Source organism: Ovis canadensis, chromosome 9 (genome assembly GCF_042477335.2).
Source record: "Ovis canadensis isolate MfBH-ARS-UI-01 breed Bighorn chromosome 9, ARS-UI_OviCan_v2, whole genome shotgun sequence".
NCBI classification, from domain to species: domain Eukaryota; kingdom Metazoa; phylum Chordata; class Mammalia; order Artiodactyla; family Bovidae; genus Ovis; species Ovis canadensis.
Genome location: NC_091253.1, coordinates 25,888,089 through 26,111,335, shown reverse-complemented (window position 1 = coordinate 26,111,335; position 223,247 = coordinate 25,888,089). Strand labels below are relative to the sequence as shown.

The 223,247-nt window shown below is 47.5% G+C and overlaps 1 protein-coding gene and 1 long non-coding RNA gene across 43 annotated transcripts; one reads left to right on the top strand and one right to left on the bottom strand.

Moving 5' to 3' along the window:
- Positions 1-11,566: 11,566 nt before the first annotated feature.
- On the bottom strand, positions 11,567-201,169 carry PTK2 (protein tyrosine kinase 2). Of its 42 annotated transcripts, XR_011259146.1 has the most exons (37): positions 200,913-201,021; positions 177,099-177,195; positions 155,671-155,810; positions 150,445-150,760; positions 137,243-137,469; positions 126,343-126,509; positions 112,835-112,922; positions 101,942-102,021; positions 100,900-100,962; positions 93,714-93,768; positions 88,037-88,177; positions 87,215-87,292; positions 86,381-86,488; positions 84,263-84,380; positions 81,076-81,106; positions 77,784-77,836; positions 60,549-60,605; positions 59,167-59,187; positions 58,088-58,185; positions 56,462-56,546; positions 53,068-53,168; positions 50,693-50,808; positions 49,805-49,905; positions 48,846-48,935; positions 46,272-46,476; positions 33,912-34,023; positions 31,082-31,168; positions 29,514-29,651; positions 28,651-28,782; positions 27,773-27,814; positions 27,569-27,642; positions 23,693-23,755; positions 21,212-21,251; positions 20,779-20,885; positions 16,834-16,989; positions 15,471-15,551; positions 11,567-12,760 (listed from the first exon to the last, which is right to left on the bottom strand). XR_011259146.1 is itself a non-coding variant. In XM_069600878.1 (36 exons), the coding sequence occupies exons 4-36, from the start codon at positions 150,539-150,541 to the stop codon at positions 12,548-12,550; spliced, it is 3,351 nt and encodes a 1,116-aa protein (XP_069456979.1). In that variant the 5' UTR covers positions 150,542-150,760; positions 155,671-155,810; positions 177,099-177,195; positions 200,913-201,021; the 3' UTR covers positions 11,567-12,547. The 42 variants fall into 42 exon arrangements, 41 of the variants coding, with proteins under 41 accessions (XP_069456979.1, XP_069456980.1, XP_069456985.1 ...); XM_069600878.1 differs by lacking the exon at positions 27,569-27,642; XM_069600879.1 differs by lacking the exons at positions 27,569-27,642; positions 200,913-201,021 and adding an exon at positions 178,928-179,049.
- Positions 33,243-36,848, top strand: LOC138446146 (uncharacterized). The gene is made up of 3 exons (XR_011259147.1): positions 33,243-33,506; positions 33,836-34,199; positions 36,366-36,848. It is a non-coding gene; the product is annotated as an uncharacterized lncRNA (long non-coding RNA).
- Positions 201,170-223,247: the final 22,078 nt, after the last annotated feature.

The following is a 223,247-nucleotide window of genomic DNA, read 5'->3' as shown; positions in this document are numbered from 1 at the left end:
GCACAAACAGCCACGTCACTCTCGAGAAGAAGAACCAGGTGGCAGGGTTTGCTTTCCCAGGTCAGGACTTACTACGAAGCCGTAGTGATTAAGACAGAGTGGCACTGCCCTGTCAACAGACAGAGACGGATGGGAGAAGACAGAGGGCAGAGAGCAGCCACGCGTGTGCGGGCTTGATTGATGAGGAAGCGGGCACCACGGAGCACCGGGCGACCTTGGCTTCCTCATAAACGGCGCTGGGGCAGTTAGGGATCCACAGGGAAAAATGCATCGCAGCTCAATTCCAGGGAGATTCCAGGCTCACATGAAAGGTGAAACAATAACAACTTTGTAAGACAGCACAGTGATGTTGGATGGCCTCACCGACTTGATGGACATGAGTGAGCAAACTCCGGGAGGTGGTGAAGGACAGGGAAGCCTGGCGTGCTGCAGTCCACGGGGTCAGAAAGAGTCGGACACAACAACACAGGAGGCTGCTTTCATGGGGTAAAGATTTTCTTTTTTTTTTTTTTTTTCTTTTTGACCACTCTGCATGGCTTGTGGTCTGTTCCCAGACTAGGGAGCAAATCCAGGCCCCCAGCGGTGACTGAGTTCTAACCACTGGACTGCTAGGGAATTTCCCTAATGTTTCATATGAGACATTCCTCTCCATCACCGGCCAACCCATCTCCATGACTGAGGAAGTCAGCTTTTCAACACCAGAGAACTCCTGGCCTACCTGTAGACATCGGCCCCCGAGGCTCCTGGGCCTGCCCTCGTCCAGTTGCCACACTTTCCAAAGCGTCAAAAGCTTCACACGCCATCCTGTTGCTGGTGGGGGTAAAGACACAGCCGGGTGTGGCCTGCCTCCTTGGGAACAGCCCTCAGCCCTCCACCCTGCTCTGCCTGGGGCCATCCTGACCGCCTTCACCACTTGTCCTCATGCTGCTCTGAGCCTGGTGTAAGGGAGTTAGGAAAAGCGAGCCCAGAGGTAAATCTGGGTGTTCACACTGGAGGAAGTCACAGGCCCACATGCTTGTCTTCTGCCCACACCTAGAACCTCACCTCCGCTTCTGACTAGAACCAGGCTCTTTGTCAGTGTAAAAGAACTGGTAAAGAATCTGCCTGCCAATGCGGGAGACCCAGGTTCGATCCCTGTGTTGGGAAATTCCCCTGGAGAAGGGAATGGCAACCCACTCCAGGACTGTTGCCTGGAAAATTCCATGGACAGAGGAGCCTGGTGGGCGACAGTTGATGGGGTTGCAAAGAGTCAGACGCGACTGAGTGACTAACACCTTCACTTTCAAGCCGTGCTGGGGTTTCTGTCTCGGGAAGGTCATCCTGGTGAAGCTGGATGGCCTGTCTTCTCTGAAGAGGCCGTGCGTGGAGCCCCATGGACCCTGAACCTGCTGGGATTAGCATGGCATCCCCACTGGGCCTCCTGGGCTGGTGTGGTCAGTGGCGAGAGGACACCGTTCTTGTTCCTACTGTGGGGCCTGGAATGCCACTGGGTGCTCTGTCGTGGTCCCCCGGCACCCACAGAGGGCCCCTGTGTCCTCCTCTCTTCACGGCTGTGCACATCGGGCGACCAGAACTGGGCCACGTCTGGACACAGTACAGTCAGCAGAGGACGGGAGGGGGAACTCAATCCACCTTCTTGCTGGGCTTTCGAGTTGAGAAGAGTCTCCTTCCGCCTTTCCTGAGAAAGCAGAGCTGAGCGCAGCTCTGTTGTTCACCTCCCGGCATTGCGAGCTTCCTCCAGCCCCAGAGTCTGGTCTTGGCACCACATGTATCTCCTCCTTCAGTCCTCAGGCCAGGCTTGAATTAAGCGCTTCATCCGGGCTGGTGTGGTCGGACAGCTGCCGCCTCCCAATCAGGCGTGGAGGGGCTGTCCCGCCGAGGGGTCCATAACCCGTCTCCTGGTTTCCTCTGACCGTGAGGTTCACTGATGCACTGGTCCCCAGTTTTGTTCACATACTCCCTAAAGTCATTTAAAATATGTTTTATCCCCTTCACACATTAAGTTGACACCTAAAAGATTGCATAAGTTTAAATAGCTACAAAGAATACAATTTCTGGCATACTGTAAATATTGACACTTAAAAATAAAACTGTCGTATCACTTTTAAATGTAACCAGATGGGATATGAATACCGTATTGATTTGACATTCACCATGATACGTTACAAACAGCACACGAGGAACCCCTTCATCACTGAGACCCGCCACATCTTTGTTACCCACAGAAATCACCTCCACCATTTGAGAGTCATATGGCTCACTCTACGACTTACTTCTCTACAACACAAACGTGTATATTAATTGAAATGTTGAATTTTTTTTAGCTCCTGTGAGGCTCTAAGTCTTAAAAAGAAACACACAATTCTTCTGGATTTATTGATCATCACAATTATCAGTTCACAACTGATCAAACACAAGTATATCATACATTTGGAGGAGTAATTCTTGGCCATGAAAAGGAAACACGCCTTTTAAAGCAATGAATGGGGCTTTCCTTTGGGAATGGCTCAGGGACTCAGGAAGGACTGCTGGCCCAATTTCTGGAGACAAGGCTCGTTCCTGGAGAGGTCAGTGCCGACACTGCCCATGTCAGCGGTGAGACTGGAAAGCTCGCTCTCAGCAGCGTGGCGGCTGTGACCCCTCACAGGTGACATGCTGAAGTCGAGCAGTGACCTGCCCGCAACAGTTCTGTGAGATGGTCCACGGCTGACCCTTCAATGAGCTCTGCCCTCAGGGTGAGGAAAGCCCCGGGCTGGAAAGCACCTGGCTTTCACAGGGGCCTTTACGACCCTGTCAGCAGAGGCTTAACGAAAGGCCTGGCGAGTCCGGACCTCGACTGGAAGTCAGCACTCCCGGGCCTTCTCCCACGGGAACGGGGTGTTTCTCGCTCCGTTGAGGCCAGGCTCAACCACGTGACCCGCTTAGGCCACCAGGATGTCAGCAGAGCTGCGCTAAGAGGCCTGAGGTGCGGCTGTGGTGTTCGGCCCAGAGCTTGACCCCCGCCCCACCATGCACCCAGGTCACTGAGAGGATTGCTCCTCGTCCTGGCCCCTGGGTGGCCGAGGAGCCTCCAGGCCAAGCGGAGCTGGCTCAGCTGGCCGCCAGCTGGTGTGGAGCTGTGCACTGAGTGAGTGAGGTTCCACCATGAATGCTGACTCAAAACCCCAAGGGGCTTTTTAAAAATGGGAAACTGACAAACTGATTTCTTTTTTTGGGGGGGGGGCGTGGCCACACCATGCAGCTTGCTGGATCTTAGTTCCCTGACCAGGGACTGAACCTGGGCTCTCGGCAGTGAAAGCCCAGAGTCCTAACCACTGGGCTACCAGAGAATGCCCTCAGATTTTATATATAACTGAGAATGAGTTAGAAGAACCAGAGGGAGATACCCAGAAAAAAGAAGAACAAGGTTAGATGACTCACGCCAGTAACTTCAACACTGATTATAAAGTGACAGTCATTCAGGTGATATGGCCCAGGCAGATTTTCTTATGAATGTAAAGAAAGAGAAAGGCATGCACTGTTTAAAAACAACCAGTCTACCAGCTCACGTGCTGTGTTTTCTTTTTGCTGTTGGAAATGGGAAATAGGAAGGTTGGAGATAATGAAATGAGATGAGGATTGATCAGAATTAGAGCAGTTCGTGAAATGATTTAATAAATTGGTTTTAGCTACCTCATTGACTAATGCTCATTCACGATGAAAGAGACTGTGCAGACATCCTATGCAATGGATCTTGAAAACTGGGATAGTTCCAGAAAATACTCCAGCTTAATCACAGACTGTCCCAGCTCTGTGAAGGGCCTTCTCTTTCCACCTAAGGATATGACAACTGAGACGAGTCCTGAGGTTAGCAAAAGAGAGAACTGCTAACACACACCTGCAAAGGCATTTCTGGCATTTACGCTCCTTATCAATGTCTTTGCTTTGCTTTCATGAGATGCCCCTCAGGGCATGTTGGGGACACCAGGGCAACAGTCCATGCCACCCCTTCCCCAGCCCCACTCCACCACCGCCCTGGATTCAGAGCACCCGGACACAGCAGAGTCTGGATCCCAGGGCCCCCAGTCCTGGGCTGGTGGTGAACGGTCTCCTGAGCTCAGGTCCAGGCCCGGGGTGGACCTGGGGCTGGTGAGGGGCCTTCCTTCTTCACAGGGAGAAGCGTCTGGGGAAGTGGAGCCTCGGGAAGGGGACTTCAGAGCGCTGCCCCCCAGCTCGGAGACTGTGGTTCATCCAGGTTTCGGAACACAGACTAACGACGCCCTGGGGACACTGGACGGGGCTCCCTGGGTCAGGAAGCGCAGGAGCCACGTGATGAGACGCAGGCTTCCGAGCCATTCCCACATCGCTGCTGGAAGGGACTGTGGTCCGTATCTCCCACACAAGATGTGAAGAGGGCACTTGTGTGTTACGATGACCCATATCCAGGAAATTTAACTGCTAGCTTTCTGCCTCCAACTTTATCCACAGGACCAGACAGGGCTGGGACAGCTGTGCCAAGCGCTTCCAAGATGGTGGCGGACAGAGAAGGGGCCTGGTCTGGGCCACGCAGATGGGTCGGTTCCCCGGTGAATCCCTACGGGACACCCGAGATCGTGAGCCTCAGTCCCCCGCACTTGCTCTCTTTTTCTTATTGTGGTAAAGTGCACAGAATATAAAAGCTCCTGCTTCGAAGTCCACGTCCAGTGGCTCCGGCACATTCATCATGTTGTGCTGCCATCACTCCGTCTAGGCCCAGAACTCTGTCAGCGCCCCAGACGGGAACCCTGTGCTCCGCAGCACCCGCTCCAGCCCCGCGACTGCTACTCTGCTCTCTGGGTCCGGCCTCGCAGAGCAGGCGTGCGGACGGAGTCATGGAGCATGGCCTCGTGTGCCTGCCTCCTTGCACTGACCATAACTTGACCCTTGACGTCCTGAGGGTCCTTTTTATCTCTAGGGTGACGCGCCCATCGTTGGTTTCCAGGTGCGGCTGTGACGGAGGTGAAGGTGGGTCCAGCACCCAGAGCCCCTCACCCGTCACACGCCCAGGACCTCCAGCAAGGGCACTATCCAGGGGCTGGGAGCAGCTTGGCCCCAGCTCTGGAGTCTCTCTGGCCTTCGTGAGGGAAAACGATGCTGAATGAGCCAGCCTGAGCGCTCAGGTTTTCAGCCCCAGGAGCCAGGGATTCCCATCATTTCTTATTCAGGGCCTGTTACTAATAAGACCCGGTGTGGCAAGTGTCAGGGACATTCCTGCTTGGATGTGGATCAAGCAGCTGCAAAGCAGAGCTTCCATCCCTGAGAGTGGAATCTGGGCCCAGTGAGTTCGGGGGTGGGGCTGTCCTGGGTCCAGAGTCTTGGTAAGGCTGGGCCTGGCTTGCTCCTGCCCAGAGGAACAGGGACCTAAGTCTGGCTGCATCTGACCTGTCCTGGGGTCACAGGAGGTGAAGCACCTCACCTTTGAGCATATGACGCTGCCCTCTCCAGACCTACCCCCAATCCCAAGGGACCCCAACAACAGGGGCAGTGGTGGAGCCCCACAGGCTCCAAGATCACCCTTGTCCCCTGAGACACCTGCCCCTGAGGGTTGTCTTAGAGAAAGACCCCTCAGAGCCGAGCAGCCGGATCCATCAGGCAGGGCCAGGCAGAAGGGAGAGGGAGGCAGCGGCAGTCTCCGTGGCCTTGAACGACATCTCAGGACCACCAGAAGGGAAGGTCCTGGGAAGTCTTTCAGAGCAAGACTGGGAAAGACTTGACATGGAGTTCAAAAAACTAAGATTCCAAGTAGGAATTTTGAAGCTGAGTAATATCTGAAAGTAATGGAAGAATAAGTAAACAGAAAAATCAATGATTTTTTACCTTAAAGAGCTAAAAAAAAAAAAAAAGATTTGGGACTTTGAATTCCAATAAAATGTTCCATCAGGAGCAGAGAAAACAGCGCAAAAGAAAGACGACGCAGCAGAAGGAAGAGGCACCGCTCATGTGCTCACAATGACCCACTCATGCCCTCACAGCTGGCATTGGGTTTGCAGTGACTGCGTGTGTGCGTTTGGGGGTCACCCCCCCGACTCCCCCCACCTCGTTTCCGGTGACTCACTTTGGCAGCACACTTCTCATAATTTCCTGGGAAGTGACTCATTAGCCGTCTTCTCCAGATTACTTCCCAAGGTTGGGAAACCGACAAGCCAGGGTCCGAGCAGGAAGCGGGGCAGTGGAGGTGGTCTGGCTGAGACCAAGGGAGGTTGACTTATTCTTCCATTACTGAGGCTTCTTGCAAGAAAGGCGATTTGCCAGGAGCCCCCTCCCTTGTCGGAGCAAGTTGTTGGAGGTCTGTGACTCTAGCTGAGGGTGAGATGGAAAGACAAAGGATGGAAGTGAGGTCTCTTTTGAGAGTATCTGAGTGTCCCTGGGGGATCCCTGGGGAGGTGAGGGCTTGGGGATGGGGAGGTTTGGTCCTTTGGGGACTGGGCCTGGAGAAGGCATAGCAGGGAGGGGCTGGGCTGCACTCCCCCCACCAAGGGTGAGGCTGGTCCAAGGGCAACTCTATTCATCACTTCCGCTGTACAGTCATAAGGGATTTGATTTAGGTCATACCTGTATGGTATAGTGTTTTTCCTTACTTTTTTCAATTTAAGCCTGAATTTTGTAAGAAGGAGCTCATGATCTGAGCCACAGTCAGCTCCAGATATTGTTTTTGCTGACTGTATAGAGCTTCTCCATCTCTGGCTGCAAATATAATCAATCTGATTTTGATACTGACCACCTAGTGATGTCCACGTGTAGAGTCTTGAGAATCCCTTGGACTGCAAGGAGATCAAACCAGTCAATCCTAAAGGAAATCAACCCTGAATACTCATTGGAAGGACTGATGCTGAAGCTATAATACTTTAACTACCTGTTGGGAAGAGCCAACTCATTGGAAAAGACGCTGATGCTGGGAAAGATGATTGAGGGCTGAAGAAGGGGTCGACACAGGATGAGATGGTTAGATGGCATCACCAACTCAACGGACATGAGTTTGAGCCAATTCCGGGAGATAGTGAAGGAAAGGGAAGCCTGGTGTGCTGCAGTCCATGGGGTTGCAGAGTCAGACACAACTTAGTGACTGAACAAGCCCATGTGCCTTAGACTCCACGTGCTGCTGGCTTAGACCACCACAGGCTTTCTCCGACAGCGCAAGCCAGCAGTCTGCACTCGGTCCTGCGGGAATGCAGGCCAGGCCAGCAGGGCCCCTTCGGGAGGCTCAGGGGAGAATTCGCCCTCACCTCTTCCAGCTCCCAGTCGCCCAGGATGCCTGTGGGGGCACCACTCCAGTTCCTGCTCTAACCGTCGCACTGGCTTCCCTCCCTCTCTAGACAAGCCCTCCCTCTCGTAAGGGCCCCTGAATTACACCAGGTCCAACCCCGCAGTCCAGGGTAATAGACCCGTATCAATACCTCTAACTTAATCGTCGGAAGAGTCCCAAGTCGCTCTTCCTTACAAATCACAAAATCATATGCAATCTCTGTGGCCTCCTGTCTGGCTTCTTTCACAGCCTGATGTGGTCTAGGTCCGCCCATGTTGTGCCTCTTTCTATGGCTGAGTTAACACCCCACTGTGTGGAGACAGCATGTGTGGATTATCCATTTGCTGAATTGACTGTCTTCAGCAGTCCTTGCGGGCCTTTCAGGATGTTCTGTGCCTAAATCACCTGTGAGCTGGAGTGGCTTCCCCTCTCTCCAGCCTGGATGCCCTGAATTTCCTTTCTTGCCCAACCGCTCTGGCTGGAACTTCTAGCCCCAGGTTGACCGAAGTCATGAAAGTGCCATCTTTGTTTTGTTCCTGACCTTGAGGCAATTAAACATTTTTTGATTTGGCCGAATTTTCTCATTTTCTTCAGTGCACATGCACCACTCGTACACTTGTGTAATAACAAAAAAAGAGAGATGAATTTCTAAAAAGAAGTCGATGCCAAAAGTTTGGGTAAATCGAAAGACTGTTCTTCCCCCAGAGGGGAAAAAACCTAAAAAACAACTGTCTGTTTTTATTGTCAAATTCAGCAAAATAACAAACTAATGTCAAGTATGATTTAAAAGCTTTCACAGATGTACAGCCCTCATCGGTGATACACAAACCTGGTCAGACCTGGGCTCGGAACTTGGCAGGCAGCCCCACCGAGGGGACCCCGCATAGAGAGGCTGAGCTGAGCCCGCCTCCTCTGAGGGTGCCCGCTCTCTGGTCCGTGAGGACCAGCACCATTCCAGGCAGGGGCAGGCACTGGCCCACTGAGGATACAGGGTGAATGACTGCGCACGTGTGAACCCAGCCACCGACAACTGCAGAGTCCATGTGCCGCCACGTGGACGGGCCTAGAGATGATCGCTCTAAGTGAGCTAAGTCAGACAGGGAAGACCAACACCGTGCGACAGCAGGTACATGTGCAGGGAAGACCAACACCGTGCGACAGCAGGTACATGTGGGATCCCCCAAAATGATACAAATGGACTTATTTACAGAACAGAAACAGACTCACAGACTTGAGAACAAAGTTACGGTCACCAAAGGGGAGATCGATTAGGAATTTGGGATTAATAGAGACTGCGGCTGCTCCTGCTAAGTCACTTCAGTCGTGTCCAACTCTGTGCGACCCCACAGATGGCAGCCCACCAGGCTCCCCCGTCCCTGGGATTCTCCAGGCAAGAACACTGGAGTGGGTTGCCATTTCCTCCTCCAATGCATGAAAGTGAAGAGTGAACGTGAAGTTGCTCAGTCATGTCCGACTCTTAGCGACCCCATGGACTGCAGCCTACCAGGCTCCTCTGTCCATGGGATTTTCCAGGCAAAAGTGCTGGAGTAGACAACAAGGACCCACTGTTATCTGTTAGTTATACTCAGTATCTTATAGTAAACTGTGATGAAAAAGAATCTGAAAAAGAACACATATATAGTGATAAAAGAATCTGCCCGGCCAATGCAGGAGATGTGGGTTTGATCCCTGGGTCAGAAAGATCCCCTGGAGGAGGAAGTGGCAACCTTCTGCAGTATTCTTGCCTGGAAAATCCCATGGACAGAGAAGTCTGACAGGCTACAGTTCATGGGGTCAAAAAAGAGACACAACTTAGTGACTAAAAAATAACAATGTGTGTGTATCTACTGAATCACTTCGTTGTACACCTGAAACAATGTAAATCAACCATACTTCAATTAAAAAAGGTAGAACAGAAAACACTATGTGCATACCCATGTTAAGGAAGAATAAGAAAATTTTAAAACAAGAGCATCAGAAACATAGAACAGGAATACACTAACAAAAGATATTTAAGACCTCTATTCACACTGAAAACAGCAACGCATTACTGAAATCAAAAATTTAAAGAAACAGAGATATATTAAGTTCACATTTTTGAAGACAAAATTCTCCTCAAACTGACCTATAAAGTCCATGAAGTTCCAATGACAATAATTCTTTCACTGAATTTTTGGGTAAGATGACACTGGGGTACAGTTAAGAAAGTACACAGCCATGTCCCAGACTGGGAGAAAATGTGTGGAAAACAAGAATCTAACAGAGATGTGTATCCAGGACACCCGTGAATTCCTACTGCCCAGGGGCAGAATGACAAACGGCCTGATTTTAAATAGGGCGAAATATCTGAGCAGAGACTTCCCAAAAAAGATATATAAATGCCCACTAAGTACAGGAAGCGACTGTTCGACATTTAATTTGAACACAAATTAAAATGAGTGAACACATTCACTAGAAAGTCTGAAAGCGTAAGAGACTGATAATACCAAATCCTGGTGAGAAGGCGGAGCAGCAGGAAGCCGCGCATGTATCTGGCTGGGGTGGAAAACGGTTTCTACACGGTAAACAGACTGGCAGTTCTTAATAAAGTTCACACTTAGCATAAGTTCCAGAAATTTCACTCATAGCTGTCTGCCCATGAGAAGTGAAAACACACGTATGTATGTATGATAACACACGTATGTTTGTATGTAAACATCCACGGCGGCTTCATTCATAGTAACCAGAGACTGGGAGTTCCCTGGTGGTTCAGAGGTTAGGACTCCATGCTCCCGATGCAGAGGGCACGGGTTCCATCCCGGTCAGGGAACTCGGACCTCACATGCCACGTGGTGCAGCCAAAAAAAGAACTGGGAACTGAAAACAACTCAGATGTCTCCTCCACCAATAGGTGAACTAGCTGTGAGGCTGTCAGACCACGAAGCATCATCAGAAATAGAACGAACCCTGATGAACAGCGACAGGAGTATCCTAAATCACAGTTCTGAGGAAAGAAGCCAGGGACCTAAGGGCAAGACATGCAGGGCAAGACCAGCTCTCCGGTTCGGGAGACCCGGCCAGCCGCTGCCTCAGGGGTGTGGGGACCGGCTGCATGGGGGGGCTGGACGTGCTCGTCTGAAGACAGTGCTCCAGTCATTCCCTCAGCGGGCTGACAGTGCGCGGTTATGTCTCAGTAGAGTCGAGAAGGAAAACGGGGCTGTAACCGCTCTCTAGAGGCAGTGGCTGGGGGGCGGGGGGCTGGGACTTTGGGGTGCTGTCCTGCTCCCGAGTCTGGGTGTCAGTGACACCAGCGTGCTCCTTTGTGAAGAATTCAATAACCTCAATGTATTTGTGCCCTTTTCTCCGTCTAAATTACTCAATTAAAATAGCGTTAAAACACACGCATTTGGAGACAGACGGAGGGTGACGTTGTGAGCAGGTGTGTGTTCACTTCTTTCACTGCTTCTCCTGCCCAGTGTGGACCAGCGTCAAACTGCCTGGTCAGGCAGCGACTGCCTGCAGCACAGTGAGGCTGAGTCCCAGGACAGGCCTTCCGACCTCAGGGCCCCGAGCCGGTGCCCAACACATCCACTGTCTGTCTCCACCCACTCTCACAAACAAGATGGATCTCCTGACCGACAGGACCTCTCCAGACTCACCTGCAGCGTGTGGTGCTGGAGGGACGGAGAGTCAGGCAAGGAGGTGGAGGACAAGCACTGCAGCCGGGCTCACAGCCCCGCAGCTGAACCCGAGATGCAGGCAGGGCAGCTCACTGACCACCCCAGCGTGTTGTATTCAACCTTACAATCACCAGCTTAAAGATGAGGACGCGGGGACTCAAGATCCCAACAAAGACTTGGGAGGGCCACATCCCCGACCTTCCTTCCAGGTGCGGAGGCCCAGAGGGAGGGGCCGCGCCCCGGCCTTCGGGTCCCTGCACTGGGAGCTGGGCTCTGCCTCCCCCCTCAGGGTCCCCGGCGGTACAAACCCCAGTCTGGCAGCCCAAAGGCTCCAGGAGATGAGGCTGGGCCTGGGGCCTCATGCTGATGGTCTCAAGAGAGCAAGATTCCCGACTCTGCTAACCAGGTAGCAAGCACGGCACGCCTGCAGAGCTTGATTTCCCATTTCACCGTGAAGATGGAGGGAAAGCTTGACTTAGGCTGGGCAGTTCTTCTGAGTGGTGTTCTTGACTTGTCAAGAGGACAGAGAGTAAAATGAATAATTTTGGGGAGCTTGTCTGTATATTACTTGATCTGACAAGTCATCTGAGAAATTTCAAATGATCTAAAGGAACAGAACCAAAAGAAAGGATATTACGCCAAGAACTTTATTGGCAACACCTTTTTAATAGGTCAAAGTAACTGTACAGTTCATTATATTCTTCCTGAGAATAATTTATATCCCCCAACAAACTAAAGGGAGGGTGTATTTTTCAAAATTATTTAACAGAATGGATGGTAAAACTGGACATCAAAGGAAAACCAAATCTCTGTTTCGCCCAATTCTCTCCTGGGAAGACAGACACAATGAAGGGTTAGTTAACTCCAGTGGCTGTAAAATAGTCAACATGGCTTTAATCTTTCTTTATAAATTATATAAAAATGGAAAACAGGGATGGTTCCAGAACTTCTTCTCAATGCAGTTTGGAGGTGCTCTGGTACAAAGCATTTCTGCTTCCGAGAGAAATAACATCGCTACAAAAAACTGGCACGTTATTCTGGTGAAAAAAGACAAAAGTTTTTAGTGTGTTCTACAGCTAGTTTCCAACCAAATGTTTCACACACCCACATGAAAGTAAAAGGCAGGAAGGAGGACAGGGTTGTAGTTTTTTTTTTTTTTCTGAAATGACTCAAGTCTTCAAAATATAGCTTTTATATTCTTCCTCTGTAAAGTGGTATTAGCATATTGCAACTGAAGAGTGTTCTGACGACAAAAATTCCAGTCTGGATCGCAAGTCTGCGGTTGGCAAAGGGCTTCTCAGCCCCGTGGTTCCTGGAACCCTCCGCTTCCTCCTCTTCTTCCAAAGCAAGGTCTGGCCAGTTCAGGAATCAGCACGTCACCGCCTTGGCCATTTCCACGAAAGCATATCCTGACACAAGCGCAGCCTGTCCTTCATCATTCTTTAAGAGCTTCTCACAAAAACGCCACACTGTGGATCCCGGACTTTTCTGAACACCATGATTAAAGAGCCGAAACAAAAACAACCCAAATCAAAACGCAGTTAAACTTATGTGAGATTTCCAAGCAGCCGTCAGTCAAAACGTTGGCACTGGGCCTCGCGGCGGGTGGGGCAGGGGTGGGCCGCGCTCAGTGCGGCCTCGGCTGCCCCAGGGCCTTCAGTCTGGCCTGATCGATGACGTCGAGCAGGTTCTTGGCGTCCACGGCCAGCGCGTGAGCAGCCGTCAGCATCTGTTTCTTGTACTCCTGCTGCAGGCTGGTCATGACGTACTGCTGGGCCAGTTTCATCTTGTTGATGAGCTCCCCCAGGTCAGAGTTCAGCAGCTTCTGGGCCATCTCGATCTGCAAGGACAAGAGGGTCAGGAAAGCTGCCTGTGGTCACTGCTCAGGGGTCTTAGGCGTTCTTCTTAGCTGCCTCCTAAGAAAGAGGCTCTCTTCCCTGGAAAGAAGACAGAACTGGGTCTCTACCTCCAGGCCTGCATGCCTCTACTGTACCTGCCGTAGGACCTTCCTTTGCTACACGGAAGGTGGTTCACGGGTGTCAGGAGGCCCCGCCCCACTTGGATGTCAACTCCAGACCCTTCCAAACAGATCAGTGGGCGAAGTGGGGGTCGCCGTGATCTATCTACCTGCTCTTTACACAGTCAGCGAGCACTTTTGTGTACAAGGCCCCCGGAGCTGTGGACACAGAGATGATCAGAGAAACTACCCCACAGAGACGGACCCGGAGAAGAGCAGGTCACAGCTCTGAAGAGCAACAGAGATGCCACGGGGGGCGTGTCCCAGCAGCTGGCTGGGACCTCACCCGCTCGCTGGCTTCCACCGTGAAGGGCCTCATGGGCCCCCCGCTCACCGTGCTCCTGTGAAACGCAGTAGGGGGAGGCCCGAGGGGTTTCAGGAAGGGGAATGCCATAACCCAGAAGGGGCGCTGGTGTGTGAAGGGACTGAACCGAGGTGGGGAGAGCTTGGAGGCTGCGCAAGCAGCTGAGAGAGGCTGTGGTCCCTCAGGGAAGAGGGGCGAGGCCACGATGATGGAGAAGCAAGGCCTAACCTGAAACGTGACAGCAGACTCTGCGTGCGTGTGTGCGTGCGTGTATGCGTACATGCGTGGTTCATGCTGGGCAGGGTGGTGGGTGCACACTGGTCCCACTGACAACCGCAGGAAGAGCGTGCGGTAGGGGCAGACTCCCGCCGAGAGCCGGCGCCCGGGGCTCAGGGCGAGGGCCACAACCCCCGCCGAGAGCCGGCGCCCGGGGCTCAGGGCGAGGGCCACTGACAGCAGGGGGGCGGCCCTGAAACATCGCGAGCTGTAGGTGTTGAGAGAACTGCGGTGGAGAAAAGGTGTCTGTGAACACTCGGGGGCACCTTGGGGTGGTCACACTCAGGGCAGCAGAGAAGAGCTGCAGGGGGTGGCAAGCAAGGTCGGAGGGAGGGAGGTTCTGAAATCTGGGGGTCTCACCAGGGAGTCAGGACTTGGGGTGGCCTCCGGGCCCCCTGGCAGGAGAAGTAGAGAAACGCTAACACTGGGTCCAGAGGGACCCGGCCAGGTAGACGGGTGGGAAGGCGGGAGGAAGCAGGAGAGCAGGAGGCAGGGAGCGTGCGCAGGAGAGCCAGCGACAAGGCGGGGCCGTGGCAGGCCTGGCAGCTACGGCTGCGGTCAGACCTGGTCACGCTCAGTCGGTAGAGAATCTGCTTGCAATGCAGGAGACTCGGGTTCAACCCCTGGATGGGGAAGATCCCCGGGAGAAGGGAATGGCCACCCAGTCCAATGTTCTTGCCTGGAGAATTTCCATGGACACAGGAGCCTGGCGGGCTACTGTTTCCTCACTTCTGGTACCTGGAGTTTCCTCATTCTGGTGCAAAATTGTTAATTGCAGAAAACCAATTAAAGTTCTAATAAAGCAGACAAAGGCGCTAATCTCCTAACTGGAGAGAAACATAAAGCTACACGGTGACAACTGGGCAGAACCATTTTTCAAAATGACGTTAAGTGGTGTCGTGCAAGGGGATCGATGTCACATACAGAAGACCCGCGCAGGAGCTGTGCCCAGCTGCTCCGTGTGTCCTGACACTGGCTGGGCGGGCTGCCCAGGACACGGCCTCCCGAGGGGATGCAGCGGGGAGGGAGGACCCGGAGCCTCGTGGCCTGGTCCCATCGTGGGAGACAGCGAGCACCTGAGCAGCTGGCCCAGGAGAAACACAGAGACACGCTGGTGTCAGGGGCCCCGTGAGCCCTGGGCTGTAGCCCACCAGAGGGAGAAGCTGGAACATGACCCTGTCAGTCGGTGTGAAACCCCAGTAGTGGTGACTGTGCCGAGTAAGAGAACAGCCCCGCCATCAGGGAAGGTGAGCGGAAACACCACAGGCAGGGGCATGACAAGCACAGCCCCTCCCAGGGGGCACCAGAGATGCAGATGCTGGTGAGCAGACACAGAGAGACTGCAAACATGGCCCAATGGGGCAGGCGGCAGACTGGGGCGGGGGGACCTGAAAACTCATGGTGCTGTTCTGGAAACTTTCTATAAGTCTGAAATCACTTCAAAATAAAAAGTAAAGAAAAAAAAAACTAAGAAAACAAAAGCAAGGCCTGCTGGGCTGCAGGACAGACCATGGGCCATCAGAGAGAAAGCAGCAAAGTGGACGCAGGAGACGGGGGTGGCGAGGCGAGGGAAGTGAGCAGGGCCAGGTGTGGGCTGCAGACGCTAAACTTACTTACTGGTCACAGGTTTTCATAGCACTGCTTTCAGTGGGAATTTGGGGTTGCTCACAGAGAACTCGAGGAAGCGAGCAGGAGGCCTCTCTCAGCCCAGCCCGCTGCTCCGTCCATGCTCCCGAGGACTCCACGGGGCCCTCAGTCCCACACCCATGCTCCCACCTGCCCTCAGGACGCCCTGTTCTTCAGGGCACGGGCACCATTCACCCCACGCGGGCCCCAGGATGGACGGCTGGTCCTCAGAGTCCCTGACTGGGGCGCTGGCCAGAAGGTCACGCCCAGCAGAGCAGTCACCGCAGCCCCCAGGGCCCACACGCTGCCCCCTGGATGAGGCCCTACCTCTCGGTGGGTGCTGGCGGGCAGGACAGGAATGGTCTCATCCACCGTGGCCAACAGTGTCCTCAGGGCCAGGCCGACTTCCTAACAGACAGGAGACCACACCAACGTTAGGACGCACACCAGGCAGCTCCATGCCAGCCATGACGGTGTCTCCTTCCAGCAACAGGACTTTCATTTCCTTTTCACTACTTTGGGGGAAATTTCTGTATTTCTTTTCCATAGTCCTGAGCATGATCTCGTTATGAGGCAGATTCAGATCTCTGGACACCCACTGCTCTCCTGTCTGGGGAACAGGGGATCAGGCACGGAAAGCGGGCTGCGTGTGCATAGAGACTCTCTTCTCTCCCTGGTGTTTTCCGCAGCCTCAAGGGGCAGCTGGGAAGGCTGTGGCTGTTACTACATGTGGGAGCAAACGCCAGGTGGCACCAGCTCTGGGGCCCACGCTGACCATGGGGCTTCGTCCACTATGCACACGGGGCACAACAGCCCTCCCCTGGCCACTCAGGGTTTAAAGGGACCAAGTGTAATTAAAAATGGTATGACGCCATGGGGGTCAACTATGTAAGGACTCAGGTGCTAAGTTATGCCTGCAGCATGGATAAGACCAGTAAGGACAAGGTGCTCATTACCACTTGATCAGCTGACAAAAAGTATCATACAGTTAAAAAAGCAGCTTCTGTAAAGTCACCCTAAAAAATTTTATTATGTACAAAATCCTGACTGCTTTTGTATACAGTTGAGTTTATTAGTATTTAGAAAAAAAAATGCCTGTGGTTCCTGCAAGTTGACCCTTAAGAACTTTGGTTACAGTTGCTATGGGAGTAGGCTGCAAACTCAACCAGAATGGATTAACTGGGCTGTCCACAAAATAGCATGGCTTCCAAGCAGCTATTCTACTCTGGGGTTTAAAAACAGCTGCTCCAGAGATGGCTCACTGGTACACTAAAAATGTTGTTCAATCCTGCAACTCTATAGAAAAAGGAATAATCCTGTTGAAAAGACAAATCGGAAACAGGATGACCACATAGTCAAGCAGTTCCGCTTCTGGGTGAACGCCCTGCAGAGCTGCAGGCAGGGTCTCCCCGGTTGCTACAACCCGGGGAGACCCTGCCTGCCCTTTCAAACATAACTGCCTCCCCTGCCCTGGCGGCACCAGACTGTCGGTGGTCTCCTGCAGCTGTTCTCACCCGAGACCACCTGAACTAGCCGCCACCGTTGATGGCTCTCCTGCACAGGACACTCTGGGACCGAGGTCGGGAACAGCAGTGGTCACTGGGAGGCGCAGGCCTTCTGAAGCGGTGGGATGGACGGGCCTGAGGGGCGCGGGGTCCCGAGGCCATGTGCATGACGGGGCTCAGCTCACCTTCACCATGGGGACGTACTCCTCCGGCGGGGCGGGCTGGATCTTGCTGGACATCTCGATGACCGCTCTCACCAGGCCCGTCACGTTCTCATACACCCTGTCGTTGGACCGGTCCAGGTTGGCAGTGGGAGGGGGGCTGATCTCCTGGGGCTGAAGCTGCCAATACAGAAGCCGGTTATCTTTCCCTCGTCCAGCAGATGGCGACATATCACCGCAACGCGGCTAGGAAGGGTCTTTAAGGGAGATCAGAGTGGATCACTTAAGGGGTCTTGTCTTAGGGGACACACTTCAGTCTGAGGATGATGGAAAGCAGTTCATCCAAGTGACAAATGACTAAGGCACAACTTTTTCTAACTCTGAGCTCAGTTAAAGGAAATGAGAGGGAATCGCACGTGCTGTACTCGAAGGCCCGCTTCATTCAGAGAGGCGATTCACTACTCGAAATCCCCAAAATCATTCAACAGAAGAGGAAGAGCCCGGGAACCCCACGCCTCTCTGAGGACTCACGGTGTAACAAGTGGACAAGTGCAAGTCCTCTTTAAACGGACACCCTCTGTGTGCTGGGCACTGCTGCAGCGGGGGCCGTGCGGGTGCTGCTCTGTGCGGGAGGCCCTGCTCCCTCACCCCCAGTCGAGATGGGGTGAAGTGAAGGAGCACATGTGAAGGTGCCTACCGCAGGGCCTGGGCACACAGGCTTCAGCAAGTGCTACCCGAGACAACCTGAGCCCTGAAGGCTGCACCGAGGCCCCAGAGCAACCACCAGTGCGATAAAAAGTCCAACTGGCCGCCCAGGCATGAAAGGACAACACGCGTCTATCCTGACAAGACCCAGGCACAGCAGCAGCACTTGTCCTTGTGGACCTGCTGCCAGCGCTCAGCCTCAAACTCTGGGGCCATCTCTGAGCCCCGGGACAGAAAGCGACAGGAGGGCTTCACCACGGCACAGACGCTCATGGCCCCCTCTGCGGCAAATACACGTGCTGCCCTGGGGAGAAACCAAGCAAACGCGTCCTCCCTGGGCTCCCTGCCTCCTGGTCCAGCTGTGCGTGCAGAGCAGGGTGTGACGGAGAGCTGGACAGACACACAGACACCATGTGCTTACCCTCCATGGCTATTGTCGAACGGAAGGTGAGGACAAGTTAGAGGAATTTGTCAGAGAAAGGGAAAAAAGAAAAACAGTATTAATAAAGGCAGCAGACAAAACCCCCGTAAAAACACACGAGCAGAACAAGAGGAGCAGGTTTCCACCTGTCGGCTCGGCTCGCTGGCCAGCGAAGCGCAGCCGCCGGGCGGTCTCTTCAGGGCACCCGCGTATTCAGTAGGGGTCTGCCATGCACCATGCTTGTTTCCATGAATGAATGAGGAAAACAACATGCAAAGCCCGAGCGTGACAATCCAGCAGCCGTGCAAGGATCCATAGAACCAGGCTCTTTTATAAAGGAAGGAGGCCTATCTATGCTGTGTTCACACAACACTGCCCACTGGACTCCTGAGGTTCAGGAGGAACGGCACACCCTCAGTCCCTGAGCGGCCCCCGACACCCGACATCCCTGGAAACGGGCTTCAACCCAGCCATCTCGCTGTGACAGAGATGCCTGGCTGGGGGCTGTATTTAAAGATACCAGGAGCTTCATTTAAAAACAAACGAACAAAAAATTACCCCTCATTTGAACCAGTTCTTATGGCTGGGTTCTTCCTTCATTTTAAGCCTAGAAATTTTATTTAATGTTTTCTTTTCTCTATAGCTTTAAAGCTATTCTACTGTAACATGACCGACAAAGTTGGCTGAGAGAAATATGGATTTCTTGACTTTTCTTTAGAATTGTCTGAATTCTATATCCTTTGGTATAGAAATTTAGCGGAATCCTAAATTCTGAGGTCCAATCCTCCACGCTGTGTGCGCTGGAAAGGGGGAAGTTGTTACTAACAGCATCACTTCTGAGAGCAGAGGCGCTGGCACTGAGAGGCTGAATGTGGCGGGAGAGCCGGCTCAAAGGGCATCCATCAGTGTGGAGGGGGGGCTTCCTCAGGTGTGGCGGCCGGGGCTCCGACAAGGAACCACAACTGGACTCCCGGAGGAGAGGGTGGTCTGTCCTACTCTGTCTGAAGCTCGTTCTTTTGTGTTCATCCTTTGCCAGCTCTTGTGAGGGTAGCACCACGCTGCCAGGGGCCACTCCTGGGGACCCTCCCAAAGCACCAGCTTGCTTTGCAGACAGCTGACACTGGCCTCCTATTTTCTGGAGCTTGACCACTTGGAAGCCCCTGGCAGAAGGTTAGGACACACCACCAACCCACAGAGACACAATCCAACCACTCGTGGTGGGAGGGGTCGTCCTGGAAGACTTGGGTAGTTCAGAGCCGAAATGTAAAGCCACCAAGCAGAAACTGAGACTGGTTCCTGGCTATTATTTGGATGAATACCAATTATACCAGGTAAAGGTAAGCGTTTCTGTATTAAAGAGAGCGCTTCTTTCAGACTGGATTTGATAATAGAGATAAATACTTCACACTTATCAATCAGAGTGTATTTTAAGTAAGCACACTCTTTCCACAAAGACTTCTACTTCTTCAATATCCTATATATACCCTGTAACAAGGGTATTTCCCCATTATATTTATTCATATGTTAGTCGACATGTTAAAAATGAACACAGGTCAGAGGTCTAAGCTGGTATCTGCTCTACTTTTAAAGTTGGCTTTTCACCGCAATACAGGCCATTTTGAGAATTTCTTGTTTTGCTTATGAAAATGAAAAAATCCCAATTTCTCTCTTCATTTTTAAAATTTATGTGAAGAAACCACATCAGGAAAGGGTTTGTCCTCTTCTGCTCCTCTGTGCTGCTTAGCGGAGTCACAGGCCCGGAGGCCTGGCAGCTGGGGAAGCCAAGCCCCACGCCATCCCCAAGACGAGCACTCTGGTTTCTGGGAGCTGGTGACCTGCTCTTGGACAGGGGTGCCTCTGGGGCCGTGCTAACCTCTGTGCTGCCCCTGCAGGGGCCAGGCTGGTCTCAGAGAGCGGCCTCTAGGCTGCAGGCTGATGCGTGCCTGGACATGACGTTTTCTCTGCCTGGACAACCTCTCTGACTCTCCTGCCTCTATGAGGAATCAGCCCCTTGGCTTCTGGTGTGAACCTGAAGGGGCAGCACACAGCATGTGGACGGAAAGCCAGGTCTGCGGCTAAATGCTGCGTCAGCTACAGGGAAGCTGTACCTTTGAAATGCCCTTTAACCTCTGGGAACTGGGGTGTCTCATGTGAAAGCTGAGAAAAACGGTAAGACCACCACTCCCGTGAGGCTGATGTGAGCTTTAAACTACACAGGGGCAGGTTCTGCCACAGCAGCTGGCACTCAATAAATGGTGGTTGTCAATGAAACACAGCTTCTCAGGACTGATCACAGCTACTGGGTTCAATCATGTACCTTTTTCTAGGCACCATGAAAAAGGAAAAAATACCAATCAAATCCACACACCATCTTGATTTTAGAGACATATTCTGAGAGAACTGGCCTAATGGGGAGTGGAGGTGCCCTCCCGTTGAGTGGGCACACAGCAGGGGCAGCTGGAGCCCAGCACATGCTGCTGGGCACACCCAGTTGCGGCCGCAAGGGGAGGGTCGAAACCTGCACCCCTGCCCCCAGCCACGTGGCCAGACTGGGAGACACTGCGCCTGCTCAAGGTCTTGGTCCCCCAGGCGTTGGGCTCAACCCACCTGTACCATCAGAAGGTGTCCTAGCACTTCACCTCAAAGAAACATCCCGTCTGATAAGAAAACTCTCTTCAGATAGGATCTGACTGAGGCCCTGGACTATCACGTGGGAGGACACAGGCAAAGAGCTCCCAGTAAGGCTGGTCCTGACTCCAAGCGGGGTCTGGAGCCGACAGAGGAGCCCGCCCGCCCCACCGCACATCACTGCAGGGCCGTCACCTGGGATGGAAGGCGCTCACCTTGACGCCCTCGTTGTAACTGTCCCCGGGGCTGCCGAGGCTGGCCAGGCTGCCCAGGTGCCCAGGGGCTCCGGGACGTGGCGGCTTCTTTGGTGGCGCTGCAGGATCTGGTAAAGGAATAAGCCCCGTTGAGTAACGTCTGTTAATGGAAAGGATGGAAACGACTCCCAAATAAACGGAGTTATTACAATAGGCGCTAGTCTCAGAGAGGGCACCCTTCGGGGGTGGGGGCGGGGCGTTTCTGGTGCATTAGAGCCGTAACTGCTGTTTTCCAGTACTCTAGGCATGGGCTGAATTTGGTAAACATCACACATGCTGTGGTCTGCAGCGGGAGAAGGGTGAACACATCACGAGGCATTCCAAAGCTAAGAAACTATACTCCCTCCAAATTACACAAACTGTGTGATGCGCCGGAATCCATTTCTTAACTTACCTGGTTTGCCCACAGGCTGATATATGTGCTGGTTTCCAGTCTGTGGGGAAAAAAGACACGGGGTCAGTGCAGTAGGGCACATCACAAGACAACAGCCGCCCCACCCAGGACACCTGCGCTAAACACTGGGCTCAAAGGCCAACGAGATAGGGGAGGGGGCTGCCTGCACAGACGACTAGCCCTCGTCTAGGCTGTCGTGCCTACAGCTGCGATCAGAGCCACCTATCCTAGGCTGACTGAATGAAAACAAGTATGTTCAGAAGCCTAGCCTACTTTTGAAGAGACTTGCCTTGCTTACTCTAAAACAGTAAACTGGTTAAAACACAAGTATTTTAAGGTGCTTTACTTTTTACTGAGCAGAGACCCACTTCTTTAAAACACAAGGACCATGAGACAGCACACACAGACACAACTGCTCCTTACCCAGGACCACAGCGGCTCCCACCAGGTCGCTGAACACTCCCTGTTTCAAAGACTATTGATCACAGTGTGGGGGTTTATCTCAGGGTACTCTATTCTGTTCCACTGACCTATGTGTCTGTTTTTGTGCCAAGACCTTACTGTTTTGATTACTGCAGCTTTGCAGTACAGTCTAAAGCCAAGAAGGGGCATTCCTTCAGCTCTGTTCTTTCCCAAGACTGTTTTGGCTATTCAGGGTCATTTTTATTTCCACACATATTTTAAATGTATTTGTCCTGGTTCTGTTAAAAATGCCATTAGTATTTTGACAGGGGTTGCGCTGGTCATTTTAGCAACGTTACTTCTTCCAGTCCAAATCCACAATGGATCTTTTTGGGCATCTGTGTTGTCTTCAGTTTCTTCCATCAGCATCCTACAGTTTTCAAAGTACAGGTCTTTTGTCTCCTTACATTAAGTTTATCCCTAGGTATCTTATTCTTTTTGATGTGGTTGTAAATGAGATTATTTCCCTAATTTCTCTTTCTGATAGTTCATTCTTAGTGTATAGAAATGCAACAGATTTCTGTATGTTAATTTTGTATGCTGTAACTTTACTGAATTCATTGATAAGTTCTAACAGTTTTCTGGTGGCATTTTTAGGATTTTCTATGTAAAGTATCATGTCATCTGCAAACAGTGACAGTTTTACTAATCTGAATTCCTTTTATTCCTTTTTCTTGTCTGATTGCTGTGGCTAGGACTTCCAATACCATGTTGAATAAATGTGAGCAAAGTCAGCATCCTCGTCATGTTCCTGATCTTAGAGGAAAACATTTTCAGGTGTATGGCATCTTTTCAGCATAAGGAAGGAGCACTGTGTGTGGAGACGTTAAATGGGGGACCGTGTGATTTTGCACATGTGGACTAAAGAAGCCCAACATTCTGTCCGTAAAGCCCACCGTGTGTGTGTGTGCGTGTGTGTGTGTGTGTGTGTTTGAACGCCGAACACTCGGTAGAGCCCAGTGTGCGTGTGTGTGTGTGTGTGTGTATCTGCGTGCACGCACGCAGGTGTATGATGGGAAAGGTGATGGGAAAGGCCAGACCCTCACATGTGTGTATGTGTGCACGTGTGTGTGTGTGTGTGTGATGGGAAAGGTGATGGGAAAGGCCAGACCCTCCCATGTGTGTATGTGTGCACGTGTGTGTGTGTGATGGGAAAGGTGATGGGAAAGGCCAGACCCTCACGTGTGTGCGTGTGCACGTGTATGTGTGTGATGGGAAAGGTGATGGGAAAGGCCAGACCCTCACGTGCTGGTGACTGGCCACGTCTTCCAGGGGCCAGGTCTTAGGGGAGCTGGATTTTATAGCACAGACTACGGAAAGCTATGCATCCTGGAGCTGGCTGACAACCTGGTCTCATGTATGTATGTTTTAATGTATGTATGTACATATGTATGTAGGCAGGCATGTGTGTCTAGAAATGAAGTGGTTTATATCTACCCAGAAGCCTTATTAGGGTGGAAATTTATCTCCTTAAGTCCATTACCCAGCAAGTGGCAGTTTCCCTTTTTTACTGGGAATTTAAGTTTTTCTTTTTTTATTATTTTTTTCTTAATTTATTTTAACCAGATATCCATTGATGGAAATCCTAATAAAATAATTTTAACTACTCTCACCTAAAGAACAGGGAATATTTCTAGCAGGCTTTAAATGTATTTAGAATAAGAAGAAGCTAGGTCTTCAAAGAGAATTTCAGGCATTTTCTCCTACAACATCCAGGAGAAAAATCTGCTTGAACAAATTTTCTGTGAGTGCGGAAACGTTTATAAAACATGAAACGAGAGCATACAAATGCAGCTGGACGACAGCTTGTACGTATTTCAATATTTCAGCTCACTACTGAAAAGACCATGTTAGTAACGGGGGAGAAATTTTGTGTACTATATGTTTTAATAACCTTGGCTGGAATGCCAGTTTCAGTTATGGAACGAGTTACTGTTTTCTGTACGACAAATACTAAAAAGTATGGACATCCCATGACACAAAGAGGTCCAGGTCCTGACGAGGATGTGAGCTGCTTACCGGGGCCTGAGGACCTCCGTCCTCCCTGTCGATGCTGCCTCGAGAGAGCCGCACATCAGGTTTCTGGAGAAACAAGAGCAAACCATACAGTTTCATTCTTGGCTTGAAAACCACTGATGTATTTCTGTACTAAGCATCTTGAAGAGGCGAAAGTTCCACAGTTTCAGAAACACTCTCGAAGCCCAGAGGTGACAAGTGCAGGTCAGCGGGCCCAGCAGAGCCCCCTTCTCCGCACTCATGCCCAGCCAGCAGAACTGGCCTGTGCCGTGCCCCACGTGACACACGGAGATGGGCCTCACCTCTCTTCCTAGCAGCACGCTCTCTTTCCTGAGAAACCCCTGCCCTGGGAGCAGGCACCGATGCTGTCTTCCCAGCAGGTGGAGGCTTACTCCTACTTGGGTGTGTTGCCAAACCAGCAAATGGTCCGATGACGGGTACCCCCCTCCCATGGTGCATCCAGAATTCAAAACCAGACAGAGGAATCTCGACATAATAGGAGTGGGCGAATTTCACTAACAGAAGACTAAACAAAGTAGGCTGCATGCTGTCAGGGTGTGGAGCTTGGTGGGCTTCCTCCTCATGAAAACAATACCATGCAGTGGCCCCAGCCTGCCGCACAATGGTGCGGGTTTCACGGAGCCCACAGGCAGCCACACCAACACCTGCCTCTCTGTGCCAGACACACTGGCCAAAGCCCATCCCAGGGTACATTCCCCTTGCCCTTTCCAGGCTGACCACTCATTTCTTGGTCTCCGCCAGTGAACCGTCTCTTTCAGAAACCCTGTATTTGGCAGAGATCACACAGGAAAATGGCAACCCACTCCAGTGTTCTTGCCTGGAGAATCCCAGGGACGGGGAAGCCTGGTGGGCTGCCGTCTATCGGGTCACACAGAGTTGGACATGACTGAAGTGACTTGGCAGCAGCAACACAAGAAAAACTACTCTTGTGAGGGAAAGAACGTCCTGATGTGGGCCGGGCACTGAGGACACTAGCCACAAGCGCCTGTTAGAGGTGGCGACGGAGAAATGAGCTTGTCCCTCACTTTACTTAAATGTGTTTTCAAAAGTGAAACCATCTCATATAATTCCGTAGCCTACACATGACATCACACAATGGCAACAGGCAAACATGGGATAATGTTGCACAGTATTGCAGAGTGTGAATGCTGTCACACACAGAACACGGTGGAAGCAGCCTGGGCACTGGCACTAGCCATCTGATGTACAAGTTCATTCTCAAAGGGAAAAAAGTACTCAACCTCCACTGTCCTCAGGGTAGAAAATGCCACCAAAGCAGAGCAACGCAGGTACGTAGGGTGTGGGACCTGGGTCAGGCCCCTGCCCTCACGAGCTGTGAGACCTGGGCCTCAACCTCTTCATCTGTAGCACGGGTGGTAGGTGACACCACGCGCTGTGTGCCACCCCAAGCCTCGTCAAGATTAAGCCCGGTAATGCTGGCAAAGCACTGAGACCGCCACGCATGCGTGAAGCACAACAAATGGCTCACCTGCCGTTTGCTGAACATTTGGGCCATTTTCAAAATTTCACCGGCATGAACAGGCTCTGGGTGAACAGCTCTGTGTACAAAACTTCGACTAAATTCCTGAGCACTTCCTGGGCACATGTTTCTAAGAGCCACAGGGTTTGAACATGCGAAAAGCTGTACGTGTCAGCCACCAGGCTGCCTCTCTGTCCCGCGCCTGCCTCTGTCCATGAGGCCCTGTGCCCCAGCACCGCTGGACTTCACTGAAAACCCGCAGCCAGTCAACAAGCGAAGTGCTACCTGTTGGGACTTCCCCGCCCCTTCCCTACGTGGCATAATGCCTGTTTCTTCTTGCCACAGAGGTGCTAAGCTGCCGTGGACAAGGGGCTTCACCTCTCCTGATCCAATTCCTCACCCATATGATTATTACAAGGATTAAGTAAGTGCCTGGCACAGAAATGGTTTTTCCAGTAGTCATATATGGATGTGAGAGTTGAACTACAATGAAAGCTGAGCACTGAAGAATTGATGCTTTTGAACTGCGGTGTTGAAAAAGACTCTTGAGAGTCCCTTGGACTGCAAAGAGATTCAACCAGTCAATCTTAAAGGAAATCAGTCCTGAAGATTCATTGGAAGGACTGATGTTGAAGCTGAAACTCTAATACTTTAGCCACCTGATGTGGAGAACTGACTCCTTGGAAAAGATCCGGATGCTGGGAAAGATTGAGGGCAGGAGGAGAAGGGGACGACAGAGGATGACATGGTTGGATGGCATCACCGACTTGATGGACATCAGTCTGAGCAAGTTCTGGGTGTTGGTGATGGACAGGGAAGGCTGGCGTGCTGCAGTCCATGGGGATGCAAAGAGTTGGACACAGCTGAACTGAACTGGCACAGAAATGGGCACATATGAGATGTTTAGCAAATATGTGCTGAAGGAAGGCTTCCAACTTGAAGTCCTCTCCCCGTGCACCACCCTGTCTTCAGACCTGGACCATGGAGGAAACTCGGAGGGCTGTGGCCTGGCTGGGAGCAGAGTCCCGTCTGGGACCCTCTGACCCCATCCTGACGCTTATCTTTCACTCCCGCTAGCTGACTCTGCCACGAGGGGGAAAACAGCTCCAACATTCATTTCCTTTCTCAGAACACAAAGTGGCCTTTATATACTCAAAACGTTCTCATTTTAAAGTTAAAACCCTGCCTTCAACACAGCCCTGCATTAGAGAATGACTGCGCACAGCAAGCAAAATAAACAGGGAGCAAAGCTTCTCTCCTTGAAAGCAGCACCCAAGAGGAAAGCAGGACTGCCCAGCGCACTGAGGTACCGGTCAAGGCTGATGGCTCTCTCTTGCCAGTTTGCAGAACAGCTTTGCCCGCCGTGGAGCCATCTCAGAAACTGCATGGGCTCATGACATCAGAGAAGGAGGTGGGGACACGCCACCAAGATCCCACTGTAGGTCGCGGCCCTGTGCTCCAGGCAAGAGCCTGCCACCCTGACAAATGTGTGCCGACAGAGGGGGAGGGACCTGAGGGATGCACCACTCTCCAAAGTGCTCGAAAAAAAGTCACATCACACAACGAGGTAGGGCCTAAAATTGGATGCTTCGATAAACAGCTGCTGATTCTGATCTATTAGAAAAAAATCTGGGAATCACTACTGAAAAATCAGCGTTAAGTTTTCAAAGAAGAAGGTGACTCCACCAGGATGCAAGCTGACCTCCCGAATGGCGTGGCAGCTCTGCACCCAGCACAGCCCAAGGACCAGGGTGGGTCAGAAAAGACTTGTTGGTACCAAGGCGTTATGAGACAGAAGCAGAGGCTGAGCATCTTTGGAAATTTCTAGAGCAATCTAAATAGTAATTTTTAGGTCTTTTGGAGCTCATAATAAAAGTTTCTATATCTTAAAAAAATTTTCCTTTTTTCTAGTATCTGCTTTTTATTTTACTAGAGTATCAGGTCTATAATGGTTTAGAAAAAAAAAAAAAGGTTGGGAGCGGCCCGCAGGTATTCTGGCTGAGGTGCACAGTCCAGACTCTCAGCAGCACTGCCTCCCGGCTGATAGAGAGAGAGAAGGCCTTGGAGAGACTAATGGTGTACTCCCCCGCCCCTACTGTTTACAGGTTACATACTTAATCCTCAATTCCACCCAACAGAGAAGTGCTCTCGCCCTTTACAGAGGACATTATAACTACTTCACAGATGAATACATTAAAGCATAAAGCGGTGAACAGTCATGTGGGTCACGACAACTAGGACTCTAAGCCCTCACCCGGTTGACCCCGGAGTCTGGGCTCGTGCACTCAGTGTGCCCTTGCCCTGGAACGCTCTTCAGCTGCTAGGCCGGCCCTGCGCGCCTCCCTGGGCGCACCTCTCTGCCACTATCGGGGGCTGACCTGGGGGGTAGGCCCGGACGGCAGGAAGGATGGAGGGCCCCGGGTGGTCAGCCGGTGGTGGCCACTGGCAGAGTCTGAGTCAGAGAAGGACAGGATCAGAGCCGAGTTTTAGAAACGTCACCACAGCTGGGGCAGAAGACACAGCTGGGAGCGGACAGGACTGCAGAGAGGCCAGGCGTGGCATTCACTCCCCCACCTCCTCACCTTGCTCCCCAGTCGGTGGGGCTGCGCTTCGTCCAGCCTAATCTGGAGAGTGTATGACAGTTACTTTTAAAATACAAGTCAATGAGGGAAAAACAGGCTATCTGTCTTATAAACCACTGGCTGTTGATTGAACTGTTTCTGTGCCTGAAGGACTCCCAGAGTCCTGAACATGGCTGTACCCCTCATCAATGGTGTCTGGTCCCTCAGCACAGAGGGTGACAAGAGGCCCCGGGGGATGTTTATGGCCCAAGGGACCAGCCCTGGCCCCCTGGGTGTGGGGCTGTGTGAAGGCTCCCTGAGTCCTGCTCCATCCAGCCATCCTTCCCTTCCACTATTTCAGGAAGGAGGGCTGACGGGGGAGGGCTCGGGAGACTGAGGACCCTGTGACACGCAGAGACCGCTGTCACCGCTCCTCTGTCCCCAGGGACTTCTGAGGGGCTATCAGCAACAGCTGTCCCAAGAAGACGCCTCCTGCCAGGAACCCCAGAGGCATGTGGGCAGAGGGCTGTGCCCCTCAGACCGTGAACTCAAGGACCAAGGAAGACAAGCCTGGGGCCTGCCCGTCTAGCCACCAGCCTGTAGTGGCGAGAGGCAGTGTCTTGTGTGCAAGCGGCCACTTCAGTGGGAGTCGTTTCTGTATGAGCACGGCAGCCATGCGAAGCCACAGAAATGGTTCTGTGTCTGAGCCCACAATGCCGCCGCTGACGTCCTAGAAATTTATCCGGGAAAAGTCAGTTGGGAAAAGCAAACAACCCACTACTACAAGTCTGAGGGAGCCAACGCTCCTGCTCTGGACAAGATGAACCCTGCCGCCATCTGGCAGGACAGCGGGTGCCCCGGGGCTCGAGGAGCGGAAGCACCCAGCGTGCGTCAGTTACCAGAAACCTCTCCTCCTTCTCCAGCCAGCGCTGGTCCTCCTCCATCTCCTGCTGCTGCCGGATCAGCCGCTCCTCCATCAGGTGCGTGGGCAGCGCCTGCCCGAGGCCGCGCAGGTCCAGCGCCGCCGAGTCCTGGGTGGAGGGGGGGTGGGGTTGAGGAGGGTCACTCTCAGGAGTCCACGTGTGGTGCTCTTACTTTTTTTCTGTGTGTCTTTCCAAGAAAAATTGAGCAGAGCAGCAAGGGTGGTGGAAATAGGCTCTCTTAAGCTCTGCTTGTGGGAGCCGCTTTTCCTTGGGCTTCCAGTTAACATGGGTGACACAACTTTAACAGGTATGCAACTGTTCTCTTGCAGGGATATGTTTAAAGAAGTAATTCAAGATGTGTGCAAAGAATGCATCACTAAACAGAGCAAAAAAAAAGTGGAAACGATCTGGAAGTAAAACAACGGGAGGAGGGTTAACTGTGACACATGCATGTTATGGAGTGTAAGGCATGTTTACTCCAAGGAAAAGAACACGAATAGCAGACAACGACAGACGTTCTTGGATTCAAAGAAGTGTTTTTCAATATCACAGGAATGGTTCTTGGTTTCACCAGGAAAACTTGGTAAAAATTAACACAGGCGGCTGAGCTGGAGGCTCTGTCTGTCCACTGGCCTCATGTAGGGCTCTGGTTTTCAAATGAATGGACTAATGATGGTAGCATCTCTTTATCTTTTAGTTAAAAAGATTCACAGACCCAGAGAGCATCTGATCTTAGAATCAGGTCATCTAAACCAAGAAATCTTAGGATTCAGAATGAAAGGTGCCTTGGGTACAGCCTCATCAATTAACAAGGCAAAGCCCAAGGACATCCAATTTACCTCCACGCTGGGCTGCCACATGGATATCTCCTGTGGTCTGTGATTCCACGAATCTGTTTGGTCCAAGAGAGATGCCTGACCTGGGTAGATGCTGCCAGCCATGGCTGTGACTCCATGTGGGCCAGGGTAGCCAGAGACCTGCGGATGAGCGAAGTGGCTAGGTCACGCTCTGACACAGTGTGGCTTCTGCACAGTCCGGCTTCCAGGTGACAGGAAGTAACTAAGACTGCAGAGGACAGTGTGGCAGCAGGGAAACGGCTCCCCAAAGATGTCCAAGGCCTGATCCCTGGGACCTGTGAACACTACTCGGCAAAGGGACTGCACAGACGTGATTATAAGTCAGGACTCCTGGGACGGGGAGGTTGCTCTGGACTATCCCAGTGGACCCAAGGAGATCATAAGGTCCCTAAAATGCAAGTGGGAAGCAGCAGGGAAAAGAAAAGGGGGTGTGACTACTGAAGAAGGGTCAGAGAGATCCTGGAGTTTGGAAGACGGAAGAATGGGGGTCATGAGTCAGGAGGGCAGGCACCTCTAGAAGCCAGTAAAGCAAGGAAACGGACTCTCAACTATGGCCTTGAGAAAGGTCATCTGTTAGCTTAGCCAGCCACTGCAAATGTACACTAGGAAAGCACACATTCTCTACTTCGCACACTAATTACAATGCTGAGCGCAGACCATCCTCAGATGCAGAAGCAACAGGAGGCCAGAAAACACGGCTAAGCTGTCGCTCTATAGGCCCCTTCCTGCCCAGCTCACCGTGACGCCCCCAGCGAAGAAGAAACAAGACCCCCGCAGGCCTGTCCTCTCATGCACCAGGGCAGGTGGTGGGAAAGACACGGCTGCACAGTCTGACAGTGATGGTGCGGGCAGGGAAAGAGCGTTTAGCTGGATGTGGGGAAAGATGGCAAGGCAGAAAGGAAGCAGGAGGCGTTTCTCTGTGCGGTTCTTGCTCAGTCAGAAGAGGGAGGGAGAGAGGAACCGGAGTTTGCTCCCTAGCTCATCAGGCCGCTTCTGGACGGCAGGGCTGTCAGCTACTTTAGACAAAGTGCAGTCAAGCCTGTATTTCCAAACATCAGCACACCTTCCAGTGAAGGTCTCTATGCGCTGATTTATACCGAAATTCCATACTGATGACACACAGTAAACTTTTAAATAACTTATATAGACAGCTCTCACAGTTTATTTGAATATTTTAATCAAAAAATATTTTACTAACCATGAAATGCTATTATCAGTTACTATGTTTCAATCAGAAGCGATATATTACTGCCAGAGAACTTTTAGGAATTTTCACAGCAAACAGATTTCCAACCATCTAAGGCAGTTTTTCTATGTAACTCCCAACCACGTGAAAGGATCAAATGAGCCTTTCAAGGCAAAAATGCCTGTGGGAAATGCCTTATCACTGTCCGTATCAAGGTGAGGAAACCTGGCGCTTGGCAGAGAATTGTTCCTGTTTGATGAAGACACACATGTTGATTTATCAGTATCAGTATGCATAGTGTTACTGCCCCACTCTGAACATGAAGGACAAAGGAACACACCTTGCACCTGCAGCGGATACATACCTGGTAGTGGTTGGTCTGTACCATGTGCTGTGGGCTGGGGTAAAATCCTTCACTGGACCTCGGACTGGGATAACCAGGTCTGCTGGGCTGTGGACAGATCAACAGCATCATATGAATAGTGTTTTGATTGTTTTGGTGAATCTGCCTTTTGTTAAAAAGAATAGAAAAAACAATTTTCTCTAAGAGCTTAGCTGGAAAGAATGATATAGCGTGTGAAGACATTTCATTGGGGTAACAGTCTCAACAAATAATGCTGGACATCAGGATACCACAAGCGAAAATGAAGCTGGATCCTGTCCACACAACATACACAGAAATTCATTCTAATGGATCATATCTCTAAAGCTAAGAGCTAAAACGATAGAACTCTTTGAAGAAGAAGGCTCAGGGGTAAATCTTTGTGACCCTAAAGTGAAAGTGAAAGTCACTTAATCACATGCGACTCTTTGTGACCCCATGGACTAAACAGTCCATGGAGTTCTCCAGGCCAGAACACTGGAGTGAGTAGCCTTTCCCTGCTCCAGGGGATCTTCCTGACCCAGGGACTGAACCCAGGTCTCCTGTGTTGCAAGTGGATTCTTTTGTTTGTTTTTTGCAAGTGGATTCTTTACCAACTGAGCCACAAGGGAAGCCCTTTGTGACCCTGGGTTAGGCAATGGACACCAAAAACTAGTCAACAAATGGAAAAAAAGATAAATTGAACTTGGTAAGAATTAAAAACTTTTGCATTATAAATAACTAGGTTAAGAAAGTGAAAAGACAACTCATGAATGGAAGAAAGCTTGTGGGATCTTAGTTCTCTGACCAGGGATTGAACATGCCAGGTCCTAACCACTGGACTGCCAGGGAATTCCCACAGAGTAATTTTTTAATCTTTTTGAGCCACAAAGTAACTGGACCACTTAGGTTCGACTGTGTAGGGGGATCTAGTCATGAATAAACACAAGGGAAGGGGTAAGTTCACACAATAAAATAAATTTTCATCAACAGAAAACAGGCAGTGGGGTAGTCTGCTGACCCATGTTAAAGGTTAGAACAATTTCTGATTACAGAAAAGAGCCTCAAAATATACACTTTGAAAATGTCCTAAAGAAAGAAATGTGAGGCTACTTAAAATTTTAAGCTAGCTTCACCTTTGTTCTGTAATACAAGGAAGCCCAACTACCTCCACCTCCACCCATGAACTTATTTAATAGCAGAGCTTTCAAAACTCAGTCACATGAAAATTATTAAAAATCATAGAGATTGAGATACAAAGTCACGTTTAGATGAAAAAGGTTCTTCAGTTCTGTGAGTTTTAGGGGACTGCTGTATCATTGGTGCTCATCACCAACCACACAGAGTTCCTCACACTTCTGGAACCAAAACACGTGCTGTGAACACACAATCTCATCTGGTCGTCCCAACACCCCTAAGAGGCAGGGAACACTGGTACCCCCATTTCACAGATGAAGAGAGTGAGGCTGGGAACCAGCAGGGAACCTGCTTGGTCATCTAAGCGACTTGTGAGTAGATCCACTTGACTTCTGGGCCTGAGAAATGAACTCCGAGGCTCTCCAGTGCCGAACCATTCCAGTTGTGGCTGAGAAAACAGGCAAACCTGTATACACGCAGGAGCCTGTGGAGGCCGCAGGACCTGGGGTTCATAGCTTTCTAGGGGGGACCTAGGGATTCTATTGTTGCTAAATGAGGAGAGACAGAGAAATGTTCTGCTCTCGTCACTAACTGGCTCAGAGACCCCTCAGAATAAATAAAGCAGGTGGCCCTCCTTCCCTGGGCCTCAGTTCTCCCACTGGTGGAGGAAGCCAGACTACAGAAACCTTCACCTCTAAAGTTCTGAAGAACTTGGTCAATAACCTGCATTTACTCTAAATGCGTAATAATACTTCCTGTTACACAGTTTAAAACAATGACCAAGAAAAAAAATGGGTACAATATTTAATAGCACTTTGTGTTAAAACAGATTTCTGAACACTTTTCAAAAAGGGAATGAATTGTCAGAGTTCTTTTAATATATTTTTAGTTCATCAAATGTCAAATAGCAGTTAGCCATTAACTGCAAAAAAGCCTTTTATGTATACTGTCCAGAAAATGATCTGAACTGGATTATTCTCTGCAAACAAGCTGGTGTGTGAAAACACCATCCTGTCCACGGCAAAAGGAGGACAAACAATCTTGACCTGAGGGGAACGATCAAGGGCCTCCCGGCCTCAGCATGGCCGTGCAGCGCGGAGGCCTGGCCACCGGCTGCAGGCCGGGAGGACGGAGGACAGGGCCGGGATTCTGCTGACCGACGTCAACAAGCGGATGTAACGCACTGCCTGCTCCACAGACAGCTCAGCCGCTGGCCACAGGCGAGAAAAGGGCAGAAAATGTGTTCCAGGTTCTCAGCAGAAGAAAACCAAACCCCAAAGGACAGAGTCAGGTAGAAGCAGACTCCTCTCAAAACAAAGCAAACAGTAAAGCATTTATGGTTTAGGTCCCCAACTTCTGCAAAGAGAAACCCCCGAGCCAGGCGTGCTCCTTTCAGCCTGATGATGGGGGCGGGGGGTGGGTGGGTGGGGTTGTGGCACGGTGGGGGTCAGGGAGTTGGGAGGTCACATCTAATCCAATCATCCATGGCTTCAAACAGCTGGAGGCTGCAGCACAGATTAAGAAAATGAGTGCACAGGAGGGTGGTACTCAGAGAAGCAAATAAAAAACCAAAGTTGCAGTGGTCTTAGAATAACCTGCTGTTTGGTTTTCTCCACACAGATAGCACGCAGCTGCCTACACCAAACCCTCAAGAGTCAGCAGGAGGAATGCCAAGGTCGGGTGGGGGCCTCGCTACCTTGGGCGGCGCTTCATCGGACCCTCCGGAGTCCCAGGATGCGGTGACCTGCCTTCTGGACTCCATCCTCATGCGCTCTTCTTGCTGGACCTTCTCTTCCTCCAGGATTGTGCTGGGGAGACAACACAGGATGTGAGGGAGCTGCTGCCAGGAGCCGGAACACTCGGGACCCGCCCTGCCACCAGGAGCCCAATGAGAAAGGGAGAGGGGATCGGGTTTCCAGCTTCCCAGAAGGACTCCAGAGAAGCCTGGATGCAAAGGGCAGGTCCGCTCACAGCCACAGCCCAGGTAAGGAAAGACAGCTGGCTGGGAAGGGAGAAGCTGAAAAACCAAAGCGGAGCCAGGATGGACGGTCTGGACGCCCAGCTCCCTTCAGCAGGACCGTTTCCCAGAGCAAGCCCCACGGAGGCACCACATCAGCGCTGTAGGAGACACGCCCCAAACGGCCTGAACTACCTTCCTGCCAGCTTTCACTTTAACCAGCACTTCGTCTCATCAGGAAGAAAGAAACTCTTCTGAAATTCCTGCTGCCTTCACACACGCAGCTCACCACCGGGTCTCGCGGCTGCTCACCCACCAGGCAGCTCAGGGCTCGGTGCCCAGGCGCCGGCACCCCCCCAACCCCAACCTGGGCCAGCAGGGACCTCTGTCCTCCGGGCGCAGAAAGCTGCCCCCACCCACCGCCCCACAGCTGCATACTGAGGCTGCCTCAGCCCCAGCCTCCCAGGGAGGCGTCCGTGAGAGAGTGAGGTCAGCTGCCCCAGAGCCTCCCCTTCTAATCTGGGAATCGCCTGTTTGCAGAAGACGCTCTGGCTGCCGGAGGCAAGGGCAGGCTGCTTCTCACGCAGCTATAGCAGGAGATGATGCACAATCCATCTCCCGACCACCCTGAGTCAGCAAGCCCTCACTAAACATGGAAGGCTTTCTTTCCTTTTTTTAAAGGGAAGGGAATGTTTTCCTCAATGACCACATCAGCACTTAGAGAAAAGCAAAATTTAGTCAGAATAGCCCATCCCCTTTTCAAAATATGATTTCGGTTTCCTTCCCACTCCATGTAGACAATCATGGCTGAGAAAACAACACAAAGCTTTTAAACGACAAGGCAGGACTAGTGGCACCTTCGAGGCAGCGCGCTGTGCCCGAGCGCCAGCACCGTGGGGACCTGGCACCGATCCCACGATTCATGGGTCAAAATGTGCCGTGTATGCCTGTCTGAGAGGCTGTGGCCCCCACTGCACTGAGAACTGCCCGTTCCCACGCGCCCAGTGTGAGCATGGACCCTGGATCACACTGCTCCAGTGACGACGGGACAGCGGGCACTGAAGCCAGCATGGGCCGAGCGTGCGCGTGGGCTGCCAAGGGAGACGGCGCGCCTCAGGCCCACTCCTCACAGGGGACACGGGCAGGCCAATGAGAGCAGGGGTCCATCGGCCTGAGAGAGGGGCCCCCTCCGATCACAAGCACCCTGCTCTCAATCACCTGACCCTCAAAATAAGTAACAGACTCCAAATCAGAATTTCCAAAATTTCTGTAGTTTTAAACAACTGAAAAGTCCCAAAAATCAAAACAAAAACTTCCTCAAATTGTTAAAATACAGGCAAGCTGTGAGAAGGCCAAGTGTGACATATTTTTAAAGGCAATGGGAACTCTACTTCAAACAGCCCCTATGAAGGCACTTTAACCCATATGGCCTGTCTTCTGAACTGGGTCACCCTGACCTGAAGGTGACTGCCCCCTACAAACACCTCCAAATGGATCACGGGAGGCCCTTGCCGTCGGGAGGCCCCTCGGGCTCCCCTAACCCCGACCCTTGCACCCACACTCACGGTGCCCCTCTTCTCTGACCCACTGACTCCCTTCTGAGTCTTCCTTCTCAATCCTTCATCACCTGCTACACTGGGCACGAATGCAGGGGTAACCAGGCAGCCTCACAGCCAAGATAACATGTCAGAATGTTTCTGAAGAAGTAATTTGTTGCTTAGAGCAGCTCAGAATATAAATAACTTATAAAGAATCTGGTTTAACAAGGGGAAGACTCTTCCATAGATGGAGTAAGAGTGCCCATGGAGACATTTCTGAGCTTTTCTCTTTACAGTCGCTGAGGAACCCAGAGCAAAAAAACTGGAATGTGCAGAGTGTCAAGGAGGTCAAATTTAAACATATTTTCCCAAACTACAAATATTTTTAGTAGCAATACATTCCATTTGAGAGCTTTTAGCTGCCTAATGTGAACTGGCAATGAGCCCGCATGGTTCTTCCTGGGACGGTGGTTTCTAAGTCTCAAACCCGCTGAGAGATAAAGCAATAGAAGATATAAGACTTCTCATTTAACAAACATTAGAGCACGTGGTAATCATTCTTTGTTTTATCCACGAGCCTTATTTAGGAAGAGAATTGGGCAGCGAGGGAAAAAACTATTTAACGTGAGTTTTGTTTTTACTTTCCTTACTTTAGGAAAAAAAGTCAAACAAGTCGTCGGCTCAGAGTCAAAGGACGTGAACATGTGAAAGCACGCTCTGATTCCGGCAGCAGCACCCCTGGGAACCTGGCCTCCCAGGCTCCGCAAGCTGCCGTGGAGAGGTTTCCCAGGATGTGACTTCACGTCTAAGGTATTTTCATGAAGAGCAAGAAAGAGGTCTGACAGCTTCTTCATTTCCACCACGAAGCGGAGATACTAAAGCAAATCTCCAGTGCAAGCTTTTGAGTGGACGGGGCGACCGATCCTGAGGGGGTGACCAGCTGCTCCCACCGTCCCAGGAGAAGGGACAGAGCTGGGAGCTGGGTAACCACAGGCAGCTGGGCCATCTCAACTTGTGTCCTCGTGTATAAAGAACAACGACACTGTCCATCCCATTCACTGTTAGGATGGAGAAATAAAGTAGGAGAAGGAAGCCAGTAGGACATTTCAGTAAATGCTATCTAGTTCTGTACTTTTAACATGCCTTGGGTTTTTTTTTTTTTAAATCTATTTCATTTCTGCAGTGTTTTTCCTGATAGCGATTATACTGCTATTCTTTCCTTTGAAACCACACTTCTTCTATGCTTAAATAACTTAAAAAAATAAAAGAAAAAAGATTGTACTTTGATCACCTAAACATAGTGATTTTATGATGACATCACAAAATTTGCTTTGGATAGAAAATCAGTCTGGATTCATAGCTACTTAGGCTAATCTGGAAAATACCCAGAGAAAGAGCAGCAAGAAACCGAAGGGAAAAAAAAAAAAGCCAAGAGGGAAATGGCTTGTTTTAGCAAGTTCATGGGAATACCAGTTTTGAAACATGATCTCTTATAATTACCCAACACTACCTCACCACAAAGGAATGGAATTGACCTTTCAACAAGCACTCCCCCCAACCCCCGCCCAGGGATCTTTGCAGAAAACAAGTCTGGAGGCCTGAGACGAGGCTGGGATGGTGGGATGGTGTCTCTGCAGCCACAGTAACCTCGGTGCTGCAGCACAGGGTTCTCCCCTTTCTCTTATAAACACACACAGCAGACCCAGCATCTTGTTTCACGAACACAAAACCTGCATTTCTCTCTACTTACTATGTGTCTCAAACTTCAGGAAGTTATGCACTTCTGCTTGGCTACGGTGTTACACATCTCAAAATTATTTTTAAGTTATTTCTACTAGAATCTTACTTTAAAACGGTGACCTCTCTGGTATTTTGGGCAAGTTGGAGAAGCTCCTATGTGACCCCTCCTCTTGCAGACTAGGACAGAAGAGAGAACCTAGACAACAACTAGGGCCTGAGACAGCACTGAGCAATCAGGCTCTGGGGGGAGGGGCGCTAGGAGCAAAGAATGGCACTGGGCAAGGTCCCACTTTGATGGCCACTGGCCAAAAAGCTGGCAGCCATCCTACTGGTTTGAAGAACCAGAGGACTGAGTTTGGGTCACCACAGCTGGTGGAAAATGAGGGGGAAAAGCCAGGAAGAAGAGAGCCAGGGAGGGGGTACTTCAAATTCTGAGTATAAATTCTGCCTGAATCACTTGCTAACCCCTGTACCATGCACATATAGGGCAGGCTCCAGGCGGCCCAGCTGAGACTGAACTCAGCTGAATTGAGATTGGAGCTCATAGAATGGAGACAGTTTGCAACTGAGACCTGCCTAGTTAGCTGCCTGCTAAATCAACCAACCAACCAACCAGTCTTCAGAGGAATGACATTGAATCCAGAGTTGCCAAGACTTATCAGCCACAAGTCAAGGGCATAATCTAAAACCGCTTGATACACAAACACGCAAAATGTAATCCAGTCTCAAGAGGAAGAGAAATCTAAAGGAAGCTGACTCCAATGGTGACTCAGAAATTGGAATTAGCAAGCAAGGACTTCAAAGAGCTGTTATTTTCAAGGACATATAGGAAAATTTGTTCACAGTTAATGAAAAGATAGGAAATGTCAACAGTTAAATAGAAACTATAACAAAGAGTTAAATGAGAATTCCATAACGAAAACCAGAATATCTGAAATAAAATCTCCATGGGACTGGATGATCAGTAGGATGGAGATGAGAGGAGAGTCAGGGAGACTAAGGATAAATATATCAACAAAACTTATCCGGTCTGAGGGACTTAGAGAAAAAAGACTGGGGGAAAAGAGAGAAAGAACAGAGTCTGTGGACTGTTGAAGGACGCTATCAGAAGATTTAACATACACAGAATGAGAGTTTTAAAAGTAGAGAGAAAAATTGGAGCAGAAAAAAATAGCTGAAGAAATGACACATTTACAGACTCAAGAGGTTCAGTGAAGCCCAAATACAGTGAATAAACCACACCCAAGCACATCCTAGTTATAAACCGGTGAAAACCAAAGATAAAGAGCAGATCATGGAAGCAGCCAGAGAAAAATGACACATGACATAAGATGAAGAATAAACTGAAAGGCCAGTGACTTCTTGGAAGACAGTGAAAGCAAGCTTTAAGGTGCTGAAAGGGAAGGAAAAAAAAAAAAAGAAAAATGCCATCAGTTCAGAGTTCTGTATACAGTGAAATGAAGCTCAATTCATTTTCAGATAAAAAAACACCACCACCACCCCAAAATAACCAATAGGTTCACACCACAAGAAATGCTAAAGAAGTTCTTCAATAGATAATTCAAGAAAAGTCTTTAGGGAAGAACAAAGAGCACTGTTTGGGGTTAAATATAAGATTACCCCCTTACTTTCCTTAAAAGGCTATTTAAAACACAAAGTGGAATCTTATAAGATTACTAACATAAATGAATATATATGATATCTAGAGCAGAAAGGATTGAGGCAGTAATTTAAAGTGAAATACAAAGATTAAGTCTAAGTAGACAGCATCACCAACTCAACGGACGAGAGTTTGAGCAAGCTCCAGGAGATGGCGAAGGGCAGGGAAACGTGGTGTGCTGCAGTCCACTGGGTCGCAAAGAGTCGGACACAACTGAGCGACTGAACAAGAAGATGGTGAAAAGTTAAAGATGTACAGTTCAATACTTAGAGCAATCACTAAAGTCTGACACAAATGGTATTTCTAAAGTGCAAGCCTGGGGGGTGGTTGAACGAGAGGAAGGGGTGCAGAAGGGAAGCCCGTGGCCTCGCAGCACCAGCCCCCTTCACCAAGAACGGGCTAGGTGCCCCAGGGGCTGCTGCGTCCTCCAGTCTAGGTGAGAGGCCCAGGGCCTGGGGGCCCACAGGGAGCCAGCGCTGCTCCCGTCGGTCCCGGAGCCCCCGCACCCACCTCGCCTGCCCGCCCCCTTAACCTGCAGCCACTGGTCCTCCACGGTCCAGATGGGAGGGCAGCTATCCACGTCTGCTCCACTCTTTCTCCAGGCTTTCAGGGAGAACCCTGAAGGCCACATTCGGGGAAAGGGGATTAGGAACAGAGAGAGGAGAACTGTGCCAGAAACGGGTGAAGGGAGGAGCGATGGCAGCTGCCTGGCGAGTGTGAGGATTTCGCTGTGGGCGCCGGGGGAGGCCTTCGGATGGTAACTGGCAAACGTGTGGATCCTAGCTGCGGGGGGAGCTTCATCCAAAGTTCTCTTACAAACAAGACAAGGCGGGGAAGCCAAAAGAATGAGGAGTGCAGGGGCGGGACAGCCAGCGACCCCCCTAGCGGGGAGGGGCCACCCCGGAGTAGAGACCAGGACGCTCGTTCTGGGCTGGGGTCTTGCCCCCACCCTGTGTTGGCTGCATGATCCAGGCAGGTCACAGGGTGTTTTGAGCCTTGAGTGAAAAGGGCAACAGTATCTCATCCTTGAGAATTATTGTGAGACCAGCAAGGTAAACGGTCTGTGAAGCCATGTAAGCACAAAGGGTTAACTTTTATGAAATTTTAAGTTTAAATCTCCCTAGAAATTTGTTTACTTCATGCAAAACCAGCTGTGCAGCTGAAGGTAAAGCAAAACCACACCTGTAAAGGTCTGAACATCAGGGTCTGGGGTCCCCACAGGGAAGGAACAGGTATGAGGTAATTTTTCATGGAAAACAGTTTAAATTGTACATTAAGTTCCTATTAAATTTATACGTACTATTTATTTTTTATTACTGGGAAGGCTAAGGCCCCAAACATTTTACACTGTAAATACAGGAATAACTGAAACACAGGCTACTCTTCTAGATAAGATCGAGACCAGCAAGATGGCAACGAGAAGGAAAATGCTGATATGATGACTAAGGGGGAATTCAGACACCACCTTTGAGAGGAATTTTGGGAGCAGATACAAAACCACCTGAAAAACACAGCGAAGAAGCACAAGTAATCTCATGTTATTAGTCAAACCTAGAGTTTTTAATCTAGAGTTCACATTCTAGGATAAATGAAGAATCAGAAAGGATTAAAAAAAAAGTGCCCATAGAAAACGTCCATATGATATCTACAAAATGTCAAAAAGATGTGCCTTGCATTTTGGTATCTGGACAATAATAGCAACCACTTTTAAATGTGAATAATTAGCTTTTTTTAAAACAGCAATCATTTTCTGTGCCCAAGACTTCCAGGTCCCCTGTGGATCTTCAGATGAAGCTTTGTTTTCATTATTACTTACCAAGTGTGTGTGCCCACCACAAGCATGAAAACTAAACGCATTTTAGATGACTTTATCTAGTCCTGGAGTGTAGGTAGGACTCATGATTCCACTCTTCCGGGGAGTCTAAGTCATTCGCCCAAGCTCATGTGTGTGCTCAGTCGCTTCAGTCGTGTACGACTCTTTGTGACCCTATGGACTGTAGCCCCCCAGGCTCCTCTGTCTACAGGGATTCTCTAGGCAAGAATACTGGAGTGGGTTGCCATGCCCTCCTCCAAGTCAAACAGATTTCTCGAAGGCCAGTTTTGTATGATACAGTTAAGAAGCAAACACGACACCATCAAGTTGCAACAACACACACACAACAGCCAGCACTGCCGCAGACCCACCTGAAGACAAGGCTCTGTAGTGCAGACACAGGGTGAGGACTCAGCAGGCAAGCCCAGGCCCTGGCTGACGCATGCTGGGCGGCCTGCCTCCGGCTGCCACAGGGCCCCTGGGAGACTCAGCCTCACGGAAACTGACAACACTGCTCCCACGGACTCGGAGACCACAGAGGGCCACAGCGGGCAGACACAGCACACATAAGACGGACAGCACAACAGTGACGACCCTTCAAAGTCCCTGAGGGGGGCCCTGTGCCTAAGCCAGAGATGCTGCCTTTGTTCTGCGGGACTTTCTCTACCCGACATGCAAGCAAATTTAAGAAAACCAGCTGTGGAAATTCCATGTAACAGTGTTTTTCTTTCTTCTTTTTCCTTTTAAACTGAACAGCGTTGAGTTTGCCCACCAGTCATAATCATAGCCGGAGAGCTTACTGACTTTAGCTGGGTCTCAGATCAAAGCGCGGAGCGTGACAGTTGACAGCCTGTGCCCCGGACTCAGGTGGACTTGTCTTGAATCCCAGGTCGTAACCCGCGGTCAGTCAGCCACCTGGCCTGTTTCCATTTCCCCACTTGTAAACTGATGATGACAACATCATCTACACCTCCAAGGACCATGAGGGTTCAGATGAAGTACTGTGTGAGAGTTCACGGCACTCAGTCCACGCTGGTTTTCTACACTGTGATTTCTACGGGTGACTGCAGAGGATGGAGACCTGCTCCCGATGGACACAGTGTCAGTTTACCGGGCTTCCTGAAGCGCCCAGGGACTAGGGGGCCTTCCAGGCAGACACTTACTAGGTCAGTGTTCTTTAGGATCGAAAAGATCAGGTAAATTGTTTACATTTAACCTACCCTTCACATGTGAAAACGACACGCTTAGAAACAAGGATGAATTCCCAAAGGTTTAAAAAAACCATGGCCGGAGCAACAGGAGCTTTCGTCACTGCCGGGGGTGCTGCACAGGCGCATCCACTTAGAAAAACACGCGCTGTCGGTACATAAAGCTACAGCCTACACGCACGCAGATGCATGAACATGCACCCACCAGGCATTTGTGCACACATGTTCCCCAAAGACACATCTGGTATGTCCACACAGCAGCAGTGTTTATGCTGTTTGTGTTTCAAAGCTCCAAGATGCAAAGTAGTAGAGGAGAGAAACTACGGTAGTCATAATTGGTGCACGTACAGCAACGAGAATGAGGTACAACCAGCTGAATAACACAGTGATCTCAAACTAAGTCTTGTGCAAAAATAAGTCATAAACAAAAAAGCACACACCGAATGACGGCATTTACGTAAAGCTCAAAAACAGGCAGAACCAACCGATGGTGAGTGGTTACCCTTGGAGGGGGAGCACTAATTGCAAAGAGGTCTCTCTCTAGTGGGTTTCCGGGGTGCAGGCAATGCTGTTTTCTTGTTCTGGTTACTGTGCCCAATTTATGAAAATTCAATGAGTTTACTTCTTGGCATGTCTGTAAGTTCGCATCTTCGCATGTCAACAAACAATTTTTTAAATAACAAAAACTAAGGTACAAAATTTAAATGGATAACTTTATTTATTGCATTCATTTGTCTAAAAGGGATTTAAGAAGCCACATGTTAAATGTTTTCCTGAGATAAAGCTGACAATCTCTTCCTATAAGGAAGCACAGATGTCTTAGTCACACGGAGCGCTGCTCAGCAATGCTGACTTTGACCATAACCTCCAAAGGGGAAAATACACCCGTGGTTTATGTGGTCTCCCTGGCATAGTATCTGCCACACGATGAACTGAATCAGCAAGGGACTAAATGATTCCTTCACTCAAAGAATATTCAGTGCACTCTTATAACTTGTCAGGAACACAGTATGAAACGCTAGCGCACACACTATGAGAAAGTTCCTACTAAGGGATTTCTTACACTTGCCAACAGGCTGCTGAGAGTTGGACCTCATTCTCCTCAGTGAGGCACATTTACGAACAAGGACCAGGACAGGAGGGGGACTGGCCTTCCGGTCAGAGCTGACCCATCCCAGTAGGACCCTCTGCCAAGAGGAGTCTCTGGGAGCCACTATTCTTAGGACACAGTGAAAACAAGCGGTAGTCCCATCCCAGAGGAGAGGAGCCCATGAGAACCTGAGTCTGTCTGCATTGTTTCTCTTGCGGCAGACAAGGAGAATGGGATTGGGGAACATTTTTAAGTGACCTGGGATGAGGATTCCCCCAAATTTATTATCTTCTTTGAATCTTGCATATAATAAAACTTTCAGAAAAGTCACTAAAAGATTCTATTTTCTTGTTTGTGATTCATTGTTATATATAGCTATCCAGGCAAGCTATTATGTTACAAAGTTATATTTTATTTGGTTTATTTGGTAGCCATATTCTACATGTTCAAATACAAAGTTAAGCTTCATTTCTGACTAATACAAAACAAATAGGATAAACTAATACTCAATGACCTGTGCTACCTGTTCACAAGAAAACATCTATAACCCGAGACCTGATGTTTTTATACGCGTGTGTGTGTGTAAATTACTTGCACTTTGCCCTAAACCCTCACCCGGGACACTTTGGGGAGCTACCCCACCTTCACGCCACCATCCTCCAGCCACGTCAGCACTGCCGTGTGCCGAGCATGGGCTCGGCGGCTGTGTGGTCCTCACTGAGTCCCGGAGCCTGGCCTGGGGGTCGGGCGACACCAAGGTGAGTATGACGATCCCTGTCCTCAAGGAGCTTCAGTCTAGTAGGGGATGAGACGTACTAGACTGTGAGCTCCTCGAGGGCAGGAAAAGTGTCTGGTCCTCCTGCCCAGTGACCAGCACCGGCCCAGCCACGTGGTGCCCAGTGTTAGGGCAGCTGACTGGACCGGGCCACGGCCACCTGGGACTGCGCAGGGTGAGCACGGCCAGAAGCAGCCAGAGCTCCGGGCAGCCTGCGGGCAGAGCAGGGAGGAGGCCAAGGAGGATGCCAGGGCCCATCTCAGCAGGTGCGGGCGGGCGCCTTCCAGGCAGAGGCGCAGGTTAGCGTGGCCACGGTGTGAGAAAGGGCAGGAGGGCACTGGCTGAGACTCAAGGGGCCCCAACTGCTACTCTGGAAGCCTCTAACTGACAGGGGGGCAGCAGGAACCCAGTGAAAGCTGTCCTGAGCAGGGAGCTCGGGTAAGACTGACGGGTGAGGCGTGCAGGGCTGGGGGAGTGGGTCTGCAGACACGGAGGTGAGGATTCCCTAGCGGGTCAGCTGGTGCGCGCAGGCAGGCAGGGAGTTACTGATGGCTTCCCGATGCTGGTGGAGACAAAGGCCCCACCATGACCCACAGAAGGCAAGGGCAAGAGCCAGGCAGGAGGAGCCGCAGCAGCTGTGCTCCAGGATACACAGTGCTGTGCAGCGGGAAGCCCAGGCCTGGGGCTGGTGAGAAAAGGTAGAACCGAAGCTACCGGCAGATGGAGCTGGGAGCAAAGCCACAGGGGGCTAAGACAATGAACCCAGAAGGGGCTGAGGGGACGAGAAGTTGGTCGATACCCCGAATGATGGGGAAGGACGAGCTGCGGCATCCAGCATCGAAGTGGAGAGGTTCAGGGACAGAAACTCAAACTCAGGAAAGGTCAACAAGGAACCAAACACACGTAGGAGCAAACCATGAAATAAAGCATGCCCCAACAGTGGCAGTGCATATAGCTGAACTGTATGGAGACTTTCAGCCTGGAGAAAGCGGTCTCAAGAGACCTGAGGGGCCATCAGAGAGAAGCCCTGCAGCGGGATAGAGGTGGTCGGGTAGTGGGTGTCACGGGAGTCACGGTGCGGCCAAGGACATCGACCCCCGCCTCCTCTGCCGGATTTCAAGATCCGGGGTCAGGACTGTGCATGCTCCCGCTGGACCCACAGAGCCTAGCCTAGGACGAGGAGATGCAGCACAACAGCTGCTGACTGGACAACTGGCTCCCACCTCGCACCCAGGCCCTGCTCCCTCCTGGAATCATTTTCTGTGTTGAGCCGCCTGTGCTGAGCCAGGCTGGAGAGGGTTCAAGCTCTGGGGGTGTGGGCAGGCTACAGGAGCTGCCCAGGATTCTGCACCCTGACATTCAGTGATTTTGTGAAATACAGCAAATAAAGAAACTTACCTAAGATCAGGGAGTACCCCAAATAGGAGCCAGGTGATTTGGCATATTAAACCATGGTACTGGCTGGCTGGGTTATGTATTATATTAAAGTGGCCTGCTGATTCAAGTATCAAGCTGCAATCTAGACTTAATTCAACAACTGGTTCCTGAGCACAGACGAGGTACTGGTCCTAAGCGCTGCCCCGGGGCTACAGGAATGCGTAACCTGGACGAAGGCCACCCACTGGCCGGTCAGCTCTTTGCAGCGCCTCCGGACACTCAGCACACTGAGGAGCGCCGTGTGCTCCCTCCAGGGACGGGGCTGCTGCAGGCTTGGGTCTAGCGGTGCCTGGCACAGAGCAGGGGCCGCAGAAGGCAGTCAAGCAGGCGAGGTGGGCGTCTGAGCTACAGTCACACAAGTTCTGAGAGGGCACCACACGGATGAGCCTGTCTCTTTTGGGGGCGGGTGGGATTAGGGAGGTGACACCTGAACTGGGCTGTGAAGACTGAAGAGGGGCACCCCGGGGGCAAACGGGGCGGGGGGGGGGGCAGGGGGTGGAAGGAAAGGCAGCGAGCAGTGCGTGGAGGTCCAGGTGGTCAGGGGCTGGGTGCAGCTGGAGCGGAAGGCACAGTGTGTGCATAGAGATGGAGAGCTGAGCGGGAACCAGGTCAGGAAGGACCCAGGAGCGGCGCCAAGCAGTCAGGCCAGGGAGATTTGATCACCTTCTCAACTTTAGGAAGACTCTAAGACACATGCTTCTTAAGACTAACGAGGTGTAAATAAACACAAATCAGTAACGTAATCATGCTTGCCCAAGATGTAGAGGATCTGCCAGGGAGAGGCGGCCAAGGCCTGCCCCCACCCCTGCCCAGGCCCGGCCCCCAACCCCACTCCTACCTGAGCTGAGCTTTGAGCTCAGTGAAGCGGGGCCGCCGGCTGGGGTCGTACGCCCAGCACTTGGTCATGAGGCTGTAGAGAGTGGGAGGGCAGTTGGGAGGCATGGGCAGTCTCTCCCCATTCTCAATGCGCCCGATCACATCATTGTTCTTCACGCCCTGAAAAGGCTTCACGCCATGCATTAGGATTTCCCACATACACACACCTGTGGGGCGGGAACAAAAACACAGCCGTGAACTTGGCAGGAGGAGGGCAGTTCCCACATTTCAGGAGTGACTTCACAGCTGGCACACGGGCCAAGTAAAGCAGCATTCAGTTAGCTCTGCTATCAAACAGAAACAGAAACACTAGTTTAGTAGGATGAGAATAATGAAACAGTATTATCAAGAAAAAAAACATCATTTGTCTAAGAGGTTTATCCTTTAAAAAAATCTACACTAGAAAACACACCAGCCCCCAGCTATAGTGATATTTCACAGCATACCTCAGTGAACTAATTTTAAAGAGGCTGAATGCATTTTAGATTCCCCTCCACTTTAGTCCAACCTGCTCATGATCACAGCAGCTGACCCAAGGCCTGACAGAGAAAACCCTACAGTTCAAGTCTTAACGCGTTCAGACTCTCAGATTTCTCTCAAGGCCCCGTCACCTGGCGTGCTGGCCATGCAGATGTGCCCAAGAACATGCCCCTTGGAGCTTCTGCTGGTGCTGAACTCTCTAGATTCAACACCGCTCATCATCTTCGTCACAGCTCTCCTCTTGCAGGTGCCTTTGTGAGTTCCTTGCCCTGCCCACCACCCCCGACCCTGGAAGCTCCCGTCTGCCCCACCACAAGCGTGCCCTGTGCACCTGGTGCCAGGGCAGGGGCAGAGGGGCTGTGACTGTCTTTCGGCATCTTCAGCACCTAAGCTGGTGTGTGCCTCAGACAGGAAGGCACAACTTCACGTCAATGTGAATTAGATCTGAAATTAGCCAAAAGCCAATGGTTTCAAAGAGTGTATGACCACCCCACCCCCCAAAAAAACTGCCTTACTTCTGTTTTTTTTCTCACCAGTAATTATGACAATATCACTAGTAATGACAACACCAGGTATCATTTCTTGAGACTTCAATGTGTGTCTGGAACTCTTCCTTGAAATTTACATCATCCTTAATCCTCACACCTTACATCTTTTTAAAAACTGTTGTTTATGAAATCTAAGATGCTATGGATTTTAAGATGCATTATTATTTTACATTACCAGAAAGGGAAGGAATATGCTGCCAACTAAATTATAATGGGATCCTTTGTTACCTCTTAGAATTATTTTACTCTTACCAAAGAGCTCTTTTAAACTCATTCAGACAAGAAAGTAGCACCGATATGAACAAAACCAAGTCTACACAAGAATGACACCAACTGTGAGATGCCACTGATGCGTCACAAAGCCTAGCTCCAGAAATGCGAAGAGAAAAAAAAAAAACAAACAGGCATCACAGACCCTGAAATGTGGAATTCCCTTGAGAGGTTAAGCAACCTGCTCCATGTGTCGCAAAGCAGACAGTGAGGTCTTAGGATCTGAAGCCAACTGGACTGCAGCCCCTTCTCCAATCTCAGGGCACCGTTTCCTGTCTGACTGAATTCCTTCTTCCACCTAATATGGGTTAAGGCACTAAGTGGTTGTTGAAAGGCAACAACAAAGAAGCAGAAGAAAAAATGAGAACACATACTTGAGGAACATAAAGTTGTTTTTCTTTATAGGAAAAAGAAGGTGCATAAACTTAACAGAGCATCTCCTGGGAAGCTGTCTGAGATCCAGCAGAGGAAATATGCACAGAGGACCACGCATGGGATCGACGTGGGCGTGTTGTGACTGAGAGAGGAAGTGCAGGGAGAGCGGAAAGAGGGAGCCTACGTCGGGGTGGCACACCTGCTGCACACGTGGAAAGGGGACAGTCAGGCGACCCTGAAGGTCAGAACCAGTTTCAACGGGAGGAAAGGATGTCAGGATGAGATGTCTGGAAAGTAGGGCGGAGACGGAGCATCATCCACACCAAAAAGGTGAGTCATTTAAAAATGCAGGTGGGAAGAGGGAAGAAGCGCAGCAGGATGAACGTCAGCCACACGCACACACGCCTGGGGGCTCTGCAGGGACGCAGAGGGAAGGAGGGGGATGGCAGGGGCCACCAGAGCTGGTGGGGGCGAGCAGCAGCGCTACAGGACGCGGAGGGACAAGCCTCCCAGCCTTGAGACAGGCTGGGAAGGAGGCCAAATCCAGAGAGAGGTGAAGGGCAGTCAGTCTCAGACACGCTGGATTTGGGGGCCATCATGTCACCTGACGGGCAGGTCAACCGTTTATATCACTCACGTAAAAGTGACGCCACACAGAAGGCTGCAGAGAGGAGGCAAGGGAGCAAAGAGCTTACCCCCGTGAGGGAGGAAGAGGCCCGCGTTAGATGGGTGAGGATGGCGTGTGATGAGGGGGGAGGGCAGGGGAGGGCAAACCAACTTCTGACTCTGATCAGACAGCGCGAAGTTTATTCCGTAGAACATATGAACTGTAATTTTAACCACAGAAGTTCTCAAATACTCACCAAACATCCACACGTCACTAGCTGAGGTAAAACGTCGAAAATTGATTGACTCAGGAGCCATCCATTTAATAGGCAATTTTCCTTTGGAAGCTGGAAGATTAATTTCAGAAAGTAAAACCTCCCTGCTATCTGATTAGGGACCTCACAGTTAGAGCCAGCTGAGATTCCCACTATGGGGTCTTTGGGAGAACCACTTTCCCCTTCCTTTCAGTGCCGGTCACGCCTCACAAACAGCTCACAAGTAACTCGCCTTGCCTCCTCCGTTGTCCCCAGTGTTCCGTGTTGCCACTACTGTGGCTGTGGCCACCCTGACAGTGTGCCCAACACCTCCCAGTGGCTCGCTCTGCACTTCCCCAGGGGTAACATGCCCTGTGCCACCGAACAGCCTGCGGAGGAATCTCTTTTCATATCTTTTGCCCCTTTTCTGCCCGTGTTCTTTCCCTTTTCACCTGTGAGGTTTGAGCATTCTCTCTATAGCCCAGGTAACAGTCTTTTGTTGGGGATGTGGTTAGCAAATATCTCCTCCCACTCTGTAACTGGTGGTCTTTCCATCCATCTGCCCAGGTCTTTTGCAGAACAAAAGGTTTTAACTTCTGATGAGGAACAAGTTATTACTTTTTCCCTTTTATTCATGTTTTTGGTGTCAAATCCAGGGACTCTTTACGTTGCCCTAGATTCAAAAGATTTGCCTCTATTTTACTTCCTAAAGTCTCACAGTCTTAGGTCTTATAACTAAGTCTATGATGGGTCTGAGTTAATGGGGAGTGAGTGTAGGTTGCGGGCCGTTTCTTGCCCAGGGATGACCAATTGCTCTAGCGCCTTCACTGAGAAGGCTGTCCTTGCTCCATGGACCTGACTACACACCTACGTCAAAGCTCAGCCGAGCACACTAAAATGTAGTTTTCTTAAGAGCTAAAAATCACTGAACATACTTCCTACTTGACACTCTGGTTTCTTACCTTTGTAGTAAGTACTATCTTCCATGTATCGGGATAATCCAAAGTCTCCTAATTTTACGCAATCGTTTGAGGACACCAGAACGTTCCGAGCAGCAATGTCCCTGAAAAGGAAGAATGTGGAACAATAAATTTTAATATGAGGGGAAAACCCCACAAATTGATCTGTATTATATAAAGACATATAGGTACTTTGAAAGACAGCTTATATATAATACAAACAGGAACTTTATTATACACTGAAAAAGAGAGATGCTTTTATTGTTTTACTTCAAATATATTCCTTTTGGCAGATATTTACTCACTCAATAATATGGTGATTAGTATCCTGAATAATGGCAAAGAAAATTCTTAAATAATGAAACCACTTACTACTTTTCATACAGTCACACTGCCCACTGCAATAACTGATGGACAGTATAGGGCCAGGGTGTGTAACCCTCTGTTACTAACAAATCTCATTAAATACAATTAAAATGATCTTCAGAACACTAGCAACACAAAATACTAGGCAAATGAATTGTAAGGGCTTTCACTTGTACTCAAATGAGAGACCCAAATTAAGAACAGAAATTCTGCAGAAGGCCAACAGATAGTTACTCATGACGCTATGGTGTCCTAGAAAGTTCCACAACAATACGTTTGAGGTCCACAGTGCCACATAGAGGCTGTCAACAGTATCTGTGGAAGGAACCAGTGATCTGCTTCAAACTCCATGTGAGGAAAAGCCCTCAACTCCATGAGGTCCCATGCCATGGCACTACACAGCAGGACTTTCAGCGCTGTCTGTGTAGGAGTCAAGAGGGGCAAAGGGCCTCAGGTACCGTGAGAACCTCTTTCCGCCCACCCCCCCACTCAGAGGCAGCTCACCAGCTTCATGACTGGTCTCACCTGTGTACAAATCTTTTACTCTCCAGATACGCAAGGGCTGTACTAAGCTGATAGGCATACAGGATCAAAGACGCTAGATCCAAACTGTATTTCCTTACTTGCAGAAACGACCGCAGCTTTTGCAACAGTGACCAAAAGGAACAAGAGAAATAATTAGTGTCAGAGACTAAAAATCAATAGCAGAAGAGCTACATTCAACAACGATCTGGAAAGGTCCAAATGCATTTTTATGAGAATGCCTTCAATTCTATCCTAAAAAAGAAAAAAAAAAAAAACAGGCATAATGAAAGAGACACATCATCTCAGAAATCATGCTTAATTATTCTTCATTTGAGATCCAATTGCAAAAATTAGAGTCCTAAAGATTACAGACACATTTCTGAAAAAATACAGAAAGATGGTTCCAAGGAATGGATAAAGGTGTGGTATAAAATACCACTAGATAATGAGAGCTGGAGAACAAAAAAGAGAATCTAGTTACAAAACAAGCCTCCTCCACAACCACGGTCAGCCCAACTCCCCAGGCCACCCCACGCCCCAGGCCGACCTGAGCACAAGGAGATGAAGGCAAAGGGGAGGCAAAAAACTCCCCCCTTCGCCACCAGGGAATCTTGGGTGAAGAAGGGTAAAATGGTTACGTGTTTACAGGTGTTTATGCACTAGGCTTACGGGTCCATACTATGCCCATCAGGATTAATTCAGCTAAATGCCAATATAGCAAAGAAGGCAGATGAACTCCAATCCTACACAATCTCCCTACACATAAAGTGAAGTGAAGTGAAGTCGCTCAGTTGTGTCCGACTCTTTGCGATCCCATGGACAGTAGCCAACCAGGCTCCTCCGTCCATGGGATTTTCCAGGCAAGAATACTGGAGTGGGTTGCCATTTCCTTCTAGCATTATTAATGATCTAAGCCAGAAGAATTAGCAAATTCTCCAAAAACAAAAGCAGAAAAATAATGTGAAAAAAACAATTTATGTAAACACTCCATTTTATTTGGAAAGGTGTGGGAGAGGAAGAAGAGAAATCCTAGAGGCCTTAAGATATTTCCTTCACCAGAAAGTTTTGTCAGGACTGGAAGTGGCAGGTGACCAAGTGGTTATTTTTTCCCCTCTCTTGCTGTTGCCTAAAGAACATGCCCAGTGATTTGAGAGCGAAAGAAGCAATGTTGGAGAGGTTTGGGTAAATGAATGCTGAATTTAGGTAAATAAATCAGAACCACTGTTTCACCTTTGGGGGACTTCACTTTGGAGTGTCTTTTAGACCATTTAATGTTAGCCACAGTTTCTTCTTAGAGCCTCACAGAGCTGTCATCAGAGCTGGAGAGGAGATCAGGGGGTCCACCAGTAGCGCCCTGTACCCAGAAGGCAGGGCCAACACCATCATGAGAGGACGATGGGCCCAGGCCATCTCTGATTCCCCGAAACTAAAACCCCGATTCTCACTAAAAGCAAAACTGCCTGGTGTCCTTCCAGAAACAAGTAATGTGCACAATGTGTTAGATGGTTAACCTATTAGATTTCAGCACCAATGTCACGTGCAGACATCTGGAAGGTTCACCCCAAGAGGGCCCATGGAGCCACCTGGAGACGCACAGAGGGCGGGGCCCTGCCGGCCCGCCCATCTATGACTCAGCAGCCTGGGTGGGGACCCGCGTCCAGGTGGTGGTGATACACCGACTTCTGCGCTCCAGAGAAGGTCAAATAAGGACATCTGCCCACACTCTGCTACGTTTTAAGAAACTGTGACTCACATTAGTTGGTCTGAAAGACACTGCAAAGTGAATTCCCCCAAAGATGAGGCAGTAGTTCTGATTTACCTGAATTCAGCACTCATTTACCCAAACTCCACTAACAGTTTTTTCACACTCAAATCAGTGGGTGTGTTCTTTAGGCAACAGCAAGAGAGAGGGAATAAAGAGAACCACTTGGTCACCTGCCACTTCCTGTCCTAACAAAGCTTTGGGGTGGGAAGACCCTGCCGCCTCCACTGAGCTAGGGGACTACTTGGGAATTTAATGAGGACGCTATACTACTATAGTATGTGTATGCACACATATACACACTCTCCTATGTATCCTATGAGAGCGCACATCACACACTTCCCTGCGGGTGCAGGCGCGGCGGATGGGGGCGGGCACCTCTCCGAGCATGCACTATGAATATGCACACATATACACACTCCCCTAAGTATCCTATGAGAGTGTGCGTCACACACTTCCCTGCGGGTGCAGGCGTGGAGGATGGGGGGCGGGCACCTCTCCAAGCATGCACTATGTACATGCACACATACAGACACTCTCCTATGTATCCTACGAGAGTGTACGTCATACACTCCCTTCCGGGTGCAGGCGCAGCAGGTGGGGGGACGGGTACCTCTCCGAGCGTGCACAGCTCCATGATGATCCAGACCGGGTTCTCTGTGATGACTCCAATCAGCTTCACAATGTGAGGGTGGTCAAACTGACGCATCGTTACTGGGGAGAAACAGGTGTCCACCGTCATTGTTTTGAAGATCTTTCAGTTTCCTGAAGATGAGTTCAGTTAAGACTCGGGGCTAACAGGAGTTCCCTGGGGGTCCAGTGGTTAGGACTCAATGCTTTTCACTGGCTGAGAAAACCTCCTTTTCTTTTCCAGGGACAAATCTGACCTGAGGCTAACTTTCCAGGTTTTCCTCTGGAAAGCTGACCGAGCTGGAATGTGTGATTCATTCTCTAAGAAATACCCTTCATGGTAAAACCACCTGATTGGTAAATTGCTGGTGGGGCAGCAGCTTTCCTGAGTGTGAGTGCTGCTGGGCATCCCCTGCAGGGCCCCAGAGTCCATGCCGGTGGCTTTGAGAGGATTTCTCCTTGACCCGAGAGGCTCTGGCATCCACCACTGTGGCCGTATCACCTCCCAGCACTTTCAGGGCTAAGGAAGCAGTTCCTGGACCACTGTGAGGACTTCCCTGTGGGGAAATGCCAGCATGTGAACTCCTCTCAGAAAGTCGGATGCCAGAAGTGGCCTGTGGCCGTCACGTGAGTGTGACTGCTTTGCTGAGCCTAAGATGACCAAGAGGGCCCTGCACAGGTACACATACTTAGATGTGGGGACCTATTTTTAAGCATGTACACATTTCTAACATCAGGTTAAGGAAGTCACCTGCCCAGTACTCTAGGATGACTGAGACGCAGGACAACATTCCTAGAACTATAGAACCTCAAACCTGGAAGCAATTTTATAGGCAACCTAGTGCAGTGGTTCCCCCAAAGCACCTGGATTTCACAGACTATTGAAATGAAAAAAAAAATTGTTTTAATTTTGGGGACCAATTCAGGGTTGATTTTTATGTTGCTAAGCAAGAACACGAGCAACAACGCAGGAGAAAATGTCTCGTCATACCCACTCTAGTACGGAGCCCAGTGTGGACTGCAGCTCAGTGCCGGGTCTATCTGGGGAGGACAGGCCTCTCTGCTTTCACTCTAGATACCACACAGCTGACCCTCCACATCCACAGGGGACAGGGCCCAGGACCCCTGGGGGGAAACCAAACTCTGTGGATGCTCCAGTGCATCTGAAAACAGCGCAGCATTTGCATGCAGCCTGCGCAGCCTCCAGGTACTTTGACTATCTCCTGCAACACCTAATACGACGTGAACACCATGCGCACAGATGCCAGAGTATAGCAGAGTCAAGCTTTGCTTTTGGGGACTTTCTGGGATTCTTCTCAATATTTTCAACACATGGTTGGTTGAATCTGTGGATGTAAAACTTGTACATAAGGAAGACTATATATCCTACCATCGCACCCAAGGACTACAGTAGCTCTTCTTGCAGACTGACCACACCCTCACTTAAGAGAACTCAAATCCTTAAGGTATTCTCCCCTCAATTTTTCCCACACATTTCAAAAATAGGACCTGTTAGTTTAAAACAAAGAAACAAACAGAAAACACCACACACATCAATACCTGGCACAAAATCCAAAATGTACCACTGAAAGTCATCTTGTCAGTACAGTTCATCACTTCAGTATAGTGTGATGGCTTGGGATAGACATTCAGGAACTCAGTATATTTACTCTGATTTTCAATTGACTTACCATCACTTTCGGTTTTGTTACCCTTAACATATAGTTAACAAGCTTTTCTATTTCCTTGGGAGTAATTATTGAGAATACTGCACAGAGCAGGGCTAAGAGGAGACTGCGGCCGCCAGGAAACCATTTGCGGGACTGAAGCCCACCAGGCGCAGCAGTCTGACTCATCACCCAGGGCCAGGCGCGCAGGCCAGGGTGGCTGCTGGCTTCCACAAACCAGAGCCACTGCAACACAGTCTTGCTCGCTCCTTTTTGAGTTGTTTGTGGCTCTTCCACACACTGATGGCAGAGCTGAGCAGCCGTGACACGGACCACCTGGCCTGCAGAGCCCAGGATATTTACTACGTGGTGCTTTATAGAAAGAGTTTAATGACCCCTGATCTAGGACATACTGCCACACTTACATATATAGCCTGTCAAAGCCCTGCAGGATTTTAGGTATACTGCCTGTAGCATGTTTCTCTGAAATTACAGCCTTTCAAAAAGAAAACAAGGTTAGTTTGACCTGACTACTTACAAAATGCTAAAACTGATTTTTGTAATTATGATTCCAAAGTCTTACAAAAATCACAATACCTACTCGGAAAAATTTTAGAGAAAGGTAAGCAAATTTTAAAAGCGTACATTTTTGAAATATATAATGCACTTTACCACCAAAGGAAAAGCACACAGGCTGTTAGGTAATGCTGGCTGATACGCAGTCCATGTTTTCTCAGCCTCGACGCCCTGCAGAAGCACACTAGCTGAGGCGGAAGTCATCGCCAGGCCCTGTCTCGTACTCCAGTCAAAGACCAAGGAACAGGATCAGGACTTGCTCTGACTTGACTGATGAAGTGACCATCTGGTTTACTCCATGACTTATCACTTACTGGGCCGCTGGGTGGTAAATATTTATCGAAATTCCATGTACATGTGACGAAAGATACCAAGATTCATTCATGCGACCAACAGCTACAACCAACTTCTGTGAGTTAAGCGCTGTGCTGGCTCTGGGGCTGAGCCGTGAGCAAAACAGACACGGTCCCTGTCCCCACTGAGACTTACAGTCTAGAGGGAGAGAGAGACATCGTGTATTTAATTATGGACACTTGGGAAGGGAAAGACCAGGCTCCCGCGACAAAGCCTCTGAACAAGAGGCCCTTCAACTCTGCTGGTCGGGAGGAACAAGCCCCGTGGAAGCAGGATGAAGGACCCAGCCAGAGGCAGGGGGGAAGGAGCTGATGTGCACACAGGCAGGACCAGGGCCTGCTCTCCACAGGGCTGTCCTCAGGAGAGGACCTGCCACACACGACTCTCTACGGCAGCCCCTCGGGATGGTCTGGGCCCTGCTCCCCACTCATTCTCGGGTTCCATCCTGCAGGGACTGTGTCTGTCCTGCTCACTGCCCAACTCCAGGACCTGCAGGCATCACTACGTCTGCCCAACCCCAGTGTAGAGATAGTTACGGTACAAAGTGCCAGGGGATGATGGGGCAGTAAGTCAATCTGCCTTCACACCCCAAACGTGATAGCCCCGCTAGAGAACTCTGTACCCATGAGCCTCGACAAATACAGATATGAACTGCACGGCAAGAGAATAAATGTAGCTGCCTCATAGAAGTCAAAACATTATTTTTCTTCTTCAGAGACCGTTTGGATTTCATAGACAGAAAGTCAAAATGGAGTCCCGCAGAAATGTCTACAAACTTACAGGCTTCTTGAAGGAACTTTTCTCTCACACTGTCCGAAGTACAGTTTTTACATGTTTTAATTGCAACCGCCAAAGCTGGATTCTCCTGTGATGGGGACACATGGAACAAGAGGTCTCTGTGTTAATCAGTGGGCACATTCAGGAAGGGCAGTTTATTCTGCACCTCTGTGGATTCTGGATCAGACAGAATCAGAGCTATAATATCTTAACAGTGGGAGGAACACTTAGAATCCTCTGTAGAAAATCCCCAGAAAGCAGACGTGTAAGTAAAATGCTGCAGGTGACTCGTGTCCCACAAACACCCACCCCCCACCCGTGGTGCCTCCGGGACTCCTGCAGGGGCTCAGGCTGCATCGGGAACAAGGGCCGGCAACCCTGTGCACCGCCAGCTGATGTCCCAGGGGAGGATACGGACAGACACCGCGAGCGAGACACTGAGACGCCGCAGAGCAGGTTAGAAGGTAAGCTCCTGGAGAGAGAGCAGAGAGGGGACGAGAGCAAAGACCTGCAGGAGGGGAGGGGGTGGCCCTGTGGCTTCTACCCTGGAAATGTATGTGTTTATCCTATCCTTGGCTTTGGGTGGTCCCTTCCAGAACCATCTATTTGTTTTATTTCAGGTGCCCTATTCACCAAAAAAAAAAACCAAACAAAAAAAACCCCACCTCATTAGAACAGCAACCTGATTCATAGTATGTGTTCAATAAATATTTGTGGAATTAACAAACACTTTTAATATTTTTCTTTTAAATGGAAAGGCACACTTACAAGTCATGGCCAGGGTGCATCTTTATTTTGAGTATCTTAAAAGTATCCTCAATTGCATTAATTTGTTTTAGATTTCATGCTAACTGTACACTGATTCTAGGACACGCTCTCAAGCAAGAGCAACATAAATGGCCACAAGACTAACATAGACCCGGGGGACTACAGTCCCTCTCCAACCCTGTGGGAGGTGTGCCCATGTGGCAGGACCACTCTGGAGGGAGTGGTCGCCAGGCCCCCAGAGGAGAGCAGCTGGCTGGCACAGAGGTCTGTCTGCTGAACGCCTGAGCTCGGGGTCTTCTCACAGTCTCCAGCGACACACCACACTGCTCTGAATTTGAGATGGCAAACTTCTAGGACAGCACCACTGACTTCTACCTCTGTGTGAACCTAAGGCTGACTGATGCATTTCAGAAATGACATAAAACGCCCATTTTTACAAGAGATCTGAATAACAACAGAAACTTCCGTAAGACCATAAATCAGTCGCTTCTGTCAATTCACACTCAAATACTGAACATGGTGCTTTCATAAGACAATAGAAGCACTGCTCTCTAAAGATGCATGGCTTCAGATGGATGCTAAGCCTGAGATTTCGGGGCAGCATGTGGGCAAAGGGCTATAGAATGGTTACTGATGACACAGGCTGAATGAAAGATGAGAACGAATAAAAGACAGACCAGCTCTCAGGAGCTAACTTTGCCAGTGTGGGTTTCTGAACATAGCAAGTGAACTGATGTATATGATAAGCCTTGCAGAGGACGACAGGAAACACCCTGAGGAAGCAGGGCCTCACGAGGACCGACAGGAACAGGCCATGCAGGAGGCGGCGCAGGCATGGGGGCGCCGCCCGACAGGACCTACCGGGCTCGTGTAGGTGCCCTGGTGCACGTCTCCAAACTGGCCCTCTCCAATGCACCGGCCGAGTTCTATTCTTTCTCTCTGAATCTCATAGTCCCTGGCTGAAAAACACGATCCACACACCAGAAGACACTTCAGTGCAACATCCCCAGTGCAGAAAACATGGGACACATTTCATTTCATCATCATCGATGAGTAAGAGTTTCATTTGTGGCACATCATTCTATGAAAATGCTTTAAACAGAGTGGAATTCTCTTAAACGAGTATTTTTAAAGGGATTTATGTAACTGTTATGGCACTGCTTTAATTATAAAAATGATGAGTTTTTTACAAGGTAGGTTTTTTTTTCATATTTTTGAATGTCTGATTCAGTTGATTAATTTGATAAGTCTGCTAAATAATTGCTCCAAGTTTGTATATTTAATTAATATATACTATTAGTTCAGGTATTAATATATGAAGTCTACAAATGGTTATTTAAAGCAATTATTTCACAAGTAACTAAAGTCTGTAGACATGGAGGGAAAAAACTGTGGCATGAGTAAGTTCGTGTTTTAAAAGTTTAAGAGTGTTCCACTTCATTATAATCCTATCTATATTATTCACGGAGCTAAACGAGTTTAAAGAGGTAGCTTCTAGGACCAGCTTTAAGTCAGAAGATTTGGGAACAAGGTTGAATGTATCACATAACAGATTACGAGTATTTTATATTTTTGAGAGCATCAGCCTCAAATTAATGTATTCAATTGTCATGATTTATACAAACCCAATTATTTGGAGGCACATGGAAAGAAACTACCCACTGGGACCCTAGGAGATGATTTTAATCCAATGACCTGCTTGGTATTTTGATTTCTTCTAATTTGTCAAATTAGAAATCACATGGAAAATTCAACCCAAATTTTAGATGGTCATTTTCCTCTTTAAAATCACTTTAGCTGGTAGTTCCATTGATTTAACAGCATGAGTAAACCAATGAAAAAGTTTAAAAATAAAAGTTAACTGGAAACTGAGACATCCCGTATCATTCCATGGGTTGCAATTGCAAGCAAATGCAGTTATTTTAAAGGAATCCTGTTACCTTCATCTATTCCATAGCTTTCTGTATCGCAATTAAGAGAGAAAAAAAGTGAAGACCTTGCTTAGAAATAACTAATAGCAATCAGGTTAAAAACAACAAACTCGGAGAGTACATTTCTATATTTATTTTGTCAAATATTTTGACTACTAACATGACACAAAAAAGAGGACCAAACACAAGTGACAACACAATATCCTCAAGCTAACACAATGTGATGTACAACGCTTTGCATTTCTATCCCATAAACTCCTTATACGATAACCCATTTTTCTGGGGTTTAGATAAAAGTTAGCATGTTGGACATTTACTACTCAACTATGAATAATATACAAATAAAAATATGGACAGTCTGCAAGAATGTACAAAAGACTAAGTGGCTAACCGAACCTTGAAACCAAAATTTAGACATTTCTCCAAATTGCTACTGTGAGTCACAGTAAACACATTTAAGTCTCAACTCTTGCCTCCGTTTCAAATCACCAACCCGGGAGCCCTTGGAAAGAAGTTCAGCACCCCACCCCCACCTTTTTCCCTGCAGGATACCCACGGGGTTGAGTTGACTGGGCTATTTCTCTTTATTTTGGTAAATCCAACATGTGTAGGAAATCTATTGAGAACAACTTTCAAAATATTTATACAACAGGGTAAAGAATCTGAAACATTTTACAAACACACAGAGCTTTACTAAAACCAGGATACTAGATGCTGAATTATTAGGCCTCGAAGGCTTAAAAGGAGGACTCCTAATCAGGCCTCTTTAAGAGGTAGGGTTAACTTTTTTTTTTTAATTGAGACATGCCCTTGAAATTTTCCAGAGCTGGGACTATACACACTCCACCTGGAAAGCTGGGGCTCCCAGGCTCTCCTCACCATCATGCCGCATGGCAGAGAAGTAGAGGGTGACACTGCCGGGCTGCTGGGGGGCGAGGGGTGGTAAGGAGTCCTGCTCTCCCCACACCTCCCACCCGAGCTGGAAGGACTGGATGCAGGAAGCTCTTTGTAATTGCTTAGTCAAGGGCAATAAGAAATGAAACCTCAGAGGGGAAATGTGACTCATTAAAAGGTGTGCATTCAAAGAACTGTATGTGTGTGTGTGTTTAAATACTAATTTCCTACAGACAGGAAATGCTTTAATCATTAAATGTTATATATTATCACAGAGCAAGAGCACAAGATTACAAAATCCCCATAACTGAACTGACTTACGATAGATATTTGAGTTTCAGGCTTCTGACCTGGCAGTGGGCACGGAAGGCTGCAGAGAGTATTTCTACTATGAACTCAACAAGGTAGTAAAATGACAATAAACATCTAAAACATTTAAACACAAGATATTTAAAACTCTGTCAAATCTGAACAGGAGCAAAACCAAAGCTACTCACTGGAGGGCATGGTGTAAGTGTCCTCTTCATCTATGATCTCGGCATAATCATCTGTTTCTGTAGGAGAGGAAACACGTATGTTGGAAGAGGTTAAATCTCCGACCCCCTGGCCTTGAACTAATTTGAAAAGGCAAAATGATCTGCCTGCATCCCCTGCTATGCTGACATATTTTTAAAACACTATTACTCAATTTTTGCTCACACATGAGTCATTTATGGAAATAAAGGTGACATCACGGTCCACCATGTCATAATACACAGACTTGTTCCTCAGAGAGCACACAGACTGACACAGAAAACCCTTGTGGAAAACAGAAGACAGGAAATGACTGTGTGCACGACTCAAATGCACCAAGCGGTTGGGGCTGACGGTGAAGCCCCGCCTCCCTACACGGAGCACACGCGCAAAGCCGCACCGCCGTCCACTGGGGCTTCTCCAAGCACAGCTCAGACTTCATTCGCAATCAGACCTCACAGCATATTCTGCATGTTCTTCAGAAAACAAAACGGCACGCGGACGTTTGAGATAACTTACTTTATCTGTTCAGAGTGAAAGCAACCCAGGAATTGCTCTTGTAACTTTTCACTCAGATATTTGAACAGTGTCTATTCATGTCAAAAGGGTAAAAGATGTGTCAAAAATAATAAAATCAGAATAGCATAGAAATCGAGTTCTTCTCTGGTATAAGTTCCAATGCTTCCACTAATTCCTCTCAGTAATGCAGGAACTTAACGACCCACCTCCATATTAATGGGGGGAAAACTCCTTTTGAGGAAAACACACACTCACTTGGATAATAATTACACTGAAAAATCACTCGGGTCTTCTCTGTTTTTCTCGTACTGGAAAGACAAAAACCTTGAGTAGCTCTGTGCACAGGGTTTAAGCTGCTGGGCCAGCAGAGGAGGCTATAAGTTCTAAAGAATTTAAAGCTCTCTCTTCTGTGCTGCCATTATTACTTCACTCAGATATTAAAATTATAGAAACCAAAGACAACAGAGACTATATACTGTTTATAGTCACTAGAACGTCAACTGTTCTGCATACTGCTATGCTAACAACTGAGATCAAATGTAAAAGTGGTTCGAAGAATTCATTTCTTAATTTGTCATCATCATTAAAAGTAATTCAAGTAACAACAACTTCAACTGGCAGAACACAAAGTCCATAAACAGGCATTCCTTCAGGTATTTGGCAAACGTGACCTATTCCTAAGCCCTGTATGACAGGGGATAATTTATGGTATTCTTCCGTGTTTACAAATATTACTACTTTCAGGATTAAAGAAAAAAATTATTTAATCTATCCCACACCTTACATTCCTACATTTCTCTCCCCTATCTTGTTCTTAGGACATCCTGTTCTCAATGGATGCCAGGAGTGGTGGTAGTTTCTAGGTCTGCAGCCTTGCTTTTGTATAAGGTGGCTGAGCAGAAACTGTGAAATGAAATTTGGGGACAGAGTGTGCCGCCAAGGCTGGGGTGAGGAAGAGGACTAAGTGGGGGACAGTGTCAGGCTAAGGCCACACAGGTGGACCCTCAGCCGTCCACACTGTCGGCAGTGTGGCGACTTGATCTCCTGCACCCACAGACCCACCCCCATGGTCCTCTTTCACATACAACACACACCCCCTTAGAGGCAAAACACATTAGCTGACCCTGAGGAGGCTGGATTCTGCTACAGAACTGCCCAGAACTCTGGCCATGCCTCCCTCCCCTAGCCGCCCTGTTACCAGAGCTGCCCTGGAGTCATCATCAGGCCCTGCCCTGGGTTCTTGGCTCCACTAAGATGTCAGGGGCCCAGGACTCAGCGGGCTTCCCAGGGCCACTGGGGTCACTGTCTGCCCGTCCTTCCATCTCCCTAAGTAACAGTGTCTGCCGCCTGGGTGCCACCTCAGAGAGCCCTCCTGGCCCCCAGCCACTCTCAATCACGCTGCCCAGTGTGCTCTGCTCAGGGCCCGTCACTACCAGCTCTCTGCTGGTCCCCTGGCTCTTGGGAGCAGAGCCCCCGGGGCAGCGGGCCCTGCTGCAGCTCATCTACAGTCCTGTTCTCAGCCTGCAAAGCAGAGCCGGCACTGGGGAGGCACCCGGTGAGTGCCCACTGAACAGAAAGAAGGCGTGCACTCCAGGTACGCAAGGGGGGCCGTGAGCCTGAGGCGCAGGAGCCAGGCCAGGCAGAGCTGCACGCGGGCGCCCACAGACCCCTGTCTGGGCTTCAGCGGTGCCCTCACGTGTCCGATGAGAACACCTCCGCCTGCGGGGGTTGTCAGGATCACAGAGACACACGCCAAGCTGCGGTGGGCCCTGCAGATGACAGGTGACTGAGGGCTGCGATCTCCTTGGTGCCCTCTGCTTCTGAGACCTCCCTGGCAGGAGCCCTCTGGGTGGAGCTGCAGCAGCTCCCAGGACTGCCTCTTTTTACAAAACCCTCAGCAGAGAGACAACCTCTGAACTGCTCGCAGGGAGAAAAAAGAAGATGGCTCATACATCAGGCTGGCACACAAAACTGATTTGGGAAAAAAACAAGCTGCATACACTTTAGTTTACACCATCACAAGAAAGAGTCTGCAGTTTCTGTCTTTTGGTGCTACGTGAATGCTACAAAAAAAAAGCTCTGGGGATTATCCCAAACACCCGGGCGTCACTCGTGGTCAATGTGGGTGTGGATACTGTGACGCCAGGTGAACAGGGAGTTCTTGCTGCTGTGTTCTTCTCAAGCTGGTTCTCACGTGGCAGGGTCAACACTGGTGAAGGCACGTGCACCTACAAAGGTTTACCGTGACCTTCTATAGATAGAAGGGCTTTTCAGGTGAGAATACTTGGCGTATTTCTCCAAGAACTCTTGATATGGATTTGGTTCTAGTTTCCATTTTCTTTCCTGGTTTTTACGATGATGGGCTAGTACGACACTGATGTGAGAGGTACTTTTACATACTTATCGGTCCCTGAACAACTGGAGGCCACCCGGAAACCACCTGTCCCCCAAATATGGTAGGAGGGAAACATAAGGGAAAAGTAGGCAGGTTGAAAAATCTCAGCACAAATGAAGGGAAGAGCTGTGTGTGCTCCACTTAATCATGGTGGTCACGACTAACGGAGACCTGGGCACCTGCCAGACACCATCACAAACAACTACGCGCACCATTGCTTAACCTCAGGAAAATCGTACATGGAGGGTCCTGCTCTCATCATCCTGTTTCCCAGGCTGGAACCCGAGGCCCCCAGAGGCACTGGAGGGCCCTGCAGGAAGGCGTCCGAGCCACCGCGCTCCAAGCTCTGCTCTTTGTCACCTTCCGTGTTTCTGGGGGCTTCATCTTGTGAGACCAGACCCCCTGCGTCTTGAGACCTAGCACGCTCCCCTAAGTGTGCTCGGGGACTTCACCCCCAACGTGGGTCCAGCTTTGCTCTGGGCTGTGCTCAGGTAGGCTTTTGTGGGTCTGTGCACTTGGGAGACAATTTCAAACCATGAGTTGAATATTTCAAAATGAACACTCTGAAAAATGGAGGCCTCTGAAACCATGCATAACACTGTAATCTGAAAGGTTTTTCAGACCATGATTTGAATATTTCAAAATAAATACTTTGAAAAATGGTGACCTCTGAAACCCTGGATAACACTGTAATTTACAGTGTTTGGTGTCACAGTATGTGGTAAAATAAAAATGATGGGAAGACATGTTAAAAGGACAGAAACTGACAACTGAAATGAGGAGGGAAAAGTATCAAGTTCTCATTTTCAAAGGTGGTGAGCCAGACCTAGTAAAGTCGCTCCGGAAACCTGGACACGCACACGGGTTCTGCTCTGCCACCCAAGGGCCTGATGCCTCTGGAGTCCCTGGGAAGGCCCAGTCTGGAGAGTGGGAGGGACGGAGCAGCGGACACTTGGCTGTAAATATCAGAACTGGACCAGGATCTGCAGCCCACCAACCTCCTGGGTGCCCTCGTCCCCTTGTGGGGAAGGGGGCAGGCGGTGAGAGTCTGTCCCCACCTCCAGGCTGGGCCTGCTGCCCTTGGCGGGCCTGAGGACGCATCACCCCCAGAGCAGCGCATGCACGGGGACGCCACTGCCCAGCAGTTCAGTGCGACCGAGCGATCACAGCTCCTCACGCCACCTGGACAGGCGAACCTGCGGTCAGCCTTGGAGGCCGCAGGGACGGTAGGTGGAGTGGGTGGGGGCAGGGGGCGGAGGGCTTCAGGAAGCCAGGAAGGGTGATGCTTTGCTCTGTGACCTGCGCCAGGGTCAGCACACTTTTCCTGTACAAGGTCAGAGAGTAGGTATTTTAGACTTGCTCCTCACAGTCTCCACTGCAACCACTTAACTCTGCCGCTTAAATTGCAGGGGTGAGCAGACTGGTCATGACCGAAGGTATGACTGTGCTCCAGTGAAACTTACTGATGGACATGGGAATTTCACATAGTTTTGATGCCACATTCTTTGATTTTCCTCTCAACCATTTAAAAAAATATAATAATTCTGTTTAGCTCAAGGAGCAATACAAAAACAGGTGTGGGCTATAATTGGACTTTGGGCCTTATACTCAAGGATTAAATCCTTAGGGCTCAGCAGATTCACCTGTAAATGAGGATAATAATACTCACCCTGTTTCATAGTACTGGGAAATCCAAATGTGAGGAAAATGCAAAAAAAAATGTTTTCTTTAGATAAACAATGTGGTAATAACTACTTGCTTGTACTCATCTGTTTAAATTTGTATGCTTTCACAGTAATTCTTAAACAACCACCGAGGCCTTCTACACATGAAGACTCCAGGGAGCAAGTGCTTTGCTGCAGGTCATCCAACTGGTCAGCCGGCGAGGCTGGAGCCTGGGCCCTGGCCACTCACCCAGCAGCCCTGGACAGTCAGTCTCTCACCCCTCTGCTCACCAGTGAAGACAACACCTAGCTACACTCGGAATCCCTGCTGGGGGACTCGGCAGTCACACAGATAAAGGGCAGACACACGGGGAACCCTCCACGGAGGAGCTTCCAACCAGCCTCCACCAAGCAATCAGCCGGGACACAGAGCCCAGACCTTCCGGCTCCAAGTCCCGGGAGGCAGACACATTCTCCCCGTCACACTTAGTTCAGACCTTTCATTGCAAGCACTTTGCTCGTAAGGATCACGTCACTGACCCGACAGACAGGAGCACAGACGGAATCTTCAGTCAAAGTATTTTTCTCATTGAATAGTGAGGAAAGGTATAATCCCCCTTAATTTTATTTTATAAAATCTCACTCCTTATTATAAAAGAGTACAAAGCTTCATGCAGGCAGCACACAAGGGAAATGAACAATAAGGCACTGCACGTGACTTTTAAATTTCTAGTTTATGGAGTGGTGCCCTCAACTGCCTGAAAAACAAATGCTGACAGCTCCTTAATTGCTTTTGTCTCTGTGACTCTTAGAAATCACTCTTCCTTCTTTCCTTCCTCCACGCCACTCCCGACTAAAAGTCACTATACACACGAATGTGGGAAAGTGTGTGACTCTCTCCCACTTACTGAGGAATGAAACAGTTTTGACAATTTCCGTTTATCTCTAGTTCTAATAATGATATCTCTAAAATTCTCTATGAATATACACGACTCAAGTTTACCAGTGAGACGTGGTAAAGAAACTGATGGAGACCCTTCTTGGGTTGAAACCCTGAGCAACTCTAAAGAGATCACCGGTTCACACCATCACTTGTTTCATACATACTCTGTTGGATCTAAGCCACATTTTGCCTTTCATTAAAAACTGAGTGGTATTTATATCCATAAATAATTATCTCACATTAGCAACACAAACATGAAAATAAATATTACCGTCCCCACTAATTTCATCTGTGGATCCAGGTGGCATGCAAAGAAAGGGAGAGGAAGGGAAAGGGGAGGGGAGGAGAAAGAGGAAGGGAGGGGGAGAGAAGGGAAAACACTATTAAAATGACAAGCAAATCATAGTGTAAGGAAAACACAAAAACCACCCCCTCCCAGTCTAATTCAGAAGGTAAAAGAAAGACTGCAGGATGGAGGAGTCAGCATGTTTACTTGACTTGAGGGCATTAGTGCGAGTTTGAAGCCTCCTCACATTACCCCAGGTAAACAGCAGTTTAGGTGCGTTTCTGCCACATTAAGCAAGGCTAATTTGATTGCTTCTCACCGTTAAATGTTAAAGACAAGTCTACTATCCTCACAAAGAACGTGCATCCTCTTGGACAGAAATGAGAACCACGGGTCATTAGTGTGTGCACAGGGACAGCCCTCAGAAGGCCTCCTCAGGGGGCCCCGGGGCTCCCGCCGCTCCTCCTGGGGCTCTGCCGATGCACCTCCTCTCATCTACACAGCATCTGCAGAAGGACCGTCCCGGCTGCTACACCCTCATCATCTCCCTCTCCTGATAACGCTTCCGGGGCCCTGGCTGCCTGTCCTCTGCAGCATCCCTGAATATCTGCCCACGAAGCAGGCGAGGAGACCCCGGGGCTCACTGGGACCATCCTCCTCCATCACTCACATGCCGTGTTAGGAAACCCACAAGGGAAAGGTGTGGTACCTGCCGGCCCCTTTGAGAAAACACTGAGATGACACGGGAAGAGACTTCTCGCCCTGTCATGCATTTAAACACCAGCGAACAGGCAAACAAAGAGTCTTCTATCAAGATGGCCCACAGACAGTCACCTTGAACCCCAGCCCACAGGCCCCGGCCAGGCAGCACTACACTGACCCCAGGGCCGGCACCATCTACAAGCATCGTTAGACTGCCGCCTGGCCGCAGTGGTCAGCTGTGGTTAAGAGGAGAGCCTGTGCAAAAGCTGAGTGCAGTACCCGCAGAAGGAGGTTCGTGGGCACAGAAGACCAAGGGGAGGAAGCGCCTAGCCTTCTTAACCTTAGGTTGGCAGTGACTGACTCCTTATATAGAGGCAGGAGGAGGGAAGAGAAAAACAGAAACACATTATTTCAATACCAGAGAAAACTTATGTTACATTGTAAGGCATAGCTATAAAGACAAGTACAAAGTTGCAATGCTTTTATGTGACTACTGGTACACTTGATTTCTTAATATAACTGACTTGAGAAACATATTAATATTTTAAAATGCAGTTTTCCCTCTTAGGAAAGAGTAGCACTAGATACTGAAGTTTTAAGCAAGACATGAAGAGGTCAGCCAGCTCCACAAAGCTAGTGGAGCGAGCAAAGGTACAGATGCCTTTATGAAGAATAAAGCTGACACACAATGACACAAGTTAACAAAGACCCATGGACACAGGCTCTCATGAGCAGCTAACGTCAACCGCAAAGAGAGCAGAGCGGAGAGCGAGCAGTGTGGAGAGCTAGCGGCTCTTGATCTGTAAAAGAGCTTTATCAGCACTTTCCCCCAAACCATCAGCAAAGACGCAGACCTTAAGCGTACACCTCAAATAAACTGCTTTCACATAAAAAACTGGAGCCAGGGTAGCTGAAAACAAGGCTTCGAAGCCCTCCGCCTACCAGTATCCGCTCCTCATTCACTGTCATTCATGTACTGAAAACCCTCTTGAAAGCCAACTCTCTCTCTATTAGGCACTTGCTGGATGAACGAGACACACGCCAGCCCTCCTGGAGCTGGAGACATGGCAACTGCAGTGCGGTGAGGGCCACAGCAGACACGTCGTAGTGGGGTCAACACAAGGGCGGACCAACCCTCTAATATGCATGGGCGACACCACGTGATGGAGAAGACGCAGCTGGCACACACAGCTCAACTGCAGACCACAGGGCACCGTCAAGAAAGCTGAGGACCCAGGGTGGGCCCGAGAGGGCAGGGCTCAGGGTGAGAATGGCAGCAGCTTACTGCCACCAGTCCACACTAGGAGCAGAAACGAGAAGAATGGAAACAACTTGGTCACATTTCCGCAGAGTGTGCTGTGATCACAACAACGTGAGTTGTGTCGTTGAGATCTGCCCACCTGCCTCCCTCAACCCACACCCAACTCCCTGACCAAACTCCTCTCAACCTTAACGATCAGAGTACAGGAAATTCAGGAATACAGGGGCCAGAGAGGGACCCGCACAGCACAGCGTCACACAACTGCAACTGGCCAGACTCAGGGCATGGGGCACGGTGCGAGGGACGTGATTTCCTCCACAGATAAATACAGACAGTGCACAGAGACTGGAGGGGCATACAGCCAAGCTCACCCAGCACCGCTTGTCTGACCCCCAACTGGACGACACCAAGTGTGACAATGCCTTAACCAAGGAATCGCAACACGGACTGGACAGTTGGCATTAAGGAATTACTGTTAACTTTCTTATAGTATAATGAAAGTGCTTTTAAAGTCTTCATCTTCTAGCAACACTTACAGATGACTATGCCTTAGAGGTGCTTTAAGACAATCAGAGGTGATGGTTTAGTCACTAAGTTGTGCCCGACTCTTTGTGAGTCCATGGACTATAGTCTATCAGGCTCCTCTGTCCATGGGACTCTCCAGGAAAGAATACTGGAGTAGGTTGCCATTTCCTTCTCCAGGGGATCTTCCTGACCCAGGGATCGAACCCGGGTCTCCTGCGTTACAGGCAGACTCTTTACCAACTGAGCTATAAGGGAAGACAATCAATGAAGAGTAAGAGGGTGGAGGCAGGGATGAAGCAACTAGATTTTAGTTACTGAATCTGGGTGATGAGTATCTGGAGATTCACTACATAAGTTCTACTCTCTCTACTTCTGTATTGTATTTGGAAATTCCCAGGATAAAGAGTTAAAAAGCTAAAAATTCAAAAGTACAACAATATCCATTCATTCACATGATCCCTTGCATGTAAAAATATCATATACATTTTATCTTATGTCATGCAGTTTGATTTTTAATAAATTCCACAATTATTATGCATCCATGACACACGACTAGAAAGCCATGAGGTCAAATTCCAGAATTTATATTTTAAAAGTTTCAAGCCTTCCTTTAAAATTTTTCTCTGTGAATGAAAAAAAGAAAAAAACAACCAACGCCCAAAATTGGGTCTTCAGACAATATCTGTTTTTATATTTCATATGATGATACTTGGGCTTCTTGTATTAATAGTAATAAATTTTAAGGTTATCAAAGTTTATTCATTAAGTTCAGTTCAGTCGCTTAGTCGTGTCTGACTCTGCAACCCCATGGACTGCAGCAAGCAAGGCCTTCTTGTCCATCACCAACTCCCGGAGCTTGCTCAAATTCATGCCCATCGCATCGGTGATGCCATCCAACCATCTCATCCTCTGTTGTCCCCTTCTCCTCCTGCCTTCAGTCTTCTCCAGTATCAGGATCTCTTTCAATGAGTCGGTTCTTCACCATCAGGTGGCCAAAGTATTGGAGTTTCAGCTTCAGCATCAGTCCTTCCAATGAATATTCAGGACTGATTTCCTTTAGGATGGACTGGTTGGCTCTCCTTGCTGTCCACGGGACTCTCACAAGTCTTCTCTGATACCACAATTCAAAAGCATCAGTTCTTTGGCGCTCAGCTTTCTTTATAGTCCAACTTTCACATCCATACATGACTACTGGAAAAACCATAGCCTTGACTAGACGGACCTTTGTTGGTAATGTCATGTCTCTGCTTTTTAATATGCTACCTAGGTTGGTCATAGCTTTTCTTTCAAGGACCAAGCATCTTTTAATCTCATCGCTGCAGTCACCATATGCAGTGATTTTGGAGCTTCCCAAAATAAAGTCTGTCACTGTTTCCATTGTTCCCCCATCTATTTGCCATGAGGTGATGGGACCAGATGCCATGATCTTAGTTTTCTGAATGTTGAGTTTCAAGCCAACTTTTCACTCTTCTCTTTCTCTATCATCAAGAGGCTCTTTAGCTCCTCTTCACTTTCTGCCATAAAGGTGGTGTCATCTGCGTATCTGAGGTTATTGATATTTCTCCTGGCAATCTTGATTCCAGCTTGTGCTTCATCCAGCCTCGCATTTCCCATGATGTACTCTGCATGTAAGTTAAATAAGCAGAGTGACAATATACAGGCTTGACGTACTCTTTTCCCAATTTGGAACCAGTCTGTTATTCCATGTCCAGTTCTAACTGTTGCTTCTTGACTTGCATACAGATTTCTCAGGAGCAAGGAGAATAAGATGGCTCATCAGCCAAATACTCCCAAACCCTGGCCACCATGAGGGACACTTTCCTACCGACCAGAGCTCGGAACACACAGGTCAGAGTGCTCTTGAGGAAGAAGCAGTACACAGCCCCTCACTGAGTAGGGCCAACAAGGAGCAGCAGGGTACACTCTACTCTGGAAACTATATCCAAAGGGCCTGAGGACAGATCTGTGGCCTGGAAGGAGTTTACCCGAGTAAATATCCTCTGTAAATTTCTGTTGCACTCATGATTGCTCTGATCTCATTCGGATTCTTTTTCATCTGAAAGTGTCCCCGCTGGGGGTCCTACATGTGTCTGCCCATCTCCAGCCTACAGCTGAGGAGCAGGAAGCCAGCCTGGCTCTGGTGCTTCTTTAGGGCATTAGCCTACAACACACACTGTGGGTAGTTCAGAACCCATGGGACTCCTGTAGAAGCAAGAGAGGAGAGGGCTGTAATCAGGCAGCAGCCTCAAATCTCAAGAGAGGCAAAGGAGTCCAGACGCTGTAACAATGGTGCGAAGAGGGAGAGTCCAGATGCCGTAATGATGGTGCGAGGAGGGGTGCTAGGAGAAGGAGACAGCACGGGGGGTGGGGAGGGGGGGCGTTGAGGGCAAAGGTATTCTGCCGATCACAACTTCCTCCTTCAGGTACAACACGATCAGTCACCCTGCCGCCACCCAGCCAGAGACTGCTAAACGTCTCTCCTAACCCCATACTGACCACAGGACTCTAGTTATGATTGTCGGAATCAGAAGCGTTTCCAGTAAAACAAGTACTGTGAATAAGTCAAACCCCCAATACTTACCACATGAGTGGGTGAGTGAAAGTCGCTCAGTCATATCCGACTCTTTGTGACCCCATGGACTTCTGTACATGGAATTCTCCAGGACAGAATACTGGAGTGGGTAGCCATTCCCTTCTCCAGGGGATCTTCCCAACCCAGGGATTGAACCCAGGTCTCCCTCACTGCAGGCGGATTCTTTACCAGTTAAGCCACCAGTGCACATAAAAACCATCTGTAGCATTAGTTTGATTAAATTATGTCATAAGGCACATAATTTACAAAAATTAGCCTCACATGTAATAGGCCAGCAATCTCCAACTTTTTTGGCAACAAGGACTAGATTTATGGGGGACGGTATTTCTATGACTCAAAGGGAGGGGGTGACTTTGAGTGAAGGGGGGCAGTAGGTGAAGCCTGGCTCCCTCACCTGCAGCTCACCTATTCCTGTGAAGCCTGGTTCCTAACAAGCTGAGGACCCAAGGACCGGTACTAGTCCACAGTCTGGGGGCTTAGGGACCCCTGTACTAGGCGACAATACTCTAAATTAGGGCACTTAAACAAATCCTGAAAGCTTTCACTTAAAATCAAGCTTTCAGTATAGACAGAGACTACCTTCTAAATCAGTTACCAAAAGTGAAACTAGGCTGTAAACCAGAAGAAAGAGACTCATTCAAACTTGAAGGCAGGGCAGATGTTTGGATTCCAACAGAACAGTCAGAAATGAGTCAACACTATGCTATTGCTATTCCTGATAAATGGAAAAAAAACCACTCTGAAATCAGAGTCAGACTCTTCCAGGAAAATACTCCTCCATTCTCATACCGACACCTCCTGCCTTCCAACATCTCCGTGTGGTTTGATGAGAAGAGAGTGGGTTTCAGAGCCCAGATCTGGGTTTGCACCAGGCTCTCTGCTTTGGCTAGCTACGTGAGCCACACCTCGCCACCCCAGGTCACCTGTGAAGTGGGAAAGGGAGGAAGACTGTCCTGAGGCTTAAACAAGACAATGCTTGTGCGTGTGCATAATCTCTGAGCCTCACTCGTAGGTAGGTAACTACTTGTATTTACAAAGCAGTGGCAGCGCAGCCAATGAATAGCAGGCTTAGTGCTTCAGAGACCATGAGAAAAAAGGAGAAAAAAAACGCAGTTATTATAGATAGCATCACTGACTCAATGGACATGAATATGAGCCAACTCTGGGAGACAGTGGAGGACAGGGAAGCCAGGCGTGCTGCAGTTCATGGGGTCGCAAAGAGTCAGATATGACTTAGCAGCTGAACAACAACACATATACCACCTAATATTTTACAGAACTTCACAAACTACTTCTACATATATTAAGTAGCTGCTTTAGAATTTGCTAATGAAGCAGCTTAATGCAAATAACATTTATTTTGTCAACTTTTAGTTTAGGATAATTTTTAGTCACTATATGTAATTTTATTTTATTATTATTATTTTTTAATTATAAGACAATTTTTAAATAATTTTTTTTTTTAAGATTTAGCATCCTCATTGACAATCCAGAAACAGTCCGTGCTCTTTGGATACACACACATAAAATGGTTAAAAGTGATTCCCCAATTTTCAATGACAAGGTAGGAAAAATGAACATGTTCACAGTTATAGCTGAATTCTTCTGTCCTTTTTACCAAAAATCTTATTTTGCTACCAACACACTCACCAAACCATAAGGAAAGACAATTTTTCAAAAAGCTAACAAAACCCAAAAACAGGGATCTAGGTATCAAGCCAAAATCATCCCCTGAAACAGTGCTGATGCCAAAAAAAAAAACCATGGGTAGGAAAACAAATTTCCATAGCGCATTAGAGAAGCCCTTTTAAATAGCTGGAATGATGCTGCAAGGTTAACAACTAAACCAGAAGAATCTGTTACAAAGCAAAAAAAAAATTTTTTTTTAAATTATAATAAACATCCCATCGCAAAGTATCACTACAGAGTGATACATGTGTTCACCACCAAGAGCTCAGCAGAGACAATCAAACCAAACATTTCTAACGACAGGAAAAGGTCATGGCCTTGGTTGTGGTGACAGACACAGGAGAGAGAACACGGTCTTCTGATCTCCAGCCCCGTTACCACAACCCAGACGTGTGACAGGAGCCCCGGGCACAGTGAAGTGGTTGTCACAGGTCACCAGCATTTCTGTCTCACTTATGGTCGCTCTGCTTCACTAGAGGCCTGGTTATTTAAAACAGACAAACAGAGCCTTGAAACACAAAAGCCAACCGAAAACCAAAGTTTGTACCTTTGGAATATTTAAAATTCAGCTTTGTTCACCGAAGCACCTGCATTCCAGGGAATCTTCATCCACACAAACGTTGCTCAACCCCCCACCCACTCAGGGTGCCCCTCTCTGACACACACAGACCCCTTAGGACAAGCGAAGGACTCTCCAGATACTGCTAACTGCACTCCAGAAGAAACACGTTTCCTAAAATCATACACAGAGGCTAGAAAAGTTGACTCTAGGCCCTCGGAGAAGGTGCCCAGGGAAATGCTCTATTCTGCTGCATATTTCTATAAACCAGCTCATTTCACACTTACATTAGAGCGAAACTCTAGATCTCAGAGACAAGACTGCATATACTGGACATGGACTGTAAACTGGACCCTACTGAGGATGGTCCGAAACTCTACTTCCTCACCAAGAGATACGCAGGAGGGCCTGGAACCCGTGATCATGAGCTGGGGACTGTTTGTGCTGACATCCAGACTTCAGCCTTCCCACTGGCTGGCCTCCAGACCCCTTGCCCCAAACTGCCTAGGGGTGCATGCAGAAGGGTTCACCATGACCAGTGCTTGGGGAGTCTGCGAGCCCAGTGGCTCTCGAGGCCACTCTCCACTCGGAGGGTCCCTGCCTTTCTCCCTCTGTTCCCCCACCAAAGCGCAGTCCTCCAAGCCCTAGCACCACTCTGCACCTTGCTCAGGCACCCGATTCACCTAAAAACAATCTCTGAGCACTCTGTCCCAGACAGTAACGACAAATAGAACATGTCTTTGTCTATGATGGAGTTGTGGTCTAGGGGATAAGAAGGTTTCTAAGCTTGTATCTATTTAAAGATTATCCACAATAGTGGCATGTATGGCAGGCGAGACAACTCTGAGGAAGGAGAGTCCTGGAATAGGCAGGGAGGGCTTCTAGAAGGGGGTGGCATCTGAAGCCAGCTTTAAAGACTGGGGAAGAGCTTCTCAGTTGTGACTGTATAAAAAATAGGAGAATCAGGCAAGTCCCAGTTTCTCCATCTTCCCAGCTGATTCTTCATCTGTACTTGGGGTCATCTCCCTTAAACTGTTACTGAAAGGCAACATAACCTAGGGGGCAATAACGACCTGAGCTCAGCCCTTGCTCCATCGTTTTCAAGCTGTGTGATACTGAACAAACCCTCTCTGAATTTCTTTCCTCTTGTCTGTGAAATGGGGAGATAATAAAGACCTTGGGAGGTTGTCACAGGGTTAACAAGGTGACATCTAATACGATGCACAGCCCCTTGAGGGCCTAATAAGGAGAGAGCTGTCACCTCTCGCTGCATGTGCCCTCACCTGCCCTGCCCCGGCCTCTCAGAGCTCTCTGGCTGGTGCTGAGTTTGCCAAGTTCCTGCTGCAGGGCCTGGCGCTCACTGTCCCACAGTGTCTACAGGCCCCAAGTCTCACTGTATTCAGTCAACTGCTCAGAGGGACGTCCCTGGACCCCCACCCTCACTCTCCATCTGCCTGCTTGATTTTAATTCAGCGTCTCTGTCCCCTGCACAGAACATCAGCTCCACATGGGAGCAACCTGGCTCTGTCCACCAGTGCACCCCAGCATCTGGAACAATGCCTAGCACAGAGCAGGCACTCAGCAGCACCTGATGATGGAATTTCTAAGACTGGACTAATAGCCACCTTGCAGGGTTTGCTGGGGTGGGACAGGATGGACTATGACAGAAAAGCAGGTCACGACTGCTGGCCACAGTCAGGCTGAGCCTCAGCCACCACCCCACCATCCTGGAGACAGATGGCTTATGGCGTGGGGAACAGGCATGGCGCTCCACTGAGTCTGCGGGTGGCTGAGGTTAACCACAGCACACCCCAGTGGTTTCCAGGCTACCAGATAAGAAAGAATCTTGAGGTTTGGCAGAAGTCCTGATCATCTAGGTGTCACCTTAACAGCTTAAGAGCTAAGTGCAAGGCGCAGCTCTTGGCAAGCCATACTGCTGGGATGGCGAGTTCAAGAGTCTTTGCATGCTGTGAGTCCAACTCCACGGAAGGGAGCAAGTCATGAGTGGGGTGACGAAGGAGTAACAGGAATCTAAGAGGTAAGTCCAGTCACTAAATATTCACGGGACATGGAACGTTCTTTGTGGCCTGTGAATGAAGGGTTGGTGGTTCCGTGTGGAACAGCATCACTGACTCTAAAGAACAGAAAGATTTTGACGTGTGATGATGAAAAGGCTGTACTGGCCGGTGGAGCAGTCTGAGCAGAACTACAGGGGGAAGGAGGTGGGCAGAGGGGCCGGACGCCCGACAGAACTATGTGAAGACCGTGTGGAGGACGGGGGCAGGCTGGATAGGTGGGCTGTGCAGAGACACTGAGGAGCCTCGGGGCCGAGCTGAGAAAAGATTCTGCCAAGGGAATCGCCTACCTACATTCAATAAAGGGGGGAGCACCCTGAGAGCTGCTGTAGAGAAGGGGCTGCAGGGTGAACTCCAGTCCAGGGTGCCCAGGGAGGACAGTGAAGGCGGATCAGGACTGGGGGGTTGGGAGAGGTGATACCCACAGTGTCTTAACGGGCAGCTGTGGAAAAAACGCTGAGGACATGAGGAAATGGAAGAAATGAGACCCAAAGCTTCCGTGAGGCCTGTCGTGTTTCATCACCACCTGGAGTCGTGATGAGCCCAGCACAGCGTGTCAGCTCAGCATCGCACGGAGTGGCTGTGGAGCATGGGGGCGCCCAGGTCGGTGAGGACCACCAGTGCCTCCCAGCCTGTCGCCCAGGCTCACTTCCAGTCCAGCGGGGGAGGACTGGAGTGCTCAGGAATGACTCAGCGCTGGCTGGATAGCTCCTCTTCTGTGGAGCACGGCACAAAACACCCTCTGATGCCAGCAACTGACAGAGTCCTCCACCACTGGGCCACTCGGGCAGGCGGTAACCTCTCTCTCCAACTAGATCACAACCCCGGAAGGCCTGCTCCCCACCTGCCAAATCTCCTGCGCCGCCGCAGACTGGAGATGCTGAGCTACTCAGCCCCTGCACGTCACCCTGGCTGAGTCCGGCACCGCCCGGCAGCACAAGCTGTGGCACTGAACAGGCCTCTCCCCACATCAGAAAGGGGTTGGCTCCTGAGCCGCAGGGCTCCCCCACACACCTGCCCCACGAGGTTCCTCACTAGAGCACCTCTGCTAAGCATAAAAGCATGAATACCAACACAAATATTTCTTGACAAGGGGGTTGTGGGATGTTTGTGGATGATAAAAAAAATAAGCAATTATATTTGTATGCTGGAACATTAACAAATAATTCAGTCATCAACTAGGCAAATACATAAAACTAAATTATAGGTAAAAATTCACTCAAGGTAAATTAAACTAACAGGAATTAGACTTCTTTTAAGTCAGACTGTCAGACAGTAGGTTTAGGAAACTGTTATTTCAGAAATGTGACACAGATGAGAACATACTATATATATGTGCATATGGATATACATGTGTATATCTACATGGATACATACACATGTACGGCATATGTATTTTAAGATGTCAAACCTGGGTCCATAGAAGATGCTTTTTCCCACCTTTCCTCTATTTTCTACATTTTTTAATGGGGGGAAAAGGTACATGTATTTTGAGAAACATATCAGAGAAAGCACACCATGCTCATCACACCAGTAAATAGTTAAGATGATGTTTATGTCAATATCTTAACTATATTTTTTAAAAAGCAATAATCAAACACCATTTTATGTTAACTGTTAACAAAAAAAGCTGTTTAAAAATATTCCACATCTCTTGAACTTCAAAAAATAATAAATATACAAAGCATATCACGTTAACTTCTGAACTGCAAGCATAAATTATAATGGCAGCTTTGAAAGCAAACATTTTCACTCTAAATATAATTAACATGGCATTAAAACTGAAACATAACTTGAAATTCTAAGTAATTTGTGAGTAATCTACTACTGTAAAACTATACAAATTTTAAAGTTATTTTTAAGTTTTAAAAATTAAATAACTTTAATCCTTAATGTTCATAAGCTAGCCTAGAAAGATGTAATCCTCATAAGAATGAGCAGAGGTCAGACACGTGGGGCCCCCTCCCACCGCTGTGGGCACCCCCCTGCCACCCGCGCGGCCTCTTACCTGACACGGAGACCGCATGGGTGCGCACGCCCTGCTTCTCGCTGTTGGCCAGCCTGGAACAGAGGTGCAAAGTGTGAGCGCCCCACTCTCCAGAGTACGCTGCTGGCATTCACGTGCACGTCAGCTGCCCAGAACCAGGACGGCTGTGCCCTCTCCCAGGGAGACAGCACAGTCCAGAGGGTGACTTTGTGAAATACCAGATTCTACCACCCGAGGTCCTTAAAGCCTGCTTCAATGTTTTAAAGACCAGAAGTGCAGACCGACGAGGAAGGAACGCTGAACCACAACACTACTGAACGTGGTGCACGTGGCTTGAATTACTTTAGATGCTGGGCTGCCAAGGGGAGACGCCCGCGACTGAGGAGTGCTCTGGACACAGCACTGGCCCTGCCGCCGTTTAGAGCGTGCCCAAGAGCAGGCAGGACGGTGACACATACCGTCATTATTTACAGACTGGCACAGGTAAGGTTAACACATCAGATTATTTGTTTCATGACATGGCTCAACAATGGTAGTGTTTTACACATACATCCACGTAAAGTGACATTTTGGCCAAAGGTTTTAAGCACATTAAAAAAAAAAAGTCCAAGTATGGTTCAATTCAAACTTTTTGAAAAAGCATAAAACAGAGAGGAAAAAGGAACCCTACAGTTTTCAGGTGTCAAAATTATTTTGGTCTTTTCATAAAAGAAAACTTTTTTTCTGATACATAAACATTTACTCTAGAAGTAATGAACAGGGATTCTCCTTAGTAAACACAATTTATACTGGAAATCCTGGAGCTTAATCTATCCCTTTTGAGAGCTAGAAATAGTCAGTGTGCAACTGTACAACCTCTAGGAAGTGTCAGTCGCTCAGTCCTGTCTCACTCTCTGCGACACCAGACTCTGCTGTCCATGGGGTTCTCCAGGCAAGAATACTGGAGTGGGTAGCCATTCCCTTCTCCAGGGCATCTTCCTGACCCAGGGATTGAACCTGGGTCTTCTGCATTGCAGGTGGATTCTTTACCAACTGAGCGACCAGGGAAGTTTATGGCACAAAGCCACACACTTCAGTTCTTTTACTGAATTTGCTACACGTTTGAAGTGGTATGTCCATTATAAAAGTTTAACCAGAGTGTTCTAACAAACCACCAGCTCCTCCTCCACTGCAGCCACCTGACTGATCGTAACCCCCTCTCAACTGCATTTATCGGGAGGTCACAGGTGCGCATTCCTAACACACAGGCCACAGTTCTCTGCCTCTGTCCCGCAGACAGCATGCCGGGTCGTCCTCTGCTGTGGGCTGGGGCACTCTTCTGAATCAACCTGCTCACAAGCACCTCTCTGATCAGTGGTAACAACACAATTCTGCTCCTTTCTAGTATCTGTTAGCACTTCTAACCTACTCCCTTACTCCTCACTTTTACATCTCTATTTACAATTCCTGTGCATTTAATCCACAAAGTCATCTCTCAAAGACTTTCTACAACTGAAGATATCATGAGCACTAATTCCTTGCCTGATTTTAATAATTAATAAACAATGATTTTAATAAATTAATATTCATTAATTCATAACACTAATACATATCTATTAAATGTTGTTGGGTTTGTGAAACAATGCCTAAAAGCTGAGAGACATGGTCTCACCCACCCCACCACTCGCCTGCCCAGCTACTGTGTACTTACTGGGTGCCAGATACCGTCCCATGTCAGGTCTACACGCCACAGGCCATCAGTGAAGCCCGAGGGTGAGAACAGCAGAGAGGTGACTGTTACTCCAGATAAGTTACAGAAAAACACAGGGCTGCTTCCGGGACTGGGGTGATGGGGGTTTTCAGATGAGGTGATGCGGGGTGAGACCTGAGCAGGGCCCTGAAGGACGTGGGCTCCAGGAGCCAAAGGGAGTTCAGTGTGGCTGAAGCTTGAGCGCAGGAGCAGAAGCGAGGCTGGAGAGGCCACACAGCCTCTCCCCAGCCAGCTGAAGGATGTGGGCATTTATCTAAGAGCAGCAGGATCCACACAGGGCTTTGAGAGGAACACTCTCTCCCAATGCTGCAGAGAAGACTGGCAGAGGCGTGCAGAGGATGGGAGCCAGGGGTCTGAGGCGCTGTCCCCTGAGGGTAGCCCCTGGCTGGTGTCAAGGAGGGCTGCCACCATCCCTACTCATCAGGAAGGCTCCCTGTCCTGAGACCAATGGTGCAAATCATACAGCCCATGATATGGGCACACGTCAAGCACAGGGTGCACACGTGACCAGGCCCGCATGAAGTCGGGGCGCCGAGTCTCTCACGAGCTTCCCTGGGAGACCACTCTCCACGTGTCCTGCCTGCGCCCCTGAGAGTGGGCCCCTGGGGCTGCCGGCCCCTCTGGGCCCCACGCCGCTGCGATCTTCCTGGGCTGTCACGCATCGCAGCCACGAAAGCCTTTGTGCGCCGAGTCCTGGGCATTCCTTCTGGAGAATCCCTGCAAGAGGTGGTCCAGGGGACCCCGACACAGGAGTCTGCTAGCAGAGCCCAGACAGGTGCTAACAGCTGACAACCGGGGATGGCGGTGGGCAGGTGAAGCGCACGGGCCTGACAGTTCAGAAGCAGAAAGGGAGAGACTGGTAGGGACTGGCGGTGGAGGACAGGGAGTGACAGGTGAGAGGCGCCCGGGCTCTGCTCCCTTAGCCCTCGTGCAGTGCCAGGGCCGTCTCCTCAAGTCCCTCCCTCTGAGCTCTCGGCACCCAGCTGCAGATCTTACTGTGAGCGTGCTGCCTTTCATCTGCTCCCCAATCCCTAGCACACTGGCTGAGGACAGAGAAGCTCGGGCCTTCTTTACTTTTACAGATTAAAGTATCTACTATGAAATCCGTGACACAAACACACTTTAAAATTGACGTAAGTTGCATATCTTTAATTTTCTCACTTGTAAAATAGCCAGAACGGTACTGACTTTCAGGTCTCTATGCAGACTGTCATCGCCTATATAGTAACCATCTGAGAACAGACCTCTCTCCTGTTATCACTACTATTCTTGAGCTTCTTACTGAACTTCAGGGGAAGATTCACTTTACACTTCTGACTAAACCTAAATACTTGTAAAGCAATTATCCTTCAATAAAAAATAAATGAATTAAAACAACAACAACAACAACAAACCTAAATACTTTAGATGATTCACCACTGATTTCTTTCTGGAAATAACTTGTTTCCTGATTTCCTAACCATACACGTAGAAATTTGATTACTCAGGCAAATGTAAAATACAGCATGGAGACTTTCAGTCTCTAATGCAACGGAGTACCAAGGCACACAGAGTGGTACTTACTTTGGTATCGATGGCAAAGCCCGTTCACCTTCTGTGGGAAAAAATGGAGAGAGAGAAATAAGGCTCCCTTGGAAAAGACTGCATATAGAAACCAGAGAAAGAAGACGAGTCCTCTCCCAGAATTTTAGCAACAACCCTTTAAAAGAAGCTGTTATATGCCTGTGATGGGTTATCACAGCTTTATTTTCAGTATTTATGACAAACGTGCTGTCTACAGGTGCAGACTATAGGAAAGGCATTGCCTCTCAAAATCAGGCTAAGGGATAAACAGAAGAAAGCTGTTCTTCCCAGGAGATATTAGAGAAGAAAGAATTTTTCACAATCAAAGCCAACATTCTTTACAAAGACTGAACACCCTGCATAGGTTTGGCTACTCCAAAACCTATATAGGGAACACAGAAATTCAAAGGAAACAAACCCACCAGCTCTGTAGCTGCCAGAGGAACGTGGGTCCCGGGCAGCCGAGGGGCCAGCAGCCTCAGAGCCTGAGGAGGCGCAGGGATGCAGCTGGGGAGGTGCTAGGGCCCCTACATGGGGACCGACCCCCCACCATGATGGCTGGGCTCCAGCCGGGGCATCACAGGGGAGCTCAGGACTTGCTCAGGGGCTGAGGAGACGCACTCTCCACCCGTCCTTAGTGAACCAGGAAGCACGGAGCCCCTGGTTTAATCTCTCTTATCTGGATTAACCTGGTGGTAAAGCTGTCCCACCAGTCCCCTGGCTCCCCGGGAAAAGGGTTACTCTTGTCTTGGTAATATGAAATTATGACCCTAATTTGCACAAGTCTTTCCTCTGAGGAGAATTTAACCAAAAATTGAAAAACTGCCACTGAGTTTTCTCTAAATTAAAGGAAAAGTTAGATAAGGCCCCACAAGAAGGCCAGGGGTCACACAGCAACTCTGGTGGAAGCTGGTTCGGGCACGTGGCTTGTGACTCTTAAGAGTTTTCTGCCCCAGTGATACCACCTATAAAAGCACTTTCTAAACTGAAGCAATTATGGTGGATCACGGAGCCTTTTAACAAAGCACACCTGGGCACATCAGCACTCATCTGTCGAACTTAGACATCACTTAGAACCGTCACACTCACAAACACATGCATGTTGCTTACCATGAAGCAGTTCATAACCTAGAGAGAACAGATGTGTGTGTATGCAACTGTTCCTTAAAGCATGTACCAGGAAAATGGTGCTTTAGAGTTGCAGAAACATATTTTACACTTATTTGAAATTTTAAGAAACTAAATTACAAAGTGTACATGTGCTCCTGTCCACATATTTCTAATTATAATCCATTAAAAACATGTGACTTTAAATATTATTTCAATTAGGCAATATAACTTCACTTTAGGAATCTATTATAAAACAGTCACAAGTACATATGCTGTGATTTAGAATAAAGTAAATTATCAGGCTTAACAATTAATTCTATAAAGACCACATAAAATTGATAAAAGCCTCGGACTTACTAGATTTTTATGAGAAGTGATTTCATTTATGCTGTCTTCATATGAATGAAGAATTTAATACGTCTCATTTCATGAGATTTGATATCGAAATATTTCTTCCAACAAGGGAAAAAAGTCAACTAAAAACCAACCCAAGAAGATGTTAAAGCTTCAAACATTTAATGCCTAATGTCTGAATGTTATTTTTTCATATACCAACAAATTGATGAACAATATTTTGGTAAATTAGGGTGAAATGAAACAATTATTTACCAAAAAGAAGACAGGTGCTATAGTACATTTAACATTTTTAACAGAATACTATCTTTATGTGAAGCAACTTTCCTAAAACATTTAAACAATGCTCTTCTTTTAAAGCACAAAATGAAAACTCAAGAGCTCATGAATGCAAAAATTTTAAATGAGAGGAGTCTTTAGATATCTCCAAAAGCAACTTCCTTACTGTATTTCACATTAAAAAAGCTATCATAACACACACTCCATTTTAGGGGGAAAATAAATAAATAGATTTTATTTCTTTGATCATGGTGGAAAAAAAGTTCTGCCAGATTATTTATGTCCTAGAATTCATGTACTTACTTGCCTTTTGGCTGATGGCTTTAGATACTGTTCTCAGAGTATGACATCCTGACACTAACAAAGGTTTAAACAAAGGTCCCAGCGATGCCTCTGCTTCATCCCCCACCCCCATGCCCTCCACCTGCTGTCAGCACAGAGAACTGGACCGCTGGGCTGCAGGACTCTGCAGTGTCTACACCAGGAGTGCGGGGCCTCATCTGTGTCCCTCACGTCTCCCCGACTCCTCCTCTGATCGTCCTTCCCACGGCGGGAGTGGGGGAGTGCTGGCAGGGATCTTGCGTCCACCTGCCCGGAGCGGCAGCGTGACGGGGACGACTGTGGACCTGGACCCACCTCCCATGCTACAAAGCAGGTGCTGCTCCTCCTTAAGGACGAGAAGTCCCCAAGCCAAGGCTCATCCAGTGCAGTCACGATCACATGGGATCGAGCAGCAGCTCTGAAGTCTGTGACACTGTAGGTGCCCTGAGCCGCCTCCAACAGGAGGCCATTCCCACCCTGCTTCCCGCGGAGACCACAGAAGCAAGTACCACTCTTCTCACCTTCCTGGATGGAACTGAGGCACAGGAAGCTAAGTACTTAGCAGATGGCATGCGCTCATGATATGAACCCATCGGTCAATGTAATTCCAAAGCCTGGTTTTTTCCTGCTTTGTTTCAGAAATCTAAACCCTCAGAAACACTGCATCTTAACCCTCTGCAAAAGGCTGCAGAGACTCAGCCCCATTCCAAGGATTCAATACATCATGCTTCAGACTGAGTTTGTTCTCTGACTGCTCTAAGCTTTTGAGAGCTTTAACAAAAAATAGGAAAGAGACTTTATGAGTCATAGGGACTTAAAAAAAAATCCCTTGAACATAATCCCAAAAGTTTATTAAAAAAACACTAATGGTAACTAAGACAATACTTTAAGGCTGTCGCTCAAATCAAAAGGGTCTGAACACAAACCATGTGTCCTTTAAGCTCTATCCAAACCCAGCTCGTAGGCTGTGAGCTGAGTCGCTGCCCTAGAAAAGCAGGAATACAGATTTGCTCAGCTGAATTATTTGTTTGCTCTTCACGTTCAGAGTGACCTGAAGGAAGGGCTTGGGCTGCGGGCGAGCCTGGCAGCCGCGTGGAGTAGGCTAAGGCAGGGGGCGGCTCACCTTTCTGGGGCCGGATGATGAAGGACTGTGTGGCCCCGTGCACCAGGCGGCAGTACCCGTCGATCAGGTCGGCCATGTTCTCGGCGATGGTCAGGGACGGGGCTGTAACCGTCAGGGGCTGGACAGGGGAGAAGAGCCAGAGAGAGCGGTCATTGTTCCTTCCGCTCCTCAGAGGGCCAGCTGTGCCGTGACATCAGATCGAGACGCACTTGAGCCCAGAGAAGAGTGGGAGTGAGACAAGATCTGTCATCAGGTCTCAGTGAGAAGGGAGCGTGGTATTTAAGGATCTTATTCCTAGAATGTGTGACAGAAGGCAAAGCCAGACAAAAAAAGAGAAAGACACTTAAATCGCTTAGAGTCACTTTCTAGAACAAAAAGAGGTGGGGAAAAAAAAATGTTTCCTACAGAAGGTCTGGCCCCTTAGGCATATTCTAATTAAGAATTTAGAAAATTAGTAAGCTCAATTATGGCTTCTTTTAGAAACTAGACAAGTGTGGACTAGATTTTTATCAACCATCCATCATAATTTTTCTAACCTTAAAGAAAATTAGTGGAATTTCATTATTTTGAGCATGCAGAGCATGCTCTACCTAAGAGCTTAGAAATCACTTTTTTCAAGGCAAAACACACAATTATGATACATTTCCTAAAAGACCTGTCATTAAATGTTATCCAGGAGATAATCAGAGTGGTATTTTTCCTTTCAAACACAATTACGTCCCAACTCACATACTGTTCATAACTTCTTTCTAAAGGAACAACTCAGCTCGCCTGCATCATCCTAAGTATTGTTTGGGGGCAGCAAACAAAAAGGAGGACAGCCTGAAAATCATGATGTGGACAGGAAATTACTGAGAGATTTTCAGGAAATTTGAAGGTTTCAATATTTCATGGCATCATTGGTTTAATTCTGAGAATTGAATGTACTGCCCGGAGCCTCAGAAATGCCAGGATTCCAAAGCAGGAGGGGCAAGAACGAGATGAGAGAAGCCTCGCGAACAAACCCGCCTCAGCGGGGGCGGCAGCAGTGTGGAGCCCAGGGGTGCGAGTGGGGCCAGGGGAGCGCCCACATGGGCTTCATGCAGAAGCAAACCTGTGCGTGTGCCGCTCCCCGCCCCTGCCCCCACAGTGAGAGTCACATACAACACCGTCCAGGAAATTAGGCAGTAGCACAGCTTACAGAATTTATATAATTTTAAGAGGTTGATTTTCATAATATTCGTTTTTCCACAGAAAGACTACATTAGTTTTTAAGTGAACTGACGCTTTTGAACTATGGTGCTGGAATAGACTCTTAAGAGTCCCTTGGACAGCAAGGAGATCAAATCAATCAATGAATTCTAAAGAAAATCAACCCTGAATATTCATTGGAAGGACTGATGCTGAAGCTCCAATACTTTGGCCACCTGATGCGAAGAACTGACTCACTGGAAAAGACCCTGATGCTGGGAAAGACAAAGGCAAAAAAAGAAGAGGGCAGCAAAGGATGAGATGGTTGGATGGCATCACCAACTCAATGGACATGGATTCAAGCAAACTCTGCAAGACAGTGAAGGAGAGAGAAGCCTGGCATGCTGCAGCCCATGGGGTCACAAAGAGTTGGACACAACTTAGCGACTAAACAACAATTTGTTATGCAGGGTTTCCTAGGAGGTTCAGCAGTAAAGAATCTGCCTGCCAAGCAGGAAACACAAATTTGAGCCCTTGGCAAGATCCCCTTGAGGAGGAAATGACAACTCACTCCAGTATTCTTGCCTGGAGAATCCCCATGGACAGAGGAGCCTGGCGGGGTACAGTCCATGGGGTTGCAAAGAGTCGGACGTGACTGAGCAACTGAGCACAAACACACACATTTGTTATGTGATGCTCATTACATAAGAGAAAGCTGTGATTCTGATGATCCATGAAAACTTCATCTGTATCCTGAAACAGTCATTTTAATAAAGGGCTAGTTTAGAAATAATGATTGTTTCAGGATATGGCAATCCACTCCAGTAATCCTGCCTGGAGAATCCCATCAACAGAGGAGCCTGGCGGGCTACGGGCCTAGGGTCGCACAGTCGGACAGGACTGAATAGACACAGCATGAGCAGAGGCTATCTCCTTTATCCCCCTTACCTCAGGCGCCCCTGCGATCTTCAGTTGCAGCGTCCCTTTCCTGTCCTTGTCTTCACTGTTTGAATACTGGATGGTCTGCACTTGGTTGAAGTCGGCCAGGTGTGTGGGCTTTGGGAAGAAAAGGCAAACATTTGACCACAGATGCCAGACACTCATGCACTATTCTGTGTAATTTCCGTGGTCCCCACCCCACCCCACTGACAGGGTGTCTGGGGAGCCTGACTGTCTACCTCGCCCAGGAGGAGGGGGCCTTTCTCGCTCTGAGGAGTTGGCAAGGACCTGCCAGGGCCGCCTGCTCACCTCACGGTCAAGGATGTGTCTGTCCTCTGTGCTCGTGGAGGCAGAGGTGCGCTTCCCCTTCAAGGGCTGGATGAGGGGGTGCCCGTGCCCCAGCACGAAGACACACAGAGGAGGAGGGAGGGAGCCCCTGACCTGACTCTCCCGGTGACAGTCTCGGTCTCAGGGAGCATTCTGCCCCGCTTCTCTCAGCAAGAGGGACCCGTGCCCACTCCCAACACACCATGAGCAAGGAACGTCTCTGACCTGTTCTGGGGTTCTTCTGAGGGTTTTGGTGCTGGGGAGACAGTGGGCATCTGAAGGACCCTTCCACATGGACACACCACCAGAGACTCTGCTCATTTCCCAAGAGGAGTGGGCTTTTCTTCTCATGCAGACACAATGTGCCCATCAGTCCCCACCCTCCAGCATTTCATGACAGCCGTCAGTCTGCAGGGCTGAATCCCACTCATTTACTCAAGACTCTCAGCCCACACAGGGCCTCCTCTCAGACACCACAAGTGCCAGCCCCTTCTTGCCGAACTGAAGCACACTTACATTGCAGCCCTTGTCTGTGAGGTAACTGATTCCTTCCTCAGGGCCAATCGCCAGCTCTACTGAAATAATCCAGCTTGACTTGAAGGTGAAACAGGTGACGGCAAAGGCACCAGGAAGAAAAAGAGGTATTTTAGATAAAGAACCAATGAAACGTTAAAGGACCAAAGTGGGGGCTAGACACGCTTCTATTCATCTATGTAATCAAATAATACAAAATGTGTACAACTCCAGGCTTTCCTGGTGGCACTAGTGGTGGAGAACCTGCCTGCCAGTGCAGGAGACACCAAGAGACTCAGGTTCGATCCCTCCAGGGAAGATCCCCTGGAGGGGGGCATGGCAACCCACCCCAGGATTCTTGCCTGGAGATTCCCACGGACAGAGGAGCCTGGTGGGCTACAGTCCAGGCACAGAGCGTCAGACACGACTGAGCGTGCACACGTGCGTGTGCAACTCCAGGGTGCAGCATCTGCTGAGCCTGAGCAGAGAAACACAGACTGAGCTCGTTCCGGTGAGCCTTAAGCCAACAGTTTCTTTGGGAAGATTATCTGAGTAGGTAAACTAGCCCTGAGACAACAGTTAATCAATGAATCGCTGGGCTGGGATTAAAATAAATCTAAATATGAACACAGGCATGCTATTAAAAAAGGATTGTTTTAGTCTCACGTTGACACATTTTCTTTTTGTATTGTTTTCCCACTCTACAGTGGTAAAATATTCTCATGTTAAACATGTGACCAATTAGATTCCAATCAGAAACTGAGGTATTCATGGAAAAGACAGAGAGAGCCCACCGAGTCCCCTACTACAAGTCCCCATACTTACACCAAGGGCACACTTGAAGCATTCTTTATCAAATCTGTACACTGGGGAGAGGATCTCAAAGAACTTCAAAATACTTTCTTCTCTGTTAAGATTGGCAAACTGTCTAAATGTTTGTTGGATCAATTTTCTTAGTGTTTTGGCCTGTGTGATAAAATCACAAACATCTTTTCAGAGTCAACAGTAAGTGAAGACCACAGCAGTAACCCCTAACACCCAGGAACATCTCTTCCCCAGCACCACGTAATACCACCTACATTCACCAAACATCATTATTTATCAGAGCTCTGTTTCTTTTTTAAAAAATAATTATAGTAAAATACACACAACATATAATATACCATCTGGTGGCTTAAAAAAATGTGCCTGCAATGCAGGAGATCCAGGTTCAATCCCTGGGTCGGGAGATCTCCTGGAGAAGAAAATGGCAACCCACTCCAGTATTCTTGCCTGGAGAATCCCATGGTCAGAGGAGCCTGATGGGCTACAGTCCATAGGGTTGCAAAGAGTTGGACACGACTGAGTGACTAACACTTCACTTTCAGCTGTTTTAAAGTATACAGTTCAGCTCTGGCTCATCGGAACGGGGGGTCCTGCGGTCAGCAGAGGAGGGGGATGAAAGCCCTTACACACCCCACACTGCCCGGGGAGTCGACACGTCCTTTCTGAAACAGAAATCAAATACCTTAAAACCACAACCTTTGAGAGGTTATTCTTCAGGAATAATGAAAGAACTAGGTGAAGACCCAGCAATGAGGAGGTTCCGTGCAGAAGTGTGCAGAGGACCTCACGTCGGGGCACACACACACAAGCACGTGAAAATAAGACAACCTGGCGTGGTGGAGATGCCGTCACAGGAGAGACACAGGAGGCAGACCTCACGCAGGGGGCCACACACACCACAAGTGAGGAAGACAGGGCGGGTCGGCACGTCCGTCCCAAGAGCCGCAGTTACAGGCACGGGGCCGAGGTGCTCCCACAGGTAAAGCAGCTGCAGGAGATCTGCGTGGGCAGAAGCCTGCACAGGAGGCCGACAGCTGGCTGTAGCCAGGGCCAGGGCTCGGACGGGCGAGACAGGGGTGGGATCCAAGGCGATCTGAAGAGACCACAGACGCTAAACTGAGGAGAAGCATAGTGAGTTCCAGGGCAGCAAGGACTGAATCTCAGATGTTGCCTAGAACGTGAGTGGTCAGACATGGACGCTCTGCAAAGAAAAATCCAGGGAGCGCATTTTGGAGAAAACTCATCCAAGCTCTGGCCATGAACCCAGGGCCTGCAAAGGGCCGCTCTCACCATGGCTGAGATGGCGTCCAACCACCGTTCTGACTCCAGGCTGTGCAAACAGTCTCCAACTCTCCTCTGCAGGATCACATTCACCCACCTGAGATCTCCACGACACCTGAAACCTGATGGGCCGCCAAGAAAACCTCCCTCCCCCGTGGCCGGGCCAGCGAGACCGTGCTGATTGGCTCCGCACCCCGACGTCCCTCGAGGTGCCCAACCTCTCCGGCTCCACCCCTCTCGCCATTTCCGCTGCGGTGTCCCCATATCAGAGACATAAAGGGCCGTGCGCTGCCCCTGGCGAGCCGGGGTGAAGTCACCTGCCCCACACCAGAGTCCAGTTGATGGCTTGTCCTCTTTACTAAAACCCTCAGCCATAGGACGTGCATGGGGTCACCTAACAGCACACCTGATCACTGAACCTGCAGGAAAACTTCCGAGTAACTGGGCAATTGAAAGTAGTAACTATGCAGTGTTAGCAGACAGTCTGAGCTACAGTTTTATGAATCTGTCTCATCCAGCTGAATCTGGGGGAAACACGTCATGTTTGCTGAATGCCCATCGTTTTCACTTTGGCTCACTGTGCATTTTACATGCCACTAGGCTAAGGTGCAGGAAGGCACAGTGCCGAGCAGCAGCTGCAGGAGCTGCAGAAGCTAGTGTACCCACTCAGGGCTAACTTCCTCGGACACAGGGTCACACCCCAGCTTTCCACCAGCCAAGAGGGGCACCTGGTCAGGAGTGAGTACCTAAGCTTTCTCAGGGTCTCTGCTTCAATGGGGCCACCCAAGAGGATCAAGAAATCTCACAGACAGCACCAGTGCTGTGCAAGAACTAGAAAACGCTTGCTGTCTGAGAGGAGCCCCAGATTCATTTCTAAGAAGGATGCCTTAGAAAGCATCAGTTCTTTCCTTCTTTCTCAATAAGGAAAAAGTTCTACAAAAACTGACTCCCTAGAATCTCTTGATATTAATAAATATACCTCCCTATTTACAGGGTTTCAATATCCTCTCTGTGTTTGAAACAAGGCATCTATCAATGACAGCTAGTTGGTTTTCAACCAGTCCATATACAGAGAGAATAAGGCAGTATTACTAGGATGAAGCATCAGAAATTGTTGCTATTCAGCCTTCTGAACAACAGAAATAATCCCATGTTAGTCAACCTAACATTTATCAGATGCTGCTCGTAGTAGAACAATGGCCTCTGAGGGCCTCCTGGATGAGAAGGTCAGTATGATCCTAAAGAAAATATGCCAGAGAAGAAAAATACACTAAGAAACAGGAATCGAGGAGTTACGCTATCTCCCCCTCTCCCAGATGCTAACTGTAGGTCTGTAAACAAGTGCGTGTCAAGTGTGTTTTTCTAAACTGAGTTGTAACTGACATACAAGGTCGTATTAGCTCCAGGTGTACAACATAACGATTCAATATTTGCATACATCAACACTGTGAACTGACTGCCACAATGTCTGGTTAACACACCATCTCAGTTACACTCTTTTTTTTCTTGTGATGAGCACCTTTAAGACCTACTCTCCCAGAAACTTTTAAGTACGTGACACACTGCTAATAACTACAGTCAGCGTGCTTTACATCACATCCTTGGGACTTACTTGTAACCAGAAGTCTGCACCTTGTGACCCCTGCACCCATTTCACTCTCCCCATGTCCCACCACCTGTTCTCTATATCTATGAGCTTGATGTTTTTTCCTTTTCTTTTCATATAAGTGAAGTTATATAGTACTTGTCTTTCTCCGTCTGACTTCACTGAGTACAACGTCCTCAAGGACCATCCATGTTACTGCAAATGGCAAGATTTCCTTCTTTTTACAGCTGAGTCATATTCCAATGTGTGTGTGTCTCTAAAGCATGCCTCCTTTCCAGCTTCCGTGTGTGTGTGTGTGTGTGTGTGTGTGTGTGTGTGCATGTGTCTAAAGCATGCCTCCTTATGGGGGTCCAGACCAGGGGGGCACTCTCCGTGCGGAGGCCAGGACTCAGAGGCTGAGTGAGTGCTGAGCCGGGTACTTCTGTGCTCACCACCGGAACGAGAATGGTGACTAACTTAAGTGCTCCAGGGAGGGGCCTAGGAAATCACTCTATTACTCTGAAGTACAGATACTTAACTGTGGATCTCGTAACATTTCTAATCCCGAAATGAGATTTCTACTGTGAATTATACTCAAATAAGCTGAAATCTGGCTCTTTTATTTGTGACATAATCTTAGACTTACAGAAGAGCTGTACAGACAGTGCCGGATTCCCATCGAACGCCCCGGCCCAGGCCCTGAAGTAGGCCGCTCGCACAACACTGGCACATCCGTTAGGTAAGAAACCAGCGCTGCCAGGAGGCCCTCACTGAGATGCTCCCGTCTGCCCATGGGTGCCCCCGCTGCTCCAGGACCTCACGCCACACGTGCTCACATCCCCCCACCTGCCCCCGCAGCTGCCACAGCTCCTTGATACTTCTGAAGAGTAATAATTACAGTTTTGTAGACAGTTCCCTCATGTTGCAACTGACTTAGTCTTACTGGTCCGGTGTTTTTAAAAGTGTGCCTCTGGCACTAAGATCAAAGAGAGAGAAGTTTTACCTATCTTATAAATTATTCTTAATAATCAGGCACATACACCCCAATCCTATTTGCCATCAATCAATCAATCACAGCTTAAGTTCCATCAAATATAAGGTAAACTTTTGACACTTCAGGGTCATCATTAACTACAAAGGATGTTCTAGAATCCAGATATGAAGGGGAAAGGCAGAGAAAACAAAGTGGCTCTTGGAGAAGCAAATGTTAACTGATCAGGCCATCCTATAGGTTGGTCTGGAATAAATAAGAAGCTGGGTCATGGGGGGTCTCTCACCTCGGCCACACTTACGTCGCAGCACCTGAGGCCGGCACCTGGGGTGGCCTATTTTGAGTATGAGGACCCATTTTAAAAGTAGGATAACTTCTTGGAACTCCCAAATGCCAGCAGCCATACCTCTTGGGGAACTGCTCACCTGCACACAGCTCTGAGCAGGCTCTGCACGACTCGGAGGCCGCCCAGGACTCACACACGGCCACTGGAGGCCTACCAATGTGACGCAGCCGCTCTCACACCCCTCCCTGCTTCCTAAGGCTACACTGGGCGAGGCGCTGTTCTGGCCAGCGACGGGGCAGACGCCCTGAAAGACGGAGTCCGACATTCGTGAGCGCCTCCCCTCCAGTCCACCCAGCAAAGGGCAGACGGGTGCACAGGGCAGGCTTCTGTGCCCACACTAGGGCCTCAAGCTCCAGATCAAACTGAGCCCCACGCGACTCAAGGTGTCAGGTCAGAACCTTCACCAACGCAGGCCAGCTCCAGAGCCAGCTTTCTGAACCACTGTGCTTGGGCGTCAGTGGACAGGACGGTGTACACGTGGCTGCCCCAGTGTGGAACGTGACCTCTGTGACACAAAGTCACAGCAGCAACAGCCACAGTTCCACAGTTTATAAATTAGACAGTGACAGGTGCTTGTGCTATGTGTGTGTAACCCCTGGGTTGGGAAGATTCCCTGGAGGAGGAAATGGCAACCCACTCTAGTATACATGCCTGGGAAATCCCATGGACAGAGGAGCCTGGCGGGCTATAGTCCATGGGGTCACAAAGTCGGACACAACTGAGCGACTAAACACACACACACATATATATGCACACACACACACACACACTGATGTGCTAAAAAGCCACACCAATCCTACCTACCCTATTTCCTTTGTTGTGGAAATAAGAAACCAGGTCCAAACCATGAGGCTAGGAAATGGCAGAGCTCTTCTAAGCTTGACTCTAACTTGACACAAAGCTGTATTCTCACAATGCACTCGACTGTGTTCTAGAAGGGCTGGGGAACCACACATCACATCCCCGATGTCCCCTCCCCTGCGGTGGGAGCTGCAAATAGAGGCGGGAGCTGGCACTCTGCAAGAAGTTACTAACAGGAAGGAGTGTCCACCAGTCAAGAGAAGACAGACCTTCAGAGTGCATGTCTATGCAAGCAAGCACGCACACACGCACGTGCACACACACACACGCGTGCACACACACACAGAGCAGCGCCTATGGCTGCTTCACGTGCTGCTGCTTTACTTCTCTGAGTTGAACCTGAGACTGTAAAGACTGAGGTGATGTGTTCACCACTGTGAACACAACGCTCCTGGTTTTGTACTTAGCTGAGTGCACACACAATCAAGACACAAAACCATGATTTTCTGGGAGAAAGCTCCATCTTTAAAAGCCTACTTCCCATGAATATGACTAGAGTAACTGTCAGCTTCTTACATTAAGCCTTTTACAGGTAAGAGGGAAGAGCACGTGGCACGGGGGAGGTATCTGCCTAACACGGTCATCTGATTATGACAAAGACAATGCTAATTACCTTGACTGAATCCAGTAAACTCCTAGGGAAAAACCGCTTCAAACCAACATCTTTCCTGAAATACAGAAAGAAGTGAATTAACAAACAATACCACCAAATCAGCAAATATAATGACATTGCTGCTAGAACATAAAAGAAGTTTAAATTATTTATCATTCCACACATTATTTGAGAAGGAAACACATATATTAAAGCTCCTAATGACTGGCATAGTCATTGAACAGTTGGGACAAGTAATTTTCTAGATGTGTGCAGAAAACATTGAGACAAGTTGGTTTGTGTAACCCTTAACTATTACAAACCCTCTAAAATATTGCCTCTTTTACAATGTGTAAATAAACTGAGTTGTTTTTTTTTTTAACACTCTTTGAAAGTTAGCCTTATAAACCTCAATTCCAACTGCGTAATGCTATATTTATATGTATAGAAAGTAGGCTGGCCTGATTAGAAAAAGATTTGAGTTATACCAGGGATGCTTAAATTACCTTAATCCTAAAATCTGATGATCCTTAAAAATAAACATTAGTCAATGTTTAAAATCTAAGTTTCACATAGAAAGCAAAACAAAAAGAGAAATTAAGTGATTGGGCTAGCTAAGGTCAAAAAACTGAATGTGAGGACATGCTGGAAGTCCCAGTGATTTTCTTTAGATCAGGCTACAAAATCAACCATTAATAACAAGTGCCTCACGGCATTCTAAGCGACAAAACAGGTGGAGAGAATGGCTCCTTCTCACAGGAAAGACTGAAGGCTAAAGGAGAAGGGGATGACAGAGGATGAGATGATGGAGTGGCATCACAGACTCAATGCACATGAACCTGAGCAAACTCTGGGAGACAGTGAAGGACAGAGGAGCCTGGAGTGCTGCAGTCTCATCAGTTCAGTTCAGTTCAGTCGCTCAGTCATGTCCGACTCTTTGCGATCCCATGAATCGCAGCACACCAGGCCTCCCTGTCCATCACCAACTCCGGGACAAAAAAGTCTGACATGACTGAGCAACTGAACAACAACAAAGTTTCTACTTATTGATACTTTGGATATAAGTGAGCCAGGCTTTTTGGCCACTAGGTGGCAATCATCAGCTAGTAAGATGAAGTAAAGCCCCTGGACATGAAAGATGATCAGGAGACACAGAAGATATAAAAGGATCATGGAAAAAAGTAAAATACAAGTATCTTTTACATTTAAAAAATAAAATGAATATAAAATATAAAAAAATAAAACAAGGATGACTTCGCCCTTAACTATAAGTGAGCAGGTACTACAAACAAAACCACAGAAAACAAGTCAGAGTTTATGTGGTTGACTCCACATCCAAACATTTTAATCCCCTATTTCACACTCTACTAGTTAGAACCTAAATCAGCGAACTCCTTGCTAAGTCCTGGTCTCAGATCTCACATCCTTTTATTATTCTGTGATGATGATGGTGATGACAATGTTTAGCACATCCATACAAATCCTTGCTCAGCTCCCATGACACACTGTTTACTGGTTTTACTGATCAGCAAATTCACGTAACTCTTGGCTTGCCATTCTTCTAATCACTCTTGCTTATAACTTCCCTTTCTTATCTTTTCAGATATGAACAAGGGGAAAGTGTCCACCCAAGTTCTTCCCTCTCTTGCTGCCTCCTAACAAGACAGGAACTTAGCATTCTAAGGATTTGGGAGCTAATCACTATGGGAAGTGGCAAAATAAGGACATAAAAGATAAACTAACACCCCAGAGTCTTAAGGGCATCGCTCCTGAGCATTTTCTTCCCCGTTTCCCTGGTCAGGAACTTGCTTTATGCAGAGAGTTCTGCCCTGGAATTTCGGCTTTGCAGAAAGATAGATCTTAAAGGCTGTGATGTAATGCCTGTTGACCTCAGGTGACACCTACGTGTAACATGGGGATGCTAACTCCTACTGATGAGTGGTGTTGAGAGGAAATGGGGAGGTGTTAAGGACCTAGAACCCTATGGGGGCAGTTTCCCCTCCTCTGGAAATACCACAGCTACCCCTGCTGTCTGGTGAGAGTCTGGTCTACATGCCTGACCAGCCGTGGTCTTGAGCAGAGGAAGGTGTGACCTGATGCTGCCGCGAGCAGAATGGGGAGGAAGTGGGGACACAGGCAGGTGGGTGGGCGGACAGCAGACTAGAGAGGTGCTCTGGATGCAGAGCAGTGCTCAGGAAAAGGCTCATGCATGGAGATGGGGAAGGCAAGGGCCAGCTTCGGGAGGCCCAAGGCTGGAAAAACTTTATTCACACATATTAAGTGAAAGTGAAATTGAAAGTTGCTCGGTCATATCCAACTCTTTGCATCCCCATGGACTGTATGGTGCGTGGAATTCTCCAGGCCAGTACACTGGAGTGGGTAGCCTTTCCCTTCTCCAGGGGTTCTTCCCAACCCAGGAAGTGAACTGGGGTCTCCTGCATTGCAGATGGATTCTTTACCAACTGAGCTATGAGGGAAGCCATTAAGCTTATTATAAATGAATTCTCATGTCAAGGATAAATTTGTTTCTCCTTTGCCACTACTTCTGAGAAGATTCAGACCCTGTCTGTTGCTTTAACTAATTAATACTTCGTGGACATTATTCCTCTCAGATTTAAAGCTCAGGCAAAAAAGCAAACCAAAATCAACTTTAAAATATAACTGTAATGCACGTTATCATACAGTATCCCTATCTTATCCTCACCCCCAAACTCTCAAGAATTGAGTATCATTAAGAACACTACTAAGATCCCTTAACCTCTAAAACGATACCTTTCAGTCTCTTACAAACAGATAAATGTTAAAATTCTCTAAGTTCAGGAGAAACTGTCATTGCTTCCTAACAAACCTCTCACCCCAGGCTACCAGGTGGCATCTATGCATGATGGATGGGTGGCAAGATTCAAGGGGCCTGGCGCCCTGGTCATGAGGAACACCGACTGCCTGGCACAAAGAGAAATAACCTTCTATCCTGGTTAAGCCACTGTCCATCAATTCATGTCAAATCTGTGAGCTTTCCCTTCATCACTGTATTATCACAGGCAACTAAAGAAAGCACTAGATCACTAATGACAAGAAAGACAATTAAAAAAAGAAATGAAAACAATGCACCATTAGAATCAACCTCAGCTAATTTTAAATCAATTTACTGAGGAAATACCAACGGAATATCTAATAATCAGGAGATACTGCTAAGTGCCAGAAACATCAGGAGCTCTCTACATCAACACAGCTTACTCTAACAGAGAAGAAACAGTTACACAAACAACTACAGCAAGACACCTTTCTTTAAAAAGCAAACCACTTCATGAGGAAACGAGCAGAACTGAAAAGTGACATGGTTTACTTAAAATACTTTCACAGTACAATTCTGTACTGTGGAGAAGAATCATCAGTACGTAAGTCTTCTTTCTACAATGTCACGTTAGGAACCATAATTCTAACACTGTATTATTAGCTTATTTTGGTTTCATCTGTCATCGTTAGCAATGGCATTTTTAAGCTGGATAACAAAACATTTTTCTTAACACATCCCTTCTGACTCCTGTCTGTGATTTATAAGAGACATAAGTAAAAGAACCATCTGTGTGCACTCCAGAATGCGCCCTTGCACTGTGAGACCCCAGGAGGCCAAGTTTTGGGGTTGGGGGCTAGGGTTCCCCTCTGCCTACAGAAAACGCACCATGGTTCTTCCAGAGTGGGAAAAACATAGAAAAAAAAAACACTGATTAACTCTTCAGTTGATTTAAAACTAAAGTACAAAAAGTTCTAGATAGTGTTTTTCCCACTCTCCAAAGTTGGGCTGATTTTTTTTTTTTTTTTTTTTTGCATAACTGAAAATAGCCATTTTGAAATGTGGTAAAGGTGAAGGTTCACTATATTATAGATTACTGATATTGTCCATAAATTTTCTGGCAGAAACTAAGAAGCTATATGGACTATTTCAGATTTTCTCCTTATGGGCAAGGAAAAAGAGAACCCAGAATAAACTAATAAAGAACAAGTAACATTCTGCACTCGTGTGTAATTCTTTTCCATACCGAGAAAAAATATTCACACTTCTAAGTGGCTCTAGGCTACTCGCAAACACAGTAGAAAGGACGGTGTGGACCCACTGGACGCCCTGGCTACCCATCCCCAGGCAGGACTGCCTCAGGGAGCACAGAGCACCACCCCCGGCCACACCGCGACCGCAGCCCTGACGGGCCTTTCAACAGCTTGCAGCAGAAGACAGAACAGAGGGAAGACCACAGTTAGACTAGACTTGTGAACAGAGTGACGACGCTGTGAAAGGCCTGCACTCAACACGCAGGCAAGTTTGGAAAACTCAGCTGTGGCCACAGGAACTGGAAAAGGTCATTTTCATTCCAAACTGAAAGAAAGGCAATGCCAAACAATGCTCAAACTACCGCACAACTGCACTCATCTCACACTAGCAATGCTCAAAATTCTCCAAACCAGGATTCAGCAATATGTGAACCGTGAACTTCCAGATGTTCAACTTGGATTTAGAAAAGTCAGAGGAACCAGAGATCAAATTGCCGACATCCACTGGATCATCAAAAAAGCAAGAGAGTTCCAGAAAAACATCTGCTTTATTGACTCTGCCAAAGCCTTTGACTCCGTGGCTGTGGAAAATTCTTCAAGAGACCACCTCCTGCATGAGAAACCTGCATGCAGGTCAAGAAGCAACAGTTAGAACTGGACAGGGAACAACAGACTGGTTCCAAATCGGGAAAGGAGTATGTCAAGCCTATATATTGTCACCCTGCTTATTTAACTTATATGCAGAGTACATCATTAGAAATGCTGGACTGGATGAAACACAAGCTGGAATCAAGATTGCTGGGAGAAATATCAATAACCTCAGATATGCAGATGACACCACCCTTATGGCAGAAAGTGAAGGAGAACTAAGGAGTCTCTTGATGGAAGTGAAAGAGGAGAGTGAAAAAGTTGGCTTAAAACTCAACATTCAGAAAACTAAGATCATGAAATCTGGTCCCTTCACTTCATGGCAAATAGATGGGGAAACAATGGAAACAGTGACAGACTTTATTTTGGGGGGCTCCAAAATCACTGCAGATGGTGACTGCAGCATGAAATTAAAAGATGCTTGCTCTTTGGAAGAAAAGTTATCACCAACCTAGACAGCATATTAAAAAGCAGAGACATGACATTACCAACAAACGGCCTTCTAGTCAAAGCTGTGGTTTTTCCAGTAGTCATGTATGGATGTAAGAGTTGGATTATAAAGAAAGCGGAGTGCCGAAGAATTGATGCTTTTGAACTGTGGTGTTGGAGAAGACTTTTGAGAGTCCCTTGGACTGCAAGGAGACCCAACCAGTCCATCCTAAAGGAAATCAGTCCTGAATATTCATTGGAAGGACTGATGCTGAAGCTGAAACTCCAATACTTTGGCCACCTGATGCGAAGAACTGACTCATTTGAAAAGCTGGGAAAGATTGAAGGGGGAAGGAGAAGGCAATGACAGAGGATGAGACGGTTGGATGGCGTCACTGACTCGATGGACATGAGTTTGAGCAAGCTCCAGGAGCTGGTGATGGACAGGGAGGCCTGGCGTGCTGTGGTCCGTGGGGTCACACAGAGCTGGACGTGACCGAGCAACTGAACTATGAATAGAGTACAGATGCCCTCCAAGAGCAAGGCAAAATAAAGGAGATGAAAAGATGGCAAAACCAGAGTTTCACCTCCAAAGACACATTAAAAGAGAAATTCTAAACAGTGTGCTTTAAGAAAAAGGGCCCTGCTATCAGAAATCAGGCTGAGCTCCAAGACAGTGTTCAGGCAACACAGTGATAAACAAGCAGGACTGCAGGGCTCCTCCCAACACACTCACAGAGCTGGAGGCGGAAGAGACCCTACAGGTGGGGATGCGGAGCCAAGGCTGAGCAGGCACCCGGGGAGGTCCAGTCATGCCGCTCACATCCTGGCTCCCACGGGAAGCCCCCACCCCCACTGGATCCCCCTCAGCAGCCACCTGGGGGCTTCAGGAAGCAGAGCGAGACAGTCCAGCTCCCCAAAGTCACTATCAGATACAGAACACAAAACGGCTGGCATGAAAAGCTTGAAGAAATAAACAGCACAATCCTTATCTGTCCTTATTTAATTTGTTAAGAGGCACAACATATGGGACATGTGTATCCAAAAATACACAACCACAAATATTTAGTACACCATGTTAATATATTAGGTTCAGAAGTCAAGTGATGAATTCAAACTAAAACAAGACAGACTGCTCAGGGTGCTAACTCACTTGTCATAACTGATACAAAAAAGGCTCCTGTAACTGCAAAAATAACTATCCCATCTACTACCACTAGCTATCATCTCAAACGGTTCTACCTGCTAATTCCCCCAAACATTCACCTCTACTTTTATTTTAAATGAGCATGTCTCCCCGTAAAACCTTGTTTCCAAAATGATGGCAGATTACATTTTCACAGTGTGATACAGCTTGGCTGACCTGCCATGTCAAGTCTTATGGACAACCTTTCACTTCACTGCAGTAACATCCTCCAAACAGCACAAGAATTTCAGTAATAATAAGGCAGGAAAAGGTGCTGGCAAAAAGTTGCACCATTGCTAATGAAAATAAAACTGGAAATAAATACCAAAAATTTTTGGTGAATTAATTATCAAGAGACAATTTGTAGAACTTTCCGTCTCCCAAGATATAAGCCCCACTTTGTCTTTTATGCATTTTAAACAGCCTAACAATCTAATGCCCACTAATTTCACTACTGGAAAAATGTTCAGTTATCCTAAATACCCTGATACACGAGCAACAAATAACTCCCACATTTTAACTAAGCAAAAAAAAAAAAAAATCCTTAATAAACTTAGAGAATATAAATAATAATAATTCAGTATAAATTAGAAATGAAACTCCATCCCAATATGGTTAAATCTACAGAGCCAGATTATGTGTTAACAAGCCAAAGACTATTAGCCTTAAGACATTTATCAACAAATTTAAATGTTCGCTAACCCAATTAATGATTAATGTCATCAAGAATTATTTTCTTAATAAAACCTTCTGTTTTCAGATACAAAGATTTTAGACACAGTACTGTTTAGATTCAACAATACATTTTTTTCTGAAGTAAAGATAAATTAATAAAATCTAAGTCTGAAATCAACTCAGCTCTGAACACGCACAGGCAGACCTCAACGCCACACTTACTCCAGCACTTCGTAGTTAGACTTCTTTTCCAGGGCGTTGCCGCGCATCTCCCAGTACGACCGCCTGAAGCAGAGAAGAGAGACACTCACAGATCTGCGTGGAGAGCGTCTGCGATATTAAATGACTAAAAACTACTGCGCAGCTCAGTCACAAACATTCTGACAAGCTATCACTAAACAATAAACTTGATTCTCCACATTAGTCCTCCTTCATCAGGCAGCAGAAATCAGTTAACACACTGAAGGAAAGGGTCCAAATTCGCTTTCCAAGAGAAAACTGTAAAGGAGGAGACCAGTGAGAGATGGCTTTTTCCCCCTCTGGGATATATAATTAAGGTTGAAAACAAATGTTAATGAAGTTGCTGAGAGTTATACTTAATGATCTGTGGGTCTTACAGGAACTGTTATTTCATAACCTTATACAATATAAAAAACAGGGATCTCCTGGGAAAATTATCACTGTTTTGAGTACACATAATCAAGTTTTAGCTAATTTAACCAACTCATCTTAAACTGGCAGCCTGGGGTAAGTTTTAATTAAAATCATAGCTGACAAAGGTAGAAATATTCTTTTATTCAAAGTTTAAAATGGTGACACAGAATACATGACAAATGCTACCAGAAATAAATGCATTCTCAGCTTCCTATTCCCCTCAATGGCAGCCATCAGACACAGGCGATGGTTCACGTTCAAGTTTACAGCAGTAACGCCGCACGTCTGAGTGCTCAGTGTCCGCCTCAGCTGGTGGCTGGCACGGGGATCTCACAGACACCTCCTGCATCGCAGAAGGTCCTCCTGGGGAGCGCAGCCTTGGACCTGCTTACACACTTGTGCTCTTATCACTGCATTCTAACTACCACGAAGTATCACCTTAAAAGATTCTAGAATCAGCGATTTAACCTAATTCAGAATATTCTTAAATTTTACCTAAATTTTTATTCAGTATTTTATTGATAATCTTTACAAGGAAAAGGAAAATACCTAGGAAAAAAAAAGGAAAACATTGCTAAATAAAGACCTCAATGTCTAGTTATCTTCTTACCGTATTTCTAGACAACCCAACTTCAATGCAATGTCCTGGTCCACTTGGTCAGCGATCTCTAACATATAATCGCTCTTCACCTACAACAGAAAGGAATGGGTAAAACCATGTCGTTGTAAGAGGACGCTGTAGACTTAGCAAATGTGTGCTGGGTGTCATCCCCATACTTCACATGCACTGTGTCCATAATGACACTCGATGCTGGGTGTAAAATGAGCAATATCAGAGAACAGCGAGTCAGTCTTCTTTTATGAAGAACTTTTATCACCCATGAGCACTTAAACGTCATCCGAATCACGGACCCTCAAGCGGCTCTCTATACCCTCCCATGTTGTTGAAGGTCCCTTTCCATGCAAACTTGTGTTCAAATTTTCTGAACTCAGAGTGCAGCCCCTGCAGCATTTCTGGACCTCAACACAGGCACAAGGAAAACTGACATTGTTTCAAAATCCATTTAATCCTGCAACTGACATGCTTCCACCTAACCATCAATTGTAACTACTGAACCTGCAAAGTGACAACGTGCTTGAAGTGGGACATAAAGAGAAGGCTCTAACAGAACACTGACAGCTGTCTTCCAAGCAATGACTGTGAGGGACTGAGGTCAGTATCTGAGAGTGCTTATCAATGTGAAAGTATTTTCAAAGACGAGACACGTAAAATCTCACAGACGAGCATCAAGAGACCAACATCTGCAATTGACTTTGATGGCAGAGAGCACGCATTTTGAACCTCAGTTAAGAGAAATGTTCTTCTCCCCTCAAAAGGAACTCGTTCCTCTCGTTAGTAGGCCTATCTTACAAAAAACTGCACTCCATTATTAAATTATGAATTTCCCCAGTACAGAACTCAGTGTAAATCAGTCTTGTCTCGTTACACAAGTATTTCAGGATACCCTCCACTTTGCCTCTTGATCCTCAATCCTAAAACATTCACTCTGGCCCTTCCCAGAAAAAAAGAGTGCTGATCTCTGCTCTAGGAAAAATGCCAAAGATCCTCTTCTTCAACGACTGCTACCCAGCCTGTCAGTTCACCTGCTCAAAAGATTTCTACTCCCCAGTTAACTACTCCGTCCACCTCGTACTGACAGTTCATCATGATAACTCCCCTTGAAAAGACCCCCAACTCCCCAGGCTCCCTTACCCCTTCATTTTAACTGCTTGGTAAAAACAGTGAATACTGAAGCCAACCACCCCCTCCCTCTCCACACTTACTGCTGTGCAACTAGAGAAACCCTGCTATGTGTTTTGCTTTAAATTCATGATGACAGACCTCAAATGGTCACCAGAAACTGCCTGGAAACTCTGCCATGCCTGCCCACGAAGCTTGGCAACACACAGATTTGTATTTTTTCCAGTCAACCTGCCACATCCCTTTCTTACAGAGAAAACAAAAGTCTTCTCTTTAAAGCTCCAGAACTTACAACCTGAGGGGCGCCTATGCTCACCTACTCGCCCCCCTCCCAGGACGGGAGCCAGGCCCGCTCAGCCAGCGGGGCGCAGCCACCTGGCTCTGACCTGAACGCCATTTCCGCTGAAACCTCTGCTCTGTGTTCTGCCTTAGCACCCACACCTGGGTAGTCAAGAAATACTGAATGACTGAAGAGAGGGCCCATGAAGGAAAGAATAAAGCCATCAAACTGGCATGTGGATACCTCTGTGTGTGAATGCTATTTTCCAGGTAAGAGTTACAAGCATTGATCATTTCTGTTCCTTATACATAGTAGGCATTTAATGATGCCTACTATGATTCAATGGAATGAATCAACGGAAATGAATTACTCAACATCTCACTAAATCAAGTAAAAAGTTGTGATTCTAGAATCACTCTACACTTCAGCTGTCTTCTTCTATACAGCAAAAAATAAGTCTAAATTTTAAAACTAACTTTTTGCATCATAAAGAGTTTTATTACTGAACACACAATAAAAAGAAGAGATAAAAACAGTATCTATGTGAGTTAGAGAAACACCAGTTGTTCTGAGTGACGCGTTCACTGGGATCTCAGTTTACGGTCTGGCGCAGACCTGGAAGCAACCACAGCAGAGCATCAGCTGCACGCTGAAGAAAACACGCGGTTACAAAACTGCCTTAAGATTAACTACTAGGACTTTTAAAAGCTATTCAAAGGTGGGAAAGTGTAATCACATATTTTATTCATTCATCAAAACCATGCTCACATTAGCTGCAAAAAAGAAACAAAGGTAAAATTACGTTAACCGTCTTTATGGAAAACCCCTTTATGTACAAACATGACGTGAAACGTCTGAGAGTTGTTTTTCCTACAGCCAACGACCTACTACTCTTGACTGAGAGCTGTGTGCCCACGGCCTGAGGTCCGTTTGTGTCTGTGTTCTCTGCAAGGTGTGCTGATCCACATGGAATGAGCCGTATCGGCAGAGCCTCCCCCTCCCCCACACTCCAGAGGGCATGTTCTCTGAACCACTGTGCATATCACGACATGATGTTGTGCTCATGAAAATTTCTGCAAGATGTAGGGTTTTTAACACTCAGTGCTCATTTCTTTACAAAACATTTCTTGACTAACTTTCACCTCCTACTAACTACCGGCAGAATTCATTGCTTTCTTTTGTGAAATAAGTGCAATTTATTGAAGATTTACATGTGTGTGATATATAGCTGCTTTGAGTAAATACACTCATTGCCACGTCAGATAGATTTATGTATGACTCTCATTTAATCTTCACAGCATCACTGTGAGCAGGACAGAACTATAATCCCCAATTCAAAGCCTTAGAAAGGGCCTAAAAAGACTGATGGTGACAGCAGAGGTACTGTATTATTCAGGGGCTAGGTAGTACGTTGTTTTAGATACATTATTTGTAGCCTGTACAATGACTCTTCCTTAAGACAGGCTTCGGTCCTACTTTATACATGAAGACCAGAAAACTTAATTACTCAAAATTAATGTACTCAAGGTCACACAGCGAGCACTAAAGTTAAAACTCGAAACCCACCCACTGACCCTCACTCCTCAAGCTGCAGTGCGTACCTACAGCTTCTTGCGTAGGCGTTCTCCACCAGAAGGAAGATTAACGGCCAGTGAGGACCACAGCGCACCGCCCCGGGAGCCCAGGGTCTAACACAACAGCTTCACACGCACCTCCTACTCCATCTTACCACGCGCTTTCCATCGTGTTCTCCTCTTATACCACGGATTACTACTGTTTACGAACGCCAAGTCCAGCAAATCTGCAAGTGTTTTCCAAGCAAAGACCTTTGAAAGTTGTTTACTGTATTAAATTGTTTCCATATTGATGTCAATTTCCTACTTAAAAAATAGGATGTATCTGGACTTCCTTCTGTGGGCAAGTATTATATTTACATTCATGAGCTTTTTCATCATATTAAGCACACGTTTTACTATAAAAACCTCTCACAGCACTAACAAAAAATTCTAATCCTAAATTACTCCATAATTTATTCCATGTGCCACATCAACACTTTGGCTTTTGAGATTTTTTTGGTCTTATTTTGGTCTCATGAGATTTTTTGGTCTTATTTCGGTCTCTTCTGAATGCTTTGTCAGCTACATAAATTTATCACACAGACCTGAAAGTCCTCAGTAGTGTGTGTAAAGAAGATGGGGCTGAGGGCAGACAAACGTGTATATAACCATTATTGCCCGCTGCACATAACCATTTATATGCTACGCCACCTGAGTGATCCCAGGTCGTCGGCCAACTTGGCTCGACCGTCAAGCACTCCTGCCTGTGTTCTGCCAGTTCGCAGAGTGGAGAGTCTGTGTACAAAAGGAACTCAAAGGCAGTTCTCAACCAAAACAAACTTTTTGATCTTTCTCTTCCATACATAAGCTTTAAAAAAATATAAAGAATTATGCTATCTTATAAGTCAAATGCTTTTTCAACAACTCACTAAGTTATTTCATATAGCATTTATTAATAATAGGTATATGTTCAAAAGGCAAGCTAAAAATATCAGCAGGGAAGAGTGACTGACCAAATAATCATTTCTGCTTCCTATTTGTAAAGTCTTATATAGAAAAGATAAACAAAAAAATATGGGTTGAATAGTACTGGGTTGGCCAAAAAAGTGCTTCAGTTTTAAACTAAAACTAAAAGACACATTTTCATTCTCACCAAGAACTTCATTGAACAGCATATTCACCCTTTTATTTCACAAACTTCTGTCATTTTTCAAGCAACTTCATAATTCCATCTTCCCAAAACTTATCTTTTTGCGCAAAGAACTGTTCCAGGTGCCTTTTACAGTCTTTCAGGGAATTAAAATTTTTTCCAATAAGGGAATTTTGTAAAGGCTGAAATAAATGGAAATCAATGGAAATGCAATGTCTGGTGAATATGGCAGATGAATGAGAACTTCCCAGCCAAGCTGTAACTGTTTTTGCCTGGTCATTAAGAAACATGCAGTCTTGTGTTACCCTGATGGAAAATTATGCATTTTCTGTTGACTAATTCTGGTCGCTTTTTGTCCAATGCTGCTTTCAGTTGGTCTAACTAGGAGTAGTACTTGTTGGAATTAATTATTTGGTTTTCTAGAAGAAGCTCATAATGGAAGACTCCCTTCTAATTCCACCACATATATAACATCACCTTCTTTAGATGAAGACTGGACTTTAGTGTGGTTGATGATGTTTCATTGTGCATGCCCCACAATCTTGTCCATTCCACATTATTGTACAGTGTCTACTTTTCATCACCCATCACAATTTGTTTTAAAAATGGAACACTTTTCATTACATGGAGGGAACTGCACGTGGAAATACAGTCAAGGAGGTTACTTTTGCTTAATTTATGTGGAACCTGAACACCAAGTGATGAACATAACTGAGCTGGTACAACTGACTTTAAATGCTTTATTCGGATATTTTGAGTATGCTAGCTAACTCCCATGTGGTATAACATTGATTGCTCTCAAATAACGTCTCGATTTAATCACTATCAACTTCAACTGGTCTATTTGACTGTGGAACATTGTCCAGCGAGAAACTTCTAGCAAGAATCTTCACAAGCCACTTGTGACACGTTCAATCAGCCACAGCACCTTCTCCAGACACTGAACAAATTTTTTTCTGCATTTCAGTTGCGTTTTTACATTTCTTGAAATAATAAAGCATAACATGCTGAAAGTGTTGCTTTTTTCCTTCCATATTCAATATTACAATGTGTACACAAAAATTCACCAACTTGGCTATGTGTTTTTAAATGCATGCTGATATGATAGCTGTCACATACAATATAACAAAATTTTTTAAAGACTACTAAGTGCTACTAGAGCCATCTTACGGAAAAAACCAAATGAACCTTTCGGCCCCCCCAATATAAGCATGACAGAGTTTACCTAACGACAACAATAAAACTTTCTGAATCACCAAAAACATACAGGAGTGGAAAAACAGGAAAAAAAGGTACGTTATTAAATCTACTTAAAGACACACATCTTTCACTTTCATGCACTGGAGAAGGAAATGGATACCCACTCCAGTATTCTTGGCCTGGAGAATCCCAGGGATGAGGAGCCTGATGGGCTGCCGTCTATGGGGTCGCACAGAGTTGGACACGACTGAAGCGACTTAGCAGCAGCAAAGACGTACAGAAAATACATCTTCTAATGAGTCAGGCTTAGACTTCAATTTAATTTTAACTTCTTTCTGGAACAGGACAGCTGATAATTCCCACACTGAAAATTTCACATTTTAAACTAAAATTTCCCACTTGGAGCTGCCATTTCAAAACGTTTTAACTGACAGAAAGCTTTACACCCAAGAAAGTACAGTTAACGAAATATTTCTGATAGTTATCTGAATAAAAATGTGTAAAAACTAAAAACTGGAGTAAAAATAACAGAAAGGTCGATCAACAAAAAATAAGTGCGTCTTGGCCCCTCACACCTTTCTGCAGTTTAGGTTCTAAGCCATAAAGTTACCATAAAGCTTCCCACTGCAACTCTTCTTGCCAAATAAGCCACGAGTTCTGTTACATTTAATGTTTTCTAAGAGCCACTAGATGGATACACTCATTTTAAATCTTAACATACTTGTAGGAAGAAACAGTGACAACAGACGCAGGCATCCCAGAAGCTCAAAATGTCAGTGGTGCCAAATGGGTCCCACATGACTTCAGCATTGTTGATGCAAACCTAGTTAATATAACAACTTCTTGACCAAACGGGGACATGGCCCTTCAAACTAATGGCCACCACGATTTGCAAAAGATTGCCAGTCAAATACACTTTTAACAAGTCAGAGAGATAAAGAAGAATAAAATGTTATATGGCAAAGGAAAAACTCAAACTCAAGGCAAAACATACTTTTCGTGCTTTATAATAAGTCATTAGCTTTGGCATCAAAAAAATTATTTGTTTAGAAATAAACAATAAAAAAATCTCTGGTGGGGTTAGGAGTCCACACTAAGATCCCATATGCCACGCCGGGTAGCCAAGAAAACTTATTTCTTCAGACTCCTGCTCTACAGTGAATAGGGTTATAGCAAGATTCTAGTTTATTTTTAGAGTGTGCTGATTAATATCTTTCAGAATGTTCTAAAATGGGTCAAAACACATAGTGGCTCATTTGTGACATATCTCACTTATAGTCACATTTAGGACATCTTTAAATGTAACCATGTGCATCCACAGACCGATCTCCCATCAGGAAAGCGGCACTCTACGCCCACTGACATGTCGTGTTCCTCACGACTCCACCCAAAATAAGGAGTGTGATGAGCAGGGGCTTGGGCGAGGCTTCAAAACAGGAATAATAAAATTACAGTAGTTTATTAGAAGCTTTCTTTCTCTTTCATGGGATGGAACTGATACAGAGGAATTCTTAACAAAATTCTTTTCTTTCTATTCTGTTAAAAGAGCAAAATTAATAAAAAAATAATAATAATAAATAATAAAATAAACCAGACCACCTGACCTGCCTCTTGAGAAACCTATATGCAGGTCAGGAAGCAACAGTTAGAACTGGACATGGAACAGCAGACTGGTTCCAAATCAGGAAAGGAGTACGTCAAGACTGTATACTGTCACCCTACTTATTTAACTTATATGCAGGGTACATCATGAGAAATGCTGGGCTGGATAAAGCACAAGCTGGAATCCAGATTGCTGGGAGAAATATCAATAACCTCAGACATGCAGATGACACCACCCTTATGGCAGAAAGCGAAGAAGAACTAAAGAGCCTCTTGATGAAAGTGAAAGAGGAGAATGAAAAAGTTGGCTTAAAACTCAACATTCAGAAAACTAAGATCATGGCATCTGGTCCCATCACTTCATGGTAAATAGATAGGGAAACAATGGAAACAGTGGCAGACTTTATTTTTGGGGGCTCCAAAATCACTGCAGATGGTGACTGCAGCCATGAAATTAAGAGACGCTTGCTCCTTGGAAGAAAAGTTATGACCAACCTAGACAGAATATTAAAAAGCAGAGATATTTGCCAACAAAGGGCCATCTAGTCAAGGTTATGGTTTTTCCAGTAGTCATGTATGGATGTGAGAGTTCGACTATAAAGGAAGCAGAGTGCCGAAGAATTGATGCTTTTGAACTGTGGTGCTGGAGAAGACTCTTGAGAGTCCCTTGGACTGCAAGGAGATCAAATCAGTCCATCCTAAAGGAGATCAGTCCTGAATATTCACTGGAAGGACTGATGTTGAAGCTGAAACTCCAATACTCTAGCCACCTGATGCAAAGAACTGACTCATTTGAAAAGACTCTGATCCTGGGAAAGATTGAAGGTGGGAGCAGAAGGGGATGACAAAGGATGAGATGGTTGGATGGCATCATCAACTCAACAGACATGAGTTTGAATAAACTCTGGGATGGACAGGGAGGCCTGGTGTGCTGCAGTCCATGGGGTCAGAAAGAGTCAGGCATGACTGAGCGAATGAACTGAACTGAAATAAACTGAATTCCTGGAAAACACAAGAACAAAAAACACTCAGAAGTGGTCACTATTTCCCAGTGTAGACCCTAAAGATTCCCACACGTGAGGTTCAATAAAATACCAGGTTCATAAAACACATGCACGAAAACATGCCACTGTGGTAAGAGCCAGCACGGGTCACACAATGGCCCCGAGTTCCTGTCTGTCACTGACATGTGCCAACAGCACCCCTGCACATACACACACAGGTGCATCTTATTTAGAATGAATCCCCCAAAGTGGAATAATTAATTCCAATCTTATGAAACTGCCAGTATGCAACTTAACTTACAAAACTGTCGATGTCAACGGTGTCACATACAAATCTGAACCTATTTAAAGCTCTTGGTATTCTTGCCAATTCATTAGTTCCAACAAATCACAGCGTTTTTCTTTTTTCTTCCCTCTTGGTAATTCTGGCATATCTACCTGGCCCCATGTAGCGTCAGTTAAGCCTGATACATGGGCCAAGGTGAGCAGTAACACCGGCCATCAACACAGGAAAGGGACGTTACTATGACTACACTTCTATTTTCCTTTAAATCACAGGTACTTGGTAGGACATTATAAAAGCATACAGGAAACAAAAGAAATTCTCAGGATCTTCCCGACCCAGGGACTGAACCCAGGTCTCCTGGACTGCAGGCAGATTCTTTACCACCTGAGCCACCTGGGACTAATTATTAGGATGAAAGTGAAAGTTGCTCAGTCGTGTCCAACTCTTTGTGATCCCATGGACCATACAGTCCATGGAATTCTCCAGGGCAGAATACTGGAGTGGGTAGCTATTCCCTTCTCCAGGGGATCTTCCCAACCCAGGAATCGAAACCAGGTCTCCCGCATTGCAGGCGGATTCTTTACCAACTGAGCTATCCTGTGGCTTAGTTGGTAAAGAATCCGCCTGCAGTGCGGGAGACCCCGGTTCAATACCTGGGTCAGGAAGATCGGCTAGAGAAGGCATAGGCTACCCACTCCAGTATTCTTGGGCTTCCCTGTGGCTCAGCTGGTTAAGAATCCGCCCACGATGCAGAAGACCTGGGTTCAATCCCTGGGTTGGGAAGATTCCCTGGAGAAGGGAAAGGCTACCCACACTCCAGTATTCTGGCGTGGAGCATTCCACGGGCTGCACGGTCCATGGGGTCGCAAAGAGTTGGACACGACTGAGCGACTTCACTTCACTTCAGGCTGAAGAGAAACTCTAGGAATGGATGAAAGCAGAGAGGGGTGGTGGGGCGGGAAGGTGGGCACGCAGGGCACACGGCAGGACGAGGTGTGTCCCATCCCACAGCAAGCTGCGCACACTCAGACCGGGACTCACACGTGATGTGCTAAGTCCTCAAAGCTGGGTCCTGTCTACAGGCCGGAATTCCAGGGTGGCAGACAGTAGTGTCTCATTTCATCAACATAAAGACTCTCTTCAGGAGGTGTTATATACCCCCTGTGAAGAAACTCGTGGAGGCACCTGGCACCATGGAGCTGTGACATGTATGACCAGCACAGCACACCTCCAAGACGCCTCACACCCCTTAGGCTTTACAGGGACCACTCACCTGAGTCAGAGACTGCACTGAGACACGTCCCATCAGTAAGGGAAAATCTGGGATAGGCCGGCGCGGGTGCTAGCTTTTAATCATATACACAGAAGCAAGGGCTTCTGAAAGGAAAAACTAGGACAACCTAGTAACAGTGTGAAAGGAACAAAAACGTTGCTGACTTTCAGGTTAGCCTAGAAATTATAAAAAGGAATAACTGAGAGCTATTTAGGCCCGTCTCAGGCATCCTGGAATCAATGTCACTAAAGCAGTCACAGATGTCTTCAGTGGGTGGATTTCTTTTTCAAAGAAATTACACCAGTGATTCAAATCATCTACAAGAGAGAAGAATAGAAGTATGCCGCCTATCTAAACCCATCAGCCTTTTCCTTCCTCACTTTCCTGCTCCAGTTTGTTCAGTCTCTGAGTCCACCAAATCCACCCACTAAATCTGCTTACTACCACACCGTTCTACCTCCCAACTTTCTAACTTCTTGCCTAAACACCTAAAGAGCCCCCAACTTGCTCGCAGCCTTTTTAAGGTCCAATCCACCCCGACTACTGCCACCTCATTAGGGTGGGCTTATTAAAAAAAAAAAAAAATCCAATCAAGACATTCCTTACTTAAATTCTTTAAATACTCTCAACAATCTGCAGGAGAGAACCTAAAACCTGCTCCTTACACGGTGTGGTCCCGGCTCTCTCGCCCATTTCCTTTCAAACCACTTTAGCACAGATTTCAATGTACTGTGTTTTATAAAGTTCATCTCTTCCTCAGCTACAAAGTTCCTTAGACGACATCTGGCAAGGGAGCCACCTGGACTCGACACCCCCCCTGTGTCAGCATCCCTCCAAGGTACGTCACATCACTTGTGCTTGCAAACAGCATAGGACCGAACAGCAAGGAACTGTTTACAGGAAGCTCACTAGATGGAGAATTCAGAATTTATGCCACATGTATTTACTGTCTAACTAAAACCTTACAGAGAATTTAGAATTTATGCCACATGTATGTATTATCTACCCTTATGGGTAGTAAGAAAGCTACTTTTAGTTTAAAAAGTCACTTCTGGTTTTACACAAACTGCTACTGAAATTATATGGGAACAGTTGGCTCTGGATAAACATCTGACAAGTTTGTTGATATTCAGGCATGATAATTATACTTGAATTAAAGATAGAGCAAAGGTTGTATCACTTAGGACTTACTGTTTCTACTTAAAGTATACAAAATTTGCCCAGTATACAAAAATCCACAAAGTAACAAAAACTCCTAATTTCTTATGAGGTATAAGAATCTCACTGCCATACAGTGACAAACTCATATTCTCCCAAATGTTAGACTTAATCTAGTTCTAAAATAAAACCATGAAATAAACAGGATTGAAAGAAACAAAGGAAAAAAATGCATTAAAGCACTGTTCTATACCTGTTGATAGAAGAAATTCAAAGTTGGCTTGTCTTCAGTAAACTGGTTTAGAAATCCTTTTGGCAAATAACGAATTCTCAATTCATATCTAAAAAATAATTAACAAAGGAAAACAATTAGAAATAAGTCATTTCTTCTTCACAGTCCAAACAATATTGAGTATGGCACTGCCAATTACTGAAATATTATTCTAAAAATAAGTTTAAATATAATCTGTAAATGTTTCCTTTTGCTGCAAAAAATAAAAAAATAAAATGTGCATGTGAGTGTGCTACAGCCCGAGGTTCCCGCAGGAGACAGAAGCTGACGAAATACCCAGAGTTTCACCCAGAAGTCCCTCCAGCCCCACCGCCCGAGGGCAGCATCATGTTCTGCCCTGGGAAGGCGAGCTTTGCCTGCCTGGAGTCACACAGGATGTGTCTGGCTCCTTTCAGGAGACTCCACTGTCTCTTCGGCCCTGCACTGTGCAACACACCCCAGTGACTCATCCACGTTACCCTGAAGGCTGCTGAGTGGTTTCCACCTCGGGGCTGTGAGGAATAATGCTATGAACACTTTTTATAGCCCTCTAAAAAGCAATTTTTCTCAGGAAACCAAACCTCAAGAATGACCAAAACAAGTTTCACCAGAACGCTCTCTCTGTTCCTCATTCTGTACATATCTGTGTGTCCACCCGTATGCACTCTCACAAGCACGTACGCATCTCTGCTGGGGGTACACCAAGAACACATCACTGGATCACAACACGCACACACACTGTCCAGAGCAGACATGACCGAAAACAAGCTACAGGGCTGTAGCAGCACATACTCCACTTCCACGCGCGGGAGCCGTTCCACGTTCCTCACCTCTACTTGCACGTCCAGCCTTTTCGTGTTAGTCACCCTAATGTTCACTGCAAGAGCGCACACTTGCTTTAATCAGTACTTCCTTGATGAATAACAAGAATGGGCATGTCTCTGGCAGCCGGCCATTTTGGTTATCTTCTTTAGTGAAGTGTCTGTTAGACCTTTTGTCCTTTGTTTCTACTGAGCTGTCTGTCCCACCCCACCCCACTGATTGGTAGGTATTCTTTACAAATTTTGGATGCGAGGCCTTTGTTAGACTTAGTGAAGATATATCTTCTCCTACTCTATGGCTTGCCTTTCACTATTTTAATGATAATTTTAAAACCTATTTTTTTAATCTTCTAATTTTAATGGCATCTTTTGTTTTTATGTAGTCTTATTTATCTTTTTCTTTTCAGTAAATTCTTTTAATGTTTATAAAATATTTTCTTACACAAAAGTTAAGAGTTTTTTTTCTAAAAATTTCATAAATTGATCTTTTAAAATTGTATTAAGCTCATGAGGAAAAAAAACACAAAGGAGTCAATACAATTCTTTTGGTTCAGTTAAGGGTGGTTCAATGCAAGGTACACATACACATGTTTTGCTGAGATTTTCAAGGGTCTATCTTATTAAAATATACAACTGTCAAACAATAAAGTTCCACTGTACTTTGAATCTCAGGAGTTCAATAACTTTCTGTAGACATTCTCACTGGACAACTGTTGATAGAAGCAGAATAATTTCATTTTGAGTTTAGGACTTAGCACGCACCTTACAGGCACCATTTCTCTTAATCAACATAATAATCAGAGAACAAGAGCATAGTTATTCATATTCAGCAGAGTAGGAGAATGACGCTCAGCAAGAATAAGCAGTAGGCAGCCAGTTTCCAGGCTGGAAGCTCCAGGATCAACAGGCTGCAGGAGGCTTTGGTATTAACATTGCCCCATTTTAATGATTACAGGAAAAAAAAAACTGGCAGTCTGTTTTGGCCTGCTAAACATTTGGCAGCCTGGCTACACGTCCAGGCTCTTAACATCATCCCGACGATGATGATGATGATATCAAATAATGTTCAGGGACTACTTAGGATGTCACAGAAGTCGCGACAAGCGTTTTAACCAGATGACCTCTTTTCATCAGCAACAACCCCCAGGAGGAGCAGAAAGAAAGCTCTGCATCAAGACCACCTATGCCTGGGTTCTGGCTCCACCCCTTGTTCTCTGTCTGCCATCACTTCTCTGCGCCTCAATTTCCTCACCCAACTCTTTGCGACCCCATGGACTATACACAGCCCATAGAATTCTCCAGACCACTGGAGTGGGCAGCCGTTCCCTTCTCTGGCGGATCTGCCCGACCCAGGGATTGAACCAGGGTCTCCTGCATTGCAGGTGGATGGATTCTTTACCAACTGAGCCGTCAGAGAAGCCCTCATCAGGACGCTGGGAGAAGTGAAAGGGCTGTCACTGCACACATCACAGCCGTCTTGACGGCTGATCCACCGTATTAGCCATTACTCAACAAATATTTTGGCACCAGTCATCTACAGACGCGGTTCCAGAGTGGAAGACACTGGTGAATAAAACAGGCAGGAAGTACCAGCCTTCGGAAAATTTCTATTTTTGTGGTGGCAGCCAGATAGCAGATACGCTGAGTATCTCTGAGGTGGTAATGTGATAAAGACAAAAGCAAGGTAAGGGGAGTAACAGATGACGAAGCAACATTCTGTAAAGGGCGCCAGGGAAGCAGCCGACTCCAGACACCTGAACAGAGACCTAAAGGAAGACAGGAAGGGAGCAGGGCAGTATCGGCAGGAAGAAAACAAGCACATGCCCTGCGGCCAGAGGCTGCCTGGAGGAACGCAGCCGCAGCCCCTGTGAGTAAAAGGGCTTCAGGGAGGTGGGGAACAGAGGCGGGCAGGCCACACAGGACCCTGTTCGCCACAATCCGGGGCTCGTCCTGGTGGGAAAGGGGGCCGTGGGAACAGCACAGTCCTGGCGCCCAGCCAGGCGGGCTGTGACGAGCAGACAACAGGGCCACAAGGAGGCCGGGAAGGGACTGGTAATAGTGACCAGGTGCCCAGTTCACCCCATCTTCCTAGATGGGGGAGACCAGACTTTGAGGACATCCGCTAATAGCCAAGGTCCCACAGCTGTTAACAGGCAGCCCTGGGATTCCACTTCAGCAGAAACACACCTGAAGGCCCAGAGGCAGCATGAACCTAAGAGAAGACACCTATGCTTAGAACAGAGAGGAGTGTACGTGGGTTGGGTCTTGCTTGTGGGGTTGGGCAAGGTCTCTAGATTGTGATGGGGTTTCCTGTTCCCTGCTTCAATCCACTACAATATAGCATTTCCTCCCTCACAGCCCTACGGGAACTCCGCTCAAGTCTCTGAGTTCAATTCCAGTCCAGTCACCTCGCCCCAGTCCTTAAACCCCACGCCTGGCACCCACAGGGTCCTGGCCCAGCCATGCCAGCATCCCCTCTCCCTTCTCCTCCAGGAAACTGTCCATTTTCCTCATAGTGAAACTTCTGCTACTATTCTAAGAGCCTGGCTGTGTCTTGATAAAACATTTCCATGTCTCTGCTCTATGCCACTCCATGATTTCTGAACAGCGGCTAACTACAACACGTCCCAGATAAGATCATCCTTTCGCTTCTGCTTCTAAGTAATTGTTGTTGTTCAGTCACTTAAGTCGTGTCTGATTCTTTGCGACCCCATGAACTGCAGCACGCCAGGCTTCCCGGTCTTTCACTATCTCCCGTAGTTTGCTCAAATTCAAGTTCACTGAGTCGGTGATGTCATCCAACCATCTCATCCTCTGTCGCCTAAGTTAATGTATTACCATTGACGCTGCCAACACCTAACTTCCTCAGTCTTATCTCCAACTATGAGCACCAAGATACCCACAAGTTCACCAAGATACTCATTAGTTCATTAATGAACTAATGATGGGGAGGAGTAGGAAATGTTTTTGAAAGTTGAGTTGGATGAATATTCAAATAACCCTGAGAAGGCTCAGCTAGTCAGACTGTGTGTAGTGAAATAAACAAAAGTACAATTTCAGGAAACTACACAGATGACCCTTGGAAATAGTGGGGTGTGGGCAGCTGTTCTTACACAGACTTCCCATTTTAAAAGCCTAGAAGGGAGGACAGAAATTCACCATTTGGCAGAAATTACACTAATACTGCAAAAAAGAATCATCAATGATGTTGAGTGGGCGAAAATACAATGAAAGAGAAACTGCAGAGTCTCTGTATTTCCTCAGAAGATATTACTTAATTACAACGAGGGGGGAAAACAACCTTCTAGCAGAGAAACCTGTCCACCACCTTAAATTAAATGATCCAAGTTAAAGTTAAGTCGCTCAGTCATGTCCGACTCTTTGTGACCCCATGGACTGTAGCCTACCTGGCTCCTCCCCCCATGGGATTCTCCAGGCAAGAGTACTGGAGTGGGTTGCCATTTCTTTCTCCAGGGGATCTTCCTGACCCAGGGATCGAACCCGCGTCTCCCGCATTCCAGGCAGACGCTTTAACCTCTGAGCCACCAGGGAAGCCCAGTAAAATGAATCTTATCATCATCAAGGACTCACTGATAAAATGCTAAGTGAAAACAATAGCTTGACTGTGGTGCTCTTCCCCAAATGCTTAAACTCAATATAATCATGGGGAAAAATAAAACACCAAACAAACCCAAACTGAAGAACACAGCACACCCACCAGCCAGTGCACTTCAAGAGGGCCAAGGTCACGACAGAGAGAGAGAGAGCCTGAGGACCTGCTGCAGATCAGAGGAGAGGCAAGGCGACAGGACACAGAGGTGCACGATGCTCTGGTGGGGATCCCAGGCTGGAAGACGGACACCCTGAACCCTGATGACATCTGTGCATCAGTTAGGACTGCCGCAGCAATGCTAAGGTCCTAGTTTCAACAACTAAACTGTACTTAACTAAGGTTTTAACATTTAGGGGAGGAGGGCTGAAGGGGACACAGGAGTTCTGTGTACTGTTTCTGCAACTTTTTGATAACACGTTAAGAATAAAAATAAATTCTCACAAACTTAAGACTGACTGTCCTGTAGCTGTGTTAACAAAATACCCACCAGAGCCAGTTTTAAACCAGCCTGGTCAATGAACCTCAGCTTTTTGCAGCCACAGACCAGCCAGAAATCTGTTCATTTTTGTGCTGTGTGTGGTGCAGATGTATCCAGTAAACGTTTAATTAATCAATCAGCAAATTTGGAAGTCTATCCTGTTTTTCTAAAAGGTGTCACTTCCAAACTTGTCAGAATGTTCCTCTATTTACTGTCTTACTGATTTAAATATTCTAAAGAATTCTTGTTGAATTCAGTGTCATAATGAAAAACTAGCCTTTCAAACTAAGGTATATGCACAGATAATATCATTTCAAGATAAAATAGGAAACTATCAAAATACAATCTAAAACTTCCTCAGCTATCATTAGTCATTTTCTTTTGTCATCTATGAAAAAAAGATACCTTTCCTCTAAATAAAGGACTTTTTTTTTCCCTCCTGCAAAAGGTCTGAAAAAAGAATCATGTCTCTGCAGATGGAGGAGCTGTTCATCAGCCGTGAACAGGAGAATGTGAACCACATCTGATAACAAAGAAAAGGACTTTCTTTTTCACTCGCTCTGCAGAAGCCCCACAGTTCTCTCACAAAGGCCAACAGAGCCTCCTCTCAGGTCTGGCTCTCAAAGCCCTGAATCCCACACCAAAAGGACCAGGCTGTTTATCTGATTAACCTGCTCAGAAGTCAGACCACTCGGTGTAAGTGCTTTCAGAACACCAAAATTTAGCTAGCTAGAATTTAATTATCTAGGCACAAAACTTTAAAGTTTAAATCTGCTTGGGGCAAAGCTCTCAAAACTGCATGGCACTTATGGCTACAGGACAAACTAGGAAGGGCACTGTATTCGAACTTCTCTGGCTGACCCCAGAGCCTAGCAACCACCACCTACTCAACCGGGATCTCCCAGGACCCCGGGCACAGGCGAGCAGACTGGGAAGGAAGCAGGGTGGTGCAGCGCAGGGGCTGTGGGCTCTGCCGCAGACCTGAGGCTCCGCAAAGGCTCCTGAGGGCCCTCACGAGGCTGGAGGCTGGGTGCGGTCCCCGCAGAAGCCCTGGACTGACCACCTCCTCCTGACCCTGTATCTACAGGTCCCATATTGTCTCACCCACCTCATGTGTTCCCAACAATATTTTTTTATGTTTGTTTTGCTTTTTACTTGTATATGATGTTGTATGTCATCCTCTGGGACTTACTTTTTGTTTTTTAACTGAGGTAAAATTCACATAAAAAGCAACCATTTCAGAGAATTCCCTGGCGGCCCAGTGGTTAGGACTTGGGCCTTTCACTGCCAGGGTCCAGGTTCAGTCCCTGGTCAGGGAACTAAGCTCTCACAAGCCACATGGCATCCCTAACTCCCCCCAAAGCAGCCAATTTAAAGTGTGCAATTCAACAGTATTTAGTTGCATCCACAGCATTGCCCCAAGACTGCCTTTTGTCACACACTGTCACCTGGCTAAGTTTTATCCAGAGCTCCAAGTCTCGATGCTTTCCTCATTCTGACTCGCACAACATTCCACTGTGAATATTCTGTCACTGGCTATTCCATGAACGTCCTTGGGTCTCCAGCCTAGCATAGAAACGCAAGTCTCTCAAGGACAGAACCTGAAGTGGAACAGCAGGACCAAGGCCATGTCATGCAGAGGCTAAGCTGCAGGCAAGATCTTGAATTGCAAAGAGCACAGCCACGCGCAGCCCTGAGCATGCAGCTGCGGTGACTGATGCTACTCTGCACCCACTTTCAGGCAACGGTTACTGGGCCCACTCAGCCATCAGTCAGTGCTTCAGCGGGCCCCTGCCCAGGTGACCAACCATCAGTGAGCGACCGTTAGTGGTCCCGCTCAGCCACTGGTCAGCACCAGATGGTGAGCTAGGGGGCCCAGGGGGCAGGCCACAGGCTGTGTCCTGCAGGGTTCCAGAGCCCTCGTCAAGGACACCCACTGGCCGGGCCCAGGTCTTGAGGTGGCAGCGACCCTCCTCCCATCCCTGCCTCCACGACCTAATGGTGACAGCAGCCTGCATAGCATGCCGTCTGCAGGACCTGCCCCTCCCTGCCTGTTTGGGTGGCCTGAGGAGCCTGAGGGCCCTTTGGGTCCTGGGCACCCGGCCCCCTCAGTGATGACAGCTGGGCAGGGTGTGGGGCCTGGCCCTGAGGGAGCCACCGGCTGGGCTCACCTCCTCTCGGCCAGAACTGGACCTCGGAGAGGGAGAGCTGGGCCTGGGGACCTGGCCCTTTCTTGTCAGAACAGAGAATAACGTTCGTTTGGTGGAGACTCACAGGAGCATCGTTACCTGGCCATGACCTGACCTTGGGAACGAAGGCTCTGACCCCCAGCAGTTTGCAACAGCTAGCCCCGCCCCTCCCTCACCTTTCCTAGAAAACAGCTTTGCTGAAAGCTCTCGTAGAGCTTGGGGTTTTAAAGGCTCGAGCCAGCCATCTCCTTGCCTCACCTTCAATACGCCTTCCTCTGCTCCAAACTCTTTGACGTTTCAGTTTCTTTGGCCTTTACAGTGTGTTGGGCACCCAGACTGGTGTTTCGGTATCATCATCAGATCCTTAACCTTTCCCGCTATTAATACTGATGGACAACTTTTTAATACTTTTTGTCAACCAAACAGTGTAGATGGAATATACTGGTCCAGATTCAGACCTCCCTGAGCACTAAGGAAGCTGACAGTGTCTTCCTGTGATGACAGGTCAAACCTGTCTACCCTTTTATGAAAATACCTTCATGTTTCTTGCCCATCTGTTGGGGAATTTACGATCCTTATGTTTATCAGCAGAACTCCTGACACCATCTTCTGTCAATTACACGAGTTGCAACTTGTTTCTGCATTTTTCCTTTTGGCCACACCTCATAACTTGTGGGATCTTAGTTCCCCAACCAAGGATTGAACCCAGACCCTCAGCAGTAAAAGCAGCTAAACCACCGGAACACTGAGGAATTGTCCTTTCTGCACTTTCTAAAAATACATCTTTTGATGTACAGAATGCTTTCATCTCATAAAGGGCAAATTTGCTATTCTCGTCTTTTAAGAATGAACGTTTTTGGGTTACTAAGAAAATCTTCCTGCTCTAGGGCCAAAGACACATTCACTATACGTCCCATTAGAGACACATTCACTCTATGTTTCATTAAACTTTTTTTAAAAACTTGATCCACCTCAGGTGGACTTCTGTGTATTGCTCAAGGCAGGATCTAATTCTGTTGTTCCTCTTCCTATGAGGACATGTATGAAACCAGCCCTTCCCTTCCCCGATGACATGTCGTGACAACTCTGTAGGGCCACCCTGCCTGAGACAGTTACTACCAAATGTGTGCTGCACGTGCTTACAGAGGCATTGGAAGAAATGAAGACTCAATTAAACAAGCTTAGCTCTCAGATTTACTTAACAATATGAATAGATGCTATAGCAGATAGTGTGAAAAATAAAAATCTACGCTCAAAAACCTCACAGGAGTAGAAACTAACGTCATTATTCCGATGAGTCCTGGCACTTTCGTTTCAGTGTTCACGTCCTGCTCAGAACTAAAGCCAGAGCTGCAGCTGCCCTCACGGACTGAGGGAGGAGATCTCCACGTTCTGTCTCCTGTAGTCACACACTGAACACAGGCAGGGAGAAGAAAGAGCTGGTGCGTGAAGCCAGTTTCCACTCTGCCACCCACTGAAGCTGTGTGACCGTGGGCAGGTTATCAAGCCTCTCACACAATGTCTGACATCCAATACGCAGCAAGCTAATATGAGAAGACTGTTACTAAGTAGTACTATTCGGTTTCTAGTTGGTAATTTCATTATCACTGACTCACTTCCCCTTAAACTGCATTTTACCAGGTGCCTACTTTATCCCAGGCATGACCAGAACCCAGCAGTAGAGCAGTGAACACGATGGAGGCCCTGAGGGAGAAAGACTGTCCCAGGCAGGCAGGGGGCTCTGCAGACAGAAAGGCTGGAGAAGGCCCCGGGGAGGAGGTGACGGTGGAGCACCTGCCCTAACAAGGGGAGGGCCAAGCCATGCCAGCAACAGCAGAACAGCATATGCAGCAGCAGAGCATCAAGTTCAGAGGCACTAGGGACAAGCCGCTTGGGGTGTTTAAGAGCCAGTGTGGCCAAGGCTGAGCAAGTGGAAAGCTGGAAAAGATAAAGGCAAAGAGAGAAATGAGACAAGAGCTGTTCTGTTCAACAAGAAGGCAGGCAACAGCGAAGAGACCATCAAATGAGACCCCAACCTGAGCACCTATGAAAACTGAAACTTCAAAGAGACCACAGCTGCTCCAGTGAAGGTAGGGGAGCAGGAGGTGGAGAAAAGACCAAGAGGTAACCACAAACCTGGAGTGAGCTCCGGGTGAGTCGGGGCCGGGGGAGGGGTGGGGGGTAGCTCCTGGAAATTTCTGAGCGGGAATGGTTTACCCATTTCTTTGGATGTTCACATTTTAAAAGGTTTGTTCACAAATTCTGAGCTCAACCTTGTAACGTATCTCAGTATAGCTGCTTCTCGCTCCTCCAAGTACTACTCTCCTGGTCCATCATCTTCTGTGACTTTTTCCTGGGTTATTGTAGTGACCTGTCCGTTGGTTTCCTGAGATTATCCAAGGAAAGTGTGAATTTAACACCAAAGGCAGGTCTAGGGAGGCTAGGGAGAGGTCAGTGGAGCAGCCCCAAATATCAACGTCAGCAGAAGGCAGCGATGGTCAATGAAGCAGGAGGAAACCCTTCACCAGAAGAGTCTGGTATCCAGGAGGCTGAGTGAAGAAAGCATGCTTGGCATCCACAGGGGCTTGGTCCCAGAACCCCACAGACACTGAGATCACGAAATGCTCGTGTAAAATGGTGCAGTCTGTGCACAAAAGCTGCACGACATTGCACAAACTCTCATACACTTGAGAGCATCAGGATTATTTACAATGCAATGTACAACGTAAATGCTATGTAACCAGTTACTGGCACAGCAAGTTCAAGTTTTGCTTTTTGGAACTCTCTGGAATCCACCCTCACACCCAGAATTTTGGATCTGTAGTTGGTTGAAGCCTGGTTCCCTGGCTGCGGTACCAGGGAACCCACAGACACTGAGGGGCGGCTGTACTTAGACAGGACTACGTGACTGGCTGTAGCCAGGAGGTTCTACAGAGGGCAGATTGGACAGTGAAGGGGCAGAGCCCATTAAAGCCAGGCTGTCAGGAGGCTGGGCCTTTTCCTTTGAACCATAAATTACTTAGAAACATGTTTTTAAGTTGCTTAATATATAGTTATGTGCAGGATCCTGTATTTCTACATTAGAGAAAACAGTTAAATACATAACTTAAAAACTACTGTTTACTAACTATTGTTTTGTGTTCTTCCCTTTATTAGAATGGTAAGTCCTATTCCTTCAAGACTAGTTCTGCTTTATATATTTTGAGGAGTTTATAAGTTTAAGAGCTACATCTCTTTCTATACTTATTAAATTATTGGTGAAATGAGCATTTTACTGTTACGTGGTTGCCCTCTACATCCATAATAAAGCTTCTTTGCCTAAAATTTATTTCACAGGGTGTTAACAGCACAATACTGATCTTTTTTCCTGGTTATTATCTGCCTGGTATATTTATACTCAAGTTTTAAGTGAGTTTTTCAAATTGAAAGTCAGGACTCATTAGAAGGCAGGGAAATTCTTTTCACTATTCATTTATTAATTCATTTTACTAACGTAGAACAAAACAGAACATTGCCGAGAAAACCGTTTGACCTCAGCGTAAATAATAACGCTGAGTAGAGTTTGGTGAAATGTGTAGGTCCGGGACATATAAACAGCTCTGAGACACACATACAGGCATACACGTGTGCTAGATCTCATGGTAAAACACATGGCTTCCTCCGAGTCAAAGAAAGATGTTTGAACGTCACTGTTCCGGATACATCCTGTGAACAGCAGACAGCTTGGCCTCACGTTCTAATCCACTCTAGTAGCCTCTGACAGTCATCCACTGCTAGCACCTGTGCATCTCACTTGTGACTTCTATTCATCCTGCTTCCCCACGATGCTTCTGTTTCTTTCCTTCTTTTTGATCCCTACATTTCTCTAGTATCTACTTGCCCAATGACCATTTAAGCTGTACTTCTAATGTTGGAGCTGTTACCCTCATATTTAGCTGACAAAGCTTTATTCTATCACCCCTGTTCCAACCTGCACCCAGTACTGAGCTCTACTTTTTTTAGTATAAAAAAATCTGTTCTCATTAGTTTTCCTTCATGAAGCCAGTGCTCACTGATATCTGTTCTTGAGATAATTTAACCATGCAAACAAATATAGACTGCCAGTTACATTTCCTCACAACTTTGAAGCTATTATACCACCATTTTCTTGGCATTGATGATGCTGTGAGAAGCCTAATTTTTCTCTGCTTGTTTTTAACATCCTTTCATTTTCTTTCATACAATACTATTTTGCTATAATCTGCCAAAGTATGCATTTAGATTTACCCAATTTGAGATTTTTCTGTTAATCCTATATTTAAGGACTCATGTCACTCACTGATTCTAGAAAGTTCTCAGCTATTTTCCCTTCAGATTATTTCCTCTTCCTCATTCTTTTTATTCTCTTCTTCAGAGTTCCTGTTAGAAAAGGGCTGACCTTCTCATTCTTCATGTTACATAAATCTGCTTTCATAATTTCCATCTGTTCATCTCTGTGCTACGTTTTGGGCAAGTTTTCTCAGATCCATCTTCCTGTTTACTAACTGTTCAGCTATGTCTAATCTGCTGCTTTATCTATCCAATGACTTCCAGAACTTCTATTTTGTTCTTTTTCAAGTATGCTTAATTATTTTAACAGCCTCCTATTCCCACTGTTATAACAGTTTGTATTAATCCTCACGCTACTGAAGATATCACACATGTATCACCAGTATCTCTGATCACATTTCCTTCTTTCATCACCTCTACCGACAACCCATGCACCTTCACTCAGCTCGTAAGCCTAGCTACACTCAGTTTTGAAGATCACATTATTCCCATTGAGATGGGCATGTTGATTTTAAAAACCCATACTGTGAAGTCAGATAGCTAAATCCAAATGGAAACTGTACCACAAACTATGTGAATGCAACTTAAATCCATTTTGTTGTGCCTCTGTCTTCATCTACAAAATAAGGATAACAAGTCTTTACCTCCTCGGGTTTGGGTAAATAAAATACAGAGTTTACGAATCATAAACAGCACGCAGCTGGCACAATGCCTGGCTCCTAACAGCCACTCAATGGTGACAACACATCAATGTCATCATCTTCACCACCCCTCATTCGAAGAGGGTCAGTCAAATCTTCCTTACTTATGAGGATCCAGGCTCCACTAAATAAAACAGTGCCTACATCCTTATTACTAAGGTTAAATAAGCTGGCTTAAAAGAATGAAAACAAAGCTTAGATACCCCAGGATTTGCATTCAACAATTTACTGGGGACTAAGACTATTGCTATAATGAAGGCTGCCTCTGACATGTTTCATAAATTCAGAACGCTAACAGAATTGTTTTAATTAAAAATACCTAGAGATATGTTCAAGTAACTTTTAGCTATTCTTAGTTTTTAAACACTTGCTTAATTAACTGACCAAATAGATGGAGGTCAAATCTTTTTCAGCCATTGTTGAAAAGTAACCAAACTATATTCTTACAGACTATCTTGTTAGGTCAGTTCCAGCTAACTTGACAAATTTGAAAATTATATTTCTCTGATAAGCTGTAATTGGGATAGTATTTTTATTCAACTAAAGATTTACTCACCTAAACATGTTTGTTTTTCTTTTTAAATGTCTAATCTTATCTATTTAGATCCTTGAAGGGAAAGTAACTGACATTTGAATGCTCTCTTTACGCTACAATCATCTTTATTTCTGCAGCATTATCTATAAAAACAGGGGCTCCTGTGGAAGAGCTCCCTTATACTTCTCGCAAACATTAAGTGTTTTAGGTATACAATTTCCTACAAACACCATGGTTTACTGAAAAGTGAAAAATAATTATTAGGAGAGAAGCAGGGAAAGGACAACTATAGGGACTTCTTTTATTTCACCTTGAATGACTTTAGTTTCATTAGAGTCAGTATGACTTCACTGAGATCACTTCCCAGCATCAATGCTGTATGTGAACATCACACAGACACCGCCTCTCTCAGGTGAGCTGCGATCACTGGGCATGACGGAGTGAGCTCTGCAGCACATCAATACGGCCATCAGGTGTGGTCACTTCCAGGCACGAAAGGATGCCAGCAGCACAGGGAGCAGAAGCACTAGGACTCGGGAAGCGCTCAGAGCAGAGGCTGATGGAGCAGCACTGGCCAGAGAAGGGTGAGGGGCCAAAGACCGTCACAGAAGAGCGGAAGCCGGGAGACGGCTCCAGCGAGCCCACGCCGGGGGCACCCGAAGACGGGCTACACCGAAGTGCAGAAGAGAGCGCTGGCTAACAAGTGCCGGCCACCTCTGTGTGTACAGGAGTCCCAGTGACCATCAGTGAGAAAAGTAAACACAGATAATCATCCTCTCATGTGTGTTTCTAATACGCAAAACAAACCACGTCCGAGTCACCCCAAAGTAGGTTTGTAATCTTACTTCCACTCCTCTGGTGGGTGGGCAAGTTCATACTTCTCCCTCACATTGGAGACACCCATATCCAAATGGAGCCAGTGAACCTCCTCTGACCGCAGGTGACTCAGGCGAAATCCATAGCAGGCCACGTGCTTTACTTTGTGACTGTCCACTATCTTCTGAATGATGCCCTAAAACATACCCCCCACAGAAATGACTGTTATAAACAAAAACTGCATGCTAGAAATTAATGCAATGTTCATTTCTTTCAGTTAATCACCAGAAATCTTTGGTAAAAAGAGTATCAATTTAAATAAATCACTTAATTTTACTTAGGAATTTTTCACAAATAGTATTTTTATGAACAAAGAAAAGTGTTTTTAAAACCACAAGAAGAGGCGCTGCCCCTTTCTTTATTGATTTCTGCAGCTCCACCGCTGCATCACCCCAACTCATCCACCCACATAGGCCACCCCTTGGGGGGCTTCCTAAGAATGAGACCTGTGGAGGGTTACACTTTCCAAACCAACAGTATTGCTGAGAACAAGCTGCAACCTTAGTATCATTAAAAAAAACACACACACACATACAATTAGGAATACAAAATTAAAGTCATGTTTCTGATAATATTGATGACATATAAAAAGCTACCTCAAGTTGGGCCTAACCATCTGCTCTCTACTGGTTAATATACAGCAATCCACAAGAGCCCCCAACCTAATGCTTCCAACATGTGTGTCCATGAGTTCAGAGGAGATGAGGGCAACCTCTGAAGGAGAGCATCAGAGAAGGCTCCCTAGAGAAGGCGGCATTTATCCCAAGCTGTGGCAAGGTGCTCTCAGAGGTATGGTAGTCACGTGTACACGTCTGTAAGTGGGCAACACACGTGGGAAGACCCACTTGGGAACACGACGGAAACCACAGGCCGTCCTCCCGTGAGGGCGTGGGAATCATAGTCCACTGCACTCTTCTCAATCTTTTAGGCCATTAATGTTTTCTTAAATGATGGAGATATTAACAAGAAAATGTCTATTAAGAAAAATCAGTACTGTCTACTAGAGAATGCACTGGTTTCTAACAATTAGCAATTAACTGAAGTTATCATATAACTTACAATGTAAAAGTTCTGCACACACTAGTATTTCTTTTCTGTGACACAATGCTGTTGATAAACAATTAAGGGTGTTCCCAACCCTACCCCAAAGAAGAGATAAATAACGTGTCCTGTATACAAAACTGTCAGGGACCCAGGGAGTCCACAGCACGGGCAGGGTATGTGCCATGCTCCCGTGCCATGCTCCCATGCCTGCTGACCACCCTTGTGGACTCCTCAGTCCCCAGCACAAGGCTGTGTATGCAGCCCAGGAGTGGCAGGGGGAAGACGAAGAGAAAGGACCCGGCTGGAAGAGCCATCCACAGCTTCAGAAGATGAACTCTCACTGGATCTATAGCCTACAGGACTCAGGCACGGGGACTGAAAGTGAAAATCGCATCCCACTCCTTGTGACTCCATGGACCATATGTTCCAAGGAACTCTCCAGGCCAGAATACTGGAGTGGGTAGCCTATCCCTTCTCCAGGGGATCTTCCCGACCCAGGAATCGAACCGGGGGCTCCAGCATCACAGGCGGATTCTTTACCAGCTGAGCCACCAGGGAAGGGGGACTGGGATGAGCATAAAGCATCCCTCTGGCTTCTGGATACAGGGCCGCTGTGAATTCAGTGCAGGCTGAGCACTACCAGAGGGCGTCCTGCGGGGCGTTGGGGGGGAACTGGGAGGGCAGAGCCCAGATCCCAACCCCAAGCTCGCCTGCAAACCTGTACTCTGGGGTGTGAGCTCTGCCTACAGGAAGGGACATCTTTTTCTGCTAATTCTCTGAAAGGCGACTTGTGCAGCCTCTCCTTGCCAACATCCAAATCCCTGGACTGCAAAGGACAGGAGCTGGCGCCTCTTTCAAGCTCGCACAAAAGTGCCTTTGTCTCCTGCTGCTGCTCTGCCAGCTCACTACCGAGAGCACACAGACTCTAGTCACCCAGCCATCCCTCCTCGACCCCACGTCCCCCAGTGGCAAGAGCTCCAGAGCAGCCCTGCTCCTGCGAGGGCTCCGCACCACGCCTGCGCCTCTCGTTCTGTTGCTGTGCTCCCGGTCGGGCAATCCCTCCACGCCCAGATGCAGGCAGGTACGGCAGGTGCAAACCATTCCTTACACTCATGCTTGCTGTCGACACCCCAGGAAGAACCCCACCTTCTCTGGGTGTCTGCCCTGGTGACCTCTCACACAGGTTACCCTCATGTCTCTGACTCGTGGGCACAAACTGGAGCCCACCTGCAGAGAAGCGGTGTAAATTACAGGGATTTGGTCCAAAAAATGTGGCGCTGACTAGGGGGGAAAGTAGGTTCCTAGTCTTGAGGTCTTAATGGAACAGACAGTATTTCTGTCAGTTCACTTGATCACACTGCCAGAAGACACCAGAATAATTTTAAGTCTGGGTTTGTGTAACCAGAGTCCCCATACTGTAGGATCTGGTACCTAAACCTAATCCTACAGTTAGCAATTTCACTCTCCACTAAAAAAAAAAGCAATAAACATAGACATTTCCTTTTATTTCACTTTTCATTATGCTTCCATATTGATTTCGGTTCTACTTCTCATTCTCCAGGACTCTCAGAAATGTCACTTCTCATTCCATAGGGACAGCAACCAAGACTGTGAGTATAGGAGGTACTTAAATATTTGATGTCGAATGCACATAAGTACTCAGTAACAAGTAATTCTGAGAACCAACTATGCGGTCTGGAGAACTGAACAACTTGAGAACTAAATGCTCAAACACTACCACATCCACAGAACACACGCAAACGCCAGTGTATATGTATGATTTCTGGGATACGTATCTTTAGAAAAGGGACTGTCTCTAGAGCACTGACAGGATGAGGGCTTTTAATACGCCACTCATGGGATCCAAATTAAACTTCTCATCCTGGCTTTAAAGGCTCATGATAAACTAGTCCTACAATACACAAAACAATACTTAGCTACTCTGTAACCTCTGCTGACTCATTTATATCACAGCCCAGGCCTTGGAGACACATAAGTTTTCCTGACTGAATTCTCATGTTAGACAGTCACAGGAAAGGGTTCTTCCCAAATTTGAAAATAAAAGAAGCCAGTGTCTGCATGGTGCTCACATCTCATCACGAACACAGCAATTCAGCCATTTTACTGCTGGGGGAGGCTTCTTTTCTTTTTTAGCTTCCCTGTTCTGGGGCAAAATGGGGATGGAAATGCAGGTAATCCTGCCACAAGCACCCTTCCAGCTGTCATCACACATGTACAAGCGCTGCTCAGAAACAGATGTGCGGGGTCCAGAGCTACTGACAGTGTGACATTTTGATAAGTACAGCCAAACTGCACACCAACAAAACTATACCAACCACAACTGACAACACTACAGACTGTCCTCCATCTTATGCCAACCCTGGATCTTAAAATGTTTATCAATTCATCTGTCAATGGACATCTAGGTTGCTTCCATGTTCTAGCTTTTGTAAATAGTGCTGCAAGGAACAATGGGATACACGTGTCTTTTTCCATTCTGGTTTCCTCAGGGTATATGCGTAGGAGTGGGATTGCTGGGTCATATGGTGGTTTTATTCCTAGTTTTTTAAGGAATCTCCATACCGTCTTCCATAGTGGCTGTATTAATTTACATTCCCACCAACAGTGCAAGAGCGTTCCCTTTTCTCCACACTCTCTCCAGCATTTATTGCTTGTAGACTTTTTGATGATGGCCATTCTGAGTGGTGTGAGGTGATATCTCAATGTAGTTTTGCTTTGCCTTTCTCTAATAATGAGCAATGTTGAGCATCTTTTCATGTGTTTGTTAAGTCATCCGTAGGTCTTCTTTGGAGAAATGTCTGTTTAGGTCTTTTTCCCACTTTTTGATTGGATTGTTTTCTGCATTGAGTTATATATGTATTTTGAAAATTAATCCTTTGTCAGTTGTTTCATTTGCTATTATTTTCTCCCATTCTGAGGGTTGTCTTTTCACCTTGCTTATAGTTTCCTTTGCTGGGCAAAAGCTTTTAAGTTTAGTCAGGTCCCACTTGTTTACTTTTGTTTTTATTTCTGTTACTCTAGAAAGTGGGTCATATAAAAAGGAATGCATTTGAGTCGGTTCTGATGAGGTAGACGAACCTAGAACCTATTATACAGAGTGAAGTGAGTCAGAAAGAGAAAGATAAATATCATTTTCTAACGCACATATACAGAATCTAGAAAAATGGTACTGAAGAATTTATTTACAGGGAGATACAGCAATGGAGATACAGGCATAGAGAACAGACTTATGGACATGGAGAGAGAGGAGGAGAGAGTGAGATATATGGAAAGAGTAACATGGAAACTTACATTACCATATGTAAAATCGACAGCCAACAGGAATTTGCTGTATGGCTTGGGAAACTCAAACAGGGGCTCTGTATCAACCTAGAGAGGTGGGATGGGGAGGGAGGTTCAAAAGGGAGGGGATATATGTATACCGATGGCTGATTCATGTTGAGGTTTGACAGAAAACAGAAAAATTCTGTAAAGCAATTATCCTTCGATAAAAACAGAAAAAGAAAAAAGAAATTCAGGAAGGCAAGGGTGTAGTGTGAAGATGAGAAAAGAAACAGATTCTGCCAGAGAAGCAAGAGCAAAGAGAAATGCTCAGGTACACATTTTAGAAAAATCACTCTGGCTCTAGAGAGGAGGAACAGCTAAAAAATAAAAGTTAAGGACACCTAACAAAAATAATTGCAGTATTTTAAGGGGAAAAATAAGTGGTTTGAATAAGGGGACTAGACACAAAAATGGATAGAAATAAATGTACTTTAAAAATATTTTGTAGGTAGAATAACCAAGATTTGGTGACCTTGAGAAGATATCCAATACGAGGATGAAAAAAAGGAGATTAATGCATTCTGCCTCAGATAGCTAAGTAGATGTTTATGTCATTCAGTGAAATACAAACTCACGTGAAAGCGGTTTGGAAACAGGACGTCAAAATAACAAGTACATTTCAATGGACTTTAGATTCAGCTTTTTAGACTATCCAAGTAGAAATGCCCAGTAAGCACTTGGTTATATGGGTCTGGAGTTCAGGCAAGTATGTTAATCGATTAATCACAGGGTAGGATCAGTATACTCTTATTAAATAAGCTAAATCAGGGCATTTCTAGTCACTCACTCATTTAATAAGTATTCATTGATAGCTACTTGGTCTGAACATTCTTGCAGATTTGGGGTTCTGAGGAAGGTAGACACAGTATCCATCCTTATAAGGCTTGGAAATTGGAGACAGAAGGTAGGAACCAATGGCAGTGGTACCTGAAGTTCTAACCATTTCAGTAAGTGGACTGAACTTGGTAGTGCACAATCAGCAAACAGCATTATTATTTAACCACCATTTCCTTCAACCATATTCTGTAAAATTTCCCTTATTTTTTTTCTTTTACAACAGTGAACATCTTTGCTAGGTCCTGTGGCTTTTAATCATTTCCATTTATATAAGGAATTATACTCCTTTAAATCATATATGGAGACTTTTTGTGTAATTCTGTAAGTGTATTGTATTATGAATCTAACCTAAACAGCGTCTGCTTCTTATTACAAATGACACTGAGAAAGAAAAGAGAACACTGAAAAACTTAAAAAAAAAAAGTTTATCAATTTGATGGACCAAGATGGGGGGGTGGGGGGTGGTTTGTTGTTAAAATTTTAATTTCCATGGTTACTAACTAGTGAGATGAAGCTGTCACTCGGTTTTTTCTGGAAGTTCCTGTTATGATTCGCTTGGTTCAATGTGGCCACTTGTCTTTTAGACAGTGCTCTCCAAGGAAGTGACCTTCTCCTTCCCTGGGTGGAGAGCACTCATGCAGCTCTGCCCTTCACGTCCATTTACTCACGATGTGTGCCCCTGCCCTATCATTCAGTGACCACCTGGAGAGCCAGGTGATCTGGTCTGGTGCCAGTGACGCAACCATGGCAGGACGTGAGCCTGACCCTTGAAAGTCAAAAGCTGAGCAGAAGGACGTGACAATGAACAATGCAGCAAGAGAATTTGTCTGTGAAGAAGGTGAGGCAGGGGACAAGAGAAAAGGGATATCGGATGCATTCAGGTATCTCCTCACAGATCACTGGTAGCACTTTGCTGTTTATTAGAGGAGATATCTGAGGCCATGAGCGTAATTCTCAACACTGTTCATCTCATCATTTCTACGAACAGCCAAGTGCACTCATCAGGACGACGTGTCTTTTATTATGTCCAGGGGTCACTGTTCTCAGTGCGCTCTCCTTCAGATGCTCTTCACATTCAGCAAACCAACAGGTTCCTACCATCTTCTCTGAGCACACCCGTACAGGTCAGAACCTATCATCACTCAGTTACCAAAACAAGATGCAGAAATCCAACCCTGCTCTGGGGAAGGCAGCACATCTCCTGCCCCTGGTCCAGCAGCAGACGCAGGGCCCTCCTAACAGTCCTCAGGACAAAGCAGGCACTTCTGTTTTCATGATCTGCAGTCACCCTTGATTCCTCGTTGCTGCCATAACAAATGGCCGCAAACTCAGGGACTTAACTAATACAAGTGTGTGACTGTCCAGCTGTGCAGACAAGTCTGAAGTGGCTGTCACTGAACTAAGACAAGGCATCAGCAAGGATGTGCTGTGTTCTGGAAGGTCCGGGACAGGTGACAAGGAGCCAATCCCATAGGTCCCTGGGGGCCCTGAAGAACAGGGAGCTCATGGGGCTTTTGAGCAGATTACTGACAAGGAGACTGGCATGTGAGAGGAAGAGACAGGAAGCAGGATGTAAAAGGGGGTGGTGCCAGGACAGACGGCCACAAGGCACAGTGGGAGAGGAGCAGGCGGGGGCTCCTGCAGGGCTGGCACGCTCACTCCAGAGAGGAAGGCGAGGAAGGCTCCGAGTGCGGGACTGATGCGCTCTGGCCCTCCTATCAACAGGACCGCTCAGGTGGCCGGGCTGTGAACAGACGGGGCAGGGACAACGGGGAAGGTGAGCGTCAGTCAGGAGACCCAGGGCTCCGAGAAAGGTGTGCAGGAGAGGCCCTGGGAGGTGTGGGTTCCAGGTACGTATAAAGACAACATGGACAGAACAAGCTAACATACTGGACGCTGGGTGTGAGCAAAAGCACACTGCAAGAAAGACACTGCAAGGGGCCTACTTACCTAAAAGAAGGGGAAACCCTTCATCTGAAGCACGGGATGGCTCTTCTGGAGGAACAAAAGTGAAGACAGAGAAGAGAGGCAGAGATACAGTGTGGGAGTGTCACGTCTTCAACTGAAGATGAGACCAGCCAGAACGGGGTGCCGTGTGGACTAAGCAGAGTGCGGGATGGAACCATGGCCACAGCTGCAAGGACTTACAAAGACCCAAGAGGCCAGAAGGGGCTGGCAGGTGGGGCCTGGGCCAGCCTCTAGCATTCACTACAGGACTTCCTTCCAGGTCCACATCTCTTCGCACTCCAATATGTCATTTACTTGAGTTTTCAAAGGCAGCCTACAGAATGAACTTTCCACGTCCTAATTGCTCTTACAGACACCTTCATCCCACATGTTGGTGGCTGACAATGTATCTGGTTTAGACTTCAGAGACACAAGGTGTTTCCCCCAGGGCCTCTGAAGACCCTGTTTCAGTGTTACCCTGCATCTGGCATCGCTGAGAACAGTCTGATGTAAACACCACCCTTTTTCCTAAGCAGGAGACTTCTCCGGGAGAATCTGGATCTTCTCCATACACTAACCTTGGCTCTTCTGCACTGACCCCAAACTTGTCTCCAGAGCTGCCTGGAACATGGCGCTGACACTCGCCCATGGTCAAGAGGAGTGACGTTTGTGGCTATGGGCTACTGATTACAGGCAGGACACAGGAGCCTGGATCCCTGTTGAGGAATCATGACTGGATTTACGACTTGCACCTGATGTTGGTGGCATGTGGCCACAGGGCGAGGCTGGTTATGGAGATGGAGCGTGCCCATGTGCCCATCTCACAGATCCTACCTCCTCACACCCAGGCACTGCACACACGGCTGGTGACGGCCGGGAATGTAAAGGCCACGAGGCCCAGGCCTGCGATGTCCAGAGCCCTTCAATGAGCACGGTCCTCCTACTGCGGCTGCTCTATACACTCCAGCTATTCACAGCAGAGGCCTGTGAATCCCATCAGCAACCACTATGCTATTAGTGTGTAATTAGCACATATATGTAATAGGAGTAAAATCTGTTAATTAAAGAAAACTCTGTGATGAATTATAACAAGAATTTTGAGTTTTCTTGGTAAAAAGGAATCTGCATAGGTTTTGGTTCTCCTGAGCCAAGCAGCCTCTCAGAAAACTACTTTCTACAGAGCACAGCTGTCCAGCAGGGACATAAAGCAGGCCACGTACACCGTTTAAAAATTTCTAATGGCCGCATTAAAAAACTGTAAAAAGGTACAAGTGAATTTAATTTTAATGATAATCTCCTTTAACCTAGTATGCCAAGAACAAAACTAACAGATTACTGATGAGGTATTTTACATTCCTTTTTCATACTAAATCTTGAAATCTAGGGTTTATTTTTACTTTGTTGTTGTTCAGTCGCTAAGTTGTATCCAACTCTCTGTCACCCCATGGACTGCAGCATACCAGGCTCCCCTGTCCTTCACTATCTCCCGGAGTTTACACAAACTCATGTCCATTGAATCAGTGATGCTATCTAACCATCTCATCCTCTGCCACCCCCTTCTCCTGCCTTCAATCTTTCCCAGTATCATGGTCTTTTTCTACTAAGTCGGCTCTTCGCATCAGGTGGCCAAAGTATTGCAGTTTCAGCTTCGGTCCTTCCCAATACACTTAGAATACATCAAGTCAGACAGCTACACTCAAGTATTCAGTAGTGGCATACAGCTATATCGGGCAGTGCAGCAACAGGGTCTGAGACTCAATCTAATTACCAAGCAACTCTAGATAACGATAAGCTATCGCCTTTCAGAAAATGGTTGGCCTTTAGATCCGTCTTAATTTACATGAAAATCCTGCATTTTCAGATGTTATAGCACTAGATGAAAGTGGGTTATGAGTAATTCCCACCTGCCATCACATTGATCCAGTGTCATGTGGATTTCATGCTACTCCCGGGGAAGGCTGAGGTCAATGCATGCCAATCGAGGTTTCTTTGCCTCATGCTGAAAATCAATCACCAACTGCTAAGACTTGCTAAATTCTAAACACTGATCAATTACTGTGAAGTACAACAACTTGCTCTTTGGCCTCACAGATTTGCTAATATTGATCTTCATAGAAGTCTGAGAAATACGTTCTCATAACTTATGTATTTTTATCTGATTTAAATTTTTCTTCACAATACAAATGTTTTGATGCTGGTAAGGTTCTGCTGCTGCTGCTAAGGTTCTAACACTGGCTAAAGGCCGACACGTGCCCAGTGATCACTGGTTCCTTCCACGGTATGAATCCTCTCATGTGCAGCACGTTTATTAAAACCACAGCACATCTGTCACGGAGCCTTCCCAAAGTGAAACTCCTGATGTAAGAAACTCTTAACATCTCCTAAATGTCTTGGGAAATTCATAACCTTTGAAAGGCTCCCCTCCTGCACAAATACTCTGAACTCTATTAAGGTTGATGCAATGGTTTAAAGAATTTCCTCTCTTGTATCTGAAATTTATACAACTACAAAATGCCCTAACAGCCTTCCCATAAATGTTACATTTACAAGGTTTCCTCTCCAGAGATTGCATTTATAAGGTTAAATATGAAACAGAGCTATAGACAAACTAGAAAAAGTCAGCAAGTGTCATAAAGTTTGTGAAAAGAGACTATTTCAAGTACAGCACATGGATAGATACTAATGCATATTTCAATCCTAAGTGAATGACTCTCCTTTTAATAATCCATTTGAAGAGTCAGTATTATAGTACCACAGAGGTAACAATATTACATATAATTTATATGTAATATATAGCCTTAAAGTCTAAGTTCTACCACTTCCTTTATTGTGCTTAAAAATAGTTAAGGCATATAAGTTAACGAGTAGTAAATTAATCTCGTTATAATAAAAGGGAAGGAGTATATCTGATGGTCCTCCTCACTGGATGCTTGTCCTCCTTAAAGATGAATATGGACTAAGCAGAGGAGCAGCAGGGAGGAGGGCCTTCCTCAACACTGGATCAAATAAACATCCTGACCGCTTACATTTCAAACTCGGTTTTCTGAGATTCTGGTGCTCACCCCATCCTCTCAGCCCGCTCTGCCTACAGTGCTGCCCCCCCACAGCTCTTCACCACCCACTCTCACCAGCACCCGGAGGAAGCCCCGTCCAGTGACTCCCTTGTGCCCGTGCAGTGACGCCCTGCGGGCCTGGCCACTGGGGCCCAGGGAAGTGCCGTCCGCACCGCGCTGAGGTTAAGGCCCCTGGGACCCCACCCACAACAGACTGGAGGCTATCCAGGCAGGATCTTTCACATCCCCAGAACCTCGTCAGGCGTGTGTATACAGGAGACATTTGTTTTTTAAGAATCTGTCCTGTCTGGAATCGTGCAAAGAGATTCAAAATTACACTTTCTAGAAAACAATTTATTTCCACAGAATTTTAGTTGTTTTGTTTCCTACATACTTCAAGAATTTTTTTCTAAAACACAGGAAAGAAAAACAAGTCAATGGCATTATATATGATGCAGTTATTTTTCTAAGAAATTTTACATAAAACTCTAGTCAGTCACATATTAACTCAGTAAGCACTACAGAGAAAAGCTAGCATCACTGATATACTGGAATAACAATTATTACCCTGCCTTCTCGGTGTGTGCCATTAACATTAAACCTAAACACACACTGAGGGTGTATCCCAGGAAAACATACTCACCCTGACGTCGGTTGCATCTCCATGCCTGATAATACTGGCCCAAGTGGTTGGCTCACTGTTGCTTTCAAAATAATGAAAGACCTTTAATACTCGCTCCATGGTCCCAGGAGAACGCTCCACACCAGTTCCCAGGTGAATCTTGGTACTTGAACTCGGCGTGTGATTCAAGTTTGGGTCAAGGTAAGCAGCGGCCATTCTTTTGCTAGATGCTAGGTATCTGTCATATTCTGGAAAAGAAAATAAGTTTTATCAGTGTACAATATTTGAAATCCACTGGTTAAAACGTATTGTACTGATACACTAACGTAACAACATTGTTCTTTGTTCTCTCCCTATGATGTGTTGTATGTAGGTGAGCCTGAGGAGACCTGAGACCTGAACCCAGATAATCACTGTTTTCCACCACCAGCCCCCTCCCACCACCCCCACCACCTCCACCCAGAGCAGCACCTGATTCACAGCAGCATAATAAATATTTGTTAAACAAATTACTACAAGTCTGGGAACTTATTTCACCTCTGTTCAAAAGTTGCTGTTATCTATAAACCGTGTAACAACACCACCACCCCCTTTAAATCACAGACTCTAAATTTGTCAGAAATATCTCAAAGGAAAGCAAAATGTGTTAATTTTACTGCCTAGTTTCAAAATCTTTTATTTTAGTGATCTCTTTTGCTCCCCAAATTAGACAGTAAGGATGAATAAATATAGTATCAACTGCTTCCTGAAAAGAAACATTCCATCTTTGGAGTGGTCAGAAGAAATGATACACTAGTGATAAAAAAATTACTACAGTTGACCCTTTAATAAGGCAAGTTTGAACTGCCCAGGCCCACTTCTATGCAGATCTTTTTCAATGGTAAATAAACACTAGAGACCTACACAATCCCTGGTTGGCTGAATCCCCAGAAGTGGAAATGCAGGTACAGAGGAGCCCTCACACAGGGGGCTGAGCACAAGTTACACGTGGACTTTCCCTGCACGAGGGATGGCACCCTTACTCTACGCTGCTCCCGGGTCAGCAAGATGCATGATAGGGAGCGTGTCAGGGAGGTGCTAAACCAGAAACAATGCACAATCTAGATACCCCTGTGGCCAAAACTCAATGGCAAAATCCTTCATAAACCTCTAAAAAAGTAGGTCTAAACTTTTTTAGAGGATAAACCATTGTGATGTCACCATAATAGAAGCTGCTTTCCATGATAGAATGTGGTTCTGCTTTTTCAATTTGAGCTTTGACTTGCTTGTCAAAATTCCATTTGTGCTATGAACTCTCAAATTGGCCAACACCTCCACCTTATCAAGCCTTCCTTGACCTTTCTGGACAGTTCCATGTGCAAGTCTGTTAACCACCACCCACCCTTAGTGGTGGTGTTCCTATCTGTCTTTCTGCAGGACTGAGGATTCAGAGAGCCTGGCATGTGGGTTGGTCAGTCTGTGGGACGGTGTCCACTATGGAAAGAGAAGTCCTAAGTGTTGCTCTCTGCTATACTGACTCCTCTGCTTCCAAACAATTAAGAGAATTCTCTGCTGTTTGTGTGGTTCTCTACTTGGTTTTGGCCCATGGCTGAAGACGTACAACTAGGGCTGCCAACTCTCTGTCTGCCTTCGCCCTCCTTCACCAGAGAGGTGGGCTCCAACTGGAGTTTGTATCTGTAGCCTTCTGCAATCTGTGGGGCTGGCTGCATTTTTTAGACCTTTTCAAGATTAACCAGTTACAGGTACCTGCTACTTATACACACTATAGAATATCTTTTTCAAAAAACTATCAAGGAAGAAGAAATGAAAAGGTTTCTAAAGTTGGCTTACTTGTGTAATTTAGACCCCTGTTCTTCAAACCATCAGTGGTAAATGACCAGCTCTGTTTTCATTTCCAACCTGTCACAAACCAATACTTTGTAAAATACAATGGGGAGGAATTTCTAGAAAAATGAAATTTAAAAATAGAAGACATACAAAAGCCAAGCACAAAACTTCTATCATTAGAGTCAATGAACATAAAACTACCATCAAGTTGCTACGGTTTCCAGACGCCTGTGCCAGATTCTGCCCTTACTTGGTCCTACACTGTGGACAGTCCCAGCAGAGCCCCAATCTGTGGGCCACCGCCAGTCAAGTCCCCGCTCAGGCACCAGGCTGCCTGGGGCAGCAAGAGGCCAGTGCCCACTGGACTAGGAAACGGGAAAGCGGACGGACTGTCAGTGGCAGCTGCTGACCTTCCAGCTTCAGGACTCCCTTTCACTCGCACACTAACTTCTTTCTTGGGAGAAGCAAGGCAATCCCAAGGCAGGTAGGTGTAAGGACACAGGAGCTGACAAGCCTTGGCACTGACCGCGAGGTTCACTGCACAATCCAATATTAATGCTCCGTAAGAGAACATAAGAAAAAGGAAGAAAAGTACGAGGACCACAACAAGAATCTTACTCCAGAGCTGCCTTGCTTATACTCACTGTACCTACTAAGATCCCACCAAGAGAGTAATCTCAGTAAGCTTGTGATGAGCTGGCCCTTTAATAAAACTGGAGATGCTTGCCAAACTATGAGAAGCGAAGAAGGCAAATCGCTACAGCTAAATTTTTTTTTTTAATTAATGACATCAACTAGTTTGAAGAGTTTTAAGAATTTGATAACCCTAAAGTAAATCCTTAAACAACCTAGACAAGTGTGAAAATTTTCTCCTTAATTTTGTTCTTTCACCCATGATTTGGGTTTATTTTCTCATAAAATGACTAACCTGAGTATCCTAAATGTCCCACAATGATTTTACTAGACAGAGAAGCTAACATTATTTAAATGTTTGATATTGTAACATGGAAGGATATATATGAAACTCCAATACTCTGGCCACCTAATGTGAAGAACTGACTCATTGGAAAAGACACTGATGCTGGGAAAGACTGAAGGCAGGAGGAGAAGGGGACGACAGAGGATGAGATGGTTGGATGGCATCACTGACTCAATGGACATGAGTTTGAGCAGGCTCTGGGAGTTGGTGATGGACAGGGAAGCCTGGTGTGCTACAGTGCATGGGGTCACAAAGAGTCAGACACAACTGAGTGACTGGACTGAACAGAACTTGGTATTATAATGTCAGTGTGTTACAGTTTATATTTTCAAACTCGCCCCTTTCCTAGTGCTCTTCTTCCAATGTGACTCTGACACCTCTTTCAAGAGGCATAGTCTATGTTCCTTCCCCTCAAACTTGAACTGGCTCAAGACTAGGCTAAGATACACCCTAAGCTAGGTCATTAAAGGCAACACCAAAAAAAAAAAAATGGAAAGAAGGAACCAAGGTTCCTATGGTGCCTTTGGGATGTTCACTCACGAATTCCACCACCACACTAGACAGAAGTTCCAGCAACCCAAGATCAGAGCTCCAAGAACCACAGCTCCAGCTGAGCTTCCCACTGATGGCTGGCATCACCTCTGGAAAACTGAGACAGAGCCACCTTGAAAGACCGCCAGGCTCCCAAATGTGCTGCTGCAGATAACACCACACAGAAGAGATGAGCCGGCCCTGCTGAGCCCTGCCCAGACTGCAGACCTGAACAGAACAAAAAACTCGCGTCATCTGAAGCCATTACGCGTCAGATGTCTTGTTTTCAGCAACAGACAAGTGATTCAGTGTATGTTCAGCTAACGTATGCAGCAGTGCTTCTTCCTTCACCTGGAAGTATGGGACACAAAATGACAACCAGAAGCTGTGTGGACAACGCTGGCCTCCTTCTTTGCACTGTTGAAGATACAGAGTGAGCGTCTTTTCAGTGCCTGGGCAAACGCCACATGCCTTCCCAAGTCTGGGTCACTTTCCTTCCACATTTTATTCTTTGTAATTTCAATGTCATGAAACACCTGAGTTTCTCTAACACAAACTTTTTGCCACATCACTTCCTTAGTGACCTCTGTTCCTGTCACAGTTCTTTTCTTCACTTATGTCAATAAGATATAAAAGACACCTACCTTTACTAAGTTCTGTTGGCTGCAAATCCAGAACGTCTGGCTCAAAAGCAAAGTCAGCACTCCTAGAGTTGGCTGTTTTTTTCTGTAACTTCATGTATGTTCGATTAGAGTCCTACAAAGTTATTTCCACCGGGTAGTAAAAGTTTTTGCCATACTGTGTACTTAATTTCTAAGATCCCTAATTAGTTAGAGATATTGGAGACTTAAAAAAAAAAATCCTAAGGAAATCAAGAATGGCAAAATATAACATATATCTTCTTTATAAAACCCAAATTAATAGTGTGCTGATAAGATAAATGTATTTCAGATGGAAAACTAACAGCATTCAGAGTATGATAACCTATTTGTTTATATTTTAACTGTGACCTGTCGTGGTGACAGAAATCAACTTAGGTTTCCTTTCCGGGGGCACCGACTGCAAGGGGCCAGAAGGGAGGCTGCTGGGAGTTGATAACCTTCCAACACGGATTCGGAAGGAGGCAGAAAACCTGGGCCAGGCTATGTGAGATTTATGTACTTTACTGTATGGATGCTGTAACTTCAATTACACATCTTTATTTACAAATATGAGAACAAAAAAGGTTTGTCAGAAGACTCTTATCCAACAACTGACCAAAAGAAAGACGCAGTGCCAAAGCACACTAGTTAAAATTAATTGCCCAAGCCACAGTTACAAGCCCAGCACAGAAGCAGTTCACACGGACACACCTTATAAATGCCGACTGTTCTCGACATCTGCATTTCTGCCTCTGCCACTCTCTTACTGGCACATGCATGTGCTATTTTGAAAAACAAATAAAATGTGTGATGCTTGCAAATATGAAAGTACTCATTTACCATCTTTTATGAAAGGAGTTTTTAACTGCATTTATGATATATGGCCATACATATGCACATGTATGCATACTCAAGACAGATGTCTTTTAAGACTCTATTGAAAAATATGGGACATTATCGCCAAAAAATGCAAAGACACTAATAAGCACAAATTTTTACACGTGGCTGCAAAATTCATTTTTCCTTAAAACTGACACATGAAACCTAGCTCTAAGATTAACAGTCTAGCCAGTACCAACATTCATTACAAATAATTAAAACTGCCACTTACTGAGTGGCTCTACATGCAAGGCATAAACACACACTGTCTCATTTAATTTCATTTTCACCACAACTGTTAGAGGCGCACAGTCCTAGCTCCATTAGCAGGTGTAAAGTCTAAAATAAAAGTCACTATATTCCAGGAACACAAAGCTACTCAGTGGCTGGGTTGTGACCGTCTGAGACTGAAGCTCTGAAAACTCTTTCAGGTCAGGTACACTGCAGGGGCCCATCAGTCTGGCCTGACGACATTCTCTGCCCCTAGAACCCTGAAGCTCAGTGACACGGCCCACTGCTCTCAGCACGCGTGGCTCTTCACCACTGCGTCCCAGCAACACTGGCAAGCGCTGAGCGCACACGATGGATCACGAGTGACAGGAAGAATGCTGTGTAAAGCAGGTCCCCGGCCTGCACAGGGACTGTCAGGGAGAAAGCCTGTGAGCTGCACGTCCTGTCGCAGGCACACGTCTGCCACAACTTCTCTGGCGTTGACTGGCCATGGTGAAGTCACACGACAGGAGAAGGGCCATCTCCCCAGCGTTGCTGGTGGCATTCAATAAGCAGCTACTGGGATGAAAAGAACGGACGGCAGTGTGGCTGGCTGGAACGCTGGACAGAATGGGTGCCTGGGTGAACCTGGGCCACACGACACAACCCCCCGCAGGTCTCCTGGGAACACCCTGTCTCCCTGGAGCCAGGTGAATCCCAATTACTAACGAACACATTAAACATGACAGACTTTCTCAAACACTTCTTTGTCACTAACTAAATCTCCCAGATGAAAGAAACATAGTTACAATATTTTTCTGTATTATTTTATAATTAAAATACTTAACGATGTAAATTAAAGTAGAATTCATCACAGCAGATGATAAAAATCAATGTAGAAAACCTACATTAAATTATTCCTTCAGCGCTTCTAAGTTCACGTCTAATACACCACACACAGCATCAAAAAGCTTCACCTGTTTAGGAAGAAATTCCTTCAAGGAGTCCTTCACACAGTAGGATTGCCACTACCTGATCGCCCCTCTCACACAGTTGACTCGTCTCTTTCGCACGGCATCCCTACGCGGTGGCGCCCATCAGTCACCTCACTTACACGTGTGGTCACTAAGGCACCGAGGTTAGGCAACTGCCCCAAGTCACACAGCTGCGAGTGTGCACGCTCACTTCCACACCAGATCCCAGCCGGTCCAGGGGCGAGCCACAGAGCCTCAGCACAGCACATAGGGGGTGTGCAAGCCCCTGCACAAATGGACCCCACACCAACCCCTAGGCAAGTTCGGTCAGCTAGGTTACCTGCACCAAAATCACTGAACTACCTTATAATTTTATTTAGTATGTCCTGTACTTTCCACCTACTAACTCAGCCTTCCCCGGACCTGCATGTAATGCACTTTTCCAGGAACCCCTAATGAGAGGTCCTCCCGAGAAAGGCCAGCACAGACAAGTGCACTGAGCACATAGTGCTGGGAGAGGCCAGGGAAAGGAAAGGTCCAGCTCAGACGTGGGACATGGCCGGGTTCCTGCACAAGGTGAGTTCCAAGCTGGGATCCTGAGAGCGGGTGTCAAAGCCTAAACCTGACACAAGACAAGGCGGCTGGTGTGGGGAGAGCGCCCTGGGGGCCAACACGAGGCCAGCGTGGCTTCAAACTCAATCAGCAGGGGAGCAGGACAAGGCCCGGTGGCAGAGGCAGGTTCAGAACCTGGTTGGTGTTGGGGTTTGCACCTGGGCAGGCATTTAAGTCTGTTTGGACCAATCTGAAGGCTTCTGTTATAATCCAGACAGGACTGACTATGGCCTGAGACCAAAGATTTGAAAGCTATAAAAATATCCAAGAGGACAGGATTGATCAAACTGCATTTGTAAGACTGAAGGAGACAGCAGCCATTTTTCTGGCTTGGCCAGCTAGGTGGGAAAGTGATAGCACTCCACTGAGATAAGGAACACAAGAGGGGCAGACCTGTTGGTGGAGGGAGCTGGGCAGGAAGGAAAAGATCAATTCCACTTGGTATTTGTTACTGGGAACAACTCGGGTCCAAACGACTGAGCTCAAGCCAGATGAAGGAGGCACTTCATGCCTCCGGTTACTGGAGGGAAGCAGGGAGCCGGGACTTCTGGACGTTTCCTCTGGAAGCAGGATGAGGGGCGGGCCACCACAGCTGCTCGCAGGCTGGGGAAAGGGGGCCTGACACACACGCCTCGGACATCTTGATGCGGGTTCTCTGAAGCCTTCTAAAACACAAACAGGATTTCCCAGCTGCACTCCTAAGGAAGAGGAGTAAACCTGCCTTGCGAAAACACAAGGTGGTGCATTCTCTTGGGGGCAGGGGGTTGCGGCACTGGGCAAATCAAAACAGCATGAGGCGAGCACTCCCCATCTAGAGCTGACCTGCTGTTCACAAATGAAGAGCCACTGTCCTAACATGCAGAGATTGATCTCGACTGTCTTGATTTGAAACATGCTATTGTAAAGGCCACTCATGAGACAAGGGCCAGGGCTCAGAGGTTTACTTCAAGAATTATTCATGCCGCATTTATGCCAGGACTGTTCTATGCACTTAAAAATGAAATCATTTAATCCTCATAATAACCTTCTTTTACCCACTTTCTGGATGTGGGAAGAGAGAAGCAATTTGCCCAAGCCCACAGGCCTGGTGAACAGGGCTCAGCCAGGCAGGGGAGCTGCAGAGGCCAAGCCTTTGCTCAGCAAGGCCTGCCACCCAGGGTGTGCTGAGTCTGCACCTTCACTTGACAACTCGGTCACCAGCAGGCCGCAGCGCTGCCTGGCGACACAGCAACACACAGCCCTCCTTCGTGGCCACCCCCACGGTGTGTCTGCCGAGAGCCAGCCGCAGGGGGCTGCTGCTCCCGCCTGCTCTCTCACAGCCAGTTGCCCCAGCCACTTGTTCCTGCCGGGCCCCTGTGGGCAAACGCAGGGGACACATCTCCCTGAGAGTAACGGGTTCTGCACAAACATTTACTGAGCCAGCTTCTAGTATGGATTAAAAAAGCCTTAACCCTAACCTCAAGAGCGTTCAGCCTAATTAGGAGACAGACAGACACACACACATACACACACACACACACACACTCTCTCTCTCTCTCTCTGTCCCACATGTGTGGCTAATGACAACTATAACAAGTACAATTTAAAAATTAATTGTAAACACTTTAAAAAAAAATCAGTATCACTAACCATAAAGCCACTATAAAGAACTTAGTAGTTATTACTTTTCAAAAACTCTGCACCACCCTTCTCAAGGCTTCTGGCCACGCAGACCTCAGTCACCTGCCCTGGAGGCGCCTGACCTCCTGAGTGAGGAGGCCTAGAGCAGGAGCAGGACAGACCGGTTCCCTCCGAGGTGTGCATTTCACCGCAGGGGGGCAGGGGAGTACTGCTGGTGAGAAGCGGGAAAGGGAAAGGCGGGGAGCGGCAGGAGGGTCCCATTCCACACAGGGTGGTCAAGGGGGTACACTCAGGCCTTACTGTCCAAACCAGGAGAGCTGGCAGGGCCGGGGGTGGCGAGTGTTAAACGGATAAACCGGGGCACACGCTTTCCCCACCTTGTTGAGAAGGCCGTATCTAAGCAAAAACCCCATGTCCTGCTAGAGCTCTAGGGCCACATGTGGAGAAAACCCCAGGAAGAACGAGCGGCCCCTTCTCCAGACACAATGAGCATGAGTGAAGGGTCTGAATCCCCACTGGACTGGCCCTGTGGATGAGGGAACCAGCGCTGACAGGACTCTAAACAGGAGTGAAGACGGTTCACGGTGGTGCTCTGGTCACACCAGTATCCTGGACACAGAACGCACCCCTGCTTCTCACGGCCCCCTCCCTCCCTGCAGCAGCAGAAACCTGTTACTGTCATGTTCCTGGTTCACCATAAACCCACACACCAGACACACCTGCTCCCTGTGGGGGACACAAACAACTGCACCAACATTTACACAGTGAAGTCCCTGCGAAGTGAGGAAAGGGACCAGCACCAGGGAGACACGCAGGGAATCAGAGCCGGGTGACTAGGGCTTCCTTCACAGAGGGAACTGTGACCGGAGAGGTGTCCTGGGAGGGGGACTCGCATCCACACCTGAGGAGGAGTTCAAGGAACTGGCGGATGGCGCCCGAAGCAGGAAGATGGCGAGGGGCAGAGGCAGAGGACGTGTGCCTCCCGTGGGGTCGGGTAAGAGGAGGACGGTGCCCGGGGAGGGCGCAACAAGGCCCAAGGCCCAGCCATGGAGACCCAGTCTTCAGAGGTGGGCAGAGAATTAGCAAGGAGTGCCCTCAGAGAAACAGGGTGCAGGGCAAAGCTTCCCTCCTCACCCCTTCCAGTGGCCTTGCACAACTCAAACTACCATCAGTGGAGAAGCCCAGGCTCTCCAGAACAGGCCCACATCATTCTCAGTGCCTCAGCGTGCAGATCCCTACAGCACGGAGGACCCTCCCCACCCTCTCGGCCGGAATCAAAGATGCCCCAGACTCTACCAATTCAGGTTTCTTTTTCACTCAGCAAACAACTGCTGAGTGCTGTTAATATGTCCCACCATGGAGGATCAAAAAATAATGAGACCCAAGCCTGGCTGCAAGAACCAGGTAACAGGAGACAAGCAACTAGGCAGAGCTGTGTGAGTCACCAGCCACACTGGTGAGGGTAGGGCCCAGCCCTGGGGCCGGTGAGAGACCGAGGGCCACACACGGAGCAGAGGCCTGAAGGCTTCATGGGTGAAGAAGGAAAGTTCCAGCAGGAGCAGCAACATCACAAGAGGCCGACAAGGCCAGCCCAGCAGGGGCCTCTCAGAAAGCTAAGTGTGCACAGAGCTGAGAGGCTGGGGTCTGCAGGAGCTGGGGAGGGGAGAGAGGGCGGAGGAGAGGCGGGCAGGGCCTCATGCAGGCGCAGGGTGGACGGGACCCACTGAGGTCAGTGTGCCCTGGGGGCCGCTACATGGAGGTACTGCTCCCTGTGCTGGGCACTCAGAAACTCAGGTGTCCTCTGGAAAGCATCTGATTTCTTTGACTGTAAACATGCAGATATCTAGATAGCTACATGGTAACTATAAAATGGTTCATACACTTATATAAAAATATACTTTTAACCTGTCTCCCCCAAAAGTCCATTAGCTCCTCAAGCTGTCAGACCACATGGCTGTGGTCCCACAGGCACGGCAGAGGACCAGGAGGTAATTCCCAGCGCAGCCATCAGACCCTGGGAACCGACCTGGACCCATCTGTTGAGAGAACTAGAATGCAGCACGTGTGCTGCTACAAGAGGAAACACAGAGACAATTCACTGCTTTTGCTGAGCAACTTTTACGGCAAGTGGATTAGCCAACTCTACATAGAATTTGCTCATTCACTAGGTAACATTTATTTATGCCAATTACTTGTCAAGCAGAAAGAAACTTGACACAACCCCTGACTTTGTTAAGTTTACCATCCAGCAAAGAAGAGATCAAACAAGTGTAATACACTATGATCAATAACAGTAAACACAAGACAGAAGCAACGACTCGGGAGGAAACATCAGAGAGAAGTTGGTTTAGCGGAGACCTAAGGGTAGGCTGGAGCTGGCTGGGCAGAGGAGGAAGCAAGGAGCCAACGGCAGGCGCAGGAGGCCTGAGAGGAAACTCTGGGTGTCCTGGGCGCTGAACAGTCAACAGGGACGGGAGGCCAACGGCCCAGAGCTGGAAACAAGGGCAGAGCCAGACGAGGCACCCTGCAGGCCAGGTGAAGGGGCTGCAGCTTCACCTCATTCTAGAGAGAAGCCACCAGGCAGTTTTAATAGTAACACCAGATTTATGTTTCTACAAAATCTCTCCAGCAGGTATGTGAAGGATGAACATGTGAGAACACAGGAAGACAAACAGGAAGCAACTTCCACAGCCCAGAGTGGGAGAAGGTAAGGAACCGTCAGGATAAAAAGATGGATCCCTTATACATGGAGGAAAATATCAGAGGCACCCTGGGTCTGGTGGTATGATGATGAACTGAGTGGATGGAGCTTTGACACGTTTATTAGACAGAGGATTTGGGGAGGAACTGATTTCAGTGGCAACAAATAAGAAGTTCCTCTGTGGCTGGTATCAGATGCTTATGAAAAACATGTAGGTATCAAGAGACAGCTGACCCCTGGACTCTGAGACACAGAAGAGAAGAGAGGTTATACTCAGAGATGGACAGATGGATGGATGATGTTTAAAATACTGATACAGAAAAAACATGATTTTAACCACAGGATCCAGAATCACACAAAGGAACTATTAATAGTATGCTCAATTTCAATCAACCACTGAAAGATGGGGGGTAGCGGGGGGAGGGAATCAACAGCACATCTGTTACTGACAACCAAATCTGACACCTCTCAATCCTTCCTAGTTTTTCAAAAGAACAAAACAAACAATGCACACATTGATATAATCAAAGAACTTTCCAAGGAGGACTTTCTGCACTTAGCAGCCTTGCAGCCAATTACACAGCACTGTAAACATTTACACTTACTTCAATAGTCTGAATTTAAACTGTCCTCAAGCCTAGGAAATTATGACATAGTTGAACACAGTTTATAACTACGTCTTCTTAAATATGTTAAAACATGTTAAAATACACGCTTCTTTGGGTGCAGCCCTAACATTAAGTTCCTCAGTACGATGTTATTATAGAAAAGACTCCAGACTCTTTTAAGGATAAAGGTTTCAGTTCAAAGTACACAAATATGGGTCTTATTACTTTTAGCCTATTCTAGTAAGGATTTTACACATCTTACATCCGGCCATGGCTGTTCTATGAAGTTAATGTGACCTATGAGAGCCAGTGTGAGCTTCAGGACATCCAACTGCAGACCGAGCTTTGGATACACAGTCTCTGGGTTTGAGGTCTGTCTCTATCTAAAAGAAGTGATTTTACACTTGGAAATAACCAATTCAGCCAATTCCTGGATAGGAACACTGCTGTCTGTATCACACAGCAAGAAATAATTGGGATGAACACCTAAGGGTGAGAGAGTAAGCAGAGAAGGCAGAGGGGCCTGTCCTGAGACCGTGCCTTCGCACTGACACCCATGGGGCCCTGGACTCGGTCCCAGGAGTGGACAGGGCACAACCCCCCACCTACCCCACCCCCCACGCTATTAGAACCTGCTCTGCAATGGTCCACCTGAGAAGACACCTGTTCCAGCCCTACAGGCAGATGGACCTGACCTCAACACCCTCTCTACCTTTTCCCTCTTGTGTATAGGTGAGCTCTTTTCTCACGCCCACAGCCCACCTCTATCAGAAGATATTCCAATAAAAACGTCTCTATTTATTTACTCTGCAGTCAGCAAACATAATGGAAAAATAACTGCCTGCAATCGATTGCTTTGGGACAAGCAAAAACACTATAATCTCTTCCAAAGTTCATACTTGTAGTAAGATATTTAGATTTTTTTTTTCAATAATAAAATATTCACTACTAAAGTAAAGCAGCCTACCCATTTTGGTCTTATTCATATGTGAATTATATGCATTCTTAACTTCTAAACGTGTTCTTAACTTCTAAACATTCTTAACTTCCTCAAACACGTGTTACAATGAAATGCTACATTTTGTGTTTTTATTTTTATATAACTGAAGCCTCTAACCACATTACAGGGGAAAGTTATTTATTCACAGCCCTGCTGATCCTTAGAGACAAGCCCACCTTGCAATAACAAGGGGTTTCCAAATAAATATACAATCTTTACAGTGAGTAAAGGAAACCAATTTTTGAAATAGTAAAATCTATGTTATTCCTTTTCCTATAGTCCTGTTTAAACTAAAAATTAGTCTCTTTATCCTTTAAAAACTTCCACATGGCAGAATGAATGAGGACATCTTGATTAAAACTCAAAACATGAAACTGTAAGAGACATAGGACAGGCTATAGAAAAAAAAAATTTTACTCACTTAAATGCATTTTCATAAAAACAATTTTATTTACTATTTGAAATGCTCTCTAAATGGTTTTATGCAATATTTGCAAACCCATACCAAATATTTTCCATCTTTCCTTAAATTTAACTGTAAATCTATTTGAAATAAGTCCTGACAAACTCATCCACCTTTTTAGTGCAAAAGCATGTATCTCAATAAAACTTAAACTGAACAGATTTTTAAGTATTTATACCTTTAGCCCAACACACTGGAAACGGACTACAGCCGCTCTTCTCCATAGACAGCGCCTGGGGTTCCAGGGCCCCTTGGCCCACCACTTCCAACAACATAAGCTCAGTCCTAGAAAGACCACGCCAGGAGTCCGCGCACCAAGTCCCCGGTCATCACTCCCACCGGACTTGCTTCGATCCACATTCAAGACTAAGCTTCCCCTCTGCGCTCCTTTTTTCAGAGCTTGAGGCAAAATTTGGGAGGTGTTCCTTCTGTAATATTTTCCAGCAGCTTGAAGAATGCCTCTCAGTTACAGAATCTTCTCAAGCTTCCGCAATCTGAAACACAGACCGTCCTGGCCGGATTAAGCTCCTGAACAGAAAGAAACCAGCAAGTAACATGACCCCAGGGATCTCTGTTCCTAGATTCATTCAGGGAAGGAGGGCGAGAGGGCGGGGAGGAGGGGACAGAGAAGGAGGGACAGAGGGAGGAGCCCTGGGCCGCTGGGAGCCTGCGCCTTATTAATATGCTAATCTCACCCTTCTGTTCAATTCATCTGGCTGACTTCTGTTTACAGAACTGACAGGCGATTCTAAAACTGGGTAAGCTGCAAATCAAGTCTGACCCAGATCAGGTCTGAAGGCGCCTGTGCAAACCATTTTTGTTTTCAAAGTCGTGCTTCTGGCATTTTACCAGCCTAATTCTGACCTTACAGTTAAAAATAATTACCTTAATGAAATTAGAATAATTTCGAAAATAAAATCCTGATCAACACTAACAACAAGTCTGTAAAAACTATGTCCATAGGAACCCAAATATATTTCAGGTTAAGGTATTTCTTCAGATTGATACTTGAAAAGTAAGTTTGTAAATTTATAAAAACTATCTAGAAAACATATAAAAACAAGAATGTGAGGTTGCCAGATACTTTCAAAATTAGTTTAATGGAATACTGAGGGATCCAAGATGCATTTTTTTTTAGCTTTAAAATATAATGATAAATTCATACTGAACAAGCAGGAGAGAACAGTCTAATAATCTGTAAGAGCAACTTTAAAAATGCAAAGCTACTTACTTTCTTCATTCAAACTGAGAGATAATCAAGGTCATCTAAAAAATTCAGCTATCTGAACACATTCCACACTTAGTATCTGAGCAGTGAGATAATATTATCTTAGCAGGAAGATAATAAATAACTAGGCTCCTAGAACCTTGCCTGAGCACAGTTTAGCCCTGCTAATATATGGGTAATTTTGTTAGTAGAAAACCCCACACGCTAATAAAAAGACAAGTACTCTACTTAACTGTGAACAGAATCTTATGACTTCACTAGCTTCTGGGGTGTGGGGGCTGGGGACTGAACAAAGGCTGTGTCCAGGGATGCCTCAGGGCCGAGTGTTAAGCTTCAACAGCTCGAGATGCTGCTCTGTCCGCAGGCTTTACCTTCGGGCTCCTAACTGCAGGCCTAACTCAAGTGACTGCCCCTAAGCCACAGTGAAAACTATCATTTACCACAGAAAACTCTGAACTCAGGCAACAGTGGGAAGAAAGGGGGCTCCAGAAAACACAGGCAAGCTGGCCAGAAAGAGAGCAGAAGAAAGAGGCAGACAGATCCGGTGTTTGTCCTGAAAACCAGCCCAGGCTGCCCCGCTACTGAGGCAAGCCGAGGACAGAAAGGCCCACTGCCGCCACGGGGGCATCGAGGCACATCCCAGGTATCTGGGCGTCCGGTTCAGCCCCATAAGCAGGGCTCAGGGCTTAATCTGAACCATCAACCAACAGACTACAAATGGCCCGAGCAAACTGGGAGTCTCTGTTGGAACGTAAGATTCTCAAAAATGTAAAAAACAACTCAAAGCTACCCTTCCTTGTCACCAACTGTATTCCACACAGCAAATACTGATTGCATCTAATTTTCACATCGAAGCAAAAACAGTGCCACCACCGCTTCAAAAAATGAGTAAAGACAGGGCCTTTCAACCAGGCAGAGGCATGGTCACTAAGACCACCCGCCGTCCTGAACAGGGTCTCCACCCTCAGCCCAGAAGGCCCAGCTGTCCAGAGCATTGGGTGGGCCAGAGCACATTGGGGGGAGGGAGTGTAGAGCAGGCGGACGGCGCCCAGGGAGAGCGGGCGTGATGGGGGAGCCTAGGGTCCAGATGAGGTAACCAGCCAGCAGCAGCTTTCTCTCCCTCCAACCAAGCTAACTGATACTTTATTTCAGTATCCGAACTTCACCTTCTGGTGTGCAAGGTCGAAAAGCTGGAAAGATACAGAGAAGCAAAACTTCTCCAGGACAGGAAGACCTGACGAAGCAGCAGCTACAAGGAAGTTCAGCGCCTCTGGTGGTGGTGGGTCAGTTGCTAAGTTGTGTCCAACTCTGTGACCCCATGGACTTGTAGCCTGCCAGGCTCCTCTGTCCATGGGATTCTCCAGGCAAGTATAATGGAATGGGTTGCCATTTCTTCCTCCAGGAGTTTTCCAAAGCCAGGAATTGAACCAGGGTCTCCTATCTTGCAGGCAGATTCTTTACCAACTGAGCTACAAGGGAAGCTCTCAGCAGCCTTGGGGCTGCTGAAAAGAAAAAGAAAAAGCCACGGGTGTGAGAGAAGAGAAGGATGCAAGTGCTCTGGGAACGGCAGGGCAGCACCTGCGAGTCAGCCCTGTGCCAGCTGCTCTCACAGGAAACGCAATCCCAACAAAGCATTTCTTCCCCCGTGTCTACAGAAGAGGATCCTGAGGTTCCAGGTGGACCTGCCTCAGGTTGAAGAGCTGAAAAAGGACGAGTCCCAGCCAGGTTGGTGTTCTCTACTCCTGTTTTCTTTTTGCTAAACATTAAAACACTTCCTGCTTTTAAACTCCCAATCCAGTGACATCTTGAAAAGAACAGGAAAGGCCTACAGTTAATGGCAACAGAAGTGAAAAAAGTAAGCAATCCCTTTAAGCTCTGATTTATGAAATTCTACATGTTAATATAGAAAGTTCTTTGATATTTAAAACAACTTCTTTGTAGTATCTGTCTAGCTAAGAACAACTAGTTAAGTGTAAGTCCACTTAACAAGTAAACTCTTAATTAAAATTTACAAGAAAGATTACTATTTGCTCAGGCCCCAAGCCTTAGTCACCCTGACTCCTCTCTCTGTCTCTGAGGATCAAAGCAATCCATCAGCAAAACCCATTATCCTTGCCTTGAAACTATACCTGGGCCGTGACCTCTCCCTGCCCACTGCCCTGTGTTTGCTGCTGTCCTGCACATGGGTCAAAGCCATAGGCCAACCCCGCTCCCCCATCTCCAATCCGGCTGCCCCAAACTCCACTCTCAACCCAGCAGCTGCAACTGACCCTTCCTTTCAAATCAAGCAAGCACACCATTTCACTCCTTTGCTAAAACTCAACAAAAGTTCTCCAGATCCCCAAGCAGGTAACCTACACACTGAGCATGGTCTGCAAGGCCCTGAAGGCTGCCCTCCCACCCACACCTGGGGTCCTCACCAAGCCCAACCCCGGGGTCTTCTCAGCTCCAACCACACTGACCTCCACTCTGCCTTGAGTCCACACCAGGCACGCACGACCGCAGGGCCTTTACACGGCCTGTCCCTCTAGGTGGGACGCTCCTGTCTCAGATAACCACAAGGCTCAAATGTTACTCACTCCACTCACCTCGTCTAGAAGTCCACAGCCACACTCTAATCCCAGTTCCATCTGCCCCAAAGCACACGCACCTCCTACAGCCCCCCATGATTTATTCCTGCCCTGTGTCCCCTGCCCAGCGTCCCCTGCCTAGCTGCCCCACCACAACGCGCTCCACAGCGGGAAGGACACCACTGAGTCTGTGCACTGTCCCCAGGGCCTCACTACTAATACAGTCAATACAATGTACAGGCCGCACTCCACACCTCCTTCTCACCCCGTAGGTAAGGAGGAGATGGCAGAGGGCAGTCTAGGTTCTAGGTGTGAGAGCCCGACACTAAGCTCCATGCAGCAAGGCCAGCCTTGGTCCTGGGCACTGCTTCACCTCCAAGATCCAGCAAAGGAGTTTGAAAAAAACCCACAGAATGAATACGTTCATCATACTTGTTGCAAACCTTGCTTTTCCTCCCAATAAGAATGGAAAAAGAAAAACTGATATGAATTTTAGGAAAACCATATGGAAATGCCCTTCCCCATCTGACATAAAAAATAAACCACACTAGTGAAGTATTCTGATACTCCGAACAGAACTTCCACTGCAGATGTTAAATAGAACCAAATGATACTAGTGTGTAAGATTAGAGAAAACCACTGGAAGGCTAGCAAAGAATGCTATGAACAAAGTTAGTGTGCAAAAGAACACTTCACACACTGCGTAGGTCTGCCCACTCCGGCTTCCCTACAGAAACCTGGCCTGAAATAAGAAAGTCACCAGGGGGGACTTCCCTGATGGCCCAGTGGTTAAGACTCTGCTCTTTCGATTGGGGGGGGGGGGGGCATTATTGCTCAGGAAACCAAGATTCCACATGTCCCACGGTGCAGCCAAAAAAAGATTTAAAAAAAAATTTTTTTTAAGAAATAAAGAATCTTTAAAGTAAGAAAGAAAAGAAAGTCACTGGGAAAGAACTATTAAGAAACAAACTGCCTACAAACATAACAATAGCGGCTCACAAAGATACAACCCGGATGTTCAAGTTCTCATACACTTCTCACGGTTTCCACAGTTTGCCTTAAGTTAAGACCAAAACTCCTCAGCAGTACTTCTTAGAAGAGTAAAGCACTGGTAAATGGTTTTATGTCAACCAACAAGAAGAATTTATAAAAACACATAATGTACTTCACATTATATACACAATTCAAAACTTATCTTCTCTTGCCTTTCTTTATGCCTCATTAATCAAAAGTTACAGATTTAAATAAAATCAACACTTTTACAACACGGTACGTCCATTAGCAACTGATAGGTACAATATACCCAACTTCTGTCAGCTGGGTGCCTGTTCTAAGCTTACTTCCATTCAGACTCAGAGAATTATCTATTCAGTGTCACTGAGACTCAATGTCTCCATCACAAACACAGAAAAAAAAGTTTATGAAAGTTTTAATATCAATAAAAATTATGACTTGATAAGAACTAAAGAAACTTAGTCTTAACAATGGATATTAATTACCTTCTGAAGACAAACAGACAATAGGTCTCAAAACACAACATACTCCAAAAGGTGATGGTACTGGTATTACTTGTTTTCCCAGTCAAGTTTCGTGACAATTACCATACCTCCCTTCCGTTACTCTGGAGGAGCCCTGGGGAAGTTGAGGAAGGCACTGACTTGCAACTGGAAGATGCAAAGGAGCCCCAGTTCTACCCGTGGGACGAAGAAAGAATCATTTCACCATCCTGAACCTCAGTCTGCTCCCCTGGAAAACAAGGACAATGACTATCACTTACTGAACCGTGAAAATGTTAGTCACAAAACAGCACAACAGCAACACTAATAATAACGAAAATATGATAATGATGATGCCAAGCCAAGCCCAGTGCCAAGTACTTTTAAAATACTGACTTATTTAGTTATTAAAAACCACTCCCACGAGGCAGACTCTATCACCCCCACTGCACAGATGAAGAAACTGGAGCACAGAGAGAGAACTTGTTCCAGGTCACAGGGCTTCTAGGAGCAGAGCTGGAAATCAAACTCGGCCAGCTAGGCCCAGAGTCTGTGCTTCCTACCAATCTGCTCAGTGTTCGTGCGTGCTCAGTTGCTCAGTCATGTCCAGCTTTTTGTGATCTCATGGACTGTAGTCCACCAGGCTCCTCTGTCCGTGGAATTTTCCAGATAAGAATACTGGAGTGGGCTGTCATTTCCTTCTCCAGGGGACCTTCCTGACCCAGGGACTGAACTCACTTCTCTGGTGTCTCCTGTACTGGCAGATGGATTCATTACCACTGTGCCGTCTGGGATGCCCAACTGGCTAAGTGCCTTACACCTATTTTCTCAATTCACACAACCAATGATGTAGATGCTGTTAAAATTCACAAGTGACACGTGAACAAACTGAGGAGCAGAGAACTGAAGAAGCATCCCTACCATCAAGCTAGCTGGGTGAAGCTGGGATAGCACCAGCCAGACCACACCCTCCAATCACCACCCCAGGGATGCTACCTGCAGAGGCTGCAAAGCTTTCCAGAGAGCGGTGGGAGGCAGGCCCCACCTGGCCTCTGGAGGATGACTACTGGGTCACAGTGAGGACCAAAGGGACATAGAGGAAGAGAAGAAATGTGCCTGAGGGCAGAACACGAGACAGACAGGCCTCTCTCTCCCCAATACAGCACCCCACGGTGGTCCCTGGTGTCAGCAATCCTGCCCAGAACACACTCAGACAAGATGCTGAGCCTGCAGCTGGTAACTGAGAGACACATCCAAACCACCAGGAGACACCCATCCACCCTAATGGATGAACCCACACTCAAGAGACGAGACAGAGGGAAATGTCTTCTGAACAGGCAGAAAGCCCTGAACCTGTTATTAATCTACATAATTCTGAACTAGAGGATTCCCAGAGACACTGCTGCTGCTGCTGCTGCTGCTGCTGCTAAGTCGCTTCAGTCGTGTCCGACTCTGTGCGACCCCATAGACGGCAGCCCACCAGACTCCCCCGTCCCTGAGATTCTCCAGACAAGAACTCTGGAGTGGGGTGCCATTTCCTTCTTCACCCAGAGACACTAGTTCATAGCCATTTCTTATTTATTTTGCCACATAAACGATCAGCACTAAATTCCAGGTTAAGAATCAGTTGAAAGTTTATGAGGGAAAAACGGACCCTGAAATGTGTGAGAAGATGCTGCTATAGTTTTTAAAAATACAATGGGCAGCAGGGGCACAGTAACACAGGGTGAGAGAAGACATTCACCGAACTGGAAGTTTCAACCTAAATGTATTTAACATGAAATAGAGGGCAGTTTTTGTGTATATTGACCAAAAAGACACAAATAATGAAAGGCAATCAAGTAGTTAATTAATATGTTGAAATTGTTCAACTTTGAAACTTTTATTGAACAGGCATATACATATCCAACTTACCTGATCATTTCATCACCATATATTTTTTACCCTACAAATCCAATTTATCCATAGTTTGACCACTCACCTTATTTAGCAAACAGTGACAGTATCAAAGCACTGGCTCCCCCAGTTAGGTAACCGAAGCGGAAAGAGCCCAAGAGAACCTCTGGCATCTGGTTAAAAACCAGGCCGCGTGGTTGCAGGTTGTAAGCAGACAGCTGTAGCTAAAAGGGGCACTGGGGCCAGAGGGACCCCTGCTGGTAAATGAGCCTCTTCTACAACCTACATTCCTGAGCTATAAAGAGGGACACATCAACCACCTACATTTCAAGTTATCCCTCACAGTGGCCTGGAAGAAGAAGGCGTGTCTACAGTGTAATCCAACAGAAGCCCCCAGCAGGGATCCAGTCCTTCCTCTAGTCACACTCTGAGTAAGAGGCACCAATGAGGCTTCTCTCTGTCCAAACACAGCTGCACAGTGGCTGGCTTCGTTTGTCCATCTCCCTCCTCCACGCCTCTCGTCTTGTCACACTGGTGTCAACAGATGCTATTCCAACTCAGCCAGAAGCATATAGAGTCACTTTTTCAATTCTACCCCAGAATTTTTTATCATTAAAAAGTTATTAAACTCAGCCATTAAACAAAGAAAGAAACAATGCCATCTGCAGCAACATGGATGCGACTAGAGATCACCATACTAAGTGACGTCAGAAAGAGAAAGACAAACACCATATGATATCCCTTCTATGTGGAACCTAACATAGGAACAAATGAACCTGCCTACTAAAGAAAAGACTCACCGGGGACAGACTTGTGGCTGCCAGGGAGGAAGGGGAGAGGGGAGGAACCGCTGGGAGTCTGGGTTGGTAGATGCAAACTGTTACATTCAGAATGATAAACAAGGTCCTACTGTACAGCACACAGAACTTTCTTCAATATCCTATGAAAGCCATAAGGGAAGAGAATACTAAAAAAAGACTATGTATGTGTATAACTGAGTCACTTCTCTGTACAGTAGAGATTGGCACCTTATAAATCAACCATACTTCAATTTTTTTAAAGTTATTAAAACCAACGTCACCCTTATCAGGATGATTATTACTATTTTTTTTAAAAAATATGAAAATAACAAGTGTTGACAGAGACGTGGAGAGACAGAAACTCTTGCATACCATCAGTGGGAACGTAAATGGTGAAACTGCTACAGAAAAGAGCGGAGGTTCTTCAAAGGAGTCAGAACTAGAACTACCACATGATCGAGCAGTTCCACTTGAGGAATCCTACATCCAAAAGAACGGAAGGCAGGGTCTTGAAGAGATCCGCACACCTCTGTTCACAGCAAGTATCCACAACAGTCAAGAAGCAGGACACAACCCAAGTGTTCCTCAATGGCTGAATGCAGAAACGCAGTGCACATTACAGTGGAACATTATTCAGCCTTTGAAAGGAAGGAAATCCTGTGACCGGTGAAATAAGCACAGGTACTGTATGTGTACTGTATGACTCCACTTACTCGAGGCATCTACAGTAGTCAAGCTCATAGGAACAGAAAGTAGAACAGTGACTACCAGGAAGCGGGGAAGAGGGGAAAAGGGGTACAGAGCTTCAGATTTGCAAGATAAGCCGAGAGATCTGTTTCGTAACGATGTTTATACACTTAACACCACTGACCTGCACACTTAAAAACAGCCAAGACAGCAAATTTTATGTTCTATATTTTTTGCCTATCCCAATAAAAAAATGTTAAAACCACTTTAAAAGAACGCATCTCACGTTTCACAACAAATCTGCAAATACAACACAATTATGTCTACCTGTATGGACAACGGGGAAAGCCTGGAGACATCAGAACGAGCCTGCAGTGCAAGAGGAAGGAAAAAGAGAGACAACAATCTATCCTGGACTAGGCTAGATACCGGCCCAGCACTGCTGACACTGGCCCGGCACTGGACAAGGGGCTTTATGCAGCTCACAGAAATTAACCCCTGAAGAAAATCTGAGATCATCACTAGTATCGCCATTTTCAAGAAAAAGGAAACAGGCTTACAGAGGTACAGGACATAGGATCCGATGAGACTTTGTAAAAGTAAGGCCACACATGACTCCAAAGCCAAGACAGTCACCTCTCCATCTCCTTAAGCCTGAAAGCCCCAAGCTGTCCATTCAGTTTGTTTGAAATATTCCTTGAATTCTGACCTTGCCATACAGTAGATATGTGACCTGGGGCACTTTTTTTCTTTTTTAACTTCTCTTTGACCTGGTTTTCTCATCAGTTAAATGAACTTTAAAATGACATCTACCATTCACAGCTGTTAGAAGAATTAAATATCGTAACATAAAGGACTTTGGCATCATCAGGGTATTACTTTGCATCTTCCGGGCTGGCACAGTGACTTAATAAGCACAGAGCCCAGGTCTCCAGGAAGCTGAGAGCTCACAGAGGACAAATACACAAGTCCCAATAACCATGCTCCCGGCAGACTGGTCAAGGAAACCCCCAGTAAACTTCCTCTACTGTTCGAGGCTTAAAACGATTCAGAGGTTTATCTGAAACACTGAAAAAACTGGGAACTGCCTCCATGCTGACAAGAAGGAGAATGAGCAAATAAAGCCTGGAACATTAAGATGAGTGACTACATACATGTGTTAAAAAAAAACAGTGTTTGCTGAAAATTTTTCATTGATACTGGAAAATACTCATTAATTTAAAAAAAAGAACATATTCCATAGAGAATTAGGTAACTCCCAGTTCTAAACTGCAAGGATTTTCAAGAAATATATTTTAAGTAATAAAAATAATAAATGAACACAAAAAATAACTATTTTAAAGAAATGATATCTAGTAAAGTTCCCATTATTTTTCTAAATAACACACAGTCAAACACATCAAAAGAGAAACTGAAAAAATATTCAGCACGGGATTAACAGTTAAAAACAGAAGATCAAAATCTTTAGGATGGAGTTGAAAGAGTATACAGAGGAAATTTTTAACTTTAAGCACTTATATTTAAAGGGTGAAAACATGAGTTGTCTGGGTTTTTTTTCACCTTAAATAAGAAAAAGCATTAGCAAATTAAACCCAAAGTAAGTAGAAATTAAGAGAGAACAAGGAGCAGCGCTGGGGCAAAAGGAAAAATGAGTAATAATGACCGTGTCTTCATTAAAAGTTTGGTTCTATCCATCATGGACCTTTTGCATTGATTCTTGACTTCTAAAAATACTGCTAAAACATCACTTATCTTGATAACTGCGTGTTTTGGGGTCCCTGAGAAATGCCTTGCCAGAGTCCTGCCCACACCTTCCCATTCCCACACTCCACTTCCACCCACTGGCCCATCTGCCACAACCCCAAGGCTCCCCACACCTAGTGCAATCACCTAGAGTTGTGTGAAACCAGAAACATTTCTGCCCAAGGCGTGTTAAGTACAGTCACTCAACTTTAAAAGTTCCCTCTGAGAACGATAAAAGGATTCAATACTTCTTTTTAAACACGAGAATCACAGTAACTAAACTGTAAAAGCATATCTATTTTCTGGAAACAGCTGCGATGCATTTTTTACACTGAACCAACAAACTCCTGAATTCATTAATGTCTGACCTTAAAAGGAGGCAAGCCCTAAAAATGGGTAAGCAAAATCAATGCTTGCTTAAGGCTATTTGCACCTCTTAAGAAACAGCAGAAACCCTTCTTCCTTAGGTCCTAAGAGCTGGAATAAGAGCAGCAACCACTCAAATTCACAAGCCACATGGGCAGAGCATGACGGCTTCACAGGAGAGGACAGTCTGTAACAGCTCATTTATTCAAAGATTCCTCCTTCCCCCTCTTTCTGAGATGTCTGAATCCAAGGGAGGTGCAACAGCATGTCCCCTAGAAAAACAGGAAAAGTGCATAAAGTACAATAATCAGAGAGATGCTGGGGAGTGAGAACAAGGGGGCCTAAGACTTCAGAGGGCGAAGAACCACAAAACCGAGCGGGTCTCCTGCAGCTACTTTGAACTTTGGTGTTTATTTGCCAATCCTGTGAACAAGAAGGAGGCTGAGAACCCTGGCTCGGCATCCACAGAAAACTGCCGCCAGAGGTCAGAGAAGCATGAGAGGCGTTGGCAAGCTAACAACCTAAAAGCCAATGTAGCATCTTTCCTGCCACACATTACTCAGCAATGAAAGGAAGGGCACTGACGCAGGCTGCAGTGTGGATGAAATCAGAAAACATTATGTTCAGTGAGAGAAGCCCAACATCAAAGTGTTTAACGTGCATATTAAATAAACACTATATAAAAGTTTCAACCTAAGTCCCATGCAAGTTTTAAATCTAAAAAATGATTCAAACATTCTACCTTTACCTACAGTTCTTCAATCCATTATAAGATATTCCACAAAACATTTTCAAAAAACTTCCTAGAAAGATCGTCTTTTAGAGAAGAAATTTCTTCAGTTACATAAAGCCATTATACAGCTTATTCTTCTTTGGGGATATGCCCTGTGCACGCATCTTTAACTAATAATTAAGTGGTTCACTCAAAAGCAGGAAGCTAAACATCAGAAACAGATGAAAAGGTATCTAACAAGAACAACTGAAAACATTCAAATTCTGACTGTAGGGGAAAAAATGAGATCTAATTATAAAACACAGGAACATGGGTCTCCTATAATATAACAGTTACTTAAAATATATACACCAAATTTACACATTTTAAAAAAATCTATTTTGCTTCCCATTATGTGATTGGGAGAAGAAGGGCCAAGAATCTGCAAAAATACTCTAAATTTTCTTTTTATAACATTACTGCATACTTTATAGTTATTTCCTGGGGAAACTGCAATTACTTCAGTTGTGCCTTTGCTGCTGCTGAGTCGCTTCAGTTGTGTCCGACTCTGTGCAACCCCATAGACGGCAGCCCATGAGGCCCCACCCCCACCCCCCGCCCCTGGGATTCTCCAGGCAAGAACACTGGAGTGGGTTGCCATGTCCTTCTCCAATGCATGAAAGTGAAAAGTGAAAGGGAAGACACTCAGGTGTATCCGACTCTTAGCGACCCCATGGACTGCAGCCTACCAGGCTCCTCCGTCCTTGGGATTTTCCAGGCAAGAGTGCTGGAGTGGGGTGCCATTGCCTTCTCTGAGTTCTGCCTTTAAGTAACTCCAAATCTGATTTTGCTTTAAAAAAAAAAAAAGTTATGAAATAAATATGTCTGTATAAAATGCATTTAAAGAATTTATGAGAGAACATGCATTTATTTTTTGCTCTACATACACAGTCTGGATATGATTACAGGTGGTTTAAAGCATGGTCCTCTCACTGGGATCCTTGAATTACCACCTAAGAACTCAGAGTACAGGAATTTCCTAATGTATATTTCCCAAGCCTTAAATGGAAATCAAACATTATCTTTAAGTAAAAAATAGAAGTATGAATTCATCTAACAAGAACAAAAAAGAACACAAAAATAACAGCATCACCATTCGCAGGGTTTCCTGTAAAACGTAATTACACATTCCGAATCCCAAGATTTCCGGCATTTACAGCTCTTTCCATGTGACCTCGAAGTTACCACCTATACTTGCTACAATATGATCTCTACATACAGTTGCTGACTGAAATTCTTTCTTCTGCTGAAAACTATACTCAGAACAATCTCATTCCAACATCCACAAAACTTAGTCAATCTCCACCTCATTCTCACAGTTGTCTAAGAAACCCAAGTCTCCTTTCTGTACACAATCTCCTCTCTGTACATCTATCACAATCCACAGTAAACCCATTTTTGTCTCCTTTACAGAGTCAGGCACTGCAAAAAGGCAGCACCCTTGGAGTCTGTTGCACAGCTAAGGAAACCACCCTGCCCTGCCGTCTGGAAAAGCTCCCGACAGCAGCCGCAGCGTGTCCTGGAGTGGCACCACCATCCTGATCACTGCACAAGTGCCATGCAAACACCATGCCTTCTACCCTCTTCCAGATAAAATCCACTTAAGAACTGACACCACTTTCACAATCAGAATATCCTGCAAGAAAAGCTACATCCTGCCCCCTTTCCCTTCTTCTTACCTGAATAAAAGTAAGGTCTGGGGAACCGGGGGTTTTGGAAGCAAAGAGAAAGGCAGATACATTTTCTTCAGTCATCTAGAAGTATGCGTCACACAGAAAACTCCTCAGTACCTGATAAGTGCAAATTTATGCTGAACTTCGCACCTAAGTCAGGTCAAGTCAAAGTCGCTCAGTCGTGTCCAACTCCATGGAATTCTCCAGCCCAGAAAACTGGAGTGGGTAGCCGTTCCCTTCTCCAGGGGTCTTTCCAACCCAGGGATTGAATCCAGGTCTCCCACATTGCAGGAGGATACTTTACCAGCTGAGCCACAAGGGAAGCCCAAACTAAAGATTTACTCTAAAGATTAAAAGTCACACTCAAGAGAACAAGCACATTTTTAGTGACTTTTTAAATCTTTTATAAATTATGACAAAATTAAGCATTATGTGATCTGTTTTCTCAAATATGTTAAATACTCCTGTTACTGACATACAAGGCAGTGAAGTTCAGCTCTGAACAGTGAAAATGCAGCTGTAAGACTGACCAAGTCTCACTTGCCCTCAGCTACCAAAAGAGGATCAATTTAGGATCAAGAGTTTCCACATAAACGCGACAGGCAGCCTGCATCAATGCTGCAGGTCCAGAAGAAAACTACCACTTGAGGACACCCAAATCTTTCCCATTTAAATCTGAAGAATGAGTATGATCTTGGTGCCTGAAAGTAACATTCACCTCTTGTTCCAGGTTATGTTTAATGTGATACAGAGGTTATGAGAAAATGTCATACATACACCCAAACACCACCATTCTACCAAGCTTTTCCATTTCAAAACCACTGTCCCTAGCAGGTAGAAACTACATAGTAGGCACACACTTCATTTTATGATGCGTCACTTCATAAAGGCTTACGTAATGAAAAATCAGTATTTACGCTGTACTAATCTCAATTTCATAAACTAGCAAACATATTTTTTTAAGGGAGACATTGTTACTAAAATGTACATAAAAAACTACAAGAAGAGCCGAAAATGATTCCAAATTTTCAACCAACCATCTGCAAGACTGGGGAGAAACCTCTCCTTCAGCAGCGCAGAGCACAGGGCTGGTGTCACGCAGGTGCCGGGTAGTCTGCGGACTGATGACGATCTCAGGCATCTCCCTTCTCAGACTCACTCACCATGCCCCAGCTACACTCACTGCTCGTTACACCAACACATCGCTGATGGATGGCAAGTGGCTGGAAGAAAATGACCTCTGCTTGAAGAAGCTGGGATTAACGGTTACGTTCAGGACAAACAAACAGCGTGTGGTAACCCAGACGAGAAAAGCTATTTTGCATGAAACACAATGCAGAATACACCAAATATCCCGTATCAGTACAATAACAAAACAAAATGGAAATTAAACCAAAAGAAAGAACAGGCTTCCCTCTGTCAAAATGGAAACTGCCTGAGATTCTGTAGATAGTAAAGTCAGTAACTAGGAGCACACAAATGCTGTAAATGTCACCCTGCTTATGTAACTTATATGAAAAGAGGACATCATGCAAGACGCTGGGCTGAATGAAGCTCAAGCTGGAGTCAAGATTGCTGGGAGAAATATCAGTAACCTAAGATATGCAGATGACACCACCCTTATGGCAGAAAGTGAAGAGGAACTAAAGAGCCTCTTAATGAAAGTGAAAGAGGAGAGTGAAAAAGTTGACTTAAAACTCAACATTCAAAAAATGAAGATCTTGGCATCCGGTCCCATCACTTCATGGCAAACAGATGGGGAAACAATGGAAATAATGACAGACTTTATTTTTTTTGGCTCCAAAATCACTGCAGATGGTGACTACAGCCATGAAATTAAAAGACTCTTGCTCCTTGGAAGAAAAGTTATGACCAACCTAGACAGCACATTAACAAGCAGAGACATTACTTTGCCAGCAAAGATCCGTCTAGTCAAAGCTATGGTTTTTACAGTAGTCATGTATAGATGTGAGAGTTGGACTATAAAGAAAACTGAGCACTGGAGAAATGATGCTTTTGAACCGTGGTGTTGGAGAAGACTCTTGAGAGACCCTTGGACAGCAAGGAGATTCAACTAGTCCATCCTAAAGGAAATCAGTCCTGAATATTCACTGGAAAGACTGATGCTGAAGCTGAAACTTCAGCTGAATACTCTGGTCACCTGATGCGAGGAAATGACTCATTTGAAAAGACCCTAAAAAAAAAAAGACCCTAATGCTGGGAAAGACTGAAGGAGAGAGGAGAAGGGGAAGACAGAGGATCACCGACTCAATGGACATGAGTTTGAGTACAAACTCTGGGAGTTGGTGATGGACAAGGAAGCCTGGCGTGCTACAGTCCAAGGGGTCACAGAGAGTCGGACACAACTGAGCAACTGAACTGAACTGATAGAGAAAGACTGGATAGACAAAACAGGATAGACTCTTGCAAGGAAACACTACTCAGCAACAGAAAGGGACCAACTACACAGCAATATAGATGACTCTCTACTACATCGTGCTAAAAATCACCTTTCACAGTTGATACGCAGTGTACCATTCTGCCGACGTAAACTCCTAGAACAGGCAAAAATGACCTGAAGTGGAAGGAACACAGCAGTTACGGGGGGAGGAGAGCAGCGAGTGGTTGGGACAGGGACTGCGACCACGGAGGGGCATGGAGGAACCTGCTGGGGCCCTGGGGCCTCCCAGGCACTGAAGCCTTGCTGTGGGCTCCATTTCTTGTTTCAGCCTCCAAGACCTTACCTGAGCTGCGAAGGGCAGATTCAAACAGTTACTAATTAGAGGGGTAAGGGAATGCAGAAAGAGAGGAGGAGCAACAGAAACACCAGTGCATGAATAAAGCAGGGTCCTGGCTCCTCCTCAAAGGGTAGATAACATGTGACCATCTGATACAGGTCTTCTACAGCAACTAAGGGCCCCACCCAGGTGGAGGACCGTAACTTCAGGCTGAGCAGAACCCAAACTGGATGGAAGCGGAAGACTGATGATTGAGATTCCTTGAACACAACCTGTTACCTCTCACCAGCCAATCAGTGGAGGGTCACATATCCTGCAGTCACCCCCTCCCCTGGAATTTTGCCTCAAGAACCACCCAGGATTCAGGTCTTTTGAGCATGAGCTACCCATTCTCTTTGCTTGGCCCTGCAATAAACTTTTCTCTCCTTCAGATTCCAGCATTTTGGTTTGTTTGGCCTCCATGTGCGTCAGGCACACAAACTTGAGTTCAACAACAAAATGACAATGGTGTCTACATTTTGATAAGTGTATGAGCTGCAAAGGCAATGTTAACTTTTGTAAATGTGCTAATTCCATGAATTACATCATGGTCATTCTGTTCTTTTCATACTGTTCATGGGGTTCTCCAGGCAAGAAGGCTGAAGTGGTTTGTCATTCCCTTCTCCAGTGCACCACGTTTTGGCAGAACTCTCCACCACGATCCGTCCATCTTGGGTGGCCCCACACGCCCGGCTCACAGTTTCACTGAGTTAGACAAGGCTGTGGTCCATGTGATCAGTTTGGTTAGTTATCTGTGATTGTGGTTTTCATTGTGTCTGCCCTCTGATGGATGAGGATAAGAGGCTTATGGAAGCTTCCAGATGGGAGGGACTAGTTGTGGGGAAAACGGGGTCTTGCTCTGGTGGACAAGTCCATGTTCAGTAAATCTGTAATCTTCTGCTGACAGGTGGGGCTATGTTCCCTCCTTATAGTCTGGCTTTGGCAGAGGTAACAGTGACCTCCTACAAAAGGGCCTATGCCAGCACACTGCACCTCCCAGGACTGCTGCAGTCAGTGTCCCCAGCCCCACGGCAGGTACTGTGGGCCCACGCCTCCACCGGAGACTCCTGAACACTCACAGGCAAGGCTGGCTCAGTCTCTTATGGGGTCACTGCTCCTTTCTCCTGGTGCACACAAGGTTTTGTTTGTGCCCTCCAAGAGTCTGTTTCCCCAGTCCTAACTCATCGCAGTATCTAAGTGGTAAAGGGTGTGACCGCTGCAACCTACTCTCACAGTAAATACACGTGCACATGTACATGGAAAGACAGAAAGAGAGGGTGGGGTGGAGGAAGGGAGAAAAGAGTAAAACACGGTTGGGGGAAGGCATGCAGGCAAATGTAACAGAATGTTAGTTTAACATCTGGTGAATCTAGGTGAGAAATCTGTATGCAGGTCAGGAAGCAACAGTTAGAACTGGACATGGAACAACAGACTGGTTCCAAATAGGAAAAGGAGGACATCAAGGCTGTATATTGTCACCCTGCTTATTTAACTTATATGCAGAGTACATCACCAGAAACACTGGACTGGAAGAAGCACAAGCTGGAATCCAGATTGCCGGGAGAAATATCAATAACCTCAGATATGCAGATGACACCACCCTTATGGCAGAAAGTGAAGAGAAACTAAAAAGCCTCTTGATGAAAGTGAAAGAGGAGAGCGAAAAAGTTGGCTTAAAGCTCAACATTCAGAAAACGAAGATCATGGCATCCGGTCCCATCACTTCATGGGAAATAGATGGGGAAACAGTGGAAACAGTGTCAGACTTTATTTTGGGGGGCCCCAAAATCACTGCAGATGGTGATTGCAGCCATGAAATTAAAAGACGCTTACTCCTTAGAAGAAAAGTTATGACCAAACTAGATAGTATATTCAAAAGCAGAGACATTACTTTGCCGACTAAGTTCCGTCTAGTCAAGGCTATGGTTTTTCCAGTGGTCATGGATGGATGTGAGAGTTGGACTGTGAAGAAGGCTGAGCGCCAAAGAATTGATGCTTTTGAAGTGTGGTGTTGGAGAAGAATCTTGAGAGTCCCTTGGACTGCAAGGAGATCCAACCAGTCCATTCTGAAGGAGATCAACTCTGGGATTTCTTTGGAAGGAATGATGCTAAAGCTGAAGCTGCAGTACTCTGGCCACCTCATGCGAAGAGCTGACTCATTGGAAAAGACTCTGATGCTGGGAGGGATTGGGGGCAGGAGGAGAAGGGGACAACCGAGGATGAGACGGCTGGATGGCATCACGGACTCAATGGACGTGAGTCTGAGTGAACTCCAGGAGTTGGTGATGGACAGGGAGGCCTGGCGTGCTGCGATTCATGGGGTCGCAAAGAGTCGGACACAACTGAGTGACTGAACTGAACTGAATCTAGGTGAAGTGCGATATTCAGGAGTTCCCTATACTACATCTTATAACTTTTCTATAAAAGAAAAACAAATTTTTCATCTAAAAAAACAAAATACACTGTACATTTGAAACACTGTAAAGAAACTATACTTCAATTTTAAACAATTAAAAAACAAAAAACAAGGAGCAACAAACTAGAAAGGGTGCTGGAGGGGCTTTCTGAGGCAGTCAACCCAAGTAGACCACTGTCATTTTGCTGCTGAACCCAGTTCATGTGCCCAAAGCACAAGGAGGCCCAACAAACCAAAACACTGGAATCTGAAGGAGAGAAAAAGGTTTATTGCAGACAAAAAGGCAAAAGGCAAAAGCTGTGTTACCGCATACTGAAGGCGACAAGCGTTCACACTGCAGATCCCAAGTCACCCAGAAAGGCTAAAAGTGAGTCTGATATCTTTCAGTACGTTTTGTTTAAGAAGACCTGTAAGTATCCTTTGAAAAATATAGGAAAATAAATATGGTTACATATTTTAAAGTGTATAATCCACTATTTTTTTCCTATTCTGCATATACAATAACTTTAAGCAACTCATACGAAAACTTCTCAGGAGACACTGCATGGTACCCTCCACACGAGTCGGCAACAACACAAGCCAAACCAAAGCGAACACCCCGCAAACCGTCCCCGAGTTCATGCAACAGGAGCCCCGCAGCACTTGGAAATGCTGTCAATGTAAGGAAGCACCCCAGGCTTCTCAGCCTCTGGACCAGGATTAAGTTAATGCGGGGTCCAGAGGAAAACACAGGGATGGAGCCAGACAGCAAAATGTAAGCAGGGCAACTTCACCCTCTCTTCTGCTCCTCAATACGCTGCCAAGAGGCCACTAGCGGATCTTGGCCATGTGCTCACTGTACAGAGGACAACAGGCAGGAGCTGCGGTGAGTGGGGCTGGACTCACAAGGTGGGAAGTTTTATGTGTCCAGGGGAGAGCAAGGAGGGCTGCGACACAGAGGGGCATGTGCAACAAAGGGGCAGAAACCAGCTTCACTGTACCACTGACTCTGCTGTAACCACACAGAGCGGCGTCCTCCCATCATAAAATCATGAAGTCATCATTTAAAACAGTGGCCTTCTTTCTTTCTAAAGGCAAACAAATTTTGATTTTTAAATAAAAATTAAAACCCTCACACACAACCTTCCACTTTAATTTCCTTCCCCACTCTATACATAAACAAGGGCCTATTGGGAAAAAATGCTAAATAACTACTGTGGAGGACATCAAAAAGCATCACAGAGCAATAACAAACACCCCTCCTGCATGCTTCTAAAAAACTGTACTTACAATTGCAACTGAGTCTTGAGCTCAGTGAAGCCTATGTGTATCACTTTCTGTGTGCACTCTTGGTATTTCTAGCAGTGTGAAATATACCTGTATCCTACAATTACAGATGACTAAACAAAACAGCTGAAGACTGCATAATTAAATTTGTCTCATTAACCAGAGAAAACACTATTTATTAATTGCAAACTTTGCTCCAGAGCTACGAGAACTTGAAATCCCCTAAAATAATTTAACTTTTAAAACATCTTTTACTTATGCTAAGTACACAACATCTGTAATATACAATCATGTTATATGAAGATAAACTACATTATTACAAAGGCTTTAGAGGTCAGGAATGAATAAGCATACAAAGCTCAGCCAAGGACTTCAAGGTTACACGGTTTCAGAAGCTGTGTCTATGGCTAAAATCTACTTCATTTAAACTTCCAGGGTAACTCATCCAGAAAAATAAAGTTTAATCCAGCCTGAAAGAAAACCTGAGCTCAAGTGTGTGCAGTATCTGTGTGTATACACACAGAAGTCACCTATCTTTGAAGCCTGGGGTATAATTTCCATACAGGAAATCCTCCGGTTCAGGAGCTCTGACGAATGTCCTCTGTGGCGTGGCCACCACCACGCGAAGGAACGGCCGCTTTCCATCACCCCGAGTAGCGTCCTCATGTCCCCAGAAAACAGGTCTCTCTCCAGCAGCCCAGGCAGCCACTCAGCTCATCTCTGCTCTCAGAGCTCTGCCTTTACCAGAATGTTACATCAATGGAAACCCTAGCAACACGAGCGCTTCCTGTTCTCAATGGGCAGAATGCTTTGGAGACACACCACTTTGCTGCCTATGTGGTAGTTAATTCCTTCCTGTTGCTGATGCTTAGTAGGATTCTACTGCAGGGGTGGACCCCAATCTGCTCATCTGTTTTCCAGCTGATGGGCATTCAAGTTGTTTCCATTTTAAACGATTATGAATAAAGCTGCTATAAACATTCATGCACACGACGTAAATTTTCATTTCTCTTGGATAAATACCTCAAAATAGGATTACTGGACTGTACGATAAGTATATGTTCAATTTTATAAGAAACTGCCAAATTGTTTTCCGAAGTGGTTATACTTTGCATTCCCACCAGCAAAGCAAGAGAGTCCTATTTCACATCTTTGTCACTGGACACTGTCCCCTCACGTTGTCTAGTTTTAATGGTAACCATTCTAACTGCGTTGCAATGGTACTTCAATGTAGTTGCCGTCTGCTCTTCCCCAATGATTAATGATGCTGAGCATCTTTCTGTGTGCTTATTCTTATCCATATGAAATGAACAAAATACCTACTCAAACCTTTTGGCCGTATTTTCAATTGAAATTTTTACTGAGATCTTTTCTTTAAAACTGAAGTATAGGGATTTCCCTGGTTGTCCAGCAGTTAAGACTCGTGCATGCCTAGCAGGGAGTGTAGGTTCAATCCCTGGTCAGGGAACAAAGAGCCCACATGTCATATGGTCAAAAAATAGAACTTTTTAAAAAAACTGAAGTATAGTTGCTGTACAATATTACCGAAGTTACAGGTATACAATACAGCAATTCACAATTTTTAAAGGTTATGCTCCATTTATAATTACTACAAAACACTGGCTATATTGTTCATTTTGCAACTTACTTTATACCTAATAGTTTGTACCTCAGAGAAGGCAATGGCACTCCACTCCAGTACTCTTGCCTGGAAAAGCCCATGGACAGAGGAGCCTGGTAGGCTGCAGTCCATGGGGTCGCACAGAGTCGGACATGACTGAGTGACTTCACTTTCACTTTTCACTTTCATGCATTGGAGAAGGAAATGGCAACCCACTCCAGTGTTCTTGCCTAGAGAATCCCAGGGACGGGGGAGCCTGGTGGGCTTCCATCTCTGGGGTTACACAGAGTTGGACATGACTGAAGGGACTTAGCAGCAGCAGCACACCCCCACTCCTCTACTGTCCCTCCCCAATACCCCCTCTCTCCAGTGGTAACCACTAGCTTGTTCTCTGTAAGTCTGCTTTTTTTGTTGCTATATTCACCAGTTTGTTGTATTTTTAGGTTTCAAATATAAGTAATAACATACAGCACTTGTCTTTCTTTGCCTTATTTCATTTAGCATAATACCTCTCAAGTTCATCCACCTTGCTGCAAATGTTCTTTAGAGAGACATCTACCCTTTGGGGAAACAGTGGAAACAGTGTCAGACTTTATTTTGGGGGGCTCCAAAATCACTGCAGATGGTGATTGCAGCCAAGAAATTAAAAGACACTTACTCCTTGGAAGAAAAGTTATGACCAAACTAGATAGTATATTCAAAAGCAGAGACATTACTTTGCCAACAAAGGTCCGTCTAGTCAAGGCTATGGTTTTTCCAGTGAAAATGTATGGATGTGAGTGTTGGACTGTGAAGAAAGCTGAGCACCAAAGAATTGATGCTTTCGAACTGTGGTGTTGGAGAAGACTCCTGAGAGTCCCTTGGATTGCAAGGAGATCCAACCAACCCATTCTAAAGATCAGTCCTGGGTATTCATTGGAAGGAATGATGCTGAAGCTGAAACTCCAGTACTTTGGCCACCTCATGCGAAGAACTGACTCACTGGAAAAGACTGATGCTGGGAGGGATCCAAAGTCTATAAAAATTTCCACAGGAAAAGTTGTCTCCCCACTTCTAGGGACAGGAACGGACCCATTTCCCTAGTTTTCCCAGTATTTGGTGAAACCACCTCTCTGCTCAGTCTGAGCCGGGAACCCCAGACTGTGACCCACCAGCAGAGCTCTGCACAAACAGTGGCGATGCAGGTCAGCACAAGCAACACCAACACGCCAAGAACGTGCACCACGGTCGTGCAAAGTCATGCACCGCAGTCGACGGCAGCTGACAGCACAGAAAGGGGGTGCAGCGCTGAGGGAGGGCCTGCGCCTCTCCGCTGCAAAAGCAAGACCCACAGCAGGACCATCAGGGCAAGGGTTTACGGTAAAGGAACTTGAAAGCTTGATGACCACCATATGAAACCTTGGGCAAGTTTCTTAACGTCCCTAAGTCCAGTTTCTCTACCTCACTGAACTATTATAAAAAATTAAATACTAATCCAACACAATGACTGACACATAAATGGCAGCTATTATGATTATGACTATTTCCTTCACCCAAATTTCTGAATCACAATGTAAGACTGGAAACAAAGACACACTCTTCACAGGGCTATGAGCATGAAACTGAAGCCTCATACAGCAGGTAACGTGCACGCAGAGGACCCACTGAACTCAACATAGGGTCCTCATCATACATGAGAACTGCCAGGCATTTACGGAAGAGCTGCCTGGAGCTGGCAATCACTGAGAGTCTTTGTGGACCTTATTTGTCAAGATTTTGCCTCAGTACTTCAAATGCAGTGATACTTCTTTCAAAAGGTTCCAATCTAACCACCCTGGGTCTTGCATGGCCTCGTCACGAATGCTTCCTTCCCTCCAGGATGCTAAGACTATGCCACACAGGTGGGACTGGTGCTCACATACCTTGGTGACATCTCCAACCCCTCTGATGCCCACATGCCCTGGTGAAGCCAAACATGGAGCAGCTTCTTAAATGCCCTGTTCATGCCTGACAACCAGAGCAGCTCGACAGCACAGCCTGGCTCCACTGACTGCTCTGCACAGCCAGACAGATGCCAACTGTGTTGAGTTTTTGTGTCAGGTGTTCTATAAGGACTTTTTCCCCATGAGTCAATACACGAACTCAACAGTTTCAGATCATCACTTGGATTCAGGAGTTCTGGTGTCTCCTAGGCTCAGATTTGGGGACATTAAAAATGTATAACAAATGTTAAACAATCAGAATGCCACATTTCCCATGAAGCCTGCTTACATCTCTGAAGAGTGCAGTCTCCACACCATCCAGCTCCACCTCTGTGCACGTTCTTTCCTGGAGCGCCCACCCCTGCTACCGCCAGCCCTTCCCATACTCCCGCAGGCCCCTCTGGGAAAGCACTCTCCCGCGCTGCACACAGCGCCACTAGGCTCAGTCACACACCTCACATCAGAAAACCAACAAACCACCTAAAGCTGAAGCCGCGGATGACACGGTTCTACATGGAATGCAGCGTCTGGCAGGTAACTTCCAGAAAGTCCACAAGGGCAGACGGTTACAGAGGGGGGTGATGCAGAGTGGAGCTGGGGCTGGGGAGGCTAGGGAACCACTGCTTCCAGCAGGATCTCGCCCGCTACCATCTACCTTGAATGGTAATTACATGAATTAACAAAAATCCACCCTGCAGTCCTTCCCCACAGCCCTCAGGATAAAGGTCCGGCTCCTTACCTGGGTTCCGCACCCTCCTTCACAGTCAGGCTGCTGACTACCCTCTAGCCTCACCTGCGAACACGTCACCTGTAAACACCTGCAATCACTGCTCTAAGTAAACTACACTCACATATCCGCAAAGGCCAAGCTCTCTTGCCTGGGCCCTTGCATGAGACGTTTTTGCTCCTTGAACACTTGTGTGCTGGGCCACACACTCTCATCCTCCGGGGTCCACGTGGGCACTGCAGCCCTGGGGTGCCTGTGCCGACCAGGCTGGTCCCAGCCCTGTGAGCACGGACCCCCCGCACTGTCTGCACACTCTCTCCCCACGGCAGAGGTCGGCACCCCAACAAAACCGACGTCATACAAGAACACAAACCATGTCCATCCTGCTTAGCACCTAGGGAAGTCTCAGGACAATGTCTGGAATTCCAGAAACTAAAAAACAGGTTTTTTGAGTAAACGGCCCCAAGAACTCAGAGTCCAATCTATCTCAGTTGTACTCAGTTGTCCTGATGCTTAAAAGACACCTTTATTAACAAAACGGGGGTCTTCAGAGGGTCTTGAGGCAGCCTTCCTTCCTGTCTACCACCTTCCCACAAACGTTAACCCTGAAAATAATCTCCACACATATTTCAGTGACTCAACTCCTCCAAAACTTTGCTTTGCTTTCCTAGAATTAAGGTTGCAAAACACCTCCATCCCAAGTTCCTGCCCTCCAGCACACACACCAAATCAAACAAGAACCAAGAACCAACTCTGGCAAAGCAGCTCCAGAAGCAGAGCTGCTCTGCAGGGGCCAGGAGGACCAGGAGCTTACGACGGCACACTCAGGGGGATGGGGGTCTGGCGCTTAGCGTCGCAGCTCCAGGCTGACTTTGGGGGAGGCCAGACTGACTCCTTCTGTCTGACTATCTGTCTGGAGGAACACCAGTTAGACAGTTATCTTTCTGGGCTCAAGTATTTTTAAATACTGGTGGGGAGGGGACAAGCCAGAATCAGTAGACTATCAGCAGTTCTGATGCTAAAAGCTCCACTGAGCTGGGGAAGAGGCCCCTGGCTCATCAGGGCTGGCCTGCCTGACGTCTCACCGCCCTCCCACCAGGCCTTTCTTCCGCTGCATCGTATTTCAAGAAGAATTCTGAGTGCCTTCAACTAAATATTGCCCCGCATGTACACATCGCTCCCTGTGCTGTACCAAGGCGAGGTGTTTTTAAGCGCTAATGTTGCTGAAAAGCTACGCTTGATATTCTGCCTTGCTTGGATCTGCTAAGAGAAGTTATTTTGTGGCAAGCATTAAACATTCCTTCATTCCGCATTTAGTAAAAACCACCTATGAATCAAACAAAAGATGCAGAGGTGAAATAAAAAATTTCTTTTATTTCCAAGACTCTCAGAAACAGACCTGCACCCAAGTGGATGCTACAGTCACAGGAACAAACGCATCATCTGGATGGAGGGGGTGCAAAGAGCCGGGCTGTGCCTTCATGACCTGCGACACCGCCACAGCACGCAGCCCAGGCTCCTCACTCAGCCAGCAAAGAGCGGGGAGAGCTGGGAAAACAGGACCAAGACTTCCGGCCCTTGCTCGGAAATCGAAACTGCATGACATAATCTCCCTTCCCTAGCGCCTAGCCTCTGTAGAGACAGAGCTGCTTGGGGGAAAAGAGAACAAAGCAGGAAAGTGAGCGGACCCTCAGAAGGAAGTAGAAAAACTTTAACCAGGGCCCTGCCACCTGGACGTCCAAGACAAAGACACTGGCCAAAGTGAAATTCAACACAGTTATAAACTGTCATGAGGTCTGAACCCATCAAGTTCAAGTTCATGAGGCTTTTACCAACACAACATATTGGTACAACAGACTGCTGACCAACGCCAGCACCCCAAGAGACACACATTCATTTTCTCTGGCTGCCTGTCCTCAATTCACCACCAGACTCACCGGAGAGCAGTCCTCAGACATCAGACAAACTGGGATAGAACCTCAACTCTACCACTTCCCCACTGTGGGGCATGAACCAAACCCCACAGCTACAAACGGCCACATCATAAAGAGCCCAGTCTCTCAGGCCCACCTTCCCTCCCAGGAAGTGACCACTGCTGACATCTGTGAGCACGTCACATACCTCTCACCACCTGTGCCTGGGGAAGGGCTATCATAACGCCCTGCTGGATGGGAAAGCCAGGTGTAGGCAGTTAGTAAAGCGTAAGTAGCTAAGCTGCCATCTGAATGCAGAGCCCCTGAGAACCAGGTATCAGAGGAAAGGGCACAGGCCCTGAGTCAGACACAGTCTGCATTCCAGCTCTGCACTGGGACCTGCAGCCGCACTGTCCTTCCGTGACGCACATGTGGGAGGGAGTGGACCCGTCACATACCCTGGTATTTATCAGGTACCAGACCCTATTCTAGGCTGCCCAAGTGACGCTAGTGCTAAACAACTTGCAGGAGACGTAAGAGACACGGGTTCGATCCCTGGGTCAGGAAGATTCCCTGGAGGAGGGCGTGGCAACCCACTCCAGTATTCTTGCCTGGAGAATCCCATGGACAGAGGAGCCTGGCGGGCTACAGCTCATGGGTTTGCGAAGAGTTGGCCCTATTCTAAACCATGTGCTGTTACTGTAGTTGTTAACCATATATACAAGAAGGCATATAAAGTATAGAAGGTATACATATAGAAGGGACTAAATAACTCCTATTTTTCCTCCCACCTTCTCTGTAAAATTCACTACCTCTTGTTTGTTTCCACTGTGTGTCAAAGAAACCCTATGACAGGGGAAAGAAAAATCAAAACAAAACAAAACACCAAGACACAAGTGTAGCAAGAGAATCAAACTCACAGTTCAGAAGGCCACCGAAACTCCGTGAGGAAGTCGCAGGGTGATTTACAAACACTCCTCCTCTCTCTTTCCCCTTTCCATAGCAGTCACAGAGAACCTGACAAGGAAAGACAACGTGCGTTTATAAAACCACCTCTCCACCACTTTTTCAAAGAGCCACTGTGTTCACCCCTCTCACAGCCAGTCTCATCACCTACCACACATGCAGCGCCAGACCTGGGATGAGGGGTAAAAACATGCCATCAAGTCCCTGTCTTCAAACCTACATTTCGGTCAAGAAAACACATGTGAAAACCTGGAGACTACTAAAATGTATCAACAAGCATGCATTAATATGACACAGAGTTAGCTAATAAGCTCAGGGAAAGATCACAAACAATATATACAGCTACTTCACCCTTTCCCGCTGAAATTACACTAAAGAGACATTAAAAAAAAAATTGAAAACAAAACACAGCTCAGGCAGAACTGACAGTGGAAAAAGAAAATTCTGGAAACTTTGAGAAAAGCTTCTCACACAGAAGATAAAGACGAAAACAAATTTTTTAAAAAGAGAAAAAAGAAAAAAAACTTGGAGGAAACAGAAACTATGAAAGATTGGAAGCATAGTAAATGACTCAGCAGGCCAAGAAAGCCAGGTCCTAAGCCAGCAGTGGAAAAACTAAGACCCGATTCCACGTCCACAGGCATGTCCAGAAGGCTCAAGAGCGGGCAGCACCGGTGTGGGCAGGACAGGGCCTGGCCACAGGGAGCAGCAAGTCCACTCAAGCCGCAGCCAGAGCCTCAGCCCCAGGCGTCCAAGTGCTGCCCCATCCCTGATGGCCACTCCCAGGAAAAGCAGAGTGGCTCTCGACCGAAGGCCCCCTGCCCAGCTGGACCACACACAGGCGGACTTCATCACCGTACAAAACTCAACGGTGGGTCCTCACGCTCCCCACCCCTCACCCACCCACCCAGCCCTCAGATTTCTGTAGTCAGAATTCCACACGAAAGAGACTAGAGAATATTCTTGGGGAATATAATCAGACCAAGAAGAAAGACCTGAAAATACACTGGGGATTCCCCAACAAATCGTCCACCCATAATACCCTGATGTAAAAGTCAAAAGGCCCTCCCCATGTCCAGACAGGGTTCTGGAGGGTTGGGAGGTAAGGAAATAACTTGAGAGAAACAGAAACTCTACAGTCAAAAACCTAGAGATAAGAAGATGCTGCAATCAATAAACAAAAATAGGATGCTCATGAATATTCAAGAACCTGAACATAGAAGTAAAAAACTAAAAAGAAGGTTAAGTTAAATTCAAGACATCTCCCTGAGAGCAGGATAAAAAAACGAAGGAAGAAAGGGAAGGACGGTGGGACAGAAGTATACTGGAGAGAAAGAATAAGAAAAATACAACAGCCAAGACAGTTTCGTGGGTAATAAGACTTCCAGAGAGAAAGAACAAGGAAACAGAAAGGATAAAAACATCAGCACAATCACTTGAAAAAATTTTCCCAGAGGAATGAAAGTTACCAGAATGAAGGTCCCCACTAAATAAGCAGGACAGTAGATGAAAAGAAACCCACACTTTATGACATTTTAAAAGAGCTGGACAAATTTTTAAATTCCTACAAGCTTCTAAAGATGGGAGGGGGAAAAGTTACATTGAATAAGAAATTAGAATAAGTTTCTGAACTGAAAAACCAGTAGCATGGAGCACAGGAAGCAATGGATCAGAGCGATGCCGACAGAACTCCACACCAGCCACACCTTAATCACACCAGCCACACGTTAATCACCCTCCTCAATCACGCTCACTCCCTAACCTTCTGCTCCAAGCGTCCTACCTCAGGAGGCCGCTGGAGAAGGTCCTCCACCGAAATGGAAGCATAACGAAGTAGGAGGCAGTCACGGGAGAACACGAGCTTCAACAAGGATGTGACGGTGGAGGGAGCTTCCAGAACAGGAGCTGTGGGCCAGGAGAGGAGGACGGTCGGAGCAGAGAGGCTCTGGAGGAGGGAACATGAGAAGCGGCCTGGCCCTGCCCAAGACCCTGATCATCCTTCTCAAGTGATTCACCTCTGGACGCAGTGCTCGACCAAGACAAAGAAGTCAGTCAAGGAAGATGAAGACAAGGGGTACCCCAAACACGAAACCCAACCCTGGAGAGAAGCCCAAGGGCAAGAGCAAAGAACGACCAGGCAACGCTGCAGGGAAGGCATGAGAACAGCCAGCTGAGAACACGGGAGAACAGAGACCTCCAGGAAGCCGAGCCCAGAAAGAGGACGTGAAGGTTCCGTGTGCCTGACCCTGTGGAAGGTTTACTAAAAGGCTACCACAGAGAATGTGAAATTAAGCAGCATGTACAAAGAGAACTAAGAACCTGGGGACTGAGTGCTTCAAGGGAGGCGACAATCCCTCGCACTCCCTGTGGTCTGTCCACAGCACACACCCCGGTCCCATCATCAGTGACCCGCTTCCCTCTGCCTCACTCACCTGGAGACCCTGCCAAAAGCCATCTCTCAGCAGTCACCTTCCAGAACCCACCACAACGCTTGCTACAACAGTGCACATGAGAACCAAGGGTGTTTTTTGTTTATTCACATACTGAGAATCTACTCAACATACCTGGCATTCTTCCAGGGAACTAGAAGTCAAGAAATAGAAATAGAAGACTCCTATCCTTCAAGAGTTTAGACAATTTTTACTCCTGAGAAAACAATTATTTATCCTATATCCTCATCTTCCCCCAATGATTAAAAGTTCACCAGTGGCTCACAGAATTTCAGTACTCCAGCTACCACTAACAGAATGGGACCCCAAGGCACAATGGAGCTTTTCTGACACGGCGTGCACCGTGTAATACGAAGTGTCGACCTGAAGTCGGGAACGTGCCTCCTGTATGTTAGGGCCTGAGGCCCTTCTGGATCAAGCCCAGTCTAACTCTCCAGAGTCTAACATCTTTCACCGGTGTCTCTGAAGAAGCCCACATTCGGGAGAAGTTACACTACTTCAGTTTACAGAGCACGCACGCCCTCCCTCACACCTCGGTGCCACTGGCAGTCCCTCTGCTGGGGCCTTCCTGCCCGGACTGATCGGGAGTGCGTCTGGAGGGGGCCACACCCCAATCCTGCGCTCCCCCAGTCCTGTCACTCACCAGAGGGGCCTCTGGAGTCACTGACATGTGCCGTGCACAGCACCAGGCACTGGAGCACACATCAGTGAACAGGCGAGACACGGCTCTGCCCCCAAGCACCCTTGGGGTGTAGCTTCTGGTTTAACACGTGTGTGTGTGTATGCACGCACGTGCGCGCACACATCCACACGCATGTGTGTTAGTCACTCAGTCAGTGTCTGATTTCTCTGCGACCCCATGGACTGTAGCCTGCCAGGCTCCTCTGTCCATGGAATCGTCCAGGCAAGGATACTGGAGCGGGTTGCCATTCCCTTCTTCAGGGGATCTTCCTGACCCAGGCATTGAGCCCGGGCCTCCTGCACTGCAGGCAGACCCTTTACCATCTGGGCCACAAGGGTTCACCCACTAGGGTGGATGTCAAATCCGACCCCACCTGTCGGCCCCTCTCTCCACTCAAACACAAGATTCTAGGAGCAAGACAGCCTCCTTCAACTCTGCAGCCTCAGGACCTACACACTATTAAATAAAGCCAGAGTGAAGTTCTGACTCCAGTTGGTTGCAAGAGGTAAAAAAAACTATGTGCTCTTTAGAAGCTCTCTGCTTTTTTTTTTTTTTTTTTTGGGGGGGGGGGGGGCTTCTCTTCTATTAAAGGAGCACAAACCTGAAAACACCATTCATTAAAATGCCAGTCTCTTGCAACTGTCTTTCTCCTGCTTGCTGTGAAAGGCAAAACATCCCAGTTACTCCCCAGGTCTGGGTTTTGTTCCCCACTGATACCCTAATAATATACACTGTATCAAACACCTAGAGCACTCAATCAGTAAACATATGCTTGATGCCTGAGTGACAACGCGTGAATAAATGAATGGATGCACTGATGTGAGTGCTTTACAACTGGTCTTTGCTTCATTGTGAGGAGAATTCAAGTAGGTGACAACATTCCATTTTATCAACAGGAGGGCTGCTCACTTGCCATGTTAGCAGTGGGAGACTCAGTGCCTGCTGTGTGCCAGCACTCCTATTTATCCCATGAACTAATCTATCTTTATTAAGAACATGAAGTTCTGCGTCTTAGCAAACACACAAAACTGATAAAATATAAGCATTAAAATTGAACTAGTTCAAAAAGAGTACAAAATCAAACATTTCCCAAGCTGTATAATTAAAATGCATAAGTAAAATCTTTCACTCCAGACAGATGAAGAGAAACTAAACTTGCCTCATTATATATTAAAATATACTACCAGGTCCCTGAAGATGGCTGTAAGGTGGATAAGCTCCACCTTTCTGGCATGAACAGTTGTGTTTTAAGATGGGTATAAATAGACACCCGGGCTACTCTGAACCCCTTTCCCTTTCTAACAATGTGAACTAAAATTTTCCACCAGTCACACACTCTAAACCTATGTTTCTTTCACTAACAGGTAAAATATTTCCTTCTACCATCTTGCTCATCTTGTTCTCATTTCAATGCACAATCCAACCTGGCCAGCTTTCTGACACCCATCTCTCACTAAGTCTCAGAATCAACCCTGATCATCATACAGTTTCAGCCTTTCTCCTGAGCATTTTGCAAGTACCAGCTAGCTCCTCACAGTCCTAACTGGTTACTATCAGTTTTTCCATTTCACACGTAAGAAAGCTATGTCTTACTGAAATTAAATTGTCCAGGTCACACAGCAAGTAAGGGAGGAATCAGGGATTCAAGTGTTAGCTACCTTGAAAGTGTTAGTCACTCAGTTGTGTCCAACTTTTTGGGACCCCATGGACTGTAGCGTACCAGGTTCCTCCGTCCGTGGGATTCCCCAGGCAAGAATACAGGAGTGGGTTGCCATTCCCTTCTCCAGGGGATCTTCCCAACCCGGGGATCAAACATGGGTCTCCTACACTTCAGGCAGATTCTTTACCGTTTGAGCTACAAGGGGAGCTCAAAACTAGCTTACCAGCACTCTTAAAATCATGGTGCTATTCTGCTTTCCCAAAGTAACCAGATAATTTACTGTTAAAACAATGAACAAGATCTGGGCTTTCCAAAGCAATCACAACAGAAAAATTCTTCCTAAAGCTCAGTAACATTCAACACTTCACAACCGACAAATAATAGTTGGCTCGAATTGAGCATATAGGCTGAACCCCTGGAGAAGAATTGGTCTTTTTGATGCTAACTGTTAAATAAGGCCCAAACTCACCATTTCTTAGCCCACAACACTGCAATAATGTAAGTTAACTGTGAAGGTCTCCAATGTCCGAAATACACAACCTCTTCATGTACATCACCCTCCTTCTAAGCTCAGTCTACCAACAGTTTCATACTTAGGCAAGCTGGAACCTGTATTCTTAAAAAAAAGAAGGTCAGAAGCAACTTTCTAAAAACCAAAAATATATAAACAATGTGTATATATTATGAAAATCATCTGGGCAAACAAAAGCTTCTTTACACTTCAAACTAGCTTTCTAGCCAAAAATACTCTAACACTGCACGGTGGCGCTGCTCACAGGTGGGCATGCCGTGTCTCGGGCATCTGCGAAAGGGCTGAACACAGGGTTTACCATCCATCTGTACTAAACACTGACTAAGTGAACACAGTAACAGGAAAAAAAGAGGGAAAGTTACTAAGTTCTGAAAAACCAGCACTCACACCACCACCGACAGACTGCCCCACTTTCTTCTCGGGGCTCAGATGGCTCCTGCTCACTCTAACCAGTCCATTCTAGAGCCCCCAAGGCTCTGTCCTTTCTCCTGCTGGCCAAGCTTAACTCCCAGGCGAGCTGAACGGAAGCACTGCCTCCTGCTGACAGCTCTACCATGTGTTTCTCGCTCAGGCCGCGGCCTGGCTGTCGTCCTGGACCGACTGCTGCCACCCTGCATCCAGCACCACAGAGAAGCCAGAAATGCTTCCTGCCCCAATTCAGGGCTGGAGGAAACTCTTGCAAGACTGATGAGATGAAGGAGAAAAGTACTCCCCAGAGGCAGCTGTGGGCAGGAACATAGCTGCAGGTTGACATGGCAGCCAAGACCTCGGGTAGGTTCCAAGGAGAATTTCAGCTGCCCCAGAGAGAGACCTCAGGAACCATCTGCTTCAATGCACTGAGATTAGCGGCAGCAGCACCAACTGTCCATATCACCGCTGAGCCCAGAGGGACCCGAGGATGCACTCAGTGTGAGGGCTGCTTCCCCAACCTTTGACCCTGCCAGCCCTTCCAACACAACGATGGATTCCTATGTTGAAAAAACCTCTAGAGTGGCTTCTGCGTTCCTGACCAAACCCTGACAGATATACTGGATCTGGGACCAGCTGCAAGCCTGCTCAAAGAAGCGAAAGGTTGCCCAAGGGAACTGCACCAAATGCCCAACAGAGCTCAGGCCTGATCTTCCCTCACGAACCTCCTGTGCAGAGTGCTCCACGTTTATGAACCCCCCCATACAACGGCCAAGGCCACAAACAGTGGACGCCACCCCTGACGCTTCCTCCCACGCTGCTCACCCAATCTTGTCGGCTTTCCCTGCAGAACATGCCCAGGAACTGCCCCGGCGCCATGGCCACCAGCACCATGCCGACCTGAGCTGCCGTCATCGCTCACCCGAGCGGGAACAGCCACGGAACAGAGGACCCCTGCACCTGCCCCAGCCACCCCAGCACCTGTTCTCAACACAGCAGGTGACTCGGATCTCAGTCAGACACACCACGCCTCTGCTCACAATCCTAGATGGTCCCTCAGTTTACATCAATGTTTGCACAGCCAAAGAAATGCGCTGAGAAAAAACCTGCTCAGGACTATCAGTAAGAACAGATGCTCAGAGTTGAGGGTGCAGGAAACAACATCAACAGTCAGTCACAGGACAAGGCAAACGACTCTGGGGGCTTTCCCTGGCTGTTTGTCAACAGATGTTATTCAAGGAGTCGATGGTCCTGAGGAACTGGCTTTCAAGAACAATGTATGTAGACTACAGGGGAGAATATTTTCAAAGAACTGGACAAAACACTAAATTTAGTATTACCTGAAGCAGAATACAAACGCTGAGTGAAAATACATGGGAAGCAGGAAAAGGGTTGGCTAGACAAATTTACAAAGATCGTGAAAACGTTAAGATGTTTAAAGCATTTAAACATGGTTATTTAAACTACAGTTATTCACTGGGTTCTTCATCAGTAGGTATTCTGTGCAAAGTTTTCTAATCTCCTGCATGTTGCTGAACCAGCAGCATCAACAGCAAAGTTCACTGAAATATTCTGACTTGTCCTTCCACACAGCACTTTAGCAGTTTGGGGTAGGTTTTGTTGTGACTTGTTGACCTCAGAAGCATGACTGAAACTGCTCTGAAAGAGACCCTCCATCGACTACTACTATTACTGAACACTGTAGTCAATGAAATTAGCTTTAACCAAAGACCAGCTAAGGGCTTCCCAGGTGGCGCTAGTGGTAAAGAACTCACCTGCTAATGCAGGAAACATTAACAGACAGGTTATGTCTGCATCAGGAAGATTCCCCCGGAGGAGGGCATGGCAACCCACTCCAGTATTCTTGCCTGGAGAATCCCACGAACAGAGAAGCCTGGCGGGCTACAGGCCATGGGGTCACAGAGTTGGACACGACTGAAGCTATTTAGCACACACAAAAGACTTGATAACATTTCTTAATGAACCCAACTTAAAATTCCTAGGCTGCTTATATGAGGCCCTTCTACTGCAGTAAAGTCATTTCAATGACAGCCAACATCTGAATCACCAGGAACACCACGCTTCTTTACACACTCCCCAAGCTACCAAAAGTTACGAGAAGTGAGATTTCCATTCCCACACAAATTCACAGCAGATATATTTTCTGAGTTTAAGCTACAGTTCCAGCAGCATTTTTTGAACCTTGATGCAAGTATAATAAAAATTTACATATTTCAAAATCCATTTAACTATGCAGTTGAGCCCCCCTCCAACCATCAACCGGAAGTGATTAATATGCAATATGATGACACGCTAAAAGGCAAATATCAAGAAGAACCTAAGAGAATTCTATAAATGCCTTCCAAGCAATGAATATGCTCAACTGAAATGATATACTCCTGCACAGACATCAGGATCTGAGAGTACCGATCGGCATAAAGATATTTGCAAAGATGAAATACCTCCTTGTTAGATCAGCATTAGGAGACGAACATGTGTGACTGACTCTGATGACAGGCAGCATTAGCTTTAAAACTCCAATTAAGAAAAGTGTTATTCCCCCCCCGCCGCTTCTTCCCTCGAAAGAGAATCCCATTCTCTCATCAGGGGACCAATATGAAAAATCATGCTCAGTTATAATTTGGATTCTGTCCAAGAAAAAAATTCTGTCTTCTCTCTTGTTATAGAAGTATTTACATAATATCCTTGATTTTGTCTATTAGTCTGAAAAACCTGAACTATTTCTCACGTGCCCATTCGCATAAAAGCTTGACAATCCTGGTTTTAGTCAACCAACATCCCCCACCACCCCGTCTTCTGCAAACAGGTACAGTTAGGACATATCTCACCCACCCTCAACTTTCTCAGTTGATTTTCTTTTTGATTTAAGTCTACCATTTTACATTTATCCCTAATAAATTTTAATTTTACCTTATTGATTTTAGCACTTCATTACAACCTGTCAAAATATTTTAAAATTCTGATTCTAAAAATGAGCTATCTCCCAGCACGACTCCTGATCTTTATTCAAGTTCGAAGGAAAACATTAGGACAGGTGTCAAGTGTGACACACTTCTGGAGACATCTTCACTTAGGGGTAGAATTCTGATTTTTTAGTTTTGTGGTAAATTATACCACGTGTGGTCGCAACATATATCATATCCCTAAAAGCAGTAATGTCTTGAACTCCCTAGTCATGACAGAAATAATTAACTTGTCTAGCGATAATTAGGCTCCATGCAGTAAAGGGTGAACTTCGCCAGAGGAAAGGCCAGGGCCACGTACAGCTCCCAGGAAGTCACCTCTGCGCCCTGGCACCTCCTGCCTGATGAGGCTGCCTCGGTTTAGCTGGGCCTGAGGTCACACATTCCTAGGTAGAAACTACCCTCAATTCTGGTAATGGCAAATCCTACTTAAAAGGGACACGTGCCCACCTCTCACAGGCATGTGACTATGAAGAGAAGCCTAACTGTAAACTTCAGCTCTGCCTACCTTACAATAGCGTGCTGAAAACATTCCATGCCTGTCAGAGTCCCACACACCTGGTCGACCTCCTATGTACCAAATACATGTCTTGCTGTTTGTCTCTGGAGGAGAGGAGAGGTGGGGGAAACATTCTAATAGCCAGTTGCTGCTGCTACGTCACTTCAGTCGTGTCTCTGTGCAATCCCATAGACAGCCCACCAGGCTCCCCCGTCCCTGGGATTCTCCAGGCAAGAACACTGGAGTGGGTTGCCATTTCCTTCTCCAATGCATGAAAGTGAAAAGTGAAAATGAAGTCGCTCAGTCGTGTCCGACTCTTAGCGACCCCATGGACTGCAGCCTACCAGGCTCCTCCGTCCACGGGATTTTCCAGGCAAGAGTACTGGAGTAGGGTTGAGATGGCTCTAAATGGAGTCTAATGGGACTGTATGCATTTGGGGTTACCTAGCAGTTTGGGATGTATTACATGGAAAGTAAAGCCCATGATTCGGATGATCAGCCTAAACCTGTGCAGAGTGCCAGATGTATACAATCTATTAAGGAGTGGCTCCCCTGGGTGCTGGGCTCCTTCTTGGTAATCCCACAAGAGCCCTGAAGTTCTCTCCACAGGGAAAAACACACAATTCTGCTTACAACTTAATTTCTGGGGCTCATGGACCCAGGAAAGAATGTTTCCTCCTCAAAGCAACAGCAGCTACTCGTATTTCAGAGCAAACAGAGCTTCATGAGCGGATCACCTCAGGAGAGTTACCTGGGACCCCTCTTGCCGCCCGGCCACAACATGAGCCTGGTCAGGACCCAGAGACTAACTCAGAAAGCAGCTTCAAATCACCCCCTTCTCTCCAGCTACTCAGCTGCACCCTTGATCGAGGCTTTCCTCATTTATTTGGACCACATCATTATATGATTAAAGGAGCGCAGACTGTGAAACTGAACCCTGTGCTCCGCCGGTTCCCCTCTGAGCAAGCCAACCAGGCAGCCGTTTCCTGAGTGACAGGCGCCTGCTTCCTGCCTCCCCTCCAGAGCACATCTCCGCAGGACCACAGCGCTCATCCCATACCAGCCTCCTCCAGCCCCACACATCTGCTCTGGATCAGAAGCAAGTGCAAACATCCTGCCTTCCACACCAAGCTCACCGCCCTCCTCCCCAACCCGTGCTGAGCTCCAGATCTGACAGGAACAGCCCACTCCACCCCTGCGGCCCTCACACCTCCACGCCTCTGCACAGGGCGCTCCTGCTTCCCACTGAACTCCTACAGATCCTTTCAGACACTCAGAACCTGCAGAGGCCACTGTATCTGGTCCACAGCCAGGTTTTGTAAGGTCCCTGCACTAAGAATGTATTTTTTTACCTTTGTAAGAGGAAAATTCAAGAAATATGTGGCAGGCCATCTGTGGCCTGCAAAGCCTGAGGCGTCCACTGCCTGGCCTTGAACAGAGAAGTCCGCCGACACCGGAGCCTCACCCGCACTGGGGCCGCATCCTCGGCCCTCGGAGCACCGGCCGTGCCCGTCGCTGACCTGAGCCTGCCCCACGCCGCCCGCCTGCATCACCAGGGCTCAGTGCTGCACGAGGCACAGGCAGGGGTTCACAAATGCTAAACAAACGAATGAGTTCACCTGACCAGTTCAAGAAGAAGCCAGGGAAACATGTGAGTGGGAAAGGCTAGGCCTGTAGTAATCCAGCACTATGTAAGTCTGAAAAAGACTCTAATCCTGGCACTTGACATTTGCCTACACTTTACAAAGTAGCCCCACACATACCCTCAAAGGCAGAGATTATAAACACTAGACTTTATAGATAAGGGCTATCTGAAACTGAGACTCTGAGAAACTAAACAACTTGCCAAAATTCACAAGACAAAAGGCAGAGGGGTAACATTTGAACCCCCAGGCCTTCTGCTTCCCAGATGAGAGACTCCTGTTAAAAGAGCTGCCTCTCTACACAAACCATAATGCCTAAACCTCTCAACCAGCAATATCTGAGACATCAGGGGAGGAATAAAATTTAACTTCTGACCTATTATTTAATTTTGATACTTTTCAATTCAGTGCTACTTTTTTAAACAAAAATGAAATGAATACCCAAAGTAAGCACTTGGCTAAAAGACCCTGCTATAACCACAAACTAAAATTTTCTTCCTTTTCTTATTTTCAGTCAGTCTTGAGAAGGTAAAATTAAACAGCTTAATTAACAAATGCCTGAAAGGAAGCAGCTGCAGGCACAGCATGAACCCCCGCCAGTCGGCTAAGCTGAAACAAACTGGCAGTCGAGGCAGTCACCTGTCCTCAAGCTTCAGAGTCCAAGAGCTGCTAACATGCATTAACACCTCGACTTCAGGCTGGAAATAAAACAAGTGTTTCCAGAGGCAGAAGTGAGATGTACGTAGGTGTCCAGAACTTTGAGAGATAGGGTCAAGATACAGCCAAACTGAACTAGGATTTTGGGCTTCCCAGGTGGTGCGTGTGGGAGGCAGGAGACACAGGCTCAATCCCTGGGTGGGGAAGACCCCCCTGGAGGAGGGCAGGGCACAAGTGTTCTTGCCTGGAGAATCCCAGGGACAGAGGGGCCTGGCGGGCTACAGTCCACGGGGTCACCAAGAGTCAGCTATGACTGAAGCAACTGAGGGCACACATGGATCTATTAGAGATGACATTAATTTCAGAGACATGATTCCATACAGAACACATTTTCTTACTAGAGTCCCATTTTAGAAATAAGTCGCAAGGTACATCAAAGAATATTCATTCATTTGGAATTTATCAAACACTAAAATAAATTATGAGTTATCAAAGGAATCTTTATGGAAGTCAGAAAACTCAGGGACTTCCCTGGTGGTCCAGCAGCTAGGACTTGGCACTTTCACTGCCAAGGCCCTAGGCTGCATCCTTGGTGGAGGAGCTAACATTCCACAAGCAGTGTGGCATGGCCAAAAAAAAAAAAAAGAAAAGACACCTAAATATCAAACATATTTACTGAATGGAACAATACATGCTTTATGAATAAATAATAAAAATATATCATAACAAACTGTAAGCCTTCAGTAAAGAAAGATTCCTTAAGTAAGACAAAAAAATCATAAAGAAAAAGACTGGGACTTCCCTGGCGGTCCAGTGGCGGAGACTCTGAGCTCCCAGTGCAGGGGGCCCAGGTTCAATCCCTCGTCAGGGAGCTAGATCCCACATGCTACAACTAAGACCCAGAGCAGCCAAATAAATAAATAAAATTTTTAAAAAAAGAAAAGAAAAAGACTGATAGTCAATGATGCTAAAATTAAGAACTTTAGTTCTAAGACATCTCAAAAGTAAAAAGATAAAACATAAACTGGAAAAATATTCACAGCTTACAATGACAAAGGATAGTAATCCACACATACAAAACAGCTACTAGTCAATAAGAAAAACATAAGAAGAAAATCAGGCCAATGTCTTCTCTTCATAAGAAAGACATATAACCAATATATTAAAAGATTATTAACCTAATTAGTACTAAAAGAAATTCAGTGTAAAGCCACAAACAGATACTATTACATAACTACCAAAATGCCAAAACTGAAGAAAACAGAATCAACTACAGCGCACTGGCAAGAATGCAGAGCAGCCAGGAGTCACTTCCCTGCATCAGTGGGATGCGAGTTGGCAGGGTACCCTGAGAGCAATCTGGCAGAAAGCAGGCAAGCTGAAGGCTGGCCAGCCAGAACCGGCATCACACCCCACGTGGGCAGGCGAGACATCCACGCACGTGGGCAGCAGATGCTGGAAACAATCCAAATGCCCATCAACTGGAGACCACATTACACAACAGAGAAAGTGAACCATCACTGACCACGTACAGCCCTCCAACAGGTCTTAACCACAGTGCTGAGTGGAAAGAAGGCCAGTCGCAGAAAAACAAATGTAGTGCGATTCCCTAGTAAAGAATTCAACACAAACAAAACTGACACAAAGAAATGATAAATGCAATATTCATTCAGTGACCCCTGTTTTAAATGCTGGGGATACAGTAGTGAACATTTTGCTGTCAGATTTTCTGTCATAGTCAAGTGACAAAGAAAATAAAGGTGAGTAAAATAAAAATGATATCAGGGCTTGAAGAAGGAGGTAGCTCAGGGGGCTGAAGGAAGATGGCTACACAGGCTTCACAAAGTAAGAGGGGGGCCGTGGTAGGGAACAGGTGGGCTCAGGGCAGGAGGGGATTCTCCATTGTTGCAGCTGGCCCAGGCTAGCTTTCTTCTCTTCTCTAAACCAGGGTGGCCGCATTGTTTGTTTTTGTACGGCCCATGAGTTAAGAATGGTTTTTAACTGCGTATGATTAAATAAATTATTAAAATAATAACAGAACAGAAAATAAGAAAAATTTAAAAAAAAAAGAAAACAAACAAACAAAAAAATAATAATAATAACGGGCTTCCATAGTAGCTCAGTGGTAAAGAATCCACCTGCCAATGCAGGAGACGGGGGTTCAATCCCTGATTCAGGAAGATCCCACATAATTCAGAGCAGCTAAGCCCAGGAGTGACAACCACCGAACCTGCACCCTAGAGCCCAGGAGTCACACCACTGAGCCTGCTCTCTAGAGCCCGGAAGTCACAACCACAGAACCTGTTCTCCAGAGCCCGGGAGACACACCTCTGAGCCTGCACCCTAGAGGCCAAGAGTCACAACCACTGAGCCTGTGCCCTAGAGCCCGGGAGTCACACCACTAAGCCTGCTCTCTAGAGCCTGGGAGTCACACCACTGAGCCTGTTCTCCAGAGCCTGGGAATCACACCACTGAGCCTGTTCTCCAGAGCCCGGGAGACACACCACTGAGCCTGTTCTCCAGAGCCCGGGAGTCACACCACTGAGTCTGTTCTCCAGAGCCCGGGAGACACACCACTGAGCCTGTTCTCCAGAGCCTGGGAGTCACACCACTGAGCCTGTTCTCCAGAGCCCGGGAGTCACACCACTGAGCCTGTTCTCCAGAGCCCGGGAGTCACACCACTGAGCCTGTTCTCCAGAGCCCGGGAGTCACACCACTGAGCCTGTGCCCTAGAGCCCGGGAGACACACCACTGAGCCTGTTCTCTAGAGTCCAGGAGTCACAACCACTGAGCCTGTGCCCTACAGCCTGGGCGTCACACCACTGAGCCTGTGCCCCAGAGCCCGGGAGACACACCACTGAGCCTGTTCTCTAGAGCCCATGCTCTACAACAGAAAAACCTGCATAGCAACAAAAACCCAGCACAGCCAAAAGTAAACTTAAATTTTAAAGAAAGAGTAATAACATTTTGTTGCATGTGAAATTACATGAAATTCAAATTTCAGGGTCCAGAAATAAAACTGTATTGGAACACAGACTACTCATCCCTTTGCCCAGAGTTCACGACTGCTTTCGCACCACAACAGCAGGGCCAAGTCCTGGGCACAGACAGAAGCCCCAGGTGCCCTCAGAGCCTACATGTTCCCTGCCTCGGCCTCTTCTGCCGGAGCTGGCCGGCACCTCTGTGGCCTCACGTACCTTTCTCTGGGAGGTCAGAGCACTCTTGGTCTACAACTTACTCACATCTCACACATGTTCTTCTGTATCTCTTCAGTGTTTAACGAATCATCTCCTGAAAAGGACTAACATACTAAGCGAACTTCTGTGATGAGTTTTGTTCTATTAAAGCTTCATGCTGCTTCTCCATCCTAATGACTGTTCAAAAAAAAAAAAAAAGAAGACATATTGCTATGAGGAGCATTAAACAAACACTGCAAAGCAAGCGACGTTTATTTTGACTCAAGTACAAGAAAAACAGACAGAAAGAGAGAAAGGGAGGGAGGGAGGGAAGAAAGAAGGAAGGGCCTTTCCACTCCAGGTTCTGAGGCTGTGGAGAGATCCACGGCCTTGCTTAACACCCAGCTGATTAGGACTATTAGATGCCTCTGAGCATCACCAACTTTAAAAAGATGTACAGTGGCACTTGATCCCTTCCCATCCCAAAAGAAATGTGTCATAAATTGTTATGTCACATTTCAGCAAGAGCCATGATATCTGGCCAACATAAGCACATATGTTCAAAGCAAGTTCCTTCATGGCTTTTAAATGTAAACCAGTACCACTGATCGAGTTAACAATCTTAATGAAGACCATCATTAACGGTGGTAATGAACATGGAGAGTTCATTACAACATTGTTTTTGCATATGTCTGAAAACTTCCACAAAGTTTTCAAAATAAAATTGAAAACTCATATTTTAACTTGATCACTGGGAATTCCCAGTAATAAACTGAACCACAATAAACTTAAGAATGTCTCAGGACTTTCCCAACAGTCCAGTAGTTAGGACTCAGTGATTTCAATGCCAAAGGCCAGGGTTCAAGTCCTGGTCGGGGAACTAAGATTCCACAAGTCGTGTGGTGCGGCCAAAAAATAAAAAAGAACTTGTCTTCATTCAAAAGACAGAAAGAAAAAAAAAAGAAAAAAAATCCACTGTGTCAGTGAAACTGCACGACAAAGTGGGAAGACAAAGTGGAAAAATATATAACCAACAAAGCACCTGTGTCCTGAACATATAAAAAAAGTCTATGAATAAATTTTTAAAAACTAACATAAAAATACAGGCACTTCACAAAACAGTGAATCCAAATGGCCGGTAAATGTATAGAAAGATGTGTAACCTCATTATAACCAGGAAAAGGCTGTTTAAAACCACAAGGCGATAATACTGTGGAAGCCACCAGGAGAGGCAGGCAGGGGAGCCTGCAGGAGCCCACGGTGTCATCAGAGGGGAGGCTGCTCAGGGGCCCAGGAGGGCCATCCACGGACACCCACTGAGAAGCTGCTCTCGGCCAGGCATACCAAGGGCAGTCAGCCCTCCACCACCTCAGGTCCTCCATGTGAGGCTGAAAACACTGGGGAAAAGCCCAGGACGTTCCAAACAGGGCAACTTGAACTTGCTGCACTGGCAGCGATTTACACAGCGTTCCACTGTGCCAGCTACTGTAAGTCATCTAGAGACGTTTATAAAGTACACAGGGCAGTGTGCACAGTTGTATGTAAGGGACTTGAGCACCCAAAGAACCTGGTATCCGAGAAAGGTCCTGGTCCCAACCCCTCGGACACCAGAGTCATATTAATGGGAGACTACTAACGAGAACTTTAATTTCACTTGGCCAATTTTAAGGAGACAGAGATTGTTCCAAAGAGCTCTATCCACCAGCTCATTTCTATTATTTTTGCCTTCATGGAGCTGCACAGCTGAGTGAAAGATCGGGGAGGCGGGCAGAACTCACATGCAAACAACCTCCTCAGTGATCTGAGATTACATTTAATTCCATCTGCCTTTGACAAGTGCTTCTCTACCTCTGTAACAAATTTCACAGTTATAGACCCCCTTCCCACAAAGCCCCCACAAGAGCTACTTGGTTTAGTCTGGGTGATTGACTCCTCCCAGGACCCCAGGAGGAGGTTCCTTTCTTCCATCATTACACAATTACTGACCGACCACGTAGCACGAGAAAAGACAACACAGAATCCTTGTTCCCAAGCTGACAATATGCTATTTACCAACGCGTGCATCTAACTCTGCACAAGGCCCATGGTCAATCCCACTGTGGTACACTAACTTTTACTTAGTCTGCCTCTCAAGAAAAAAGAGAGGCAAAACCAAATTTATGAAATTCAGGTACAAATGTAATGCTAGGCATAGAATCAATTCACACAATACCGCTTCATCAGTCACCCCAAGACTTGGCAATCACCCTGACTCTAGCAAAAGCTAGCCAATTCTTCAGCACCAAAACAAAACCACCAGGGAACGTGTGCCTTCACACTCACATGCACACACTCCCCTGCTATTTGCCAAAAGGCACAAGTCCGGGAGCCATACAAGCTGCTACTGCAACATGAGATTGTTCATTTAAAATCCACACCAGGATTCAAAAGAACTGAGTGGGCTCAGCAGAAAACCTTCAAAATCTCTACACAAAAGGAACTGTGAGGTCTTCTCAAGACTCCAAAAACATATTTAAGAGTACTGTTCGGAAAATAACCTTCTTAGCAAATCTAAAGAGGTCAAAGAGACCACACTTATACGTACCTCTGCCATCTCTGACTTATGTTTGCCTGCTACAACTTGTGTTTCTCTTGAGCCCTCTAAGGCAATGGCTCACAAACAGCATGCACCAAAAGCACAGCAAGCTGGGACTGACAGCCAGCCCCGCCCCCAGAGCCAGAGTCAGTGGGTCAGAAATCAGGCTGGAGCCTCTGCACTTCTGACCTGGGACGACCCTGAGAACCACTGCCAACACCCTGGAGCTCCCCGGACTCTGCAGGTGTGTGTTTCCCCACACAGCACAGCAGGACTAAGGGGGAGCTCGATGAAGCAGAACAAACTACTCTCTGCTACCCAAATGTTGACACCCCAAATGACCGAAAGGTAAGGGACCTGTCATGGCAAGGAAAAGCTGGCACACCGTATAACTGGCATGCAACAACAGGAAATGGTTTTTAAAAATGGTTTCAGGGCATAATGTGAAACTCTTGTATGGCAGCCAATGAAGCCAGCTGATTAGTAAAAGACACACTAGAGCTTCTGGACCAGTAATCAAGGAGCTTTTATAAAGCCCACTCATTTTGTGTCACCTTGATTAGTCTTCTGTGTCTGCAGAACTTAGGATGCCTCCTAATGAACACAAGATCAATGAATACAGGATCAGTTTCTAGAAAAGAACACTTCAAAATCATAAAGGGGAAGAGCAGTATGTTTTCCCTAGTTCAAATATGATGATAGCAGTAATCTAAAATAAAGCAGACAGAAGTGAAAACAAAGATAATCCAATTCTTCCCTAGTATCAAGTTTTACATGGTTTTAAAGAGAGGTCCTTCACCAAGGCAAGCAAAGGCACACATGACCTGCTGATGTAATAGCTGTCCTCCAACCCGGGTGGCTCAGTGGTGAAGAATACGGCTGCAATGTGGAAGACCCAGGTTTGATCCCTAGGATGGGAAGATCCCCTGGAGAACCGAATGGCAACCCACTCCAGCATTCTTGACTGGAGAATTCCATGGACAGAGAAGCCTGGCAAGGTACAGTCCATGGGGTCGCAAAGAGTCGGACACAACTGAGTGACTAACACAAACACACAACCATTAACAAGTTTCAGTTCTACTCGATAAATATCGTGCGAGGCACTGGTGACCCAACAGTGTGAAAAACCAAGTTTCTGCCTTCATGGTGCTTAGACTCTCATGAGAAGACACACAAGCCACTAAACACATATAATGTGTAAAACTGTAAGCTCTTCCTTCAGGCCAGCAACAACAATTACATGGTGCTTTGGTCACCAGCAGACACAAGCACCACGGTTCACAGCAGAATCCAAGCTACAGGACTTTCAGTATAGACAATGGAGGCAGAAGGGAGATTGCAGGCACAGAGAGCCCACAGACAGGAAAGCTTAGGTTCTTCTAACCCTTGGTTTTGGTTCACAGGCCGCAAATAAAGGAGCAGAGTATGTGCCGACTCTTAAAAGAATGGAAAATTCTAAGTTGGTGAGAATGAGCACATTAATTTCAGAAACATTTATAGAGCAGCAATGTGTCAGAGATTATAAATACTAGGATTACCACAAGGGGCTCATACCTGTGTAAGAAATGTGCAATTTGTTTTTCCCTTACATACCCCTTGCCTCCCACAAAACTGTCTTCAAACAACACCCACCCTCCCAAAAAAGTCACCAATGAAAAAACTGTAAACGTGAAGGTTACTAACACACATCCTTTGACAAATAAGAAGGATCAGTCACTGCATCATGCATTATACATTTTATCTACCTGATTCTAAACAGATGTCAAATAATGAAACAATCTTGGTATACTCATCACATTGGTTACCTACACTATGTTGACCAGATGAGAACTTCATAATCCAAAGTGTCAGGTTCAAGTGAACACATAATCACCTAGACTTTCCCAGATGTGGTCATTACACTAGCACTCCACTCCCACCGCAGGAGACCAGGTTAGGGTTTCACTGGCGGCCGCCCTTCCCCCCCGGAGGCTGCACACAGGCTGTCAGGAGCTCACACCGCACAGTCCCCCAGGTCTGGCCAAGCTGGGTGCACCCTGTGGGCTGAAGACCCAAGGTGAGCGACTGTAACTCCAGGCTTCCAGTGTTTCATCTGCAAAAGGAGGATGCAGACCGAAGTGCCGCTCCAGTCTTCTCAAGGGATAAAGCAGAGAGAGCACTACAGCACTCGGCTCTGCCCTGGCACAGGGCATCTAACACATGCAGCTTACAGGGCAGAGCTTCTCCAGCACTTAACTCATCTGTAAAAAGGCAGTGACACCCACCACCAACACGTGGCACCCACACAGGTGCCCAGCGATGTTCTTCCCCTCTCACTGGATAACAGTCAAATATATAACTTAAGTCATTCTTCCTCATCTGAAAAATGAGTTTACAATAAATGGCAAGGTATATAAGTAAGATGTAGGTAGGGCCACTTTAGTTAAATGCAAAGTTTGTAAGCAAAAACCTTCATGTCCTTCATGTCCTTGTGGTGATGCCACTAGCGTTTCCCTCTGAGGTTTCCAACTGCTGAAGAGTGGCGATGGTGCCACTTGGGGAAATATTTCCTACTTCTGTCTATAAATCATTTCCTTAGTGTTTACACAAATCACACTATAATTAACAGCTTTGCTAAAATATCACTTTTTTTTTTTTGGCCACACCATGTAGGTTCCAGTATCTTAGTTCTCGACCAGGGACTGAACCCAGGTATTCTGCAGTGAAAGCATGGAGTCCTAACCACTAGACCACTAGGCAACTCTCTAAAAATTCCATTTAAACTGAAATTTTAACTATGTGCATCTGAATTTAATTTCCATCATTGAGCCTAGTCAAAAAAAAATGCAATTGTTATAGATATGAACAGAGGGGGTTCCTCTTTTGATTTCCAATCAGAAACACACTTGTGCAATTATAAATGGTAAGATTTGGCAGAATTCCTAGAAATTAATACCAGAAACTGGTAGACATGAATTTCATTTCTCTTGCACTGAGTTGTCTTTTGGTAGTCGTGAAAAGAAGGGGGAAAAAAATCTGCCAAAATGTCAGTAGAGAGAAAAAGCAATAAAGGGCTCAAATAATCCATTAGTAAACACTGAAAAGAAGGGGAAAAAAACCCCTAACTCCTGAACGTGGCTGGGTGAGCAAAAAAAAACACAGGTGGCCTGAGGGGAGCCACACCTGCTCTCCCTTCTCTCCCTCCCAGGGTCCTTCTGAGGATGGGTGAGCAACTAAGCATGTGAAGCCTTCTGTGCATTCATGAACTTCTTGGAGCTTAGTACTATCAACTCAAATAAGGCCATTTCCTTTGCCCAAACTTTCTTAAGCGAACATTTTAAATAATCTATACAGACGGCATTGAAAATTCTCAAAGATTCCTACAGTAATTTCTTGATAATTATTTAAGGGATTTTATAAGGGGAAAACTAATGAAAATATGTTTTAAAACTAGAGTATTAAGGCAAAGTAAAGTACTTCAGAAACTAAATTTTTCTGATTTACTAGCCAAAAAAAAACAAACCTCATTTCACAAATATGATAAAAATAACAGAACTTTTTACCAATGGCATTTTTTGCAGATCTAGAACAATAACAACAACAAAAATTCTAAAAATCTGTATGGAAATACAAAAGACCTCAAATAGCCAAACCAATCTTGAGAACGAAAAACAGAGTTGGAGGAATCAGGCTTCCTGACTTCAGACTACACTATAAAGCAACAGTAATAAAAAATAATAGAACTTTTCATGCCACTGAAATCTAAAACCAGATTTATTCTAGATGAAAATATATCTAAACTGAAAATGTTTTATTTCAAAAGTTAAAGATTTATATATTGTATCTTTTGTTATCCTTAAAACAATATTATCCACAATATTTTGTTTAAAACATTCTTTTGTTATCCTTACAACAATATTTAATTATTTTTTTGAAAATTAAAGACACCTCAAAGTACATGAAAAAAGGTTTCCATAAAACCTTCAGAGAGATGAGCTAAGATCCCACCTTGCTAACTCAAAATAACATGCAAAGATAGTAACTTTCAAAGTTTTCTTTTATTATCCATACCACTTTATTACATCACAGACTATATATGTATTCACAAAATACAACAGAGTAATTTCTTCTGAGCGAACTCACCAGTATTTCTCTTAAAGGGGTAGGCTTTAACAATACAATTTTGTTATTTAGACAATTTTGCCAGCCTTCTAGTAAGAAAAGGTATCTAGCTGAAGAACCTAGTTTTGAGAATTGGAACATTAATGTCTATACTTTCCAACAAAGGACACAGCGTTACAGAAATGAGTTTAGTTAAAAACTAAACTAAACTGGGCTTCCCTGATAGCTCAGTTGGTAAAGAATCCACTTGCAATGCAGAAGACCCTGGTTCGATTCCTGGATCAATTAGATCTGCTGGAGAAAGGATAGGCTACCCATTCCAGTACTCTTGGGCTTCCCTTGTGGCTCAGCTGGTAAAGAATCCGCCCACAATGCAGAAGACCAGGGTTCAATCCCTGGGTAGGGAAGATCCCCTAGAGAAGGAAAAGGTTACCACTCCAGTGTTCTGGCATAGAGAATTCCATGAGCTGTATAGCCCATGGGGGTCGCAAAGAGTTGGGCTGGACTGAGCAACTTTCAGTACTCACTGAAAACATTTTCATGATCCTTATTGCTACTCCTAACTCCCACCTTTTCCAGACACTTTATGACCATTACACTAGTGGAACATCACTCCTGAGCTAACACTTAACTACGCACTTTCGGGGACCCACAGCCTCAGATGGGCTCCTGTAAGAGTGCCAGCATTCTTTGCCTGGCTTCATGAATACTAGGTTTTGGATTCAGGGTCTTGACTTAGCCAAGCACTTGCTCCTCACTTGCGTCACCTCTGAATGATGCACAAGTCCTTCTGTTCAGTCCTTTCCTGAAGTCTTATGTGCGGGCGCATTTAAAATGGAACATGTGTTTTAAACAGTACTTTCCGGTGCTCATCATTAAACTGGATTATTTGATAATGACCTGAGAAATTCTCCAGAGAAGAATCCATAATATTTATCTTTAGTACATGAGTGTTCAGAAGATGCTAATGGTAAACTTGCCTAGCTTTTCCCCTCCAAAGATAGCCAAAAATATGAAACCATATACTCATAAAGATACTGTGAAATGAAAGATACTTATGAATTGAAAGTTGAAACACAAACTTCCTCTCAAAGTTTCATGTGTTTAAATACTACAGGGTTTTAAAAATTAACTGAACAGCACAATTGGACCAAAATATTATCCAGACTACAGCTCAACAAAATAAGCTGAATGCTAACTTACTGTGAACCTTAAATCACGTCATCCACATACTTTCCTCCCGCTTTTCAGAGGTTGTCAAAAGACAGGACGACTAACCTGAGGGCTTGGCTGCGTCATTTCAAAGAAGAGACTTATTTTCATTACCCGCTTGACAAAAAGTTTTAAGGGTGAGGCTCTGGTATTTCATCTCGAACAGTGATGGCCTGTTTTTCCAACCACGAAGTTCACATCCTAAGTAAGAATCCCAATGATGGTCGTGCAGATTCAGATTAAGCGCAGATTCTCAAACTCTGACACAGCCTTCAACTTGACCGTATTTCAAGCGGTTCCCATATTACCACAATATTACTATTATGTTGGTCTCACTGCCAAAAACCCAGCTGCAGGCTAACTGAACAAGAATAAGACACTGTTGAAATGGCTCAAAAAACAACAGGAAAAAACCTTTACCCTTAGTGCATTAAGCTACAAAATGCTGCAGTCAAATAAAAACAAGTATTAACAGCAGCGTACACGTACACACACACACACACACACACGCATCCATCCTCCTCTGAGGAAGAAAGAGGTGCCAGGGAAGGACCCGGAGAGAGAGACAGAGGCAGCTCGCAGCGGAGTTGGGGGCTGGGGCGGGAAGAGGAGGAAACTTGGGAAGCGCAGCGAGTCCGGCCAGGTCTACGGCGGCCGCCGGAAAAGCTCCGGGCGGCAGAAAACTTGAGCGCGGGTCGCGGGGCCGCGGGCGGCCGGCCGCCCCGCACGCGGGCTCGAGGCCCGCCCGGCCCGGCCCCGGCCGAGTCCTCTCCCGGCCCTTTTGTTGTGGAGGCCCTCGGCCCGCTCCGGCAGAGGCCGGTGGCCTCCCCGAGCCGGCGGCCTCCAAATACTCGGACTCTCGAGCCTCCGGACCCCCGGCCTCCTTGCGCTCTCCCCAGAGACCCTGCTTCCCGGAGCCCCCGGCCTCCCCCACCAGCCCCCGGCCTGGAGACCCTCAGACTCTCCGGGCCCAGCACCCGTCGGCCCGCCGGGGCGCCCCAGCTTCCTTCACGCCCCTGCCTCCCGGGGCCTCGGCCGGCGCGGGAGGGGCCTGTCCCCGCCGCACCCGCCGCCGGGACAGGGCGGTCCGGCCCCGCTCGGCCCCTCAGCCCTCAGGCCGCCGCCCTGCCAACGAGCAGCTCCGCGAGTCGGCCCCGCGCCCCGGCCCCGGCCCGGGCCCCTCACTCACTCCGACCGCGGCGGTGCTGGCAGGCGAAAGCGAACGACGACCGGGCGGCGCCGCGGCTGACGGGCCGCGCTCCCTCCCACGCCTCACGCCGCGGGCGCACAGCGGTCCCGGCCGGCGGCGGCGGCGACGGCGGCGGCGGCGGCGGCGGGCTCGCGCCCTCGGGGCCGTGCTGCGTCGGCGCGGGCCGCGCGTGCGCGGCGTCCGGCTAAGGCGCGCCCCCGCCCCACCCCCGCCGCTGCGCGCGCTCGGCCGCGTCCCGGGAGTACTGCGCATGCGCGCCTCGGCCCGCGCATGCCCAGCGCGCGGCCAGGCTCGGCCCACCCGGCTCGCGCTGAGGGGACGCCGGAGCCGGGCTGCGGGCGGGCGCGGGCGTGGCTGCGGCCCCGAACGGCGGCCTCGGGGGAAGCCCTGGCTGGGGGCGGGAGCGGCACCCGGCCAAGCGGACGCCCCGAGGCAGCCGCTCTGGGCGGGCGGTGTTGAGCGGACTACGGGGTAGCCCTCTCACCCCTTCCCTGCCCGGAGCCCCAGACGCGGCCCTTCTGGAGGCACCGCTCCCCCGGTCGGCAGCCCCACAGCCGGTCCCCAGGGGCCGAGGCACGAGTGTGGAGCCCCGCTGTGTGCCCGCGCCGGCCCGGGTCCCCTCCAGGCTTCACGCCCACCCTACTGGGTTCGGTGTCCAGGACCCTTTGCAGAGAGGGAGCGGGTTCAGGGGCGTCAGAGCTAGTGCTGGGCGGACCCAGGTTTGATCTTGGAAGGTGGACCTCTGCCTGAGCACCCGAGGGGCGCTGACCTGGGCCCGGAACCCCCAAGGCGCGGTCCCCGAGGGGCTGAGGCTTGAAACTCACGAGGGGATGGCAGGGAGGCAGCTGCGACGAGAGCAGGTTTTGCCTGGAGTACGGTGGGGGAGTGGGGTGGGGGGCGGGGTGCTGGGTAAGAAATGCAGATGGCTAGGAGCCTCGCAGTCTTGCTCAGGTACCTGGATCTTCTGTACTTTAGGCAGCAGGGATCCTTTGGAAGATTTTAAGCGGAAGTGATATCTGATTTGTGTTCTTTAAAAAAAAAAAATCACGGGCAACCTTGCGGTAGGAAACGAAACCAGAAGCAGAGCAACTTTCATTTTTCATAGTGTCACTTTGATCCCCGCCACAAGGCGAGAGGCGGGATAGGCACACAGTTCTCCTTTTGAAAGGTGAACTCCCTGAAGCTCAGAGAGGTGACCCTCTGTTCCCTTCTGAGAAGCTGTAATCCGGTTATAACTAAATCAGGGAGAATAAAATGCTTTCGCTTAGCAAGAGTTCTGCAATTTTTAAACGTTTCCTTTTATCGTTCTTTCGTGACTATGTAAGGTTGTTTTTTAAAAACTACATTTAAGATCTTAAGAAATGGTGTCTCTCGATGTTAGCCCCAGGGCCTTTGCACTGGCTGTTTGCTCTACCTGGAAATCTTCCCCTCTGCTTGGATCTTCTTACTCCCTCACTTCCTTCAGGCTCAGATGTCATCTCATTAGATATCAACCGTCACTCTATGTAATAGGAATCACCCACCACCCTCCACCCTTTCACACACAGGCTCCACCCCCTCATCTGCTCTGTTGTTGTCCAAAGCACCTATTGTCCATCACAGCCCTACACTGTGTGCTTGTTTATTTCTGCATTGTCTCCTGCCTCCACTAGAATATTAGATTCTCTAGAGCGGATTTGTTTTGTTCACGTCTGGGACCCTGGCACATAATAAAATATTTGTTGAGTGGTGAATGAAGCTTTGCGTGGTGTGAAGTAAGGAATTATTTTTCAGAAGTATAAGGATGGAGTGAGAATAGAAGAGGAGGATTGAAGGACAAAAAGGAGTTATATTAATGATATCTTTGGGGGATTGTGCTTAGTGTGTAGACTAAAAATGGGTACCAAATTTTTTATACTTCTCCCTGAAAGAAGTGGAATCTACTTTTTCAGGTGGTACTAGTGGTAAAGAACCTGCCTACCAATGCAGGAGACATAAGAGACACGGGTTCAATCCCCGGGTCAGGAAGATCCACCGGAGCCTCCTCCATTGCAACCCATTGCAGTATTCTTGCCTGGGGAATCCCATGGACAGAGGAGCAGGGCAGGCTACAGTCCATAGAGTTGCAAAGAGTCGGACACAACTGAAGCTACTGAGCATGCACCCATTTGGACCGATCTTGTTAACCTGCTTTGACCACTAAAATGTGTCACAGGTGATGTATGATTTCTGAGCTGAAGCCTCAAGGGGCTGTGCAGTTCTCACTGTCTTAAGCCCAAGTGAGCCTAGTTAGTGGTCACTGAGGCACCCAGGCCAACAGGCTGCCAACCACCAGGAAGATGAGTGACGCTGCACTGGGCCACCCAGCCCCAGAGAAACTGTCTGCCAATTGCAGCCATCTGAGACCCAGAGAGACCTAGAACTTCCAGCTGCACCCAAACTGCCTAGCCAGACAGTTACAAGCGAATAAAATAAAATCTTGTGGTTGTAAGACTCTCATTTTGTTACACAGCCATAGACAACTGATACCTTGTTTCCTCAACTTTACCATGATATATTTGAACTTGATGCTTACTTCTTTCACTTAATAAAGAAAATAGGGAAAGGGTGAGAGGAAGAAGCAATGCAAATGAGAAGGGCAAAGAGGTACAAAAGGAGGAAGGTAAACAGTGAGGAACGCACTGTCTAACAGACCCTGCTTATCCCTGGAGCATGCCTGCGGTGCCTAAGTGCTCAACCTCTGGAGATGGAGGAACAACAGAGCTGACCCAGGCTCAAGTTCACCAGCGTCTGATGCCGTAGGTTGCATAGCATCTCTGAGCCTCACTCCTCTGTAAACGGGGCTTGCAAAGGATGGGGAGCAAATGGACCATCCCGTAAAACATTCAGCAAAGTGCTTGGCATTGTATACCCTCAGCAAGTGTTCTTGCTTAGCTGCAGCATCAATGTACAGATTACCAATCTTGATCACAGACAGGATACCCAAGAGCATACTGTTGCCAAAGGTCAACTGTACTTGGGCTCTGTGAGTCAAATCCTGTAGACACTCTCCAAACCTCCTAGCAACTCTGCCCCATGGATGCTGTGATCATCATCCCCATTTTATTGATGTGAAAACTGTGGCTCAGAAAAAAAGCGAAACCATCAAGACAAACAGCACGGCTGGAATTCAAAGCCCCAATCTGTCCAACTGTGAAGTCTGTGCTCCTCCCTCTCCCTGCAAGCCTCTGCTGCACTCAGGCCCAGCACAAAAAATAAAACACAGAACACCATTTGGCTTCTCCCTTTCTGCGCTGCACCAGATGGGCCGAGCGCTGACCTTGTGTGGGAAGCTTTCAGGAAGGGCTTCCTGTGTGGTGGCAGAGCAGCTGCACCGACCCTGGGAGCAGGTCCCCCTGGAGAAGCCCCTCGGCTCTCTCATCTGGAGGGGGCTTGGCCCCAGGAGGGACTCACTCACCATAGGGAAGCAGAAACAGATTTAAGGTCAGAAGGCGGATGCATGGTAACAAGGGTGTGCAAGCTGATGACCGAGTCCCAGGTTACTGCCCACTTCATGGCACTGACCAGCCTGCCATCTCCCTAAAGAGGCTGCTGTGACAAAAAGTGGGACCCAGGAGACAGGTGCCTGGCCTACAACTAGGCCCATTGAGATGTGCCCCTGGGAGCTGTGGGCTTGGCCCTGGAGTGTCAAGGATCAGAGACTACTCAGGGACCAGGCAGCAGGAAGCAGGGGAAGAAGAGACGAGGCCAGGAAACCTGGGTTCAAATTCCAGCTCCCCCACGTGACTACCCAGTGGTCCTAAAGTAGCCACTCAACCTCTGAGCCTCAACCTCTTCATCTGTAAAATGGGAAGGGGAGGCGACTGTAAGAGCAGAGGAAAGGGTCGGGGGTGTCCCTAGGGAAGATGCCCCGAGGGGAAGCAGACCAGAGGAGAGGCAGCACGAGTGGCCAGAAAGCAGAGTTCCTCCTCCACGCTCTCCTCCTGCACGCTCTGAGCCAAGTAGAGGCGAGATGGGCCCCCGACCACAGGGTGCGGCTCTCCCGCAAGGAGACTTCCGGGCTAACAGGACACCTAGACAGTGTATGCATGTTTCACTACATGTTTGAGGTTTCACTTCCCTAGGGAATTTAATGTAGGAAGTAGGCATGTGGGGTTCTTTTCGCCCACCAAGGGTGGGGAGAAAGGGTCACGCCCCCCAGCAGTGCCTGCAGTGGGCACGTCTCTCCTGTAAATATCTGAGAGCAATTTATCCCAGATGGGAGGAGTGTCCCTAGCTGAAGTTAGGGGGTCCCAGCCCCCCTGCTCATACAGATCACCCTTCCCACCCCACCCACAGGCTGTTCCTGGTCCCTCTGATACAAGGAGCACTAGCAGGACCTCTTCCAGGCACCGCCTCCGCGCCACACCCTCAGCCTCCCCCATGAGTGAAAATGAAGGGACCCTGCTTCCAGCAGCGGATACAGCTGAGGTGCCGCATCCCAGGGATTCTGCTCTCAGGCCTGGGCCCCCTGATCACTTCCCAACCCCCACCCCCACTGCGCACACACACAGAGGGGACACCCTTCCCCGGTAAGGTGCTGAACAGATCCAGGCCAGGGACAACCCCTTGCCGCTCCTGACCTGAAGTAGCCCTTTGGCCCAGAATTTGCAGTTAGAGCTCAAATCAGAGTGTCCAGGGCTCCCATGCACCAGCTACTGCCCCTCACCAGCCTCCACAGAAGAAAGGGAGCCATATTTCCTGGGAAATTCTGCTCCCAGACTATCTATTATCTCATTTAATTCTCACAACCAGCTTGGATGCATCCCAGTAAGTGCATTTTATAGATGGGTAAACTGAGACTAGAAGGGGATGGCTACCCAGCTCAAGTCTACCCAGCAAGTAAGCGACAGACGCAGGATCCAAACCAGCTTATGTGGCTCTGAAGCTGCTCTCGGGCACTGAGTTCCCAGCTCCATTCTCATATTTTCCGTTTCCATCGAAATCTTGACTTATGCTAATTCTCAGTGATCCAGAGCAGTAGTTTGGGAAAACTACCTGAAGTAAAAGATCAGCTTTTTTTTTTTTTTCTTCCAAATCCATGTGAACTGATACTTTTGTAAAATGCAACAAAAATAAATTATTAGAAATAAGTGATTAACAGATACATGTGTGTGCATGCTCAGTCATATCTGACTCTTTGCAACCCCACGGGCTGTAGCCCACCAGGCTCCTCTGTCCATGGGATTGTCCAGGCAAGAATACTGGAGTGGCTGCCATTTCTTACTCCAGGGGATCATCCTGACCAAGGGAGGGATCAAACCCGCATTTCTTGTGTCTCCTGCATTGGCAGGCAAAGTCTTTTCCACTGTGCCACCTAGGAAGCCCAATTAATAGATATATACTACTGTATATAAAATAAACAACAAGACCTACTGTATAGCACCAAGAACTATATTCAAGATCTTGTAATAACGTGTAATGGCAAAGAATCAAAAAAAAAAAAAAAACAGTACATTATTCCTGTTCTTCCAGTCACCAGTATAAACAATTGGTATCTTTTGATATGTAGTGCTTCTGCATCCATACAACATGTGTGATATCTGCATATACACACATCTACACATTTAGAGTAACAGAAATGATGGAAAATATGATGCAAAATATTCTTCAACCTCTCTGTGAACCATTGTGAATACCACGCTGAGATGGGGAGATGATCGCACAACTCTGAAGGCACTAAAAGACATTGAATTATACTTTTTCACGAAAAAAAGAGGGACCCGACTCACTTCAGGCCCTGAAACTGCAGATTCAGGCTGATGAGGCCTGACTCTGCCTTGCAGCTCCAGGTTCTGTTCTCACGTAGTTTTTCCGTTGTAATAGCAAAGTGGTCCCCTCCTGTCCCCTCAGCAATCTCTGGAGAAGAGTCAGCTCCTTTTCCTGTAGTTTCAACCCAAGTCTCAATGGCTCTGGCTGGCCAGGCTTTGCCAGGTCCCATGCCCACCATGGAACTGAGAGCAAGCAGCCTCGCTCAAACCAGGCCTAGAGGTGGTGCGAAGGGAGGGGCTGTGAGCAGGCAGAACAGCAGCTGCGTCCTCCTCACCCCTCCCCTCAGGTCATAGGACCCAGCTGGCCCCTCAGGACAGGTACTGCCCACATTTCACGTGGTCCAGGGACTGTGGTCCCCTCTTCCCGGGCGGGTGGCTGTCTCCCAGGATATAGCCCTGGCGTCCAACAGAGAGGAAAGCAGGCCCAGCCTAGGAGACAGCTCACTGCTGACCAGCCTGCCATTCCTCTTTCAGTTTTGGGGATGTGCTGCTCACGCCTCCCTTACGTGACTCAGAGTCAGCCTGTAAAATTACAGGCACACAGCAAGCCCTCAATTAAAAATAAATATTAACAGTACTGTCTCTTCCCAAAGTGTCTTTTGACATAGTTTCTTCTTTGGGTCTGATTTTTACAGTTTTAGATTTACAGAACAATAGTACAGAGTTCCCATATGCCCTGCGCCCAGTTTCCCCTGTTATTAGCATCTTACATTAGTATGATATATTTGTTGTAATTCATTAACCAACACTGATGCATTGTTATTAAATGAAGTCCATAATTCATTCAGATTTCCTTTGTTTTCTCCATTTTTCTGTTCCAGGGTCCCCTGTGGGAACCCACGTGGCATTTAGTTATCATCTGACCCTACACTGGAAGCTTGAATTTGGCCATGGTGCAAATAGTTACACCATGAAAACTGGCAAACCCTTATGGCAGAAAGTGAAGAGGAACTAAAAAGCCTCTTGATGAAAGTGAAAGAGGAGAGTGAAAAAGTTGGCTTAAAGCTCAACATTCAGAAAACGAAGATCATGGCATCTGGTCCCATCACTTCATGGCAAATAGATGGGGAAACAGTGGAAACAATGTCAGACTTTATTATTGGGGGCTCCAAAATCACTGCAGATGGTGATTGCAGCCATGAAATTAAAAGACGCTTACTCCTTGGAAGAAAAGTTATGACCAACCTAGAGAGCATATTCAAAACCAGAAATATTACTTGGCCGACTAAGGTCCGTCTAGTCAAGGCTATGGTTTTTCCAGTGGTCATGGATGGATGTGAGAGTTGGACTGTGAAGAACGCTGAGCACCAAAGAATTGATGCTTTTGAACTGTGGTGTTGGAGAAGACTCTTGAGAGTCCCTTGGACTGCAAGGAGATCCAACCAGTCCATTCTGAAGGAGATCAACCCTGGGATTTCTTTGGAGGGAATGATGCGAAAGCTGAAACTCCAATACTTTGGCCACCTCATGCAAAGAGTTGACTCATTGGAGAAGACTCTGATGCTGGGAGGGATTGGGGGCAGGAGGAGAAGGGGATGACCAAGGATGAGATGGCTGGATGGCATCACGGACTCGATGGACGTGAGTCTGAGTGAACTCCGGGAGATGGTGATGGACAGGGAGGCCTGGCGTGCTGCGATTCATGGGGTCACAAAGAGTCACACCCGACTGAGCGACTGAACTGACTGACTGACTGACCAGTCAGGGTTCTCCCCTTCCCAAGAGCCTGTAGCTGAACACTTAGCAGCACACCACTCTCTGTGTATACGCTGTGTCATCTGATGAGATGATATTATCAGGATTTGGAAACAGATAATACAAGGATGTAATACACAAATCTTCTTTTTAGTCTGACAAAACAAAATTCATTCTAAGCACCTGTCAATTGTGTACCTACTTTTTGCTTTCTCTTAGTGAGCCTCTTAATAATCACGCTCCAGTTTTGAGCATCTGTTAGGTACTAGGCATATGAATCCATAATCTCTTATCATCACTTTCAAGTTAGATGTTATTATTATCCCGGTTTATGGATGAGAGAACAGGCCCAGAGAGGTTACGAGGCTGCCCAAGGTCAAATCTCCTCCTGCCACAGGGCCTCCCATCTGGCTTGGCGTGTACTTGGGCCTTTCTAACCTGAAACCATCTAAAAGTCATCGGACGTGTTGCAGCTTTGAATTACAATGGGTCTTCATATCTACCGCTTCTGCTTTTCCTGAGACGTCACTTACCTTTGGTTGGGGCTCTTTTCCTCTTCGTCGGCTCCAGCTTTGTGCTCTTGCATTTAACTGTGACAACGATAACGGCTTTTTCTGCAAAGTTATCAAGCCAAAGTCAGTGGTATTCTTTAACCTTCAATGGATAATGAATGTGTGTGACAACCCACAGGCCCTGCACACACCTCAGCAGCGGGGTTGGAAGATATTTATAAGCATCACAGCGAAAACTAAGTAACAGGAGAAAGGCCTGCCCCCACCCTCGGAAGATGCACTCCACAAACATCATCCCGGTGGTTCTTATAGCCTCCTTGTCAACAGTATAGGTGGTAGTGAGGTCACTCTGAGCAGAGGTTGAGGCCGGGCAAGGTCCGTGGCTCCCTGAGGGCATCAGCAAATTAGCACCAGAGACATGAGAGGGATAAAAGAAATGGGCAAAGCCCAACCAAGAACGGGAATCACTTCATGCTGAACCCAGTGTTTCCTGAATGAAGGCTTCCCTAACTACTCCCTTGCCTTTGGTGCTCTTACTTTGTATTTCTCAACTTGCCTAAGCTGTAAACTCCTTAGGAGGAGAAACAAAGTGACTTGAGCATTTCCTAAAAAGAAAATGGAGTTCCTCTGTCTTCTTCACAATGGAGACCGTTGCCCCAGCTGCCTCCGAGGGGTGTTGTAACAAGTGGACCACCTGTGCACGGGAAAGAACTCCTGGCTTCCTCACGGTACCTCTCGCTTGCATGACATCCTCTGATAGGTGGTGGTTTAGTCACTAAGTCGTGTCCGACTCCTGCGACCCCATGGACTGTAGTCCGCCAGGCTCCTCTGTCCATGGGATTTTCCAGGCAAGGATACTGGAGTGGGTTGCCATTTCCTTCTCCAGGGGATCTTCCCCCTGGGTTGATCTTCCCGACCCAGGAATCAAACCCAGGTCTCCTGCATTGCAGGCAGATTCTTTACCGACTGAGCTATGAGGGAAGCCCCCTGATAGGAGGCACCTAAGATACCTGTTGGATGGACACAGGAATGCTCAGTGTTAGCAATCATCATTTTTGCTTTACTGTGTCCATAGTTTGTAATTCATCCACAGCGCCCAGGACTCTGACCACGTACAAATGGGCTCTGAAGATACATTTTGACATGGAGAGGCAACCCAGAGATGCCTCCACTGGGGCTGAGGAAATCCAGGCTTGCCTGGGTTGGTAATTACCATCTCCACCTGGAAAAAACCCTGGTGACTCAGCTGGGTGGAGACGCCACCTATGCCTTGGGGACAGGAAGAAAGCTGGGACCTTGGCCAGCTTTGGGACAAGGAGGCAGCGCCCTGGGGATGTCAATGCGGGTTCCCCCATGCTTTGCAGGAAAGAGCACAGCATGGGAGCCGCCAGCTGCTTCTCCCGCCCAGCGATCCCTCAGCCCCGCTCTGTCCATGGACTTCCGTGAGCTCCAGGGTGGTGGGGGGCGGTGGGTGGGGGGTGGCGCTTGAGCTCTGAAATCCTGTGAATTCACAAAAGGGTGACATTTAGTCTGTGACAGGCATTAGCGGTCCCCCACAGGGAGCTCTCTGGGGGCAAGGACAGCCTTGTTCTCACACAAATCACAAAGCTGGCAGTGAGTGCTCCATAAATAAGCCATTTTCCCTGCTTGAAAACAATGCTCTAAGAAAATTCCCACACCTCCAGCGGACTGACTTGCGGCAGCGGGCAGATTTCGAGGACAAACAAATCACGAGGCACTTGATGTTACAAACCAGCTGAGGTCTTATGCAGATTAGACCAGAGCCCCAAATCGGCCCACGAGAAGGCAGCCTTGACACGGGCATCTGGAACAAAGGATGCTGAATTAGGACTGTGGCAGGCCAACGAGGCCGTGAATGAGGGATTGTGGGAAGGACTTTGATGTAAACCCAGGCAGAACCGTGTGTACTTATCTCCTAGGGGATCCACCCACTCTGATGCAAGTGGGTGGCCTGTATTTAAATGTGGGGATTTGTTTGCATTTCTCAAGAGAACAGAGGCTTTGAGAGCTGGAGGGATATGTCATCCAGTGTCTCCTCTCTGGGCACTGATAACACCAGGTCGAGGGCTCCCGTTCACATAAGCTTGGTCGTTTGCCTTGAAGGGTCGGGAAGCAGAAGCTGTGACCTCGGAGGACCCCAGGCACCACTGAGACGCCACCTTCTGTGTCATCCTTGAGGCCTGTCAAACCTGGAGCAACTTCTGCTTCCAGCTTTCCTTCCAACTGTTAAATTGAGCCACAAACATTCACTGAACACCTGCTAGGTGTGAAATGCTAGGCCGAGTGCCGTGGAAGAACGAGGAGGTCCGCTGCCTGCAGTGCTCAAGGCCTGTGCGGACCACAGTGGCACCAGCTGGCGGGACAGGGTCAGACGGCAGCTGCTCCCAGCGGCGTGGTCCTCGGCCCAGCCCCTCCCCCTCCATTCTGTGGCTCCTTGTGGGTTCTCACTCAGCCTCCATGGACACCCTGGATGGGTGACCCTCATATCGACACCCTGGACCAGGCTCTTGGCCAGAATACCTAGCTGAGGGGCCGAAGGGTATATCAAACTCGACGTACCCCAAAAGGAAGCCCTCCTCTCACACCAGGTGATCCTTGCTTCTGGAACAGCCTCTCTTCACAGCCTCTGTCCTGCATCCCCAACTCCTCCCTCTGCCCCAGTTCCCTCCACCCCACCCATTACCAGTCTGTCTCTTTTACCCCCAAATCTTCTCTCATCCATCCCTCTGTTTTCATCCCTAGGTGGTCACCCACCTGGATCCCCAGGGCCAGTGTGGTTCCTGGCCTGGGTCTTTGCATCTTCCCCTGACATGAGGGATAACCTGTATCTGTCCAGTACACTCCTTTTGCACTAAAATCATCCAGAGCCCCTTTCTGTTGCCTGTGCCCAGATGACCAGAATCGGCTCCCTCTCAGGCCCCCTGCACAGCGAGCCCTCACCAAGCGTGGCCACCTGGCAAGTCTCCGTGTCTCCTGGCAGACTCAGGGTTCTCACTCTTTGCCTCACTCTTCCTCCTGCTTCCTCAGGACAGCGATAGTCACTCCGTGTCCAGATCTCAAAGGCAGAAAGGCTTCTGAGACTCAGTCTGGTCAACTCAGTGGGGGACTCTGCCTCTCAGGAGCCCCGCAAGGCCCTACAAGGACCCCTCCCGTCAGTCTGTGCCCAGACATGCCTAAGGCACCATGGCAGAAGATAAACACCGTCACCTGCACCCACCTCATGCCTCACAGAGCGTCAGTGCCCAGGCAGACTCTCCCAAGGAAACGGACAGTCCCTGCCGGGGTACCACTGCCGGGTACCAGTTACTGAAGTCACTGCCTCCCCTAGAACCATAGCTAACCGGCCTGCACAACTGTCCAGGGAGCCAGAGTCAGCCAGGCAAAGGGGAAGAGTGCGTCTTGTCTCTGCTGCTTCTTAACTGTGTGACCTTGAACAGTCACCTAAGGTTTCTGAGTCCCATGAAAAATTAGTGGCGCTTCCTTTTAAGGCAGTTATGAGGAGGGAGCAAGGAAAGTCATATGAGGTGCACAGAAGGTGTTTGATAAATGACAGCAATGAGTGGTCCTTGGCAAATGGGAAAACTCCCCCATTGCCTGCCTCCTACCCACCACCCTTCATCCAGGCATTTGAAAGAAGGGCTGGGGCAACTCTGGCCTCTCTGCAGCCTTTCCTGTTGAGTGGGGAGCAAGGAGACTGGCCGCTGCCTTGAGCAGGCTTGGTTCCCACTCTCCTTCTCTGCCTGGCCCACCCTGCCCTCTGGTCACAGGAGACGGAGGAGTGGACGACACAGGTTACAGGGCAGGTCCTGGGAAGCCTGGGGCATGGCCAAGTGTAATTTACACCGGGGTGTATAATGGTGGCCGTGAGTCAAGCCTTCTACTTACGTTCAGTCTTACTCATAATAAACCTGCTATTTGAATCTCCAGTGTCTTTCTCACTTGGTCTTGAACTCAGGAGGGAAAGAGGAAAATGTCACTGATTTAGCAACCACTTGGATAGCGTTCATGTGTGCCAGGCCCTATTCTAAACACTTTAGCAATCTTAACCCATTTTTGGCCTATGAGGTATTAATAGTTAGTACTATAATCCCCATTTTACAGATGAGGACATTGAGGACCAGAGAGGGCAGCTGGCTGCAGGGCCCAGAGCTCAGAAGTACCTGAGCCAGGGTTTGAACCCAGGCAGTTGTGAAATGGAGTTACTTCCTGCCATATCAGTAAACAAGGATGTCACAGTCATCCGTGATTCCAGCCCTCCAAATGTGAATTCCTGAGCCCGAAGGGCAGTCTGGAAGGAGAACACCTGCGCCATCTGACAGCCAGCCCTCGGGCTGCAGCCACTTCCTACAGTGAACTCTGAGGAACTCAGGATATGAAAACAAACAGGATACTGGCCCCAGGTAGCCGAAATGCATGTGCTTGTGTGAATGTTAGCCACTCAGTCACATGTGTTCATGTGATCACGTGGACTGTGACCCGCCAGGCTCTTCTGTCCATGAATTCTCCAGGCAAGAATATTCCTCCTCCAGGGGATGTTCCCAACCCAGGGATTGAACCCAGGTCTCCTGCATTACAAGCGGATTCTTTACCACCTGAGCCACCGGGAAGATGCACATGAGACGACCGATTTCACTGAACCTAGACTCCTGCATCTTCCCATACATAGAAAAGCACTAAATTCCTCAACTTGAGATATCTGGTTTTCTTTAATTCACAAAATACTTTTGATGTTCAGACACCCTGCCCTTCATTGCAAACTTCTATGTAAACTGACTCCTCCCCCGCCTCCTCTGAGCAGTTCTCTCAGGGTCATTTGAGATGCTGTCTCCCTGACTTGAAGTCCTAAAAACTCCCGCCAAATGAAACATAACTCTCAACTTTTGTTAGCTGCTCAGTCATGTCTGACTCTTTGTGACCCCATGGACTGTATGTAGCCCACCAGGCTCCTCTGTCCTTGGGATTCTCCAGATAAGAATACTGGAGTGGTTTGCCATTTCCTTCTCCAGGGGATCTTCCCGACCCAGGGATCAAACCTGGGTCTCCCGCATTGCGGGCAGATTCTTTACAGTCTGAGACACAGAGGAAGCCCACAACTTCTAGGTTGTGACTATTTTTTTAGTTGCCAAGCCCAGGTCCCGGGTCCACCCTCTTTGCCACTGCTTCTCTAACACTGATTCATTCCACCAAGCATTTGGCCCTGGAGAATACATTAGTCTTATATATATCCCTCTTGTAAGACAAAGCAGAGGCTGGGAGGAAACAGATAAGGGACACGTGCTTCCTGGAGCTCTGGGTCTGGCAGACTCTGCCATCACTGAGAATCAGGGTAACTCTGAGCAGGAGACGGGTAGGCCCCGAGAGAGGGGTCACAGGAGCACGCGGGGGTCCCCCCTCATCTGCACGCCTGGAGGCGGAAATGACCAACTGGACATCAAGATACAAGTGCCACTGTGAACAAATTTAATAAACACATGGAAGTACAGCGGAAGAGAAAAGGGGGAAAACGTCACTGCAAACCAAAGGCCGGCAGCAGTGTGAGCAGGGGCCCGGGACCCCCCAGTCCTGGGAGGAAGCACCTCAGAAGTCCTGATGCCACAGAGACAGGTTCGCTATTCAGAAGCGTGTGCTCCTGTTCCCTCAAACAGTTAAAGCAAATCGAGCGGCCGGGTGCCCAGGCACGGGGAGGACTAGCAGCAGCCTCTGCAGTGAGAAGGAGCTGTGCTGTGACCTCGCTGGCCTGGAGCAGGGTGGGCCTGGAGCACAGAGCTGGGCAGGTCTGACGGCTTTGCCGGTCCCGGCTGCATGACCGGGAACCTCCAGTGTCTCCATCTGGGGGGAAGGGCCCTCTAGAGCGTGGTCCACACCGGCTGTCATTGTGGCCTCACTGTTCCTGCAGGTCTGGAGGGTGTGGTTCGAGAGGCGGGATGGAATCCGGTCAGGCTGGGTGGGGATAAGAGAAGTGTTTCCAGTCCGAGCAAACAGTGACCTCCCGGAGCGTGTGGACGAGCCCGCACAGAGCTCCGTGGGGGCCTGGCCACTGGCCTGCCGCTGCCACCCTGACCACGGCCCCAGGAGGGGGGTGGCCCGGCCCAGGCCCACCCTGTCTGGGCAGAAGGCTGGCTGGAGGGCTGGCTTCCTGGGCGTGTGACCGGTGCAGTCCCAGAGGGCCGTGTGCACCGAAGTGGGATTCGTGCCTGGGGTTCAAGGCTCTGCAGTCACCGTGCTAAATTCTCAATAGTTTTATCTTTGAACCTGTGTTTTGTAACTGACATCCAGGGATAACGAAGCAGGCTCCAGGGGAGAGGCTCACACAGCCCATCTCCTGCCCACTCCCCGCCCTGGGCCCCACGCTTTCCCAGTCACCTCCCTGCCTCTTAGTGCCCAGGGCCCAGTCCAGCCGCATCCTTCCTGCCCCCACCCCCGAGGGTGGGGCACAGTGGTGGCTGTCCCTGCTCTCAGCTGGCAATACCACAGGATCCCCCTCTGCTCCAAGTACCAAACGTGTCCCCTGGCTGAGGGTACCTCCTGTGAGGGTTGGGGTGATGGCCCCTGGGAAGGGGAGAGAGATTTCCTGCCTTCGTTTTGCCCTGGGCCCTGCAAATTACTTAGCCGGCCCAGTGTGGCTGGGGCGAGACAGAGGAGCCACCACCTTAAAGGAGGCTCTGCGCTGTCCCCCTCAGGAGGGAGGCTCACCCTCTGCCCCTCCGCAGGGCAACAGTGTGGCTCATCCCATCAAATTCTCAGCCTCCGCTTGGAGCCACCGCTGGGTGATGTCCACATGCAGAAGGACGCTTCCTAGGGCCTTTGCAGCCTACATTACAGCTTCCAGGAGGAGCAGCGCCTGGCCGGGCTGAGAAAGGTGCTGTCCAGGCTGGAGGAACACTTGCTTCGATTCCTAAGCTTGGCACCTTCCTGGTGTTCTGGGCTGGACCAGACTGAGGGTACATGGCAGGGGAAGCTGCTGACGGGGCGGAGGAGGACAGGCCCAGACTGCGTGGCCTTACACAAGAGCCGCAGAAGTTTGGATTTTATCTTTTTGGCCAGTTCTCAAACTTCATCAGCCGCCCAGGAGCAGAGGCCAAAGTGGCTTTATTGAAACAAGACATTTCCTTGAAGTTTCATAACGTTTCCTGACAAATATGTGAGTCGTATTGCGTAAGAGCCCCGAGCTTTATTTTATTATAAAAATATCTGGAGGGACAGAGTGATGCAGGTGCTCCAGGGGAGAAAAACCTTCCTCTCCTCTAGAAAACGCTTCCTCTCGTGGAAGAAGCCCAGGGAGGGGTAGAGGGAGGGTGATGGAGGGATGATCGACACAGTCAGGAACCGGTAGACCCGTGCAGTCATAAACAGGTGTTTTAAAATATGGCCATGGACGTGCAAAGATGCATAAGACACAGTCTCTCCATAAGATGCTGACATTCTGGTAAAGGCACAATCCCACGTGTGCTAATTATATTCATTTCTTACAGCTGCCATATCAAAGGACCACACATTTAGTGGCTTAGAGCATCACAAATTTATTCTCTTACAGGTCTGGAGGTCAGATGTCTGATGTGAGTCCCAGAGGGCTAAAATCAAGATGCTGGTTCCTTCTAAAGATGCTGGTTCATTCCAAATGCTGCAGAAGAGACTCTGATTCCTTGGCTTTCCAGCTTCCAGAGGCTGCCTGCAGTCCTTGACTGATGGACTCTTCTTCCATCTTCCAAATGCGTCGCTCCAGACTCTGCTTCTGATCACATCTCCTTTGCTGACTGACCCTCTCACCTCCCTCTTATAAAGACCCTTGTGATGACACTGGGCCACCTGGATAATACAAGGTGATCTTCCCTTCTCGTGGTCTGTAGTTTACTCTCATCAGCAGAGGCACTTCGTTCACTTAAGGCCACATCTCCACATGCCCAGGGATTGGGACATGGACCTCTTTGGAGGATTATCACTGTCTACTGCACTCAGTATGACAAACAAGTCAAAGTATCAACGTGGGACAAAGGGATTTAGTGGTCCAAAAAGGGAGCTGTGACATTTGACTGTGGCGACTGGGAGGACTCCGTGGAGGAGGTGGCCTCCGAGCTGAGATGACAACTGTGGCGACTGGGAGGACTCCGTGGAGGAGGTGGCCTCCGAGCTGAGATGACAACTGTGGCGACTGGGAGGACTCCGTGGAGGAGGTGGTCTCCGAGCTGAGATGACAGCGTGGTGAGCATTCTGGGCAGGAGGCAGCCCACGAGCCGGGGTGCATGCAGAGGTGGGGAGGCCGAGACTGCCATGGGATAGCGAGGCGCTGACTCTATCCGGAGAGTAGAGAGGATTCATAGGCATGCCCATCATGGTGCCTGTCAAAGCCTCAGCTGGTGAGAGCAGGACAGGGTGGGCAGCTCACGTTCCGGGACAAACCCGTGGGCTGGCCATGCCGCCAGCCTGCTGTACCTAGAGCTGTCCAAGCAGGCTGGCTGGTCTGTCCCAGGAGCTTGGGCTGGAGATATGGAAACAGCGTTGGCTCTGGTGGTGGGAGCGGAGTTCAAATGCTCCACAGCGAGCAACCCTGAGGCAGGAGGGGCAGATAGACCAAGAGGAAGGAGCAGGTGTAGGAAACCTGGGATGAGAAGGCCGCTTTCGGCAGCAGGAGCCCTGGGAGGAGACGGGGGCCCCTGAGCGCCCCTCCTGGCTCTGGAGAAGCCAGGCCCAAAGGTTCTGTGCTCTCCTCGGCCTCCTGGCGTTCCTGTGTCCCGTCCTGGTCCCAGCCCCTGGTCCCAGGGCACTGGTCCTGGCGACCTGAGACACCCAGTGAGCAGACCAGGCCAGGAGGGAGAGCAGGAAACCCACGGGCAGGCTCGTCCTGACGGCCTCCCTGCTCCCCTGACACAGACAAGGCCGTCCCTGCTGCCCGCAGCGACCACCAACGCCCTCCTCACTCACGCCCTTGGCTCGACACTCTGCTCCATCCCTGGGTGTGTGCGTGGTGCCTCTGGAGCTGAGCCGCACTGGAGCCCCGCTTCCTCCAGACAAGGCAAGAGGGCTGGTGAGCGCTGTGCGGGGGCCTCCATGGGTGCTTTAGAGCCGCCTTACTGAGTAGTTACACTGTCCCCATTTTACAGGCTAGGAAATCAGGTAGGTGGCTCTCCCAGGGCCACGTGGCCATAGAGAAATCTCTTTCCGAGGGACCTGCCTGGAAACCTACTGTGATTTCAGAACGTGCCAGTTCACTACTCAATTCACCCAACGTTATTAGTGTCTACAGCGAGCTAGTCTTGGAGCTATCTACACACACGCTGCACAGGTGCTACTGGGGCTTATGCAGATGGTTTCAGATACTACAAAGTGCTGTAAGAAACAGCAAAGGACTCTGGTGGGGACCGATCGGTGGTCAGGAAGGCCTTCTCTCAAATAAGTCTTTTGAGCAAAGTCCAGAATATTGAGAACAAGCCAGCTGGGTAAAACTCGGAGACAAGAGCATCCCCCACAGCTCATTAAATGTTTATTCATCCATTTATTAGGGGCACATGTTAAATCAGTAGTATTTAATTCCTGGGCTGCACTTAGAGTGACTTTGGGACAGTAGTAGGAAGTGGCTGTCGAGGGAGGGGCAGCAAAGAACCACAGAAGCCAGAGAGGGGGCCTCAGCCTGGCTCCCCAGCCCCACTGGCCTATGCAGTGGGAGCTCCAGCCTGCCTCGCAGCCCCCCTGCCCAGGGCACCGTCCGCCTCCATGCATCTCTCCCGGTTCAGAGGCATCGCCCCTCCTTCCGCAGCTCCGTTAACACAGGTGCAGGGCCCAGATCGACTCCCTCCCACACGCCACGCCTCCTTCTTTCTCCCTGCACACAGACTTCCCACCACCTGATTCAAGGCTCAGGATGAGTGTTCCAGAAGCTGGCGGGATGCAAAGTTGTCTCCTGCACACACGGACTCCATGGCAACCGCAACTCGGTGACAACAGCAGAGGAAGCCAGGCTGGAATTTGCCAGCCCAGAGAGCAGACCATCTGGGAGGCCAAACCCTCCACATGCTGCCCTATCTCGGTGCTCACGTCCAGGGAACCTCTGCCAAAGCAGAGGTGACCTTTCAGCGGCATACGAATAAACAGTGGGCGCCTGTGCAATCCCTTGAAAGTATGCATTTACTGTCCCAGAGCGACAGAAGAGGAAGCAACAGGGACGAGATTTGCACTGACGGGCAAGGTAGGTTTTAGTGATGGGATTTTGTGTCATCCACAAGGGGAGGGATTCGCTATACAAAAATATCGGCCCAGTTAATTTATCTCCAAGATTCCGTTTTCAATCCCCTACTTTCATCTACTTTCCACGGAGGCGAAAAAGTCTGCGTATATTTGAATCAAAGGCCCCAATATATTCAAACTTCTGGGGCTCCATAGGCCTGCCCTTCATTCTAACAATAATAATCATTTTCCTATAGAATATATAGCATGTTCTGGGAACTCCAAGAGGCCCCTTCACATGTATTATCTCACTCTTTGCAACGGACTTATGAGAAGGAACCACAATTATTTTCTTTTTAAAGATGAGAAAGGGTGCTAAGAGGTGTTAAATCCCCAGGCTCATCCAGCTGGAAGGAAAGGCAAGAAGGAGCTGAGGCAAGCCCACCCTGCTCTAGAGTGTGAGCCCTTGACTGTCACTAAGGGATCAAAGCAACCTGACTGATGTACTGGTACAAATGCATCTCTGAAGTTCTCGTGTGTATTGGGAGGACTTCCTGAACCAGGTGCCGCTGCGGATGGAGGGTCCAGCTGTCTGGGAATGCTGAAGTCCAGCCTGGCAGACCCCAAGGCTGTAGCACACACTGTAAGGGGATGGAGAGAGAATGCTAGGGTGGGAGTCAATTGGGCGGTACTGTGGACATGATGCCCCACAGCAGTGATTTGCTCTGCATCAGGTCGCCTATCCCTTCACTCGTGGCTCTCCTGGAGCCCACAGGCCAGCCCAGGCCCTACTTGGCAGTCTCCCCCTTCACCCTTCTCCAAGCCTGAGTCCTGCTTGAGCTGCCAGAGTGAGATGAGCCAAAGTTGCGGGAAGGTGCAGCCTCCCAGGGCCCAGTCGGCTTCTTGTGCAAAAACAGGTGAGAGAACATGGGAAAAGCGAACCCGCTTCTGTGTGCATGACCTGTGACCCCATCTGCTGGGAAATGCAGCCCCCAAGCAGATGCAACCCAAACGTGAGAAGCACCCGCGGGCCCCTTCCACAGCATCTGGAGACTGATCGGATAGCAAGGTCTGGAGCAGGGGGTTGAGAACAACCCTGAAGTTGGAGCCCAAGGGCCTGCACATGTCCACATCCCTCCTCTTGGCCACCCTACCTAGCCCAGAGACAGACCAGGGGCAAGGGTGGGGAAGGGTCTTGGGAGTGGAACTGGAAGAGGGGCTGGTGAGGACCACCTCTGGGCATCAAGAGTGGGTGGGGCAGCCAGCCAGAGCCTGCTGGAACCCAGGACCCGGTAGTGGGGAGCCCACGGCCAAGTCTAAGCCTAGGGATTGAAAGGTTCTCACTCAGCACTCAGAACTTGCTGGAAGCAGGACAGAGGGAGACACCCAGAAGGATTGTTTTCTTTTTGTGTGTGTTCAGTTGCTTCAGTCGTGTCCAACTCTTTGCAGCCCTATGAAACTGTAGCTCACCTGGCTCCTCTGTCCATGGGAACCTGCTCCGAAAACCCTAGCCTTGGAGGTGACACTGGGACCAGTCATAGTGAGCCCCGGGGGCAAGGCAGCAAGTTCCCCTCTGTTGGGAGAAGTGTAGTTGTGGATTTAGGTGCAAAGAGACACTCCCTGCAGGGCTGCGAGGCCCGGGTCATCTCCCCACTTCCTCCTTGCTCTGACCGCGACCGACCGCAGACAGCACTTTCACCAAGATTGCTTCCCCTCGAGGTGGGCAGGTCTGCAGAGGCGAGGAAGCTGGGCCAGTCAGGCTCACGGCTCGCTTGGCTGTGGCTGCACCAGCCTGGGCCAGCTTCTGTCCCGTGCAGGGTGCAAGGAAGGGAGCTGAAAGCAGGGTCAGGGACACCTGCATTCTGTCACTTGTTCGCAGCCTGGTGACACAGGAATGGGCCTGGGAGTCCAGGAGTATCCATCCTCAAAGCTGCCGTAACAAACCCTGAGAACTGTGTCCTGCTGCTGACCTGGAGGCCAGAATCCAAGACCAAGTGTGCACAGCATGCTCGGGCTCGGGACTCAGGCTCCAGGGTGGGCTCCTGCCCTGCGTCATCCCAGCCTCTTCCCCGTCTTCACAGGTCTTCCTCCCTCTGGGTCAGCATCCTGCCCCTTCCCACAGGGACACCTGTCGCTGGATCAAAGTTTCACCCTAAATCCAGGACCGTCTCAAGATCCTTAATAGACACAGGCTTTTTCCATGTTCACGGGGACTAGGGGGTGGTTAGGACTTGAACGTATCTGTGGGGAGACACACTTCAGCCCACTGCACGTGGGGGCAATGATCTGACGCCTGGAGAATCCCACGGACAGAGGAGCCTGGCAGGCTACAGACACGACTTAGCAACTAAACCACCACCACCACCACTGTGGATGGGGAGGGGGCAGGGCGGGAGAGGTGAGGCCGAGAAGCAAGAGGGCTGCTCCACACCTGCAGGAGGAAGGGGTTCAGTGTCCCCCTCCCCCAGCAGTAGCCCCCTGCCCCCAGGGTCCGCCAAGCAAGGATCTGCCTGCCCTGTCTCTCCCCTGCCCATCTCTCTGCACAGAAGGCGTGCTCCTGGGGCGTGGGGGGTGAAGGTGCCTCTCCAGGCAGCTCTGTGCAGGGGGTGGGGGTGCAGCCGCGCTGGAGCCCCAGCCCCACCCTCTCCCTGCTCCACACTGTCCCCCTTCCTCTGAAATTCCCGGCTGTGTCCCTCCTCCCTTCCTTGCCCTCTGCCCTCTCTCAGCTCCCCTTCCTGGCCTCTTCCCTTTCCCTTGCTCCAGGCAGAATGTGAAGGCTGTCCGCTGGGCGCCCTCTTGGGAGGACCCCAGTGGTAGTGAGGGCAGAGGGAAGGTCACCCTGTCCTGAGCTTCCAGCCACAGCCACCCACGGTCACTAGGATGCTGTGGGCCGGGCCGGCCTCCCCTCGGTCAGCATCCCTCAGCCTCACTGAGGCGCCTCCTCCCTCCATCGATGCATGTCTCCTGAGCCCCTAGCATGCCCAGCAGCTCCCTGCCAGCTCAGTGACCCCCTCCTCCTGCCCCAGCCCCCACTCCAGACCTCAGCCCCCCGAAGGCTCCAGCTCCTTTTTTGCACCTGTTACCCAGGCAGCCTCTCCCCTCCGAGGGGTCCATGGAGGTCAGCGACTCCACTCTTGGGGTGTGAACCCACCCTGTTTCTGCCCTTCCAGGCAGCAGGGCTCCTGGCTCCTTCCTGGGGGGTTACCTGGAACGCAGGGACCCATCTGGCTCTGAGTCAGAACTTCCGCTTTGCAACGACAGAGCTGGCCCCTCTCTGCCTCCTGACTCAGGCTGTCAATTGACTCAGAATGCTGAGGGGAGGGGAGGTGGGGGAGTAATCACCTCCGTCAGCCACCTCACCTTGGGATTCATGGCTGTTTCTTTTTCTGTCTCTGTTTATTTTTATCTGTTTTCGCTGTGGAGGAGGAAGAGGTTCAGGAGAGCAGGCCTGGGTCTGGGCGATTTGGGGTAGCAGCGCCTAGATACACAGTGATCACAGGGTGACGCCTGTCCCCTTCAAGGGAGGGAAGGTGCAGCTGGGGCCGTGGGGCCACACAGCCCTCAACGGGGGGGGGGGCTGCTCACGTCCCCCCACCCTCCTGTGGTGACTCTGACTTCCAGGCTCAAGGGTCAGCGCTTCATAGGACGAGGGTGTCCTTAGTGCCCTGGGGAGGGGCCGCCCGCTGCGGCCAGGGATAGTGGGCATCCAGGATTCCCCACCCTCCTGCCTGTCCTTCCGGCCCCTCTCAGCTCGCTCCAGCAGAAGCCGCGCTCCCCTCCCTCGGGTATCTCTTCCTTTGGAGGAAGCCTGCTTTATCGGTGGAGGTGCAAATCCGGCTGGCTGCAGGGAGGCCTCTTGAGGGCTATTGTTTGGCACTTCCGTCTTGGCAGGGGGCCTGGGTTGCAGAGCTGCCCAGGGGCTGGACTCTCCCAGAGGCTCCCAGGCGGCGAGTGCACTACGCAACCAGCCAGTCGGGTAGTCAGTCAACACACACGGGCTGGGGACCTTAGATAACTGTGACTCAGTTCCTGCCCCCCTGGAGTTAAGGCTGTGCTGGAAGACCCCAGGGCTAGGTCACTTGGAAGCACCCAGAACTACTCGGGGCCTCTTCCCACACCCACGCCCACAGACCCTCCAC

Excerpts from the sequence above, each read along its gene's own strand:
- PTK2 (XM_069600882.1), bottom strand. The coding sequence starts at position 150,541 with ATGTTGTTGGAAGTGGTGGGCCAAGGGGCCCTGGAACCCCAGGCGCTG. Across the intron at positions 86,489-87,214 it reads TCACAGACAAGGGCTGCAAT|CCCACACACCTGGCCGACTT; the intron begins GTAAGTGTGCTT and ends TTCTTCCCAAAG. Across the intron at positions 23,756-27,772 it reads CCCACCGACTGGGGAGCAAG|AAACCTGATGTGCGGCTCTC; the intron begins GTGAGGAGGTGG and ends TTGTTTCTCCAG.